General features: G+C 43.8%; 1 protein-coding gene, 1 long non-coding RNA gene and 1 other non-coding gene across 13 annotated transcripts; 1 reads left to right on the plus strand and 2 right to left on the minus strand.

The window, feature by feature from the left end:
- Nucleotides 1–7,770: 7,770 nt before the first annotated feature.
- pax2a (paired box 2a) lies at nt 7,771–92,884 on the minus strand. Of its 11 annotated transcripts, none has more exons than XM_042336836.1 (12): nt 92,776–92,884; nt 78,858–78,963; nt 75,009–75,219; nt 71,180–71,377; nt 64,523–64,608; nt 61,184–61,306; nt 33,189–33,385; nt 26,227–26,353; nt 24,404–24,496; nt 15,438–15,539; nt 9,801–9,887; nt 7,771–7,993 (listed from the first exon to the last, which is right to left on the minus strand). In XM_042336836.1, exons 2-12 carry the CDS (start codon nt 78,898–78,900, stop codon nt 7,917–7,919), a joined length of 1,344 nt encoding a protein of 447 aa, XP_042192770.1. In that variant the 5' UTR covers nt 78,901–78,963; nt 92,776–92,884; the 3' UTR covers nt 7,771–7,916. The 11 variants fall into 11 exon arrangements, with proteins under 11 accessions (XP_042192770.1, XP_042192775.1, XP_042192773.1 ...); XM_042336841.1 differs by lacking the exon at nt 92,776–92,884 and adding an exon at nt 92,484–92,547 and having other exon boundaries at nt 33,189–33,364; nt 75,009–75,174; XM_042336839.1 differs by lacking the exon at nt 92,776–92,884 and adding an exon at nt 92,484–92,547 and having other exon boundaries at nt 75,009–75,174.
- A 5,328-nt stretch (nt 92,885–98,212) lies between these two features.
- On the plus strand, nt 98,213–125,143 carry LOC103182393. Its single transcript, XR_488316.2, has 3 exons — nt 98,213–98,369; nt 102,316–102,433; nt 125,080–125,143. It is a non-coding gene; the product is annotated as an uncharacterized LOC103182393 (long non-coding RNA).
- Nucleotides 125,144–157,174: 32,031 nt separating this feature from the next.
- On the minus strand, nt 157,175–157,253 carry trnam-cau. The gene has a single exon. It is a non-coding gene; the product is annotated as a tRNA-Met (tRNA).
- Nucleotides 157,254–288,358: the final 131,105 nt, after the last annotated feature.

Raw genomic sequence — 288,358 nt, forward strand, 5'->3', positions numbered from 1 at the left:
ACACCGAGATTAACAATTTGGGTAGAATGGGCTCCTGTTGTGTGACACATTTCTATGGTGTGTACACCATAGAATGATGTGGGTTGATGTGTGAGGGTAAGATGTTGGCTGTGATATCTCTCTAACTCAAATAGTCTGTCTAACAACAACAACAATTTGCATTTTTTAGCCCTTCCCTCATGAAGGGTAGTGTCTCAGAGCACTTGACATTGGCGGAGCATGACATTGAGCCAGAGGAAAGGAGGGAGTGAGCGTAAGCACAGTCAAAGAGGAAGGGTTTCAGGCATGACCTGAAGATGGGGTTGGAGGTATGCTTTCAAAAGAAGAATGGCCAATTTTTTTGGGTAGTGGTGGTGGGTGAACAAACCTGCTTCTATGCAACCATACACCAGTATGGGTCCATCTGCCTTTAGGAAAGTAGAGCCCAATATTCTGACAGTCTGACATGGTTTTCTCACAAAGGGGCAGCGTTCCATCGTAAAGTTGGAGAGTGTACATCTCGGGACACAGCGCTGGATCTGGTAAGTGTTCAGGCACCACATTAATTATAATAATCTTATTTATAAAAAATCTTGTATCTAATCATGCGCACTGAAGTGGAAAGCTGTCGTGCCATCAGGTTTTGCTGATATGCCAGTGAAGAGCCAACATCATTGAACGTAACTGATGTAATTAGGAACAATGTATTCATGTATTGCATTATCACAATTGCAGAATCTCTATCAATAAAGAGCTTTCTGTCTGTTTTAAATATTTAATACAAAAAATTCGACACAGGTCGGGAGCGACTCTTCTCCCCAATCTTAAAAAAAACACAAATCAATTTGTATAATTATTCCCGTTAAAATTAGTCAACAGTGTTTTGTTGACCAATCTGCTAACTTAGCAGGAACCAATTATTGCAATGCGCTCGCCCTGCACAAACACATAGTCACTCCACTTAATAATAACAATCCTTGCATTTGATATAGCACCACATCATGTCATTGAGATGTCTCAAAGCGTTTCACAGAATACACTGTAAAGTGAATTGACTGTATATTTTGTGGGCGAAACACTGCAACCAATTGCATACAACAATTGTATATCTTTTATATACAATTATATGCATATTTAAATTTATAAATATATGTATTTATATACACGTTTTGCCCCAAAAATACAGTCAATCCACTTTACAGTATACCCTTCAAAGAACTTTGGACCTACTCCTGACGTGAAAAGCTATATGCCAAACATAAGATTATTATTTTGTTAGTTTACAATGATAATCCTTATATTCCCTGTTTTGGTAAATTTCCCTCATAACCTCCCATAACGTCCTAACCACCAAAGCAGATGTGGAACTGTCCATTTTTATGCTGCGTTGGAGATGCTGAGATGGGGAGAATAGGATCAACCTTGGAATTGACCTGACTTACAACATGTACTACTAATAATAATGTCTTACATTTGATATAGCGCCTTATCACATCAATGAGACGTCTCAAAGCGCTTCACAAATTGTAAAGTGGATTGACTGTGTATTTTGTGGGTGGAATGTGGCAGACAATTGTGCACACCAGTGCCCCAAAAGAACAGTCATATATTGAGTGACCAAAATTTTTTTTTGAGTGATTATTATCCCTAGAAAGTGATCCGCCAATTAACTAATAATCGGGTTTCTACTTATTGCTAGGTAAACAGAGGCGTGTGAAGTAAAGATACTTGCCTAAGGTTTCGCCCTGTCCAGGAATCAAACCCGGATCGTCTCAATTGTGAGGTGAGTGCTCTTAACAACTAGAATTAGAACTGGTGCAACCTATGCATAGCAAGGAGTGTATCAGTGCACCATCAGGCCAGGCTCGTAAGGAGTTAATCATGTGGCAACATTACCAGACCTCAGCAGGGCCATTTCACTTGCAAATTGTAGATAAAATAAGCCAAGGCAAGACCAAAGCTACATTTACACAGCAGCTGTGAGTTTAGAAAGGGGAGGGGTGGAAAAGAAAAGAAAGGCACTGAATAAACCGGGGAAGGCCTGTTTACTGAAGTGTTGCTTTGAGGCAAAAAAAACACTCAGGAATATCGGCAGGTCTGTTTGAGTGAGCAATACGCTTGTCAACTTGCTCCAAGTCTAGAAAAATTATCCACAATATAGAATGTTGTTGTACGGAATATAATCTATATACAGCGGATACATGTCAACGTACCATGGCAAAATGGTGCATTATAAATTCTAGTTTATCCATATGCAGCTGGTCTGTGTATATATATACTTAACTCACTTTCATCACCGTTTCTGTATGCATTCATGTGTGCATGGCTGTCAAATGTATATATATATATATATATTTTCCGCTATTTGTTTGCAAATGTGCGAAACTAATTGAATCACAATGAAGTGTGTGTTTTAATGCAAGACGACTTGGTGAGAAAAGCTTTGCCTCAGAATCCATTTTATTTCTCTCTTAAAAGAGTTTTCCCCAAGGGATTTGGGGTGGGTGGTGCTGCAGGGGTGGGAGGGGGAAGGCCTAGTGGATAGAGCTACAACTTATGGACCAGGAGCTCGCTGGTTCGAATCCCAGCTAGTGCTGAGTTTGCTGGTCGCAGCCAAGGCTACGTAGGAAAGTTAACTTAGCCCCAACCTTTTCAGGATTAGGGAGGGGAAAAGCAGCCAGGATTCCTGCTTCTTGTCCCTCTATACAGCAACTTCTACTGGTTGTGTTTGTGTGTAGCAGCCAGGTAGGGGAGAGGTCAGGCTTAACTGTGATGGCCTGTACCTGTGACCTGCCGAGAATCCTGCCAAGGCTCACACATGAACAATGGCAACCTGGATGGGATATGGGAGGGGAAACCCCATCCCAGCAAGAGGAGGTCAGACCAGGAGCAGAGCGGCCAGTGTCAGTGGGAAGAAAATTAAAAAAAAATGGGACACACTATTTTTTAAAAACATGCCTCTTATAATATCTGAATGGTTTTAAAGTAAAAACGTATATTTTACAGTAAAAATCTCGTGGATCATTTTGAGACATCTCAACAACATAATAAGGCACTATTTCAAATGCAAGGATTATTAGTTTTTATATTAAGGTGATGTTACCTTACCGTACAACTTGTTTTATTTCAAAGCTTTGGGTCATCCTCCTGATGTGAAAGGTGCTTTACAAATGTAATTTGTTTGTTATTATTCAATTTCATCCATCATTCCTGAAAGACTAAGCTAAATCCTGTTAAGAGATTCCCACAAGAAGGGAAAATAGTCAGTTCTTGGGTGAAGTTCTTGTAAGAGAAGGGTGAAATGATGGTAAGGCTTTATTGAAGCACAGACCAAGGTCAGACAGAACCAAACATGCACATTTGGATATAGTTCCAGGATAGAGGTTCATCTGGACAGTAAGAAGGTTCCAGGGTCTCTGGCAATAAACACCACCTTCCAACCTCTAAGAGACTCCAGGGTCAGAGAAACCTGGGTTTACACTCTGACACCCCCTCACCCACTGTGGTTCCTCTCAGCTCAGGCCCACAGCGCTCACATTCAACACTTCCTTGTTGGATGATGTGCCTTTCCTCAGGGTGCCAGAAGTCTAGAGCAGGGATTCCCTGTTCTATTCCTATTCTATTCCCCTTTTATATGGGAATAGAATAAGACAAACCAAATGCCCACTTTAGTTGCCCTCCACAATGTCAGTTTTCAGTCCTTATAATAGGATAATAGGAATAATCCTTGCATTTGGTATAGCGCCTTGTCACAAATGTCAAGATGTCTCAAATCCCTTCACAGTAATTTACTGTAAAATGTGGTGCCTGTGTATGTTGTAGATGAGATATTAGGTGGATGTGGGGGGTGGGGTGGGGGGGGGGGGGGAGTGTTGCCCACCATGACAGAGTAGGTTTTGTGCAGCGATTGAAGTGAGGGCTTCAAATAGGCTAGAAAGTCCTATCCTCTGTGTGTTCTTTAAGATAAATGCCAGAGTGTCCGTTACTAAACGTAGAACCACAGTGGTTTGAACCAATCTTGCTCACAAACCGAGCTCCAGGTAATAAAAGGGTCACGACTCGTAGGAGATATACAAAAAAATTTATTTTTCATGTGCACAAAAAAAAATCTGAACAGAATCGAACCAGTAATGGGGAGCCACAATGGCGTTAGTTTGTTTACTGTCCATCCAATAGTTTATGAGAGCAGAGAAGTCCATCAATTCCCCTCCACCCACACCACCATCCCCCCTGGCGTTGACTTCCCAATGGGAAGCTCGATCTCTTTCAGGGCAACCTGTATCCCCCACCCCATCCTTACACACCATCACTTGCACCACTCCCCACTAGAGATGGTTGCACTAACTCCCACTCTCCTTTGTGGCGGCTTAGTCTCGAGTGGAAGGAAAGAGGGGGAGTAGAGTCGAAGATTCACCAGATTAAAGCTTTGAACTTCCTTCAATAAAGATCATTTTGCCCATGACATGACGAGTCACTTAGTTAAAAATGTTTTTGTTAATTGCTTCCCCCTCCTTTTACCGCCCCCCCCCCCACCCCAACACCCCCCTTTCCCCACCCCGCTGGGGTAAGTAATTGTGATAACAGCATGCAGACTCGATCACAATGAACTGTGTATGAGTGCGTATGTGTATATATGTGTATGTGTATTTGAGAGAGGGAGAGGAGGCAGAATTATAACCGTCTAAAGATGACGTTATAAAATAGAATCCCCCCACCACCCCCCCACCCCAATATCAGTCTCAGCCCCACTTCACAATGAACATAGAAACCCAACGGCACCCCCTGTAACACAGCAGTCCCTAGATTCAGAGAATGTCACAGACACTCTGACACTGAGTGACACAGCAAGAGAAAGGACAGTGAGGGTTGGGTGCAGGGAGAACAGGGCAAGATAGGCGAGTGAGGGTGTAGGGACTCGACGTGTCGGTAAAGCACACAACTACAGATGAAAGCACAGGATTCCTCTAAATTGCATAGTGATGAATTTTTTTAATATATATATATAAAAAAAATCTCTTTTATTCCGTAAAACCACCAAAAAAGGAAAAAAAAGCAAATCCAGTGTGAAAGACTACCTCTCTTCACCACCACTACACTCTCTGCCCACCGGGTCTCTCAAAAACATGGGTCCATGTGGGTGGGGGCTGCTTTCGTTTTAGCATTGTGGTTGTAAGAAGCACTACACTTTTAACATACAGATGCTGAGAATTTTTTTTTATCATTTTTCCTTCAGCGTCAGTAAAATCTACAAGATCGGACGTCCGTGTCAGTGGAATCTATAAACGGTAAAAGGATGCAAACTGCAATATATATATCTATATACAACAGAATTCCCTTCACATTTTTTCTTTTAAGCATTATGAACCTACAAAGCAGCAATCTTTGCAAATAACAATACAGTGAGTAATTCCTGGAATCATTTTTTCTTCCACAGTTTTGAATTTCTACTCGGTGCTATAGTCGGGTAATATGATTATCGGGAGTTTCGGCTGCATATTACCACATAAAATTTCAATCTTTTTAACAAGTAGGTAACTATAATACTGATTTACAATCAAACGCATACACATCCTGTAAATAAAAAGAACCTAATATCAACCAAGTCTTTGGCAAATGTTGCAATAATAATTACATTCACTTTTTATCTGTTGTTTCAGAGAGCAGAGTATCAATAGTTTTGTATCTAATCATGCAAAACGCTTATTCCTTCCTTGTACTGGTCTTTTCACCCCATTCTCTTTCATCTCTTCCTTTTCCCTTTCTCTCACTCTCTCTCTTGCTGGCTTGGTTCTCTTGCTTGTTCCTCCCGCATCCACAGCCATTAATTTTTTTTACCCAGGCCAATGCAACTTGTGCATGCAGAATGGATGTGAGGAGCGGGTTGGGGTGTGGAAAGGATACACAATAGGATCGGGTTGTGGCAGTGACTCTTGTGCTAGCCTTCGTCTGTTACTGTTTCAGCGTTGGGGATAGTGGGGGTCTGTCAATGGAGGAATAGGTGTTGGTGGGGTGGAGTTGGGAGATGGAAGGCTGAAACTTTCTCATGTGGTTTGTGAATGCTGAGGCCTGGCTAAATCTTTCATATGTTGCGTGAATGTACTTAAGTCAGCTATATGTATGCACTTACGATAAGTTTTGGTCGGAAAGGGAGAGGACACAAGCAGGGAGGGATACCGAACAAAAGCAACCCCCAGAACCCAGGCTTCCCATCTCACACCACACAGAAACATCGCCTTGGATAGAGGCCACTCCTCCATCCAGTCTTCACTGGCACAGGGAGTGACTGCGATAACTTTGGGAGAGGTCCCCCCCAATATTGCCTCTTGCTTTGGAAAATTTTCATTCTGGTTGGGACCTGGAAATGAGCAGATTCCTGGATAGGAGGTCACCCGGGTGAAATTGGGATGGGGTTGAATGAAGTGGATGTTACCCACCGTTGCCATTGACAGCTGTCTGTCTCCCTAGCTCCATGTTTTCTCTCTTTTCACTGCACAGTGCATCGCAACCTTCCAATCCAAATGAAAGCCAATTAAGTGCCTAGTTGATTAAACGAGTAACCTTTTTTTCTTCTGTTAATCTTTAATAACCGCAAAGAAACTTTTTTTTGCAAATTTCTTGCCTCGGTGAAGAGACCAGAAAGTGCTGGGTGAGTGGGGAAAGATGCGATGGGTAAAAATGGAGAGCTAGTGCAATAAACAGGTACATAGAAGCATCAGCTGTTGTGTAACCAGAAAAAAAATAACTGCTGTTTTTTAAAACGTCTGTGTCCTACACCTCCATCGCCATTTCTGGAGCCAAACGAAACCGATTCAACAGAAAGATTTCATGCCAAGATGTCCGGACTGTCCTTTACCAAACATGGCGTGCACGTCGCTTTTTGGAAGTTTTTGGGGCGTAATGCGGGGAAAACGTCTCTCGAGTGTTAATCGGGCGAGCTGTGAGGATTCAGTGTAACTCGGCAAGTATTGGTGGAGCAGGAGTAGGAAGAGGGGGCGGGAAAAGGGGGGTGGAAGAGGCAGGCGGTCCCAGCAAACGACAAAAGAGGCTCCCATCAATTTCCTGGTGCGCTCTCACACGACGGAGGTGAACTCGGTTCATCAGTGTAAACATGGTGCAGGAGGGCGAAAAAGAAACCAAGAATCCGCTTGCTTGAAAACCTTTCGCACGTAAACAATCACCTCTTCTCTCTTTGCTGTAACGAGCTTGTGCGGGTGGTCTCTTTCTCTCTCTCTTTCCTCTCTCTCTTTTTCCAAAAGAAATACGAAAAATCGATGGGTTCACCAAGTGACGTATTGTTTCCTCTCTCTCTCTCTCTCTCTCCCCCAAAACACCTCGACGAGTTTCAGTCAAACATCGGAAGGCAAATTGGTCCAAAACACAATAATCTCTTAAGTACTGAAAGCACGATTTATTTTTTTTGTACGCAGGTGTGAGAGAGCGAGTGTGTGAGTGCGTGTGTGCGTGTGTTCATATATATATAATTTTAAATCAGCCCATTCTTTAAACTAAAAAGTACATTTCTTCTGATTTCTGCGATATATATTTAAAGATACTTTGCTTTATTTTTTCTCCCCTTTTTGCCCTGATGGACTGCGATGTGAAAGTTAAATGCAATAGTCTAGGAGTACTAAATGGCAGCACAGTTTTCAAGGAGAAATGGTTGTTTGCAGGTCAAGGGGGGCGGGGGGGGGGAATTTTTTTTCCCTCTTCCTTCCCCCCCCCACCCCACCCCCCCCTTCCATCTTGTCCAGTTTTTTTCACTTCTCCGTCCGTCCGTCCTTCGTTCTGTACTCACAGTTGTTTTTTTTTGTTGTTAAAAAGTTTTTGTTGATGTTGTTGTTCATTAACGATTCCTTATCCCCACTCAGGTTGGTCAGACTGGTACAATGTGGAGCCCAGTTGTGTCGTCCTGCAGTTTGGTGTGGTTGCCATAATAACTAGTGGCGGTCGTAGGCAGTGGCAGGGGTGGGAGGTGCAGCACCCCGGGATGCGGCACTATAATAATAAGGGGAACCTGAAAGTTAACACAGGAGAAGGGTGGACCAGTTGGAAGGACATTTGTTTCGAGATACATAGGAAGGAAAGAGCTAGAAAAGACCCACAGGCCTATCGGGTCCACACTATGATAGAACAACAACAACAACAAATTACATTTGTATAGCGTCTTTCATGTCAGGATAACGTCCCAAGGCACTGGACAGTCAGGGATTTGGACCCGAGTGGGGGGGGGGGGGGGGGGGGGGAGAGAGGTTAGAATTGGGAGGGGTAGGATGCAGAGAGGGTGGGGGTAGGAGAGGAACTGAAGGTGCGGTCAAAGAGGAGGGTCTTGGGTGGGGTCAGAAAGGCTGTAGGCCTGACCATCGATGATGGAGCAGGCATGGCGTTGGACATGGAGCAGGCTGAGCGGAGGAAGCGGACTGGTGAGTATGGAACACAAGATCATAAGAGAGGTTCAGATGAAGAAGGTTCTTCGGACTATTTGATCTCATCCTTCCAGAATACCATCTCTTAAAATGAGTCCCAGCCTCAATCATCCTGATATACTCCTTGCATTTGATACAGCACCTTTCACACCAACCATTTCACAAAAAAGTGCATAGTGACTGCAAATTTTCTTGGTGAATGCGACAGCCAATTTTTGCACAGTGATGTCTCACAAACAGCCATGAAGTGAATGACCAATTTTTTTAATCTGGGAGATTGTTGGCCTGGAGATGGGGAGAAAATCTCTTCTATTTGTAAATAGTGCTGTGGAATCTTAAACATTCACCTGAGCAGGTAGATGGACCCTGGTTTACAATATGATCTGCACAATGACCCATCTCACTGCCCCAGCCCTGCTTGGAGTATCAGTCCACATGGGGCTTGAACCCACAACCTCAGAGGCGAGAGTGCTACTGACTGAGCCAAGCTGTCACCCTTCCTGGTAACCCAAACTTCCCACACATCAACCCCCCAGACACACACAATACACTTCTCTCCTGTTGCTAGATCCACTCCAAAGTGAGACAAAAAAGCAGACGGGCGAGGGGGGGTGAGGAGGAAGGATCTCTCCTTCTCGGTTTGGTTTGGGTACTCTTAAGCATGGTGATGGGTTACTGCCTGTGTCAGATATCAGCTGACCAAACAAAAAATGAAAAAAATACTGAACTGGTGGCCGGGACCTCTGAGATCAGCAAAGCCGGGCACAGGCTGGAGACCAAACCTGGGACCTTCTTGGTCTACACGACTCACGTCCACAGTCAGCATTGCACTTACCCAACTGAGCCACGTGTGGGCTACAATTATATCTTAAGGCTCATGAGAGATAGGAAACATGTATTCCTAAAGATGGAAGAAGCTGATATGAAGCAGATAGGTCTGGGTGAAGGAAACCTTTTCTGCCCATTTGATCTCATCCTTCCAGAACCCACCCACTGTGGTGGTAGCAAAATGCATCGATGTATTTAAGAGGAACCTTGATGCATACATAAGGGAGAAGATAATAGAGGGATGCGGGAGAGGGCAATAGGTGTATGTGGAGTATAAACACCGGTATGGACTAGTTGGGCCAAATAGGCCCTCACAAGGCGCTGGGTAATGAGGGGTTTGCATCTGAGCTGCAGGTTGGGAGCAGAGATAGGTGGAGAACAAAGGGGGTGGAGGAGGGAAGATGACTAAAGGCACGATCGAAAAGGAAGCTCTTGCGATAGACCGAGACAGACATTCGAGCATTCAGTTCTACACAAACTCAAAGACGCCTGGAACCAGGAAAGCACCTTGTAGAGATCTTGCTTCGGTCTTGTTGGGAGAAAGAAACCAATAAGCCAGAGAGCACTCACTTAGTAATCCTGGATTGGTGAAACGCCAGGCTTCATTGTAGGTTGTGTACTGTGGATGGGTGTAAGGATTACCCGAAAATTCACTGCCTGAGGAAAGAAACAGAAGAAGACAAAATTTATACAATACAATTTATATTTACATAGCATTTTTCACATCCGGAGGTGTCTAAAAGAGTTTGACAATGTACCTAAGCTGGGGAGAGGATAGATGATAGTCAAAGAGGACAGTCAAAGAGGTACGTTTTAAAACAACAACAACTTGCATTTATATAGCACCCTTCACACAGGACAGCTGAGCTGGGGGGAACTGGGCGAGGGGGAGGGAGAGAGATAGATGACTCCCAAAAACTGTGGATGCTGGATCAATTGAAATTTTCAAGACTGAGGTGGACAGATTTTTGTTAGGTAAGGATATCAAGGGATCTGGAGCAAAGGCGGGTAAATGGAATTGAAGTAGAGATCAGCCATGATCGAACAGAATAGCGGAACGGTCTGCTCCACATCCCCCGCCCTAACCGCCCTACCATTGGTGGCCGGGCCTTCAGCCTCTCAGCCCCTAGGCTCTGGAACTCCATCCCACAGTGCCTTCGCCTTGCTTCCTCCCTTTCCTCCTTTAAGGCCAGTCTCAAGACCTTTCTCTTTGACCGTGCCTTCAGCTCCCCTCTCGACTCTCTACCCCCTCCTCGCTCCGTCCCTTCCGTCCCCTCACCCTGACCATTTCCCCCCTGCTTGGGTCCTGACGCAACTGTCCAGCGTCTTGGGACGTCCTCCCGACGTGAAAGGTGCTCTGTAAATGAAATCTTGTTGTTGTTGTTGTTGTTGAGGAGCTGAATGGCCTCCTCCTGTTCCTCTGTGCCTATATATAAAGACCTCCCAATCCCATGAGGACACTCTTCCCCCTCTCGCCCTCCCCCATGTTGTATTTCACTCGGCAGCTCCCATGCTCCTGCTCTGTGACCAAGGGGGTTTAATCTGAGGTCCTGCACGGCCTGCTGTTAGTTTTTATCCTGCTTTGATCTCATGAGCGCATGAGTGCATGTGTGGTTGGCAAATGAGGACAGCATTGGGCTCAGCTGTGACACTCCTCGGATGAATAAGCAGCCAACATTTACTGAACAATGGGCATCTGGGCCAGGTACTGGAGGGTGGCTACCCGAACTGTACCCAAACCATTAGTTAGCGAGGAGAGAGCAGAGAGGGGAGAGAAGAAATGAGAGCGGAGAGAATAGAGAGAGAAGAGGGGAGAGGAGAGAGTAGGAGAGAGGAAAGAGAAATGAGGGGAGAGGAGAGGGCAGAAGGGTGGAGCAAAGATGATAAGAAAGAAGAGAGGAGAGAAGAGAGGAATGAGGAGAAGAGAGGAGAGGAGAATGGAGAGGAGATGAGGAGGAGGGGGAGGAGAGAAGAGGGAGGTCAGTTGGAAGGCAGGAAATAAAATATATTAAGATATATCCTTGCATTTAATTTAGTGCCTATAACATCAAAATATCAGATAATGACTGCTGAGTGTAGTGAGAGTGCCAACAAGCCCACTAATCTATGCATGTCACACACCGAATGACCAAAACTGATCTGGGAGAATTGTTGGCCAGGATACCGGGAACTCTGAATACACAGTCACTCCACTTTATAGTAAATCCTGTGAAGTGCTTTTGAGACGTCTCAGCGACGTGATAAGGCACCATATCAAATGCAAGGATTCATTCTCCTTTCGAACCGGGTGATGGGATCTTGTAGTTCATAGGTTGAAGCTTGATTTAAGCGTCTCACCAGAAGCTTTGATAATTATATGAGATTCAATTGAAGTGAGGTTTCATTATAGACCACATTTGGTCACAAGAAGCTTGTAACATCTGAAACTATTCAGTTTGCGAACGAAGCCTTCAGGATGGGTTAATTATAATAATAATCCTTGCATTTGATATTGCGCCTTATCACATCATTTGAGATATCATAAAGTGCATCACAAAATATACTCTAAAATGGTTTGACTGTGTTTAGGGGGAAAAACGTGGTAGCCGATTGCACACAGAAAGTCCCACAAACAGTCTTGGATTGAGTGACCAAATTATTTTTTAATTTATTTTTTGAAGGATTATTATCAGGTGAATCTTGCAAATTCCATGGAACCATTTAAAAATAGAAGAGAGTTTCTCCTGAAGCCAATTGCACACAGCAGTGTTCCATAAACGTCGTGGATTGAGTGACCAATTTTGTTTTGGAGTGGGAGGTGGGGGGAGGGATTATTACTCCTAGAAAGTGATCCGGCAATCGACTAACAACCGGGTTCCTACTTATTGCTAGGTAAACAGAGGCGTGTGGAATACGGAAACTTGTTTAAGGTTTTGCCCCGCCCAGGAATCAAACCTGGGTCCTTTCGCTTGCGAGACAAGCACGCTAACCACTATGCTACGGGAATCCACAGTGTTTGGTTCACACACACACACAAAGACGTACACGCTCGAGCTGAAAGCTCCTTGGGTCCTTTTTTGTGCAGCAGTTGATTGGCATGCCAGTGAGACTTTTGTGACTCATGCCCAACACTGTGATTTAAATATTTACAGGCCTTTTTCTCCTGTTCTCTGACCCTGAAATGCTACTCGTGAACCTGAACCGCAGGTTAAGTGGAGGGGAAACAGATACGCTTGGCTGCTCTGGCTCAGCTCACAACAATGCTTATCGATGGCTGGTGAAAGCTTGTGTTGGTTAATGAGCTTAGGGGTGATGGGCGACTGGAGAGGAACCATCCTATCTCTTGCGAGATAGTAATCAAACATGTTCAATTTGCTTATCAACATTGGCTTTTTCCCAACTGCTTCCCTTCGTTTTATACCAGCTGTCTCTCTCTCTTTTACCTCTCACTGCACTGTGCAGAACCCTGCAGCTTGTTTCCTCTCCCCCACTAGGCTTCGAGAGCTTCTCACCCCCATCCTCGCCTGGCTCCGCTGGCTCCCCATCCCCAGAGGATTGAATTCAAGATCCTTGTCCTCGCCTTTAAATCCGCCATGGTCTTGACCATTTTGTAACAATTTAATCTGCCGCTCAGCACCCCACCTACCTGCCTCTCGCCTCCCGCACTGCCTGCCCCACCATCGGCTTTGAGCCTCTCTGCCCCCACACTCTGAAACTCCATCCTGGAGTCCCTTCACCTCGCCCTTTCCTTTGCCTCCTCCAAAGTCCGTCTGAAGACCTTTGACTGCGCCTTCAGTCATCTTACCCCCTGCCTACCCTCATACCCCTCGGCTTCACCCCTACCAAATTCAACACCCAGCTTCGATGCAAACCCTCAAGTGTCCAATACCTTGGGACATCTTCCCTATGTGGAAAGAGTTATATAAATGCAAGATATTGTTGTTGGATTGTCGGCAGTACTGTCCTTCAGATGTGACATTGAACTGAAGTCTGTCCAGGTATTTAAAGGTTCAAATTGAAAAGAGAAGGAAGTTTCTCTCTCCTGATGTCCTGGCTAATAATCCCTCAGAAAAGATTGGTGATTCACTTCGTGGCTGTTTGTGGAACATTACTGTGTGGCAAATTGGCTGCCATGTTCACCTACAAATACACGATGACTACACTGCACAGCAATTAATTAGTGGCATTTGGACATTCTAGGTGCTATGAAAATATAAGTATTGCAAAGTCATTATTAATTTCTGTTTCTGGGAGTGCTTTCTGATTTACCCTTCAGTTGTCTCTGTCTGTACTGAGTTGTCTCCTTATCACCAAGGACCACTCACTGTCTTCTCCATGTCTCTGTTATCTCAATGTGAGAACAGATTGCTCTATAACCAGAGTTTTCCATTATAAGTGCACACGGTAAAAGTGGTCACATTCAATCTCATTCTTCCCTCTTGGCTCCTGTTAACCCTGCAAGCCAAAGCCCTAACATATATGGTTGCCCTAGCTGGACAATTAGCAGACACTATTCACAATGGAAACATTTTCAGCAGGATCCCAACATACACTCTGGGTTCCCCAAGCCTGGACTCTCGTCAACCTGCGCCTAATTGTGCGGTTGCTCAGGATGATGGCACATCTCTGCCACATCAACGCAATTGATACCGGGATCCTTCCTGATCTGATGCTCTTAGAAAGGTATTTTTCCAAACAGGAGACGTGGCTGAATATCGGGCAACTTGGGTCTTAGTTTTTCTTTTTCGTGGTTCTGCTGCCATTATTTAGATATTCAGGAAATATGTAGCAGATTCTGGCACTCTGGAGTGTAAGACAGAAAGCACCTCCATGAAACAGTGTTATATAACAACGACTTGCACTTATATAGCGCCTTCTACACAGGGTAGTGTCTCAAGAGCACTGAACAGTGGCAGAGTCTGACATGGAGCTGGGTGGAGGGAAGAGGTGCCCCTAAGCGAAGAGAAAGGTCTTCAGTCATGATCTAAAAGAGGGGAAGGAGGGAACAAGGTGAAGGAATTGACGGAGAGAGTTCCAAATCTTCGGGGAGTAGTGGCTAAAAGCTTGGCTGCTGATGGTGGAGCGGAGAGGATAATGGATAAGCTGGAGCCCAGAGCCAACTGAGCCGAGGCAGGGGTAGTGGAGTGGGGAGAAAGGCGGTGAGAAAAGTAGGGAGGTGCCAGGATGTGAAGGGATTTGTAGACAACAACGACGGATGGCACTTATACAATGCCTTTTGCGTCAGGAGGACATCCCAAGGCACTGAAATGTCCCAAGGCATTATACTGTGGCATCCAGACATCTACACTTGCAGAGACTCCAGAGGGAAAGCAGTAAAGAGGAATCCCAGAGGGTTAATGTAACAACTTTGTGACAAAGTGTTTCTTCTTTCACACACCAATAAATGAGGCGTCGAAGACATCAAAGGTGGTGGTGTGTCAATTGCATGTGACTGCACAATGGCAAATCTAACACCTCTCTCCATCAATCAGAGATATGGTTAAAATGTACAAGGTACCCCAACTGAAAATAATAAGAATAACAATCCTCCTTACATTTGATATAGCGCCTCATCATGTCGTCGTAAGAATAATAATAATCCTTGCATTTGATATAGCACCTTATCACATTATCAAGACATTTCAAAGCATTTCACAGGATATATTATAAAACGATTTTGACTGTGTTTTGTGGGCAAAACAACGTCTCAAAGCTTGTCCCAGTAGTTGCTATAAAGCGCAATGTATTTGTAGGTCAATTCAGCAGCCGATTTGCACACAACAATGTCCCACAAACAGCCACGAAGCAACGACTAATTTTTATCTGAGGTATTGTTGTCCAGGACAATGGGAGAAACTCCCTTCTTTTTTCAAATAGAACCATGGGAGCTTTAACATCCTCCTCAAAAAGCATATGTCATTCACATCTCATTCAATTTATTGCAGTGCTTCCCCCCCAGCATTGCACTGGAGTGTCAGCCGAAACTGTGAATTCAAAGTCCCAATGTGGGCATGAACTAGCAACCTTCTGACAGGTGAGGGGAGAGCGTGGCTGACTGAGCCAGGCTGACAGAAAGAATCTTGAAGGCAAAACACCCACTTTAACAATAAAGAATTAACAAGTAGCATCTCACAGTGCATAAATATGCCACACTTTAGATCTTCTTGAGCTCTCTCCTCTCCCTGGACAGCTCACCTAGAGAGGAAACTCATTAAACTTGGTAGTTACCTGGTACCATGCCAGCCAGTGTAGAGGTGGAGTAGCTGCCCTGGCCAGTCGGCGGGACGTGTGGAGGGTAACCAGGTAAAGTGGTGCTTGCCATGTCACGCCCTGCAAATAAAGTAAAGACTTAAGTACAAATTGGATGAACCGGGGCCTTTTACACAATAGCCAAACAATGGTTGGGCTTCCGCTACGGCTACTAAATAAATGTCTTCTTTTATCGAATACTGATAATAGCTGTAGTGTTTGGGTTGGTCCTGTGAGCAGTCCGAGTTTCTGCATGTGTCAGACATCCAATTGACAGAAAACAATTATATCAGTGTTATACTGATATCCTGTAACAGCCTCCTAAGTGTAACAGTTATTTCATATCAAACAAGAATCCTCAATCAATGACTCTTGCCACTGCTCGATGGTATCTGTAAATTGTGATATAAACTGCTTGGCCGAACATTTCTGTGCCCTACCTTGCTCTCCTGTCCACACTTTCTAACAGAGATGTTCATAGGTTTCGGCAGTTTCATAAATAGAAAGAAACAGGCTGCATTTTACAGCATCAAAACATCTCAGTGTCCTAGAGTAGGCAAACCTTACAGTAATTTGAACCAGCATGGTGCCACACACTGTCTTGAGGCAAAAGTTCCATTTATCTGGAAGATTACCAGACAGATTCCTTGAAACAGTTCCCTCTTTTTTTGAACACTTTCATGGGATATTTAACGTTGAACAGTGATAAGACAGAACTTTGGTTAAAGTCTCATCTGAAAGATGGCACCTTGATCAATGCAGCCTCCCTCCCCTAGCATTGTAGTGTAGCATCGGTCTGCACTACAAGTTCAGCTCATGACCCTCTCACCCAGAGGCGAGTGAGGTGAGAGCACTAACTTGGTAAGAGTTCTATCTTGGTAGAACAACAACAAATTGCATTTATACAGTATTGCGCCTTTCGCGTTAGGAGAAAGTCCCAAGGCACTGGGTACCCTGAAATTGGATTGTGCAGTTTAATGCTTTTTTTAAATTCTGTTGCTCAGATGTATTAATAATGATGATCATCCTTTTATTTGATATAGCGCAGTACCATTCCGTTATTAATTATTATAAGAATCATTAACAATTACAGCTAATTAATTATTAATAATAATACTAATAATTATTGTTTTTGTATTATAATAATCCAGAGCTTTTGCCCCATTTTCCAACCTGAGGGAATAATCTTTCTCAAACCCGGTCCCAATTTCAAAGGCCTCCATTTGAGCCCCTATTAACCTTCTCTACTCCCAACACTATTGAAGCCAGTCAATAACAGAAAGTAAATTCAAAACAAGGTTGTTAATGGAGTCCTGCAGCTCAGTGGTTAGAGCACTCGCCTCGCCTTGCAAGCGAGACACCTGGATTCAATCCAGGCAGGGCGAATCCTTGAGCAAGTTTCCTTACTCCACACGCCTAATAATAATCCCTCCAAAAAAACAAAACAATAATAAATTGGTCATTTTCGATCCACGACTGTTTGTGGGACACTGCTGTGCGCAATTGGCTGTCGCGTTTCGCCCACAAATATACAGTCAATTCACTTTACAGTTTATTCTGTGAAGCGCTTGAGACATCTAGAAGACGTGAAAAGTGCTATATCAAATGCAAAGATTATTTATTAGTGTCTTTCTACTCTGATAGCAGCATTAAGTCCCATTGGATTAAAAACAGCCTCACATGGCTATAAAACACCTCACTATTTCCCTTTCAATGAAACGTCTCAACAATTGCATGTGCTGTATTAAAAGTCGTCATATTAATCATCTTTGTTTTGATGTAGGACCTTTCACATTGGAAGGATGTTGCAAAGCGCTTCCACATGATTTACTCTAAAGTGTAGCGACTGCAATGAAGTGAATGACCAATTTTTTTATATACTGTATCTAGAAGCTTGACAGCCAGGACACCGTCAGGACTTGGGAGTCACACAATCTAAATTGATTGCCCAATGCAGTGCAGGTGGTGTGATGTTTTACAGGCGAAACACAAATGAGCACAAACTAGGTTTAGATTATTTTCCAATCCGAGGACCATGCTGTCTCTTACAGTGAGTCCAGTGTCCTGGCCTGAACCACCCGATGAAACAAGGGGGAGTCATTAACATGACTCATACCTCCTGAGGCCCCCAAGCTCTTGCCAACCCCCATCTAACACTTTCCGGAATTAGGTAAGCAGGGTGCTTCCCTCCAGGGAGACAGTGCGCATTCCATTCCCATACAGGGAAGTGTAGGTGTGTGTGGGACATTCTTCCATCATGAAAGGCGCTTTGCTAAATGTAAGGATTATTATTAAGGACTATATAATCCTTAACAATAATCCTTACATTTGTCATAGCGCCCTTGGTGATGGGTTTCCACATGTGTCAAGACACCTGGCTGACCCCCCAAAACAGGTAGCAAAGGTCTGCTAGCCTCACTTGGGCCAGGAACGCAAGATTGTGCTGAAATGTTGGAACATTCTTAACATTCGGTCTCGAGTTTTGAAGCCGGCTCTTTAAAGGAACTGGTGAATTCTGGGGGTGAAAAACTAAGGCTGAATTTTCAAAATTCTACACTATGTAAAATTTTAAAGGCAATCCTCTTCAGGCCAAGATAGGTGGAATTTCAGGTCTCTGATGTCCACTCACACAAACATTCGAAGTGAAAGGCGCTATATAAATCCAACTTGTTTTTAAGAGTATCCAAACAAAAGAAATTTCCGTGCGTTTCGACCTACACATGGAAATTCCACAGATATTTATTGGAATGGAATGTGCAGTCTCTCTCCTGGAGGGACACATCCTGCTTACCTATTTCTGGAAAGTATTAGGTGCAGGTTGGCAAGAGTCAAGGCTTGGGGACCCCAGAGTGTGTGATGGACTCTAACCAGCTAAAACCGCATCGCTTGCCATTGAAAACACTGCCTGCCAAGTTTACCCACTGCTTGTCCAGCTAGGACCAGCCTACCCGTTACGGCTTTGGCTTGCATAGGTGAACTAGGGGAAAGGGAAGTGAGAGCTGAAACGTCACTGAAAAACTAGACATTGGGGATTGAAGAAGGGAGGAGAGAGACAGGTCTGTGTGTGTGTGTGTGTGTGTGTGTGTGTAGCTGTGTGTTGATGTTTGTTTGTGTGTAAATGTGTGCACGTGCGTAGCTAAGGACAATAGCTTCACTGAGCCGAAAGATGAGGCGTTCTGACAGGCAACTGTCCTACACTGGGCCTGCAGAGCGGGGTGGGCATCACTGCACGTAGTGACCGATTCAGCTAAACTATCCACACCCCCCCCCGCTATCTCCCCCCCCCCCCCCCACTTCCCCCCCCCCCCCACCCCAGCCTTCTCCATCTGACACCAGCGATGCCGCATTGTTACAGTGAGGGCTCTGGGGTCAGGCGGAATGATGTCCCAGGTCCCAGTAATGAGGGAGAGCAGTCAAAGTTTGTCATTGTTGCACATAAAAACGACTCGGGCACATTCGAACCGGCTGTTGGTTGCTACCTAGCAACACGGGCCCCTTATTTGCTTCCTGCCACAGCAACAAACACAGAAGATCAAAGGCATCTGAATCCATTTAGGATGTGGATTCTCTCCACAGAGCACAGCAGATTTAGGTAGTAATAATAATGATCCTTGCATTTGATCTAGCATGTTAAAAGTGTCTCAAAGCACTTCCCAGAATATACTGTAAAGTGAATTGACTGTATATTCTGTGGGCGAAACACGCAGCCATTGCACACGTCTGTGTCCCACAAACAGTGGTGGATTGAGTGACCAAATTATTAATTTTATTTATTTAGGTAAGGGCTGAGTCTGGGTTTGGGAGGAGTCACATCTAGACTCGCTTCTAGTTCCGATGGAGACTTGGCGTCTATTCCAACTGTGTTTCCACTGTCTATAATACCTTGTAATCTATACTGTTGTATAAACGGTATAATACTGTTCCCTATTAATTCCCCACTCCACCCCCACCCCACAGCATCTCATGTACATGGGTGGCTGGAGCTGGGAGGGAGAATAGGTGTTTGTTTGGGATGGGTTTATGGTCTGGAGTTGGTCAGCCATTGATACAGCTGTCTGACAAGCTTTCCTCCAACTTGTCCAGTTAGGACCACCCTATCCATTAGGGTTTTAGCTTACAGGGTTAACAGGAGCTGAGTGTAATGATTCCCTTCTCCCAGTGACTGGTCTGCTTTCGAGGTCCTGCTGATGAGCCAGGCTTGCTGTGCTTTCACCAAACGTGCACTGGAATACTGTGGACACACCTGGCTCAGGAACTGGACTCAAGACCTCCAAGAGGGTGGGTTCAATTCTGACATTCTGTTGCTAAAAATGTCACCCAAAAATGGGAGTGGTGGGTGCATGGAATAATAATAATAATACTCTTGCATTTGATATAGCGCCTTATCACATCTCTGGGACACCTCAAGGCGCTTCACAGAATATATTGTAAAGTAAATTGACTGTGTATTTTGTGGGTGAAACCTGGTAGCCAATTGCAAACAGGAGTGTCCCACATGATCGTGGATTGAGTGACCAATTTTTTTTGGGGGGAAGGGAGGCATTATTACCCCCGGAAGGAGATCCAGAAATCGATGAACAACGGGGTGTCTACTTACTGCTAGGTAAACAGAGGCGTGTGGAGTAAAGAAATTTGTTCAAATTTTTGCCCCAGCCCAGAATTGATCCCAGGTCTTCTTTCTTGCAAGGCTAAGGGACTCCAACATGTAATCCTCGAAGGACAGCTATAATCGTCCATGTAATCCCATAAGGACAGCTGTAATCGTGTTGGGAAATGGTTGCGGTACATTGTCCGAAGCCTACAATCTGTCAGCTCTCCTCTTCCCCAGCCATCTACACTCTGTGCTTTAATCTCTTGGGGGAGAAACAAACAGCTCAGATAAGCCACTGCCCCATTAGGCCAGTCCCTGCCCAGGCGCTAGGATTCCTCACAGCCCGTTCGACACAGATAGGGTTACGAGCAGAACTCCCAGAAAGCACCTAGTGACACAAACAAGCTAAACCATCACAGATTCCTACACTTTCTGCCTGATCCTCGCCTCTCCAATCTCCAGCACTGGGCTTCCATCCCTTCAGCTTAAGCCCCTTCTGACAGCAGTTTGTCTGTTCGGGGATTGGGAAGGAACTCTATACTGCCACAGAGGTATTAAGCGCCTTTCAGAAACATCCAGTGGCTGCTGTTTACCTCCGCTCCAGATTGCCGGGCCCACTATACAGGAGGGATAAAGAGTTTCAAAGAGAAACATGTCAAATCTTTCAGGAATGCTTCTGCAGCTAACCCACGTTGCACATTTTCCATTTTTTTAAGCGTTTCCAAAACCAACTTCACAGCTTGGCCTCGGCACAGAGCTGTCAAAGAGGACAAGCCACACTCCACACACCAGCAGCCCACTTCTTAGTACAGGGGGTCCTGGGTTCTTGTCCAATTGGCTGCCGCGTTTCACCCACAAAATCTACAGTCAATTCACGTTACAGTATATTCTGTGAAGCGCTTTGAGACATCTCAAGCATTATTATTATTATTATTATTGAGTTCACCCACTCTCACTCTGAATACCCCATGTCGTTCATCTTACAGTCAAATCCTGTGAACCGCTTTAAAGCATCTCGGCAACGTGTCAAAGCACAGTATCAATATTGACTCACAACACAGTGGCAGAGGCTATGGTGGAACCTTGGATTCTTTCAGCCTTTGGAACATTGGGTTTAGTTTCTTCCCTGGTTTAGTTCCTCTCTAGATAAATTAATTCCTGGTTAATTCCTCTGTGAATGGTCTATCTATGTATTATTTCCTGGACCATTACTGATCCAATAATAATACTTGCACTTGATATAGCATCTTACTTATCATGTCGTTGCGATGTCTCAAAGGACTTCACAGAACATACCCTAAAATATGTATTTTTGTGGACGAAACATGGCAGCCAATTGCGCACAGCAATCTCACACAAACAGTTATGGAATGAATGAACTATTTTATTTGGGGGATTGTTGGTCAGAAACTCCCTTCTCTTTTCGAATAGCACCATGAGATTTTTAAGGTCCACCTGAACAGGCAAACGGGACCTTGGTGTAATGACAATTCAACACACCCTCAGTACTGCACTGGAGTATCAGCTTAAACTATGTGATTCCAAGTCCTGTCATGGGGTTGAACCCACAATCTTCTGACTCAGTGGTGAGATTGCTACCATTGCGCCAGGCTGACACATACATTATAAATGACATCAGGAGGAAGAAAGATGGGGAGAAAGGCAAAGAGATGAAACGGTAGAAGGCAGAACAACAGAGAGATGCAAATAATGAAGACAGATCTGTGTTGTTCGGTGTGTGTGTGGATCACATTGAAACTCATGTAGGTGGGGGACAGGAAGGGCAGACTTGAGAGGAGTTCAGTCCCAGTAGCAGGTAAGAAACATCTCTTTCTTTTCATCTGCCTAACTTGTTCGTCACTGGGCTGCGTATTTACAAGATAAAGGGTTTCTTTGTAACAAGGCTGCACCTTATCATTTCAGACAAGTATGGTTAAGTTCAATCGGTCTACTCTCCCACCACAGAATACATTTACTGTCACTGCCTTGATGGGTCATGTATAATTATGTGAATTTTATTAAAACTCCATCGTATTAATCTAACACTGACAGCTGGGTATTAGTGCATTTAACCCTCCATGTGCCAGGGCCAGCTGCTGCCCCTTGTCCCTCTGCTCTCGGTGGTTTGTCGGGACCTTGTTAACCCTCTAATTACTGAACGAATTTACATTTGCAATGGCTTAACACACCTTGGCACAATGTGTCAAACTGCGCAGTTTTAGCCAGTACAACTCCGGGAGTTACCCTAAAGCACACTCTGGGGTCCCACCAAGCCTTAGCTCTTGCTAACCTGCGCCTCATATTCTCAGGAATCATGTAAGCAGGATGTGTCCCTCCAGGGAGAGTGCGCATTCCAATCCAGACACAGAGAAATTTCAGTGTGTAGGTGACGCAACTAAAATTGGTCATTCACTTTGTGGCTCTTTTGAGGGATAGTTCTGTGCATAAATTGGCTGTTGCGTTCGCCCACAAAATACCCAGTTACTGGACTTTACAGTAAATCCTGTGAAATGCTTTTTGGGATGTCTTACTGATATGAAAAGCGCTGTACCAAATGTAAGGATTATTATTATTATGATTATTATACGTGGAACCCTTGGTCTGGTTTGGATAATCTTTAGCACAGTAACGGGTTTCCGCATGTATCACAGACCCAGCTGATGTAAAGATTGTCATTACAGTAACAGCCATGTTGTTATTTGGGGGATATTATTTGAATGTCAACCTGGTTCAGTTGGTAGCACTCTGGTCTCTGAATCAGGAGGTTGTGGGTTCAAGACACAATTTGGGATTTTGAACTCAGGCAGTCCAGACTGACATTCCAGTGCAATATGAAATACACAGTCACCACAATATACAGTAAATCCTGCGAAGCACTTTGAAACATCCACCAGATGTAAAAGGCTCCATATCAAATATAAGCATTATTATATGACACAAATTGCCTACAAGTTTTCTTCCCCTTTACTTTCTCTCCCCATCCCTCTCCTACAAGTGTTCGGGCCTTCAGCCTTTCTGCCCCCACCCTCTGGAACTCCATCCCAGAGCCCCTCCACCTCACACCCTCCCTTGCCTCTTTCAAGGCCAACTCAAAACCTTCCTTTTCGACGGTGCCTTCGGTCATCTTCCCTCCTCCACCTTCCTTACCCTCCAATCCTCTCTGATTCCAACTCCCAGCTTGGGTGCAAACACCTCATTGTCCAGTACCTTGGGACATCCTCGCAACATGAAAGGCGCTGGATAAATGAAATTTGTTGTTGTTGACTCCCCATTTCCCTTCCTCTGGGGTACAATTCAACATAGCTCAGTTACCTCCAGTACCTTATCCAAGTGGTCATCATCCATGTGTGAGGACATCACCCTTGAACTGCAAAAATAATCTCCAGGCTACTTATTCAACCCTGACCTCCTTCCTTCTATAGTCAATAACCATTCACCACCCCACCGCCCCCCCCCCACCCCCACCCCACACATGCACAGTCGAGGTGCATAGATCTGCCATGGAGTATTTGCTCAGGACTTAACACTCTGAGACATTATCTTACATGAAGGCTACTATATAAATGCAAGTTGCTGTTGTTGATTGCAATTGTTGGGTGTCTGTCTGCCTGGGTTAAGTCCATGGGACCACAATGCCCAACACTGAATTCCAGTCAACCTTAAACTCTTCCTCTCTTACCACCTGGCTCATCAATTTCCTTTCCCTCCTGAGATAGAAGCTTTGGAGAAGGGCAGAGAGAGGGGGATGGGGAACATTTGTAAACCATTTCATAAATTTTAAAAGCTGCAACATTACATTGGCAATACTGGATAAAACGTAACACTCAACTTCCATCCACGCTCTGTGCTCTCTCCCTTCCAAAACGCTGCGATGTTCAATGCTGGACAGGCGTTTCTATCATATTGAGGACCTGTCCCCCAGCTGGCAATATTATGGCCCAGTGTTACAATTGAGACACACAGTGTCCCAGGTTCCCAATCTGTGCTAAGGCAGTGGATCTCAGCCAGGGAAAAGGATGAGGCGGACTTTAAAAAATTGTTTTGATCGACTCCTTATAATTGCCTTCCTCCCCGTACCATGCATGCGGATTGGGAATAAAAGTAGCCAGGGTTGATCGAAAACAAAAGGGTTGAACAAAAAAAACGTAAACTCCTGAACCCCATCCAGCGATTTTGCTGCTTATGGACGTGGGGAGGGGTGGCATATTTGGTTGAGGTGGTCATAATCAGGCATTGGTGTGACGTCCGCATCTTTTCCCCCCACCCACGCACACTTGCCCACACCTTCCCCCTCCTCCCCCCAACACACACACACACATACACACATACACACACATTGCCTGCCTACACTCACCGTCTAGCCTGACACATGAAGAGTGGTCACTTGGGCGAGGTACTGCAGGGCGACGTGTGCCTGTGGAACCATAACCCCAGCGTGAGTCAGCGCCTTAGGGAGAGGAGAGGAGGAGGGCAGAGATTAGAGGAGGGGGCGGCCAGTAAAACACCCACTTTTTTAAAAATATATATTTAAAACAAAAGAGCAACTTTTTTCTCTCGAGTGATCAGCACACATCAAAATCTAATGTCAGGTCCTCGTGCCCTCCGTTCCACCATCGGTGGCTGCACTTTCAGCCACTAAGCCGCAAAACTCTGCTATTCTCTGTATAATCTACTCTCAGTCTATTTTGTCCCGTATACTACTCTCTCTGTTATTCTCTGTATAACACACATTTTTATCTCTGTTAAAGTTACTGTCCGCTCTTTCACCCTATCTTTTATCCGCCCCGAAATTCTGGAACACTCTCCCTCTAGTCCTCCACCGTGACCCTCCATCCCCATCTTCAGGTTGCAACTAAAGACCTTCCTTTTCGACCGTGCCTAATAAAAATAATCCTTGAATTTGATATAGCGCCTTATCACATCTTCGAGACGTGTCAAAGTGCTTCACAGAATGTACTGTAAAGTGAATTGACTTTATATATTGTGGGCAAAACACAGCAGCCAAGCAGCAGCGTCCCATAAACAGAAAGTGCCAAAAGTCACCTCCTTCCAGCTCGGGGTCATGCTCCGCCACTGTCAAATGCTCTGTGACGCTACCCTGTGTGAGGGCCGCTATATAAATGCAAGTTGTTGTTGTTGTTAACGTAAGTCACGTAAGATTCAGGGCTGAACTACATCACAAGACCACAAAATTGGTTTGGATGAAGAAGGTCCTTTGGCCCATCTGATCTCATCCCTCCAGAACGCCAACCCTACCGTCCGTTCCCCCACTGACCCCGTCACGGGATCAAGCTGCTGTTCAAAAGAGTTCAAGTGTCCTGGCCTTGACCACCCTTCCTGGTAACCATGTTCCAGTTATTAATTACCCGCTGGGTAAAGAAAAACTTCTCTCTTGAAATTGCCCTTCACATCCCTAAACTTCTTCTGTCCTGTCTTGGTGCATCGTAAAGTATTGATCTGGGTTTATTTTCTCAATCCCATTGAACATGTTATACACCTGAGATATGCCTTCTCTCAAGATGGAAGAGCCCCAGTTTGTCTAATCGTTGCTCACACGACTCATTCCACTAACCCTGGGGATCAGCCTCACCATATTGCTCTGGCCTCTGTGATTGATGTTCATGCTAGTGCTATGGGGGAACTTCTGGTCCATTCCCCCAGCGAACAAGGCTTTCTCGTCTTACTAAACCCAATAATCTCAGGTAACCTTTCTCCAATCTGTCAGCTCGAAGCTCGGGGGGTTGGGGGGGAAATATTTACTGGCGCAATTCTCTTAAAGGGGCGGCCGCCGACTTTATGTAATAATGTTGTTTGCTGATTTTTCCTCATTCCCTGATTTGTTGGGTATGTGATGATGCGCCATGATTCCCGGCCCCTCCTTTCCTCCTCTCTTGCTAAAAAAATGCTTTTTCTTTGGATAAGGTGTTGCAACTTTAAATACCCCACCGTGAAACTGATTATTATTAATAATAATCCTTGCATTTGACATAGCGCCTTATCACATCATTGAGATGTCTCAAAGCACTTCCCAGGATATACTGTAAAGTCGATTGTATATTTTGTGGGCGAAACTTGGCTGCCAATTGCATATAGCCATGTTTTGCCCACAAACAGTTGTGGATTGAGTGTCACATTATTATATTTTTTGTCCAGAGCCCAGTTGGCTGGATGCCTTACCTGTCACAACCGGGTAGCTCTGGGGTCCTGACACGTTGCTGCCCAGGTCGGGAGTGGCTGCGGCTGATAGGCTGTTTTTCACATCTTCTAATCCAGAGGTCAGCGCAGAGAGGGAATATTCGTTAGCCTGGGAGAGACACAGCAAAAGAGAGTGAGAGGAATAAGGCAGAGAGAATCAGCAGAGGAAAATAATAAGAATTGTACCTTACTTTTCCTGAAGAATACCAGAGTCACATAAACTTGGGAGTGAGCGACAAGAAACCCCGGTACCGATTTTCAGGTACCCACCATTCCCTGTATCTTCTGCCTTCTTGTATTCACTCTCCATCTCCTCTGTTCCCTGTCTCCTCTGCTCTCTGCCTCCCCCATTCTCTGTCTCCCCCACTCTCTGTCTCCCCCACTCCCTGTATCCTCCACTGCCTGCATCCTCCGTTCCCTGTATCAACAACGACAACAACTTGCATTTACAAAGTACCCCTCATGCAAGGTAGCGTCCCAAAGTGCTTAGGGACGTATTCTCGCTTCCTGTATCCTTCACTCTCTGTATCCGCTGCTCAATGCCTCACTCTCTGTATAGCAGGAGACAGCACCAGTGGAAAAATAATGAACCTTTCGAAGCAAGCACATTGTTGTTACCTGATCTGATTGAATTGGTTCGGTGTATTACCCAGATATATTCCCCGATGGATTCGCAGATTAATGGGGATTTTTTTTTGTATTTTGAGAAGCGTTCATTATTTTTAATAAGTTATTTCTTAAAGTGATTGTCTTTTTTTTTAATGCCACAGGGCAGATCAGAAAGATGAAAATCCACGTTCGGTCTAATGGGTTTTCATAGCATTTTACTGCAAATGCCCTGAGTATCATTAATGTATCATTCAGGCAGCTGCCTTGACTGCCAGCGTCTTGTCTTGTCGTCTGCCCAGAATAGTGCTTATTATCGATGTTAAAGTGGGAGGTCGGAGGCCAAGTGGCTTAGACTCTCTGTGCCACGTGGGGTTCGTTCCTCATGCTCCCCCCTACTATGGGGCAACAGGGACCCCATAACTGAGCGTGCTGCTGAGCAAGGAGAGAGGGAGAGAGAGCAAGGGGCTACAAGGGGGAAAGAGAAGCGAGAGGGGTAGAGAAGGAGAGAAGGGATGGGGGGGGAGGGGGGGAGAGAAAGAGGGTAGGGGAAAGAGAGAGGGGGGGGAGTAGGGGTGGGGGGGGAGAAGAGGGAGAGTAAGAGGGTGGGGGGAAGAGAGTGAGAGAGAGAGAGTGGACGGGGAGAGATGGGGTGGCAGGGGGAGGGAGAGGGACAGATAGGGGTGAGATGGGGGTGGGGAAGACAAGGAAAGAGAGAGGATGGGGGAAATAAAGAGAGAAAGGGGGGAGAGATAGAGAGATTAGACAGGGAAAGAGAGGGGGAGAGAGAGAGAATAGGGGAAAGAGAGGACTGGGAGAAAGAGAGGGCAGAAAGAAGGAGAATGGGGGATAGGAGGACAGAGAGAGGATAGGGAGGGGGAGAGAGAGAGAGAGTAGGCAGGAGAGATCAGCAACAATATTGGTCAGAGACTTATCACATCGTCAAAATGTCTGCACTGGATACTGTGAAGTGTAGTGACTGTGTATTGAAGGGAAATATATTTGCCAATTTGCACACAGCAATGTCCCACAGACAGCCATGAAGTGAGTGACCAATTTTACCTGCGATTTGTTGGCCAGGACACCGGGAGAGACTCCTTTCGCTATCTGAATAGTGTCATGAGATCACTAACATCCACCAGAACAATTTCATGTCTCATCTGAAGGATGGCAGCTCTGACAATGCAGTGTACCCCCCAGCACTGCACTGGAGCATCAGCCTAGACTAGGAATTCAGAGTCCTGACACGGGGCTTGAATGCTGCATATTTATTTACTCAGAGGTGAGAGTACTACCTGTTGAGCCAGGCTGAAGCTTGAGGAATATATTTTAAAAAATTTGATGTATCTTATTTTTCACGATATTGTCTGCAAACCTTCCTTCCCTCCACGAGTTGACAAAATGAGAACTCCTTCCAGGAACAAACACGTCACTCTATATGCGGGAACGGTGTTTCGGTCAATTTCTGTTGACCAAATGGCGTTCCTGTTGGAATGACATGAATTCTGAGGAATCTCGTATTGCAGAATCATGTAAAGAAATGGTTCAAATTAGACCCCAATGAGAAGACTGAAGGGAACACAGGAGAGTAAAGAACAAAGGAGAAGAACACATCTTATTGTGTCAAAATGTCTCAAAGCGCTTCACAGGTTTCACTGTAAAATGCAGTGACTGTATATTTGTAGGCAAACGTGACAACCAATTTTGAACACACAAACAAGATAATGTTCCACAAATAATGAATGATCAGTTTGATTGGGAATGGGGGGGGAAGGGTGTTGGGAATTGGTTGTTAAGCAGGAATGACATGAAGAGGAAGCAGAAAGCTGGTGGAATCCCGTAGCGTAGTGGTTAGCGAGCTCACACACAAGCGGGAGGACCCGGGTTTGATTCCCGGGCGGGGCGAAACCTTAGCCAAGTTTCTTTACTCCACACGCCTCTGTTTACCTAGCAGTAAGTAGGAACTTGGTTGTTAGTCAATGGGAGGATTGCTTCCCGGGGGTGATAATAATCCCTGAAAAAAACTTGGTCACGAATTCACGACTGTTTGTGTGATACTGCTGTACACAATTGGTTTCCACATTTCACCCACAAAATACACAGTCACTCCACTTCACAATATATTCTGTGAAGCGGTTTGAGACGTCTCAACGATGTGATAAAGCACTATATCAAATGTAACAATTATTATTACTATTATATAGCAAAGGATAAAAAGGGTGAGAAAGGAAGAATGAACAAGAAAAGGAGAAGAGAACAAAAAAGGAAATGGGAAGGCAAGGGAGCTACCAGTACCTGTAGTGTGTAAATGGCTCACAAGTGGAGGAGATTAATGCCCCCGTGAATGGCCTCGTCTGTCTCCGAGGGGCTGCCAGTGACCCCAACTTGTCTCCTTCAACAACACATAACCTCCGATTGTCTGCAACAACTGTCGTGCAGCTGCACGATGATGTTCCCCCTTTTTAATAGCATTCAAATGCATAATAGCTACTCACCCATGCAGAACCGAATTGAAAGGGGAAGTCAAGTGGCACAGAAATGTGTGTGCATGTTTGTGTGTGTGTGCGTGTGTGTGATTGGTGTCGGGGGGGGAGGTGGGGGTGGGGGGCTGTGAGTAAGACTCATTGAATTTAAAGCCAAGTCTAACTCCATCTAGAGAGCTTTCAGAAGGCAAAAAACACAGCTAAAGCATCAAAGCGTAAGATGATGGGGGGAAAAAAAAGACCGGAAAGGAAAGTGCCCCCTGATTAATATTGGGTTAGATTGAAACTGATTTTTGTTTCATTTGAGATGCGTGCTTACACTGCTTGCCCGCTCTATGCACATCCCCTTTTTTTCTCACTCCCTCTCTCTCTCTCTCCGGCCCTCAGTCTCGGTGATTGCAAGTCATTTCCAATTGGTTTTGGTATTGATCTTTCAGTGAGAATAAGTTTTCTAATTAGCTGCGAATTAGGATTTCTGCTGGGGTGAAGCTGCGTCCTCTGATTTATCACCAGGGTAATTCGCAGCGATCGGAGGGAAATTAAAATGAACTCAATTAGGCAACTGGTTTGCTTTATGGGCACTGGTGGAGTTTCAGGGGAAAAATTAATAGTCTCTTGTTGTTTAATAGTCTAATGAAAGTAAATAAAGGTTATCCATTGCAATAAGCCAGCAGCTATAACAAGTTGTATACAGCCGAGCTACTCATTTATGATATTGTAGATTCATAGTGACTTTAACTATACTTTAAAGTCTTCCCCCCCACCCACCCCCCCCACATTAAGATAAACAGTCTCTCTATGGAGGCTTCACTTCAAAGAGTGCACTGCTGTCAGGCACTGTACTTTACATCTCATGACATGCCGTGGGCCTGACAAGCCCTCTGGTGAAGGTTTCCATTTGAATATTCCACCTCAAACATAGATATATCCGACTCAAACACAGTTCACTTCTGTCGAGGTGAATGACACTTTCACCCTGCTTTGCTGATCGCCACTCTTTTTATTATTAATAATAAGGATAATAATTTCTCTTACACGGTCGCACTGCTTTACAGTATACTCTATCAAGCGCTTTGAGTTGTCTCGACAAAGTGATAAAGCGCTGTATCAAAGGCAAGGATAATAATAATAAAATGCTTACATTTGATGCATTGAATCGCGCATTGGAATCACGGGAAATGTAGTCTTGACCCATCACAGGATGAGTCCAAAAGCTTCGGCGATGGCTCTTTGAATGAGCTCTCTAATTAGTACCACTCTCCCGCTCTTACCCCATAGCCCTGCAAATGTTACCTTTTTAAATACCTATCCAATTCCATTTTGGAAGCTATTATCGAATCTGCTTCCAATAGCCTTTCAGGCAATGCATTCCAGATTGTAACAATTCTCTGGGTAACATAAATGTTCTCCTCATCTCCTTTTTGGTTCTTTTGCCAATTATCTTAAATCTATGACCTCTAGTTACATTATGGTTATTGTCACATGCAACAAATTCTTTCCTGTCAATGACAATGAACATTCTGATCTCCATTTTGTTTTAGGATTCAGAGGTTTAAATATGAACTAACAGAGAGCTGTAAGCAGGGGTTGCAGTAACCCCTGTAGCCATAATGATCGTCTCACTCCAGAAAGTGATACATCAAAGGTTCCGATGATTTATATAAAGATAACAGCGGGCTAGGAGTCAGTTATGTCAGCCTGGCTCAGTTGGTAGCACTCACCCCTCTGAGTCAGTAAGTTGTGGGTTCAAGCCCCACATAGGGACTATGGATGCACAGTTTTATTGGCTGACACTCTAGTGCAGCGCTGGAAGAATGACTTATTGTCAGAGGTGCCGTCCTTTGGATGATACTTAAAAATCAGATTCCCGTCTGCCTGTTCAGGTGGACGTTAAGGATCCCCATGGCACCACCTGAAAAGAGAAGGGAATTTCTCTCTTCTAGTGTTCTGGCCAACAATCCCCCAGATAAAAAAACTTTAAATCTCACTCTGGACCAAGTTACGTTCAAAATATACTTCAAAGTAAAATCCTGTGAAGCGCTTTGAGGACATCCTTCTGATGTAAAGGTGTTATCAAGTGTTATTAGTATTAGCACATTGAAGAGAAGTAAGGTCAGATCATAAGTAAGATATTTTGAAGCTTGACATCAAAAAGCTTGAAGCTTGTGTCTGTATATGTAGCATTCGTCAAATTTCATACAAGAGTAAAATGCACCTTATAAAGCGATGGCGCGGGGCAGGGAGCAGCCTTTGCAATAGGTTAACCTACTATATCTCAGAGCATTTAGTTGACCCAAACGCAGTACTGAATGACAATCAGTGCAGGCACTGAACCGTGATCAGTGTAGACTGAATGGTGTGTGTTAAAGATCCCTTGGCACTGTTTGAAAAGAGAAAGAAGTTTCTCTCTCCTGATACCCTGGCCAACAATCCCCCAAATAAAATTAGTCTGTCACTTTGTGACTGTTTGTGGGATGTGGAGTCCTGTAGCTCAGCGGTTAGGGCACTCGCTTTGCAAGCGAGAGACCTGAGTTCAATTCCAGGCACAGGGCGAAACCTTGGGCAAGTTTCCTTACTCCACACAGAGCCTAATAATAATCCCTCCAAAAACCAAAAACAATAATAATAAATTGGTCATTTTCAATCCACGACTGTTTGTGGGACATTGCTGTGCGCAATTGGCTGCTGCGTTTGCCCACAAATATACAGTCAATTCACTTTACAGTGTGTTCTGTGAAGCGCTTTGGGACGTCCTCCCGACGTGAAAAGCGCTATATCAAATGCAAGGATTATTATTATTATTATGTTGCTGTGCACAAATTTGCAGCTGCGTTCACCTACAAAATAGTCACTGCACTTTACAGTAAATCCTGTGAAGCGCTTTGAGACATCCTGATGATGTGACAAGGCCCGATATCAAATGGAAGATTATTACAGTAAAACCTGCATAAGTCTTATCTTCATAAATTGTTTAATCACCCAAATCGTACATTCACCCTGGTTCCATTCAGTTTCCTATCAAAACCACTTAGATTTCTTTGCACTATTCATATTAATCATCTTCTAACTCATAATGCTGCTCCCCTACTCTTCATTATTCCCGCACTTACTGGCTGCATTGAATCGTGAGAAACGTGATCTTGATCTGTCGACTCATGCGTAGAAGAACTTCATTTCCCGCGATTCAATGCGATTTCAAAGCTTACCGGTAAGTGCGCATGCAGTGACAGGTCAAGAAGCACTGAATGCACTTACCGGTTGCATTATGCGCAGTGCAGATTGTTGATTAAATTGGATTTTAATAATATATAATAATTATCCTTTCACTTGATACAGTGCCTTATCATGTCGTTGAGACATGGCAAAGCGCTTCACAGAATATACTGCAAAGTGGATTGAATATTTTGTAAAGTGGCAGCCAATTGCACACAGCGGCGTCTCACAAACTGTCATGGATTGAGTGACCTCAATACTACACAAATTTTTTGTGAGATTATTACTCCCGAAAAGCAATCCGCCAATTGACTGACAACAGGGTTCCTACTTACTACTAGGTAAACAGTTTCTAGTAAGGAAACTTGCCTAAGGTTTTGCCCGCCTGGGAATCGAATCTGAGACCTCACACTTGTGAGGTGCTAACCACTACTCTATAGGACTCCACTATATTTTATACCACTTATACAGTTTGCCTGTATAAATGTCCTCCGGACGTGAAATGCGCTTTAAAAAAGAAATTTTGTGGTGGTTGTTGTTGTTGCCTGTAATTCAGACCTCATGTAAGTCATATTAAATGTTATGGTGCAGACTGATACGACTTATGTGAGTTTGACTGTATTATACTCTCTGTAGACTGACCTGTTCTGATTTAATGTGCTCAGCAGAGGTGAAGACATCAGAGTAATGCTGGCGTTCAAAGACACGTTCCAGAGCCTCAAGTTGTTGCTGGGCGAAGGCTTCGCTACGCAGCTGCTTCCGCACACTGTCCGCACTTCCCTGAGAGTCACCGTTCGGGCCGGAGTTATCCTGGGCATCTACCAGAAAGAGGACACAAACTGCATTTTATGTTTTATTTTGTCTGAATTGGGAGCAACTGCGTCTGCATTAACTTGCGTTATCAAAACTTATCTCTTTACAAAATACTCACGGTGCTATCATTGAATCATAGAATCCGACAGCACAGAAGGAGGTCATTTGGCCTGTCATGCCTGTGCTGGCTCTTTGAACGAGCTATCCAATTTGTCCCATTACCCCCGATCTTTCCCCATAGCTATGTAATTTTTATTTTTCAAGTATATATCTATTCCCTTTCGAAAGTTATTATTGAATCTGGGCATTATTGCATCAAACTGTTTTGTAAAAGAGTTCAGTGTTCTGGCTACTAACCTTCCTGATAAACAATTCCAGCTGTTGACGCATAACACCATAAGATCAAGTCTGGATGAAGAAGGCTCAGCCTTTGATCTACCTAATCTCATCCTTCCAGAACACCCACCCTATCGTCCTCCCATCACTGCATCAAGCTGCTTTATAAATTAGTCCCAATGTTCTAGCCTTATGCATTTTTGGCAACCTGTTCCATTTGTTAATTACCCTCTGTGTAAAGAAATACTTCCTGGTGCCTGTCCTGAAATTGCCCCCAACAACTGTGCATGATTGCCCTAATGTCTTGTTGCACTGGCATACTGAGTTGCTCTAGGTTTGCTTTGTCAATCCCATTTAACATGAATAAAGGCCATTCTGAGATGTCTCTTTTCAGGGTGATTTTATTCAATCATTCCTCATAGAGCATTTCCCTAAGACTGGGGGTCAGCCCAGTATATATTATAGTGATACAATATAATAATAATTTATGTTTCGCCCACAAAATATACAGTCAATCCACTTTACAATATATTCTGTGAAGCGTTTTGAGAGATCTAAACAACGTGATAAGGTGCTATATTAAATACAAGGATTATTATTATCATCATAGAACAGGAGGTACATGAGGTACAGCCTGACTGCAGTTTGAGCATGAATTTCAGACTTGACAATGAAGATCACAAACTGAGCAAGATACAAAAGCTTGACTGGTAAATTGTCCTTCTCTCGGATCGAATCTCAATCTCTGCCACAGTCTTTCTCATACTTTGTTTCAGTTTCTTCATGTTCGCTGAAGACTCAAACATACATTTACCCTTGATTCCACATCTACTGATGTTCTGATCTGACTGCCTGTTGGTCAGACATAAACCCGTAATAACGCAGGGTTTGTCTCTATGGTCCTAAGCCATAAAGCATATGTTCACCTCAACAAATCTACTGCACTTCAATGGTTGAGTCATCTGCCTGTTCAGGTGGACGTTGAAGATCCCGTGATGCTTTTCAAAAAGAGATGGGAGTTTCTCCATGTGTGTTGGCCAACATTCTCCTAAATAAAATCAGTCACTCATTTCATAGCTGTTTTCGGGACACTGTTGCGTGCAATTAGGCTGCCTCACTTGCCTACAAAACACTTTACAGTCAATCCTCTGAAGCGCTTTGAGACGTTCTCTCCCAAGGTGAGAGGCGCAATGTCAAATGCGAGCATTATTATTATTAATAAAGTGGTTCCTGACCCAAAGTGTCCAAGATTATTTCTAAATACCTAATCGACACAGTATTGATTGTGTTTCTCAAAAATCTGTTCTATGGATCCACTATTCCATGGGATAAAAAAAACTTCTAATCTCTTGGCCCGCTCGAGGGTTTTTAATTTGAAACCTGTGCCCTCGAAAGAGCTTCTCATTTAGCTTGTGTTAAATTTGGGGGGAATAGAAGTGATGGTACAATGTACTTAACATTCCCTCTGAAACTCCTGCAGGGAACAAAATAAAAATGAGTGACAGGCTATTAACAAGTCAGTGATGGTCATTTTGTTCAAAATAGCATATCAATGAACCAGGGACAAATTTGGCACTGCACCAAACACTCTGCAATGTTAATATTGTGTGTGTGTGTGTCTGCCTGGCGCAGTTGGTAGTGCTCTCGCTTTTGAGTCAAAAGGTTGTGACTTGGAATCATATAGTCTAAGCTGACACTCCAGTGCAGTGCTGGGGGTGTATTGTATTGTCAGAGATGTGGTATACATTTGATACAGCGTTTTATCAGGTTTTCTGGATTTCCACAGAAAGGCTGAAGGCCCGACCACTGGTAGTGGAGCAGGCAGGGCGGGGGAATGTGGAGCAACCCATTGCCTGCAGAACATAAGAGCACGGACAGGTTGGTGAAGTTTTAATAGGTCGCAGAAGTAGGGAGGAGCAAGACCGTGGAGGGCTTTAAAAGTGAAGACAAGTCAAGCCAGCAAACCACCAGCAAGAGGAGCAAGCTTCTTCCTGTGTCCCTGACCATTAAACTCCCTGTTAATTGGCAGTTCATCTCCCCACCCACAAAATGTCTGCCGTGTTTGCCAGCAAAGAACAGTTGCTTGACAATAATTACTGAGAAGAACTTTGAAACACACCAACATTTAAAATCAAAAGAGGGGTTTGGATGAAAAAGGACCTTTAACCTTCCCTCCCTTTATTTTGGCCTTCCTTCCCTTCATTTCATTCTTGCCACCACCCTCTCTCTTGTTGTTTCGCCCTTTCTTCCTTTCTCTCCCTTTCTCCATCCTCCCCCACCCCAACCCCAACCAATCTCTATAAATCAAGAACATTTTAAAATTATTCTGTCCACTGTCCGAATATCCTTCAGTCAGTTTCTCTCATTTCTGCAGTCACTTCTTCTCCTCTGCAGGAACGTTAAAGATCCTGGGATGTTTATTTGCAAAGAGAAGGGAATTTCTCCCAGTCTCAGTGTCTTGGTCAACAATTCCCCAGATAAAAAAATTGGTCCTTGTCCGTCTGAAATCTCCTTCCCCCTCCTCCCCATACACATTCACGCTCCCCATTCCCTGCTGTAAACAAGCCCTGATATCTTCTCATCCCTCTACCACAGGCTGCCTCTTAAATCTTCTTAAAGTGTCAGCCATTTCGCGAGCAGTGCCGGCCACCGTGCTCTCAGTTTAGTCCGGGCTTCAGATACCAACAAATCTGTCATTCTAAATTTGCTGCAGATTATGTTCTCCTCTCAGCAGTGGGTGATGTATGATATGCAAGGCCCTATTGATTGCCTGATCTTGTGGCAAAGGCTCCAGAAATGAACTTGAAATGAACATCATGCTTCAACTCATTGTGCGTATAATACTCTACTTAATCCCGCATTTTTCACAGCTATGGAATTCAATTGATCAATCATGTTTCACTGATAGTACTATTTCAGGCTGTTATTGCTGTTCCATTTGAAAGCTTGACCTTTCCTTGGCTGGGCCAGGAGATGAGCTTAAACCAACTCAGGGGAAAAGACACAGCATCACCTCATAGGGAGACTACATTTTACTCAACTTGCCTCACCGTGTTTTTTTTTGCAAATCTGCATGGTTGTGGGGGAGACAGGAGAGGAGAGGCATGTGGTTTGGAGGAAGGCAAACAAACACAACAGCCCACCCCCACCAAGTCTAAAGGGGATTGAGGCAAACACCCACTGTCCCTGTCTAAGAACAGCCTGTTGTGGATTATAACCTGTAACCAAGGGGCCGAGTTACAGGCTGGAACATGATCTGAGGGGTTTGGGAAGTTTATATATAGAATAGTGGAACCCCAGGGAGCACATTGCAGCCTGGCGTCTGATCAGGGGGATCGAGTGGTTTATATAGAATAACAGATCCCAGGGAATGAGTTGCAAGCTGGGATCTGATCAAAGGGTTCAGTGGTTTACATAGAATAACAGATCTCAGTGGGTGAGTTACAACCTGGGATCTGATCCAGCGGTTGAGGTGTGATAATAATAATCTTTGCATTTGATATTGCGCCTTATCACGTCGTTGAGACGTCTCAAAGCGTTTCACAGAATACTTTATATTGTAAAGGGAATTGACTGGGTATTTTGTGGGCAAAACGCGGCAGCCAGTTGTGCACAGGAACACCCACAATTTTTTTTCTGAAGAGATTTTTTTGATGAACTGCATGAGTAGACGTTTTCATAATTCTTGAATTTGATATAGCGCCTTTCCCATCAGGATATACTATGCAGTGTAGTGACTGTGTATTTTGTAAGTGAATTTAAGATGATTAGCAACAACAACAATTTGCATTCATATAGCACCTTTAACGTCAGGAGGAACAAGAGAGCAAAGGGGGAGGTTAGGAGGAATTATTTTTATGTGGAGTTCTTAGGATACAGAATGCCTGGCCAGTAACTCGATAGATATCTAAGAAATGATCTGGATGGGGAAATGGGACTGAATAGATTGCTCTTTCAAAGAGCAACACAGACATAATGGGCCAAATGGCCTGCCCCTGTGCTGTAAATTTCTATGGTCATGTGGTTCTCAAACACCTTAAAGTGCTTCACAGTGAACTGCTAGAAAGTGGAACGACTATGTATTTTGTAGGTGAATGTGGCAGCCAATTTACGCCAGGCAATGTCCCACAAACAGCCATGAAGCGAATGAGTGATTTATATACACAGTGAAATTTCCCCCCAATCGCCCCACCCCTGCAACCGAATCCCACTTCCACTATTTATTTAGCATTTCACAAAGTCCTGGATGCAGCCTTAAGCTTTGAAGTCTCTTTTATTTTGTGTTGAGTCTTTTGCAAAGCAGCTCCAAAATCAAGGCTGGACTGAAGTGGTTACCAAATTGTGAGTGCTGTAGTGTATCGGTTAGAGCACTCGCTTCGCAAGTGACAGGACCTAGTTTTGATTCCCGGGCAGGGTGAAACGTTAGGCAAAGCGCCAAATATAAGGATTATTATTGTTATATAATGCCTTTCACATTTGGAGGACATCTCAAAGCATTTCACAGGATTTACTGTAAAATGTAGCAATTGTCTATTTGTAGGCAAACGAGACAGCCAATTTGAGTACAGAAGCCGTGAAGCGAACGACCGATTTTTATCTCGGGGATTGATCCCCAGTGAAGCACTTTGAGACTTTGTGGAGTCCTGTCCTGTAGTGGTTAGAGCACTCGCTTCACAAGTGAGAGGAATTGCGCTTGATTCCCAGGCAGGACGAAATGTTAGTTCAACTTTCCTTATTTTACACACCTCTGTTTACCTAGCAGTAAGTAGGAATTTGGTCGTTAATCGATTGGAGGATCCCTTTTTCAGGGGTAATAATCCCTTCAAAAAAATAATAATTTGTGGGAAAAGTGCTATGTGCAAATTGTCCACAAAGTATACAATAATTCACTTTACTGAGTATCCTGTGAAGCACTTTGAGACATCTTGAAAACGTGAGAAGGCATTATATCAAATGCAAGAATGATTATTATTATTATTAAACTCTGCCTGTTAAGAAACTGTGGAGAAAGCAGGTCAGTGTGGACCCAGGTGGAATTCCTTCCCATCGCACACCCAAATATCGCTGTCCGGGTCCATACAACATGCTTGCTTAGCACTCATCCTTTCGACAAGCATCTTGAACAAATGACCCAGCTCAGGCTATCTAATCTCTCATGGACAGCAGCACAGATGGCACATGCTCCAGTATGGATATTTTTTTTAAAAAACAGGATCCCACTGTGCAAAGCCCCATAAAATATCATTCAGAGTTGATGTGTCAAGAGGAAATTTGGAAGAGCTGGTGGGAGGTATGGATGAGAGGAGATAGGATGGAGATGAGGGAGGAGGGGAGGTGTGAAACTCCTCCGAAACTCTGGAACACTCTTTCTCTGCCTGTCTGCCTTGCTCCCTCCTTCCCTATCTTCAGGTCGTGCCTGAAGACCGTCCTCTTCGACCGGTCATCTCGCCCCTCCCCCCGGCTCAGTGTCGTACTCCGCCACTGTCAAGTGATCAGGGACGTTACTCTGTGTGAAGGGCGGTATAAATGCAAGTTGCTATTGGTGTGTGTGTGTGTGTGTCGTGGTTGGGGGAAGGGGGATGGTGGAGAGAAAGAGAGAGAGGGAGAGAGAGACATGCGGGGAAGAGGCGAGGTAAATTATTTAAATTGTTTTTGCATCAACTCTTTAAAAAACATGCACCTAAGCCGCTCTGAGCAATAAAGTAGATTTATCTACTCCCGATTGATAGGTGGGTCACAAGCCTGCAGATGGATAGCAGCAGACAATGAGTGGATGCTCATGTTGGTGTGAGTGAGCGAGAGAGTGAGCGAGAGAGTGAGCGAGCCAGTGACTGAGTGCTCGTATCTTCAATCCATCCCTCCCCATCTATAAAGCCATCGCTGTTCCACCTGAACTGAGGAATTTACGTTTGCCTTTCCTTCTTCTCCTCTTTCCCCCTCCACCCTGTGTCAAATCATATCTGTTACAATCTGTGGCCCAGTGTATCAGAGTGGGGGGGTGGGAAGAAACAAAGATTCCCTGCGCTGTCTGTGTACAGGCTTTTCCTGGACAGTTCCCCGGGGGCCTTTCACGCTGGCACCAGTTGTTGCTGTATCAAACTCAATTGTTCTCCTCGGGACTGAACCAAATAGAGTCATTAATTACTTTCTATCAGCCGGGTTCAGTGCCTGAGCGCGATCAATACCAGCCATTTGTCATTCACTCCGGCTACCCTGCCTCCCTGCGAAACAGTAATAAACCCATGATCCCAATCAAACAGCACTTAGAGCTAGTTTCTGACACCAGTCAGTGCCAAGCTTTAACTTACCTGCCCTCCCCCGCTTCTTCCTCCCGCCTCCCCCCCACCCTCAAAGACCTCCGTCTGATAACACTGCTTTATACGGACCAGCTTGTCTTAGGAACATAGGACAAATATGACCCAAATATACGGTCCTCAATATATACAGTCAATTCACTTTACAGTATATTTTTTATATATATATACACACATTAAAGGTGGGTAATTGGATTTGAGGTACAGATCAGCCATCATCTAATAGAATGATGGAACAGAATTGAGGTGCTGAATGGCCTACTCCTGTTCCTATGTTCCTATATTTCGTATGTCTGGAAGAAATTTGAGATGTCTCGACAACATTAAAAGGCATTATTATCAAATGCAAGGATTATTTTTATTATTATTAAAATAGACCTGCATAGTTTTTTCCTCTCCATCAAATTCTCTTCTTTTTTGTCCTCCTCTCCTGTTTTTTTAAATTCCCTCTTCTCTCCATCTGTTGGGGGGGGGGTGGTGTAAGAGCTGAATGGCCCCTGCAGTAAACCCCGGCACGAGTGATCACTACCTCTTCGATTGTGGTCATATTTCCCTTTCTTCCTCCTCAACAGCCCCCCACAACCCTCCTCAATTCCCCTCCCCCCGCCCCCGGTGTTCTCCGCTCAACTTTGTGAAGCACATTGAAACGTTGTTCCGTCTAATATATTGTCCTTCGATTGAGATGTTAAACCGAGGTCCCATCTGCTGGTTCAGGTGGACAATGGCAAAGGGATTTTCTTTCTCCCGGGGTGCTGGCCGACAATCCCCCAAGTAAATTCAGTCACTCACTCCACGGCTATTTGTGGGGTATTGCTGTGTGCAAATTGACTGCCGTGTTTTGTCCACAAAATACACAGTCAATTCACTTTACAGTATATTCTGTGAAGGCCTTTGAGATGTCTCAACTACGTGATAAGGTATCAAATGCAAGGATTATTATTATTATTAGATAACCATCTTAGGAAACAGCTATATCACTGTGGGAATTGACATCCACTGAGTTTTGAGGTCTGATTCGAGTCTTTTCCTAATGTTCTGTTGCGCAGAAAACACGGGAGTTGAAACAATAATTCTTTCATGTGAGTTAGCGTTGATATCATCACAAAGCGCTTTACAAAAAAGTTTTTTGTGAAGGGTACATGAACGAGGGGGAGGGTGTTGAGGCGGAGAGGGCAGCCAATTTGTGTTACGCAATGTCCCACAAACAGCAGTGGAGAGAAAAATCAATATTTTTTTACCTCGGGGACACGAGGAGAAACTCCCTTCTATATTTCAATCAGTTCAATCAGATCTTTTAATATCCACCTGAATTTGGCTGCAACATTTATCAATTTGTGAATTATAGGTTACAGCAGGCTGAACTGTGATGTTTTGTTTCCTCTCTCCGCCCATCCCCCACACACCGCCCAGATTATTAAATAATAAAAATCCTTGCATTTGATATTCACCTACAAACACAGTACAGTCACTGCACTTTATGCTGTACTCTGTGAGCGGCTTTGAGATGTCGTCTTGACTTGAATGGCGCTATACCAAATATAAGGATTGTTATTATTATATAATGCCTTTCACATGAGGCAGTCGTGAAGCGAATGACCAATTTTTTTCTAGGGGACTGTTACCCAGTGAAGTACTTAAGAGATTTTGTGGAGTCCTGTAGCATAGTGGTACTTGCCTCGCAAGCGAGAGGAATTGGGTTTGATTCCCGGACAGGATGAAACGTTAAGCAAGTTTTCTTATTCCACACACCTCTGTTTCCCTAGCAGTAATGAGGAACCCGGTTGTTAGTCGATTGGCAGATCGCTTTTCCAGAGGTAATAACAAAAAAATAAAAAGTGGTCACTCAATCCACCACTATTTGTGGGACACTGCTGTGTGCAATTGACTGCTGAGTTTCGCCCACAAAACATACAGTCAATTTACTTGAAAGTATATTCTGTGAAGTGCTTTGAAATGTCTCAAAGACGTGATAAGACGCTATATCAAATGCCAGGATTATTATTATTATAATGTGTAGCAACTGTATATTTGCAGGCGAATGCGGCAGCCAATTTAAACACAGCAGCTGTGAAGCGAATTGCCAATTCTTATCTGGGATTGTTTCCCGGTGAAGGACTTTGAGACTTCTCGAGACACTGCATCAAATGGAAGGATTATTATTGTGATGATAGGAATTTGGGGGTTAAATTGAAAAACCCAAACCCAGATCCCAAATATTGACGAGTCAGCCTGTAAAGCTAGCTTCTCCTACCCATTGGTACAGTGCTTTCAGCCAGAGTCCTGAACTGTCTTATTATTACAACCAGAAAACATCACTTGTCACAGTCAATTTGAGACAACATTCATCCCCTTTCCGTTCGCATCCCTGATCGTTTTCAATAACAAAATTGCTGCAAATCAGTTACGCACTTGAAAGGAGCTCAAGGTGTTCGTTCCATTTGTGTCTCAGGGCTACATCGCAACAGCTCTGAGGCTACAGGGGATTTCTAAGCAACGAGGGAATATTAGACAATAAATCCATTTCCACTCTTTTTCTGTCTCGACCTTTGCTGCTTTTGGACAGATCAACACCACGCAGCACTCAAACAGAAAATAATCAAAACTATTGCATTGTAACAATAATAAAACAGGGAACAAGACAGAATAACCTCCAGAACGAGCAAGCTAAACACAGCTCTGGGTCTTAAACAGCCTGGCTCACTCCCTTCATCCGCTATCCAAATGTAATTTTGTTGGTGTACCCAATCTCACTCACTGCAGTGGCTTCCACTCTGCATGTTCTGATAGTGGTTAACTTAACCCATCCTGTGACATTATGGGTCTGATTTGCAAGATTTGCTGAGACAAAACACGAACAGAGGATTTGTTTTGCCACAACAACAATCCAGAAAATTTGTACAAGTGTCTCACATTAAACGTTAGACACAACCAACGCCTGGGAGAATATCACAAGTTAGAATTCAGAGTAATGCATTCCATTTTTCCCATAGTCTCAACAGTACATAATATAACACCCACTGTTTACTCCAGTCTGTAAACAATATAATTGTTTTACTCAAGTCTGTATACAATATAACAAGAACAAATTATATTTACACAGCATCTTTCATGTCAGGAGGACGTCCCAAGGCGCTGGACTGTCTGGGATTTTGACCCGAGCTGGAGGTTGCAATCAAGATGGGCGGAGGACAGGGAGGGTAGGGGTAGGAGGGTGACCGAAGGCGCATTCGACGCGGAGAGTCTTGAGATGTGCCTTGAAGGAGGCAAGGGAGGGAGCAAAGCGAAGTGACTCTGGGACAGAATTCTAAAGGGTGGTGGCAGAGAGGCTCAAGGCCCGACTGCCGATAATAAAATAATAATCCTTACATTTGATACAGCGTCTTATCACGTCATCGAAACATCTAAAAGCGTTCCACAGAATATACTGTAAAGTGTAGTGACTGTATATTTGGTGGGCAAAATGCAGCAGCCAATGAGCACAGCAGTGTTCCACTAATAGTCGTGGATCGAGTGACCAAATTATTATTATTTTTTTGAATTGATTATTAACTTTGGAAAGCGATCTGCCAATCGAATAACAAGCGGGTTCCTACTTATTGCTAGATAAACAGAGGCCTGTGTTGGGAGTAAGGAAACTTGCCTAAGGTTTCGCTCTGCCCGGGAATCAAACTCAGGTCTGCTCGCTTGCGAGGCGAATGCTCTAACCACTACACTACAGGATGGTGGGGCAGGCCAAGACGTGGAGCAGGCCAGAACCTGCTGAGCAGAAGGAGAGGACAGGTCGATAGGTTAGCAGGTCACAGAGATAGGAAGGAACAAGGCCTCAGAGGGCTTTGCAGGCGAGTATAACACACACCGTTTACTCCAATCTGTATATAACATAACCGATCTTTGACATCCACTCGAACAGGCAGGCGGGAACTGGGTTTAACACCTCATCCGAAGGATGGCACCTCCGACAATGCAACACCCCCACTCAGTGCTGCATTGGAGTGTCATATTAAACTGTGTGATTTCAAGTGCCAATGTGGGGCTTGAACCCAAAACCTTCTGGCAAGTCTTCTACCTCTGTGCCAGGCTGACACACAAAAGCTGAATAAAGATAGCACGAATGAGCTGTGTGTAAGGTTTCCAGCCCAATGCTACATTGTTCAGGGTTACCTAAAGGCCATTCATGGCCTCGCTCCCTCCTACCTCTCTGACCTACTATCCCCCTACCTACCTGCCCGTACCCTCCGTTCCTCTGGCTCCGGTCTGCTCCACATCCCCCGCCCCAACCGCCCTACCATCGGTGGTCGGGCCTTCAGCCTCTCAGCCCCTAGGCTCTGGAACTCTATCCCCCAGTGCCTTCGCCGCCTCCTCCCTTTCCTCCTTCAAGGCCGGTCTCAAGACCTTTCTCTTTGACTGTGCCTTCAGTTCCCCTCTCGACTCTCTACCCCCTCCTCGCTCCCTCCCTTCCCTCCCCTCACCCTGAGCATTTCCCACCTGTTCGGGTCCTGACCCAACTGTACAGCGCCTTGGGACATCCTCCCGACGTGAAAGGCGCTCTATAAATGGAATTTGTTGTTGTTGTTACTGTGCAGGAGCCTGAGAAGCTGGTATGTTTCTTGTGATGTAATATACAAGGAATGGGAGATATGGGTAGGGAGCATGACTTCTGTAAGTAAGAGAGAATGCCCAGATTCTAGTTAGTCGCTAGTTACTGCTCAGGTTAAATGATTCTGTGTCCAGCCATGGACAACCCCTCCCCACTGGGTAGTTACAAATTGACGGGCGATCATTAATCTCAATAACTAGGCAGTCAGAGGGCCCTCACATGCAGCCTACCATTAGCCGTGCCACTCTCCATTGTTGGAAATTTCTAGGGAAGATGTACGCTGATCCTGGAACCCTGCTTACTCCAGACTCTGTATGTAATATAACACACTGTTTACTCCAGTCTCTGTATATGACATATAATGTTGACATTGAAACAAACATCAGGACAATCTGACCATTTCATCATTGATCTCAACTTATTAAAAAAAATTGACTTCTTGGCTATTTGTGAGACAGTCGCAAATTGGCTGCCGCTTTTGCTTAAAACACAGTCACTACGCAAGACAACAATTCAGTGAGGTGTTCCTGACATGAAGAACATTTTATCAAATGCAAGGGTTTTTTAAAAATATAGTTTAACTGACGGAGCCTTATTTCCAGTTTACCAACCCACTTTCCCCTGCTCATGCCTCTGCTGTTCGGAGATGGGTTGTTAATCTGATTAGTCAAGAAGCGGTGATTACCAGAGTCCCCTCCCCTCACCCACTGATCCCTCTCTCTTGTTCAGCAGAAAGAGCTGGCTCGTGCCCCACTCTCCCCCTCCCTCCCTCCCACCCAGTACGCTGAAATCATTCTCTGTACATGGTGCATTCCCCTTCTGCCCACGTGATGATTATAATTGGGTGAGATTTTTTGCTGAGTGGACAAGCTTCTCTGGTCTCCACACCGGTCTACTCAACACTAGTGAGGTCTAAACTTTTTAATCAAGGCTCACTCTCAGGCACCCTGGCTCCACTAGAAGCCCAACTCCCCTCTCCGCCACCCCACCACATGTTTGAAGGACTGAATTCTTGTTCACTACTCAGTCCTGTGGTTGAAGGATGAGAGAGGGGGATGTGTGTGAGAAAATGCAAGTAAAAGAGAGAGAACTGGGGGAAAGGCAGGAGAGGGAGAGAGAGAGGGGGGGAAAGAAAGCGAAAGGGAAAGAAGAGAGAGAGGGGAAGAGAGGAGAGAAGAGATGCAGAGTGCAAAAGAGGAGAGAGATATAGAGGGAAATAGAGCAAAAGTGGAGAGAGAGAGAAAAGGAGGAGAGTGAAAGAGTGGAAGTGAGGGAGAGAGAGACTGCAAAAGAGGAGAGAGGGGTAGAGACCATGAGACTGGAAAGGGAGACAGAGAGAGAGAGAGAGAAGAAAAGGACAGTGAAAGAGAGGGTGACAGAGGAGCTGATAGAGTGGGCAAAGTAAGGAAGGGTGGTTGGAGGGAAGAGAGCGATCAAGAGGAGGATGGTGAGACAACAAAGCAAAAGAGAGCAAGAGGGAGTGAATGAATGAGAACAATAGAACATAAAAGAGTATGTTGAGAGAGAATCAGCAGCACTTCCTGTCATAACATGCATGTGCAGCACACAGGAAGTGATGCAACACATGACCCGATCACCTGGAAGTTGGCCATTTTTCTAGACGTCTCAAAGCGCTTCACAGAATAGACTGTAAAGTGAATTGATTGTTTTTTTTTTTGTGCGGGCTAAATGCGGCAGCCAATTACGCACAGCAGTGTCCCACAAACAGTCGTGGATTGAAGTGACCAATTTATTATTGTTTATTTTTCTTGTGGGATTATTATCAGGCGTGTGGAGTAAGGAAACTTGTAACACAGCCTCCGAGACCTGGAGCCACTGGACTGTGTGCAATATAATGGAGTTGCCTATACATGAACAAGATGCATCAAACCCACTGATTGCATTTAAAACTATCCTTACGTTTGATATCTCAACTATAAGATCAGAAGGTCTCAAAGTGTTTCACAGGTATAAAGTGCAGTGACTAATTATTTGTAGGCAACCACAGTAGCCAATTTGCACACAGTAATGGCCCACAAACAGCCATGAGTAAATGACCAACTTTATCTGGGGTATTGTTGGCCAGGACACAGGGAGGGAGAAACCTCTTTCTCTTTTTGAATAGTGTCATGGGATCTTTTAACATCCACCTGAACAGGCAGATGGGAAATTCGATTTAATGTCTCACCCGAAAGACGGCACCTCTGAAAATGCAGTGTCCCTAGCACGGCACACGGGTTTCAACCTGGACTGTGAGCTCAAATTCCCTGACGTGGGGGCTTGAACCTACAACCTTCTGACCCAGAGGTGAGAGAGCTACCGACTGAGCCAGTCTGACACCTCCCTAAGCGACCATTACAAGCAAGTTAAAATTCCGTCGTTGAGGTTGAATGGCTCACAGAACAAGCCCACCCCCACTTATAATTTCTAACAAGGATTGGTGGTGTTAAATCCTAGGGAAACACAGCGAGAGAAAAAAAATTACATTGTAGTACAAGACGAGGCGTTTTGAGCAACTGTTCACATTTATGAAGTCTTTGGTGCGGAAAGCAAGGCGGCAAATGATTGCATCAGATCTCGCACCAAAGGCCATTAATTTCCTGTTATGTTTCGCGTGTTTGGGATTTATTAATTTAATTTTACACTATCGAACAACAGGCTGACATCAGCAGGCCTGAAAGTGATCCTGGGCAAAGACACCATCGTTAGTGCGTTGGTGGGCAAGCAATTATCCCGCCACTCTTTTTGTCCACCATTGAGGCGCTCCATTGACATGTCGGCATCAAGTGGCAGTAATTATAATAATAATAATCCTTGCATTTGACGTAGCGCCTTATCACTTTGTTGAGACGTCTCAAAGCGCTTCACAGAATATACTCTAAAGTGAATTGAGTCTATAAGCGAAACACGATAGCCAATTGCGCACAGCAGCGTCCCACAAATAGTTAGGGATTGAGTGACCAAATTGTTTTCTTTTTGGCCCGGAAAAGCAATCCACCAATCGACTAACAACCGGGTTCTTATGTACTGCTGGATAAACAAGCTAGGTCCATCTCTTCAACCGTGCTTTCAGTCAACTTTACTCCATACCAACCCCCACACCCAGTTCGGGCACCCATTCACTTTGAGACATCCTCCCGCCATGAAAGGCACTTATTATTGCCTGTATCCGTCCTTTGGATAAGACATTAAACCAAAGTCTCGTCTGCCTGTCCAGGTGGACGCTTAAATCCTTGCTCTGCACTCACACACACACACACTGTGCTTCCCCCCACATCCCTCACTCCCCCAGTCCCAATGGCCACGTTTGAGAAACGATTGCCCAGACTATATGAGTTCAAAGCCCTGATGTGGAGCTTGAGTCAACACCATTCTGACCCTGAGGCAAGAGTACTACCAACTGAGCCAGGCTGACACCTTGTAAAATTCCAATGACAGGGATTTTCGGAACTCTCACAAGTTTGTGATCCTTAAACATAGACCGAGCTTTGATTTTATACCAGTGACAGCGACTAGAAGCTTTTCAAGTTTATTTTGCAGAGAGCCTGTCATGTTCCTGATCACTGTTGGCCTCAGATCAATAATTTCCTGTGCATTATGAGGGGGTTCTAAGTGGGGGGGGGGGGTTGATAAGAGTCAAAAGGGAGAAATTATTTCCACTGGTCGGTGAGTCAGTGACGAGAGAGTCAATTTAAGATCATTAGCAAATGAGCAAATGGGGAGATTAGGAGAAATGTTTTCACACAGAGAGCGGTTAGGATATGGAATGCACTGTCGGGAGTGAAGGTTGAGGCAGAATCCATACTGGCTTTCAAAAGGGAACTAGACAGATATTTAAACAGGAGTAAACTACAGGGGTATGGTGGAGAGGGCAGATAAATGGAACTGAAAGGATTGCTCTTTAAAGGAGCCAGCACAGGCACGATGGATCGAATAGCCTTCTTCTGTGCGGTAAATGTCTATGGTTCTATGAACCTTATTACAGTGGTTTATATGGACAACAACACCTTGCATCTATATAGTGCCCCTCATACAGGGTAGCATCTCAGAGCACTTAACTGTGTGTCACAGTTGGTTAAATATAGCTTTATCTTTCTGCCTCCCTGTATATAATAATAATAATCCTTGCATTTGATATAGCGGCTTTTCACATCACTGAGACGTCTCAAGGTGCTTCACGGGATATACCGTAAAGTGGAGTGACTGTGTATTTTGTGGGCGAAATGCAGCAGCAAGTTATGCACAGCAACGTTCCCCAAACAGCCATAGAGTGAGCGATCAATTTTATTTGGGGGATTGTTGGCCAGGACACTCTCTTCTTTTTTCAAATTGTGCCATGGGATATTTAACGTCCACCTGAACAGGCAGACGGGACCTCGATTTAAGTTCTTATCTGAAGGAAACCATCTGACCCTCAGTGTATCACTGTCAGTCCTGTTCTATCAGTTCAGTACCAGTTTATGCTGAGTGTCACGTTTTCCTGAATTTAGTGCGAGGTAAACTGCATCGCACACGTTTCAATGAGATAATTCATTGGGGGGAAACTACAAGGGAAACAGTGGCAGAGAACATCAATTGTTTTAAAAGGGAATTGGACAGCTGTGCGAAAAAGAGCAGGAGGGGCGGAGGGAGCGAGCAGCAGAGCAAGATTGGATCAAATAATAATTATAATCCTTGCATTTGATATAGCCCCTTTTTGACTCTTGACACATCTCAAAACGCTTCACAGAATATATTGTAAAATGGGTTGACTGTGTATTTTGTGGGTGAAATGAGTCAGGCAATTGCGCACAGCAGTGTCCCACAAACAGTTTAGGATAGAATGACCATTTTTTTTGGAGGGATTATTACCCTCGGAAAGTGATCTGCCACTCGACTAACAACCAGGTTATTAGTTACTGTTAGGTAAACAGAGGTGTGTGGAGTAAGGAAACATGTCTAAAATTGGTCTTTCACTTCATGGGTGTTTGTGGGACATTGCTGTGTACAAATTCGCTGCTAATGTTTGCCCACAAATACACGTCACTGGACTTTAATGTAAATCCCGTGAAGCACTTTGGGATTCTCTGACCTGAAAGGAGTTTTATCAAATGCAACAATTATTATAATTATTAAAGACTGTTTGTCCAGGAAAAATACAGATACTACAGTTTGCTTCATTTTCTTTTACGGTGGTGGTGGGGGGGGACGGGGTGGGGGTGATTGAGGAGAGGCAACTGAGACAGTGTAGAGGGAGCTTTACTCTGTCTCTGACCCATTCTATCACTGACCTGGGAGTGTGGACAGACCATGTTGAGGGAGCTTTGCTCTGTCTCTAAATTATGCTGTCTCTGACCTGGGAGTGGGGATGCACAGTGTAGAGGGAACTTTATTCTGTTTCTAAGCCATACTATCGCTGATCTGGGAGTGTGGACGGGCAATGTAGGGGTACTCTGTCCTTAACTTGTACCACACTGAACCTGATGTTGGTTGACCACACAACCTTTCTTCAAACCCAAGCTGCACACCAGGCTGTACAGTGCCAGTCTTGGCTGCCACATCCACCAACACGTACACATCACAGTAATAGCTTTTAAGGTGCTTTGAGACGTCTCGACGAATGATAAAATGCTATGTTAAATGTAGTAATAATAATGATCCTTGTATTCGGTACAGCGCCTTATCACTTCATCCAGATGTCTCAAAGCCCTTCATAGGATATAAAGTATTTTATGGGCGAAACGCAGCAGCAAGTTGTGCACAACAACATTCCCCAAACAGCCATGGAGTGAGTGATCAATTTTATTTGAGGGATTGTTGTACAGGACACTCTCTTTTTTCGAATGATGCCATGGGAGAATCTCCCTTTTCTTTTTAACTAATGCCATAGGATCTTTAACATCCACCCGAACAGACAGATGGGACCTCGGTTTAATATCTCATCCAAAGGACGGCACTTCTGACAATGCAGCAAACTCTCAGCACCGTATTGGAGTGTCAGCTTAACCTATGCGGGTTCAAATCCCGACATAGGACTTGAACTCATAACCTTCTGACTCAGAAGCAGGAGTGCTACCACTGAGCCAGCCTGACACATGCTTTTATTTTTCCATCTCCAACCTTTCCCCTCCCTCCCCCACCCCCACTCCCCAACTGTTTGCAGAGTATCTCTAGGCACCAATGATCCAAGCCGACAATATGAACGTGCTGGAGCTTAGGTGCTAATAACCTGTAGCGGAGATAGGCTCACTGACCTGTGAATACTTGCCATGCTGGTGCTAACTCCAGTGAGAGAGGCAAAAGCAATGAGCCAAATTGCCTCTCTCTGTGCTGCTAACTTTCTGCTGCTTTCTACACACACACAAATCAGACTCCTCACTCCTAACCAGTTCCTTACAGCCGTGGGAACATAGCATTACTTTCTCTTTCCCAAGGTACCAAGGTTCGCCTCCCTCAGTCTTTCCCCACCCCCCCCTACAATCGATAGGCTTTTAAAAGCCCAAACACCTAGTCAATACCTCATGCTGCATCACGTTTGCTTTCTCTCACTCTCCCTCCCTCTCTCTGCCCACTTTTCTACACTGTGTACCTTGCCTTGGGATTTCTTTAACACCCAGAGATATTAAAAAATCCCTACTTTTGATGTAACTCCTTTCACATCTGATTTAGTGTGAAATGCAGGGTCTGAATAATTCACAGGCAGACCCGGCAGACAGTTTGCACACAGCAATCACAAAGTGAATGACCATTTTTTAAATTATTGGCCAGCAGTCAGGGAGAAACTCCCATCTCTTTCCAAATAATGTTGCAGGATCTTTAACGTCCACCTGAACATTAAACCAGGACCTCGGTTTAAAGTCTCATCTGAAGGACGGCAACTCTAATATTTCAGGAAACCCCCAACATTGAGTGGGGTGTCATCTTAAGATTGTGTAAATTCAAAGGCTGACGTGGGGCTTGAACCCACAACCTTCCAACTCAAGAGGCGAGAGCACTACCAACTGAGCCAGATGGCAGTTTATGGCTTGTACAATCCCACTGCCTGATAAGAGAGAGATGGGACACCAGGATTTAACCAGTTGCACGGTTCACACAGAGAGAATTCAAGTCTGCATTGAAAGCAGTGAAAAGCATCGCCAAGATAGAGGGGAGGGGAGGGAGTTGTACGTGTGGAGAGTTCTTATCCTTTAGGCTATTTCTATTGTCTTTTCAATTGGGTGCACATCAGAGAGAGAGAGAGAGAGAGAAAGAGAGAGAAAAAAATCTTAATTTGAGAATTAATAGGTTTCTAGGCGGAATTGCAAATTTCTTTCGTCTTCTCTTTTTGAAATGTCACACTAGCACGAGTGGAGGGCTCCTGTGCTGGGGAAACAATCCCAGAGCCTGGCTCCCAATGGCCAGCCAGTGTAACATGCTACTTTTAATTTACAATAACACATGACAAAGGCAGAAATAATGGGGCTTATGACACCTGTGTCCCCGAAGCTCTGTGGCGGTGACACAGTGTACAATAATAGACGTCACACTACATTATCACATTGTCCTCATCTGAACCTTTTACCGGGACCTCATATCCTCTGAAATTGGTAGTGCTGATTCCCACATTAGTCTAGAATTAATGACTCCAATTTTATCATCAACTCAAGTTATAGGTTCTCTCCCCTGTTCCACTCTGTATAATGTCAGAGAGAGAGAGAGAGAGAAAGAAAAAGGGCTTTTGTTTTTTGAGAGGAGAACGGGTGGAGTGGCAGAAGTTATATTAACCCAAGGTGATTGAATATGCAATTTAGTTTCACCTTGCTGTCAGGAGCCTTGCAGCACTGAGGGCTGTTCCTGCCTATACGCTGGGCTGTCAATGCTCCAGCCAGCACTTGCCAGACTCCCACCCACCTTCCATTCTTCTTGCAAATTACATTTTCAAATTGGTTTCTGTTTTACAAACAAAGGTAATGGGAACAAATAAAACATTCCGATATATATTGGGGGCTTGTCACTTTCTTCCGCGTCAATTACGGATGTGCAATTTTTTTTTACTCTGGTGCGGGGCAAATTCTTTGGTGAGAATTCTGGCGCACCCACTCCTCCAATCCTCCACCACCCTCCTTCCCCTCCCCCGAAAATAAAAACACGACCGGTAAAAGTTTCTTCCTGAGAGAGAAAAATGCAGTGTTACTCAAACTGCCCTGCTGTTATTGTTTCCTAGCATTATCGCACGAGGTCCCGCTGTGTATTGATCGGGTGTGAAGCTTATCAATATTAAGATCCAGCAAAGTAAGGGACACAACAATATCATAGTCACTCCTTAATCTTCTCTAACAAAACAGTAATATTGAGTTTAAAATCAATCATGTGTATTTGTGTGTTGGTCTGAATAAAGTTATTTAGAAGATTTGAGTATTGTGTGTCTAACAGCATAACCTTCCTAGCCACCTCCCTGCAGTTTAATAGCTTGTTCCATGCACTAATTGCATGCATTAATGTACTAATTTGTAATATTTTAATAAGGTTTGCATCTGATATATCTCTGTAACTGTATAGCCAGGTCATCGAGACCTCAAGGTGCTTCGCAGAATATATATCGTAAAGTGAATTGACTGTATATTTTGTGGGCAAAATGTTATTGTTTATATAATGGGAAGATAATTTGGGTTTGCCACATTTTATAAATTAGTCACTTTACTACAGCTGTTTGTGGGATGTGACTGTGCGCAAATTGGCTGCTGCATTTGCCTACAAAATACAGTCACTACACTTTACAGTGAATTAAGTATAAGGATTATTGTTATTGGCACTACATAGAATTACATTGAATGTACAGTATTAAAACAGGTCTAGCCAATCTGTACTGGTGTTTATACTCCACACAAGCTTCCACCCCTCCTTTTGGCCCTCTATTCCCTTCTCCCTCACGGAGGCATTGAGTTTCCTCTTAAATACTTTGCTGCATTTAACTGCATCTTCCGACAGTAAGTTCCACATTCTCACCAACCTCTGCGTAATAAAGTTCTTCCTAAACTCCCTTTCAGATTCGCTCCACTCTATCTTATAATTTGCCCTATTAGCATGGACTCACCAATAAGTGAAAACAGCCAATTCATGTCCACCTTATTGAATATCTCCATAATTTTAAACACCTCTACCAGGCCTCTTCTCAAACACCATCTCAGGGAGAAAAGAAATCTCTTAACTGGTACAATCTTTCTTGATAGCTGTAGCCACTCATCCCTGATAACATCCATATAAATCTCCGCTGCACTCTTTCCATTGCTGCAATATTCTTTCTGTAGTTTGGTAACTAGAAGTGAACACAATACTCCAAATGTGGTCTAACCAAGGTTTTGTATCAATTTAATATGCTTCTATATTCCATTGCCTTGGACAGAAAACCAAGGACTCTATTTGCACTCTTTATGGCCTTGTCCTGTGCAGCTCCTTTTAAAGAGTCCAGGGAATCTGAATCATGGCAGCCAATTGCACGCAGCAGTGTCCCACAAACAGACCAAGTCATATATTTAAGGGATTATTGCCCCTGGAAAGTGATCCGCCAATCAATTAATGACTGGTTTCCTACTTACAACTAGGTAAACAGAAGCGCGTGGAGTAAGGAAATGTGTCTCCCTCCGAGAATCGAACCCAGGTCCTCTCGCTTGCGAAGTGAGTGCGTTAACTAGTACACTACAGGACTCCACATTGTTACCAAAGCATCTCAGTCTGTAAAAGTACGAGACGTTTCAATGTCACAACATTCGGGACCAGATGCAATTTTTTTTTTGCGCAATTATCTATCCATAGTATCAATAAAGTGCAGCGTGACAGTGCAGTGTGACACAACTATGGGGCTTGCAATTTCCTGGTAATAGCTCTGACCTTTCTGGGCTCAATACTGATACCAACTGTGACAGGCAAAATATCAGTGAGACTGATAAACAGAGTTTTAGGAGAAAGAGAGTTTCATTGTGTTCCAAAGAGTTATACGGCACGGAGAGAGGCCACCCGACCCAAGCAGTCTGTGCCGGTTTTTATACTTCGCATGAGTCCCCACCCCCTCCTATTCCCTTCTCCTATTCCCAACAATTCCTTTCTCCCTCATGTCTCCATCAACTTTCCTCTTAAATTCCCCATTGAGACTAGGAATTGCATTGTCTAAGCTGACACTCCAATACAGTGCTGAGGGGGTGTTTCTTAGGAGGTGCCATCCTTCAGATGAGACGTTAAACTGCAAACCTTGTTCACATCTGTCTGTTCAGGTGGACATTAAAGACCCCATGGCACTATTCAAAAAGAGAAGGGAGTTTCTCTCTCCCGGAGTCCTGGCCAACAATCCCCCAAATGAAATTAGTTGCTAATTCCAGGGCTGTTTGTGGGACACTGCTGTGTGCAATTGAGCTGCCGAATTTGCCTACAAAATACACAGTCACTCCATTTCATCATAAATCCTGTTAAAGATCTTAAGATGTCCATCCAAAGTGACCCTATACCACTTTATCAAATGCAAGGATTATTATTATTAAATACATTGAAGCGTTATGCTTCAACCACAGCTTCCAGCAGTGAGTTCCACATTCTCACCACCCTCTGTGTAAAGACGTTCCTCCTATCAGATTCACCACTGACTGTCTTATATTTACATCCTCTCATTATGGATTCACCAACAAATGTAAACAGCCAATCAATGACCACAGTAGCGAATCCTTTCATAATCTTAAACACCTCTATCAGGTCACCTCTCAATCGTCTGAACTCTGGAGAGAAAAAAACTCTAAATCTAAAATTAGACCTGTCCAATCTTTCTTGATAGCTGTATCCACTCACCCCTGGTAATATCCTTGTAAATCTACACTGTACTTTTTCTCTCTCTCTCCAATGCTACAATTACATTGTATGCATTCCACAACCACCGCATCCTCAATTGATAGAGATTAATCTCTGACTAACACAGATACACAAATACTGTAGTAAATTTTTAACAAATATTAAAACAGATGTACTATCCCCAGGGAACTCAGCAGTGGGAGATATTATCAGTGAGCAACCTAGTTCATTCAGATTGGCTATGATCTTAACTACGTTAGTTCCTACTGCCCCCTCCCCACCTTCCCTCATCTCTTTCCTCCGTCTCTTCCCCTCCCTCCCTCATCCTCCCTCTTCCCCTTCCTCTCCTTTTTGATACGTGAGGATGACAATGCCATCAATGAAGGGATTGTAAGTTGTGTGTTAGCCTTGCTTAGTTAGTAGCACTTTTGTCTCTGAGTCAGAAGGTTGTGAGTTCAAATCCCGATGTGGGATTTGAACTCACATAATCTAAGATGACACTCCCAATGCATTGTTGGGAGGTGTTTGGGGTGATTGCATTGGCGGTGGTGCCATCCTTCAGATGAGACGTTAAACCGAGATGCCGCCTGCCTGTTCAGGTGGACATAAAAGATCCCATGCGGCTATTCGAAAAGAGAAAGGGAGTTTCTCTCTCCCGGTGTCCAAGCCAACAATCTCCCAAATAAAATTTGTCACTCACTCTATAGTTGTCTGGTGAAGTAGGGTCGCATGGGAGAGGCACCTGGCGGCATATGGAGCTCACGGAACCAGAACCGTGAAACCATGAGTCAGCACCTCCAGGGGAGAGGAACAAAGGGGAAGCTGAAAAGGCTGGGCTCTTCATGAATGAACGCGACAGGTTTCAAAGAACCGCACTGAATTCTTGGCATTGCTTTGTTTCAGTACAGGGAACTCGGATTAATAAACGCAGGGATTGTGGTCAACCTGCATCGCAATAATGATGACCTTTTGCATTTGATACAGCGCCTTATCATGCCACCGGGATGTCTCAAAGCGCTTTGCACGATTTTACCGTAAAATTAGTGACTGAGCTGTTTTGTTGGCAAACCGGTTGCATTCAACAATGTCCCTCAAATAACGGTCGGGAGGATTTCTCAAGGCGCTGGACAGCCAAAGGTTTGCACCCGAGCTGCGGGCTGGAGTCAAGAGGGGCGGAGGGCAGGAGGTTGGTGGGGGTGGAAGAGGGAGAATGATCAAAGGCACGGTCGAAGAGGAAGGCCTTGAAGGAGGCAAGAGAGGGGCCGAGGCAGAGGGGTGGAGGGATGGAGTTCCAGAGGGTTGGGACAAAAAGGCTGAAGCCCCGATCTCCGATGGTGGAGCAGACAGGTTGGTAGGGTTTTAGGAGGTCACAGAGGTTGGGCGGAGCAAGATCAAGAAGGGCTTTAAAGGTGAGAACAAGGATTTTAAGCTTGATCCTCTGGTAGATAGGGAACTGGTGAAGCCAGGCGAGGATGGGAGTGATCGGCTGATTTTATCTGGAGACTTACTGGTCAGGACACCGGGAGAAACTCCCTTCGCAATAAAAATTATTTTGCTGCAAATTAGGACAGCCATTGAAACTAAAGGAGCAAATATGAGAATGCAAACAGCATTTCCTCCTACACAAGTGCACGTACACACAATGTTACAACCAGCATAAGGTCATAAGGTTGCAACAGTCACCTCACTAAAATTTTGGGAACCATTAACTAACTCACTACCAATTTTCCGTCAATGTTAATGGCATTTCGTACCGCATTCCATCAGGAGTTTGAGTTCACAATCCAGGCTGATGCTCCAAAAACAGTCCTGGGGGTGGGATCGCTCATTGTCGGAGGTGCCATCCTTCAGATGAGATGTTAAACCGAGATCTTCTCTGCCTGTTCAGGTGCGACGCTAAAGATCCTGTGACATGATTCGGTAAGAGAGATTCTCATGGTTTCCTGGCCAACGATTCCTCAGATAAAAAAAATCGGGTCATTCACTTCATGTCTGGGTGCGGGACATTGCTGTACTCAAATAGTGTGCTTCTTTCGCCCACAAAATACACAGTGTAATTTACAGTGAAATCCTGTGTAGAGTTGTGCGTCATTCCATCAAACTGCTAAAGCACTGTATCAAATGCAAGTATTATTTTTACTCTCATTACAATGTTCAAAGCAGCTTGTATTAATAATCTCTATCCCACATTCCTCTCCTCTTCGCTGTGTGGAAGGTGTCCTTTTCCCCAGTCTCTGGCCAAGGAACAATAATAATCCTTGCATTTGATACACTTCATTCAGACATCTTAAAGTGCTTCACAGGATATATTGTGAATTCACTGTGTATTTTGGAGTGAAACACAGTAGCCAGTTTGTGCACAGAAATGTCTCACAAACAGCCATGGAGGGAGTGACCAGTTTTATTTGAGGGATTTCTTGGCCAGGACACCAGGAGAGAGAAACTCCCTTCTTCTTTTGAATTGTGCCATGGGATCTTTTACATTCACCTGAACAGGCAGACGGGACCTTGTTTAAAGTCTCATCCAAAGAACAGAATGAGTTTGAAACCCAGAAAAAATCTATTGCTCTGGGTCCTAACCTATTGACTTTTTTTCTAGTATTTTTCTGCTCCTTGTAATAATGTGAAGTGGTGTCCTGTAGCGTTTTGATTATAGAGCACTCACCTCGCAAGCAAGAGGACCCACGTTTGATTCCCGGGTATGGCAAAACCTTAGGCAAATATCCCTTCTCCACACGTCACTATTCAACAAGCAGTAAGTAGGAACCCAGTAAGTCGATTGGCAGATCGCTTTCTGGGGGTAATAATCCCTCCCCCCAAAAAATTTGATCACTCAATCCACGACTGTTTATGGGACCCAAAATATACAGTCAATCCACTTCACAGTATATTCTGTGATGCACTTTGAGACTTCTCAATGATGTAATAAGGCGCTATATCAAATGCAAGAATTATTATTAATATTATTATTACTATTATGTTTATTCAATAAAATTAAACCGGAGATCCTTGTCTGTAAGTGATAAGGTGGTGAAGGGAGTCTGTTTTTGCTGTCTCTTTTAAGAGTGTAGTGCAGAACTAAGCACATCTCCCCTCTTTCTCCGGCTGACCTAGGTGGCTCGCTGTATTATCTTGACATGTAATTATCCTAACTCTTCTTAATCATTTCGCCGAAGATTAATTGTGGAAGACAACAGTGACAAGGTATAGGTCAGCGTTTTGAGTGAGAAAGCCTCGTTTTCTGTTTGAACCATGCATCATTGAATCAATTAATAAACTTCAGTGAAAGGAAGCAAGATTTTATTTTTTTTTCGGTCGGTGCGGGGGATGGCAAGGGGTGGGGGGGAGGTGGGTGCGAAGATAAAATGTGGGTTACATTCAGTCGGGCATGGTATGCTGGGGGTGGGGGGGGGGGGAAGGGAAGGCATGAGACTTTGAATGAAATTTGAAGGCAACTCAGTTTGGCATCTGCATAATAAAGCTCTTTTTCCATGCTCAATGGTTTAGGAACCAACCCGTCAGTTTATTTTTTAACCCATTAAGCAATTCTCCACTACTTCCCTATTGTCTCTTGCCTCATATTACACCCTTTCAACCCCCTCTTCTCTCCTCACCCCTCCAGTCCCAAGATCTTTTAAACCTGTCCCTAGTCGTGTAGCATGGTGGTTAGCGCATTTGCCTCGCAAGTGAGAGGACCCGGGTTCGATTGTCGGGTGGGGTGAAACCTTAGGCAAATTTTTTTTACTCCACACACCTTTGTTTACCAATCAGTAAGTAGGAACCTGGTTGTTAGTCGATTGGCAGATCACTATCCAGATATAAGCCCCTCTCCCAAAAAATAATGATTTAGTCACTCAATCCACGAATGTTTGTGGGACACTGTTGTGCTAAATTGGCTGCCGCGTTTCGTTCATAAAATACGCAGTCAATCCACTTCACGATACATTCTTTGAAGCGCTTTGAGACATATCAACAACATGATAAGGCACTATAACAAATGCAAGGATTATTATTCTTATCATTATTATTCGGGACAGGTGGCTGTGAGTCTGAGCCCAGGGCTGGCAATCAGACTACATTGAAATCCCAGTGCATTAGCGAGGATATGCTACATTGCTGGAGGTGCTTTGGTCCTGTCCTCTTTTGACTCAGGTAGAACTTAAATAATAATAATCATAATTTTTGCATTTGGTACAGCACCTGTCATGTTATTGAGACGTTTCTTAGCGTTTCAGAGGATATCCTGTAAAGTGGATTGACTGTGTATTTTATGGGTGAAATACGGCAGCCAATGCACCCAGCAATGTCCACAAACAGCCATGGAGTGAGTAATTTTATAATTATTGGCCAGGACACCAGGAGAGAGAAACTCACTTTTCTTTTCAAATAGTGCCATGGGATGGATCTTTAATGTCCGGTTTAACATCTCATGCAAAGACAGCACCTACGACAATACACCCCTGCATTGGAGTGTCTTCTTAGACTATGTGAGTTCAAATCCCTGGGATTTAAACCCACAACCTTCTGACTCAGAGGCGAAAGCGCAACCACTGCGCCAGACTGACAAGACCACACAGCACCATTGTGAGAAAGAACATAGAATTTCCTTGGTTTTCCTGGCTGGTATACCAACCTCAGTCAGTTTAACCAAAACATAATGACAAATGCTCAAAATTGGTCATTCACTTCATGCTGTTTGTAAGCCATTGCTCTGTACAGACTGACTGCTGAGTTCATCTACAAAGGACACAATCACTACCCTATTCTATGTAGGATTTGAGATGCCTTTACAATGTGATCAAAAACAAGGAAAATGATGATGTTTACAATTATAATAATAATCCTTGCATTTGATATAGCACCCTATCACATTGTTGAGACATCTCAATGGACTTCGCAGAATATACAGTAAAGTGAATTGACATTTTTTTGTGGGTGAAATGTGTCAGACAATTGCGCGCAGTAATTTCCCGTAAACAGCCAAGTGATCAAATGACCAATTTTATCTGGAGAAATTGTTGGCCAGGACACCGGGAAAGAGAAACTCCCTTTTCTTTTCAAATAACAGCATGGCATCTTTAACATCCACCTGAACAGGCATCTAGGATCTCGGTTTAACGTCTCATCCAAAGGATGGCAACTCCAACAATATAGTGCTCCCCTGGGTTGCATTGGAGTGTCAGCTTAGACTATGTGGTTCCAAGTCCTGACATGGGGCTTGAACCCACAACTTTCTGATCCAGAGAGAGAGTGCCTCCAGCAAGCAACCCTCCTCCATTACATTACACGACCACTAGGATTCGTCCATCAACAGAGAGCACACCATCTCACTCGCCCTCCAATTGCTACCACTGGACCTCGTGGAAAAGTCCCCTTTGACAAACGCCTCCCAAGTGATCACATTCCACTAAGCACACTGAGAACCACATTATACAATAAATCCAAATACAGGCTATCTGAGGACAGCAACAAGCAAGAGTAGATAAAGGGCAAACAGAAAGCTAGTCCGTGCCCAAAACACTGGCCAAACACAGGTGATCGCGCACTAGCTACCCTGAAGAAGAGTGTATAGTAAGTAACACCACAGGTGAGAGGGTACTAGCTACCTCACAGGTGAGGGAACAACAGCTATATTTCTGGTGAGTAAAACACCATCGACCTTACGGATGAATGTACAACAGTGACCTTACAGGTAAGCAAAACACCAGCTACCTTACAGGTAAGCATACAGTAACACTATTAGCGAGAGTACAGAGTTAAGACAGCAGAGCACGATTCCCACTTACCTTCCTCTCTTTTCCTCTTGGACTCCCCGTTCGATCGCGGGATTCCCAGAATTCCGTTGATGGAGTAGGATCCTACAGGGTCAGTGGAGGCAGAGGAGACAGGAGGAGAGTGTGTGCTGGGGACTGAAAGGAATCAAGTTTTTTATAGACAAAAAGACCAGCACTTTTTACACAGCACATCTGACAGTCTGTAACCTGTTGATCTGCACATTCCTGTTTGGCAAACAATGGACAATTCTATATTTAATTGGTATATGGCTTAGTGATTGGGGGGGGGGGGGGGGCGATAGTCAACTCTTTGGCTCCAGTGATGGTGTGGCGATGGGTGGGGGGGAAGAAGCTATGCTTAATCTTCAGTGTATGCATGACTTCAGGAGATAGGGGGCAGAAAAGCTTAGGGGACCCCTTAAACTTTGTGGAGTTGAGCTGTGCCAATGCTGTGAGAGTGGTATCAAGTGACTCGATCTACAAGAAACCACTTTCGATCGAAGTAAGAATATTGAACAGTGACAACAAACAGCAAATTGTATATATGGCACTTTCCCCGTCAGGAGGAATATCGTACTTGCTCCCTTGTTTGATATCTTTAAGCCATCCCCTGTTGACTCAGTGAATTTGCAGAAACAAAGTGGATCCTCCCCTCCCCCCTCCCCCCATACACACAGAGCAGACCCCTCACACACATGGAGCGGAACACACACATACACACAAAGGAGATTCTCCCACCCCCCCGACACACACATGGATTGGACCTCCCTCACATACGCAAGGAGCATCGCCCCCCCACCCCCACCAGTGGAGCAGAACCCACTACATGATGAAGAGCCAAGATCTACATTGTAGGGTAGAGATGGACAAGGAATGAGGACAAGAGGAAATCAATGGAGATTATTGGCATCAAAGTAGATCTCATAGACGGTGCTCATTTTTGACCAACTCTCTCACTGTGCTGGGAGCTCTCCTGTTACATCAATCATCTACATGGATCAGATCAATTAAAATAATCTGGGCAAACTTCCTCAGGATGAGACGAGGCAAATCTGTTGAAAAGAGCCATTAAGAGAGATATCCCCAGCTCTGATGGCACGGAGAGTTTATCCAGCAAGTAGCCAAGCTCCACGGAACATAAAGGTCCAAGGTTCAACTGCTGATCATGTTTGATGCTGAGTTTCTGGACCTCAACCAAAGTGGAAAAGGTTACTGCAATTGACCTCAGTGCCCTCTCCTTTGGAGGGGGTGGTGTGGGGGGTTGCTATCCCTACCCCCACTTTGTAAAGATACAAACTGAGTTGGGGGCAGGAGCTCTCTCTTTGCTTGGAACGTAGGAATTGCTAGATGAAAAAAGAGCAAGGTACATCTAGTCTGCCTTCTACCATCCTGGTAGTCGCATGCTACAAAAATGGAGATGTTGAGAGCAATTAATTCTTCGGGCTGTTCTGATTCTCTCTCTTCCTGCCCCCTCCAATTGAACACACAGGCGACATGTAACATCGAGGTGAAAGAATAAATGACCACTTGAGGGCAATTGGTGTCTGTACAGCAGTGGAAAGAAAAAGTCAAGGAGGGGGTTTGGGAGGAGAGAAAAATAGGGTGGGGGAGAGGTGGGCAGGATGACTTTTCATTGATAAAAATCTATCCAATTGAAGGGTTAACTCCTGCAGTGATCGCATTGCGCTAGCTGTAAATCCCTCACTATCTCAAAGGGTTAACTTCCTGAAGTGCCTCTTTGTGCCGATTTGGAACCGCTTGGTATTTATGGAGAGTAAAGTCCCCCAACTCCCCATTGTGCTGACTGAACACCAGCCCAGCATAGGGTTACTGCTGGGAGTCATGTTAGATGTAGAGAACTCTCTTTATACTGTATTACACTTATGCTCGCAGGTTTATTTAAACCCAAATTGTTACTGGTTCGGATCAATGGACATTCGCTCGTGGGATATATCATCTACTAAATATTGGGAAACTGGGTGAAAGAGGCACAAGTTCATGAGTTCACCAGAATGGAAGGCGGCACATGGGAGGGGAAGACAGTTAATTAATTGAGGCAGGCAGATGAATGCTGTTTGCCAGAACAGAAAATGCAACTGGATTGTAATCTTTCTACTTTATGCAAACATCATCAGTTAAGGCAAGCCGTGCAATTTGTTGCTGTATTTCTCTCTCTCTCTCTCTCTCTCTGTGAAATTGCTTTAAACTGATGAGGAGATTAGAGCAATTTCTTTTGATGTTTGTCAGAGGCTGGAAAGGCCGGCTGCAAGGGTGGATTGGGAACAGTTAGCTCTTTCACTTCCGGGTCCCAAGAGGTGTGCTGCACGTGACCTGGCTGCCTTTGACCCCCACGTCTCTTACCTGAGTCCGTGCCAGACTCATTCAGGCGAACCTGAGGGAATGACTTTGGGGCAGATCATATTGCTGAATCAGGGGTGTGAATTCACCCTGCAACAACAACAACTTGCAGTTATATAATGGCCTTCACATGGGTTTACGTCTCGGAGGGCTTAACAGTGGCGAAGCCTGAAGCTGAGCACGGGGGGAGGTGACCGTCCGTAAGCAAGGACAAAGAGGAAGGTGTTCAGGCTTGAACATGGTGAAGGAACGGGCAAGATGGAGGGATTGAGGAAGAGAGTTTATAAAGCTTTGTGGCATAGTGGCTGAAAGCATGGCCGCCGATGGTGAAGCAGAAGGGACGAAGGACAATCAGGAAGCTGGAGCCAGCCAAGTAGATGAGCATGAGGATCTAGGAAGTCGAGCTGACACTAAGGACGGGAGGGTACGGGCAATAGAGATTTCACACTAGCAGGTTTTGAGGTGCTCTCAGAGTGAACGTCTCTGTGACTTTCCCCGCTTCCCTGACCAGAGTGCCATCTGAGTTAACCCCCACCCCTCAACACCCCCCCCCCCACACCCCCACTCCCATTATAAAAAAGGGAAAAGAAACCAAGTTTGATCATCCGGTGATCAAAGAGTTGAAACACAGCTTGTCACGACAAAGCAATATTTTCCTGAATCGTTTAAAGGTTATCACCATTGTAAGGTACTACACCTTTTGGCGCATGGGAGTTTTGCACACATGAAAGCATGTGTGGAGAACTGCCCTCATTAGCCTGAACTGGCCTGGCTGCCATTTAAAATGCCATCGTACAATTAAAACGCTACAATATCTGTGAAAACACAGTGATAATTCCTTCAAACGCTCCCTTTCAAAATACAAAAACACATCCAAATAGATTTATCCCAGCGAAAGTGTTAAATTAAAATTGAAATCAATTTGGATCCTGCCTTATAGAGAGAGAGAGAGACAGAGTATTTCTCTGCACCTGTCTCTGTTATCTTCCTTACCTATAGTATGGCCTGGAGCAGAAGATGGTGTGTGGGGGCCATCCGGTGAGGGATGAAACGCCTGCTGCACTTTGGTCCGTATAATCCTGCAAACAAAGCATGAAATCACATCAATTTACCTCAATGATGGGCTCGGCTGCCTCTACCTGGCTATGGCTAATCAGTTGACTTCCATGTAAACAGAGGCTGCCTAAGCACAGCCACCCAAAGTCAAAGCCTCCTGCATTAGACTAAGAGGGGAGGAATTTGATTAACCCCGCGGGGGGGGGGATAGTTTTGAATTCGTTGCGAGCAAAGTGATGCAAAGAGAGAGCTATCAAGTATTTGTGAGGGGAAATGTGAGCTTTATAATGCTGTGAATCAGCCCTGTTCTCGACTGAGATTCCCTGTGCTAACGATACTCTGAATGGGGGTTAGCTGCCAATGATGGTGTATTGCTTTGTGTGCGCGCTCCGAGACGCCATCCAGCAATGAAGAGCTATATAAATGCGAGTTGTTGTTGTGTGTGTTTATGTGTATGTTGTGGATTCCTGTAGCTCAGTGGTTAAAGCACTCGCCTCGCAAGCGAGAGACCTGGGTTTGATTCCCGGCAGGGCAAAACCTTGGGCAAGTTTCCTTACTCCAGACGTCTGATAATAATCCCACAAGAAAAAAAACTATAATGAATTGCTCACTTCAATCCACAACTGTTTGTGGTACACTGCGGTGTGCAACTGGCTGCTGTGTTTCGCCCACAAATATACAGTCAATTCACTTTGCAGTATATTCCAGACTTCTAGACTACAGTGTTCTTCTAGACGTCTCAAAGCGCTATATCAAATGCAATGATTATTATATATATAATATATATAGGTGTGTTGCCCACAAAATATTATCAATTCACTGTATAGTATATTGTGAATTGGATTGAGCTTTGAAATGTCTGAACGACCTGATCAGGCATTATATCAAATGCAAGAATTATATATATATATATATAAACACTATGTTATAATAATAATCCTTGCATTTGATATAGCTCTTTACCATGTCTTTGAGATATCTCAAAGTGCTTCACACAATATACTGTAAAGTATATTTGCGGGTAAAACAAATTTGTTTGCTAATAATAAGAATAATTATAATATGCACACAACAGTAGAGATACACTATAATTATTATTGCCTCTCACACAGTTCTGCAATGTTATAACAAGTCACCCATTTAAAATGTATATATCCTATGTACAAAAATACTGGGGAGTTTTGTTCTGAAAATACAATTCTAATTTACTTGCAGTGTGTTTGGGGATTGTTTTTAATTAAATTTTTTTTTATTTTCATTAAAAAAAATTGGTGTGACTTTCCCTCACACACCCCTCCTCTTTATCAACACGCAGAAATAAATATAAACGGCGCAAAACTAAACTGTTACAAACGCACAACTCAAAAGAAAAATGAATTGCAGTCAGTAATTCATGAAAACTGCAAGCATCCCCTAACACCTTCCATTTTAAATGCTTTGTAATGCTCTTTCTCGACTGAAAGACCTTTAAATACAAGGTGTGTGAACCCAAGTCGCCTCTTTGAGATTTTTTTTCTCTACTCTCTCTCCCCCCCCAACCAACAACAACCATCACCAACCAACCACCCACCTACATGTTATTGTCTGACCTCTAACACTTGGGTCTCTCCGCTGGAAGTTCATATGAAAACAGTCAATATACATCAAACACTCATTGATTTCAATGACTGAAATCGCCTCGGATCTCCCTAGTTAATGCATTTTGTATTGTCCTTGGGGCAAAACGATAGCGGCTACAGGACTTATCAAAAGCGTGTATCAATATTTTATCTGAATTTCCAAATTCTCCCATAACTGTTATTTGACCCCTTTGACTCTCGCCAGCCACATAAATTCACTGCCTTTACTCGCAAGCCATGTCCGTGGATATTGAATAAGCAATTTGGAGGAGGATAAATTAATGACTTCGCCGTTGAGGCAAAAATTCCCTTAAGAAATATTAAAATTGCTTTGACTCAGAATCGATAGCATTGGAAGCCAAGCCGGGCTAACACTTATATATATATATTATATATATATATATGTGTGTGTGTGTGTGTGTGATGGCCGGGAAGATTTTAGTGGTAATTTTAGGCATCAACATAACGCAAAAAGGAAGCTTTTCTCTCTCTCTCTCTCTCTCTCTCACACACATACACACTCACTCACTCACTCACCACCCACCCGCTTAATCTTTAAACATTCATGCAGTGAAAGCGTTTAACTACAACTTGCAATGATTTTGAGATAATCGCCGCACAGTGTATTGAATTAACCACCACCCCCCACCCCCCCCTCTTATCTCTCTCTCTCTCACTCTCTCCCTTCGTTCTCTCTCTGACTCCCCAACAGAAAGATAAAGCGCTATACCACAGTCTGTTTTACCAGACTCTTTTCTTAACAGACGACAAGTCTCAAAAGGTCATTTTGGCCACACCAATTGGAACTCAATGGGTGAAAAGCGATATTAAACCCTCGCTTGAAAGGTTTAGCAGTCGCACACAAACATGTACAGTACATATGCTTACAAATACACAGTCACTGCACTTTGCCATTTGGTATTTGGAATGACAGGTTAAGGCGCTGCATCACACAATCACTATCAACGGGCAATTATTATTGTATATAAGTTGCAGTCTACTAAAATCACACACTCATTTGGAATGGACAATGGTTAGTATTATTAAAATTATTATATTAGTTGCAGTTTGCTAAAATAGTGCTTCCTCGCCACTGTATACCAGTAACTAAACTTTTGTATTCACATACATATATTAAAAAAAATACATTCTCACATGCTGAAATATTACCTTCAACCCAAAAAGCGCCTCGTTAAAACATAATGGCTCTGGCAGCAATATGGCAAAGTGCCTTTTAAGCAAAGATCACTACTGAAAACCAGCAGATACGAGAGAGATAGAGAGAGAGAGAGAGAGAGGTGGGGGTAGAAAGGCGAGATGAAGAGTGAGTGAGAAAGAAAGAATGTTTGAAAAGGTGCGAGAGGAAAGTGCCCTCTGGAAATTTGCAATTTGGGGGAGTTAATGGCGGTTGTATGACTGAAGTAAAGTCAAAGCTTAGTTTAGTTTAGTCAAAGCTCCGGTGTGCATTGGAATGTGTTGAGAGGCTATTGATCCCACCAAAATCTCAGATAAAGGACTTTAAAATTACTCCCAACAATAATAAATCAAGCGGTCCTCAATAAAACCCTCCAAATTGTTCCACACACCCGCAAAAATAACTATGTGCTGTGCACCTATGCGGGTTTATTCATTAAACTTGCTTGAAATCCTTTCCATTCCTTCTGTTGAACGCGAGAATTGCTTTTGAATTCGTTTTTAGGGAGGGTGGTGGGTGTTTGTGTGTGTTATGGGGGGGGGGGGGGGGGGAGAGAGAGAGGGGTGGGGGGGATTTTACAATATTCATATCTCTCCCCCCAATTCTGAAACCCTTTGGGTGTTGGGAGTTTGGGTCAGTAGAGAGAAGAGTTAAGCTAGTTTTTGAGCTATCTCCCCCACCCCCCCACCCCCGGCAAAAACCACAACAATAAAAAACGATCAATTGCTTAGTACCCAATTGTCATCTGTGCCCTCGCTCAACCTTGATTCGATTGCAAGTCATTGAACATGCAACTCAATTGCATTCAAACATCTTTATATATATATATATATACATATATATACACACACTTGTATGCTAAAAAATAACTATTTTTCTCTATTGCAATGTGTTTCTGACCTTATTCGATCGTAAAACGCAATCTTTGTTATTCGCCCACAAAATACACCATGAAGCGCTTTGAGACGTCTCAATGGGTAAGTGGGTGAGTGAGAGTGCGTGTGCGTGTGGAAAGCTTCCTTTTTTTGCGTCGTGTTGCAGCTTAAAATTACCTTCAATAATGATAATTATTAATACTAATAAATTAGTATTATTGTCCCCTAAAAAAAAGTGGCTTCGGAATGAGCCAATTTGCATTTTGCCAATGTTGAGGGCAGACTTATTGCTGAAAATGAGTTTGTTTTTCTGGACTAAAATTCCCAACACCACACATAACCGGTTTCAGTTTTAGTCGAGGTGTGCATGTCTGGTCTAAAAATATACTGAGAGCAAATAGCAAGTTATAGAGGGGGCGAATGTGGCGTTTAGTCCAGAATAGCAACACACTTTTTTTTTTGCAACCAGCTTTTTTTTTCAACGGGTATCGTTTTCTGCCGAGACAGTCACTTGTTGGGGAATGGCATTGGGAGGTTTTTCAGGTGGGGGTGGGGGGGGGGGGGGGTATATTGAAGGGAGCCAACGGTTCCATTGCAATGCAAAAGGTATAGTGCATCCGACTTGGTGTGCGGTTTCACAGTTAGACCCCGCTCTGAACTCCACACAAAGTGCGCATTCACCTAACAAGTCAGCTCTGTTACTGTTAAAAACGTTTGCATTCCTCTTAAATCCCAGGTTTTTTTTTTGCTGTTCAGGCTCATTTGGAGCGATGCAGGAGAGCGAGAGAGAGGGAGAGAAAGAGAAACACAGAGGGAGAAAGTGACAGATGTTTTGAGAGAGCGAGAGAGAAAGAGAGAAAGTAACAGATGTTTTTTGTGTATATATATAAAAAAAGAAAAAAAAAACACGCACAAGAAACAAACAGGTTACCAGAATTAAAAAAATAAAGAATTGACTAAGAATGAGTTTAAATATCCATATATATTATAACTAAATATATATCCTTAAAAGCCGGTAATAAATCCGATCAAATCGAATGATTGTCACCTGTTAAGAAGCGGCTCTGGGTGCAAATTATAAGTAAAAAGCCCCCTGGTTCCTGTTGCTATATCCTCCCGACCCCCCCCAAAAAAAACAACCAAATCTAGTGTCCGTGACCCCACGAACAGGTCTACATTAGTATATCTGCCAAAGTGGAGTAAAGACTTCCTGAAATGCCTTGACCTTGCCGCCCCCCACTCCCTCCCCCGGGTATTAAATGTAGCTAAACAATTGCCCCCACCTTCCCTATCTGTAGCCTTTCCCTTCCACCTGATCTCAACACACCAGCGCCTCTCAGCTAAAGTCACTCAACCTGAAACCTTTAATGAATGGTAGTTTTCATCCCCCAACCCCCAACCCCCCACCCACACACCACCTCACACATCAAATTTCCTCCCAAATTGCAAACTTAAAAAATGTATTCCGCCCCCCAAAAATCACCGGAATTAATGGCCTTGTGATAACACTGTTAAGGCAGGACCCAGACAAGCTAACTAACTGGCCAGCGAGCTAACAGCCTCTTGCAAATGACTCCCAAAGTGGCTTTCCTGCGTTACAGGGGCGAATGGTTTCTTTTGAGTTTACACTTCTCTGTTTCACACACCTAAACGCTTGTTCTCGCTGTTGTATGCCTACACTTACATAACAAAAGTCTGTCAAAAACTTTGGTTGAGGTGCACACAGATGCATAAATTCGGTTGTAAAACTGGCCCACAGGTAAACACACATGCACTACACACACATACAATGTATATTATATATTATAATATACATCATATATAATATAATAGGGGCTATCAACAATGCAAAACCAGTAAGGAGAATATCAACAATACTGACATTTTGTTCTATATATATATATATAGAGAGAGAGAGAGAAACAAAATGCAATTTCGCAAATATAAACCTGGACAACAAACACATCGGTAACTCAAAAGCATATCGAACAGCCCTTGAAAGAGGACGATTGGGTTGTCGGCATTTTTGTTGTGTTTGTGTTTTGAAGCTTTTCTTTGCCCAGTGATTTTTCGCCTTAATTGGGCTAGATAGAGCCTTATTATTTTCCTAACACCCAAACCAGGTGAGTGTGCAGCTTTGTATTGTATTCTGGCTTTGTGTTGTTGATAATTTCCCTAACCAGCAAGGCTGGGAGCCCCGCTCTTCAAATGAGTTAAGGCATTAGGCGTTCTTGACAAATGGGTTATTCATTTATTTGCCTTGAACTTGGATTTGGGTATCGAAAATCTCTCTCTCTCTCTCTCTCGCTGAAACCGATGCAATCGGGTCGTTATAGAGTCAGCGTTTTGCAAACCCAAATCCCCATGTCTCTCCCTCGGCGCTGTGTAACTAAAGCCGGATTGTATCGTTCAAAAAAACACAGCAACAATTTGTGTTGTAATATAGCGCCCTTCAATCTTAAATCAACCTGTTTTCACCTCTATTTCCCTGCTCTGCCATTCATTTATTTTAAAAATCTGATCTGACACCAAATAAACTCGCACAGAAATCCCACAATTAGCAAAACAAAATCGGTTTGTGGTTACTAATTAACTTTTTTTCTTACAAAAAACACACACACAAAACATTGTCCATTTCATTGCATTAATCTAAAGGGGGCAGGTAGGAGTGGGGGGGGGGGAGCATCAATTATTGCATTAAAACCGTGCATCATTTCCAAATTAAAATTAGATTGTTTTTACTGTAAAAATAAGTTATATTATATAAATAATATAGACCAATAGATAGTCAATTCACTTTACAGTATATCTGTGAAGCGCTTTGAGACGTCTCGAATTTGCTATATTAAATTCAAGAATTATTATTATTATTATTTTTTAAAAACCCATTTGCCCATTATTGTACCTGTTAATGGAGCTGACGCTTGGTACACTGTCATTATCACATATGCCTTCCGCCAAGAGCCGGTCTCTGATCTCCCAGGCAAACATAGTCGGATTCTGTCGCTTGTATTCAGCTATTTTATCCACCACCTTCGGGGTTGCGACTTTAGGCTTCGATCCGCCAATAACACCGGGCTTAATACTGCCCGTTTCATAGTATCTAAAGGGAGGGGGTATGTGTGTGTGTGTGTGTTGGGGGTGGGGGTGGGAGAGGGGATGAGAGAGAGAGATGAGAGAAAATGAAACTAAACAGGTAGGAACTTCAAGACTGCAACAAGAAAACAAGATGCATTTTTTTTCTCTTGGAACCGTTTTTGTTTTGCACTCCTCGCCCCCCCACCCCCCCCCCCCATAATGAATTTCTTAGCAATTAAATGTAAGGAGAAACAACAGCAAAACGTCATCCGAGTCGTTATTTACTGCCCTCGTAAATGGAGGTGGCACAGTAAAACGAAAATAAATCATTCAGTGAACTCCAAAAGTCTTAGAAGTGTCTGGGATTACAGTACTGTACTCCCTATATCGGGTCTAAGTCCATGCAACCAACAGATAAAAGCTAAAAGCATCGATCCGGGTCCGGTTATTAAATAACAGGATATTAAATAACAACATATTAAATAGAGTAATTAATATTTTTGAAAATGACAAGGTTTGTTTTTAATCTTTAACTTTTGTCATTGGCGAACGAGCAAGAAAATACCCCCCAAACACACACATATTCCCTCCCTATAAGTTTCTGATCAGCTACCGGTCCTTGATCCAATAAGGAGAGGGAGGGGAAAGGGAGAGAGGGAGAGAAGGGAAATAGAGAGGGGGAAGGGGGACAGAGAGAGAGAGAGAGAGAGAGAGAGGAGAGCGGGGAAAGAGAGGGAGACAAAAGGAAAGAAAAACAGTTGTTTTTTAAGCATCGCACTGGGTTTGTGTGCTACTGTATATTAATGTCTCACCTTTTTGCATCTTTTTATTTCATTGCAAAGCCACAGGATAAATGTATATAATGCACACAATATAACACACACACATAACACAAGACATGATATGACACACACAACATATAACACATGCATACGATACACAAAACATAGCATGCACACAATATAACACAGCATAGTCACAACACAGACACACACAACATACACATTCAGCACACACATACAACGCACGAAACATAACTTATACACAGACACATACAACAACAACAAAATTACATTTGTGGTATAACGCCTTCCATGTTCACGTCCATACACACGACATACATACACATCGCACACACAACATACACACACACACACACATCATACGCACACATAAACACACAATGGTGACTTTTACCCCCTTATATATCCATCTGCAAGATTGTTTATTGCATTAGTTAATTAACTGACCCTCTGTAAAGGGGACTGAGCCGTCTGGTAGTGTTAAAAAAACACACTACAGGCGGCTTCTAACAACCTCCCATTTACTGCAGTCCCACTTCAAATAAAACCCCAGCATTAGTGGTAGCGGTGGATTGGTTAACATCACACAGAGGGACAGAACCGTTCAGCAAGTAAATGGAAAGTTTTTTTTCAACATTGTGTGTGTGTGTGTGGGGGGGGGGGGGGGGGAACTATTGACACGTGCAAAATACCCAATTTCTCGGTTCATTGTCCCACGTGTGACTTTGTTTTTTTTCCCTCTCTAGATTGTTCTATTTGTCTCTCTTTTTTAAAAAATAATAAAATCATAGATGCAATCCAGCGAGCGAGCCATTAAAAGCAGAGGGACCCAGGCGCGGGTTATACCCGAGGTGAAGCGGTTAAGCAAATAGACTTGGGTTGAAACATGAGCTGCCACCCCCCCCCCTTTTTTTTTGAACGGGTGGGCACATTGGCAACTGGTTGGCATCGCTCATAGTAGTTCCATTTTGCTTAAGGAGGGCACATGATTGCCCATTGCCCACACGAGGTGACATGTATAGAGCGTGTGTGGGCGCCCAATGATCCAATAATACATACAGAACCCACTCCAGTCTGTCTGTGGGTCCATCTACTGTGGGAATGTCTAACGCCTTTCAACTCAGTGTGAAAACAGCTGTTATACAGCACACACGCCCAGTGTAGTGTACTGACTGGCTGGCCATCGTTTTTTTCCAAGAGCATGAGAGAATTGGAAAGTTTACTGTTCTGCTAAAATGACAACAGTAGTTGTCATGGTGCTCCTAACATTGTCTTTCTCTCTCTCTCCCCCACACCCCCACCACACCACCATCTCTCTCACACACTCACAAACACACACACCAACAGTTATATCATCTGAATACAATAATATGTTCCTAAAAAATAGCTTGGCGCACAAAATTCACTTTACAGTATATCCCGTGAAGCGCTTTGAGACGTCTCGACGTCCTGATAAGGCGCTATATCAAATGCACGTATTATTATTATTATTATTATTATTATCATCAAAAGGCGAGTTCACAACTTTTTTTTACACTGTTCTGTGAAGACTGATTTTGGAGTAATTTTCTGTGATAAGCATTGATTTTTTTTTCTTTGTTCACTTTTTTTTCTTTATTCATAACAAACAGTTGTGTTTGATTATGGGAAACAACCTATATATATATTATATTATGATTTTAAAAAAAATGTAATCAGCGCTTCGGGTCGTGGGAAGAGGAACCTCGAAAAAAATAACCCATTACAAAATATAAATATATATATAGTAAATTCGCATCCCCAAAAATCATTCGGTCCCCCCCAAAAAAAAACAGCAGCACAGACATAAACCTTTAGAGCTGCTGTCCTTAAAAATACCAACAATATAAAGTTATTACAGTTTTTGAATGATTTGTCCAGACAATTCTGAGACCCTCAGACCTGTGCCCCAGTTTTTCCAGTCCTATCGAATGCCATTGACTAATAATCCAGTGCAGATGGGTTGCGTGGGTGTCTCAGCTCTCTTTAGTGCTAAAGACAGGCGCAGGAGAAATTTCATTAAGCTTTCAGCTATCCAGTCTCCTTCTGTCTGCGGCGTTGGAGACGGCGTTTTGACTAAATTTGCTCTCAATTATTCCTAAACAGCGCTGTCTCACTCTCTCTGTCTGCTGTCTCTCTCTCTTTCTCTTTCTCTCTCTCTCTCACACACACACACACACACTTTCTCAATGAATTGTTTTCGCTCTATGCTTGTTTTGTCGCGCCACCGATTTATTTCTATTTAATGCACCGATTCTAATTATTATTATTGTTTGAGAGGGGGAAATGAACAAACTTCGAATCTTTCCTTGTGGGGCTCTTCGGAGCTAACTGTCTGATAACTGGGGAGAATAAAATAGGCGCCTCTTAGTTTATATAAAAAAAAGTCGCGAAAAACACCAATTAAGTTTCTTAATTATATTTATTGCAAAAAGAGGGCTTTTTTAAAAAAATAATGCGATATTTTCCGTGGAGTGTGCGCCTCTGTTCTGTCACCTCGTTGCTCGTTTTTTTTCCCCCTTCCCTCCACTGTTTGATATGAATTTAGTGATTTCCAAAACATATCGTTAAAAAATTATATCCGAAAAATGCCTCTTTTTTTTAAAATTTAGCCTCTCTGTGCTTGTCGCTTTCACCCCTTTACTTCCCCCTCTCTCTGTGTGTGTGTGTGTGTGGTACTTGTGAGTTCACTCCTTTATTTATCCCTCTCTCTCTCTCACTCTCTCTCTCCTGGTCAGTTTCACCCCTGCATCTCTCTCTCTCTCTCTCTCTCTTTCTTTCTCTCTCTCTCTCTCTCTCTCTCTCTCTTGGTACTTGTCGGTTTCAAACCCTCACCTGCCTAGAATCTTGCTGACACAACCGTGGCTGACTCGCAGTTGCCTGGAGATGTCGCAGGGTCTGACTCCTTGGTGTGCGAGCTCCACAATGCGCTGTCTCACTACGTCAGGTAGGGGTCTGCCATTCACAAACACTCCTCCCAGCTGATTGACACCCCCGTGCCCTGCAAAACACACACAACTGAACTCATCCCAGGTAGAACTGCAACCTGAAAGACAGAAACAAAAAAAAGAGAGAGAGAGAGAGAGAGAAACAGAGGGATGGATGGATGGATGGATGGAGGGAGGGAGGGAGGGGGGGAGTGAGGGAGGGAAAGAAAGAAGAGAAAGCATCGCAGTAGCAAGAGAGAGAAAGGATGGGGTTGTGGGGTGGGGGGGAGAGAGAGAGAGAGAAAGAGAAAAAGGTGGGGAAGGGGAGGAAAGAGAAGAGAGAGGGGGAGTGGAGGGTGGGGGAGAAGGGAGAAAGAAACAAGGAAGGAAGGGGAAAGAGCAAAAAACAAAACAAAAGGGAATAAATCGAAGGTATGGGATAAAGATATTACATATACAGTATGTGGACACGTGTATCAAAAACATATACACACACCCTCTCACTCTATGTAATTCACGCACTAAACTGAATAGCCATCTTGTACAGAGAGTGCGGCGCTTTGTAACTATCTAACTTTAATTTAAGAATTAATTGTGGGACTCCTCAAATCAGACAGAGTATGGATTCGAGCGGCCACTTTGTGTGTGTGTGTACAAAAAAATATCCGCTAGCCTCCAGCACACCCATAACTGTATTATTGTCATAGGAGTGCAAAAAATACTTTTTTTTTCGTGGGGGAAGGGGAAGGGGGTAGCAGAATGATTTTAAACCAAGATTTGTTTTCTTTTAGCACATCAATAATAAGCATCAAATACCCTTAGATGTAAATGTCGGTGTTGTTATTGAGCAGGTGTGAATTGTGTTCAAGGAGACGTTTACGTGTGTGTATGTGTGTAAAAATGTGTATGTGTGTTCGCTTGACTAATACTGGGAGATCTATTTACTAAACAGCATGCTGCTTATTAGGTGTATAGGGAACAAACATGTTACAAGATTGCTTCCCTATAGGCTGCACAGACCCTCTGAAAAAATTCCTCCACCTTCTCCTTCTTCCTCTTGTCTCTATTGTGTGTGCTGTGTGTATGTGTCTCTCTCTCTATCCTTCTGTGACTGAGGAAATAATGGATTAAGATTTTTTTCTTACAGTGGTGAGCGACTTCTAACTAAGCAGGAAAATTGTGTCACAGGGGAGAGAGCGTGAGAGTGTGTGTGTGAGAGAGAGAGAGAGAGAGAGAGAGACAGACAGAATGGGCGAATGTTATTTCACTATTCATAAAACAAGTTATTATAAGAGAAGTGCCAGCGTTGATATTTCTCTGTGTATGTTTGGTGGCTAAGTATTATACACTTGCCCGCTTGTCACAACAAAAAAACACACATTTTTGGTATCTACTAATAGTCATTAAGGAATCGTCAATATACACAGATATCGTATACAGTGTATACTGAAACGCCCATGTTACACATACGCTATCTCATTTGCTTTTTGGTGTGTTTATAAATCTCTCAGCTTTTTTTTTGGTGAGGGTGGGGAGGGGGGATGAGTTTATTTTAATAAGCATTCATTCGACTGGCTTTCAGTTTAAAGCACTCAACGCGTGGGGTGGGGGGGGGGGGGGGGGGTGGAAGGGTGGAAACCCAGAGCGGTGTAGCCGAGGTGCGAGTTAGTTAATAACATAAGTGGTGGCGAGAGAGAAAGAGACAGAGATGCATTTTAACGCTTCGGTATATTTACAAGAGAGGAAATTGTAAGCTAACAGGCGCTGGGAGACAGCGGTGACAGATTTCACGTGACAGTGCAATTGGATTTAGCGAGTAACATGCTTGTCCTGCATTTTGACTCAATTGAAAGTTATTTGTCTGTGAGAGACAGAGAGAGAGAGAGGAGAGAGAGAAAGAGGAGAGAGAGAAAGAGAGGGGGGGGATGGCAAGATGGGAGAGTGGGGGGTTAGAGAGAGGGGTTGTGAGGGAAAGAGAGAGGGGGGGGAGGAAAGGGGGGAGGATGGGATTTTAACGGCTTTTAAAAAATAACTTCACTACTTTTAATCTCAACACAAAAAAAGTTCAGTTTCGTTCAGTAATGATAAAACCGGATTTGTTTTAAATTTAAATTTAAAAATATACATTTCTCGCTCCTCTCTCTCTCTCTGATTTTCTCTCTCTCTCTCTCTCTCTCGGTACACATTCCCACCCTCACTTAATTTCACACTTTGTATCTTTTTTTTAATATTTATACAAAAAATATATTTTTTGTCGAGTTATTCGCTGGTGAGCGAACGTGTGGCAAAGAATGCAAGCGATGGGTTAAACGTTCGCTAATAGCATCTATCTGTCGGACAGAGATCGCTCGCCCGGAGTTGAGGTTTTAAGTTTCTGCCTGGCAAAAAATCCTATCAGTCAGTACATCAATAATTCAGGTTAGATTGGATATCTCTGATTACCAGGGTATTCGGGGGGTTAGCATAGTCAAAAATAAATAATTGAAAAACATTTACCTTGTCCTAATAGGTTCCCTAGTCTGTGTGTGTGTGTGTGTGTGTGTATATGTATGTATGTATGTATGTATGTATGTTTGTATGTATGTATGTATGTACGTATGTATGTATGTATGGATGTATGGATGGATGGATGGATGTGCGTGTGTGTGTGTGTTATATATATTTTTAAATAAACACCAATTTTCTCTCCCTCTCTTTCTTCGATTACATTTATGGCGACAGATACACTAAGATTGGAATTTCTGGGTGGTGGTGGGGGGGGGGGGGGGGGGGTTGATCGTATTTTTATTGGAATAATTGTGTCTGGGAGACGTGAGCTTCTCTGGACATTTTTTTTAAACGCGCTTATCGGGTGTAAGGTTCCTTCTTGCAATGGTGTGCGACTCCCTCGGCTTGTAAGGAAAGGTCTGTCTGTGTAGGAGGTTGGTTTGCAGCGAGCTGGCTTTGCTACACGTGGGTTTAGCTGAGGAATAGGGGGAACCCGACGCTTTTCCAGATCAATTTAACTCTAAAACAGCTGTTTTGTTACAAATACGTAACATCTGCACGGTGGACATTGCACACATTTAAATGTAATTGATCTCCTCGCTGTTTGAAACGCAAAATAAAACCCTCCTGTTTGGCAAATACGCTAAATTCGAAAGGGCTCAAATGCAGAAATCAAAACAAAATATGCCAAGCATAACTGACTGTGTTTCGGGATAAGTCTTTAAAATGAGGCTCTTTCAAAATTTAGAGAGATACATAGAGAGAGATTCTGTGCTGAGCCGTATTAAGGGGAGACAGAGAGAGAGAGAGAGAGAGAGAGGGAGGGAGAGAGGGACTACCAGTCTGTGTGTTTTGTTTCGAAGAGAATGATTCGGTTTGAAGGGAGAGAGATTGGAAAAAAAGTTGCAAGTGTGATTGCAAACTGAATTAGCATTGCATTGCTATCCAGCGAGATGGGGGGATAAATTAAATAGTTTGTTAAATAATATAAGGATTAGGATCGCTATGCGAGCCGTTTGTATGTGTGTATATATATATAATATATATACATATGTGTGTGTATATATATATGCCTCGTTTTTCATTCACGCTTAATAAAAATAGCTCCAATATTAAATGCAATAAATGTAAAACCAACATATATATATTTAAAAAGTTGCAATTAAAAACTTGCAAAGGTCTCTCTCTCTTACTCTGTAAATTTATCCCCCCCCCCCACACACACACACCAAAACTAAGTAAATAAATGACAATTAAATCGCCTACTCACTGTGCATTGCCGAGAAGGGATCAGTCTTGCAATGTATATCCATGAACGCCAGCGTTAAAGAAATGAACGGGTTCGAGTCCGCCGTCTCGTCTTTTTTAATTAAACGCTTAAGTTAATGCAGAAAAAAAAACACATTAAACTGTAAAAAAAAACAAAAGATAATAAAGTAACACAAATAAAGTCTCTTTCTTGCTCTCGCTCTCTCTCGCTCTCTCTCGCTCTCTTTCTCTCTCTTGTGTCTTTTTGCTGACGTTTTTCCCTCCTTTTTCCTTCGGGTTTTGACGATGAACTGGGACACAAAAAAATATTCCTTGCAAACAAAGTTATGTGATTCCAATCACTTGTGGTTAAGAGTCTTTTGCGGGGGGAGAGAGAGAGAGCAACGATGGGCGAACGGACAGGTGGAAAGATAGCATGTCCGGAGCTCACTTTTTCTCTCCCGATGATTTTTTTTTGTGTGTGTGACAAACAGATATCAGTCGTAAAGAAACCCCAAGCTTCGGATTTATACACTTGTCTCTTTCTCTCTCTCTCTCTCTAGATATACAAAGAAAACTGTAGGCAGTGTGGAAAAATAACACGCGATGCGTGCGTCTCTCTCTCTCTCTCTCTCTCTCTCTTTCTCTCTCTGTTTTTGTCAATTTCACTGTCCTTTCAAGTTCTGTTTCACACCTTCATTGGAATCCTCTGTCTCTCTCTTTCTCTCTCTCTCTCTCTCTCTCTCTGTTTCCTCTCTCTCTCTCTTTTTTTTTCCTCTCCTTCTCACGGCAATGATGGTTTTTTGGGGGGGACTGCGTCGGGGAGAAAGGCCGTTGTGATGATGATGATGATGATCAGAGAGAGAGAGAGAGAGAGACACGCAAACACACACACACACACACACACACCACAAACGTTTCCAGAGAAGTCTTTCTCTCTCTCTCTCTCTCTCTCTTCTCACTCTGTTGGTTAACTCGATGCTGGTTTGGAAGTGCACAAAATAATATAACCCGAAGCCTTGCGTGTTTTTCTCTCTCTCTCTCTCTCTCTCTCTCCCTCTCTCTCTCTCTCTAAACCCCCTTGCGAGGCTTTCAGCCACTCCACTCCTCTTTAGAAAGACGGATGGCTTGTCAGACAAAGGCAATAGATTACAACACTTTGTGATTCGCCAGCGCAGACTGTTCCTTAAATGAGGAGGTCCCGCGATCCGCCACTCGGGGAGCCAGCTCGAACCCACTGCATTTTGTTCCGAGTGGGTATTTTAATATCCATATCTCGCTCTCGCTATGAAATTAGCAAATGGCCCATTGCCGTGGGTGGGTACGAGCAGCCTGCAACGGGCATAGATCTCAAATGCATCTCAACTCCAAATACCTCTACAGTTAACAGCCTTCTGTGTGTGTGTGTGTGTGTGTGTGTGTGTCTCACCCCGTGACTTGCTGGATTCTAACCCAACACACACACACACACACACATATATATATATATATACACACACACACACACACATGTCCTGTTCCTGATTTTTTAAAATATGCATTTAACAAAATCATGAAATATTTATACCCCTCAATCTGAAACACATCTGCCTCAATCTGCAGAAATTTCTTTCTCGATTTGAGACGTGTAACTATTGTGTGTGAATGTGTGTGTGTGTGTGTTTTGTATGTGTGTGTGTGTGTGTGTGTTTGTACACATAGGTTCAGACATCAGCCAGTGCATATAACCGTATCCCCCTCTCTCCCCTTCCTCTCTGTCCTTCCCATAAAATAATCTCCGTGAGTTAACTTAGTATAAGTATCAATTGATCGATAGGAAAACATTTTTTTTGGAGGGGGTGGGGGCGGGGCAAGTAGGGAAGGGGAGGGAAAAGGGAGCCTTTGAGGTTGTAAAATACTTTTCATCACCTTTGTAAATCGAAACCCCACACTCACACACATGCACAGGCACTTTTGTCGACTTTGCATTGAAGGCAGAGGCAGAAACAAACAAAACGAGAGTGGCAGCGTTTCTGAGAAGCGGTGACAAAGTCTGTATATTGTGCTGTTAACATCTGTAAAGAGATCTCAACTTAAACACAGGCCGCTTCACACTCTGCCTTTTGCTAAAACTTCTCTTCTAAGCGTCAACTCACGTCACATTCCCCCTTATCCCCTACAAAACAGTAATTATTCTTGTAATTTCTCTCCCTCACTAATATTGGATTGCGTGTATATACAGTAGATATTTTTTTCCTTTTAAGTTCGAGTGAATTTCGAGACTTATTTAGGGAGAGGACAGTGCGGTGCTGTGTCGCTAAGTGCTCTGTGGGTGGCGCTATTTTTTAACTTGTCTGCAGAGATCAGAGATTTTTTTTGAGTGAGTTCAAAGTTGGAAATGTTCAGAGAGAAGGAAAAAAAAGAGTACCCTCCCCCCCCCCCCCCTCCCCTCCTCGGCTCACGTTTACTCTCCTGGGACACGATAATAACTTTTTTTAAAAAATTCAAATAAAAACAATAGTCAACAACTCACTGAAACACCCACCAATTGACCCCTCTCTTTCCCCCACACCCACTAAAGAGTCGATCAGAGACTTGAAATGAGTTCAACCCCCAGAATTTCTTTTTGAACTGCACTCTGAAATTGTTCCTTTGAACCCTGAATTTAAGAAATCGTCGGTACGCTGCTGTTTGTACACACAAACATACACGCATACACTTATATTTACCAGTGTTATTTTTTTTAATTCCAGGTAAAAAATGTTTCAACTAGTTTTGGAATCGAATTGAGTTCCTGATTTCTTAGCGAGAGAGACCCTGTTCCACCTGTCATCAACCCCCTTTGTTTCTCAGTGATTTTCTGTCGTCGCTCAGAGAAAATTTATAATTGAAATCTTTTTTTCAACCCCTTTTACCCCGATTTCCCACATTTTAACACATGGAGTAATAATAATAATGGGGGGGGGGGGGGGGGGGGGGACGATTTGCAAACAATCCCCGCATTTACAGACTAACTGTTCTGTAGCACAATCCACATACTGTAAAGGCCAACAAAAATTAAACTTCATTTCCTGAAAAAATGAAACACAAGAAACGGCCATTAAAACTTAATTTCTAAGGCAATCTAATAACAAAAGAATGCATCCCATTCAGCCCAGGGAATGAGAGAGGGAGATAGACACGGCTCCCAGTATTAATTCCTGTCCTTTTTTTTGAAAAAGGAAAATAACATAAAAATCACACAATGGAAATTATCGTGCGCCGCGTGAATAATTCTCAAATATTTTAATTAATGGTGGATCTATAAAACTTGAGACTTGTTCCGGAAAAGGGGGGGGGGGGGGGCGGAGGGAGAGAGGGGGAAGAAAACTTCATTTCATTCAAAGATAAAATTAGTTTTTAAGGGGCATTTTTTTAAAAAAAGACTGTTTCAACCGTTTTGTTTGGTGTCTTTCTCTTTCTCTCACTCCCTCTCTGTCTCTCTCTCTCTGAACAAGTTTAACAATGTGTGATGATAGTAAAGGGATGACAGCAAACTATTATTTCTTTCTTTCAAGAACAAATGAGATAGATTTCTGTTAGGAAATAATATCTCGGGATATTATACAGTATATAGTTTGGGACATGACATGTCAAGGATGGTGGAAGGTGAACTGGATGGACCTTGGTCTTCTTTTGCCCAGCAAATTCCTATGTTATTATTATGAGTTACTCAGTCAAGTAAGCCGGGTTTTAGTGAATGATGCTCATTTTGGTGAAAGCGGGCGAATTGGGCTGTGTTAAAGCACAAGCGGGAGTTTAAAGTGTTTTAACCCCCCCCCCTCCTCGAAAGGATCTACAATACAGCAAGGAGTTTGACAGCGAGCCTGGGTTGTGAAAGGGATTTGGCTGGGAAAATCTAGTTTGATCCGTTTAAACTGGCTCGGGGGTGGTCAAAACAGTGCCCAAGATCCAAAATCACCTTTCTTCTGAACAGCTTTCCCCTCTGTGTCTCTCTCTGTCTCTCCTCATACATGAAGCGGAATCGTGATTAATTCTAAGGCGTTGTGAAGTGCGTGTGATATGTACAAATCGACCGGACTCTGAAAAAGATGCTTAATTTTAGGTGAAAGTAATGCGTGCATCTCCCCGTTTGGTAAAGGGCTACTTGTTAAATATACTTCCCCACCCCTACTAAAATGTGGCACCTTACCCGGACAGGACAGGTTAGAGAAAGGGTGTGTGTGTGTGGGGGGGTGGGGGGTGGTGGTGGGGGGGGGGAGTTTATAAGCAGCTATTGACTGCTGATCAATGGATTGATGTATTTTAATGTCCCATTCAGAAAAGGGCGAGTGTTCAATCCATTCCCCCAAAAAGCTTTGTGTTTTGACACGGCCCAGCATCCCGCTAACCAACACTTAAATAAATAGGGTTAAAAACCATTAACAATCTGGCGCATCGTGTTTTTTTTAATTATTCCAGAAAAGTAAGGGGTGGGGGGGGGGATGAAGTGGCTGGGATTTCACAAGGAAAAAGGGAAACAGATTTAAACATCATCTAATCCAGTAAACGCAAAAATGTGTGCAAGTCATTTTTTTTTGGAGAGAGAGCTTGTGAGAAATTGCAATATTACATCTCATGTCAAATTATAATAATAATCCTTGCATTTAATACGACGCCTTATCACGTTTTCGAGACGTCTCGAAGCGCTTCACAGAATATCCTGTAAAGTGAATTGACTGTGTATTTTGTGGGCAAAACAATATATATATATATATATATATATATATATATATGGAGGTGGTGGGGGAGGAAACAATCTTTTTTTTGAGGAGCGGTTGCGTCCTGGTTTGGAATCCAGTCTGGGAGAAGGTTCAAATAAGTGTAGTTTTGGTGAGGCTTGAGTGACCCTATATCCCAGTCTTTCATTAACCTATTTCACAGGAAACCGCTGGCTTGATATGCACTTCAAAGGGACGCGCCGCTCTACGCAACGGAAATTAAACAGAAATAAACTTTTTTTTGTTGTGTGTGGTGTGTGTGGTGTGTGTGTGTGTGTGTGTTCCCCAGGGAGAATTGTAGAGTCGCTTCTATGTGATGGTTAGCGCCTGTAAACAAAGTCAATAGAGTTCTGTCTCGCAGCCAAAACATTCTCGATTATCTCTTGTTTATCTCTCTATATAAATCCATACTCTTTCCACCTTCCCCCCCACCCTTTCCCCTTGCTTTGACCGCTCGCTGTTTAACCATGCCATCATTGCCTTTGCCTTTAAAACTGAGCTCAAACCCACATTAAGTCTCACTTCCCACAATTTACAGTATGCGAGCGTATTTATGCTGTACATGGCATAGCAAAGCCCAGCTCGATTTAATTTTTTTGTGTGGGGTGGTGGGGGGAGAAAATGTCTTCAGTCAGACACAATTGGAATTGGCGAAGTTTGCGGTTTAAACTAAGTCCCACACCACAGCAAAGCGCCTTTTGCCCCCGTGTCTAAATCAAAAATAGCACAATTTAATTCCAAACCAAATTGAATCCCACTATTGCTCAGTTGTACCCAAGTGTGTGCACTCTGTCTGTCTGTCTGTCTGTCTCCAAACTGTAAAGGCGCAATCCAACCAGTACTCTTCGCCTGATGTTCAAGAAAAAGAGAAAATGGTCAATTTGACAAGCAAACAATTACCATTCTCTGAATAGAAATCCGATGGATTATTTAAATGGCCACCGACTCCCCCCACTCTCTTTCTCTACTCCACCTGGCTGATGAGAGTTAAGTGGAACTCTGTTAATAAACATTAACCTGTATGTGAGCTGGACAGGGCAGTCAATGCACAGGTAGGACTTGATAAAGTGGAGTGAGGATGGGAAGTTGAGGGTTATATGTGTGTGATATAATATCTCTATACAGTTTTAAAATTAAATATCACTTTACATAAGCTTCATTTGGTTTAGTTTTGGGGGTTTGTAAAGGAAGCAGGCGCACACAGTAAGCAAAATATCTGACCAAATGCAAGTCTCTCTCTCTTTCCCTGTAGCTCTCATGCAAGTCTCTCTCTCCCTCCTTTCTCATTCTTTCTCTCCTTCGCTCTCCCTTCTCCCCCCACCCCCACCCCTCGCTCTCCCTTCTCCCCCTCTCTCTCTCTCTCACTCCCTCTCTCTCAAGAGGAATTAAAGTGCATTAACTTGTGTGTGGGGGGTGGCGGTGTTTTCCCTGTATCATCCTGGGCTGTGGGTGCCCTTTGGCGAGGTTTGGAGATGCTATAGACCTGGGTATTTTGGAGAGGGTGGGGATGGAAGGGGGGGAGGGGTGATCCGGTACAATATGTAACACCATCGGCTGTAATTTCACAGCCGGAAGAACATCTAGCCTTAAGCAACCTAGCTTCTTTTCCGCTTTTTTTTCCCCTTAACACTTTTTTTTTAACCCTGCTATGTTTCCATTCCCCCCCCCCACTCTCTCACTCTCTCTCTCTCTTCCACACACACACACACACTCCACCAACGCCCTCGTGATTATTTCTCTCTCACCTTACCATGTGTGGCTACACTATACACCATTCAGAAAAAAATATATAGAGAGAAAAGAACGCGAAGGATAACAGCAAATACGATGTGCAATCTGGTCACGCTACATCGGTGATAGCCTATTTTGTATTTTACATTTTCCATGCTCGGAATGTTAATAGAAAAAACGTGATCGCCTGGCCCACAAATAACGTCCTCTTTTTGTAGGGAAACAGACCTTTTTTTTCTCTCTTGCAACAAGCTACTTCGGGGGGGGCAAGAGAGAGAGAGAGAGAGAGAAATTGTGAAAGAGAGGGGAAAGCAAAAAAAAAAATTCAAATTGAATTCACCTTGTTTGACAGAGCGCGTCCTGTCTTAGCAAAACGTAGGGCTATTCGGCAGGTGTTCCAATAAAATCAGTTTGCTTTCTCTTCAGAGTAACTTGTGAGAGGACGACTCCACTTAAAATTATTATTTGCCCCAACTCATTTTTTTTAAAAAAATTACTCACTCAAAATGCACAGAAAAAACCGAATGTCATCACAAACCGCTCGTGAACTGGGGTTACTCGGTGAAGGAAAGAAAAATCAGTGGAAATTGTGCCAAGGTGCAGGCACACCTTAACGGAGAGCTTGAAAAATAATTATTAAATAATGCTATAAGTGCTTAATATTTACAATGCATTTATCCGGTGCTGATTTGGGTTTGAATGCAGGTAATATCTAATTGAAAAGCACTGTGAGGTGTATTTTCCACCCCCCCCCCCCCCCAGATAATAAATAGATTCATTTTTCTTCTGGGGGAAAAGAGGCGAAATTCATATATAATAAAATAGACAGTGGATGTTGGGTGAATGGGAGTTAAGTGTATCTGCCAAACGCAATGAAAGCGAGCGATTCCAACTAACTTTTGCTGTCACGGCTCGACAGGGATGCTTGGTCTGAAGGATGCACATCTGGAATAGAAACGCACAGATGTGCACCCACAGAGACACATGTACAGACAGAGCACACACACACACACACACAGACAAGACCTACACACAGACAGACAGACAGACAGACACACACACACAGACATACATACATACACGCAAACACACACACACACACACACGCGTAAACAGCACACACAAGCCCACACACTGGGAAATGTATAATCAATATTAACTGTATCAATCAATGTGTACCACCATAAGCCAAATGGTGGACACTTCCCGGCTGCTGAATGAGAGAGAAGGGGGAGAGGGTGTCTTAAAATGACTCTGAGATTATAGGCGCTTCTAGATTTTTTTGAGGAACACTTTTAAATACCGCTATATACTACCAGCTGGAGAGAGGGGAAGAGAGAGAGAGAGAGAGATAAAGAGAGATAAAGAGAAAGAGAGATAAAGAGAAAGAGAGAGAAAGAGATAAAAAGAAAGCGAGAGCAGTGTTGAAAATGAATCAAAACAGTTAAGGAGGGAGAGACATTTTAAACGAGCAGTAGAATATATCAACTATATATATTTACATATTATTATTGTATATATGAAACGGTTAATTGTTAGAAAAGAAATAAATGAAGGCTGTCCCAATTTTTTTTTAAAAAGTATAATTTATAAAATTTAATCCCAGCATCTCCTGAACCGGACAAAAACAGTCACACCTGTATTATATGTGACTACAACTCAAAATACCATTGTTCTAAGCACTTTGCATTAAATAAATGGCATTGAATGTATTCTTTTCCTCTCTCTCTCACTCTCTCTCTCTCCGGGAGGAGTGGGGAAATGTGGAAATGAGTGAAATTAGCGAAATCTTCCATTATTTCTGGGTTGCAGCGAGTGTGTGTTTTAGATCCAGGAGGCGATTTGTTTCCGAGGAAGGTGTTATTTGAGGCGGCGCAGAGAGAGCATAAATTTGCGGTGGGAGAAATTGTTGATTGTAGAAATTAAACCTCGAAGCGCATATATGTACACACATATGTGTGTGTAAATATACATCCACACATGTATACACATACTTTATATACATGTATAGAGAGGGAGGGGGGTGGGGGGGGAGAGAGTTTGATGCGTAATTAAAAGCCGTTTGGGCGAGTGACACAAAGCAATTTGTCTTAAGGATCAGCTGTTAATAGTTGTTCCTCTGGGCTGGCTTGGAGGGAGAGAGAGGGAGTGTGTGCGAGAAAGAGAGGGTGAGAGAGGTGGAGTGTGTGAGGGAGAGATGTAGAGGGAGAGTCAAGAGAGCTAAACCTAACAGCAAACACCCCCCATTCAACCTCTTTTCTCTCCCCGTGTTGGAGGCAAATAACGTCAGCGATCGATGTGTTAACGACCTCGTATCATGGGTGTGAGTTTTTAACGTTAAAAAACCTTTAAGACGTTTCCTCTCCCGCTTTACCTTGTGTTCTTTTGATATAGATTTATAAAAAAAATAACTCGGCAATTTAATTGTTTATGATTCAGGATGTTTATTTTTGGCTGTGAGTCAGCAATTTCCTAAAATAGGAGCAGCGCAGAGAGTGCATTTTATTCTGTTATTTGACTCGATAATTCAGTGGAAAAAGGGTATGATAGACATGCGATTTGGTTAATTTAGTGGAGTTTTTCATGGAGACGCGGTTTGACAATAAATGGTGCGTTATTCGCTGTGTTCTGGTTGCTACCGAGTCACACGCGGTCNAAAAAAAAGGTGCTTTAGGTGAGAATTATAATTTTGTGGTGATATCAAGAGTATAAAATAATTTACAGAGAGACACACAGTAAGAGTTAAACAAACGCTCGCACGTGTAGTGTTGTCCCAGGGCCCAGGGTTAAGGCTTACAACCCAACAGGAGGGGAATCGCTTCTATTTAAGGTCTTGTCAATCAATCACTCCTATCAATAGATCAATCACCAGGTCAATTAATATATCATATTAGAACTATGGGTAAGCGCCCCAAGGGCAGACCCAGGCTCTGAAAGCCAGCGTGGCGGTTTGTTTATATTTTGGGGAGGAAAGGAAAGAAAAGAGGGGGTGGGGGGGGAAGAGAGAGAAAGATAAGTGAGAGGAGAGAGGGGGGAAGTTAAAGAGAGAGAGGAAGAGAGAAGTAAAAGGGAAGAAGAGAGAAAGAAGGCGAAGGAAAATGAAATGGGGAGCCCTACTTGTGATTTTCCTAAACTGATTTCAATTTATTTCTCACTATTTAATCAAAATAATTGTTGCGAGCGAGTGAGACTGAGAGAGAGTGAGTGAGACTGAGTAGTGAGACTGTGAGTGGGTGAGACTGTGAGACTCTGAGTGAGGGAGTGGGTGAGACTCTGAGTGAGGGAGTGGGTGAGACTCTGAGTGAGGGAGTGGGTGAGACTCTGAGTGAGGGAGTGGGTGAGACTCTGAGTGAGGGAGTGGGTGAGACTCTGAGTGAGGGAGTGGGTGAGACTCTGAGTGAGGGAGTGGGTGAGACTCTGAGTGAGGGAGTGGGTGAGACTCTGAGTGAGGGAGTGGGTGAGACTCTGAGTGAGGGAGTGGGTGAGACTCTGAGTGAGGGAGTGGGTGAGACTCTGAGTGAGGGAGTGGGTGAGACTGAGTGAGTGAGTGGTGGGTGGGTTGTTTGATAAGGGGTGGTCGAGTGACTGCCTATTTGAGTGGGAGAGACCAGGTTAGTGGGCACTATGCTGCCCAGAATGGTCTGACAATAACAGCTCAGCGTTGCTGACAGTAATAAAAGGGGGAACAATCTTATGCCTCTGGTTATTAAAACAGAATTCAATGGCCGTTTGAAATCTTATGCTTCTGTTTCTGCGATTAGTGCTGTCTGTTGCGTTCGCAAACAGCCAGAGATGGAGGGTGGCTGGAATTAGACACGATTAAAAAGGAATTGTCACGCAGCTGTGATTTCTGTATTTATTTAAAATTAATTAGCATCGCCTAACATCAAGCCGACTGAGCTGGCTTCAGTCAAACGTAACCGCTTTTTTAAAAAAATATATAAAAGTATATTTAAAAAATCAATTAGTTTATATATGCGTATGTATGTGTGTATATGTATAGAGAGGGGGGAGGAAAATAGAAGGGGGAGGAAGGAAGATATGTATGTGTGTGTATGTGTGTGTTATATGTATTATATATTACATTACACAAATTCCCCCTCTCTCCCCCACCCCTCAAAAAAAAACTTTCATAGGTGCATATGCTTTAAGATGCCGATTGAAACTGGAATAAAATGCTAGAAAAGATATAGAATATTTTACACATTTTTACACGCACATATACAAATTCCCCCTTTCTCTCCACCCACCAAAGAAAAAAGAAACTTTAACAGGTGCATTACCTTTAAGAATATAGATTGAAACTACAATGCATGCCAAAAAGATATTATAAAGAATATTTTACAGATTTTTACACTCCGCTCTCTCCACGCACGCTCACATCTTTTGTATTTCGTCAGAGTTAGCCTTAATACTTATTATAGTGTATTTTACTTGAGGTTCCCCCCCCCACCCAGTGCAATTTTTAAAAAAATGGCCTTGACTTAAAATTAATTAGCCTCACGTTACATTCAAAATCATTTCGAAAAAATAACGGCGGCGTTTATGAATTAAGTGCAAAAATACCGAAAATGTGATAATATGTATATATATATATATAGAGAGAGAGAGAGAGAGTAGTGCATTGAATTAAAGGACCATTCTGTACAGAAAAAGTGCATTTTCTATACAGGAAAAGACTGGTATTTTCCCCCAGTGTTCGTGTTAAGGTAATCTATATCTGACAATAGGTAGTGTTTTACTTAAGAGTGAAAGTTTGAATGTGTAGGTTTCCCCTCTGTGTGTGTGTGTGTGTGTGTCTCCCTCCCTCCCTCCCTCCTCGCCAACTCGGCTACTGTACGCTTTTAAGCGAAACAACAAACACACACACACACAAGACAGCGAAACGGATTCAAGGCTCTCAGTTGCCCGTCTATCGATCGAGGTTATTTCAGATCAAATCCTCCATCATTTACCCGCGAAATTAACTCAATCGCAAACCTCCACCTTTTCTCAACTCACCGGCCCTCTCCATGTTACTCGGGGCTGTTTTTTGTGTGTGTGTGTGTGTTGTTTAGTGGGAGAGAAGGCAAGTTAGTCCTCTTCCTCTCTCACTCGCTCTCACTCTCTCTCTCTCTCTGTTTCGTTTTCAACCTTAATCTATCTATGGGATTTCCGTGTAGGTGGGATGCATGGAATTCTCAGTTGGGTTTGGATACTCTTTAAGCGGTGGTGATGGGTTTCGGGGTGTGTGTCAAGACATCCAGCTGCCCCCCCCCCCCCCCCCCCCACCACCACCCCACCCTCCCAAATAAAAATAAATCAAATGAGTGAAAGAGAAAGAGAGGAGTGCGTGGGGGGAGTCCAAATCAAACGAAAGTGCCAATTGATACATTTGGAAAGAGAAATATTTTGGGGTATGGAGTCACTGCACTTTACTGGGTGTAAAACAGGGCGACGCGATGAGGTGTTATATCAAAAGCAAAGATGATGATTATTATATATTATATCTATCCGCTCGGCTCTGGGGTTACTCGCATTAAGCAGGCGGGGATTGCATATTCATAGGGTTCTGTACGGTAGGCAGATGGACAGTCAATTTAATGGTATACTAGACACGATCAAGGATTGACTTTCCCTTGTTTTTTTTAATTTTGTTGTAATTAATTAGATCATTACAACAGCCGGGTATTGATCGGCTAATTTGACTGAAAACCTGACCAACTATAAACCTCCTTTTTTTCCCCTTCCGTCCCCTCTCCCCCCAAAATAATCTCACATCGCCACAATCCTCGCGTTATATAGATATATATATATACATACACACACATATATAAATGGCACACACTCACACACATGTATATTTTAAAAATGATCTGTCACCATAGAAAAAAAACAGCGAAAATCAGGTTTGCTTAGCTGACAATCGTACCTTTCGTTTGCTCATCGGGGCTGTCTATCAAATCCGTTTTTATAATTATTTGTGTACCTTAACAAATGCACATGAACACACAGCAAACATCCAGACATATACACACGCGCATACACACACACATACGCACACAGAGGCAAAGCACAGGGCCTCTCAAACACAACAGCGTTCTGATCGAAGGGGCATTTGCAATAAAACAAAGTATTTTCTTGTAAAATAAATTGATACCTTAATACGTGGCTGGGTGGGAGAGAGAGAAGGAGGGGGTGGGAGGGAGGGAGGCAGGTTTAAATATACCTAACACACAAAATGCAGGTTCAATCGGCTGTTAACGCGTGATGTTTTTCTTAACAAAAGTCCACGTTTAAACTAGAATAATGATTCCTGTGAGCAGCCAGAGAGAAATGGCTCATACATACATACATCCATATCCAAATCGCTCAGGTGTTATTTAAATATAAAGTGGCTCCTATTCATCAGAAACACTTTCCCCCTTGACTAACGCAACTCTGAAACCACAGTGTTCGTTCAATCGCCAACAATAAACGATTCTCTACCCACCCCCCTTATTAAAAAAAAAGGAAAAGGCTTGAGTCTTGAGTCGAGTGCGATTTGTGCATTTTTTTTTTGCACAGGCCGGTTCACAACCTTATACGGAAACGATTTGTTTCTCTCTCAAAAAAAACACACACAGGTCGATGGCGACTATAAACTTCACCTGCTGTGACCAATGCACAGCCCAAACTTCTCTTAAACGAGTGGCAGAGAGAGAGAGAGAGGAGAGAGAGACAATAAAGAAATTGGTATTTCCGCTTTAAAAAAAATCTGTTCCATTAATATTTATCGATCGATTGGTGGTTGTACAGAGACCCAATTGCGATGCGAGCGACCGAGGTTTTTTTTTAAGTCAATTTATGTGATTTCCCAATAATTAATATTAATATTAAATTCAACCCATATCGTTACTTAAACGGACATGTACATTATAGCAGAGAGGTGTGAATGAGCTTTGGGGGAAGAGAGAGAGAGAGAGAGGGAGTGGGGTGGGGGGGAGGTTAGAGATACGAATTGAAGATCTCATTGCTTGAAAACTACTGTTTTGTCCCGTTTGGTCGCTAAAATGGTTGTGTTATAAGTCCCCCCAAAAAAACCCGCCTTGCTCTTGGAGTTGGGCTGGCGTTCATATATCTCAGAGACATGCATCGACCCCCCCCCCCCCCACCCCACATACCACACCACACACCCACCCAAACACCAAGCGGCTCACCTCTTTGCGAAAATCGTTAGCAAAAGTTTCGCACCTTGTGTGATGTGGTCAGAGAGAGGTAGAGGGAGGGAGAGAGAAAGGGAGGGAGGGAGAGAGAGAGAGACACACACACACACACACACACAGGGAGGGAGGGAGGGGGAATGAACACGGAAGCAATCACACCCTCAAGGGCCTCGGCTCAGATTAAAGCGGTTTGATTTAGCTCGACGACAGAGGGAGGGAGAGAGAGAGAGGGAGGGAGAGGGAGGGAGAGAGGGAGGGAGGGGGGGGAGAGAGAGAGTATACCTACCTGTCTGGTCTTTGCCTGTGCCGTCAGCCGTGTTAGATCTGTGGCTAATGTCTCGGTACATCTACATCTATACTGGGGAACTTGCCCTGTTCTGTGTCTGTCTGTCTGTGCCCTCAGCTGTTCCTGTGTATGTATGTGTGTGTTTCTATCCCTCTCCACTTTGGTAGATCTTTTTTGGGGAGGGGAGGGAGGGGCTGGTTGATTTGTGTGTCTAGAGCGGGGGTGGTGGTGGAGGGGGGGGGGGGGTTAGTTTCTATGCGTCTTTTTATTTATATATATAAAAAACTTTGTCCCAAAATCTACGCCCAACCACCCGAAACTAAACGGTTTAAGTCATTCAACACGGGGGGGGGGGGGGGGGGGGGAGTTTGTGTGTGTGTGTGTGTGTGTGGTAGAGAGATAGAGAGGAAAAAGACAGAGAGAAAGGAGATATATTGAGAAAGAAAATTAGAGAGAAATAAAGTTCTACCCCCCACCCAACCCCCCTCCAACACACACAGTTCGCTCTCTCTGCTCCCGATTCGAATGATCGGTGAATTCAGATTTTATTTTTTAAATTCCTTAAAAAAAAGGAAAGTGAAAATAAAGACTGCTTCAGTTTCAGTGCGAAAATCAATACAGATTTTTTTTCCTCCCCCCAAAAAATGGTTTGAGACACATGCTCCTTTCCTGGTTCTTTTTAAGGGGAAAAATCGATATATTTAGGCAATTGATTGTGGATGTATTTGATGCTTTCCCTGACAGTGACAGTAACTATGGGTAAAATAAAGGGCAGAGAGAGGGGCGATCAGTGCACTTCTAAGTCGTTCCCATAACAATAAGATTCTGAGATCAGCATTGTGGGGGCGACTGATGTTGGGTTAAGAGTGTTTAAGTACTTGCAAAAGTTGAGTGGCTTTGGAAGGAGAGAAGAAGGAAGGGAGGGAGAGAGAGGGGGCGGAGGAGGGAGAGGCAATGCTTGGAGTTGGGGGAGATATGTGTGTGTGGGGGGGAGGTGGAGGAGAGAGGGAGAAACTTCAGTACCCTGAGCACAAGTTGCTTGAACGACCCTCAACTGCCAATTGGCTGTTGTTTTGGAATCAATGTGCAATATAGGGCAATACAGCACAGCGCAGAGACTACACCTCGAATCTAAAACACACTCCCAGGTCATATATATATAAATAATAATTATTATAAATATATATATATATAAAGGCAAGTTTCTCACCTTCTCACATCACTTTCAACTTATCTTAAGAGGGTTTGGCTCCCGGAAATATTATTATTAATAATAATCCTTGCTTTTGATGTAACGCTTTATCGGGTTTTGGAGACGCCTCAAAGCGCTCCACAGGACACACTGTAAAGTGGAGCGGCTGTGTGCGTTTTGTGGGCAAAACAACACTTATTCGTGATAAATTTACTTCGCACGAATAAGAGAATAAACACAAAATGACGTGTTTTTCTTTTTAAAAAAAGAGGGACGAGGTGAGAGATGAATTCACTTCGTATTAAACTGAATCCACAACCATTCATTTTACACTTAGGTTCGGTGGCTGAAAGGGTGTGAGAGGATGTGCGTGTGAATCTCTGAACTGGAATCGTTAAGTCCCGTTGATAAACCTTTCAAAGAAATCTCAAGGGGAGGGGCGAGGCTGTTTACTGCTGACAGAAACTCCACACTCTCAAATAATTTCCCTGTCCAGGTAGCATTAGAAGGGGTGTGAAACATGGACATCAATTTCTATTCAAGGGGGACGGGGGGGGGAAGGGGTAGAAAAAGTTAGCACCTAACTTTCAACCTCTCCCTCCCCCATACAACTGAGTTAAACATCACTTTTATTCGCTCACAGCTATTATATTTCGGAATCGCCCATCGCTCCGGCCGAATTCTTGGGCAAACGAATTTCAGTCCATAAAGGGTTAATTCAACTGATTTCTCCCCTTTCCCCTCCTCTCCTTCACAGAGAGATATCGTCAGATAATAAATATCGCCGGGTTCGGTGGTGGAGGGGGGGGGGGGGGGGGAGGAGAGAGGGAGGGAGGGAGGGAGGGAGAGAGAAGGATAACATTTGATGATAAATTAAGCGCACATTAAGTCGACACCAAACGAAACGCTTTAAATAAATATTGTGTCATGATGGGTGCGCGATTGAGTAATGCACAGTATTTGTATTAATATGGGACGCTTCTAAATAATTTCTCAGGACAGATCTTTCCTATAATATATATATATACAAATCGTTTGGTTTTTTTTAAAAAAAGGGGCGAAAGATATGAAACCCCTGGGCAGGAAAAACAGACCATGAAACCAGAAAAGCCGTTTGTTGAAACGGTGTGAGCGGTAGACAGATATTTAATATTAAATCATAATTTATAATAATAACGCAGATTGTTCTTGTTCAAACCCTCTTTGGAAATTGCACATGTAGTTGATTTCTTAAAATGTAGTATCTTTTAAAATAAATTGCTGGCCCGGGACTAGAGAAAGTGAGTGTAAGGGGAGAGCATTTGGGTGGGGGTGGGATATCTATACATTTAATAAGGTATAAAGCGCCTTTATTCATTACAAAAACCCTAGTATTGATTTCCCCATAAGTAGACTGTATGTACTATATAGGTGCGACACAACGTGTGATTTGATTTCCTACTGTATAGAGATTGAAACGTTTGAAAAGTAAATATACTCTCTATGGAGGGATATACAAGTCCTGGGTTGTGTGTGTGTGTGTGTGAGTGAGTGAGTGAGCAATTCGTCTCTCTCTCTCTCCTCTTGTCCCCTGGACAAGAATCTCAGTTTAATTTGAATTTCCTCATTTTGCCATCGCTTTGGGGAGACAGATGATGGGGCCCACAGGATGACGTAATTAACATTTTTTTGCAGGACGCGAGGAAGAGATAGCTTTTATACAATTTTTAAAATAAATATATGTATGTATATATTTATATAGTTCAGAACTGTGAAAAGGTTATACGTTCGGCTTAACTCGTTCTTGGGGATAAAAACAAAGTTGATAAAGTGGCCGTTTTAAATGGAACTGCATTGGAGGGAAAATATTAAGAAATAACTTTTTTAAAAATATAATAAATTATATATAGAGAGAGAGAGAGAGTCTGTGTTTCAAATTTAAAGTAAGGCAAAGAATATATGAGCTGTTTATAACCCGCAATTCGGTTCGTATAGTACTTGGAAAACGTGGTTTATTTAGCGAGGGGAGTGGGTTGGGTTGAGTGGGGAATGAGAGATGAAAAATGGGATATAGCACATGAAATATAGAAAACAGTTTAGACGCAGAAAATGTATCCATACAAAATAAGCGCACTTTCCTCTTCATTCGGACGCTCTTTCCTATTCATTCCCCGATAAAAGTTCCCCGTGATTAAAATTATTCCCCAGAAACTTTGCATCCGTCAAAATAACACATAAAGTCATTTTTTTTAATTACAGAGAGAGAAGAGGGTGTGTGTGTGTGTGTGTGTTGGAGCAAGCGGATATGTGGTCCATTGATAAGGACATGTATTTAAATCGATACACACACACACACGCACACACGTGTGCTGTGCATTTGTGTATAATTGTATTGACATTTCAAGCATTGAATAAGCTTGACATTTCCTTGTTTTATTTTTTTCTAGAAGAACCTCTCTCTCTCTCTCTATCTATCTCTCTGCAGACCACAACCCCGTTGTCCGCTGTCAGCCAACATGCGCTCACAGCTAATTGTTAACGAAACGTTCGACGCCTGGCCCCACGATTTATCCTTCTCTCTGCTCTCCTTTCCGCTCCTAATCTGATCTCTCGCGCTCACATCAGCCTTTAAAGTTGCAGTCTTGCATCGAAAGAGTTTGCTTTTAGCAACGAAAATAAAAGAATTAAAATGCAAAGAATACATTTAATTTCCTCCCTCCTCTCTCTATCCCCTCTCCAGAGCCACATATACTGTATTAAGGCCCATCGTGTCTGTACTGTGTTTTTAAGACACTTTTTAAATATTAATCCCACTTTCAACCTCCTCGCCCACCCCCAATCCCCCCCCCACACACACACCACCGAAAATCCCTTTCTTCTTTGTAAATTCAAGATTTGCTTAATCTTAATTATTTTTTAAAAAAATGTGTTTCAAATAAATCGTTTACCCGCATGAAAGACATTCAACACACACACACACACACACACACAGAGAGAGAACGAGCGAGAGAATTGTGAAATAAATTTCCATGCATAAAAAGTGTTTTGATTTAAGTTGCAAAAGGTTTTTTTTTAAAAAAAAAGTCAACGCACAGAAAAGGAATCTTTTTGGGGGGTGGGGGGTGGGGGTGGGGGGGTGGGGGTGGGGGGAGGGAAATCATCGCTGCGTCGCACGGTGATCGTTATGACGCGCTTTGCCTGTGTAATTGTATGTTTGATCTAATAACGTGAATTATTTAATGCCTCCCTATATAAAAAAAAAGTGCATGCAAAGCAAGTTGGTATCTAATAGCGAGGATACAGTAACAGTGCCGAAATGAAGCAGGAGGTGGGGGGGGAGGTTGCAGTTCGCCGCTTTGGCCAGAGGGGGCGCTAGGACGCTGCTTGCATGCTGTGTGCGTGAGAGCTCGTGTCAGGTGCAAAAATACACCTCCCTCTGAACTGAGGTCTATCTAACTCCGGGCCCTTTTGCAAAGGTGGGGGGGGGGGGAACAAGTCCAAGCGTCACCAGGGACTGCCCCAAAACACCGACCGACCCGCCTGCGACCACAGCACACACGCTGCACTCGGTTCCCATGGCAGCCGGGCCCCAGATAAATAAACTGCGGACTTTGAAGCCCTACATTGCCAGCCAAGCCAAGCCAAGCCAAGCCAGCATGGTGTGTTCCTAGCTCTCTCCAGTTCATTAACTCGCCTCTTGCATTTTGCAACCGACCAACTTAGTTCCACCAGGCTGAGCCCTGGACCTTATAAAGCGGCGGTGCAAAAAAATAAAAGGAGCGAACAGTTCCCTTAACAAAAAGTGCTCCACTCTCCGAGGCTGATATGCAAGGGGTGTGGGGGTGGGGGTGTGGGGGTGGGGGGTGGGGGGGGGGAGGAAAAACACAGCAGTCAGCATTTTCACAATATCTCAAAAACACAGATTGCAAGTATGTGGACATAAGTTTTAACACGTCATGACTTAACCTCTCAGGGCACACTCTAACCCCCTATTTCTCTCGCTATTTCCCGTCCTTTCTTTCGCCCCATCAGCATTCTCTCTCTTGACGTCCCACAAAATATTCGTCCACAAAATATACAGTCAATTCACTTTGCAATATATATTCTGTGAAACACTCTCGAGACGTCTCGAAGACGCGATGAGACGCTATATCAAACGCAAGGATTATTATTATTATTGTTGTTGTCCATGGCTTAATAACCTTCTTGCTCAATTTTTGTGGCTCTTCATCATTTCATCAATCATTACAAGAGAAAACATTTTTTTAAAGTTAGTTAAAAATATTAGTTGACCAATCAGATGCAATGTGTGTGGGGGTGGGAAGAGCTGGCCTATCTGAATACCACTACTGCAAGTATCTCACTTTGAGCTAAGTTTTTTTTGGGGTGGGGAGGAAGAAAGAGGAAAATGTTATAATACTGTGTGAGTACACTGCTTGCAAATATTAAGCTTGGCGATTCTCAGGCAATACATTTCGATTAAACACACTCACACACACACACACACACAGGCGTCGGGGAGGTGTGGAGAAATTAATTAGATTCATTAAAAGTTTAAACTCCGAAATTGATGCAAAAAAATCTTTTTGATTAACTTGGAATGAAATAGGAAAGGTAAGGTGGATCGAGACCCATACACACACACACACACACACACACTTTCTCTCAGACGCGCGCACACACACACACACACACAAAAGTGATTGTTGCAATTAGTTAAACAGTCCACGTCTTTTCCAATTCATTAAATATGGAGATATAGGAGAGATTTGCCTCGTGGCCCCGCTAGTAAATGATGACTGAGACGCGTTTTGGAGTCTTAAGATTTCTTCTGCAAGGGGAGTAGTGAGCGGTGGGAGCTCTGTCTGGCTCATTTGAATGGAGAACGATTCCTTGATGCCACCGTTAACAGCCATCCAGTCAATCTCAGTATCTCTTATTATAACATATAATAGATAGGGGGAGAGAGAAGAGAGATAAAGTTCCTTCGGTCCAGGTATGACGGAAAAACCATCCACTTCACAAACCACAGTGCGGCTCACAACCTGTCTCCTATTAGTTTCCTATTGCACCTTTTAATCCCCTTCAGATAGAGCTGTCCCAGACAGATCGATTTCCCGATAAACCGCACACACCTGAACAGTTGGCAAACTCGCCGACGGTGAAGAGAGATACAGAGAGAGAGACACACACACACACAAACATGCACACAGACAGAGACAGGTAGAGAGAGAGAGAGAGAGAGACAGAGAGACATAGAACATAACCCTAAGTGCATTAAAATTGACATTTTATTGAAGTAAAATAAAAATAAAAAAACACACGCAAATGCGAGTCACCTGGACTGAACGCTTAAAACAAATCTAAACCTGCACGAAAAATATTTTTATATATATATATGTATATATAACAAGCCAAAGAGTTAGAAGACCAGACCAGCTATGAATGTGTTACTGAACTCCATTCTTATTAACAGAGCCGCAACTATAGTGTGGACTTTTCAAGAAAAAATATTTCCCTCTATTTTAGAAATATTTAGAATTTGTTTATTTCCCTTGATTTTAGAATGATCCGCCTGAAACAATTTTTTTAAAAATGTTATTTTGCTTTTGCCCTTTTTTATTACAACCCGAAACAAACGTTGCTTTTTTTTCTCCAAAAAATACATTCGCTGGGGAATTAAATTGCTTTGTGTAATCATTTATACATCTTCACGTTAGAACTGGGAGTCGGTTACACTGTAGTCAGTGTCTTGTCCAGCACAGGAATCTCCCTTAAAACTAAAGTTCTTTGTTATTTTGGGGAGAGGGAGAGAGTGGGTGTGTGGGGGGGTAAGTTAGCCCATGTGACATGATTTAAACCGTTGTTTTGCAAAGCAGTGTTCACCCAAAATGCAGTTAGGGATCTTTCCTCATCACTCGGAAGAAAGTGCACAAAGAAAAATAACATTACAATAAACACACATCCACACACACAAAAAAAAACCGATAACAAAACGGATTCCCAAAGCCTCTTCGAGAGGCGCGAGAGACGGTGGAAAACGACACGAAAAGGGAACACCGATCAGAGTGGGGTCTGAGCCCAATATAACGGGCAAATAAATGTGTGTCTCAACCTTTGCACGTTTGCACAGTGCTTGCAATTAATTTCCACATTTGATCTGGTTTTATTGCGGCTGTGAATGTTGTATAACGTTGTAATTTCAGGCACACCATTCTTGCAAGTAAATACAATATTGTTTTGAAGGGAGTGGGGTCTGTTTGGTGTGTGTGTGTGGGGGGGGGGGGGGGGGGGTGGAACAAAAAAAATAAGCACCCTCCCCAAACAATGTGTTTACTTTTACCCCCTTTCCCCTACCATCTCCTCGTCAACTTGACAATTATCCAACTCTCTGACAAGTCTGAAAACGACCCCTGTTCTCCCCCTTCCCATCAGCACCTCTGAAATCGATCTATAATATCAAACTGCTGGTAACTCGAGAGCTGCGATTTCTATTCATTAAAAAGAAAAAAAAAGTTTAACTGCAAAAGCTCATGTGTTGATATCGAAGGGGAGGTTTTGATCGTTCTTGTCATTATCGTTTTCCATTTAAATGAGAATTGAAGTTTTCACATATTTAATTCAATAATCTCTCTCTCTTTTCTCGCTCTCTCTCTCTCTCTCTCTCTCTCTGGATTTTTTTTTACACAAGGCGGATTTTGGATGATCGCTAATTGCATTGTCCTGCCCAGGTCATTGGTTTGATGTTGCTAGACTGAAACTCTTTGGCTGACATGAAATATTAGCAGCGAAAACGCCACTCAGCTATTTAAGCATGCAACACATTGTAGATTACTGCAGTTTTTTATGGCCCAGAACTGAATATGTCACGCATGTAGCCTATGTTATACAGTAGAGAGTGATTCACTCAAGCATCGCACTGCAGTTCCATCTAAATGAATCTGCACAGTTACAAAAGAAAAATGAAGCTAAGCGTTGAAGACTTGTAGAAGCTCCAAAAAAAAGTGATGATAATAATAATAATAATGAATTTTGTATTAATGATAAATAATTGGATGTACTGTGCATCTCCCTCTCTCTCTCTCTCTCTCTCTGTATATCTCCAGTGCAAACATACACACGTGCAAATATTGGCGGTAAATTGTACTGTTCTCTCTCCATCCGTTCCTTGGGCTAATTAGCACATGAAATGAGTAAAAAGGAAACACCGCATTTTAACCCCAACCGCCAAGTAAATAAATCAATTGAATTTTTCTTAAACAGGGGACAATAGATGAATATCGAACCCTCCCCTCGCAAATTTTAAGGAGGTGAATGCTATTTTTTTGCGTCTGCTCTTGGTATGATTTCAGCTAGTTTTTCGAGGGCGTTATTTTAAAAAAAAATAGTTTTCTTTTAAACTTATTAAAAACGGTTAGAAACAGCAGTTTGAACAATTAAAACGATTTGGTTGCTCATCTGTCTCAAAGGCATGTACATTCATCACAACAGTCAATGTTCTGAAAACAAAAATCACTTCAAATTATTTATAAATTTGCCTTATTAATCATAGTCGGCGAAGACACTCGCCAAAATCTGTGGATTTTTAAAAAAAAACCATCAATAAATTTATATTCAATAGAATTATCAGTGGGGCACTGTTTTAAGAGTTAAAATGTTCACTTGTGCTCAGTTTAGAAACACTTAGTTGACATATGCATATTAAAATATCTATATGAAATATCTCCATAGATGGAGCTTGATCTGTATTAAAACTAATTTTAATAAACAAATTAATAACAAATGACTTGCAGCGAAGTACAAAGTGGGGGCCCAGTAACCACCTCTTCGTCGGGGGTATTCTGCCTTCTGAAGAAAGTAGTCCAAAGTAGTCCCCAGTGTGTTGGAAGAAATATATGACCGCAATAAGGCCCTTTTATGTTGAATTTCATTGCTCTAACACGCTTTTACGCTTTACGACCAAGAGATTACTTATTTTTTATATAAGTTATTGAGGCTGTTAATGTCCCTGTGTGTGGGTTTTACAACCCCTATTTGGATTTTTTTTGTATTCTTCCGCGCTGTTAATTTCAATGCTGACCCCCCCCACACACACACAGCCCCCCCCACCCCCCCCCCCCCACACACACACACACATTTCATTAAGTAAAACTTCCATAGTTAACCTTTACAGCTGGGTAACTACGTTTCTTTATTCCATAAAGATTTTATCTTCCACTAACACTGTCCAGAGCCACATACTGATAAGAATTTTAACTGTAGAGCAGGAGAGTGTGGCCTGCCTTAAAGACATGGCATTTTTATTTTCCTTTATTTTGCCTTCTTTATAGAACCTTTAATGCATTCATTGTTTGCAAATGTTCCTTTAGGCAAAGAATTAAATGTCAAGGTGGTAAAACAGCGCCTCACGTGGTGAGGGATGGTACTACACAACGCGTCCCGATACAGTGGTGTATAACACATGAAGGAGGATTGCCAGGTTAGCAGGTAAGGCTGTTTACAGGCTCTTTAACCTGTTCTTACAACCGCACTGCAACTCTGCAGCTCCAACCATGTAGGCACAACGCTGAGCTACATAGCTTTCTGCTATAATAATAATAGTCCTCGCATTTGATATAGCGCCTTATCACGTCTTCGAGACGTCCCAAAGCGCTTCACAGAATATATTGTAAAGTGAATTAACTGTATATTTTGCGGGCAAAATGCGGCAGCCAATTGCACACGGCAGTATCCCACAAGCAGTCGTGGATTGAAGTGACCAATTTTTTTTGAAGGAATTATTAGCCCTGGCAAAGCAATCCGCCAATCAACTGACAATCAGGTTCCTACTTACTGCTAGGTAAACAGAGGCTTGTGGATTGAGGAAACTTGGCCAACATTTCACCCTGCTAGGAATCAAACCCAGTTGATTTAACACAATAAGGGATTATTAGATCCTAATAATAAAAATAATAATAATAATAATAATCCTTGCATAGTGTCGGTGAGATGTCTCAAAAGTTTTTCACAGAATAAATTGTAAAGTGGATTGACTGGGTATTTTGTGGGTGAAAAAAGAAATTAAGCAATTTCATACCTGAAATCATTCCTCAAACGCACAAATTATAAGAATATTCCAGTAATTTGTGGGGTGTGAGACGGGCTTGGGCACCTGATTAGTCATCTTATTGAAATTAATTTCTGAAACGGAATGACTCGTATTCATGTTGTGAGGCATCCAAAGTTGCACATAGTTGTTGTGGAGCATTAGTCAGAGTGAATCAAGGGACATTGCGTGTTGTGTGTTTATCTCCAAGTTAATTTTTAATTATGAGTTCTGCCACAGTCCGTGGGAGCAACTCTACTGTCTTAAATTTTGTGGTGTCCCATAGTGTAGTGATTAGAGCACTCGCCTTGCAAGTGAGACAACCTGGTTTCATTTCCCGGGCTGGGCAAAACCTTAGGTAAGTTTCCTTACTCCATAAGTCTCTACTGTGCACAATTGGCTACTGCGTTTTGCCCACAAAAGCCCACCCAGCCTGGCCACCACCAGCTGCATTTACTCTAACCAGCATCAAGGACTCCACTTAACACATTTGTTGTGTTGCAAACTTGCAGAGGTGGTAGTTTAAGTGATTATTCAAACAACATTCAATATTTCAATGCAAGCTCTGCGTTTTTCCTTGGTTAAACCCCAGCAATTACCCCAATGCATGATCTAAGATCTCCAAGTCATCACTCTGCGCCTAATGCTCTCTGGAATTAGGATATTCCAAAGAGATAGTGAGTGTTCCATTCCAATATGTGGGAATTTCCATGTGTAGCTCGAACGCATGGAACTCTGTGTGGTTTGGATACTCTTAAGCATAATGATGGATTCTGTATTGTCAGACACCAAAAAAAATCCAAAGAACTGTATCAATACATAAACCAATGGGTTATAATCCTTAAAACAATCCTTGCTGTTGGTATAGCGCCTTTCACACCAGGAGGATGTAACAAAATGCTTCACAGGATATACTGTAAAATGGAGTTACTGTATATTTTGTGGGCGAAAGCGGCAGCCAATTTATGCACAGCAGAGCCCCACAAACAGCCTTAAAGCAAATAATTACTTCCTCTTGATTAGTTATTTGGGGGATTATTGGTCAGGACACCTGGAGAAACACACTCCTCTTTTCTTTAATTCCTTTTCTTTTTGAATTGTGCCATAGGATTTTTAACAGGCAGATGGGAACTCGGTTTACCATCTCATACCTGAAGGACAGCACCTCCGACAACCCTCAGCGCTCCTGCACTGAAGTGCCAACCTAGATAGTGAGCTGTAGGTCCTAACCTGAGATTGAAACTGGTGCCATCTGAACTAGGTGGACACGTCCAGTGTTAACTCCACCAGTTCCAGCATAGATTGCCAATGTGGTAAGGAGCCATCAATGTAAACTTCATATTAGGTGGCTGCTTGTCTCAGTTTGTAGTGCTCTCGCCTCTGAGTCAGAAGTTTGTGGGTTCAAGCCCTGCATTAGGACTTTGAACACAGTCCAGGGCTGACACGCCACAACAGTGTGAGTGCTGTGAGCGCAAATCCTTCAGATGAGACATTAAACCAAGGTTCTATCTGATTGTTCAGGTGGACCTTAAAGATCCCACGGCACTATTCGAAGAGAAGGGAATTTCTTCCCAGATAAAATTGGCCACCAATCCCCTCAGATTAAATTGGTTGCTCACTCAACGATTCCGACTCCATTGTTGGAGGTGCTGTCGTTCAGAAGAGACATTATTGCTTGTTCAGGTGGATGTTAAAGATCCAGTGGCACGATTCGAAAAGAGAAAGGAGTTCTGGGCAACAATCCCCCCAAATAAAAATGAGTCACTCACTTCCATGTTGTTTGCGGGACATTGCTGTGGGCAAATCGGCTGCTGCGTTCCCCTACAAAATACACAGTCACTACACTCTATGGTAAAAATCTTGTGAAATGCTTTGAGACATCTTGAGGGCGGGCTGAGACAGAATGATTATATTGTTACTGTCACTGGTGTAATGAGAAATAATGGCCAATTAGTTACTATGAAAGCCTAGTATCAAGAATATAGGCATACAATGTTACATTACAGTGAATTGTAATACTGTGTACAGTGTTGGTCATCTAACCTTACTAGCCTTGAAAAGTATAGGGGCGAGCAGCCATGATATCAGGATTCAGGAATTTAAATTATGTGAAAAAGTTAAGGGAGTGAGGGTTGTTCCCTTTGGTAAAGAGGACAGTGCGAGATGCCTTGATTGAAGTTCCCAAGATTACAAAAATTTGACAAGGTTGCTTTGAACAAATTGTTCAAAATAGTAAAGGATTCAAACCCCAGGGAACACAAGTTAAACATTAGGAAGTTAGGAGTAGAAGGGAATTCAGGCAGAACATTTTTTTCTTCACTCCCTCCTCTCCTGAAGGCATTCCTCCTAGTTGGGCTTATTGGCAACAATCTCCCTCTGGTATCTCACCCATTGGAGTGCTGCAGCACAATGGTTAGCATGCCCGCCTCACACTGATCCTATAATATATCATCATTTCTACAATAAGTACAGAATATTTTACTTCCTAAAATACATTGTGTGTGTGTGTCAGTGGCAGAATGCAATTCATATTCTATTCCCATAATCATTGCAGGTTGTGGGTTAAGTTTGGCTCATGGACAGGTGGGGTCCACTGGCTGATTTGCCCGGTCCAAACGCAGAGGTTCCGAGATCAATGGTCATCACATATATTAATTGTTCTTCGTTATCTCTATTCATCACATTACAGTAAATCCAGTGAAGTCCTTTGAGTCATCTCAAAGGCGTAATAAGGTACTTTATCAAACGCAAGATAAAGTTACATTAATCCTACAATATAATATATTGACATTATATTCGTTGTCACAGTTTATTCTGAAGCGCTTTGAAACGTCTCGAAGACGTGATAAGATGCTATATCAAATGCAAGGATTATTATTATTATCAGAACCTCAGGTGAGATCACCTAACGCCTCACAGGGATTCGAATCCATGATCTGCTATGGTACAGTGCTTACCTGCCAGTGCCTTTTAGCTATCAGACCACTGGGGGACAGCTGCATTGTGTGCTGTTATTTTCTGTATTAAAGCCACAGAAATGAACAGCAGTGCTGCGTGCTGCGCTACTCCACACAATAGCCTTAATAACAGCCAGTTATCTCAAGAAACATTTATACGTTGTGCTAACCTTTGCTGACAGCATGCGAGATGGGGACGGATGTTTGAGGTGATGGAAAAAGCATACCACGAAGTCTACTTTGTCTCGCAGCACTGTCATTACAGACACACAAACTCAGCCCCAGGCAAACGGTGCTGTATAAACAAACCCAGGGACACTGAAACCATCAAGGCAACAGTCTTTACAGGTTATGAGATCAGGCCTGTGTGTTAAGCCTCTCTCAACAAAACTCCTTGCATTTTACTGAGTATTTCCTCACTAGACTCGTTGCAAGCGGTGAAATCCGTTCTATCTCTGCATCAAAGTAACCAGAAAAGTAACACTGGTTATTGGAGTCTTGTAACGTAGTGGTTAGTGTGTTCGCCCCGCAAGCGAGAGGACCTGGGTTCGATTCCTGGGCAGGGCGAAACCTTCGGCAGGTTTCCTTACTTCGCATGCCTCTGTTTACCTAGCAGTAAGTAGGAACCCAGTTGTTAGTCGATTAGCGGATTGCTTTCCGGTGGTAATAATCCCTCCACCCAAAAACCATAGTCACTCAATCCACGAATGCTTGTGGGACAATGCTGTGCAATCCACTTTATAGTATATTCTGTGAAGCGCTTTGAGACAATTATTATTATTATTAATAATAATAATCCTTGCATTTGATATAGCGTCATATCAAGTAAAGTGCTGTATCAAAGCCAAGGATTATTATTATTATAATTAAACTTGCGCGCCTCACCTTTTTAAGCTAGTCAATCTTGGGCCTAAAATACGGGGTGCAAATCTCACATTATTGTAGTGAGGCATTTAAGTGTGGGTTAGACAATTGTTTCCTACCTTGTGCCAATGAGACTCCAGGTCGTCCTAAGCCTCATTCGCTTCTCTCTGGAGCTCGGAGTGTATCTACGAAGGTAAAAGTATTGCGGCCATTTCCTTTTCTTCCATCCTGTTGATCTGCTGCCGCTCATTGATGGAAGAAAAGTTCTCATCTGCTCGCTGGTCAGCCATTCCTCGCGATCTGGAGGAGTCCATTTCTCTCTCTGAAGGAGAAACCATTCCATTCCCGGTGGATTGTACTTCCCTTTTAACGTCGCAAACAACCTTCGGAAAGTCCACATCTGAGGTCCCGTAATTCCACCTGGTCTTAGTCTGCACTACCGGTTTTGTCTTCAATTCTGAATTGGAAAATTAGATCAAAGTCGACCTTTGGATCAGAAAATTGGATCGGACCGAACTGCTTCTGCCCGGATAATTACATGCGCATGCAATAACTGTGGAAGTTATATAAATATTCCTTGCATTTGATTTTTACAGCACCTTATCAAGTCATCCAGAGGTTTGAAGAGCTTCACAGCTAATACTGTGAAGTGGAGTGACTGTGCATTTTGTGGGTGAAATCCGGCAGCCAATTTGGCGCAGCAATGTCCCACAAACAGCCATGTCGTGAATGACCAATTTTACCTGGGGTATTGTTGGCCTGGACAACGGGAGATTACTTTTGAATAGTGCCACAGGATCTTTAAAGTTCACCTGAACAAGCAGACTCAGCCTCGGTGTAACATCTCATCCGAAGGACGGCACCTCCGACAATGTAGCATACGGTATTCGAGTATTATTCCTACATTGTCTCAATTTAGAAGCTAGTTTAGGTTTAAGAACTACAGAAAGCCAGCTTTCAAATTAAGACTGGATTTCAGTTACATCTCAAAATGTTTCCTTCCAAACTACTCGCTTTCTCGGTAAACACGGCAGCTAATCTGTGCCAACAACATCTCACGAACACCGGTGATGACTCCTGGCTCTTCTCCCAAATAGAGCTGTGGGATGTTTACAGTTCGCCCTGAATCACCAGGTGGGACCTTGGATGCATCGCTCGTGCAGTGCTGAACTGAAGAGACAGCCTAGGCTGTGAACATAAGTTCCAGATGAACCCAGACGTTAACTGGAATTACCACAAAGACAAATTTGTCTTCCCACAAAAGTGTTTTTGGGTACAATAGCACGAAAAGATTTAGTGATGTGTTAAACCGAAATTTGAGAATGGGCTCATAAACACTTCATTATACAGTCTTGAAGTGAACTGTCATTTGCATCTTCGCCTGTTAATAATCCTTATGTTTGGTACAGCGCATTTCACATCAGCAGCGCTTCACAGGATTTACTGTAACATGGAGAGGCTGTATTTAAAGGCAAACAACTCACTTGCACACAGCAATTTCAACACAAACAGCCATGAAGTGAGTGAGGCGTTGTCTCAAAGCGCTTCACAGCTTTTTCACTGTGTATTGTATAAATAGTGTATTTTATAGGCAGATGTGGCAGCCAAACTGAGTAGAGCAATTTTCCATAGATAGTTGTGAAGTGAATGATCAATTGAATCTGGGGGAATTGTTGGCCAGGACACTGGGAGAAACTCCCTTCTCTTTTTGAATAGTGCCATGGGGTCTTTAAAATCCACCTGAACAGGTAGACAGGGACCTCGGTTTAATGTGTCATCTGATGGACAGCACCTCCAACAAAGCAATTCTCCTCCCAACACTGCACTGGAGCATCAAGCTAGGCTAGGCTTCAGGTAAAAAAACAGGTGGAAATCCAGGCATGAGGAAATGCGTTTAAACCCATTTGTGAACATAAAGCGGATTATTGCTGTGACAGGAATAATTGTCAGGACCTCAAATGAATCCTGAGCAATACGGTGGTGAATGATATGATGATGATAATAATCATAATAATAATAATCCTTGCATTTGATATAGTGCCTTATCACATCATTGAAACGTCTCAAAACGCTTCACAGGATGTACTATAAAGTGAATTGACTGTGTATTTTGTGGATGAAATGTGGTGCTTAGCAGTGTCCCACAAACAGCAGTGGATTGAGGACCAATTTATTATTATTATTTGTTTTTCAAGGAATTATTACCCCCGGAAAAGTGATATGCCAATCGACTAACAACCGGGTTCCTACTTACTGCTAGGTAAACAGAGAGGTGTGGAGTAAGCAAACTTGCTTAAGATTTTGCCCCACCCTGGAGTTGAACCCGGGTTCCTCTTGCTTACTCGGTGAACGCTCTAACCAATACACTACAGGACTCGACTCTAATATGTGCATCAATGACAAATGTTTTCAGTGTTTGGCTGTGTGTGTGCCTGTGTGGAGAGGGGAGATGGCCTCGGGTGGAGGAGGGAAGCCTCTACTTAAAGCACATTTTGTCTCCTGAATCGCCTCAGGCAGTAGGACCCAGCTGCTGCTCTCCCCGAGGTCAGGCAGAAAGCTTGTCTGCAATATTGGCGAGGGTTGCTTTGCTGTCCCACCATCGCAAACACTCTGTGTTGCCTTTGGCATCTTGTGGAGGCTTTTAATCTGTTGTAAGCTTACACATTGTTAATAGCACTGACAGTTTGTCTAAAGCTGCCTTTCTTCCCCCCCTCCCCAGGGGGTCCGCAGAACAGCAGACCCCAGGGATAATAGAAACTCTTGTTATTGCCCACAGCGCACACATTGCTTATTTCCTGCATGGCAATTGTTTCATGTCCGCTCGTGTCTATTACTTAAATAATAATAACCCCATCCCAGCACTTGTAATGTTATATAATACTTACATTTGACACAGCACCTGAAATAAAATTGGTCGCTCATCGTAGCGGCCGTTCGCCGGATGTTGCTGAGTGCACGCTGGCTGCTGTGTTTCACCCGCAAAATATGCAGTCACTCCACTTTACACTATATTCTGCGAAGCGCTTTGAGATGTCTCAGTGACATGATAAGGTGCTATATCCAATGCAAGAATTATTATTATCATTATTATTATTACTATTCCTTGTCTGGGAATGGCGATGGGGGAACCAAGATCATTATTCTCAGGTACACAGAAGTAGAAGAACACAAGGACACAGGTTCAGAGTTTGCAAAGATCAATTTTAGGACTAGACCCCAGTGAGTAACTACTGCCTAACAAAGTTATCAGGATGGTTGGAGGATAATAATACTAATAATAATCCTTGCATTTAATATAGCGCCTTATCGCATCGTTGAGACGTCTCAAAGTGCTTCACAGAGTATATTATGAAGTGGATGGCTCTGTATTTTTGGGGTGAAATGTGGCAGCCAATTGCACCCAGCAGTGTCCCACAAACAGTCAGGAACAAATGTTTTTGAGAAATTATTGCCTCAGGAAAGTGACTAACAACCAGGTTCCTTCTTATTGCTAGGCAAACAGAGGCGTGTGAAGCAAGGAAACTTGCCTAAGGTTTCGCCCTGCCCGGGAATCGAATCCAGGTTCTTTCACTTGCGAGGGAGTGCTCTAACCAATACCCTACAAAGTATAAACACCAGCACAGCCTAGTTGAACTGACTTTTCCTTGCTCTAACGCTTGATGTAATTTGATATACGTAAAGCACTTTGAGACGTTATATTAAATGCAAGGATGAGTATTACTTTAAAGTGAGGTCATTACTGTGGAACAGCAGTGCTGTAGAGTAATGTGGCAGCGAGCTTCACGTGGCAGGTACACTGGAAGCTGCAGTGGAAGATGAGTGACAGAGGCAGTAAGGAAGTGAAATGCTAGAGACAATAAAACATCTGTAATTTGCAATTCACTGGTGTTCAGCGGCTGCTCATGGTTTAATGATTAAAATCTTCTGTCTGCCAGATGGAAGAGTGAATCTCACAGGACATTCACATCCTATTTGAGTTAGGACTGTTAGGATCTACACAGAGTGTGCGTGGGCACGTGTATCTCGTACAGTTCATTGTGATGAGGCGCTGTATCAAATGCAAGGATTATTATTATGCAATGCGAGTATGTGATCCTTGACTGGTACAAAATAGGCAGAGCCTCGCAGACTTAAAGCATCATTGGATACACAGTCCAGTGCTGGGCCTGTGTTACATTGTCAGAGGTGCCATCCTTTGGATTAAACCGAGGTCCCGTCAGGTGGATGTTAAAGATGCTGTGGCACTTTTTTAAAACAAAGAGAAAGGAATGATATCCAGTGAATTGCCCAAAAATCCCCCAAATAAAATTGGTCATTGACTTCACGGCTGTTGGCGGGATGTTTCTTTGTGCAAATCGGCTGCTGTGTTCGCCTCCAAAATGCATTTGTAATCCTTGCTATAGCAACTTATCACGTCAGAACAATGTTTCAAAACGCTTCACAGGATTTACTGTGAAGTGAAGTTTCTGTAGATACGTAGGCAAACACGGCAGCACAATTGCGCACAACAATGCCCCACAAACAGCCATGAAACAAGTGACCAATTTTATTTGGGGGATTGTTGGCCAGAACACCGGGAGTAACTCCGTTCTCTTTTCGAATAGTGCCACGAACAGGACAGGAAACGGGACTTCGGTTTAACGTCTCATCCAAAGGACAATGCAACCCCTCCACCCAGCGCTGCATTGGAGTGTCAGCTTAGACTATGTGATTCCAAGTTGTGAAGTGGATCTTGAACCCACAACATTCTGACTCAGAGGCGAGAGTGCTACCCCTGCGCCAGGCTGACACATAATGTTTTCTTCAAAAAATCTTCTTTGAGGACAACATGATATCCCCGAACTGACCAGCTCTGTACATGGATTTACTCCCACCACTCAGGCTGACTGCACGAACATCAATCAATGGCTTAAACATCAACAAATTGCATTTGTATAGCACCTTTCATGTCGGGAGGACATTCCAAGGTGCTGGATAATCAAGGATTTGCACCTGATCAGAGGTTTGGATCAGGAAGGATGGAGGGCAGGGAAGATAGGGATAGGAGGGAAACTGAAGGCGTGGTTGAAGACGAGGGTCTTGAGACTTGCCTTGATTGAGGCAAGGGAGGGAGCAAGGCTGTGGGATAGAGTTCTAAAGGGTGGGGCAGAGAGGCAGTTATTCATTCACCCTGCATTCCCTACTACACCCCACTTGAAGTCAGAGTAATTCCTATTTTACAGGGAGGCCTGGAGGTAAATTGTGGAGCAACAAACATTTGCAGGGTCCAGATGAGATGCACAACAACAAACTAAGCAGGAACATCCCCCGTCTCTGCAGCATTACATGTGAAGGAGACAGCGCCAGGACCTTGGGCTGTCAATCAAGGGATTAACTTCAAAATACAATTAGGAAACTCTAAATTGGCATCGCTGGCCAACTTGGCATTTGAGCAGTGGGGAAAGGCCAAGGCAGTGGACTGAAACATTCCTGAAATAGTCTTGCTTCAGGAACAAATCACAGGCACGTAGAAGAACTCTTAATAGCACAGAGAGTCATTCTCCATGTACAAAACACTTCTCTCACATTGCCAAGTCCATGCAAAACCAGCAAAACTGCCTGGAAAATTGAAGGAGGGAATGAACTTCAGTGAAAATTTTGCCAGCTAAGAATTTATTGCATTATTTAAATTATTTATTTGTTACTTTCTTGCTTCCTTCAAGGCCCATTTCAAGACCTTCCTCTTTGACTGCCCTCCACCCCTCCTGATCCCAACCCAAAGCTCGGGTCCAAATCCTTGACTGTCCAGCACCTTAGGACAGCAAAAACAACAACAACTTGCACTTGTATAGTGTCCTCCACGCCAGGTGGCGACTCAGAGCGCTTAACAATGGGGGACGTTTGTGTAAAATGTCATTTGTTGTTGTTGTGAATAGATTGTTCTTGGGCTTCTGCCTAGTCACATCCTCACACCAAAAGCCTGAAAACTAGAGCTTAGACACTGGACTAACAACACAATGGCACATTCTCTTACCCTGAGCTCGGTTTAAATTTAAAATACTTTTGCAAAATTCACAAAATGGACCGATCTCACTAAGAAGAGGTCCGACCGAGATACTGGGGAGCCTGGTCTGTTAGTCAATATCATTTCACTCCAGAAAGTCATTCCCTTTTCTTTTGGTGTGAAAGTCCCATATCATGGGTTTAAGCAGCTTTCTACCAAAATTGATGGTTAACATGGCCAAATGATACATAATAATAATCCTTGCATTTGATATAGCCCCTTTTCATGTCATTGAGACGTTTCAAAGCACTTCACAGAATATATTGTAAAGTGGATTGACTGTGTATTTTGTGGGCGAAATAAGGCAGCCAATTGCACACAGCAGTGTCCCACGAACAGTCGTGAATTTGTTTTGAACTCCCAGTGTCCTGCCCAAGAGATAAAATGAGTTATTCTCTTCATGGCTGTTTGTGGGACATCACTTGGTGCAAATTGACTACAGTGTTCACATCGGCAAATTCTTTTTCTGCAAATTGTTTAAAAAAACACAGGAAACTGGCTTCAACAGTTAAGACTAAATTCAATGTCTCGCCAAATTCTGCATGCGTGTCAAATTCTAAGGAAAAGAGTAAATTTAGAAATGGGGAACTTCTCCCCCGCTAAATCATTTCACTAAGAAATGCGAAGAAAGATTTTTGGGGAGATGGAGGTGGGGGGGAGGGGTGGTTAGCAAAGTGTCTGACAGAAACCCATTGCCATGCTTCATAGTTTTCAAACTAAACTGAGAGTTCCACGTAGAGCCCTGTAAGGTGTGGTTAGCACGCTCACCTCACAAGTGAGAGGACTCGGGTTTGATTCCAAGGCGGGGCAAAACCTTAGGCAAGCTTACTTACTCCACATGCCTCTGTTTACCTAGCAGTAAGTAGAAACCTGGTTATTTGTCACTTGGTGAATCGCTTTCCAGGGGTAATAATCCCTCCAATAAAAAAAAATTGGGTCAGTCAATCCAGGACTGTTTGTGGGACACTGCTGTGCAGAATTGGCTGCTGCATTTCTCCCACCAAATATACAGTAAATCCACTTCACAATATATTCTGTGAAGCATTTTGAGATGTCTCAATGATGTGACAAGGCACTGTATCAAATAAAAGGATTATTATTATTATATACATGCCACCTGCACATGAAAGCTTCCCATCTAATAAACATCCCTGTTCAAAAAAGAGCAGTAAAAGATAGTCTTGATCTTTGGGCAAAAGGGAATAAATCATTGGCAGATGCCCCCGAAGGGTTAAACAGACATTAGGCTGGGCCTTGCGTTAAATGAAATGTGTTGCAATTTGGAAACTATTCGGTTTTCCCGAGGTGAGGCAGCCCATCTCCCCGCATGTTCACTCAGCTCAGAAGCAAGCGGAGACGGAATGGAGAAAGATCAATTGGAGGTTGGGAGAGGCTTGGCAGATTAAATTAATTACTGCATATTAAAATGTTTGTTTACAGAAATGAACAGCTACAAAGGTCTGATGTTAATTAATTTCAGCATAGTTTTCCTGGTACTCGCAATTTGTTGACAATTCCAGAGGTGCTTTAATGGCAGGTGAGGTGGCGTCGCAATGAATTTATATCAACTGCTTTGAGGTGCGCTGGAGAGGAAACGCGCTATCCAGAACCGTGGAGGCTGCTGCTGCCTCAATAATACAGAAGGAATTGTGTGGAGTGTGTCTGCAGAGAGACTTTCCTTAGAGCAATCAGTTTCACATGACAGTATCATAAGGCTTTATCCTGATGAATATTGGGAGCTTTACTCTGTCTCTAACCCGTGCTGTCGCTGACCTGGGAGTGAGGTGTTAAATGAAGGTCCTGTCTTCCTGATCTGGGGATGTTAAAGATTCTATGGTACTATTGGAAAAGTGAAGGGAGTTTCTCCCACTGCGAAAAATTCCCCAAATAAAATTGGATTGTTACTTCCAATTTAAATTTAAATTGGCTGTTTTGTGGGACGTGCTATGTGCAAATTGACTGCTGCGTCCACCTGCAAAATGCAGTCACATCACTTTACAACAACAAAATTACATTTGTATAGTGCCTTTTTCGTCAGGAGGACGTCCCAAGGTGCTGGACAGACAAGAGTTTCGGATCCGAGCTGGGGGTCGGGATCGGGGAGGGTGGAGGGCAGCGGGGGAAGCAGGGAGATTGAAGGCACAGTCGAAGAGTAGGGTCTTGAGATGGGTCTTGAAGGTGGCAAGGAAGGAGGCGAGGCAGAGGGACTGTGGGATTTACAGTACATCCTGTGAATCATGTTGAGACATTTCGACAATACGATAAGGTGTTATCTCAAATAGAAGGATTTTTAATAATAAGCATTTGATAATGTTGAACGTCTCAAAGCACTTCACAAAGTGGCAGCCAAAGTGCTTACAATCATCTACAAAATAAGTGACAAATTTTATCTAGAGTATTATCGGCCAGGACACCAGGAATTAACAGCAATGACAACTTGCATTTATATTGTACCTCTCACACAGAGCACTTGACAGTGGCAGAGCCTGACTCTGGGGGTGGGGGGGGAGGAAGGTCTTCAGCCGTGATCTGAAGATGGGGACGGATAGAGGAAGAGTGTTCCAGAGTTTCAGGGTGTAGTGGCTGAAAGTGCAGCCACCGATAATGGAATGGAGTGCAAAAAAAAATAGTAGGTAGTGAGTTGGGAGTAAGCAGGTCGGAGAGATAGGGAGGTGCCAGGGCATGAACGGTTTGAAGATGAGTGTGAGGATCTTGAAATCGATCCGTTCAGTGATAGGGAGCCAGGGGATTCTGGCAGACTGGTAATAATAATAATAATAATAATAATAATCCTTGCATTTGATATAGCGCTTTTCACGTCAGGAGGACGTCCCAAAGCGCTTCACAGAACACACTGTAAAGTGAATTGACTGTATATTTGTGGGCGAACGCGGCAGCCAATTGCGCACAGCAATGTCCCACAAACAGTCGTAGATTGAAAATGACCAATTTAATTATTGTTTTTGGTTTTGGAGGGATTATTATTAGGCTCTGTGTGGAGTAAGGAAACTTGCCCAAGGTTTCGCCCTCTGCCTGGAATTGAACTCAGGTCTCTCACTTGCAAAGCGAGTGCTCTAACCACTGAGCTACAGGACTCCATGATGGTGTGATGGCTGTTCAGAGTTTAGTGCGGGTGAGTATACGTGTGGCAGAGTTCCGGATTAGCTTTTAAAACCTTACAATTTTATGATTTTCAAGTGAATTTGGGTGGAATCAAATTCAACCTCGATCTTTGGAAGCTGATTTCCAATACGAGTATTCATTTCATGAACAGAGGCATCATTTAAGGCTTTTTTCCCTCAAAGTTGTGTGCAATCTTAAAGTTTAAGGCAATGACCTTAAGGCGAAGCCAGTGGAAATATTTTGGGCTTTGGATGTTTTTCACCCTTAATCTTCGCAACGCGGGGGGCAAACAAAAAAAGGAAAGGGAAGGGGAATGTGTTTCTCGATGTTTCATTCCTGAAATGTTTCCCATTATTACTGTATAATCCATTTGCCCTCTTAATGAATCCAAGCGTGGTAAACTCTCAAAAGACGGAGCGATTCTGGGAAATGGAGGTGGGCATGAAAGAAAAGAAGCGTAGCACAATTTTTTAACCCTTAAACTATTCCCTTACATTTTCTAGCAACTAGGGCCTCAAATTCCACCCAGTCTTAGCCTAAAATGGAGTCCTGTAGTGTATTGGTTAGAGCACTTGCCTTGCTAGCGCGAGGACCTGGGTTCGATTCCCAGACAGGGCGAAACCTTAAGCAAGTTTCCTTACACCCACGCCTCTGTTTATCTAGCAGTAAGTTGGAACCCGATTGTTAGTGGATGGATTGTTGGATCACTTTCCGAGGGTAATAATCCCTTAAAAAAAATTAGGTCACTCAATCTACTACTGTTTGTGAGACACTGCTCTACGTAATTGGCTACCGAGTTTCGCCCACAAACAGTCAATTCACACTTTTGTTGCCCCTTATCTCTCATTGGCCATAACAGTTTAGGATGGTGGACGTTTAAGTCATGGCTACGGGAGCTGATCCCAACAGACTTAAGGAGTTCAACAACTCAGGGTAAGAAAATTCCGTTCCTTTGATAATCCTGTGTATTTAATGGAATTTTCTGTTTTACAACAACAACAACAAAATTACATTTGTATTTGCACCTTTCACGCGTCAGGACGTCCAAAGATGCTGGACAGTCAGTGTTTTGGACCTGAGCTGGGGGTCGGGATTGGGGAGGGTGGAGAGCATGATCGAAAGCATGGTCGAAGAGGAGAGTCTTGAGATCGGTCTTGAAGGAGGCAAGGGAGGGGGCGAGGCAGAGGGACTGTGGGATAGAGTTCCAGAGGGTAGTGGCAGAGTGGCAGAAGGCCCGTCTGCCAATGGTAGGGCGGGGGATGTGAAGCAGGCCGAAGCACACTGAGAGGAAGGAGTGGGCAGGATGGTAGGGTGTTAGGAGGTCGCAGAGGTAGAGGGGGAGCAAGGACATGGAGGACTTTGAAGGTGAGGCCTAGGATCCTGAACTGTATCCTCTGAGTGATGGGAAGCCAGTGAAGTAGGGCGAAGATGGGGGTGATAGGGTCACAGAGCCTGGTGCAGGAGAGGACATGAGCTGCAGAGGTCTGGATGATCTGCAGCCTATGGAGGGAAGAGTTGGGGAGGCCGACAAGCAAGGAATTTGCATAGTCAAACCTTGATGTTATGAATGCATGCATGAGGGTTTCAGCAGCCTGTGGTGTGAGACAGTGACGGAGACAGGCGATGTTGTGGAGGTGGGGGAAGGCAGAGCGGTCATGGCACAGATATGGGGTAGAAAGGATAGTTGAGGGTCAAACAAAATGCTTAGTAAGGTGGAGTGTGCATCCATGGATGGTGATGCTGTCAGCGCCTGAGGTGTGGAGGTGCTGATGGGAGTCAATCAGGAGGGCCTCAGTCTTGTTGACGTTCAACTGAAGAAAGTTAGCTCTCATCCAAGGCTCGATGTCTGAGAAACATTCTGTCAGGTCAGCAGTGGTCTTGGAGTCAAGGGTGGAGGCAGAAAGATACAGTTGAGTGTCATCCGCTTACATGTGGAAGTTGACCCCATGTCTGCAGATGATGTCACCAAGAGGGAGCATATAGACACATCAATGGTTGCCTGTGAATCTTTATATAGTGTAATATTTTTTAAAAAGCAATAACCCGTACATTTCATATAGAGCCTAGCATGTCAGGGGATGTTTCGAAGTGCTTCACAAGATTCATTGTAAAATGTAGCAATTGTGCATTTTGTAGGCAAACTTGGCAATCAATCTGCGCACAGCAAACATCATCATAACAATAAATAATAATTCATGCATTTGATATAACCCCTTATCATGTCAATGAGATGTCTCAAAGTGCTTCACAAAATACATCATAAAGTGGATTGACTTTTGTATCTTGTGAGTGAAACACAGCAGCCAATTATGCACAGCAGTGTCCCACAAACAGTTATGGATTGAATGACCAAATTTTTTTGTGAGGATTATTACCCCCAGAAAGCAATCTGCCTATCGACTAACAACCAGGATCCTACTTACTGCTAGGTAAACAGAGGCATGTGGAGAAAGGAAACTTGCTTAAGGGTTCACGCTTCCCAGGAATCTAACACGGGTCCTCTTGTTTATGAAACAGCTACCAAGTGAGGGACCAACAACAACAACAAATTACACTTGTATAGCACCCTTCACATCGGAAAGACCAGTTTTATTTGGCACCTCCGACATTGCAACGCTCCCCCAGCCCAAACACTGGAATATCAGCCTAGAGTGCGAGCTGAACGTGAGGCTTGAACCCTCAGTCTTGTGACCTAGAGGTGAGAGTGCTCCTGGCTGAGCCAGTTACGATCGGAAGAGATTTCCGATCTTTCTGCGCTGAGATGAAAATGTCACAATATGGAGGTGAACGACAATGCACATGTGGTCTGCGTCAGGACTCTATTATTTAGGACCTCGGTGGAGGTGCCACCTTCTTCTGTCCCACATGTGCTTCATTTGCATATCAGTAATTCCACTAATTAGTAGAGATAGGCTGCGTTTGCTATTCCCACTGACTGACATTACCTGGGGCAGTCAGAACTAGTCATGCAGTCAGTATAATAGTCTGCATCATCACCACCGAGTCTGCTCGTTCTATAATAAACCAAATTAAATTCACCTTTGGAGACAAAACAAGCAAAACCTTTGCCACGCAACTGTTGGGAGTAATAGGACATAATGCAAAGTGATAGAGTTATAATGCAGCACAGCACTGCTGTGCATTACTTATTATAGAATCATCCTTGCATTTGAATATAGCACCTATTACTTTTTTTTTCGATCAGCCGGGTGTCTGACACAGGCAGAAACCCGTCACCGTGCTTAAAAGTATTCAAACCGAACTGAGAATTCCATGCATCCCAACTACACATAGAAATCCCATAGGTAAACTGTTGGAATGGAATGTGCACTCTCTCCCTGGAGGGGTGCACCCTGCTTACCTAATTCCGGAAAGTATTAGGCGCAGGTTGGCAAGAGCCAAAGCTTGTGGGATACAAGAGTGTGCATTGGGGTAACTGCTGGAGTCTAACCAGCTAAAACCGCATAGCTTGCTATTGAGAGCATTGTCTGTCAAGCTTTCCCGCTGCTTTTCCAGCTCGGAAGCCCCCCTACCCATTAGGGTTTTGGCTTGCAGGGTTAACAGGAGCTGAGTGGGAAGAGTCCCTGCCCCTCAGTCACTGGTCTTCTCTTCCATCAGCCCAGTCAGCCTGACTCATTGGCAGGAGTTGGAAAGGTTTCCGCATATGTCAAACACCCGGCTGACCCACCCAAAAATTTAAACTTCATGTCTGGGATTTGTTCCTAATCGTCCACCCCTTGCGTCAAGGCTGAGTGGCCGCAGCTCAGAGGAGATTTATTATGGATGTAAAAGATCCCTTGGCACTGCTCATACATACACTACACTTTACGATGAATCCTGTGAAGAGCTCATATAGGTAGTGCGCAGTTGGCTGCCGCATTTCGCCCACAAAATATAGTCAATTCACTTTACAGTATATTCTGTGAAGCACTTTGAGTCATCTCAAAAACGTGATGAGGCACTGGATCAAACACAAGGATTATTATGTTATTATATATTATAGATCTTACTCATGTGCATGCCCATATACACACACATCTCACTGTGCTGGTCTCTCTGTGGGGCAGGGCTTATAGATGATAAATCCAGGACACTTAATACAGAGGTCAGATGACCTCTATCCAGATGGTCACCTTCAATCAGCTCCATCAGTAAGTCAACTGACTCTAAGGAGACCTATGCATGCACACACTTAACACCCACTCACCCACCTGTGAAGCAGCACGATAACTGGATGTCTACGAAGGCACCCAAGTCCAGAATCCTTCATCCGTGTGAGATACTTCTACCCTCAGCCCCTAACATGGCTTTCATCTGTCTTATCTGTCCTTCAGATGAGATGTTTAAATGCCGGGTGCCTGTTCAGGTGGAGGTTAAAGATCCCAAGGGGTCATTCAAAAACAGAAGGGAGTTTCTCTCTCCTGGTGTCCTGGCCAACAATCCCCCCAAAATAAAATTGGTCACCCATGCCATAGCTGTTTGTGGGACATTGCTGTGCGCAATTGCCCCCCCCATTTCACCCACAGAAGACACAGTCAATTCACTGGACAGTATATTCTGTGAAACACTTTGAGACATCTCGACAACGTGATAAGGTGCTAAATTAGCAAGGATTATTATTATTATATTCAGTTGTAATTTAGGCTATTCACTTAGTCACCAATGCACCCATTTGTGGAAAAGCAACTTAACTCCAATTGCCATCCAGTGATACTCCAATGCAGTACTGCCTGGGGATGAGCTGCAATATTTATTATACTGTACAATCTTGTGGAACGATTTGAGCCATACTGACAATGTGATAAGGCGCTGTATCAAATGTAAGGATGTTATTAAGTGAAAGGTGCTGTAGATGTGCATATTGTTGTTGTTGTTCTTGGACCAGGTGGAATTTGGAGGAAAAGTCTTGCATTTAGCCCTGAGAATGTAATAATAATAATCTTTGCATTTGATATAGCGCCTTATCACATTGTTGAGACGTCTCAAAGTGCTTCACAGAATATACTGTGAAGTCAATTGACTATATTTGTGGGTGAAACGCTACAGCCAATTGCACATAGCAGTGTCCCATTCGTGGATTGAGTAACTGCATTTTTTTTGAGGGATTATTACCCCTGGAAAGTAATCCACCAATTGATTAACAACCGGGTTCCTACTTACTGCTAGGTAAGCAGAGGCGTGTGGAGTAAGGAAACCTGCCTAAGATTTCGCCCCACCTAGAAATCGAACCTGGTTCCTCTCGCTTGCAAGGCGAGCACTCCAATCACTACGCTACGGGACTATGGTATCAGAACTTGGTTTAATTCCAGAGGTAGCTCTCCCTCATCCACTTTTACTGCGATACGCCCGGTGAGAAAATGAATCGTATAATGACATTTTAAACCACGTCTGCGTGCTTTGTAAAATTGATTAAAGGATCATGTAGGAGGCATAAAGCAGGCGATGAAGTAACCGTGTACATAATCTTCCCTGTAATCATAATGGAGTGGAATAGCTGGCGATTAAAATATATACATCTATCAAAGCGTTTGCTTAAATTGTCAGTAATTTACTGCAATAAACGACCAGAGGCTGGATTTCCACCTGATCTTAGTCTGGGAGAGATCACTTACACTTCTTATTTAAGTTCACTCAGAGTTGTAGAAATGTGTGTATTTAGTCTTAAACTAAGCCACTATCTTTTGAAGAAACATGGAATCTACAGCGCAGAAGGAGGCCATTCGGCCCATCGAGTCTACACCAATTCACAGAGCAAGGATATCGCTTCAACCCCAACAGCCACCTCTTCAAGCACCTCTCTATCATATAGCTGTCTACTTCCCTCTTGAAAGCTACGACAGATGCTGCCTCCACCACCCTAATAAGCAGGGTGTTCCACATATCAACTACTCTCTGGGTGAAACAATTCAACAACAACAACAAACAAATTGTAATTATACAAAACTTTTCATGTCAGGAGCACATCCCAAGGTGCTGGATAGTGAAGGATTTGCACCCGAGCTGAGGGTTAGGATCAGAGAGGGGTGGAGGGCAAGGGGGGAAGTAGGGAGGGGTAGGAGGATGACGGAAGGCATGGTCCAAGCGGAGGATCATGAGACAGGCCTTGAAGGAGGCAAGGGAGGAATTGAGGTGGTGTTCCAGAGGGTGGGGGCAGAAAGGCTGATGGCCTGACCGCTGATGGTGGGGCGGGGGGGACACAAAGCAGGTCAGTGCCCGCCAAGCGGAGGGAGCAGACGGGTTGGTAGTGTTTTGGAATGTCACAGAGCTCGGTTGGGGAACCATCACAGAACATCAACAATTTGTAATTTACAGGGTCCTTCACATAGAGCAGGGCGGTCCAACCTTCTGGCTGCCGAGGACCAGAATCCCTATTTGAGAAATATCCATGGGCCGCATAAGCAATATTTTTGTGTTTCCCTTTCAGAAACATAACATTTATGGGTTACGGAGGGAACGGATGGGCCAGATGAAATGAAGGGCGGGGTGGGGGGGGGTCCTGAGGAAATTAGTCACCAGTTGAAACACCCGGACGCAGAGGAACATCTCAAAACGCTTCACAGAGAAGGGCAAGATGTGATCGTGGAGTCCTGTAGCTCAGTGGTTAGAGCACTCGCTTTGCAAGCGAGAGACCTGAGTTCAATTCCAGGCACAGGGCGAAACCTTGGGCAAGTTTCCTTACTCCACACGCCTAATAATAATCCCTCCAAAACCAAAAACAATAATAAATTGGTCATTTTCAATCTACGACTGTCTGTGGGACATTGCTGTGCGCAATTGGCTGCCGCGTTCGCCCACAAATATACAGTCAATTCTCTTTACAGTGTGTTCTGTGAAGCGCTTTGGGATGTCCTCCCGAAGTGAAAAGCGCTATATCAAATACAAGGATTATTATTATTATGAGAGGGCGGGAGAGTAGAAAGATGACCACATTGAAGCCAAGAGGTTTAGAGAAAAGTCTTGCAAAGGGCGGGGGCGTAAAGGTGGAAGGTTCGGCCGCCGATGGTGGGGCAGAGGAGGTGGAAGGAAAGAGCACAAATTAATATCATTGTAAGTTTTGACAGGAGAGTGGGACTGTGTGATCAGCAGGTGTCAGCAAGCACAGTCAGGGTCCTCTTGCTCCTATATTCCAGCTGTTTATTTTAATACATCAGGCATCACATTTGGCAAATATTTTGATCGTCAAATCGTTTCTTTCCCCCCAAGCCCCAAAATCCATCCCCTCGCCAATGTGTTTTGTCTCGTTAATTGGATTTCTGCAGCAATTCAGCCTCCTTAAGCCTGTGACTTGTGCTAAGTGCAAACCACCTGTGGTACTATTAGTTACTGTGAAACATGGAAGACAGCCAGCAGTCCCAAAGTCCCTCATGTTCTTAGGCTTTTATTGTCTTAAAATTTAAGACTTTTGAAAAATGGTCTTAATTTTAGTTTCAATTTGGAAGCTTTTGTTTTGCTTGTGTGCTGCTATTGTTTGGGTGCGGGCAGGGCGAAATCTTAGGCTTGCTCCACAAGCCTGTTTACCCAGCAGTAAGTAGGAACCTGGTTGTCAGTTGATTGCGGATCGCTTTCCGGGGGTAATAGTCCTCCAAAAAATAATAATAATTAGTCACTAACCCACGACTGTTTGTGGGACACTGTTGAGCACGATTGGCTGCCATCTTTTGCCCACAAAGTATACAGTCACTACACTTTACAATATATATTCTCTGAAGCGCTTTGAGACGTCTCAAGGAGCTATATCAAATACAAGGATTACTAATAATAAAGTGGATTGACTATGTATTTTGTTGGTGAAATGCGGCAGCCTATTGCGCACAGTAGTGTCCCATAAACAGTCGTGGATTGACTAACTCAAATTTTTTTTTGTATGGGGGCGGGATGGTAGAGGCGAGAGATTAGTACTCCTGGAAAGTCTACCAATTGACTAACAACCAGCTTCCTACTTACTACTAGGCAAACAGAGGCGTGTGGCGTAAGGAAACATGCCAAAGGTTTCGCCTGCCCGGGAATCGAACCTAGGTCCTATTGCTTGCAAAGGCGAGTGCTATAACAACTAGGCTACAGGCTCCACAAGTTGCCTACCAAGTCAGAAAGCAATCACTTGCTTGAAAACTGCCAGCGAGGTGTTTATTTCATCTGCAAGAGGCTGGCTTACATTAAGGCAGAAAGCCCCTTGCTAATAAGCCAGCCTCTCAGTCTTGCTTAAGGGAGTGATGTGGAAGCAAAGGGCAGGCTGATGTCATACAAAGTGCGTTATTGGTTGTAGGGCTGCACATCCCACACAAACAAATGAGGCCGGCGGTGTTTCAAAGTGAGATTGATATCTCCTTCTGTAGTTCAGAAAAGATATTTTGAATATTGAGAGAGGTGGTTTTTCCTGTGGGAATAGTGTTGAGCTCCCTCCTGCCCTCCAGAGAGTAAATCCCCACTCTAAGCTTCATCAATATTCACTTTCCCTCGCACAGACCCAGCGCAGACCTGGCAGCTGAAATTCTTTATTATATTCCTGGATGGATGGTGGCAAGTTCCCTTTAAGAGTGCCTTAAATGAAACCCCCAGTAAAACAATTTGCAGAGGCTAGCTGCAGTCAAGGCAGCTTGTGCCGAATGACAGAAACTTTCTTTTAAAATTTATGACCGGCTCCTGCCAGCTGACCGTTAACCCCTTGTTCACCGCTCTCCACTGCAGTCTGCAACAAAGGCTGGTTGGATCAAATAACCCCAAATTCCATTCAGTCGTAGCCTTGAGTCCCATAGCGTATTCGTTCCACTTTACATTATATCCCGTGAAGCGCTTTGAGACGTCTCAATGACCTGATAAGACACTGCATCAAATGCAAGGATTATTATTATTGAAATTTTATCTTCGGTGTATTTGCAGGAAACTCCAGTTTTACGGCAACAACTTGCAATTTACAACTTACTCCACGCGGGTTGGGTCTCGAAGCGCTTAGTTTTGAAAACTAAGTTAAATTTGTTTAATTTGGATTCCGTTTTTCTAAGCAGCAGTACATAGTAGGTACAATTCACATTTATAATTATCAACACCTTTGTATTTGATACAGTGCTCTTCACGTCAGGAAGACGTTGCAAGGTGTTTGGCAACATTTTGGGAAGATGACTGAAAGCATGGACAAAGAGGTAAATCTTAATTTTTAAGAACTATGGAAAACCATCTGGATTTAAGTATTTTCCACAATTCTGTGACATCTTCAATCCTGAGACAAAAATGGTGTCATGGACAAAGACTAGGTACAACTTCAGGCAGTATAACATCAAAATATCTCAAACCACATGACAGATAATTGATGTCAAGTGTACCCAGGAGGATATAAATGCGTATTTGTGAGCAATTTTGTACGCAGCAGGGTCCCACACACAGCCATAAAGTGAATGATCAATCCTGTGTAGGGGAATTGTTGAGCAGGACATTGGGAGAAGCTATCTTCTCTTTTCAAATACTGTCAGGGGTTTTCTTTTCATCTCAAATCGGGTCTCAGTTTAAAGTCCCATTCGAAGGGCGGCACCTCCGACAATGCAGCACTCCCCCAGCGCTTCGCTGGATTGTGATCTCAAAGTCCTGACGTGCGGGTGGAGGGGGGGGGGGCTGGTCTTGAACCCACAACTTTCTGACCCAGAGATGAGAGTGCTACTGCCTGAGCCAGGCTGCCGCAGGTTGATGCCACGGCACACAAAGTTACATCTCACCTGCAGCAACCCACAAGAATCAAAGCACCTGATTAATGGGTCATAGGAGAGAGAGACACACTTCAGCTATTGCCCTCAAAAAAATGTTAGGCTTTCTATTCAAAGAAGGAACATCTCGCAGTAATTCTATCAAGTTGTCTCCTGAAGATTCATTCACTGTAGCAGTTGTTCAACTCTGTATAACAGTGTTAGACCTAGTCTAGCTGACATCGGCTATCCTGTGTGTAACTCTCTCCTATTCTTCTGCTATCCGAACAATAATAATAATCCTTGCATTTGATATAGTGAGTTATCACGTCGTTGAGACATCTTAAAGCGCCTCACAGGATATACCGTAAAGTGGATTGATTGTGTATTTTGTGGGTGAAATGCAGCAGCTAATTGCAAACAGGTCATTTGGAGGGTTTATTACCCCCGGAAAGCGATCCGCAAATCGATTAACAACCGGGTTCCTATTTAATGCTAGGTAAACAGAGACGTGTGGAGAAAGGAAACTTGCCTAAGGTTTCGCCCTGCCCAGGAGTCGAACCTGGGCCCTAACCACTACGCTATGGGACTCCACATCCTGTGTGTAACTCTCTCTCTTAGACAACTGCTATCTTGAATGTAACTCTCTCCCACTCATACAGACCTTTCAGTGACTCACTAATATGTGAAGCACCCACAGTTATATGAACCTTGTACACTATATTGCTGTAAAATGAGATGTTGTGTTAACATGCTCTTCACAGTGGTTTAAACACACCCAGATTTACTGCTGAAAGAAATATGTAAATAGCTTGCAAAAAACAGGATTAATTTCACCCCAATTTATTTGGAACCAAAATGAATGGAACCAAATAGAGAGGTGACGGCTGCTGACCTATAAGTGACATGTGTGAAAGTCCATCATTATAAAGTGCTTGTGTGACGGGCCTTTTATGGGGACCAGGAAAGGGGGGTGATGGGGGGGGGGGGGGGGGGGGGGTTGCGGTGGGGGAGAGAAAGAGGCATTATCTGTTTCACTAGAGGCTTCAAGAGGGAAATTCCAGTATCATATTCCAAACCACCCCCCCCCCACCCCCTTTCACAGGGTGTTTCATCCAACAAACTGGTTTGCCCCCAAAATGAAATATATCTTTATAATATATCCTGTGAAACACTTTGGGATGTCAACCTAATGTGAAAGACACTGGGTAGTAATAATAATAATCCTTGCATTTGATTTAGCGCTTTATCATGTCGTCGCGAGGTCTCAAATCACTTTAGCGAATATACTTTAGAGTGGATTGGTTGTGTATTTTCTGAGTGAAATGTGGATCAAGTGTAAGGATTATTATTATTTTTATTATTATATCCTGTGAAGGGTTTTGAAACAACGTGATAATGCGCTGTACAAAATGCAAAGATTATTATTATATTCTGTACCCTTTAAAGGCTCAGTACATGTAATAATGCTTCTGAGGTCTGTGTTTAAAAGAGAATTAGATAAGGGATACTTACATACCTGAGGGAGAGAGAGAATCGAGAGGATTAGGAGGGGTGGAGTGTAAACAGTGGCAAGGACTCATTGGGCCTATTTTCTTGCTGTGTAATTTAATGTAATAATGTGCAAATATTTGAAGAATAAGTATATAAAGATATTAATGAATGTATCCTTTATCTAATTCCCTTTTGAACACAGACACAATATTATATGTACTGAGCCTCTAAAGGGTACATAATATAATAATAATCCTTGCATTTGGTGAAGCACCTTATCACGTTGTTGAGGCATCTCAAAACACTTCACAGGATATCATAATAATATGGGAGTGTCAGCCTGTGTGCCAGCCTGGCGCAGTGAGTCAGGAGGTTGTGGGTTCAAGCCCCCCGTTGGGACTTGGAATCAAATAGTCTAAGTTGACACTCCAGTAAGGGAGAGGGGGAGCTAGCAAGCATGGCACAGGTATGATGGGCTAAATGGACTACTTTGCACCCAAAGAAAGAACCACCATCACAGGCTAGCCTGAAACACATCCTCTGTGATCGGGTTCAGTTGGTGGGCAGACCTGATAACAAGCATGGCCCTGGAATTTGGACTGATACATTTGTCTTCTGGTCGAAATGCCTGTGTAAAAGCACATTGTGAAACAACACGGCAGACGGAGTGAGAATGGTGTATTCATGCGCTGGGCAAAACCCCAGCTTGGAAAATAAAATAACATTTCCATCTTGTAGCTTCCAGACACAGCTCAAAGACCTCAAGGCAGAAGAAATTCCGTTTCACAGCGTGTCTGTGTGTCTGTGTTTGGTTTAGTGTGTGTGGTGTGAGTGTCTGTGAGTACATACAATTTGTGTGCGTGAGTGTGTGTATTGGTGTAAAATGAGATGTTGCGTTTAACATACTGTTCATAGTTGTTTAAACACACCTAGATTTTACTTGTTTAAACAACTCAAGTGTGTGCCAATCTGTGAATATGTGCATTTTGTGTGTGTAAGAAAGTTTGTGTTGGAATGTGTTTAGAATATATGAACCCAAGCACTTTGAGACGTCCTCCCTCCTGACGTGAAAGGCTCTATATAAATGTAACTTGGATTGTATATGTGTTAATGTGCTTGAGTTAGTTCTCCTGTATACGTGCATATGTTGCAGTCTGTGACTGCGCAAGTTTGGTGTGTGAAAGTGTATTTATGCGTACATATTTGTGTATGCGTGTATACACGTTTGCATATGTGCGTAAGTTGGTATGTGTTTGTGTGTGCCTGTATACGTTCAGGTAAGTGTGAGTACGTGTTTCTGTATGTGTTTGGATATATGTAAGTGTGTGAATGTATGCACACATTTGGGTGTGTAAGTGTATGCATATGTGTGTGTATGTGGGCGTATTTATGTGTGCGCGCATATTTGACAAGAGAGAGAGGCTATTATCTGCAGCACCAAGGGTGATAGATAGGGTAGCAGTAGATAGGGTAACAGAATCACAATCAAACATCTTATTGAGGTGTATTTTGGGGCAATGACGGCAGGGTCAAACCTCAATATTAAATAAAAGTGACTGAAAATGCAGTTCCAAGTCCACGCTTTTTTGGAAGTTGTGTTTGTAATGTCAAAACCCCCATATTTATTAGGTATAACTATTGGTAAATCCTCATTTTGTTAAAAAGACTAGATTTAAATATATTTGTCAAGGAAAAGGTGTGTGTTTTAATAATAATAATAATCATTCTTGAATTTGATACAGCACCATATAACGTTGTCGAGACGTCTCAAAGCGCTTCACAGTATATTCTGTAAAGTGGATTGACTTGTGTATTTTGTGGGCAAAATAAAGGGTATTTTACACAGTAATAACAGATATAAATGTGAATTCAGTTACTGTAATGTGTTGTACAGTTCCACTGCTGATGGTAAGTTCACTAGTGCTTTTACGCTATTGTGTTTCTGCTGCTCAAAGCGCATCAACTTTTGTTACTGGAAGGTGTTTAGAGACTGTTCTGTCTCATAGCAAATCAATTACCTTTCGCTAATAAAAAGAGCATTTTATTATTAATGGTAATGGGTGCTGACCTCTCTTTGCTAGGCAATGTCCCAATCTGAGGGTCTGGGCATGTCCAGTGTGCGACTTAATGACAATGACATTACACACTGACTGAGCATTGTATCGCTTTTGTCTTCATTCACGTTGAAATGAAGTTCTCCTGGCTGCCTTATCAATCACTGGGGCTCCAGCTGTTAGCTAGACTTTGCTTGGCTTCAACAACCACGCTTACAAATTGTCTCTGAATAGTGAGGAACAAACGGTTTGTCATTGTCTCGCAATTTTTTTTATTTCCCGTACCCCCTTCGCATACGATCTCTCTCTCGCTCTACCTTCTAACACAGTTTTATTAAGAGAGAGTGAGAATATTCACATTCTCTCCCTCTCTCACACACATACATGCACGCACACACAGGGTGCTTGGTGTGTTTGTGCGTGTGTGTGTGTAGGGGTGCAACCTGCGTCTCCAAAAAAGCAGCCAAATGCAATTACATGCATTGTTTTGCAAATTACAATAAAATCATTACAAGTTGGGAGATTTCGCTAGATTGTGCATAAAAGGGAAAATTGCAATCTTTAAAAACTGACAGGCCGTTAGATGACCTCACTGAAGAGAAGCAATATGAATAGAGAACATATAATCTGTACTTATATATATTTTTTTATATAGTGGTGGGTGGTTGGGGTGTGTGTGGCAGGGGTGGGGGGTTAGGGCGCAGTGGAAGGCCATAAGTGGATGTGAATAATACCCTTGTTTTTGCACAGTTACCATTTTGGATGGGGATTGTGAGTTGGGGAGGGGATGGGTGGTGTGTGTGTTGAGGGGGCGGGTGAATGGTGTTGGATGGGTGGTAGTGTAGAAGCGGTTTGCTGCATCAGGGGAAAAAAGAAGTGGTATTGGGGGTGGAAAAATGGAATTGTCACCGCAGAATGGATGAATTCTGCAGTTTCTCTTTGTAACAATTTCACAGGAAATAATTAAGATAGATGGGCAGATGAATTAGCTGTCCTCCAAGGTCAAACACTGATTGCTTTATTACTCCATTATTTCAGTGTTGTGGAACTATTACCAGTGACGCTTTTTCATGATATTTTGTAGATCCGAAAAAGAGATACAAATTGATTGTTTGGCGGCAGAATCAGTCATAGTCATTCTAGGCAGCTGGATTAATGGCTTTGATGGCTCCTGCAGGTTCTAGCAAGAAGTGTGACTCAAAACAGGAGAAATTGGTTCGAGCCCTTGGGAACTGAATTGATGTTTGGTCTGCTTTTGAGTTCCGAGTTGGGGAAAGAAGGGAAGGAACGAGAGAGGGGTGGAGGGAGAAAGGAGGGCAGGAAAGTAACAGCTATTTTCAGATTCACCGACTGTTCCCCAACTATTTTTCCGTGAATTTGGGGGAATGTATATATAATATATTATTTGTGTTTTTTTTCTCTTTTGACTCTTATTTTTTACTTTAACTCATATTAATATTGCTCTCTCTCCACCCCCCACAGAAAATCAACTAAAACTGGTTTTAGCGACAAACTTTAAAATCTGAAGCTTTTTGTTCAAGACACACGAGCACACACACACACACATAAAGAGGCAAAGGTATTATAGTCAAGGGCAGCAATGCACACAGACAGGCAGGCAGGCTGAATCATTCTCTCCCATCAGTATTTAAGGTTAACGCTGTCCAACCCAGCCACTTTTTCTCTGGTTTTAATTTGCAGGCTATTGAAGTTAATAAAGGTTAAGTGGGCAGTAAGAACGCTGATTTGCTTTCTGTTGTAAAACCACACACCAGCAGACAAAAACAAACTGCATCGTGTGAGGAAGGTAACTTGGGAGTTGGGTTGCGATGTGTTTGTGCATAGACCTCCCTCAGAGCACCCCTCACTTAAAGGCTGTGTGCTAGAGGTGACAGGCCGGACCCTGTCATTTTACAGTCACTTTGATATGTCACATCCCCAACCACTCAACACTCCGCCACACTCTTTTGATTTATTGATACACACACACACACGCACACACACATTTTATATATATATAAACTTTCTTTTAAGGGTGCACTAGTGAATCTGGTGCTCATTAGTCAACAACAACAACTTGCATTTATTCAGCGCCCCTCACGCAGGGTAGCGTCCCAGAACACTTAACTGCAGTGGAGCACGACTTTGAGTCGGGGGGAAGGGGGGGGGGCGTATTTTCAGCCACTATGCCCCGAAGCTTTGGAACTCTATCCCTCAATCCCTCCGTCTTGCCCCCTCCTTCTTGTTTAGATCACGGCTGAGGACCTTCATCTTGACCGTGACTACAGTCACCTCTTCCCTCCCCCAGCTCAGAGTCATGCTCTGCCATTGTTAAGCGCTCAGAAACGCTGCCCTGCCTGAAGGGCACCATATAGATGCAAGTTGTTGTTGTATTATGTCAGAAAACATGCAAATTCGTGATTAGATGCCAGCCTACAACTCCCTCCCTGGATCCGTAGAAATAGATAGAAATAGACTGTATAAACCAACTCTCTCAGGTGGGACATCATGTTGATCATTCCACCTCACATTCAGGCTGCCTCAGCCCTCCTGACTGACGAAAGCAATTTAGCAGATTCTCTGGTGAGTTGTGGTTAAGTAATTCAGAAAATGGAAGGAACATAATTCCTGTTAGTAACCAAAGCCAGGAGATCTTCTCTTTGATGCTGGATTAAAGCTTGCTGACTCCCCCAGTGATGGTATGAGGTGAGAAATTAAGTGCATTAGTGATGTGACTGATGGAATCCAGATGTGTGCGCTACTTGTAATGTAATATGCGATGTAACATCCCTTGTCCAGCAGCTTGTTTAGTCAATTTCATAGTAATGTCCATGATCTGCCAATTATAAGCCATTCAGTTACACTTTCAGTCACACTCTCAGCTCAGTCACAATCTCACAGTTACTCTCTGTCAGTCACTCTCTCACACTCTCAGCACAGTTAATCTCAATAGCAATCAGTTACTCCCTGTTACTCTCTCTCGGATATACTCTCACACTCTCAGTTCAATTACTCTCTGTTACGCACTCACTGAGTTACTCTGGTAGTTACACTTGGTTACACTCTCAGTTACTCTCTGAGTTACTCTCTCAGTAACAATCAGCTATGCACTCAGTCACAGTCTATCTTATATATTCAATCACACACTCTCAGTCACACACTCTCTTGTGGAACCCTGTAGCTTAGTGGTTAGAGCACTCGCCTCGCAAGCGAGAGGACCTGTGTTCGATTCCCGGGCAGGAGTTTCCTTTCCACACGCTTCTGGTTATCTAACAGTAAGTTGGAACCCGGTTGTTAGTCGATTGGCGGATCACTTTTCTGGGGGTAATAATCCCTTAAAAAAAATAAGAATAATTTGGGCACTCAATCCATGACTGTTTATAGGTCACTGCGCAATTGGTTGCCAAGTCTCACCCACAAAAACAGTCAATTCACTTTACTGTTTTTGTGAAGCACTTTGAGACGTCTCGAAGATGTGATAAGGGGCAATTTCAAACGCAAGAGTTATTATTACTACACACTCTCTGTTACACACTCAGTAAGACACACACTCTCACTATATACTGTTTGTAACTCTGTTACACTCATGTTCCCTGTACACTGTCACATACTGCATCATATACTCTGTTGACTGTCACTCACTGACCTCTGTTATCAGTCACTCACTGATCCACATTTTACATCTCTTTATAACAGTTCTTAAAGGATTTAATTAAAATGAAACTGAAAAATTTCCATCTTGGTTCATTGACAGTGTGAATCAGCTATGTTTGTGTGTACGTGTGCATCTAGTGTTTGTGCCTGAGTGTATGCGAGGGTCTATGTCTGTGTGTGCATGTTTCTTTGCATGTGTGTGTCAGTGCCTGTACGTGTGTGTGTGTGTGTGTGTGTGCGTGGAAAAGAAATGCCACCTGATTTACTCCAGTGCACTGCATTGTCAGAGGTCCTTCAGATGTGCTGTTTAACTGAGGTTCCGTCTGCCTGTTGGAAAAAAGAGAAGGGAGTTTTTCTCTCCCGGTATCCTGGCCAACAATCCCCCAAATAAAATTGGTCTTTCACTTTGTAGCTGCTAGTGGGACACGATTGTGTACAAATCAGCAGCCAATTTGCGCACAGTAAATGTCCCACACACACTCATGAAGCAAATGGTCAATTTATGTCAGCCAGGACACTGGGAGAAAAACTCCCCGTTCTTTTCCAGCAGTGTCATGGGATCTGAAACATGTGCCTAATGTGGGTGGAGGGGAGGGCGTTCAACCCCGCGCTCACCTCGCAAGCAAGAGGACCCGGGTTTGATTCCCAGGCAGGGCGAAAACTTACTCCACACGGCTCAGTTTACCTAGCAGTAACCCGGTTGTTAGTCGATTGATGGAATGCTTTCCGGGAGTAATAATCCTTAAAAAAAATTGGAGTCACTCAATCCACAACTGTTTGTGGAACATTGCTGTGACCAATTGGCTGCCATATTTTGCCCACAAAATACACAGTTGATCCACTTTACAGTATATCTTGTGAAGCGTTTTGAGACGTCCCAATGACATGATAAGGTGCTACACCAGATGGCTGCAACAATTATTTTTATAATAAAATGTTCCAGCCGTCCCACAAAGCGAAAGAAACGAGTAGCGTGTTTGTTCTGTTGGCTCTTAAAGTGTTCTCTCTATCCTTGACTCTCCGCTCTCCTCCACCTCTCAACAGTGGCTCAGGCACTTGAGTGGGAGTTGTTTTTTTGGAAGGCTTTGTCCCTTCATGTGTGAACTCCACAAGGGGATGAGAGAGGCCTGAAAACCAGACAGCCCCATTTCTCCTTGTTTGCTCTGAATCAGCCAAGGCTGGCGAGCGGCAGACCCCTACCTGGCCTAGGATAAAGAGCTTGTTTCTCCCGAGCCCCTTGTGTTACTTTCTGAGAGGCGGCTCTTGACCTAAGGTTCACTCTTACCTATATTTGTGAGCATAAGTGACCTGCTGCGGTGGAGAAAGCCACTCCAGGGAGCACAGCATCGCTCTGTACAAACACAGAATCCCAAAGAGTTGTGCTTTCGTACAATTGGTCTTTCACTTTGTGGCTGCTTGTGGGGCATCGCTGTGTAAAAATTAGGTGAACGCAGTAGCCAATAAGCTCAGTAATTGTCCCACAAACTTAGCCATGAAGCCAATGGTCAATTCTATGTGGGGAATTGTCAGTCAGCACATAACTTCAGTGATTAAAGAACTTAGTCATCCTTGCATTTGATATAGTTGTGGAAATGACTCCAAGTGCTTCACAGGATTTTCACCTTGAATTGTAGTGACTGTATATTTTGCGGGTGAATGTGCCAGCCAATGTGTGCACAGCAACATCCCACAAAACAGCCATGGAGTGAATGATTGATTTTATTTTTGTGTGTGTGGGGTGGGGGGGTGGTTAGGTGTGTGTGTGTGATTTGTTGGTCAGGACATCAGGAGAAATTCACTTCTTGTTGAGTAGCACAGTGGGATCTTTAATGTCCACCTGAACAGGCAGACGAGGATTTCTGTTTTACATCTCATCTGAGCGACAGCACTTCTGGCAATGCAGCCCTGCCCCTAGGACTGCACTGGAGCATCAGCCTAGACTGTGAACATCTTTCAAAGCTTTACCAAGCTTGCTTTCTGTCACACATATAAGCTGCTTAACTGACCTCGGTTTTTAACATTTCATCCGAAGGACAGCACCTCTGACAATCCAGACCTGCCCCCAGGACTGCATTGGAGTGTCAGCTTGGACTATGTGATTCCAAGTGCTGAACCGGGGCTTGAACCCACAACCTTCTGCCTCAGAGGCACGTGTGCTGCCAGGCTGACACTTCCTCCATCCCACCGCTCCACCCCAGCACTGTACTGAATCACTCTAATCCAGCTGCGATTACGGATCATGGTAATGAATGTCAATTGGTGCTTAATTGGAGTGCATTGGGGGTTAGAGACAGAAGGGACTTCCTTTTCACGAGTGCCTGCTATAAACAGCCCCTGAATTTCCTAAGAGTAATGATTTTTTCGCAAGCATCTGGGCTGTATTTTTGTGGCCCAACAACCGTTTGTATATTTTGATTCCATTTTATTTACTGTGTGGCTTATTCTCTGAAATAATTAGTCACATTGGACCATTAAACCTCTGGTAGGAACCCTGTAAAATTAATCTGCTTCCCTCTGTAATTCTAAATATTTGCCGCATGTGCTACTTGGGTCAATGCTTCAATCTAGCATTGTGCAATGAGGATCCCGTAATGATTTATTACTAGACCCTCTGCACATATTATTACAAAATGAGTTTATTAGTTTGAAATCTGGTAGTAATGTGTTACTGTTTTAAGCCTTCATGCAATTTTTGTTGAATCAAGCATGGGTGACGTGCACAAGTATAAAACCTTTTATTGATGCTTTTATTGCACTTGTACCTGTCCAACATTTAAAGACTAGATTTTTTTTAACTGCGATGGGGTTGGGAGGGGTGGTGGTGAGTTGTCTTCTCCCAGGTTGATCGGACCACTTAGAATCATAGAATCTTACAGAAGGAGGCCATTCAGCCTATCATGCTTGTGCCAGCTCCTACTAGTCCCCCTCCCCCCGCACTTACCCCATAGCCCTGCAATTTTTTTCCTTTTCAAGTACATATCCAATTCCATTTGAGAACTACTATTGAATCTGCTTTCAGGAAGTGTATTCCGATTGTAACAACTCTCTGGGTNAAAAAAAATTCTCCTCATCTCTCCTCTGGTTCTTTTGACAATTATCTTAAATCTGTTTCCTCTAGTTACCCTCCCACCCACTACAGCGAACGCAGTCTCCTTATCTATTCTATCAAAGCCCCTCATAATTTTAAACACCTCAATTAAATCTTCCCTTAATCTTCTCTGCTCTAAGGAGAACAATCAACATTCTCTCTCGTCTCTCCACATAATTCAAGTCCCACATCGTCGAGACGTCTCAAAGTCACAGAACAGACTGTAAATTGAATTGACTGTATATTTTGTGGGCAAAACGTGGCAGCCAATTGCACACAGCGATGCCCCCAAACAGTCTTGGATTGAGTGATCAAATTATTATTATTATTTGTTTAAGGGATCAATTAACCATCAATCAACTAGGTAAACAGAGGCATGTGGAGTAAGGAAACTTGCCTAAAGTTTCACCCTGCCCAAAGCACTGATTGCCAAGCGCCTTGGGAAGTGCTCCCGATGTGAAAGACGCTATACAAAAGTAATTTGTTGTTGTTTGAATTGGAATTGAACCTGGGTCCTCTCTTTTGGAGGAGTGCTCCTACCACAGGACTCCATGTCTTTGATCCAATTTGTCTCACTGTTGTCTCATTGGTTGTATCTCTGTCACCAGTTGTGCCCACAAGCTGAAGCCTGTGTTTCACTAACCAGCCGACACTGAGCTGTTTTACAATCATCAAGCTCCCCGCTCTGACTATTTTGTCAGTAACATCACCACAATCTGCACTTAGTCTTGTTTTCTGCTAAAAGGTTGACATTAAAAATGATGCGCAAAGCAAAAGTTGAAGAGTCTAAATAATTTTTTCTTATATAAACACCTGCCCTGCATGGTACATTTCAGAGATGGATCCCTTGATCAATTATTTAACCAGTCATGGACTAGTTGGTTTAGCAGTGACCAGGTGAAATGCTCTGGATTTATGAAACTAACTCAAAGGAAACGCCTGATAATATCATTTCCCCTGGGAGCCGACAATCCTCACTGAGTTACACGACTCCAATTCAACTCTGATGCAAGCCCTTTCACTAACTGCACAGGATTTAAGCTTTGAGAAGGTACATTTTCTCAAAGTACCCTGTTTAGTTCAGTCTATTCAAAACTGGTCTGTTTACTTTCGACCACAAAAAGTCCCAGGTTTCTAATAATAGCAATCGTTTTGTTTGATGTTGCGTCTCATCACATCATTGAGACATCTCAAAACACTTCACGGGATTTTACTGTAAAGCATAGTGTCTGTGCATTTTGCCGGTGACCCAGGCAGCCAATTTGCAGCCAATTCTGAGACTTGGTGTCGCAAGGGTTAAAATTTTGTTCAGTGTTACAGCATCTCCTTTGGTGATTTTGTGGAGTCGTATAATACAGAGGTTAGCGCGATAACCTGGGTTCAAAAGTTTCTTTACTCCGCATGCCTGTTTCTTTTACACCGGTCTGCTTCAGGTCCCCCGCACTTCCTGCCGTACCATTGGCGGTTGGGCATTCAGCATCTCTGCCCCCACGCTCTGAAACTCTATCCCACAATCCCTCCAACTCATCCCCTCTCTTGCCTCCTTCAAGACCTGCCTGAAAAACTTCCTCTTCAACCGTGCCTTTGGCCACCACGTAAATATTCAATGTTTTACTGTAATCTAAAAATGCTACATAAATATACAAGAGGCAAGCATGACAATTTCCCTAAATATTTTGTGATCAGGAAGAACAAGTAAGTAAATGCAAAATGCCCGCCTTCCAAACCCAACCGTCTAATCCCTTCCCATCCCTGTGCCCCCAACAATAGTAAAAATTCTCATTTACACCCCTATCACAAGATTACTGTGGATGAAGAAGGTCCTTTCTGGTGACGGTACAGGGCATCAGCTCCTGTTAAGCCTGTGAGCCAAATCCCTAATAGCAGGGTGATTCGAGCTGTTTCTGCATGTGTCGGGCCAGGGTCGAAAGTCTCCATCTCCTCAACTCCTGTGCCAAGCCCATGCCAACAGGGTATTTTTTAACATATAAAAAGTGTGTGTGTGGGGGGGGTGGGGGTGGGGGGGAGATCCCCACCAGCCCCTAGGAAATTCCTCAGCAGTAATTTCAAAATGCCCTACCAGTAAATTGCCCTGCGAAAACAATACTACTAATAATAACAATAATAAAGGTAATGACGATTTCGTTGGCGATTGCCAAGTGGTCACTGTTTAGGCAGTTTTTACAGAATTTTAGGCTAATTTTACTGAATTTGATAATTAAAGACATTGAATGATTATTACTGATGGAGTGACCAATTTTTTTTAAGGGATTATTATCCCCGGAAAGCAATCTGGCAATCGACTAACAACCAGGTTCCCACTTACTGCTAGGTAAACAGAGGTATGTGGATTAAGGAAACCTGCCAAAGATTTCACTCTGCCCACGTATCAAATCTAGGTCTTCTCACTTGCGAGGCAAACGCGCTAACCACTACATTATGGATATACCCCATAATGTAGTGGTTAGCGCGTTAGTGAGTTATTCCACATATCCCAATATATAAATTATCCTACATTCTTACTATATAGTTAGTTATCTTATATTCCCAATGTATAGACAATATACAGTCAGGTATCTCCACATTCCTTAAAATAAGGTGAAGTGGCTCTCACATTGAGTATTATCCTATCGATTGGTCCATGTACAAGTCTGTTTCCCAGCATTCCAATGCAGGTCATCTCCACGCCGGTCGGTATCAGACAGTGTTGTAACGCCCTGCTCCAACCTCCGGTGTACAGCGAAACCCATCAGTGAAAGCCTTGGAGCGCAGTTGATACCTATTTGTTATACTCGTGGCACCTTCTGAATAAGGAAACCTGTTCTGCATTGCCATTTATCTACATCAGTGAGGCAGCAAGGCGCAATACACGTTCCGTTGCCCACTGATACTGTTAGCAGCAGAAAAGGGCACTTGCTTCTCACGTCAACCAGAGCGCGGGGTAATAACAGTCAGCCCCCTCCGCCCCTCCAATGCCCGATGCCTCCTATTGCCTGTTTTGATCGAGGGGCGTAATAAAACACGCTGAAATAATCTCAATTAAAATTCAGGGCCGCAAAGCCAGTGTTCCCTAACTGCAGTGAGCAGTAATTCAGACGTTGATTCTGTGGCTAATGCGTCCTTCTCCCCTCCCCACCTTCCTGCCGAACTTCACTCCTTTCCACACGGTCTGGGCATCGGGAATGAGAGCTGACGGAACGTGAGGGGGTGAAAAAAATTGTTCTTTAACCGAGAATATAATAATAATAATAATCTGGTCACTCAATCCACCACTGTTTGTGGGACACTGCTGTGCGCAATTGGCTGCCACGTTTCGCCCACAAAATACACAGTCAATCCCCTTTACACTATATTCTGTGAAGTGCTTTGAGACGTCTCAAAGATGTGATAAGACACTATATCAGATACAAGGGTTATTATTATTTCAATTAAAATGAATAAAAAAGGCTCTTTATTTTTTCACAGATGTACCTTTGCTGTGTCGGACACACACACTTACACACACACGCATCCGTGCATGTGCGCATAAACTCCCTCTCCCCCCACGAAGACCCCGCTCCCCACCTCCGCTGCATTACCCTCTGACAGCGACGAGCGGGTAGGAAAGAAGGGAGGAATAGAGCGAGAGAAATAGAGAGAGAGAGATCTGAAAAAAAACGCAACCATTACTGGTCAGCCTTCACATGAAACCTCCTCATCCTTCTCTGTTTTCTCTCGTTCAGTAGTTACATGTAAGGCTGACAGAAACCCCGATCAACTTCCAAGGCCTTTGCTTGTCAGCTGGGGAATATATAAAGATAAATGATATTATGTTAAATTCCACTTAATGACAAATTTTTAATTTTCTGAACATGGTCATTTTCTGGCTAGTGAATCAAGTGTAAGGAGCTAATTACATGAGATTCTGAACAAAAATAACTCCTAATTTTGAAGGATAATGGAAGAGAGATGTTGTAGATTAATGGGACTATTTATCTTTTTTAAATTTCTATCTTTCTCTGTGATAGCAATGCTCCCCAAGGAAAATATTCATAAAATGAAATTGAAGTCGTAACTTAATAGGTTATTAAAATTTTTGAGTGCATATCACTTCTCTTCCGCAGCGCTGTAAATTTAAATTGAAGTTTGTAGCATTCCGAGTCACCAGCGGAGTTTTTTATGATAGCACAATAGAGAGTGTACATGCATCTTTGTCAGACGGTATTTGCTATTCTAATTTTATGGCAGACCAGATTATCAAAAAAAGAATGTCACAAGGCAGGGAAGCTGACTGTTGTCAGCCTTCACCCATGTGTTTCCATTAGAGCCAAGAGACGTTCGAGGCTTTGCATGGCCTATTATTTTCCATTTCAGTCTTTTATCTTGATTTAAAGTGAGAGGTGTCGAATACTCCTTGCTCTGTCATTTTGCTCTGGAGCCTATATGCCATGATTTTTTTTTGTGCGTGTGTGTGTGTGTGCGCGAGTGTGTGTGTGTGTTTCTCAGCAGATACGCGGAGCAGGCTGGGTGATTTCGCCAGCCCACCGCCAAGGTGGAATTGTTTCTCAGCGGTAGAGCTCGGGGGCTTTAGGCTTTACCGGGGTTGGGGGTGGGGGGTGTTGTCAGCAATAACAGGGTCACTACTGGGGAGAGGAGGGAGGTGTGGACATGTGCGTGGTCGAGTGGGGGAAAGATTAATATAAAGGTGAGGACTTGCTTTTAATAATAATAATCCTTGCATTTGATATAGCTCCTTATCACGTCTTCGAGACGTCTCAAAGCGCTTGACATAATATACTGTCAAGTGAACTGACTGTATATTTTGTGGGTGAAATGTGGCAGCCAACAGCAGTGTCTTACAAACAGTTGTGGATTGAGTGACCAAATTCTTAATTTTTAAAAAAAAAATATTTTGTCAGAATGTCTGTTTTATCAGCGCAATCATATTCACAAATAACTTTTACAATAAAAATAGTCTCTCTATCCCGTTCCCCCCTTTCTCTCTGTTTTGTTTCGGTGGGGGTGTGGGGGTGTAAGGACTCTTGTGTTATTTGAGGTTAAATGCATTTGAAATACAAAAAAACTCATTCGCAATGTGCGACATCGTTTAACAAATGAAGACTTTGAATTTTTTTTAATTACAATTCGGCATCATTCTGGAGTCAGAGTTCCTGGATTTCGGTGCATTACGAGGGTGAAATAATTATTAATTTTACAGATCATCTGTATTTAATCCTTGCACACATTCCGATTTGACAAATGGCACAGAGCAGACAGTCACAAAGACTGCTCAGTCCCTGTGAAACGGATATCGTCTGTTTGCTTTAAGAAAAAGGTTGTTGCAAAATAAGAACATAAAATTGGTCACTCTCTTTGTGGCTTTTGTGGCTAGAATGTACAAATTATCTGCCACATTTGCCCACAAACACAAAGTCACCGCAGTTTGTGCTGAAATCCTGCGCGGCTATGCGAGAGTTTTACCGATGTGATAAGGCGTTATGTCAAGTGGAAGGATTATTATATTATTAGCATTAAAACTAGCAGTAAATAGGAACCCAGTTGTTAGTCGATTGGCGGATTACTTACTGGGGGATAATAATCTCTTCAAATAAAAAATTAAATTTCAATGGTCACTCAATCCATGACTGTTATGCTATGTTTCGCCCACAAAATACACAGTCAATTCACTTTACAATATATTCTATGAAGCGCTTTGAGATGTCTCAACAATGTGGTAAAGCGCTATATCAAATGCAAGGATTGTTATTATTGTTGTAAACAAAAGCAATATTCCCTCTTACTCACCCTCTTTTAAATCCCCGGATAGATTCGGATTACTTTAGGACACTGTCCTCAACCCCTGTTCCCTTTCACCCAACCTGCCTGATAAGACCTATACCTCTCTTGTGTTCTTCCTGATCCAAACAGATCTGGTCAGACACAGGATTTGGGGAGCTTCTCAACAGCTTTGATCAGGAAGGGTCTGAAGATTTCCAAAAGTTAAACTCCCGATGATACATATTAATAAAAATAAATAATAATTTTTGCATTTACAAAATACACATTCAATCCACTTTACAATATATCCTTTGAAGCTCTTTGAAGGGGCGTCTCAACGAGGTGATAAGGTGCTATATCAAATGCAATGATTATTATTATTGCTGCAATGGTACAGCACCTTATCCCATCATTCAGACATCTTTACAGAATTTACTGTAAAGTGTGGTGACTGTGTATTTTGCAGGTGTGACAGCAGTCAGTTTTCATCCAGCCATGTCCTGCAAACAGCCATGAAGTGATTGATCAATTGTATTAGGGGGATTGTTGGCCAGAGATACCAGGAGAAACTCTCGTCTCTTTTTGAATAGTACCATGGGAACATTAATGTCCATCTGAAAAGGCAGACGGGACTTCAGTTCAACATCTCATCCGAATGACGTCACCTCTGACAATGCAGTGCAGCACACCACAAACACTGCTTTGACGTGTCAGCCAAGACTGTGAGCTCAAAGTCCTGATGTGGGGTTTGAACCCACAAACTTCTAACTCAGATTGCTATTGACTGAGTCAGGCTTAATACAGCGCCTGTAACATTGAAATGTCTCGGAAGTGTTTCACAGAGAAGTGCTGTCAAGTGTAGTGAGCTTGTATTTGCAGGCAAACAAAGCAGCCAATTTGTACACAGCAACGTCACAAACAGCCACAACCAATATATTTAGAGGAGTTTAAATCTTCTGTAGCTGTTGCGTTCTTCTACAAATAAACAGTCACCACACCGTACAGCAATCCCCTGGAAGGTGCTTTGAGATGTTTCAATGTTATATTTTATTTTATGAAATGCAAGGATTATAACTATCTCGGTTTCTGCCCTCTTCTGTTCAACCCTGGTTCAATTCTACGGCTGTACGCAAATGGAACTCCCAGTTTCACCTATGAAAGCACAATCACTACACTTCACACTAAATCCTGTGAAGCGCTTTGAGACGTCCTCCCAACGTGAATGGCGCTGTATCACATATAAATGTTCTTTGTATATAAATGTTATGATATGTCGGGTTTCTGTTTGGTACAGAGTATTCGCTCTCTGCTCTCTGTGTTGAGGCGCAGTTTGGCACAAGTCAAACTTCTGGAGTTTAGCTCATGAAAACTGAAATGCTTCACAGGATATGTGGAACTCTCGGTTTGGCTCTGGAGACTCTTAAGTAAGGTCTATTAATATATATTAGTATTATATAGTATATCTTATGACCCTCCATTCCTCTGGCTCCGGTCTGCTCCACACCCCCCGCCCTAACCGTCCTACCATCAGTGGCAGGGCTTTCAGCCTCTCAGCCCCTAGGCTCTGGAACTCCATCCCCCAGTGCCTTCGTCTTGCTTCCTCCCTTTCTTCCTTCAAGGCCGGTCTCAAGACTTTTCTCTTCAACCGTGCCTTCACCTCCCTTTTCGACTCTCTACTCCCTCCTCGCTCCCTCCCTTCCCTCCCCTCACCCTGACCATTTTCCCCCTGCTCGGGTCCCAACCCAACTGTCCAGCGCCTTGGCACGTCCTCCTGACGTGAAAAGCGCTCGAAAATGCAATCTTGTTGTTGTTGTTGTTGTTAATTAATTGCTGTACACAAGTGCCTTCCACAAAATACATTGCCTACAAAACACATTGTCAATCCACTTTTCAGTAAGCAAGAAGTAGATGCTCTAGGTATGTGTAAATTGTGGGAAGTACTTGTAGCAGCAGTCCTTTTGTGGTTGAATCTGTAGACTTAAGAGGAAAGGTACTTGCACAGGCTGCTAGTTAACAAGTAATTATAATCCCTCCAAAACAAAACAATAATAAGTTGGTCATTTTCAATCCACGACTGTTTGTGGGACACTGCTGTGCGCAATTGGCTGCTGCATTTCGCCCAGAAATATACGGTCAATTCACTTTACAGCATATTCTGTGAAGCACTTTGAGACGTCTAGAAGACGTGAAAAGCGCTATATCAAATGCAAGTATTGTTATTATTATGGTATGTATCTCCCTGGGTGAAGGAGCAAATTTGGAACAAATTTATAGGCAAACCATGCGAAAGGCCAGGCTCCATTTTATATATATATCCTTACATTTTATATCATGCCTTTTCACATTGTCAAGACGTCTCAAAGGATTACATAGGATCTTACTGGAAAGTGTAGTGATTGCATTTGTAGATGAAAAGAGGCAGGTAATTTACACACAGCAACACCCCATAAACAGCCATGAAGTGAATGAATAATTTTATCTGCGATACGGGATGTTTACTGTCCACCTGAACAGGTAGATGGGAGCTCAGTTTAATGTCTCATCTGAGGGATGGCACCACCAACAATGCTGCACTCCCCCAGTCACACTTTATAAGGAAAGGGCAAAACATTAGGCAAGTTTCCTGATTCCACCACCTCTGTGTACCTAGCAGTAAGTAGGAACCCGGTTGTTAGTTGATTGGCAGATCATTTTTCCGTGGGTAATAATCCCTTCAAAAAATTTGATCAGCCAATCCATGCTTGTTTGTGGGGCACTGCCGAGCTCAATTGGCTGCCGCGTTTCATCCACAAAATAAATAGTCAATTCACTCTATAGTATATTCTGTGAAGCGCTTTGAGACGTTTCGAAGACGTGATAAGGCACTATGTCAAATGCAAGGATTATTATTGTATCATTATATATATGGGGGCAAAATAAAATGTAACAGATTTCTTTGAAGGAAATTCAAAGGCGTGACTTTGTCTGCGGGCCGAGTGAGATTTACAAAGTGCTGGACATCATGCGAAAGCCTATCCGTCGCGCCTTTGCTTTGTAACTTCTCTCTCGCCCTCTCCCTCTCTCTCTCTCTCTCTCTCTCCGAGGTAATTATTATTCTCAGTGGATTTCTGCAATGAGGCTCAGCCTTTTTTTTTCAATTACATTAACGCAGGCACCAAACACATTAACAGATTGATTGTTGCAAGAAAGTGATTCCGACTGGCTGAGAGAGCAGGCATGAATGCCTAGTGAAGGATGTGCTTTGCTCGGCCAGAGTTTAGCAGGTAAGGAGCAGGTAAAGTAAGCTTCAATTATTGCTGCCCTGCCCTTGCATATTTGCTCTGCCCTTTGCTTGGTGGGAGGAAAGGATGGGTTGGACTGAGCGAGCAGGACACAGGGCGAGCGACCTGCAGTAACCAACCTCTGTTCCAGCCTCAACCTCCCTTGTAACGCTGCACTTTCTACAGTACCAACGGGTATTGAGGCACGACGGCACATTCCCAGCCTCCTGCATTCATCACTTCCACTGCTCATTGTCTCCTGCTTATTAAAAGATTCACACTGCCTTCAAATCATTGTGCAAAATGGTAGTTATATCATACTGGTGGAAAGCTATTATCAGTAATCACTGCTTATAATGGTTGGCGAAATGACATACTTTCACATTCAGATCAAGCAAAAAAAAATCCGCACTATTAACGCAGATGAGAATTAACAGCGAAATGATTAATTTAAGTGAAGTGTATACCATATTAATAAAGTAATAATTGAATAGATTAAAATCTCGCACTGGCTTGATGTCGACCAGATGTGTTTTTCAACCACTGGCTTACAGAAGCAATATAAAAAAAAGGTCTAATTCCGACTTGGATGGACAGAAAATTGCTGCTTTTACATTTTCTGCTGTCGTCTTTTTTTTTGCCCACGAGGAATTTGGCTAACAAATGCAATATTCAGTCCTATTGTCTGATTTATTTTGCTTGCTATCAGAACGTATCGCCCCTACAGTTTAAAAGATAGCTCGTTTCACTCTCAAGTGGGACAATGACAGCCCATCAACTGATATGAGAATAAACAGGTCAGATTGTCTGAGTATTCCAATATTTTATACTTTCAGGTCTTGAGCATGCGAAATCTCTAAGTAGAAATTGAAAAAAGTCCTTTAGGGGATCTTTGAGAGAAGTGCCAGCGAATGATAAATCTGCCTCTCTCTACATTCCAAATAGGACAAAAAATGTTATTAATTTCAAAACAACAGGACACTCGTACATGACAATAGCTCAAACCATAACTAATATGATTAGCCGGGGAACCACAGCCGAATATTCTTTTATTGTTATTCAGGAGCTATTATTATATTGTGTGTGTGTGTGTGTGTGTGTGTTAGGGAGAGGTTACTGAAGGACTTTGTTAGTAATGGTAGAATTACTCTCTCTCTCTCCCTCCCTCGCTGCCTCCCTTCATCCCTCCCTCACATTGGCCCAGCTTTGCACTGCTGGCAAGACAATGGGCCCGATCAGCTATTAAGTCATTGGCCATCAATGAACTTCAAGGGATGGTCACGAGGGAATGTGAACGGGAGGGGGAGGGAGACAGAGGGTGGGCAATCACTTTGGAGGTGAGTCTAATCATTAATGCTCTGGGGAAAGGGGGCTCCGAGTTTAAGAGCTGAGCAGGGAAAAAATAATAGTCAACATCATGCATTGTGTGTACGTTATAATAAAATAATAATAATCCTTGCATTTGATATAGCGCCTTATCAAGCTGTTGAGACATCTCAAAGGGCTTCACAGAATATATTGTAAAGTGAATTGACTTTTTACTTTGTGGGTGAAATGCGGCAGCCAATTGCGCAAAGCTCTGTCCCACAAACAGTCGTGGATTGAGTAACAAAATTTTTGAATGATTACCCTCCCCCCCAAAAAGCAATCTGCCAGTTGACTAATTTTCCTAAGGTTTCGCCCCGACCAGGAATTGAACCCAGTTCCACTCACTTGCGAGGCGAGCGGGCTAACCACTACACTACGCTACGGGACTCTACTTTCTCAGCACCCACTTTGCCTTGTTCTACTGGGATGGACAAAATTTAATTCAGAGTGAGGGGCAAACAACTGTATCTGGAGAGAGTGAGTGAGCATTACACATCAGGGTTAGGGTGAAATTATCTGCACGAAGGATTAATGCTTAAGAGAGCATTCGGTCAAACATTGAATTGATGAGCCCATGTTGAAAGGCATTCATTGAAAGCCTAAATTAAAGGCAAATCAACGCTATGGAAAATGAGGAGCCGAATGATCAGACAGAGAGAGAGAGAGAGAAAGAGACACACGCACAGGTTAATAATGCAGTGTGTTTCTTTCATCAGAATTCTTGTGGTGTGATCGAACATCATACTTGAAATTGTAACATATTGTTTCTGAGGTGACATCATTGCCTGCGCTTTTTGTCTGTATAAGTCAGACACCCCGTAAAATTATGTAGAACCTTACAGCTCGGGTCAAGGCTATTAGCCCCATCGTGCCTGTGTCACTTACCCACCAGTCTCACTTCCCTGCCCCTTCCCACCACATTCACGTTTTATACATCGTTATTTTTGAAATAAGTGTCTGATTTAAGTGGATTCTTTGCTCTTTCCACTGTTTTTTGCCAGGCATTCTGAGCCTGAAATTCCACCTAATTTAGCACGTAATTGCTGTGAGATTTACATTGGCGTAGAATTGTGGAAAAATCTTAAATTCAGTGTTAATTTGGAGTGGTTGGAGCACTTGCCTCACAAGCAAGAAAACCCGGGTGGCTGAACGGTCGGTCGAAGAGGAGACGCATCTTGAAGGAGGCAAGGGAGGGAGCGAGGCAAAGGGAATGTGGGAGATGGAGTTCTAATGGGTGGGGGCAAAGAGGCTGTAGCCCCGATCGCTGATTGTGGGGCGGGCCGGGCGGGGGATTTGGAGCAGGCCACAGCCTGCTGAGCGGAGGGAGCAAACAGGTTGATGTGGGGTCAGCAGGGCACAGGGCAAAAGTACACAGGGCAATAGGTACCTTATCTCTTAAATCAAGTAAAAGAACAGTCAGTAATTGTTATATATGACAATTTTACACAAGCTAGTGTATGGTTTTACACTTTATTGATATCAACCCATTGTAACGTGGTACCCTGTACCCAGTGTAGTGTTCGTATTAGGTCTGCCTGGTTCAGTGGTAGCACTCTCGCTCTGAGTCAGAAGACTCTGGGTTCAAGACTTTGAACTCACAAAGTCTAGGCTGACACTCCAGTATAGTGATGGGGAGCGCTGGATTGTGAAAGATGCCATCCTTCAGATGAAATGTTAAACCAAGGTCTCGTCTGCCTGTTCAGGTGGACGTTGAAGTTCCATTAGTACCACTTGAAAAGAGAAGGGACTTTCTCTCTCCCGGTGTCCTGGCCAACAATCCCCCAAATAAAATTGGTCACTCACTCTATACTCCATGGTTGTTTGTGGGGCTTTGCTGTCTCAAATTTCTTGCTGTGTTCGCTCACACAGTCACTACACTCCACAGTAAAATCCTGTGAAGCACTATAAGACATGGTAAGGTGCTATATCAGATGCAAGTACTATTTATGGCACTGTAACATTATATAATAATAATCATCTTTGCATATCATATCATCAAGAAGTTTCAAAATACTTCACAGGATACACTGTAAAGTAAATTGACTGTATTTTGTGGGTGAAATATGGCAGTCAGTTTGCGCACTGTAATGTTCCACAAACAGTGGAGCGAGTGACAAATTTTATTTTGAGGATTGGTTGGCCAGGACACCAGAGGATAGTACCATGGAGTCTCCAACAAGCAGACGGAACCTCGAACGTCTCATCCAAAGGACGGCACCTTCAACAATGCAACACCACCACCCAGCACTGTATTGGAGTGTTAGCTTAGATTATGTGATTCCAAGTCCCAATGTGGGACTTGAACCAACAACCTTCTGACTCAGAGACAAGAGTGCTAACTCTGAACCAGGATGACACATTATACTGTACTATACTATACCCAGTGTGTCGTAATGTATAAACTGGATTGTAACACTAAAACATTATACATCACAGTTCACTGGATGCAGCCTATAATAGTGCTACAGTTCGGATTATACATTACATTTTACTGAGATGCAGTTTTTAATAATACCCAGTGATAAAACCTGACGTATGGAAGAACTAGCACAGTATTGGATCAATGGGCCAGCTAGACGCCTACTCCACTGTAATATATTGGTTAGCAAACTCGCCTCGCAAGCGAGAAGACCTGAGTTCGATTCCAGGGCAGGGCGAAACCTTAGGCAAGTTTCCTTACTCCACACGCCACTGTTCATCTAGCATTAAGTAGGAAACCAGTTGTTAATCCATTGGCTGATCACCTTACTGGGGTAAAAAAACAATATTAATAATTTGGTCACTCAATACACAACTGTTTGTGGGCCACTGCTGTGCGCAACCAGCTGCTGCGTTTCGCCCACAAAATATAAGTTCACTTTACAATATATGCTGTGAAGCGCTTTGAAATATCTCAACAACGTGATACGGCACTATATCAAATGCAAGGATTATTATTATTATAATACCTCTGACTCTCTTTAGCTTCAATAAAACCCAGCTTCAAACTGTAATGCATTTCCAAGACCTCCTCTTCCCACCTCCTGGCACTTGGCAGAAATATTATCTGTCAAAACTTCAGACTCTTTGTTTCCACACTCCTGGCATGAAGTGCTTTTCTAGATAGACAATATTTAAGCCTTATTAACCCAATTACTTTTACAGCCAGTGATTAGAATTCTGAACCTCACTGAAGGAGAGCCTTGGATTTTCAGGGGAAAAAAAAACCTCCCCCATTAATCTCTGGAATTCAAATTCCCTTTTTTTTTAATATACTGCTGGGCCAAATGACTCTAATGTATTGCTGCATCCCGCGCCTCAATCTCTCGTTAGGAAGAAATTAAAAGCCACTCAATTTCTCCTAATATTCCTCTGTAGGCTCTCCTCCACCTGTGACTAAGACATTCATAATTATACCATTTTAGTGGCTTTTGCCGTTAAGTGTCCTCGATTAATTTGGGATGAATACTTGTCTGAATCTGTCTCTCTCCCCGGATTATTAATGTCAGTCCACGTGTGTATGTGTGTGTGTGTGTGTGTGTGTATAGACCAGACACTATACACAACCTTTGCACTACACTTCCCTGTTTCATTTGAGCCTAATCCTCAGTCTTTCCCTTTGTTATTTTCTCTTCCCCACTCCCCCACTCTCTCTCTCTCTCATTGATGGTTCTTTAAAAATGCGAGATTTTTTTTCTCTCTCTCTCTCTCTCCTGATCTTTATTTTTTAACGTCCATTCTCTCTGGACCAGTATTATGCTTTTCTTATTCCTTGTTCTCTCATCTCTGTTAATTCACTACCATCTGCCTAAGCATCTGTTTCTAAAACGGGAGAGAGAGAGAGGAGAGAGTGAGAGAGAGAGAGAAAGAGAGAGAGAGAAAAGCTGTCTCCTCACACAATGAGACACCCCGTGTGTTGCTTTTCCTTTTATACCCCCCAAAAAGTCTGGGTTTTTTTCCCCACTATTTCCATGTCAGATGTTGACTTTCTCTCCTTTCACCTTTTATGGCTCAAAAACCTTTCCCGTCCAGTCCATCAGTCCCCCCTTTTTCCCCCATCTCCGCTAAACTTCCTTTGATACTACAGCAGCCGCTAACTACCCTTCAAATGCTTCTCTGCTCCTCGTTACATTTAAAGAGAGAGAGGGGGAGAGGGGGAGAGGGTCCGCTGCTCAGTTAATAACTACAGTCAACAGGAAATGCACAGAAGATCAGAAAGTACGAAATGCGCTCCTGACAATAGAGAAGGGCTTTAAAAGTGACAGGACTTGAAAAGCTGCCTCACTGTTTGAAGTTTGCCGACAAAGCTGCTTCTCTGGACAAGAGGAAAGGGAGAAAGGGGGGTGTGGGGGGTGTGTGGGGGGTGGGGGGTGATGGTGGCCATCGCTGTGAGTGGCCAACAGCTTACAGGCATTCTTTGGCAGAACAGGGGTTGTTGCGAGGAACCAGATCTCGCTCTCAGGAGGTCGGTGAGCAAGTTCTGACTCACTGACTGCTGACTCCAGCTTCTATATGTGTGTGTGTGTCCTGGTGTGACAAGCACACAGCCTTTGATAATTCCCCCAGTCCCATGGGGAGGGGTGTGTGTGAGTGTGTGTGTATGTGTGTGAGAAAGAGATAGAGGGAGAGAAGGAAACTCTTCCATTTATAATAATAATAATAATAATAATCCTTGCATTTGATATAGCGCTTTTCACGTTGGGAGGACGTCCCAAAGCGCTTCACAGAACACACTGTAAAGTGAATTGACTGTATATTTGTGGGCGAATGCGGCAGCCAATTGTGCACAGCAATGTCCCACAAACAGTCGCAGATTGAAGATGACCAATTTATTATAGTTTTTTTTTTGGAGGGATTATTATTTGATTTGATTCTCTTCCAGCTCAATCTAAAAAGCCCTTCACACCTCCTTTCTCTCCCTCTCTCTCTTTCTCTCTTTCTCTTTCTCTCCCTCTCTCCTGTTGTGATCACTTCTGATGCCCTTCAGCCCTAACGGCGATTGAATTTGTTAAAACCTATTCACAAAACTTTTTCTTCCTATTTTCGTTTTAACCTCAAAACAATGATTGGCATTTAAACACAAATTTAGGCGTTAGCCACCATATCGAATATTTTTTCCCCCTCTTACGTGTATGATCTTTAATTTGAAAAGTCAAGGGAGTTTCTCTCAAGGCGAAACTCCCTTCTCTTCACTTCATGGCAGTTTTCCAGGACGTTGATGTGCACAAAATTGGCGGTCCCATTCGCCTACAAAATATACAGTCAACTGCACTTTACAGTGAATTATGTGAAACGCTTTGAGATGTCCTGACCTGAAAGATGTCTCAAATGCAAGGATTAATTATTATTAATATTTAATTTCTCTTCAAAGTACAGTACCGTAATTATGTTATCTACCACAGAGATTCGCCTAACCCTTGGATGCCGAGCAAGTAATCATATTAAAAGTAGTTTCTACAAAACAAAAGTTATTTTGGCCCTGACCTAGCAGGCGAATTTTAAATTTAAAAAAATGTAAATCAAGATTATTAAAATGAAAACAAAACCACAACTCTTGGCTTTTAGACTGAGGGCTCAAATTGTTTTGCTCACAAAATATACAATCCACCTTACAATATATCCTGTGAAGCGCTTTGAGACATCTCAATGGTGTGATAAGGCCCTATATCAAATGCAAGGATAATCATTATAGATTAAAACTTTTTTTTTAAAAAACGTCTCAAAGTTGTTGCATGTTGATTTTATTCCTTGTTGACTTACAAAAAAATATACGTTTTTTGGTGAAAAGATATGAGTTCTGCTGATAATGCACCCAACTGTATTGTGTGACTTTATTTTAAAGTAAAAGTGGGGTTGACATTAACATTTTCCCGAGGTGGGGGGGAGATTTACAATCTGAGGTGTGTGGTGCTTGACTCAGGCCCTCCAACGGTTCCACCATCAGCGGCTGTGCTTTCAGCCACTACTCCCTGAAACTCTAGAACTCTCTCCATCAAGCCCTCCGCCTTGCCCTCTCCTTCCCCATTTTCAGATCACACCTGAAGACCGTGCTTACAGTCACCTCCCCACTGGCTCAGTGTCAGTCTCCGCCACTGTTAAGCACACTGAGACGCTACCCCACGCGAAGGGTGCTATATAAATGCAAGTTGTTGTTGACTGCTATTTGCTAAGTGTTTCACTTTCTTAAAAAAAGTTTCTATTTACTTGCAAGCACACACGTATTCACAGCTTCTGTGAGGCTGTTTTTATTTGCACTTATTTTTTATTCTCTTAGAAGAGTTTCTCTCTTTCTCCCCCCCCCCCCGCCCCCCACCACCACCCTTTATAAAAACTCTCTTTCAATATGTGTAATTTGCTCCTTGCACAATGGCATATTGGTTTCACCCTCTGGCATGGCTCTATGGGGAGTGCTTTACTGATAACTTACTGCATTAACACGCTAACTTTCAACAGTGGCAAAATGCTTCCCTCTTTATGGTCCAGGCTTTTTCTAATGGTTATCTTCAAGCGCTGCCCCTGGCAATGCTGTAGCAAATAAATAGAAGCTGACACAGTAATTTACTCAAATCTTCTCTACAGTTTTGCGCCATTTTCCTCCAGAGATTACCCCGTAACAACAATTATTTCAAATGTCATTGATTTCTGCCCGCAGGCTATCGGCAATTGAACATTAATCTATTAACAACAAAAAAAATTAAAATTGTTTTTTTCCTTAACCCAGCAAAGGTGAGGAGAGAGAGTGAGCAAGAGGGAGACTTGTGTCTCTTGATTTAATTTATTTGAATTTATCTTATGAGGAGGCGATTAATGATTTTAACCTTTAGATGAAATGGACAGTGTTTCTTCAAACTGTGGACGCAAATTTTTTTTTAACCCTTCTCAAATAATGGATTTTTGGGGGAAATGGTAAAGTTATAAAGGGAGCGAGATAGAGAGAGAAAGTGCAGAAGAGGGAGAGAGAAAGAGATGTGGCGAGAATGAAAGAAAAGCAGTATCAAAGAGAAAGAGACAGAGGGAGGAAAAAAGAGATGAACAAAGAGAGAGAGAAAGAATGAGAAAAGAGATGGAGAGAGAGAGTCAAAGAGAGGTGAAGTGGCAGAGAAATGAGAGAAATAACAAGAGAGTAAAAGAGAAACAGGAAAGAGAAATAAGGAGAAAAGAGACAGAGATGGAGAGAGAGGGAGAGAGAAAAAAAGAAGTGATAACGGAAAGAGAAGAGATGAATAAAGAGAGAAAAAGCGATGGAGAGAGACAGAGAAAAGAGGCAAATATTGAGAGAGAGGGATAAAGAGACAGAGAAATGAGACAGAGATGGATAGGAAAGAGAGAGGGAAATTGAGTGAGAGATAGAGAGATGGAGAGAGTGCGAGAAAGAAACAGAAATAAACAAAGAGAGATGAAGCTATAGAATAAAAAAATAAGATCCTGAGAACAGAGCAGGAATTGGAAGAAAAGGAGACGGAAAGAGAAGGAAAAAAGAGACGAAAAGCGAGAGAGACAAAAAGATACAGTTTAAAAAAATCAAAAATAAAGAAGTTTCTTTCAATGGACATTTCCTTTCAAAATCCATTATAGTTTAACCAGACTCGTGTGTGTGTGTGTGTTTCTGTGTGTGTTTGCCCCTTGTTCCACGCCCTGTCAATGCAGGGGATCGATTTCCGTGTTTAGAAAAACACCTATTAACCATTATCCCTCGAGTGAAAGGGGGATCTCTATGTGACTAACGGCACGGCAGCTTGCCTTGCTATGCAAGTTGTGTGGCAGCAAAAAAAAAGGCACTTGGGGCCATCAAGGACCCTGGTAGGAGCCGCTTTATAACACGACAACGTCACAATCGATGCTGTGAGGCAGAGCAATTGAGGTTACTTGCCACGACTTAGAGAAGGAAATGCAGAAATTACAGGGTTCATTAGGATTAGAGGACACCATGTGAATTGTCACTTTGCATCAGTTAAGGAAGGAAAAGCTGTTATCAAGTTCTTTTTCAGACCTCAACAACCCACTTCTCTTCTCTCCCACAACCACGCCCCCTCCCCCCCCCCCCCCCCCCACTTAATTTTATCTTCACAAAGCGTTTCAGTAATAAACTGCCTTGAATCGCAACATCTGGGTCAAAAAGGAGATTATATTCCATAAATATAAATCATGGCCAATTTCCATAATTTTTCATTGGAACTGTTAACAATGTAGTATCAAATCTGCAGGAGCAATGAAAATGAGCTCTTGCTATTTATAAATACACTAACTCAAAAGTGCTTTTTGTTTGTTTCTTTGCCTATATCATAATAATAATATTAATGTTCTTTGCGTTTGGTGCAGCGGCTTTCACGTCAGGACGATGTCTCAAAGCGCTTCACAGGATTTACTTTAAAGTGTAGTGACTGTGTATGTATTTTGTAGGCAAATTCCCTGGCTGTTTGTGGGACATTGCTGTGCGCAATTGGCTGCCGTGTTTCGCCCGCAAAATACACAGTCACTACACTTTGCAGCATATTCTGTGAAGCGCTTTAGGCATCGCATGACCATATCAAATGCAAAGATTGAATTATTTGAATTATTATTATTCAAACATTTAACAACAAACACAACTTGCATTTATACAGGGTGCTTCACGTGAGGTTACGTATTGGAGTGTTTCACAATGATGGGGTTGGACTCCGAACAAGGGAGGGCGGAGTGGGGGGCGTTCCCAAAGGGAAAAAGGGGAAGGGAACCACAGACACAGTCCAAGAGCTAGTTTTTTGGGCAGGATTAAAAGACAGAGAGAGAGGGTTGGAGAGACGAGATAGAAGGGTAGAGAGTGGGAGATTTCCAGAGATGAGATGCTGAGTTGTTGATTATATGAAAGGAGCTATATAATAATAATAAAATTTGTTTTTACAAATTGTCCAGTGAATCTATCTAGTTGCATTATTATAACTAATCAGCCATGAAATGAATGACCAGTTTTATATGGGGGGGGGGGGATTGTTCACCAGGACACTGGGAAAGAGAAACTTGGACCTTGGTTTGACCTCTCATCCAAAGGATGGATTTCAATACAGATAGAAGGAGCGAGGCAGAGGGATAGATGGAGAAAGTTGCACAGTATAGGGACATAGTGACTGAAGGCCCAACCACTGAAGGAGAGGGCTCTATCCTATATGTTAAACTGAGATCGCGCTTGCCTGTTTAGGTCAACATTAAAGAACTTATGGCGCTATTTGAAAGAGAAGGGAGTTTCTCCCAGTGTCCCAGTCCAACAATCGTCCAAACGAATTGGTCATTTAGCTCATGAGATCATACAGACAAGATTAGTCTGGATGAAAAAGGCCTTTTGGCCCACCTGGCACTCTGTTTGTCGGACGTTGCTGTGTAAATTGCTCAGTGGGTAGACCACTCACCTTGCAAGCAAGAGACCGGGGTTCGATTCTCGGCAGGGCGAAATGTTAGGCAAGTTTCCTTACTCCACACACCTCTGTTTACCTAGCAGTAAGTAAGAACTTTGTTGTTAGTCGATTGGCAGATAGCTTTTCATTCAAAATAAATAAATAAATTGGTCACTCAATCCACGACGGTTTGCGGGGCACTGTTTTGTGCAATTGGCTGCCGCGTTTCACCCACCAAATACACAGTCAATTCACTTTACAATATATTCTGTGAAGCGCTTTGAGACATCTCAATGACGTGATAAGGTGCTATATGAAATGCAAGGATTATTATTATTAGAAATTGGCAAATGTGTTCACCTACAAAATGCACAGTCACTACAACAACAACAACTTGGATTTATAGAGCGCCCTCCACGCTGGATGGCGTCTCAGAGCACTTCACAATAACGGATCCCGGGGCCGAGCGAGGGGGAGGGGAAGACGGTGACCAAAGGCGCAGTCGAAAAGAAAGGTCTTTAGCCGAGACCTGAAAGTAGGAAAAGAGGGGCGAGGCGAAGGGAGTTCCAGAGCTTCGAGGCATAGTAACTGAAGGCACACTGCCGATGGTGGAGCAGAGGATTCGGGGACAGGGAGGAAGCCAGACCCAGTGGAGCGAAGGCAACGGACACTGTTGTGAGGAGAGAGGAGGTCAGAGGAATAAGGGGGTGCAGAGGAGTGGAGGGATTTGAAAACAAGAGCGAGGATCTTGAAATCGATTCTCTCTGGGTCAGGCAGCCAGTACAGTTTGGCAAGGACTGGGGTAATCGTGGAGTGGAGTTTGGTACGGGATTAGGAACTCATCACCTTCCTGTTGAGATCTCAAATGCATCAGCCTGGCGCAGTGGTAGCACTCTCATCTCTGAGACACAAGGTTGTAGGTTCAAGCTCGCAGGTCATGACTTGGAATCGCATAGTCTAAGCTGACACTCCAATGCAGGGCTGGGGGGGTGTTGCATTGCCGGAGGTGCTGTTGGATAAGACATTAAACCGTGATCCCATCTGCCTGTTCAGGTGGATGTTAAAGATCCCATGGCACTATTCAAAAAGAGAAGGGAGCTTCTCTCTCCCGAGTCCTGGCCAACAACCTCCCAAATAAAATTCTTCTCTTGAGTCTTGACATTACACTTGACACTACATAATAATAATCCTTGCATTTGATAGTGCCTTTACCACATCATTAAGATGTCTCAAAGTGCTTCACAGAATATACTGTAAAGTGGATTGACTGTATATTTTGTGGATGAAATGCAGCAGCCAATTGCACACAGTAGTGTCCCACAAACAGCCGTGGATTGAGTGATCACATTTATTTTTAGGGATTATTACCTCCGGAAAGCAATCTGCCAATCGACTGACAATCAGGTTCCTACTTACTGCTAGGTAAACAGAGGAGTATGGAGTAAAGAAATTTACCTAAAGTTTTGCCCCACTCGGGAATCGAACCCGGGTCCTCTCGCTTATGAGGTGAGCGCGCTAACCAATACGCTATGGGATTCCGCATCCTATGAAGCGTATTGCGATGTCCTCCTGATGTGAAAGTAGCTGTATCAAATGAAACCTAGGGGATTCCCTCCGCTGGCTGAGGGAGCTTGAGTGGCAGCAAACCTGGCACTGAAAGTTACCTAACCGTGTGAAGCGAGTTTGAGTGATAGACAAGGCTGGGACACCCAGACTGAGGGTGAGGGAGTTTGAGTGACAGGTAGCCCTGGGCCTGGTACTCAACCAATAGAAGCAGGCGAGGTTTGAGAGACGGGCTGCTCTGGACCCACCCTCACAGCAAGAAGTGGCACAGAGCAATGAGTGAAATTAGGATTAGGAACTCATCACTTCCTGTTGAGGTCTCAAATGCATCAGCCTGGCACAGTGGTAGCACTCTGGTCTCTGAGTCACAAGGTTGTAGGTTCAAGCTCGCAGGTCATTACTTGGAATCGCAGTCTAAGCTGACACTCCAATGCAGTGCTGGGGGGGTGTTGCATTGTCGGAGGTGCTGTCCTTTGGATGAGACGTTAAACTGTGGTCCCGTCTACCTGTTCAGGTGGATGCTAAAGATCCCATGGCACTATTCAAAAAGAGAAAGGAGCTTCTCTCAGCCGGGTCCTGGCCAACAATCTCCCAAATAAAATTCTTCTCTTGAGTCTTAGATGGCGCATTTCATGGCACAATTTGAAAGAGTAATTTCGATTGGCTTTTGTGGCTGAACACAGTATTATGAGAGGACCAGGGGAAGTGCGTCATTGTGGCTATTCTGACAATACAGCATTCTTCGCAGGCCTGCCAGCCAGACATCAGCCTGGTTCAGTCGGTCGAACTCTTGCCTCTGAGTCAGAAATTTGTGGGTTCAAGCCCCCTCCTCCCCATATAGTCTAGGCTGACACTCCAATGCTATGCATTGTCGGAAGTGCTGTCCTTCGAATGAGACATTAAACTGAGCTCTGTCTGCTTGTGTGGATGCTAAAGATCCCATGGCACTACTTAAACGAGAAGTGAGTTTTTCCCAGCGTCCTGGCCAACAATCCCCCAGGATAATAAAATATAGCTATTCACTTGATGGCTGTTTGTGTGACTTTGCTGTGTGCAAATGACACCTTCCCCCCAACAGAGAGGGCCTCGTCCTCTGGTAAGACTGTGTTCAGCCACAAAAGCCAATCAAAACAAATTGCTCTTTTAACCTGGTAAGAAACACTGCATTTGTCTACAAAATTTACAGTGTGCATTTTACAGTAAAAATCAGGTGACGACATCCTCATGTAAAGTCACTTGAATCCATAACTTTCTGACCCAGAGATGAGAGTGCTACCAACTAGCCCCTATTATTTATGTGCAGCACCTTCAAGTAATCTTTCTGTTCCTGGTGCATCCCAAAGTGGGTTGGAGTCAGGTACATTCAAGAGCTCTGAATGGCAAGCTATCCTAAAACTTGCCAACCTGTGCCTAATACTTTCCAGAATTAGGTAAACAGGGTGCGTCCCACCAGGGAGAGAGTGCGCTTTCCATTCCAAAAATCTATCTCTGGGATTTCCATATGTAGGTGGGATGCATGGAATTCTCAGTTTGATTTGGATAATCTTAACAACAACAACTTGGATTTATATAGCGCCCTCCACACCGGACGGCGTTTCAGAGTGCTTCACAATAATGGATTCCAGGGCCGAGCCAGGGGGAGGGGGAGGAAGGTGACCAAAGGCGCGGTCGAAAAGAAAGGTCTTCAGCTGAAATCTGAAAATAGGAAGAGAGGGGGCGAGGTGAAGGAAGTGAGGAAGGGAGTTCCAGAGCCTCGGGGCATAGTGGTTGAAGGCATGGCTGCCGAGGGTGGAGCGGAGGACTCGGGGGACGAGGAGGAGGCCAGACCCGGTGGAACAAAGACAACGAGCACTGTTGTGAGGAGAGAGTAGGTCAGCATGCTGATAAGTTTCCATATGACATCCAGGAAAGTTAATTAGCACAATTTCAGGCACAAAAATGCGTGTGCAATTTAATATCTTTAAATTGTTAAATTGTGCAACGTAAAAGTGAAACTCTGGGCATTCCTGACTTGAAAACAACAATAATAATAGTTGCATTTGATATAGTGCCTTATCATGTCATTGAGACGTCGCAAAGCACTTCACAGGATATATTGTAAAGTGCGCACAGCGATATCCCACAAACAGTTGTGGATTGAATGACCAAATATTTTTTTTGAAAGCATTATATACCCCAGAAAGCATTCCGCCAATAAACTAACAACCAGGTTCCTACTTATTGCTCAGTTACCAGAGGCATGTGGAATAAGGAAACTTGCCTAATGTTTCGCCCCACCCGGGAATCAAACACGGGTCCTCTCACTTGCGAAGCAAGTGCTCTAACCACTAAGCTACAGGATTCCGCTGAGTGGTACATCTCACACACTAGATCAGTGTTCTTTCTGCGACTCATGTGGTTTGGAGAGAAGCTCTGAACATGAACGAGAATTGGCTTATTCAGTGCGCTTGTGTATGATGGACAATAACTTTGGTTAGCTGTTAATGGGTCATAGCTCCATGCTTTTGTAGTATGATGATGGCACTCCCTGTCTGGGAATAATGCTCACTTCACTGGAAAACCATTACAAATGGTCCTCTTCGAAGGTTATAAATCGGCAATATAAAAGTAATATAAATCTTTTATGTCGAGTTATTCTGCTTTACAGGGCTTGCAATCCAATGGAATTCACCTTCAGTCAAAACTTTAGACCAATAACCTAAATGTGAAGGCAGATAGTATATTTGCTGAGGGACTGAAGCAAGGTACACAGAAAGGATTCTAACCTATGTTTTCCTTATTTAAAAGCTCAACAGTTATACTTACTAGCCAAAGTGCCGTTTAATTCTTTTTGTGCATCTGTGTGTGCTGTAACACTCAAATGCAGATTAAACGCAAGTGCAGCTATATTTATCGGCCAGTGCTATATTTATCCACAGTGAGCTATATCTTCCCCAGACTTGTGTCAGTAATGCCCAAAATGCTTCTTTTAAAGTAATTTGATATTGTATGTGTGTGATATTGTGTGTGTATGTGATATTGTGTGTGTGATATTGTGTGTGTGTGTGATATTGTGCGTGTGTGATATTGCGTGTGTGATATTGTGTGTGTGTGTGTGATATTGTGTGTGCGCCACCGTGCAGGTCAAAGTCACAACAAGGGTGCCTCATCCATTTCTAATACACACAATTGGTGGCCAGCAATATATATTATGACATTTGAGTAAGCAGTGTCTCGCATTAATACCCACTGAGTGAAGGGTATCCAGTATTAATAGTGGAGGCCTGGAGCATTCGCATCGCAAGCAAGAGAAACCGTAGCCAACTTTTCTTACTCTGCACACCTTTGTTTACATAGCAGTAAGTAAGAACTCGGTTGCTAGTCGATTGGTGGATCGCTTTCCAGGGATCACAATCCCTTTAAAAAAAAATCAAATGTTGGTCACTCAATCCATGACTGTTTGTGGGTCACTGCTGTGTGCAATTTGCTGCCATGTTTTGCCCACAAAATATACAGTCAATCCACTTTACAACAGATGCTGTGAAGCAATTTGAGACGTCTCAATGATGCAATAAAGCACAGCATCATATGCAAGGATTGTTATTATTATTATTATTATTATTGTTGAGAAAGCGGCATCAGCATACCAAGCCCATCTGTGTGCTCCTGCTACTGTTGAGGGTGGGAAGCAGTAACTATTAACTGTATTAAAAGCAGCAAAGTGCACGCTGACTTGGCAAAGCTGTGACTCATTGTCAATGATCCCATTTATTTTGCTATCACTTCGCTGATCCAGACAGTAGGAATTGGACTTGTAGTGTACGGCTGCAATCCTTGCTGATCTTTAATGTCCGGGCATTGCTTATTTCGCTGTTTTTGCTCATTTCACTTCCCAACAAAGCATAATGCGGTCATATTAAGGAGCAAAGCACCATTTCTCCACGGTGAATTTAAATGGGAAATAAGCAATCTCTCATCAAGCTGAAAGATCCACATTGTTATTATCATCATCACACTTGGCAAATATATTTCACTTACTCAAACAGCTAACTCAAGATTCAATCCATCCACCACCACCACATGTCCATTGGCTCAAAGAGGATTTGACCACCCTGTCTGAATCACTGCTGCCTCTGGTGGTGATGAGGGTAACTTATAATAATAATAATCCTTGTACTTGATATAACACATTATCAGGTCGTTGAGGGACGTCTCAAGCAATTCACAGGACATATAGTGCAGTAAAGCAGTGGTGGTCAACCTTTATGGTCGGCCAACACAATACGTTTTCCTGATTGATTATTTCTTGATTTAGACCATAAATCAAGAAAAAAATGAATCCCAACTACCGAACGAACATGGAGTTACCTAGACTTGTGCAAATGTTCAGGGTGATGTGTCCTTGCACCCTACCAACTTCCCATCGCAGCATCAAGCTATTTTTTTGTTGCATCTTAAAGAATTATTCTGGATTTACTTAAGCAATCCCATTATAAATTTAATGCACCTCTATAAGGTCCCCTCTGAGATGCCTCCTCTCAAGACTGAAGAAGCCCAGTTGTCTAATCATTGCTCTATCTAAAAGGCTTTGCTGCTGGGTAACAAAATCCGAAGGTTGCTGGCGGCTGGATGTGTGTAGACTGCTGGTAAATGGCTTGTTTTTCTTAATGTGATTCAACACGAGAGCCTTCGCCACCACATTAGGGAAGAAAGTTAATCAGTAACTGCTTGCAGATGATTGCTATTGTCTGCTGAGAGGAAATCATTTGTGAATCTTTGTTTTTGTTGTTGTTGGTTCATTTGTTAGTGAAGACTGTTCAGTATTGAAATAATAATAATAATCCTTGCACTTGAGGATGTGCCACATTATTATTATCATTACACTTTCACATCAGGAGGACGTGAAAGGCGCTTTACAGATGTAATTTTGTTGTCGTTATTGTTGAATTGCAATGATCTCTCCACTTTGTTTCCAACTTGTTTCTTCCCCCCCTCCCCACACCCCTCACACACCAAGGTTCTCTGCATAGTGATCGCCCATAAAATGTAGTCAATTCACTCTACAGTATATTCTGTGAAGCGCTTTGAGACATCTCAACAATGTGACAAGGTGCTATATCAAATGCAAGAATTATTATTGTGATTAAGAAATCTGTGCATATTTCCTTTGTGGTGTCAGAATGGCCTCCTCCGGTTTCTAATTTACTATGATCACGGTTAATACATTGGTTTCTTACTACTTGATATTTCCTCCCCCCACACATACTTGCATTTGATATAGCACCTTATCACATCTTGAAGAAACCGCAAAGTACTTCACAGAATATACTGTAAAGTGAATGACTGTATATGCAGCAGACAATTGTGCACATCAGGGTCCCACAAACAGCCATGGAATGAATGATCAATTTTATTTGGGAGATTCTTGACCAGGAGAAAGAAACTCCATTCTCTTTTCAAATAGTATCATGGGATCCTTAACATCCACCTGAACAGGCAGCCAGGTCCTTGGTTTAACATCTTACCTGAAGGATGGCACCTTTGACAATGCAACATGCACCCCCCGCGCCCCAGTGAACCTCAAATTGACACGCAGGTCATTGGCAAGAAAAGACTACAGCGACTGACCAGCCCTCCCCTCTCCTCCAACTCATTCCAACCCAAACCAAGTGCCCTCTCCTTTTCTCAAATGGAACCTGGTCTTAGCCTGTTAACACCGTTCTTTTCCTTAAACAATTAAATCCTGCAGAATTGTTGAAAGTTCTTAAAACCCAATCTTTCTTTGTTTTCTGCATTTGTTAAAAAAAACACTACCCGCTTCCAAATCAAGATTGAATGCTGAAAATCTTTGGGATCTTCATATTTTCAGACAAAAAGGTATTATAGTCTAAGATCAGGTGGAATTTTGGGACCAAGGTTGTGATTTGCCTTGAAAACTACAGACACCAAAGATTGTCATGCAATTCAGGGTTAGAGGGGAATTGTTTAATGCCCTTGTGTTTGATACAGTGCTTTTCAACAACAACAACAAATTACATTTGTATAACGCATTTCACATCAGAAGTACGCCTCAAAGCACTTCACAGGATGCACTGCACTGTAAGGATGCAGTGACTATGTGTTTTGCAGATGAATACAGCAGACAGATTTTATCTGCAGAATTGTTGGCCAGAACACCCAGAGAAATTCCATTCTCATTTTCGAATAGTGCCACGGGATCTTTAGCATCTGCCTGATACAAGGGCATCAACAATGTCTGTGTGTGTGCGTGTTATGTGTGCCTGTGTGTGTTGTGTGTGTGTGTCTGTATGTTATGTGTGTCTGTGTGTTGTGTGCATGTGTGTTGTGTGTGTGAGGGGTGTTTACTGAGCATTATTTACAATGTCTTCACAATGTATTCAGTAAAAGCTCTATTAACTATTTTCCCACTTACATCCAACATAATCTACTGCTGTCTTGTTCTCCATGAGGGAGAAGTAAGAGAGAGACTGATTGCCGGCGCTTAACTTAAAATCCACAAAGATATCACTAATCTCTCTCTGTGTATATAAATCTATATTTTTCCGTTGTTGTGTTGTGTGTATGTGTGTGTGTTTTAAAAAATTAACCGTTTCACCCAGAATCATTTTATATTAAAATTGAAAACAAACACAGCATAAAGTCGTAAACTAACAAAATGATTCACTCTATTAAAAACAGAGAAGTGTTTTTCTCCTCCTGCTTTCTAATGCAAAACTGCTAAACACTAAACACTCTGAAAAAAAATTAAGTGACTTGAGGATAATTACCAATATTGCCTCAAATCTCAGGGGTGCAGTTTGAGATGCTAGGAAGCCCAGATGGCTAAAAAATGGTATTTTGGAGAAAATTACTGACATTATTCATAGCAACATTATCAATTACCTGTGTATCAATTACAATAATGTTGAATTTGAAAAGGTTGCTAAAAACCGCATTGAGAGTCTGATCCAAACAACTGACGTGGGAGAGTCTCCTGGCAATTGTTATTAACGGAATAAGCGTAATTTTCCTGTACTTTATTAAAAATTACAGCCTTTTATAACTGTCTGGAAAAAAGGACATTTCATGGCTAAATACTCCTGGAAAAAGCAAGGTGATTAAAGGTGCATGTTTATCAGGTTTTAGATGCACTCCTGCAGTTTAAATAACAGAAATGAATTAAAAAACAACAAAGCATACTTGCTGCCCTTTATATAAATTTCGCCATCGCAAGTCCTCTTATACATTAATAGCTCCCAATATTCTTTCAGATTTCTTAATAGGTTTAGATGTATAAAGCGGCACTGCAAAAAAAAATTAACCCTAATCTTACTGGTTCTGATGTGTTGTGGATGCAAAGAATGATTCGCAGACACGGAAAAGCAGTTATATTTGTTCAGCGTTCTCTTACTATCTCTCTGCATTGCCTGATGCACCTATTTTCTGTTAGGTTTAAGACTGCACAAGCACACAGGCACACAGAATTGGATTTTGTTTTGTTTCATTTTGTTGTAATAAACCAAGAGAGATGCACCTTATGCAGTTAAATATAATTGTGTATCAGTTTTTCAAAATCCACTGGAACACACTAGTGTGGCAAGGAAGGAAGAAAGTGAGGAGACTGCGAGAGGGTGAGAAAAAGGAGAGCAATGGTAAGAAAATAATAAATAATAATAATTCTTGCATTTGATATAGTGTCATCTCCAAGACGTCACAAAGGGTTTCACAGAATCTACTGAAAAGTGAATTAACCGTATATTTTGTGGGTGAAACGCAGCAGCGAATTGCGCACAGCAGTATCCCACAAACAGTTGTGGATTCAGTGACCAATTTTTATTTTTTCTAAAACATTTTTGGAGTGATTATTACCCCTCGGAAAGAGATCTGCCAATCGACTAACAGCTGGGTTCCTATTTACTGCTAGGTAAACAGAGGAGTGTGGAGTAAGGAAACTTGTCTAACGTTTCGCCCGCCCGGGTCCTCTCGCTTGCGAGGCGAGTGCTTTAACTAATATACTACAGGATGAAAGGGAGGGAGGGAGGGAGGAAGGAAAGGAAAGCGTGAGAGGGTGAGAAAAAGAGAGAAAAAAAGAAAAAAAGAAGGAAAAAAAACAAAGAAAAGAAAGAGAAAGAGAATCTGTGATAATCTGTCATTGATATATTTTACATATATCATCCTGGGCAAATGTGACTTGTTCATTTATCCACATTATTTATCCAACAAAGTGCTCTTGTGACAAATATGGATGGATTGCCAACTTGTGTTTAATAGTAATAAGCTGTTCCACGTTTGCAATTAACTCCTATCTGCAGAGACATTAGACTATAGCAAAACCATTACGTTCTTAAAGCCATTTTCCTCCGACAAAGCAGTTTTGGAGGAGCTTGCCTTTTCCACTTATGTTGCTCTTGATGTTATTTGCACTCGGCGTTCAGAGTGTCACAAAGGTTTGGTTTTATGCAAGCTTTAATGTGCCAGAGAAATTCAGCGATGAGAGCATTAATTGGGAGCTGTGTCACTAACCCTGGATCAAAGCCAAGGTGTTATGTAGGTATTAAAATCTCATTGACTGGTTGCGAGAACCATTATCCCACAGATGCAAATTATGAATGTTTGAAGCGATTTTTATACAAATGAGAGAGGAAAAAAAACGAAACGCACTTAGCGCACGAGCTTTCCTTGCGCGATTGGATTTATTTATAAACGCGCACAACTCAACTCTGATGGAGATTTTTTTGGAGAGACATATGGTACGGCAAAGCAGCAATACATCATCATAGGGACCTGGAAAGGGCTTTGTAACAAAGACCAAATGGACCATCTGATCCTGAGCTCCGTTCAACTAACGCCTGTCCGCTAATAATCCTTGCATTTTGATAAAACGCCTTATCACGTCGTTGAAACGTCTTAACGCGTTTCACAGAATATTCTGTAAAGTGAATTGACTGTATATTTCTGTGGGCGAAACGCGGCAGACATTTGCATACAGCAGTGTCCCACACTCAGTTGTGGATTGAGTGACCAAATTATTATTATTATGATATCAAATTATTAGTAACGAACCCCGTTTCACTCTTCTGCAGCGTTAACACAACGCGGGACCTGCAGCCGGCTCTCTGGAAGCTGACAGGTCGACTAACAACACGATGCAGTTCTCGAGCTCCACCACCACCTCTCTCCACTCGGGAAACACAATGCGAAAGTGTTCCAAGGACCGCGAAGGTCATTGCCAGACTGTGACAACTCCGGAAACGTGCCGGCCTTTCCCAGGCAAAATTTGAGGCCTATTTCTTTTTGGACAGATTACAGGGGATTCTGAATAGAGTTGTGGAGAGTGAACAAGGGGATTTTCTTTTGGTCAGCCGGGTGTCTGACACATGCAGAGAGCCATCACCATGCTTAAGAGTAACCAAACCAACCTGAGAATTCCATGCATTCCACCTACACATGGAAATCCCAGCGATAGATTGGAATACAGTACGCATTCTCTCCCTGTAGGGATGCATCATGCTTACCTAATTCCAGAAAGTATTAGGCACAGGTTGGCAAAAGCCAAGGCTTGGGGATCCCAGAGTGTGCATTGGGGTACTGCTGGAGCTTGACGAGTTAAAGTCACATAGCTTGCCATTGATAGTATTGTCTGGCAAGGATTCCCGCTGCTTGACCAGGTAGGACCATCCTACCCGTTAGGGCTTTGGTCTGCAGGGTTAACAGGAGCTAAGTGGGATGACTCCCGGCCCAGGTGGCTGGTCTGCCCTTCCAGATCCTGCCGATGAGCCATTCTGTCTGAACTGTCATCAGCAGTGCCCTGGAAAAGGGGATAATAGCAGGTACAAGGATCACTATGGATAAGGGCTCACTAAGGATGGATCACTGTGGGGATAATAATAAACCTTACATTTGCCTTATCATATTGTTGAGACGTCCCAAAACACCTTGCAGAATATATTGTAATATATTGCCAGTGTATTTTGTGGGCGAGCCAATTGAGCACAGCCGTGTCCCACAGAAAGTTATGCATAGAATAACCAATTTGTTTTTTGGAGGGATTATTACCCCAAAAAGCGATCCACCAATTGACTAACAATTAGATTCCTACTTACAGGTAAACAGAGGCGTGTGGAGTAAGGAAACTTGCCTCAGGTTTTACCCTGCCCAGGAACCAAACCTGGGCTTTCTCACTTGCGAGGCGAGTGCTCTAACCATTACTCTACAGGACGTTTGGGCTGGAGATCACTGGGGGTAGGTGGTGGGGGAGGGATAGTGTGAAATTGTCATGATGTGGTCTTTGAGTGAAACTGAGGTCCTGTCTGCCTGTCCAGGTGGACTTTAATAATCCCACTCGAAAAGAGAAGGCAGTTTTTCCCAGTGTCCTGGCCGACAAACCCCCAGATAAAAATTAATTATTGTTTGTGGAACATTGCTGTGTGCAAATTGGCTGCCGTGGCTCTTCGTAGGACATTGCTGTGCTCCAACCGGCTGCTGCATTTGCCTTCAAAGTCCACAGTCGCTACTCTTTGCAGTAAAGTCCTGTGAAACACTTTGGAACATTTCAATGATGTGAAATGTTACCTCAAATGCAAGGGTTATTGTTTGACACAGTCATCCTAGCAGACAAGTCCTTGCTTTGAGACATCCTACCCAAAATGAAAGGCGCTGGGACAAATGTAAAGATCGTTATTAATATTATTATCTAATGAGCAATCCCAAATTCGAGAGAAACTTGATGACACGTTCCCAAGTGCTGTCTCCAGTACCATCACCCACTACTCTTAAGATCAGTGTTAGCTCCCGGTGGGGTGGGCACTTGGAAAAGTGGAGGAAGTGCAACTCAGCAAAAAGAGTTAATGATTCCTCGTCGGCTGTATGGAACGGACGTATCAATGACAACCACAAATCCATCAAGTGAAGTCCCGATCACATCAGCAGTTTATGCCAAAGAAACCCCCACCAGAGACCTGTGCAGACATATTGTACAGTGGCCTCTCTCCGAACAGCAGGTGGGCCGGGTACGAGGCTGGGCTACAATGGCCAGTGACACTTGATAAATGACTGTGACAACCTTCCCTGTCACTGGCGAGGGGCCTGCGGAGAGCTACAACGCAGGACACACCCAGTCCTTTTCAACCACGGGTCGGAGGAACGGTGGCAGACTCATTAAGCCATGAGGTGTAAGCAGAGGTCAGTGTGTTGCACAGATCAGTGTAGCCAATTACAGAAGGATGGACTCTGCTTGCACTTCACAAGGGAAGGTGTCATTCGCCCCATTGACAAATTAATGAGACACACATTGACGCATAAAGGGATACATAAAGGGTAGAACACACACAACACTCCTGGATTGAAGTATAGAAGCAGATTCAATAATAACTTTAAAAAGGAAATTGGATACAAAAAACAACATGCATTTATATAGGGGCCCCTCACGCACGGCAGTATTCCAAAGTGCTTGACAGCAGCTGAGCATGGCGGAGGGATAGAGAAGGAGCATTCCAAATTTTCAGGGCATATATATATATTATATAAAAGAGATTCTGGGTTAGTTCCATAGACTGGGGAGGGCGAGGGGGGGTGGGCAGAGGGAAATGATGGTGGCGTTGAGGGTTGATGTAGAAATAACATATTTTAAAAAACTCTGCATTCAGTAAATGCCTTATATATATTATATATCAGTATAGAAAATATTGGATATATACTTGAAAAGACAAAAATTGCAAGGTTATGGGAAATGAGCGGGGGAGTGGGACTAATTGGATAGCTCTTTTAAAGAGCCGGCACAGGCATGATGGGCCAAATGGCCTCCTTCTGTAAGAATCTATGATTAATCCATTTTGCTCCGGTTCCTTTAATAAAGCAAGATGGAACAGCATCCAGTTCACCCATTGACCGATGAAGCAGTGCCCACAATCCCCAATATCAGATGGAAAGTCATCAAGTTCCAGAGAATAAAGCCACTAAAGTCAGCAAAAGTGTTGGTGAAAATTATTCCCATTGTGGTCACTCAATCCCTCTACTCCTCTGACCCCACTCTTTCCTCCACTGCTCTGTTCCACAATCATCAGCTGAGCTTTGGGCTGCTATTGCTATGTTCCCCCCCACTATCACAACTCCCCCTCGCCCCACCTTGTTTTATAGAACTACTCCAGAATCTCTTTACTTCCTTTTTCTCTTCAACTCTACGTTCAGTCAATGCCTTCATACACCTCTGTCCTTTGGATGAAACATTAAATAAACTGAGTTCCTGACTGCCTATTCAGATGGACGTTAAAGATCTCATGGCACGTTCTGCTCAGTGATCCACACTATCTCTGTAAAGCATCTGTACTTGTTATCCTATCTGAAAGATGCTATAGAAGTGCAAGTTTTGATCAGAGCAAGAGCATCATTTGGAGGAAAAAATGGGCACTTTGGTGGCCGAGCCCCAGATCACGATTGGTTCAGATATAATATTAATAATAATAATTCTTGCAATTGGTATAGCCCCTTATCACTTTGTAGAGATGTCTCAAAGCACTTTGCAGGATATACTGTAAAGTGTTGTGACTGTATTTTGTAGGTGATTGCAGCAGCCAATTTAGGCATAGCAACGTCCCACAGACAGCCATGGAGTGAGTTAACAATTTTCTTCTCCCTTCTCTTTTCAAATATCACCATGGGATCTTTAATGTTCACCTAAACAGGCAGAAGGGATCTCAGTTTAACGTCTCATCTGAAGGACGGCACCTCCGACAATGCAGCATTGGAGTGTTATCTTTGACTATGCGATTACAAGTCCTGACGTGGGGCTTGAACCCACAACCTTCTGACTCAGGGACAAGAGCTATCACTGCGCCCAGGCTGTCACACAAAGGCCCTACCATCCTCCCATCACAGCTTTGAGCTGTTTTTTAATTGAGTCCCAGTGTCGTGACCTCAACTGCACTTCCTGATAACACTAAGTCATTAATGACCCCCGGGTAAAGAAATATTTCCTGGTGTCTATCCTACGTTAATACTGCTGGGAGCAAATCTTAATAATAATCCTTGCATTTGATAAAGTGCCTTATCACATCTTTGAGAAGTCTCAAAGTGCTTCATAAAATATACTGTAAAGTGGATTGACTGTATATTTTGTGGGCAAAATGTGGCTGCCAAGTGTGCACATCATTGTCCCACAAACAGCCGTGGATTGAGTGACCAAATTATTATTTTTTTAAGGGATTATTACCCCCAGAAAACGATCCCCCAATTGACTAACAACTGGGTTCCTACTTACTACTAGGTAAACAGAGGCATGTGGAGTAAGGAAACTTGCCTAACAATTGCCTAACAGGAATCAAACCTGGGTCCTCTCACTTGCGAGGCAAGTGCTCTAACCAATATGCTAGAGGACTCCATCTTCATTTGTAGATGTAAGCTTGGCTTGGTTCGGATCTCTGGATCAGAAGGCTGTGGGTTCAACGCCTTTCAGTAATCAGCTTTCCTTGCTGACCTGGGAGTATGGACAAACGATGTACAGGGAGGTTTTCTCTATCTCTAACCTTCGCTGAGCTAGGAGGCAGGTTGCCTGCAATGGAGGGTTTATTGTCTAACAATTGGGCTGAGAATAGGACATGGCAGCCAAGCTCGGAGCGTTTATGTTGATTGGAACGGTTCCATCTCCGGCTCCAATACGACATCGCTCATCTTAATGGGAACATGAGGAAGGTCAAGACTACAGAAAGGTCAAAGTGGTCTAACATCAGGTATTTCTAACTAAGAAATCATCGCAAATTAGATCCTAGTGACTGAAGTTTACTCAGATTGATATCTGGTGAGGAATAAACTAGAGGGGTACTGGGGGGAGGGGGGGGGGGAAGCAGGTACATGGGACTGAAATGATTGTTCTTTAAAAGAGCCAGCACAGATACAATGGGCCAAATAGCTTTCAATTTCTTAATTTTTTAATTTAATTTTAATTTTTAATTTAAGTGCTGTAAATTTCTATAGTTGTAGATCATTCTATAGCTATAAAATATAGCTGTAAAAGTTGCAATATACACAGTTCATGCTTTTCTCTTATGGACTGAGTAGAGGGGGTGAAACCTTGGGCAAATTTCCTTACTCCACACGTCTGATAATAATCCTTCAAAAATAACCAACAATAAATTGGTCATTTCAATTCACGACTGTTTATGGGACACTGCTGTTCACAATTGGCTGCCGCTTTTCACCCACAAATATACAGTCAATTCACGTTACAGAAAATTCTGTGAAGCGCTTTGAGACATCAAGAAGCGCTATATCAAATGCAAGGATTATTATTATTTTCTTTCTCTCTTTTTTAGTTCTTTCTTTTTGTCCAACGCCTTGGGACGTCCTGCTGACTTGAAAGGCGCTATACAAATGTAATTTGCTGTTGTTGTTTCTCTCTTGCTTGCTTCCTTCCTTCGTTCATTTCCTTCCTTTTTTTCCCCCCTCTCTCTGCTTTCTTTCTCTCCTTCTTTCTACCTCCTTATTCTCTGCTTGCTTGCTTTTTCTTTCTTTTAGTACTCTCCCCTCTTTCTCTGCTTTATTTCCTTTTTCCTCTCCACCTCTTTCTTTCTCTCCCCCACCCTCTCTGTCCCACCTCGCCCCGACCCCCACCCCCCCACACTCCCTCCCCCTGTCCATCGCCGGACAGCCGTGATGTGATTGAAACCTCACTCCCTTACACCTCGCAATGAGATCCACGCTGTGGTGTTTAATGGAAAAAATAATTACACGTCAGGCGAAACAAACCATGACGTGCGGTAAGCAGAGGACTGACTACAGAACACAAGTCTCCGTTGAGGTCAGCTTGTTCACTTTTCAAACACTGAAGACATCTGCTAGGTCTATTGATTTAACACACTTCATCAGCCACCCTGGTTAATTGGATGTGCTTATTATGACTTCCGATGCACAAAGAAGCAGAATTTCTAAATGTTCCCAGCCTGCTAAGCACAGTGTCTTATTCGCTTTTCATCTGGGTGTGCGCCAGCCTGGCTCAGTTGGTAGCACTCTCGCCCCCGGGTCAGAAGGTGTGTGGGTTCGAGCCCCTTATTGTAACTTTGCACTTTCCGTCCTAAGGCGGACACTCCAGTGCAGTGTTGGGGGAGCGCTGCATTGTCGAGAGGTGCCATCCTTCGGCTGAAACCCCAAACTGAGCCCAAAACCAGTAGCTGTGTTTTGCTTCAAAATATACAGTTACTGCACTTTACAGTAAATTCTGTGAAGCGCTATGAGACCCTCTGTATCAAATGCAAGGATTATTGTTGCTATAAATAATAACAATAATAATCCTTGATATAACACCTCATCACGTCGTTGAGATGTCTCAAAGCGCTTCACAGAATATATTGTAAAGTGGACTGACTGTGTATTTGTGAATGAAATGCAGCACCCAATTGCTCACAGCAGTGACCCACAATCTGAGTTTGAGTGACACAATTTTTTTTGGAAGTATTATTGCCTATTAAATAGGTTCCTACTTACTGCTAGGTAAACAGAGGCGTGTGGAGTTAAGCGAAGTAAGGCGAGCCTGTAACCACTCCGCTACGGGACTCTACTTATTGACAATGCTCCAGGAGCACAGTGGGAGAAAATTAAAGGAGATTTTGGTTAACAAATAAGGCAAAGCAGAGATAACAATGACAGTAGCAGTGTGAAGCTTTGACTCTCTAACCTATTGAGTGACAAACTCATTTATGTGTGCATTCTGTTGCAGGCTCGGTAAACACCAATGTTATAGCTCAGTCTGATTTCAGGTGTGCCGAAAAAAACTGGACTGAGCTGAACAGTGAAATGCATCTCTCTAGCATTGTGAATATTGAGGTGTGATCTGAAGACAGGTAAAGAGTAGTAAGGTAGAAGGAGGATTGACTAAGCGAGTTTCAGATGTTCGGGATGTAGCGCCTGAAAGCATGACCGCTGATGGTGGACTGACAACAACAGCAATTTATAATAATAACATCTCAAAGTGCTGTGCATTTTGTGAGTGAAACGCGGCTGCCAGTTTATGTACAACAATGTCCCACAAACAGCCATGGAGTGAGTAACTATTTTATTTGAGTGTTGGGGGGTGTTAGGGAATTGTTGACCAGGAAACCTGGAGAGAGAAACTCCCTTCTCTTTTCGAATAGTGCCATGGGAACTTTAGCATCCACCTGAACAGGTAGCTGGGACCTCGGTTTAACATTTCATCTGAAGGACATCCACCGAACTCGATACCTCTCCTACCTCGATACCTCTCCTCTCCTCTCCTCGAACTCCTACCTCTCCCCTTACATTCCTGATAACTATCCTCTGCTAACTGCTCCCCCTCTTGTTAGCGATTTCTACCCCACCCCCCAACTAAAGGACCTTCCCTGTGTGCTGCCGAGGAACAAGGTATTAGGACGCAGCAGTCAAGTTTTGAATCAGCTTGGGGTTGACGGAAAGTTAAAGGTTGGGAGGAAATGTCTGGCTGGAAAAGGGCTGAATTGTGGCTCAGTTGGTAGCACTCTCACCTCTGAGTCAGAGGGTTGTTGAAGGTGCCGTCCTTCAAATGAGACGTTAAGTTGAGTTCCGGTCCATGCCTGTCCAGGTGGATGTTAAAGATCCCATGACACTACTGGAAGAAAAGGGAGTTTCTCTGTCCCGATGTCCTGGCCAACTGTCCCCCAGATAAAATTGGTCACCCACTCCATGGCTATTTGTGGGATACTGCTGTGTGCAATTGGCTGTTACCTTTCGCCCACAAAATACACAGTCAATCCACTTTACAATATATTCTGTGAAGCGCTTTGAAACCTCTCAATGGTGTGATAAGGTGCTATATCAAATGCAAGGGTTATTATTATTAAACTACTGATAATTGTTTTTTGGTGGATGTCATCGAAAAGCAGTTTTGCGCAAAAAATATTCAGCAAAGACATAATTAATATTTTTCTTGAGTGAGTGAAATGTAGTGTACCTAGGCTCTCCTAGCGTCTGTCTGTGACTGACAGGTGCAATTACACCTCACAGTGTTCACAGAAGTCAGCGAGAGGGTTTGTTTTTCAGCTGCGAAAGAGGGAGGGAGTTTTTCATTTACATGTTACTTTGTAAACATGTCCGGGAACAATAATGAAGATTAAAAGACAATCATTCATTAAACAATATGCACACAACTGTTGCAGCCCATGATTAAAGAGATTGTATCCTTTCCCTTGGTCTCATTCTGTAATTATTTTAACCTGTCAACATGCATTTAGATGCATTTAAGGGGAGATGGGGAGGTGAGGGGGGATCACGAGTTTGTTTTTAGATTTTTGAGTTTTTCAAGAAAATAAAAAAAGTCATCTCAAACTTTCTTCCCATCTCCCATCTACCAACAACAACAAATTATATTTATCCAGCACCTTTCAGGTCGGGAGATGTCCTAAGGCCATGTACAATTAGGGATTTTGACCTGAGCTGGGGGATGGGATCAGGAGGGATGGAGGATAGGGCGGGTACAGGTAGGAGGTTGACCGAAGTTGCGGTCGAAGAGGAGGTTCTTGAGACAGCCTTGAAGGAGACAAGAGATGGGGAAGGTGAAGGGACTGTGGGATGGAGTTCCAAAGGGTGGGGGCAGAGAGGCGGAGGACCCAACCGCCAATATTGGGGCGAGCAGGGAGGAGGAGTGTGGCCTAGAGCAGGTCACAGATGCAGGGAGGAGCAAGGCTATGTGCAAATTCACCAACTTCCTGAATACAATTTAAACTGTACTGTCAGAGGTGCTGTGTTCAGATGAGATGTTAAACCGTGGTCCCGTCTGCGTGTTCAGGCGTGCGTGATAGATCTTGTGGATTACTCGAAACTAGAAGGGAATATCTCTCTCCTGGTGTCCTGGTCAACTATCCCCCAGAGCGTAAAGCAAAATGCTCATTCACTTCATGGCTGTTTGTGGGACATATCTGCGTGCAAATTGGCTGCCTACAAAATACAGTCACACTCTACAGTGAAATTCTGTGCAGTGCTTTGAGAAGTCCTCTGGATGTGAAAGTCGCTATACCAAATGTAAGGATCATTATTGTAAATATTATTTAATTATTGGTCATGTAACTGCTCTTCGATTTTCTGCTCATCTGCAAATCGAAAGCACAGAAGACTGCATTGAAAACTGGAGGGAGTTCATAAAACAAGCCCTGGAATTGGTTTCCAGATGGACCTTCTCAGTATCTCAGGAAAGAAATTGCACTTTTGTGACAACTTATCACCTAGAAATGTCTCCAAACGCTTCGAAGGTAATTGCTATCAGGTGTAGTCACTGTTGATTTTGTCGGGAAAAGCATGGCTGACACTTGTGCCCTGCAGACACCCATGAAGTGAATGGCAAATGTATCTGGAAGATTGACACTGGCAGAAACTCACCTCACTTTGGGATCTTTAATATCCGCCTGAACAGGCAACGTTCTGACCTTAGCCAGCCAAACACTGCACAGCCTTAATCCACAGACATTGAACATTAAACCTTAAACAATAAACCCAAGTGGTGGACCTCCGAAGATATCTAGGAGTTCAGAGCTCCTTCCCTGTACACTAGATCTTTCCTGCTCTCTGGGTCCACAGAAAATGATAGGCTATCTTTTCTCCGCAGATACGTTTTCTCCAGATGTCTGAGAGCCCATGGTTTACGGATCTCCATTCCTATCTTATAATAATAATCCTTGTGTTTGATATAACACCTTATCATATCATTGAGACGTCTCAAAGCACTTTATAGAATATACTGTAAAGTAAATTGACTGTATATTTTGTGGATGAAACCCAGTGGGCAATTCAACAACAATAACAAAAAATTACATTTGTATAACACCTTTCACGTTGGGACAATCTTGAAGTCGATTTGTTGTGCAGTAGGGAGCTGGTGGAGCCTGGCGAAGGCTGGCATGATGGGGGTTACAGAGTTTAGAGAGGGTGAGTAGACGGATGGTGGAATTTTGGAGCAGTTGGATTTTGTAAATTAAACCCGGGTTGAATTTCTCCACATTAACTCTTTCCTTACTTCAAAATACTGCCTGGGTCTGGACATCAATGTATTTCTTAGCTTTTCAAAGTGAACCAAATTTATTTTACTTTTTGAGCAATTCTTTTGCATGTTGAATAGCCATTTCTAAAGAGCACTATCTTCAAAATTAAGATTGAATGGAAACAAAAATCATCCCAGAGAGTTTGAGTTTTCTGAAAAGCTAGACAATAAAGTAAAATAAAAAATGCAAGGATCCTCATCTGATTTCCCCTTTACACTCAAGATTTACTGTCCAGTGAGCGATTGTGTATTTGTAGGTGAACGTATTTGTAGGTGAACACACGGCAATGTCCCACACTATTTTTGGTGGAGTCCCTTAGCGTAGTGGTTAGTGCGCTCGCCTCGCAAACAAGAGGACCCGGTTTCAATTCACTTTGCAGTATATTCCGTGAAGTGCTTGGATATGTCTCAATGACATGGTAAGGTGCTATATCAAATTCAAGGATTATTATTTTTTAGCTGAGGGATTATTGGCCAGGGCACCACGAGAAATGCCCTTCTCTTTTCGAATAGCCCCATAAAATCTTTTACGTCAAACTGAACAAGCACAGGCTTGGTTGAACATCTCATCCGAAGGATGGCATCCCCAACAATGCAGCCTCCCACAGCACCATACTGAAGCATCAGCCTAGACTCTATATGTTCAAAGTCTTGATTGGCAGCTTGAACCTATAGCTTCTGACTCTGGTGAGCGTTCTACCAACCGAGCCAAGCTGATATGATGCTCTCGTTGCAGTTGAAGGTGCTCCTTGTTCCTCCCCACACCCCACCCAAAAAAAAATAAAGAAAGACCATGCAGCAGGTAGGGTGATAACTTCAGAAGCCAAATGATAGTCTAATTATTGCATGCATCAGGTGCACGTTTGATTGATTGTGTTAGCAACTGTGCTGTGCACTGCGGCACGATTTGGCAGTAAGTGCTTACAGAAATTTGTGTTATTAATTTAAATATTAATAGCAAACACAAAGTGACATTTTACAACATTTGTTTACATAGCATGAATTATTACTGGTGTAAGTGGATTCCCAGCATCGCTATAAATCTCTAGAGCTCGCAGTTTGTGAAAGAGAAGAGGGGAAGAGAGAAGGGTAGAGAGAGAGAGGAAGCGGGGAGCAGGGAAAGAAATAACAACAAACTGGAGATTAAAAGATTATAGTCAAATAGGCACCTGCTTTGTGCCGTTCGAATGAACATCACTGAGGTGAGGGGCAATGGATTGGGAGAGGAGAGGGGAGGAAAGTGTGTGTGTGTGTATGTGGAGGGGGGAGGGTTAGTTTCACAATTAAATGTATAATTATCAGGGCATCACGTAGGGGAAATACATACACAAAAAGGCAGCCCAGATTTGACTGAGGTAACAGTAGAAGCCATTAATAATGAAAGCTGCTGACATATCTATTAATCACTAAAGCCAGTTTTTTTTAACACATCACACAAACACACACACACACATACATACTGCGCCTATTACAGAATAAGATCATCGCAGCCCGTAAAATAATAGGGAGGGGGATATATATATATATATATATAAAAAACAAATAATTCTTCTCTTGCACACAGCCTTTTCCCCAATGAGAAAAATCAGGTTCATTCTCAGAAACAGCGAAAAATTGGCTTGGAAACTACGAGACATGCTGGGAATTTGTACCTTGCTCTGTGACCTAAAACAAAAATGACATGAACATTGACAAATTTGACAAGGAAATTTGTGCAAAAAACAACTTCTGTCTGGCTAGCCAAGCAGCAAATATGTCGGATGATATGGTTTATTAAGCAATCCATTTCTCAGCAATAGCTACGCCATCTGCAAAGGTTAGCGTACATCAGACTGGTACAGAATTTCATCTGCTTCTGCAAGTTGGTGCAACACGCCGCCACATTTTTCATGTACATACAATTTCAGATGCAAATAGAATACTTGATGAAAGATCTGACCTTCCAAAGTGGCTTTGCCACCATAAGTCACCGCAGGGATACGTACAGAGGCGATGCACATTACTGGCAGAGAGCTCACTTAGTATCTAATCTATCGGCTGGAGAAATGAGGACGGAATGGTTGGTTGCTAGGAGAGGGGAAAATCTCCCCTCTTTCCCCTCTGTCCATGGTGTCAGGAAAAGAGTGGGCTGCAGCCCCCCATCCCAACATTCCCCGTCTATACCTTCCACACCATTCCTCATTCCTATCAACATTTCGCTTATCTTTCTTGCTCGCTGCTCATTCCCCATTGACAAACCCACTGAGGCCTTTTTATGCAACAATAATAATACTCTGTAGCATATTGGAGTCGTGAAGCGTATTGGTTAGAGCACTTACCTCGTAAACAAAAGGATTTCGGTTTGATTCTCAGGTAAGGCAAAACCTTAGACATGTTTCCTTACTCCACACGCTTGTGTTTACCCAGCAGTAAGTAGGAATCCAGTTGTTCGTCAAATGGCGGATCGCTTTCCGGGGTTAATAATCCTTTTAAAAAAACATTTGATCACTCAAACAATGACTGTTCATGGGACACTGCTGTGAGCAATTGGCCTCTGCGTTTTTCCCACAAAATATACAGTCAATTCACTTTACAGTATATTCTGTGAAGCGCTTTGAGACGTCTAGAAGACGTGAAAAGCGCTATATCAAATGCAAGGATTATTATTATTATTTTATTCTGCGAAGCCCGTTGAGACATCTCAACGACGTGATAAGGCACTATATCAAATGCAAGGATTACTATTATTATTACTTCTTGTGTTTGATACAGTGTCTTATCACATCATCGAGCTGTCTCAAAGCACTTCACAGGATTTACAATAAAGTATATTGACTGTATTTTTTGTAGGTGAACATGGCAGACAATTTGCACACAGCAACGTCCCATAAACAGCCATGAAATGAATGATTGATTTTACCTACGGGGGATTATTGGCCAGAACACTGGGAGAGAGAAACTCACTTCTCTTTTTGAATTGCGTCCATTTGAACAGGCAGACAGGACCTCATGTGAAGGACAGCACCTCTGACAATGCAGTGCTCCCCTAGCACTATATTGAAGTATCAGCCTGGATTATGTGACATAGGGCTTGAACCAATTTTAACTCGGTGGTGAGAATGCTGCTGCCTGATCCTTGCATTTGATATAGCGCCTTATCACATCATAAATACATAGGTGTCAGGGGAAGAGAATTGGAGCTAAGGTGGTTTTACGAACACTTTTGAGTCCAGCAAAGTTGGGAAGCTTTGTTCAAATATTGCACCAAACCAATTACATATAACACTGGAGATGCAGCATTGCTCTCACACAGATAAACGACAACAAATTGTATTTATATAGCACCTTTCAAGTTGGGATGATGTCCAAAGGTGCTGAATAGTCAAGAATTTGCACTCAAGCTAGGGGTTGGAGCCAAGAGAGGTGGAGGGCAAGCTGGGAGGATGACTAAAGGCCCAGTTACAGCAAGGTCTTGGAGGCAGCAATAATAATCATAATAATCCTTGCATTTGATAAAGCACCTAATAACATCTTCGAGACATCTCAAAACGCTTCCCAGAATATATTGTAAAGTGAATTGACTGTATATTTTGTGACTGAAACGTGGCAGCCAATTGCGCACAGCAGGGTGCCTCAAACAGTCGTGGATTGAGTGACGAAATTATTATTATTATTTTTGTTTTAAAGGAATTATTACTCCCGGAAAAGCGATCCGCCAACCGGGTTCCTACTTTCTGCTAAGTAAATAGAGGCCAGTAGAGTAAGCAAACTTGCCCAACATTTCGCCCTGCCGGGAATCAAACCCAGGTCTCTCGCTTGTGAGGTGAGTGCTCTAACCACTGAGCTCCACGATGTTTAGTTGTTTAGTTGTATACAGCAGAGCTTAGAGTCCCACTGTTGGGACTCTAGGCTGACCCTAATGCAGTGTTGGGAGCTCTGCATTGTCAGAGCATCAGATGAGACATTTAACCAAGGTCCCGTCTACCAGAACATTAAAGATTCTATGGTGTTATTCCTCTCAGATCCTGGGTGACAATCAACCAGATAAAACCAGAAGAAACTCCCTTCTCTTTTGAAATAGTGCCAGGGGATCTTTAAAGACCACGTGACAGAACAAGCCGACAGGACCTCGGTTTAATGTCTCATCTAAAGGACGGCACTTCTAATGTTACAGTGCTCTCTACAATAGTGCATTGGAGTGTCAGCCTAGACCGATAACTCAAAGTCTTGGCGTGGAGTTTAAACCCATAATCTTCTGACTCAGAGGGGAGAGTGCTACCAACTGAGTCAGGCAATCTTATTCACAGTTTCCTCTTTGAGTAAACCATTCCCTATCAACGATACTAAAGCCAGATTCCCCAGTATTTCCCACTATACACACTATCTTGCAATCTGGATTTTTGGCCAGATGAATTGAACAGCATTTATCCTGTCCAGCAATTTTTTGGGGAGGTCAGCCGGGTATCTGACACATGCGAAAACCCATCATCATGCTTAAGAGTATCCAAACCAAGCTGAGATTTCCATGCATCCCACCACTACGTGGAATACAGAGATAGATTATTATATAAGAGACACGGGATCAGCCCAGGCCCGAGAGGCAGTGCAGAGAAGAGCATTGAGGCTGATCCCCAGTGTTAGAGGAATGGCCTGAAAGCAACAATTAGACAAGTTAGAGCTCTTCAGTGTTGAAAGGAGACATTTCAGAAGGGGACCTTTTAGTTGTGTATAACATTTCAAATGGGATTGAAAAACTAAACCCAGAATAAGACTTCAGGTGGATGTTAAAGGTGGATTTTTCTCCAGGAATCCTGACACCGAGACAGTAGAACAAGAAAATATACAACAACAACAAGTTACACTTATACAGTGCCCTTCATGCAGAATGGCATCTTCGAAAGCTGCGATGTAAAGCTGTAAAGGGCAATTTCAGGACAGACACCAGAAAATGTTCCTTTACCCGGAGGATAATTAAAGACTGGAATACCGTTTCCAGGAAGGGTGGCTGAGGACAGGACACTGGATCTCATTCGTAAAGCAGCTTGATTTGTGGTGGGGTAGGGTGGATGTTCCGGATGGATGAGATCAGATGGTCCAAAGGGCCTTCTTCATCCGAACCAAGCTTGCGATATTCTGGGTCACAAAGAGTGACGCATGTAGATGTATTGGAATTACTATTATAAAGGGAGAAAGAAAAACATGTGGGAAATGGGGCTATTTAGGGTTAGGGAGAAAAGGAGAGAAACGGGATTTAAAAAATCTGCCATGATCTAATAAAATAAAAGAGTTGTCTTGATGGGTTGAATAGGTGGTTGAGGCCAGGTTACTGTGACTCATTTAAAAAACAGCTCACTGTTGTGGCGCTATACAAATGTAATTGTGTTGTTGTTGTTGACGATGGGAGGATGGTAGCGCAGGTGTGGACTCCCGTAGCATAGTGGTTAAAGCACTCGCAAGTGAAAGGACCCGGGTTCGATTCCTGGGCAAGGTAAATGAAATCTTCGACAAGTTTGCTTACTCCACACGCCTTTGCTTACCTAGCAGGAAATAGCAACCCAGTTGATAGTCAATTCGTGGATTGCTTTCCGGGGGTAATAATCCCTCAAAAAAAATGTGGTCACTCAATCCAGTCTGTTTGTGGGACACTACTGTGCACAATTAGTTGCCGCATTTGTGCACAAACTACACAGTTAATTCACAGTATGTAAACACATAGATTATTATTATTGAAAGCCAGGAAGGAATTGTCTACCTCTGTTCCTGTGTTGCTACAATCACTGGTGGATACATTAAACAGACAGACAAGATAAGCCTTGAGTTTTACGATACTGTATAACTTCTTACGTGTATTTTTATTTCGCTATGATCGCACTCAGATGATTTTTGTGCCGAATGATACAGGTGGACATACACACACACACATACATACATACATGAAAACTCACCATAACTTTAATGGGTGAAGGAGCTTAAACCTCAGTGTTTGTATTGGGCATGAGCGAGTCGTATTCTCTCCTCTGTAACACAAAGACCGAGAGCTGAATTAAATAGGTTTTACTGCCCTGCATTTCCTCCCAACCCGTTAATACCCTTCTCTCCTGTCCAAGACCTTGACTCGCGAGTACTGACTAATTTCCCCTCCTCCACACCACCCCCACTCCAATAGATTGCCATACTAATCCTTGCATAAAGCGCCTTATCACGACATCAAGACAGCCCAAAGCGCTTCAAAGAATTTTACTGTAAAGTGTAGTATATTTTGTAGGTGAAAGCAGTGTCCATTTTATTCACAGCAGTGTCCCAGAAACAGCCATGCAGTGAGTGACCAGTTTTATCTGAGGAGTGTTGGCCAGGACACTGGGAGAAACTTCCTTCTCTTTTCCAATAGTGCCATGGGATCTTTAATGTCCACCTGAACGGGCAAAGATAGGACCTCAGTTAAACTTTTCATCCGAAGGACGGCGCCTCTGACAATGCAGCACTCCTCCCAGCAGTGAGCTGGAGTGAGCTCATAGTCTCAATGTGGGGCTTGAACCCACAACCCTCTGACTCAGAGGTGATGATAATAATCCTCGCATTTAATATCGAATCAACAAAACTTCCTAGAGTGCTTGATAGGAATTTACTGTAAAGTGTAGTGACTTTGTATTTGTATTTGTTCCAATGCTATCCTCACCTGACATCAAATGTCCACAGACACTCAAGAAAGAGATCAAGAAATGGAACGTGACTGATTGTTTTCTCTTCTTAACCCGGGGCACTGAGTCTAACTGTAGCTTGGAGTCATATTCTCACCCACTGAGTCACCTGACAGAACACATCAGCCCCTAAAAACCAGCAAGGAAATGGACACTTAAGAGGGCCTGAAATTCCACAAGGTCTTAGCTTTAAGAGGATCTTCTCAACGCTCCACAACAAAAAGGTGCAGAAAAGGTGAGTTTCAAGACTGGCCAGATTCCTGATGGCCTCAGCCTGAAGATCAGTGTCAGATTTAAAATGTTTTTTTAATGGGGAAACAAATCTTAATTTGGAAGCCGGTTTGGCATCATTTTTAAAGTCTTCGAAATTGAGACCCGGTTGAATATTCCAAAAAACTACATATGACTTCATGATCGAGGCTAATGCTCCAGTGCAGTGCTGGGGGGAGCACTGCATTGTTGGAGGTGCAAGATACAAAACCACAAGATTGGTTCCAATGAAGTAGGCCTTTTGGCCCATACGATCTCAACCTTCCAGAAAACCCACCCGACCGTCCTCCCATCACAGCATCAGGTTGCTTTTTAAATGAGTCCCAGTGTCCCGACCTCAACCACGCTTCCTGGCAGACGACATCTTTCGGATGAGATGTTAAACCGAGGTCCCGTCTGTCATTGCTGTGTGCAATTGTTCGCAATTCCCTCTGTATTTATAGGCAAACGCAGCAGCACAATTGCGCACATTAATGTCCCACAAACAGCCACGGAATGAATCACCAATTTTTTTATTGGTGGGGATTGTTGGCCAAGACACCGGGAGACAGAAACTCCTTTCTCTTTTGGAACAGCGCCGAGATAGATCTTTAATGTCTGCCTGTGCAGGATTCCCATCTCACTCAAAAGACGGCACCCCCAACAATGCAACACCCCGACAATGTAGCGTCAGCTTAGAATATGTGAGTTCAAGTCCCGAGGTGGGATTTGAACCCACAACCTTCTGACTCAGAGGCAAGAGCGCTACTAACTGAGCCAGGCTTACACACAATTCCAGATATTGGTTTTATTCGTCCGATTCGCAATGGGCATTCCCCCCCCCACCCCCGCAATTACTGAAGAGCTCAGATTGGCATGTTATAATTTGTTGCGATCTGCATCATACACACTCCATCACCTGAACCAACGAGGGTGGGCAAATGGCAAAGTACGGCCGCAGTGCACGCTAGGATAAGCAAGAATGTGAATTTCTGTAGATGATTAAATCAATACAGTTTTGACAAGACTTGTTGGTACATGCTTCTTTATTTTACGCAATTCCTTCCCATCGCCAGGGACATTTATCACACTGCCGTGCTTAATGGAGATTGTTGTTTAGGCTGCTCTTGATAGAAGGGTGCGATTATGATGCATGTCAATAATTTACTGAGATATGACAAAGGAACAAAGAGCATAGCCTACAGCTGCTCGCCTTAAAGCACTGTCCGCTCTCTCTGCCTCTCTCTGTGCACGGCTATGCAGAAATGAGAGCTCATCGCCTGCCTTTCGGACGCCCTCTCCCTCACGCCGCACTCCGAACCGCATCAACGAAGGGTTAAAACCGCTCAGTTCCTGCAAACAATGGAAGCGGCCTGACGATTGCATAGGAGGTGGAATACATGCAAAAAATAGAGAGAGAGAGAGAGCGAGAGAGAGAGAGAGAGAGAGAGAGGGGGGAAACTAATGACAGGTGCAGTTATAAATTCTTCATTCTGCATAGGCTGATTGCTCCGCTCTCTTGTGCATTCGAGCATGGCTTTACAACTAATCCTGTTTGTAAGTTATTATTTATCTTTGGGAAAGTTTGTCAAACTTGTGCTTTGATTTTTTCCCCCTGATTTCCCTCTTGTGGCTCGCTCTCGCACATGCTCCCCATATAATTTATGACTGCCTCTAGTCCTGATGACAGATTATTAAAACCAGAATTAGTTTTTTGCGCTGAATTTTTCCACTGGGAATTGAGGAGGCAGTGCACTCTGTGGAAGGTCTCTGACGAGGTCTCCATTACTAATAGAAGTTTTTTTGATGGGGTGAAAAGACTAATGATTTGAATTTACTGTGGCAGCAGTCACGTGGGCTGTAAAGCATCAGTCGAAAAGGAGTAGAGGTTAACCTCTTCCCCGTGGAGAGGTTTATTGGATTGTTTAGCAGCAGAAGGATAATGTTTTGTCGTAGACTGGTGGTGCTGCTGTGTGCGCAGACGTTACAACAGCCAGGCTTTGCAGAGAGAGAGAGAGACAGAGAGAGAGACAGAGAGAGAGAGCAGAATTAAAGAGGGGAAAGAAAGAGGGATTGAAATTCCACGAGCAAAGAGGCTTGTTTTAAGCGTTGGCGGAGAGTTGGAATAAATGGGGTTGCAGCGCGGAGGCGAAGACTGGATTTGGGGTGGGGGCGGAGGACAGGGGAAGTGCGGGGTGGGGGGGTGGGGGAGGGGGGGGGAGGGGGGTTTGCTGGATAGAGGGGACACGAGCGTTCACCTGGTGGCTGTTCAGAGCTTGTTCTTCCCAGCATGCCTTGGCAACATGAGGAACAGAGGGGAGTCACAGCACAGCTGAGAGTCTAGGCTTAATCTTATGCATCATTAAACACTCAGCGGCAAGCCAGTAGTGTTCATATACATCATCCACGCTTAATAAACATAATGATGACATAAGATGTAATTCTAGATGAATTTTCATTTTATAGGGAAATGGAGAATTCCTGTGTAAAAAAAAGTAAATTATCTGGGAAGTGCAAAATAAATGATGTTTTTGCCTTGAGATGAATGGATGTGTTTGATGCTTCAAAAGAGCAGGGAAAGCTGGCAATTTCGAGGTTTTTTTTTAATTGCAGGGTCTGATGGACAGGCATAGAGACCCCGAGTGGGCACCATCCATCATGGGATGTGGGAAATCGGGTCCGAAGGAAACAAAGTGGAGGGTGTGTGTTTTTATATATATATAATATATACATATCAAAAACTTGCGGGAGAGGGAATTGGATGGAGAGGGGAAATTGGTGTTTGGTGTCTGACAGGGGAGAGGGAGAGAGAGGAGATGGGAGAGGAGATGAAAAGGGAGAGGGAAGAATGGAGTTGGGAGCGAGAGAGGGGAAAGGTGAGATGATGAGGGAGAGGGGAGAGGAGGAGAGAAGGGGGGAGGGAAGTGGAGAAGAGCGGGGAGGGGAGAAGAGAGTGTGGGGAGAGAGGAGAACCAATGAGGAGAGAAGAGAGGGGGAAGAGGAGAGGAGAGAACATAGGGGAGGAGAGAGAGAGGAGGGGAGACAGCAGAGGGAAGGGGAAGAGAGGAGAAAAGGAGGGAGGAGGAAAGGGGAGGAGGGGAGAGCGGAGGAAGGGAGAGAGCAGAGGAAAGGAGAGAGAGGAGGAGAGGAGAGAGGAGAGCATGGAGAAGGGAGAGAAGGAGGAGCACAGGAAAAGGGGGACTTGAGAGAGTAATGGAGAGGAGAAATGGGGCAGGGAAGGTAAGGGGAAAGCAGAAGAGGCTGTAAAAAGCAGTGAGGTTAGCATCCTGAGGAGGGGTAAGTGGATGGACACATGGATGGATGAGTAAGGGTGGTGAGGGGAATTGCAGTTACTTGATGGTTCCTTGTGAAGCTGGAGGACTATGGGAATGTCAGTAACTGGCTGCGTCTGATCATTAATATCTCAAGAGTTGTCCATTTAAGTCATCATCAGTCCTTGCTTTCTCCCCCCATCTCCCTCACGCAACCCCCCCCCCCCCCCCCCGTCTCATACTCTCTTACCCACCCCCTACCCCACCTCCCCGCCCCCCATCCACAAGTGTTAGCATTACAAATCCACATGGTGTTAATCATTAATATAGAATCCATTCTGAACCATTTCAATTGTTAGAAACAAGACCTGGCCTCATTAGTCAGGAATATTTACATTTTGTATAAAAAATTAGACCTCATTTAGAGAACGTGTGCAGAGAAATTCCACCTGGGTCTACAGTTACTCTATTAAGAGTGTTGATCGAGCTCTCACCTCAGAGTAAGTATGTTGTCAGGTCAAGCCCCACGTTGGGACTTTGAGCTTATATAGTCTAGACTGGGAGAGTGTTGCATTGTTGGAGGCGCCAATATCTCATCCAAAGGATGCGACATTAAACCAAGGTCCAGTCTGTCTGCTCAGATGGATGTTAAAGATACTGTGGCACTATTCAATAAAAGAAGAGAGTTTCTCTCTCCTGGTGTACTGGCCAATAATCCCCCAAATAAAATTGGTTACTCACTCCATGGCTGTTTGTGGGACTTTGCTGTGCGGAAATTGGCTGCCACATTTCACCCACAAAGTACACAGTCAATCCACTCAACAGTAAATCCTGTGAAGCACTTTGAGTCGTCTCAAAGATATGATAATGCACTGTATCAAATGCAAGGATTATTATTATTATTATTATTATTATTATTATTATTATTATTATTCTGTCCTTCTGATGCAAAAGACATTATCATAGAATCATAGAATTATACAGCACAGCAGGAGGCCATTCGGCCCATCGTGTCTGTGCCGGCCCTTTGAAAAGAGATATCCAAATCAATTCCACTGCCCCGTGCTCTTCCCATAGGCCTGCAAACTTATCCTTCCCAAATAATTATCTACTTCTCTCTTAAAAGTTATTATCGAATTGGCTTCCATCGTAACAAAATGTGAAGATTATTATTGTTGTCATAAAGCAGCGGTGGCCAACCTGCGGCTCACAAGATGAAAGCGGCCCCTGGGGATGTCAAGTAGTAACAACCGAACATTCGTACTAGTCTGGGGAAGTCAATATTTTGGTTCCAGTAGCTACTGAGAAACAATATTTATGGTGTGGTCATAAATCAAGAAATATTCAATCAAGAAAAAATTATTCGGTTGGTCGACCAAAAAGTTTAACCACCACTGATGTAAAGGAAGCCTGCGGCCTGGACACATGGCAGGCTCAGACTTTGAAGGCAAGGCCAGTGGGACAGCAGTCTTAAACATCTCTTCTCATTCAGGAGGTAAGCAGGGTTTCATTGGAGTTCAACTGGCTGTTTGTGGAACACTGCTGTGCGCATTGGGTGCTGCGTTTCGCACACAAAATATACAGTAACTTCACTTTACAGTATATCCTGTGAAGCGCTTTGAGACATCTCACCAACTTAATAAGGCGATATATTAAGTGCAAGGATTATTATTATTATTAATAGAGTATTATTTAGTGCACAACAGCAATAAATATCTGCCATCAAATACAACAAGTTACAAATATCCGTGAGGGGTAGGGTGTGTGGGGGGGGGAGGTTTCGAATGACCATCGGATCATCTGTAAACAAAGTCTGTTAAAATATTCCCTGTTGGTGGAAAGAACCAGGGTCAGCTAAGTGAGCACGAGTGAGTGATGGGACCCTAAGACGGGATGTTTACTTAAGCCCTGGATAGGAGAGAAGGGGAGGCTACGAATCCAACAGAGATCAAGACACAAACGCAACATCAAAGGAGAGGCTTGTCAGTATATTAAACCTTTAGAAACTCGTTTCAGTAATTAAAAGGGAAACTCGTTTCAGGCACTTGTTTTGAAAGTTGTTTTTTTCCTCTATTTTTATTTGTTTGAGGTTAAACCGTTAAGATCGGCCCTAATGATCAGCCGTCACCTTTGTAACGAGGTTCACGGAGATGGTGGTGGTGCAAGAGGGATGTTGAGGGGGAGATGTTCTTAAATGATCTTTTGTGAGACTGCATTGGAGTCCTGTAGCGAATTGGTTAGAGCACTCACGAGAAGACCCAGGTGCGATTCCCGGGCAGGGTGAAACCTCAGGCAAGTTTCGTTACTCCACACGCTTCTGTTTATCTCGCAGTAAGTAGGAACCCGGTTGTTAGTCGATTGGCGGATCTCTTTGCGGAGTTAATAATCCTTTCAAAAATAAATAAATAATTTGCTCACTCGATCCACAATAGTTTGTGGGACACCGTTGTGCGCAATTTGCGTTTTGACCATGGAATATACAGTCAATTCACTTTTCAGAATATTCTGTGAGGAGCTTTGAAGCGTCTCAGGAATGTGATAAGCGTTATATCAAATGCAAGGATTATTATTATTGTTGAAAAGCTCTGCTGATCTCCAAGACAGACTGCACAAATGGCAACTGTGTTTTAAACAAAATAAAAGTCACTATAAAAAATAGTAATCCTTGCATTTTACACACCGCTTTTCACATCAGGAGGACATCTCAAAGTGCTTCACAGGACATAATCTAAAGTGGATTGATGGTATTTTGTAGGCGAATGCGACAGCCAATTTGCTCCCAGCAATGTCCCATAAACAGCCATGGAATGAGTGACCAATTGTATTTGGGGGATTGTTGGCCAGGACACCGGGAATGAGAAACTTCCTTCTCTTTTTGAATCGTGCCATGGGAATCCTTAAAGTTCATCTGAACAGGCAGACGGGACCTTGGTCTAACATCTCATCAGAAGGAATGCATCTCCAACAACACAACAATAATTTGCAATTATGTAGTATCCTTCATGTGCGGTAAGTGCTTCCCCCAACATTGCACTGGAGCATCAGCCTAGATTGCAAGTCCTGACGCGGGTCTCGAACTTGCAATCTTCTAACCTACACCCTACCAATTTGAGCAGTCACTACAATTTATAGTAAATTCTGTGAAGTGCTGTGAGACTATTATTATTGTTGCTGTCTTCTGTCTCAAACACTAGGATTTACAGCTATGTAACTCTGCTGCATCCCACTGGGTTGAGGCTAGGGAATAGCACTGGGTCATGCAGATAGAGTTTGAACAAATAAGAAAATTGATGAATGAATTGACGACAGAGCAGTCTAATGAAGGTATGGATAGATTAATATGTAGGTTATAATCGCAGGGGCAGTCCATGGTGTCATGGAGAGAGCTGTGGCTTACAGACCAGGAGCATGTTGGTTCGAATGCCATTCTATGCTGAATTTGCTGGTTTACCAGGGATGGTTAAATTGGTCCCAGCTTTCACAGGGTTTGGGATTTTGAACTCACACAACCTTGGTCACTCCACTATGGTGTGGGGGTAGGAAAGGATGGGAGCACTGAATTGTTCATAGCCTCATCTTTCACATAGAGATATTAACCCGAGGTCCCGAATGTGCCTGTTCAGGTGGACATTAAAGATCCCATGGAGCTATTTGAAAAGAGAAGGGAATCTCTCTCTCCCGGTGTCCTGGCCAACAACACCCCAGATAAAATCGGTCACACATGGCTGTTTGTGGGAAATTGCCATGCGCAAATTGACAGCTTCATTCACTTCCAAAATACATAGTTACTACATTTTACGGTAAAATCCTATAAAGAACTTTGAACGTCCTTCAGTTATGATAAGGCGCCGTACCAGGTTATGAGGCAAGGCTGTCACTCTGACTGTCTGACACATCACAATAATATTAATAATAATAATCCTTGCATTTGATATAGCTCCTTATCACATCTTTGAGACATCTCCAAGCGCTTCGCAGAATATAGTCTAAAGTGAAATGACTGTACATTCTGGGGGGGAATCGAGGCAGCCAATTGCGTACCGCAGTGACCCACAAACAGTTGTGAATTGAGTGACCAAATTATTATTATTAAAGCAATTCAAGCAGTAAGCAGGCGATTAACGGCCTCAGACTCCTAAGTAAAATAAGCAAGCATTGGCTGCGGTTTGTGAGTGAGTGGAGCCCTGTTGAATGTTGGTTAGAGCACTCTCCTCGCATGCGAGAGGACCCAGGTTCGATTCCCGGATAGGGCAAAACCTTAAGCAAGTTTCCTTACTCCAAATGCCTATGTTTAAATGCTCTGAACACTACCCTGTATGGAGGGCGCTATATAAGTGCATTTTGTTGTTGTTGTTTACCTAGCAACAAGTAGGAATCCGGTTGTTAATCAATTGGCAAGTCGCTTTTCCAGGGATAATAATCCCTTCAAAAATTAAAATAATAACTATAATTTGGTCACTCAATCCACGACTGTTTGTGGGACACTGCTGTGCATAATTGGCTGCCACGTTTCACCTGCAAAATATACAGTCAATCCTCTTTACACTATATTCTGTGAAGTGCTTTGAGACATGATAAGGCGCTATATCGAATGCAAGGATTGTTATTATTATTATGACTTCAGGGCGACATTGGACAGTAGAAACATGGGTGAAGGGGGGGAAGGGATGAACACGGAGCAGTGAGACTTTGTAAGATTTAAACGTACTTTGATCAAATTGTGTTTCATCACTGAGATTGAGGGTGGGGGTCCCACACTCCCTTGGCTGATAAGAAGGGACTTTCTCTCGGCCGAGTGAAAACAAATAGGATAACAGGAATATTTCGAAAGCAAAATGTTTCACATCAAAGCGTGGGAGCTGGTTAAAAGACTCATCCTCGGTTCTGGATGGGAAGGATCCCACGTATGGAGGCTGTGTGTGGTGGGGGGAGGGAATGGGAGGGAGCGAGAAGGAAAGGGCAATAGAAACAAGCAACGGGAGTTTTGAAAACAGAGCTGTGAAATGGCATCTCACTCCCCCCCAAGCGACCTTGGCATCGCAGAGGAGGGAGTGGAAGGATCAAGCACGTCCCTTTGTAGCCCCTGGACTCGTGTTCGAAAACTGGCGTGTCACGACAGCAAGTTATCTTAAGGCCCAAATATGTGGCATCGCAGGGGAATGAGTAATGGGACACTGAGCTCCCAGTCTAACCCACACAGGGCGCCTGGTAAACAGCAAAGATCAGAGGACCTCGGCTTTCAAAGCAAAAGTTCTGAGGATATGATTCGGAACTTGGTGTACTGACACTTGTTGATGTTCTATATTCACCTCCCTCCCACCACCACTGTTAATTATCAAGCATTGTCTTGATGTTTCCCTTTTCTCTTCATTTGTAATAAAACACTTTGGAAACACTGTTGCCTCTGATCTCTGGGTATGTCACCCTCAGAACATCTCCACCTATGTTCACATGTGTTAATAATAATAACCCTTGCATTTGATACAACAACAAATTGCATTTATAAAGTCCCATAGTGTAGTGGTTAGCGCTCTCGCCTCGCAAGCGAGAGGACCCAGATTCGATTCCCGGTCGTGGCGAAAGCTTAGGCAGGTTTATCTAGCAGTAAGTAGGAACCTGGTTGTTAGTCGATTGGCAGATAGCTTTCCAGGGGTAATAATCCCACCAAAAAGAAATCATTTGGTCACTCAATCAATGATTGTTTGAGGGACAACAACAACTTGCACTTATATAGCACCCTCCATGCAGGGTAGCTTCTCAGAGCGCTTAACAGTGGAGGAGCTTGACTCTGAGCCGGGGGTGGGGGTTGGAAGGTGGGGGGGAGGTGACCGTAAGCACGCTCGAAAAGGGACTTGAAAAAGTGGAGAGGGGGGGCAAGGCGGAGGGTTTGAGGGAGATTCACCGCTGGGTGCAATTGGCTGCCGCATTTCACCCGCAAAATACACAGGCATTCCACTTTACAATATATCCTGTAACTCTGCCTGTCCAGCACCTTGGGGCGTCCTCCCGAAGTGAAAGGCGCTTTCCGAATATAATTTTGTTGTTGTTGTTGTTATTCTGTGAAGCGCTTTGAGACGTCTCAACAAACATGATAAGGCGCTATATCAAGTATATATCAAATGCAAGGATGATTATTATACAGCACCTTTCATGCCTGGAGGGCATCTCAAAGTGCTTTGCAGCATTTTACTGTGGAGGTGTGGGCGAATATGCACACAGTAATGACCCACAAACAGCCATGTAAATTATTCATTTAATTTAGGGAATTGTCAACCAGGAGAGAGAAAATCCCTTCTCATTTTGAATAGCAAGCGGTCCTCCTGAACAGGCAGACGGGAAGCTCAGTTTAACATCTCATCCGAAGGACAGCACCTCTGACAATGCAGCATTCTCCCCAGCACTGCATTGCAGCATCAGCCTAGAGTCTGTCAACTCAAAGTCGCAATGCGTGGGCTTGAACCCCACAACCTCCGACTGAATGACTAATACCTTTTGGAATTAGGTAAGCAGGGTGCGTCCCTCCAGGGAGAGAGTGCGCATCCTATTCCAACATTTTATCACTGGGATTTCCACGTGTAGGTGGAATTCTCGGTTTGATTTAACTGTTAAGCACGGTGCTGGGTTTCCACGTGTGTCAGACACCCGGCTGCCAAAAAAAAAATTACAATTTTACCATGGAATGCAAAGGAGCTCGCTCAGCCTTTAAACAAAAGTTCCCGTGTAACTTCATTTTAATAAGTGGGATTCTTATTTTTTTTCTTAACAGATTCAAATGTATGCAGCCCATTAGAGGAAGAAAATAGTTGAATTATAGTCTGCTGCAAAGGCTGCTCTCATCTTTGGTATTAAAACTCCATTAAAATGATGGAGTGCACGACCATATTTCCGAGTGTCAGATCCAATATTAATTTAATTTCTGTTAAATTATTTCAAACGGCATTCAGGTTTTTCCTTTGTTAAAAAAATGTGTGTCACCCTGTTCTACTCCCCACAACCTCCCCCCCACTCCCCGTTCACCTCTCTCTCTCTCTCTCCTCCCCCCACCCACTCTCCCCGAAGCTCTCAGGAGCTTGCATGTTAACATGAGATTGGAGGAATGGGGGACAATTAGGTAGCATAGAATTTGTTCACCCCAGTGCTCAGTTGAGGACTTGACTGCCTTGGACTACTGTGTCTAACAATGTATAATCCTTGCATTTGATGTAAAGCCTTATCGCACCATCGAAATGTCCCAAAGGGCTTCACAGAATTTTACAATGAAGTGTTGTGACTGTGCATTTTGTAGGCAAATGCGGCAGCCAACATCCCACAAACAACCATGAAGTGAGTGACCAATTTTTATCGGGGGGGGGGGGGGGGTGGGGGGTGTTGGCAATTGTTGGCCAGGACACTGGGAGAGAGAAACTCACTTCTCTTTTTGAATACGGAGGCAGGATCTTTAACATCCAGGCAGGCAGACGGGACCTCGGTTTAATGTCTCATCCGAACCACGACACTTCCGACAAAATACAACACCCCCCAGCGATGCACTGGAGTGTCATTCGAGACAATGTGATTCTACGTCCCGAAGTGGGGCTGGAACCCACAAACTTTTGAGTTGGCGGCAAGAGTGCTAGCACTGCGCCAGGCTGACCCCCAGGTATATATGCATATCAATGTAAGACTTGCTAAATATAGCAGCGAAAATGATAATTATTTCACCACATTCATTTGTCCCTGTGGTCTCTCTGACTGCATAGCTTGACTATGCATGAGCTAACCCAGGGCACGCAACTGTGGGAAAAACAGTGCTCGGCAATCCTTTGGCAAAGCTTAGCTCTGCAACCTGAATATCTTTGCAAAGCAATATTAATTCTGAGGCCTCTTATTTCTGGGAGGAGACCAAACGCAATGAGAGCGGGAGAGAACAAGGTGGTGACATATGACGTGCCCCATCAAAGGCAAGATAAAATTAATTTCTTGTTCCCAGTAAAAGAGGCTTTGGTGAAAGCAGGAGGGAGGATGAACGGCCAGGAATGCAGTGATCAGCGATACTGTGTTGTAATGTGAGGTGATAGACTGTGGGAACATGCCAAAGTGCCTTTAGATGCAAGGCCAATAGGCAGAACTAAGAAACAGGAGCTGGAGGCCATTCAGCCCATCAGCCTGTTCCATGGTTTGTTTGATTTCAGCAGATCTTTTAATCTCAACGCCATCCCTTTGTATTTGTACTACCCAATTATTTCTCTCTAACTCTCCTTACAATTGCTATTGATCTATAGCTTTCTGGGGAAGAGCATTTTCACAATAATAAATGCTACTGCCTTTCACGTCTGCAGTACTTCACAGAAACTATTGTAGTGTAGTGACTGAGTTTTCTACACAACACACAGCAACATCCCACAAGCAGCCATGAAGTGAATGACGAATTTTATTTGAAGGATTGTTGGCCAGGACACCAGAAAAATTCCCTTCTCTTTTCAAATAGTGCCTTGGGATCTTTAATGTCCACCTGAACAGGCAGACAGGGCCTCAGTTTAACATCTCATTCGAAGGACAGCACCTACGACAAAGCAACGCTGCCCTCAGTACTGCACTGGAGTGTCAACCTGGATTGTGAGCTCAAAGTCCCAACATGGGGCTTGAACCCACAATCTTCTGACCTAGAGACTCTCAGTCAGTGGGACTGACTGCACCAGGCTGACACACAAATATAATGCAGTCATTCTGATCTCATCCCTCATCACTGCATCAAGCTGCTTTTTAAATCAGTCCAGGTTCCTGGTCTCAACAACCCTTGCTGGTAACCCTGTTCCAGTTGTTAATCACACTCTGGGTAAAGAGAGAGAGGGAATGAGAGAGGGAGGCTGAAAGAGTGAAAGAGAGAAGAGATCAAAAGAGAGAGATTCAAGACAGAGAGCATGAGTGTTAGAGTGGGAAAGAAAGAGTGAAAGTGAGAGAAGGTGAGAAAGAGCGATAAGAGTGAGAATAGGCAGAGAAAGAGAAAGGAATATATATATATAGAGAGAGAAAGAAATATCGTAAGAGAAAAAAAGAGTCAGAGAAAGAGAGATAGAGTGGGAGAAGGTGAGCAATAAAGAGAGATTGAGAGTGAGAAAAAGAAAAATACAGAGAGAGAGAAAAAGATAGAGAGAGTTGGAAGAAAAGAGTTGAGCTGCCGTGCCTGTTTATTTAAGTGACAGTGGGTTGTCACCTGGTGATTTATATGCTACCCTTCTGATAGGGGCTTTCATTGATTAGGGAAGGAAATGAGGCAATCACTTTGACCTCTCCTGTGAGGAGCGTGTCAGGAGAGGAAGTGAGTGAACCTTCTTTTCAGGCTATTAAAGACACTGATTTGTTGACTGCTGCTGTTACAGGGCAAAATGTAGGTCGTCAGCAACCCAGAGTGAGTGGCAGTACCAGTCAATGTTACTGTATTACAAAATCCCCACACTGACTGGCACTCACCCTGACTGGCACCCATAATGACTGGCACCCACACTGACTAACACCCACGGTGCCTGGCTCCCACACTGACTGGCACCCACACTGAGTGGCTGGCATCAATTTTGTCTGACATAATATTGACTGCATATAGAGAAAAAGAAAGAAATTGCACACATTGAAATGTGTCAAAGTGCTGAACAAATCATTCCTCTCGTTTGTCGTGACTATTTTGTGAGTGAACATAGCAGCCACTTTTGCACATAGCAATGTCCTACAAACAGCCAGTATTATCTGCAGGATTGTTGGCCAGAACACCAGGAAAGAGAAACTCGCTTCTTTTTTCGAGCAGTAATAATAATCCTTGCATTTGATATAGTGCCTTATCATGTCATTGAGACATCTCAAAGCACTTCACAGAATATACTGTAAAGTGAGTTGACTGTATATTTTGTGTGCGAATGTGCGCCACGCGGCAGCCAATTGCGCACAGCAGTGTCTCACAAACAGTTGTGGATTGAGTGACCAAATTATTATTATTATTTTTTGAGGAATTATTACCACTAGAAAACGATCTGCCAATTGACTAACAATCGGGTTCCGACTTACTGCTAAGTAAACAGAGACGTGTAGAGTAAGGAAACTTGGCTTAGTTTTCGCCTGGCCTGGGAATCAAACTCGGGTCCTCTCGTTTGCGAGGCGAGTGCTCCAGCCACTGCGCTATGGGACACCATAGTACCACGGGATCTTTAACGCCCACCTGAACAGGCAGACAAGACCCCGGTTTATTGTCTCTTCAGAAGGACGGAACCTCCGTCAATGCATTGGGGTGTCAGCCCACCACCATTGGGTATTGTTGCAAAACTAAGTTGAACATTGAGGGGAAAAAAGCCCAATAAGCTGCAGATGTGAATTAGTTAGTGCCGGAAAACCCCAAATAGATTGCAAAGTGCTAATCTTCCAGCATGAAAGGAAACAGTGTGGAAATTCTGGCCCGGAGGCCTCAGAGGGTCAATTATCTGACAAATCTCCGTCTTTCCAATTATTCAGATGTCTAAAAGATGAAGTGAAACAGACAGTGCAAGCAAGTTATCACCTATTAATGTGGCACTGACCCCACCCCCACTCCTCCCCCTGCCCTTCCATTGCTGCTAGTATTTGAAAGTAAGCCACTTTCTCCCACTTAACTCATTTTATTTCCTCCCTCCTCATTTACTAAAATACGCAGCAGATATTACACATTAAATTATGATAGAACATTAATCTATTCTGTCTGCCTTTTTCGGTGGATGGTGGATGCACCAGCCTAACACACAATAAATAAATGTGGCCGGGATATTGACAGCATGATGACTTAAATGGTAGTGAACAAGTTGAGCCAAGGTTGAGTTTTCAGGAGTTTACAAACAGAAAACACAGTGAATAGGTTTTACCTCTGGTGACTCCGCCAGGGACAAGAGGACAGGCCCTTATACTAAAGGCAACACAGCCTCAGGAAGAGAGTGGAGGAATCTCATATTGATCGGAATCTGGAACGTACCCAGAGAGGCAGGGATGAGAAATCATCTGGGGGATTTAACAGAGAGGATAACACTGAATAATAACACTGATTCATGTTATACTATATTGTACACCTTATATTTAAATCTGCAACAGATATTAAATCCAATTATGAAAGAATATTTATCTCTGCATACTGAACATAAATATATTATATGTTAAACAACATGGTACATAGCAGGTATAATATTGGATGTGTAACATGCTTATTAATAATTATAATAATAATCTTTGCACTTGATATTACATTTTTCAGGTCGTCTCAAAGCAAAGTGAAGTGCGGTGACTGTGTTTTGTAGGTGAATACGGTGGCCAATTCTCACAAAGCAATGTCCCCACCAACAGTCATGAAGTGAACAACCAATTTTATTTAGGATTATTGGCAAGGAGCCCAGGAGAGAGAAACTCCCTTCTCTTTTTGAATAGTACCCTGGGATCTTTAAAGTCCACCTCAACAGGCAGACTGGACATGGGTTTAAAGTCTTATCAGAAGTCCGGCACCTCTGACAACACAGTGCTCTCCAACGTCAACCAGGACTGTGAGCGCAAAGTCCTGACGTGGGGTTTGATCATCTAACTTAGAGGAGAAAGTTCTAAGTATAGCACATGTAGCAGTAGAGAAGTGAATGTTGCGCAAGGGGCTGGTCACTCGTATCGTGATTGCAGGCAGAATGTACGAGAGGAAGATCTGGAGGAAACAGAGTGACCGCAGGCAGCAGGGCTAAAAGTAACCCACGCTCCCTGGGTTGGAACGGCCTCAGCCCCTCTCAGTCCCACTCAGGCCTCCAGAGAAACGGAAACCAGAAAACCTCTGAAATCCGTCCTGTTGTCTTCTGAGAATAATTATCATGAAAATAATCAGGACTGCGGAGTCCCGTGGCTAGCGTGCTCACCTCACAAGCGAGAGGAATTTCCGGTTTCCTTACTCCACACGCCTCTGTTTACCCAGCAGTAAGTCGGAACCCGGTTGTTAGTCAATTGGCGCAAGCATCGCTTTTCGGCGGTAATAAACTCTTCATAAATAAATAAATAAATAAATAGATAAATAGATAAATAGATAAATAGATAAATAAGTATGGTGACTCAATCCAAGACTGTTTGTGGGACATTGGTTTGCGCAATTGGGTACCACGATTCGCCCACAAAATACATGGTATAACCTGTGTGGCGCTTTGAGACATCGCACAACATGAAGGGGAGCTATATCAAATGCAAGGATTATTATTTTGTAGGTGAACGCAGCAGCCATTTATCACACAGAAATGTCCCACAAATAGCCGTGGAGTGAGTGACCAATTTTATCTGGGGGACTGTTGGCCAGGACGCTGGGAGAGAGAAACTCGCTGCTCTTTTCAAATGGTGCCAAGGAATCTTTAATGTCCACATGAATAGGCAGACGAGACCTGGGTTTAACGACACAACCGAAGGACGGCACCTCAAGCAATGCAGTGTTCCCCCCAGCACTGCACTGAAATATGGACCTGGACTGTCAGCTCAAAGTCCCGATGTGGGGCTTGAACCCACAGCCTTCTGACTCAGAAGCGAGAATGCTTCCGACTGAGCCAGACAGACACTCGATAGATAAGACACGCTCTCCGCTTCTACCCTGTGCTGCCTTTCCTGTCCGGGCCTTGTTATTGTGAGCACGGTTGCCAGTCGTTAGGAAGGCTTCAAAAGAAATTGTCTATTTTGATGAATTGCATTGTGTTTGCTTTGGGTTTTAACGTCTCATCGAAGAACGGCACCTCGGACAATGTAATGCTCCCCCTCAATGTTGGAGTGACAATCTGTACTGGATGAGTTCCAAGTTCTGATGGAACAGTTTTTTTCCTTCTCTTCTCTCTCTCTCTCTGTCTCTCTCTCTCTCTTTCCTGTCATTAGAAGCCGCGAGATGATGTGAGCCCTATGTGGTCTGTGGAAACTATTTAAAGCCCCGTTGGAATCTATCTGGGCTACCCTTGATAGTGGGGATAATGGGAGAGAATGGGACGGAACGAGCACTTGTAATGACACAGCGGCAGATAAGATAACAGCGAGAATAAATAAATGTTAGACATTTTCCCTTACGCCGTTTGCATTTATTAACAGCGTGGTCATTAATTTGCACAAAGTACGGAAAAAAATATCTTAAACAAACGAGAAGGCATTTGTGAGCAACGCAGCTATGAGATCCCTGCAGCGCTGTTCTGTCCTCTCTTTGCATTGTAGGTTTTAATTTTGCCCTTTAATTTTTTAGCCGATGCTTGAGCGCTTTCACTCGGGATATTGGGAGGAAATGCAAACACAAACCTCAGTTCATTAAACAGGAACAAACTGTAGAGAAATTGCACTTACTTATGGAAATGACTTTTAAACATGGAAAACATTACTTGAAGTGTCTGTGTGGAAATTTCAAAGATCTATATGTAATAAAGGGCTCTCATTTCCTAAAAGAGTCTTAATGAGGGAAATCGCTGGGTTTAGTGGGAGGATTACTATAGATGTAGTAAAAACACACACATACACACACATACAAACACACACAGAGCACAAATTATCACCCTGTCTTCATGGTCTCTACACGCGATAATTCAGTGTTCATTAGAGTTTCAGTACATTTGAGCCAATGCCTTGTGTGGCTGTTTCTTACTTAACACAAACACGGTCTACACTGAATCCCTGTCTGTCCATCCATCTCGTCCTCTCCCCCCACCCCACCCCAACAGGACCACCTCCCCCACACCCCCAACACCTGTCTCCAGTGGATCCCTGCTGGGGCGAAGTGATGGGGTGAATTCCTGTGCGCTCTATAAATGAAATCTTGTTGTTGTTAGCTGCTGGCCTCGCGAGCGAGATGACTCGTTCGGGGCAAAACTTTAGGCACATTTACTTACTCCACACACCTCTGTTTCCCTAGCAAAACTGGAAACCCGGCTGTTAGTGGATTGGCGGTTCGCTTTTCTGGGGATAAAAATCCCTTTTAAAAGAAACATTTTTTACATAATAATTTGATCTCTCAATTCATGACTGTTTGTGGGACACTAGTGCGTGCAATTGGCTGCCATCTTTCGCCCACAAAATACATGGTCACTCCACTTTACAATATATTTCTGTGAAGCGCTTTCAGATGTCTCAACAATGTGATAAGGTACTATATCAAATGCAAGAATTATTATTATTGAAAGCCAGGAAGGAATTGTTTACCTTTGTTCCTATGTTGCTACAATTACTGGTGGACACATTAAACACATTACAGATTAAGTCTTGAGTTTTACAATACCGTATAACTTCTTACAGCTAGTAATAGTAATGCTATATCAAATGTAAGGATTATTATTATTTTTATTGTCCAATTAAGATCCTCGCTCTCACCAAATATGCATCCACATCTCATCCCACAAACCCTCAGCTGCCATTATTATTATTTATACAGACTGTACACATATCTGCACTGATACAGGTCAAATGGGCATTTGACCAGAACAGCTTCCAAATTAAGACTGAATTTAAGAATTTTGCAAACAAGTAATAGGTTCTAGAGGCTGGAGACCAGGTGTCACTGCAGACTCGTGAATCGGGATAGTGATTCGACGTGAGATGTAACTGTGTGGGGGCCTGTCTAGGGCCCTCTGAAGACACCAGTCCCCTCTTTCTACAACACCCCCCTCCACTCCCACCCGGCCTCTCAAACAGTTTTACAGCCTTTAATGAAGCAGAGACAGGCTGGGTAAAAATGGCCTCGGGTTTCTAACAATAATAAGAGGGGAGAGTTTGTCGCACAGTGTGAGAAGCCATTAAGCCCTTGGTGTCAATTGTTGTGTCAAACTGCGGGGCCCGTTATTTTGGTTTAAACCTCTGGTGACCGATCGGATTCCACAGCTAAACCTGAAGACACTGGAAGGTGATGTACAGGGTGTTCACAAAGACCTGTTAGCCCCTGCTTATTTTTATTAGAATTAATTTTTATTTTTTGTTGCAGATGAGTCGAGTGTAACAACAATATAATAAAATAATCCTTACATTTGATATAGCGCCTCATCACCTCTTTGAGACGTCTCAAAGCGCTTCACAGAATATACGGTAAAGTGAATTCACTGTCTATTATGTGGGTGAAGCACAGCAGACAATTGCGCGCAGCAGTGTTCCACAAACAGTCGTGGATTGAGTGACCATGATTTTTGCGGGGATTAATACCAAATCTGCCTATTGTCTAACAACCTGCTTATTGTTAAATAGTGGCATGTGTGTGGAGTAAGGAAAGTTGAGTAAGATTTCACCCTGGCCTGGGAATCGAACCCTGTCCTCTCGCTCGTGAAGTGAGCCACTAACCACGATACCATGGCACTCCACATAAATACAATTCTCATCATACCTCCACATGTTTCAGTTGTTGGTCAGGGTCTTGTAGAAAAAACATGGGCGGTTTTCTACACCGTGTAGAATGGCCTGTGGGGAGGTGGGGGGGATACAGCTGTGCCTCAAGTGTGTATGAAAAGATCCCCTGCTCTTTCACACCAAGGTGCTAAGTGGCCTGTTTAGCCAGCTCCTGCATTGAGATGTATTGACGGGGGTCGGAGCCAGTAGGTTGTCAGGTGAGTCTCACACGACCCTGCGTTCAGGACCCTGCTCTTTCTTCTCCCTGTTTTTATGGTGTCTACTGTCAGTCTGGGGGTGCAATTGGGATATGTACCAGACAAGAGAGCTGAGATCAATGGGATTCGAAAGATAAGATCAGACACTCTGAGAGTGGAAGCCAGTGTGTGATAGCACCAGCTGTATTTACACACCAACTGTACACCAAATCCACGACTGTTTGTGGGACGTTGCTGTGAGCAATTGGCTGCTGCGTTTCGCCCACAAAATATACAGTCAATTCACTTTATACTATATTCTGTAAAGCACTTTGAGACGTCTTGAAGATGTGATAATGCGCCATATTAAAGGCAATGATTATTATATTATTATATATTGCACACATATATATAACTGAGGGAAAGCCTGACTGATGCCAGTTTATGTACCCAATGCACACTTTACACTGTGCCGTAAACATTGTGAGGTTTAAACTATACAATTTACACTGTACAGTTTATACTGTACGCTTTATAGTATAATAATAATCCTTGCATTTGATATAGCACCTCATCACGTTGTTGAGATGTCCCAAAGAGTTTCATATTGTAAAGTGGATTGACAAAATATTGTGGGCGAAATGCGTCAACCAGTTGTGCACGGCAGTGTCCCACAAACAACAACAACAACAAAATTACATTTGTAGTCTGGTTTTCACGTCGGGAGGACGTCCCAAAGGCACTGGAAAACAGTCGTGTATTGAGTGGGTGATTACATTTTTTTTGGAAGAATTATTACACTGTTCGATTTACAATGAATGGTGTACAGTGTGCACAGTATGGATTGGCACTGTTTGATCAACACTGTACGATTCATTTACTACACTTTATGCTTTACGCTGTACGGTTCACCTTGTCTGATTTGCTCTGTACAATATAAACATTTTATGCTTTACGCACTGTATCATTTACACTGTACAGTTTAGGCTGTACGATTTAGAAAATACCCTTGCATTTGATGTTGTGCCATATCACATCATTGAAATGCCTGGAAACACCTGGACCCACACCTGGACCCACACTGTATCACATCTATTCCCTGTATCCACACCTCTACACATCTGTACCCAAACCTGTACACATTTGTTCTAACATATGTCCCCAGACTTGTATCCATACCTGTACACACACCTGTGTCCATAACAACAAGAACAACTTGTGTTTATAAAGTGCCCCCCACACATGGTAGTGTCCCAGAGCGCTCCATACCTGAATAAGCACCTGTCACTATACCGGTGCACAGATCTGTGCACACATATACGCCACAGCTGTACACCCACCTGTACCCACACCACTGCACACCTATACACATACCTGAACACACCTGTCCAGGAATGAATTGCGGGAAATGACATCCTGATCCGTTAAAGCATGCACACTTACCTGCCGGTTGCATTGAATCTCAGGAAATATAGTTTTGATCCATCGCCGTATGCATGGAAGAACTTAATTTCCCGCGATTCGATGCGATTCCAACACTTGCAGGTAAGTGCGCATGTGGCAACGGGTCAGGAGACATTGAATCCCAGGAAATGTAGTCCTGCGCACCTACCTGCTGCATTGAATTAGCGTAGGTTATTGACTAAATCGGATTTGATGATTTATATAGTTTGCCTGCAACTCGGACTTTGTGTAAGTCATTCTAAATGTTAAATGGTTGCGACTGAGGTGACTAATGTGAGTCTACACGTCTACTGATACCCATATCTACATTTATTATACCATTCACTGTAATGGAAACTATTTACACCTTCACCTGTGATAACCTGTGATAACTGCGTACACCTGGACTTGGACCACCATCTTCCACCACTATGCGCCTTCTCACATCTTCGAGACGTCTCAAAGCGTAGTGACTGTATATTTTACGGAATGATTGACCAAAGTATTANTTTTTTTGTAGGTATTCTTACCCCTGGGAAAGCAATCTGCTAATCAACTAACAACCGGGTTCCTACTCACTACTAAGTAAACAGAGGCCTGTGGAGTAAGGAAACTTGCCCGATGTTTCGCCCTTCCGGGAATCAAACCCAGGACTCTGTCTTGCGAGGCAAGTGCTCTAACCACCGAGCTATAGGACTCCAGTAGCTTGCGATAGTTCAGCGTTACCCATTCAGCACGGGTAAGTGCGCATATGGTGACAGGTCAAGACTACACTACAGAAATAATGCCCAGTTATTGACAATTAAGTTTTATGTTAACCAGAGCTTGAGATTTTCTCTCTCTCTCTTCTCTCTCTCGCCCTCTAGCACAGAGGTCACAGCTAGTTCGGGTCAAGACGATCCCAAACTGATGGTGATGCTCTCCTCTGTCCCCAGGATTTATACCCAGAGCAGCCTCCAGTCAGTTCAGGGGACATTAAATTACCCGACCGACACTGTCTTTTAATTTACGGCTAAAATGCAGAGACCATTTGCATCCCCCACCAAATCAACTCATCTGCTTCATAGCATTAAGCAAGCCTGAGCCAAAGAGGTGGGAGTTTTATTCTCTGCAAACCAATGGCACTGAAATAACTCTCTGTCTATATGCTTGATAAGTTGCTGAGGTCTTGCTCCATGTTGGGTGTGGGTGGTGGGAATGGGTGGGAGGTGGGGGGTGCGGGGTGTTACGGAAACTCTTTGAGCAGGTAAAATATTGTGGTGTGGCCTCCTCGCAATTCCCCCCACCCTGCCCCAACCCCTGCCCCAATGCTTGTGGCTGTTTGCGGGATATTGTTGTGTGCAAATTGGCTGCCTGGACACCATCGCCTACAAAATACACAATCACTACATTTCACAGTAAAATCCTGTGAAGCACTTTGAGGCATTCGATATAGCACATTAGATGTTTTATCGAATGCCAGAAATGATAACCCTTGCACTTGATACAACATCTGTATTGTCAACCAGTCTCATTGGGCTTCACAGGGAATTGGGGACAGGTGTGTTTGTTTTAAGCAAAAGTGCTCACATTCCACACAGATCCTTATAGCATCGTCAAGATGTCTCAATGCGCTTCACAGCACTTGACTGCATAGCGTAGTGACTTTATGTTTTGTAGGCGAACGCAGCAGCCAAACAATTGGCTGTCGTGTTTCGCCCACAAAATATACAGTCAATTAAATTTACATTATATTCTGTAAAGCACTTTGAGACGTTTCAAAGATCTGATAAAGAGCCAAGACACCATAGCTGATCAACATACTGCTATGCCAAGGCACCTGATGTCATATCCCCAGAAGATGTCCAAATATAATATCCTGGTTCTGTGATATAGTATAACAACACATTACAATATAGGGGCATAATAAGATGCAGTGAGTCTGTAATAAGTATAATAATAATCTTTGCAGTTAATACAGCAGTTTCACATTGGGGCAACACCTCAAAGCACTTCACAGGACATACTGTAAAATGGGGAGACTGAATATTTTGTAGGAGATCAATCTCTGCACAGCAAAATTCCACAAACAGCCATGGAGTGAGTGACCAATTATATTTGGGGGATTGGTGGCTTTATAAATTGTACCATGGGATTGTTAACATCCACCTGAATAAACAGACGGTTTAATGTCTCATCTAACGATACCAGCACCCCCAGCTCTGCACTGGAGCATCTGGCTTGACTGTGAGTGGTGAAAGTGCTACCATCTGAGTCAGGCTGACCCTTTCCGGGAATGGATATTTGGTCCGAACTATCGCCTTGCTGCCCATAGATTGTGAGCCGTTTTGTCCAAAGATTTCTGAATGAGCTTGACATTTCCGGAGTCAGAGAATAGGTAAATCTGTCCAGCCAAATCCAACGCACTGATCACAGCTTTACTGCACAGCCATCTGTCTGTTTATCGCTCTCTGACTGTGTGCATGACTGTATATGTGTGTGTGTGTGTATTTCTCACTAATCTGTGTGTATGACTGTGTGTATATGTGTGTATCTCTCTCTATCTGTGTGTTTGATTGTCAATGTCCATATCTCTCTATCTGTGTGTGTGATTGTCCGTGTGTATATCTCTTTATCAGGTCTATGACTGTGTGTGTGTACGTGTATCTCTCTCTATCTGTGTGTATGATTGTGTATGTATCTCTATCTGTGTGTGTATTTCTCTGTGTGTATGACTGTATGTGTGTACCCCTCTCTATTTGTGTGCACGTCTGTGTGTATATCTCTCTGTACTCTGTATGACTGTGTGTGTCTAAAAATAACAATAACCGTTGCATTTGATATAGCGCCTTATCACATCATTGAGATGTCCCAAAGCACTTCACAGGATATACTGTAAAGTGGATTGATTGTGTATTTTGTCTATCTGTCTGTGTGTCAATCTGTGGATGTGTGCGTATTTAAGAGTGTGTGTGTGTGCGTGTGTCAATCTATGTGTGTGTGTGTCATTCAGTGTGTGTGTGTCAATTTATGTGTGTGTCAATCTGTGTGCATGTGTGTGTGTCAATTTATGTGTGTGTGTGTCGACCTGTGTGTGTGTGTATTGCGTGGGAGGGGGGGGAGGGTGGGAGGAGGTTACATATAAATTTGAGCCTGATGCAAATCTGACAAAGTAATCAGTATTTGGAGTTGATTTATTTGCAGAAAAGACGAAATGTAGTCTTTTATTTCTGTCTGAAGAGGAAATCTATGTTTGACCTTAGGTGGTTTCTCCGGCTATTGATGAATTGGGTTGGACGTTGGGAAGGGAATTGGCTTCATTTGTTTCTCTGTCTGAGTAATGACAGCAAGCCCCACAATTGATGGGGTAGACTTTCAGTTAACAAACATCCAAACTCATTTATTGGCTTTTTTCCCCCCACAACATTTGACAAGTTTGTTGTCTGCCAGCAGCCCTCTGGAGTTCTGTGATACACAGACATATTACTCAGGTTAAGCAAAGTAAGTGCTTTGCGATATCTATTTACTGTTAAAGTGACAGCGTCCCGCCACGTGGAAGCTGTATAAGCACAATGAACACACTGGGACTGTGGTTATGTGTTGTACTTGCACTCACTGTACGTGGAGTCCCATAGCGTAGTGCGCTCACCTTGCAAGTGAGAGGACCCGGGTTCGATACCGGTCAGGTCGAAACCTTAGGCAACTTTCCTTACTCCACACGCCTCCGCGGCAAGTAGGAACCCAGTTGTTAGTCGATTTAGCGGATCACTTTCCGTGGGTAACAATCCCTCAAAAAAAAAATTTGGTCACTCACTCCACGACTGTTTGTGGGACGCTGCTGTAGGCAATTGGCTGCCGCGTTTCGCCCACGAAATATACAGTCAACTCACCTTAGAGTGTATTCTGTGAAGCGCTTTGAGACATCTCAACGACATGATAAGGCTCTATATCAAATGCAAGAATGATTACTATTACTCACCTTCCCGCTATAATATATAATAATAATGCTTGCATTTGATATAGCGCCTTTGCAGATCGTCGAGACGTCTCAAAGCGCTTCATAAATATATTGTAAAGTGGATTGACTGTACTTTGTGAGTGAAATACAGCAGCCAACTGCACACAGCAGTATACTACAAATATTCATAGATTGAATAATCAATCTTTTTTTTTGGGGGGGAGGCATTATTACCCCTGGAAAGCGATCTACCAATCGACTAACAGCCAAGTTCCTACTCACCACTAGGTAAACAGAGGTGTGTGAAAAAAAGAAACTAAGGAAACTAAGGTTTCATCCCACCCACAAATACAACCTGGGTCGCCTCGCTTGCGAGCACACTAACCATTACTTTACGGGACTCCACCCAATGGGAATTCTGCACACTGGGAAAAGACTGATAACGGGTCTTGTCAGATGGGATTCTGGACAGTGGGAGCGAATCCGAAGGTGATCTCCCCTGCAATTGGAGAATTCCTCAATTCAAAGGGAAGGAATGGAAAGAGATTTTGATCTGTGAGGATGAATGGGAAGGGGCTATACCACTGTGAATCTGTATAATGGGGATAAATGAGGAATGGGTTAGCTTATTGGAATTCTACACAAAGGGAGAGTGTGGGAACTGCCACAGTCCATTGGATTCCTCCATTGCAAATGAGAGATGTTTCGTGATCCAATGGACTGGAGCTCTGTACAGCGGGAGCCAAATGGGATGCATAGATCAGGAATACATTTAACTGGGGCTGACAGTTCAGGCAAAACTCCAAACTAATTTAAACTATTCTTCAAGTTGGAGGTTTGAGCACGGGAAAAGATGTATTGATGTGCCTTAAGAGGAGAACATCAGCCTGCTATTTAGCTCCAGTCTGAATTGGCCTCTCTGTGCTTTTGCTTATCGTAGCTAATAAATCTCTTCCCGGGTGGACAGGAGCAAGGCTGATTGTGAATGGTGCAACCCGGTTACATGCATAATATTTGCGGCAAGTGGTTTTATATATTAAATGGCGTGCGGTGAAATTCAAACGCTGTTCAAACTGAACGCGTTTCTTTGAATTATCTATTGTATATTTTCCTGATTGTGATCGATCTCAGCCTCCACCACTCCAGTAAGACTGAGCCCGCCAAGTGTCCATTAATCCCTCACTTGTACATTTATTTTCCTTTTCAGTCTGACACGTAAAACCCATCACCGTGCTTAAGAGTAGTCAAACTTCCACAAGTGTATGCCAACTATAAGTGGAAAGATTTCCCTGGGAATGGAATGCGCACTCCCTCCCTCCGATTCACTCGATGTGGAATTCTCCGTCTGCTTTGGATACTCTTAAGCATGGTGATGGGATTCAGCATATGTCAGATACCCAGATGTACTATATACGTGTATAATATAAACACCTCTAGCTTACTGAACTCTGGGAGGTAACTAGAATTAGGACATGGCTGGACTGGGACCGAAATGGAAAATGTTTCGGAAATTCCTTGCCCGTGTGGATTCCCGCTGGTCCAGAAAAAGCCAGTAAATAGCTGCACCGACATTGTAATTACACTTTGCTGGAAATTCCATCTCACTGTCCTGGATCTCCCCCAGATTGAGCCGGCTAGCCAGGAGTTAAGTCTGTATAAATATATATAATAGGTAAAGGTTTGCAACATTACGCCAGAATACAGTATACCAGTTGCTTCTGTTTATGTTAGGACCAATATGGTATTAGGTGTTTTTCCCTGCAAAACATTGCCTATCACACAGTGTCATGCATCAACAGTGTGTGTGTGTGTGTGTGTCCTATATAAATGGTACATGCAGTGTGCGCATGTATGTGTCCAGTACAAACAGTTTGTGCTTGTGTGGCCTGTATATTCAGCGTTTGCTTGTGCGTGTGAGTGCGTGCCTGCGTGTGTGTGTCCTGTATGTTCAGTGTGTATTTCTGTATGCGTTTGTGTAGTACATTCAATGTGGATTTGTGTGTATGTGTGTGTGTATATGTATGTGTGTGTATGAGAGGGAGGGGGGGTGTGATGGTGGTCACTGTAAACACCCCCTGGCAGTTGCCTCGGGTGGAATGGGGGGGGACGTGGGGATTGTGAACGTGATTCGCTCAGGTTTACAGCGATAGCAGCACGTATGGCTAGGTCCTCAGCGGTCAGGTCATTCCATAAACATGTTCCGTCACGGATGAACACAGATGATCTGGGAATGCTGGAGCAGAGAGGAGGGGGGGGGCTGGGGAGTGGAGAGGAGGAGGGGGGCGGTGAGCTGTAATTTCACCACTTAGAAACGAATTTCATCTAATCTCATTTCACCATGTCAAATGGTACCATGACACGCTGTTTTATTCTGTAACATTCAGATACGCTGCACTAACTCAGCAGCTCACAATGCATTGGCTTTCGCACCGCCAGTTATCTGGGAGACTGAAATATTTGCAGTGTAATTTAGAATCAGACACTCAATACGCCATTATATTGCTGATGAGGAAGAGAGAGCAAGAGAGAAAGAGAGAGAGGGAGAAGGAGAGAGAGGGAGAAAGAGTGATCACGCGCGAGACGGAGAGAACGGGGAGAGAACAAGAGAGACAGCGAGCAAAAAAGCGAGAGAGAGAGAGTGCGAAAGAGTATGAGAGATATAGAGAAAGAATGCACCATTGTACTGAGAAAGAGAGAGCGAGCGAGAGAGGTAGAAAGGGGAGCTCGTGAGAGAGAACAGGCAAGAAAACAAGAGAGGGCGAAAGTGAGTGAGCGAGTGCAAAAGAGTGTGAGACAGAGAGAGGGAGAGAAGGGAAGAGAGGATAGACAGAAAACAATGTCTGAAATTTGCTATCTTTCACTTTGACAATAACATGGGTGCTTTCTAAGTCTTTTTCCAAGACACAACTGTCAGCAAAATTGTCCACAGCACAGTGCTATGCTTGGGCACGTGTTGGAACTCATTAAATTTGGAGCGTATTTTGCATAATTCAAAAAGCATCACATTAAATTTGCATAATTCCTTTGATTATACTTGTTATAGGATGCAAGTGACATTGATTTACAAAATGGCCTGATATAAGGTTAATAGCAGATGTCACCTTCTGGGGACTCTTGACTGTTTGCTGCTGAGGTTGTTTTATATAGTATATACACAATATAGACACTCTCTCTCACACACATATCGACTCACAAACACGCACACCCACACACGCACACACACAATAATAATAAACCTTGCATTTGATACAGTGCTGTATCATGTCATTGAGATGGCTCAAAGTGCTTCACAGAATATATTGTAAAGTGAATTGACTGTATTTTGTGGGTGAAACGCAGCAGTCAATTACCCACAGCAGTGTCCCACAAACAGTGGTAGGTTAAGTGACCAATTTTTTTTTTTTGAGGGATTATTACCCCTGGAAAGCGATCCGCCAATTGACTAACAACCATGTTCCTACATATCGCTAGGTAAACAGAGGTGTGTAGTGGAATAAGGAAACTTTCCTAAGGTTTTGTCCCACCCAGGTACCATACGAGTCTGAGCCCAGAGATTGGGCAACTATTTACATCTGTCTAAAGATGGACCACTAGTTTGAAACAATTGATCAACTAAAAGATGGCCACTAGTGCGGGAGTGGTGAAACACCATATTACCTCCATTTAATAATAATAATAATCCTTGCATTTGATATAGCGCTTTTCATGTCTTCTAGACGTCCCAAAGCGCTTCACAGAATATACTGTAAAGTGAATTGACTGTATATTTGTGGGAGAACGCGGCAGCCAATTGCGCACAGCAATGTCCCACAAACAGTCGTGGATTGAAAATGATTAATTTATTATTGTTTTGTTTTTTTGGAGGGATTATTTTTAGGCGTGTGGAGTAAGGAAACTTGCCCAAGGTTTCGCCCTGTGCCTGGAATTGAACTCAGGTCTCTCACTTGCAAAGCGAGTGCTCTAACCACTGAGCTACAGGACTCCAAACTAAGGCTAATGCTTTCATCCCAGAGTCCCCATACATCATGTGCAGTAATTGACATCCCATAATGAGATCCGGTGCAGTTAATTTCCTCCCCACCCTCTCTCTCGTTCCCCTTCTCCTGGCTTCACCCCGGCATCAGAGGTTTGCACCATTCCTCAGGAGCACTCACCCAAATCTCACAAAGTTCTAGCCAAATATCACACTGGATTAAACCCATTTTAGACAGGCCCTCCTCAAGGAGATTGCCTGTGCGTTGCTGAACTCTGTAGATAAATAGCAACTTGCATTTATATAGCGCCCCTTACACAGGGTGTCATCCCAAGAGCACTTGACAGTGGCGGAGTCTGACACTCATATGTCCGAGCCAGTGGATGGGAGGAGGTAACCGTAAACACAGTCAAAGAGGAAGGCATGACCTGAAGGTGGGGAAGGAGGGGGGAAGGCAGAGGGATTGAGGGAGAGAGTTCTAGTGTTTCAGGGAGTAGTGGCTGAAAGCACGGCCGCCAATAGTGGAACATTGGGACATTGATGTACACAAATTGTCTGCTGCATTCGCTTACAAAACACAGTGCTTTGAGACGTCCTCCAGACATGAAAGGCGCCATATCAAATATAAGGATTGTTGTTAATTTCCTTCATAATCTTAGGTGCTATATCCTCTCATCCTCTTTTGTCTATTGTCCTATTGACGTTCTTCCTTGTAGAGATTCCAACGTTATCTGTCTCTTCTTGCTATAAATTTTTTAGTCTGACACATCCAACACTGTGCATAAGAGTATTCAAACCAGAGAGAGAATTCCACATATATATGTATCACCTACACACTCACATGTCCGTTTTCTCAATTTTGCTTTTCTCTGGTTGAAATGACGAACGCTAACATTGTGATATCAATAACCCTTCTAGTAATCTTGCATTTGATAAAGCGCCTTTCACGTCAGGAGGACATTTCAAAGTGCTTCCCAGGATTTACTGTGAAGTGCAGTTACTCTGTATTTTGTAGGCAAATGCAGCGACAAATTTGTGTAAGGGCAACATCCCACAAACAGCCACAAAGTGAAAGACCAATTTTTATCCGGGGGATAGTTGGCCAGGACACCGGGAAAGAGACACTCCCTTCTCTTTTCGAATAGCGCCATGGGAATCTTTAACGTGCATCTGAACAGGGACATCGGTCTCATTTGTAGGACAGCAACTGCGACAATGCAACACCCGCCCAGCACTGCATGCAATGGAGCGTCAGCTTAGACTGTGTGATTCCGGGTTCTGACATGGGGTTGAACCCACAACCTTCTATCTCAGAGAAGGGAGTGTTGCTGCTGACTGAGCCAGCCTGACGCATTAGACTCTTCTCTCAGAGCAGGATTTCTTTGCAAAAAAAGCTCCAGTCCTCATAACACTTCACAGCAATCGCCCGTGAAACGCTTTCAGGTGTTTCGACATAATGGGCGCCAGATGAAATGCAAGCAATTGTTTTCATTATGAATCCATTTCCGCGCGACGAGGGAGGGAGGAGAAATTGTCTTGTAAACACTTTTTTGGGCGGCTGCAGATTAGTTGAACGCAAAGTGTAAGCATTTCGGTTCAGTGGTCTAAATCAGGGTCATAATGATAAGAGCCCCCCCTCCTCTATATCTCCCCCCCACCCAGAGTGACCCATTAAGCCCTCCCGCTCTTGCCGCCAATTTAGAAATCACTCTCTGTAATCGAAAGGCTCAACTGGTTGCTTGTGCGTTAATTTCTCCAATCCTCCCTTCCTCTCGATCATTTTGGTTACAGTGAAACACGGTAAACGTGGACTGGGTGAGGAGAGAGGGAGGGAGGGAGGGAGGGAGGGAAGGGGCGGAGAGAGCAGGGGGCGAGTGAGGAACAAGCTTCCCTCTTCTTTCAATCACACCCTCCCAGCCTTTCACGTTGGAAAGCCATCTTAAAGCGCTTCACGGCATTTTCTATGGATTGTAGTGACTGTGTATTGTGCAGGCATATGCAGCAGGCAATTTATTCACAGCAATGTCCCACAAACAGCCACAAAGCCAGCATTTTGTCAGCAAACACGGTGACAGTGAAGTGAAACAAAAAAGCATTGGGCACCTATTGATAAAAGCTCCTCCAGATCTGTTATTGCTGGTGACCTCTCCCGTTTCACAAAGTGACCTGTATACACCAACCAAATAGACTCGGTGCGGGCGATGAGATGGGATGGATGGATGTGAGATATTAGCATTAAAGCAACTTACCAACAGCACATCAGTGCAGCGTGATTGCAGTGTGATTGGATGTTAGCCGGCGATTGGGTGGGTGACCTGGCTTTGAATGCACTTAAACACTGGCGTGATATCATAAACTGCTGATTCGCTCATTGACTTTGATGTTGAAACATAAAATTACTGTTATGAGAATGAAGCTGTTACTCCTTATCTGTTTGTCAGGCGCACACACACACACAGCATTAGCTAACAGCACAGGACCCTAGGTTCAATCTCAGTGGTATGATTTTTTCCATTCCAAAGATTATTTTAACAGCATGTGCAATCGGTGTGTGTATATTAGGGTATATATGTATCTATGTATTCAGAGCACCTGATGCATTTGATTTAGCTCCTTATCAAGTCTTCGAGACGTCTCAAAGTGCTTCACAGAATATATTGTAAAGCGAATTGACTGTGTATTCTGTGGGGGAAAAATGGCAGCCAATTGCACATCGCAGTGTCCCACATGATTGAATGACCACATTTTTGGGGGGGGCGGGGGTGTAGATTATTACCCCCGGAAAGCAATCCACCAATCGACTTACAACTGGGTACCTACTCACTGCTAAGTAAACAAAGACGTGACGAGTAAAGAAACTTGCCTAAAGTTTCACCCTGCCTGGGAATTGAACCCGGGCCCTCTCGCCTGCGAGCCAAGCAGGGCTAACCACTATACTATGGAACTCAACATTTCTTAACGTTTCACAAGCATAAATAAGTAAGAGATTAGCACCGAGAATAAGACTGCTCACTGAATCTCACTGTGCTTCACTCTGCAGGATGCCAGCCACCAGTCTGGGCCAGTGGTAGCACCCTCGCCTCTGAGTCAGAAAGTTGTGGGTTCAAGCTCCACGTTGGGACTTGTATTCACATTGTCTAAGCTGACACTCCAAGGAAGTGCTGGGAGTGTGTTACATTGTCGGGGTGCCGTCCTTCGGATGAGACATTAAACCAAGGTTCTGTCATGCCTGTTCAGGTGGATGTTAAAGACTAACACCCCCAGATCTCTTTCAGCTTCCCCCTTCATGAACACCCACACACATGAACCTAACATGCAACACTGATTAACAGAAGCCTGAGAGTTAGATTGTGTTCAGTTTGCCTCTTATCACTTGGAAACAATCGCTGAGCAATCTGTACTAATTGGTACTACTGAGCAATGATATTCAGTACAATTTGCTGTTTTAAGATATCTTGCTTCAGAATACAGAGCACCAGAGCGTCACTCAGTAGTACTTCTGCTCTCAAAGGTACAGAGTAAAGTTCCATCTATACTGTCCGTCCACACTCCCAGGTCAGTCACAGCACAGGATAAAGAGTAAAACTCCCTCTACAGTATCTGTCCACACTCTCAGGTCTAATTGTAGCAATTCACAGGATTTACTGTAACATGTAGTGACTGTGTATTTGTAGGCGAACACGCACACACAGCAATGTCCCCACAAACAGCCACGGAAGGAATGAACAATGTTATCTGGGGGATTGATGACTGAAAGAGGAACTCTCTTCTCTTATAAATAACAATAATCCTTGCACTTGATAGAGTACCTTATCTCATCGTTGAGACGTCTCAAAGTGCTTCGCAGAATATATTGTAAAGTGAACTGATTGTATTTTGTGGGTGAAACGCAGCAGCCAATTGCACATAGCTTCAAGTAGGCCCATGGGAATCTTTAATGTCCACCTGAACAGGCAGAGAGGACCTCTGTTTAATAAATAATAATCCTTGCGTTTGATATTGCGCATTTTCCAATCATTGAGACATCCTGAAGCGCCTCACAGGATAATTTGTGAAGTGAATTGACTGTGTATTTTGTGGGCAAAATGCGGCAGCCAACTGCACACAGCAGTGTCCCACAAACAGTCATGGAGTGAGTGACCAAATTTTGTTAACATCTCAGCCGAAGGATAAGATTGAAAAAAAAACTCCCTCAAGGGTGGATCAATTCATAGCTTCTGTGTGGCTTTTGAAGAAAGAGTATGTCAGCCCAGGACACAGGGCAGAATCCCAGGGAGCAGACTATTAATGATGACAGAATCACTGTCTCTTGTTATGTAAAACTGTAACCTTAAGCACTCCCTGGCAAAGCTCATTTCCATCGCACTTTAGCCACTTTCAGATGAACAGCGGTTCCTTCTGTTCCCCATATGGCCTCATTGTCTTGGTAATGGCTGATTATGTCCCCCCTCTGAGCACGCTCACAGCCCCCACTGTGAGCCCGTAAACTCTTGGTTTCACTTTCATTAAAAGCCCCTTCGAGCAGCCAGACGGCCCAAAGGAGTGAGGGTGTTTTGTGTTTTAATGGTCAGCCGGGTGTCTGACACATGCGGAAACCCATCACCGTGCTTAAGAGTATCCAAACCAAGCTGAGAATTCCACGCATCCCACCTACACATGGAAATTCCAGAGATGGATTGTTGGAATGGAATGCGCACTCTCTCCCCGGAGGGACGCTTACCTATATCCGGAAAGTATTAGATGCAGGTTGGCAAGAGCCAAGGCTTGGGGACCCCAGAGTGTGCATTGGGGTAACTGCTGGAATCTAGCCAGCTAAAACCACATAGCTTGCCATTGATTTCACTGGTAAAATGTGGTCACTCAATCCACGACTCTTTGTGGGACACTGCTGTGCGCAATTGGCTGCCATGTTTCGCCCACAAAATACACTATCAATCCACTTTACAGTATATTTTGTGAAGCGCTTTGAGACGTCTCCTTGCCAGGCTTCACTGGCTCCCAATTACTGAGCGGATCAATTTCAAGATCCTCTCACTCATTTTCATGCCCTCTCAACTCCATACCTATTCGATTTGCTTCCCCCCACTCCCCGACCCGCTGCCTTCACTCAGCTGGCTCCAGCCTCCTGTTTGTCCCTCATGCACTGCTCTCCACCATCAGTGCTACCCCACATGAAGGGCGTTATATAAATGCAAGTTGTTGTTGTTGTCTCAACAACATGATAGGGTGACACATCAAACTCAAAAAAAATGTGGTCACTTAATCCACGACTGTTTGTGGGACACTGCTGTGTGCAATTATAATAATAATATAATAATTGGCTGCCGTGTTTCTCTCACAAAATACATGGTCAATTCACTCTACAATATAATAATAACAATAGTAATCCTTGCATTTGATATAGCGCCTTAGCACGACATTGAGACGTCTCAAAGTACTTCACAGAATATATTGTGAGTATATCAAATATATTCAAATGCAAAATTATTATTATTATTATAATAATAAATTGTTGCTGCGTATTTGCAGCAAAGGCCCCACAAACAGGTGCAGAGCAAAAGATCGTTTAACAACCAATGAGCCGAGCGGAGGACAAGCAAGTGTTGGCAATTGGAACAAGGCAGATCTTGACTGCTTTGCTGACAGGAAGTGGCTCGGTGTGGCCCTGGGGCGGTCGATAGGCTCCAGCAATCAAAGGGTTTATCTGTGTTAGAATCTGGGACAAGGGGCAGCCTGAGAATAGTGATCAGGAAGAGGTGGAAAGAGTTGGATTGTTGGTCAGGAGATGAGCTACTGATTGTATCAGGCCTGACTATCAGCCTTGTATTACACTGGGACTAACACACACTATCATTAACACATTCATTAGAGCCTCAGATGGCTCGGAGCTCCTCAGAAGGGAAGTACTTTCATTCACACAACTGCAGACGCCAGAGCAGAGGATACGACTTTACAATACAAATTAACATTTATATAGCATCTTCACGACAAAGGGCCTTCCCCCTTGAATGGGGATAATAGCAATAGTGCCAAAAATATAATAATAATCCTTGCATTTGATACAGCGCCTTATCACATCTTTGAGACGACTCAAAGTGCTTCACAGAATATATTATAAATTAGATTGTGTATTCTGTGGGCGAAACGCGACAGCCAAATACACAGAGCAGTGTCCCACAAACAGTCCTGAATTAATTTAACTCAGGGAATTAGAGATTCCTATAGACTGCAATTTTGCAATCTCAAAACTTTCCTTTTCATCTAATTCCATTCCACAGACCAGCTGCACAAGGGCAGAACGTGTTGAGGAACATTTGTACATAAAGTGTAGTGACTGTATGTTTTCTAGGCAAATTCAGCAGCCAATTTGTGCACAGTCACGTTCCACAAACAATCGTCAAGTGAATGATCAATTTTATTGATTGCAGTAGATGCTGTGAGGTGTTTTGAGACGTACTCCCAAAGTGAAAGGTGCTCTATCAAATGCAAGGATCGTTTTTTATATGAAGTGAGTGACCATTTTTATCGAGAGGATTGTTGGCCAGGACACTTCTCTTTTCAAGTAGTCCATGGCATCCACCCCCCACCCTCCATTTCATCTGGCCCACCCACTCCCTCTATAACCCTAATTGTTATATTATGTTTCTAGAATAATTATGTTATTATTATTATTAGAAGGGAAATATTGCTTATATGGCCCGTAGACATTTCGCAAACAGCGCATCAAGCTATTTTGGGCCACCCTGATTTGATTATGTTATTCCAAGCTTCAATGTGGGTCTTGAATCCAGAACCTTCTGACTCAGAAGCGAGAGGGCTACAAGCCAAGCCAGGCTGACACAGCATTGGGAAATTGGTAAAAATGTCTTCAATTCAATCTCAACTCAGATGCGTTTTTTTTGGGGAACTGTGGAAAACCAGCTTCCGAATGCACACATTTAAGGCAAAATGGTCTGACAAGGAGGGAACCTCTTCATTCAGAGGCTAGTGAGAATGTGGAACTCACTGACAGAAGCTTTGGGAAGCATCTATTTGAAACAGGAAGCATCAATTTATTTAAGAGAAAACTTCAAGCGTACACAAGAGAGAATGGAATGGAGAGAGGGGTATAGAAGAGGGGGTCTCATGTGGTGCAGTATATAAAAAAAGCAGAACAGCATGCACTGATCAGCTCCTGTTAACCCTGCAAGCCAAGGCCCTAATGGGTAGGGTGGTGTACAAACAGCAAGAATGCTTGCCAGACAGTGCTATCAATGGCAAGCAATGAGGTTTAGCTGGTTAGACTCTGACAGTTACCCCAACGCACCCTCTGGGGTTCCCAAGCCTTGTTTCTTGCCAACCTGCTCCTACTTTACGGAATTAGGTAAGCAGGATGTATCTCTCCAGGGAGAGAGCGCTCATTCCATTCCAACAATCTATCTCTGGAATTTCCACATGTAAGTGGGATGCATAGTTTGGTTTGGATACTCTAAAGCACGATGATGGGTTTCCGCATGTGTCAGACACCTGGCTGACCCCCAAAAAGGACCGGTTGGGTCAAATGGCTGATTTCCGTGCAATAGTACTCCAGGAAGCGAGGACGAGGTGGAATTTGGGGCCTGAGATGGGGGGGGGGGGGGGGGGGGGAATGTGGCGGGGAGGATTGAGGAATTGATTTGTGCCAATCAATGGTGTGGTTGGGGGGTTGCAATGGGCTTGATGCCCCCCTTCCCTGCCCTCCCCTCCCGGTGTCTCTCTGCAGGGTGACACCTCCTGACTGGAGACAATTAATGTGGGGATTAGCTTTAAAGAGGAGCTTTGACAGGGACGGATGGATCAGTCTGCCCGCATTTTGGTGCTAAAAGTTGGGAGGAAAATAAATCCTGTTGTGTCATTACCAGGTGGGGGTGGTGGGCAGAGAAGAGGGGGCAGGGTTTCCATAAAAGATTTGAAGGGGGGTAGATTGCGGGGAAAATGGGCATCCTGTACAAGGTGGGTTTTTTTCTGTATCATAAACTCTTGTCAATGACAAATAGGGGAAGCTCTGTAAATGAAATGCTACATTGGATCATTTTGTTACAGGCACGGCATGGTTCCACTCGGCTGATCACGAGCTGCCCTCTGTGTTGGCCCCGGAAAATCTGTTTGCTTGACCCTAACCTCCAACCCCCCACCCCAGCCCCCAACCCCCCACCCCAGCCCCCAACCCCCCCACCACCAAGTCAGAGTGGGAAGTGACAGGGCAAAAGCGTTTTGATCAGTTAGACAGCAATAGATTGGGAAACAGTTTCCCAGCTTACACCACAGCATCTCCCTGTCTGCTATCTGGTGAATAATCATAACCCTTGCATTTGATATAGCGCCACATCGTTGAAACGTCTCAAAGCTCTTCACAGAATATACTGTAAAATGAATGAATTGTGTATTTGTGGACGAAATGCGGCAGCTAATTGCACACAGCAGTATCCCACAAGCAGTTGTGGATTGAGTGAACAAATTATCGAATAGCTCTGATGACCACAGTTTTGCACTCCTCTTGAAAGTCAAGTTTTATACACGTACACACTCACCTTCATTCTCTTCCAACTCCATCAAATATGAAGTGAGTCGGTCTAACAGCTACACGCTGATTCCTTACTGCTCCCTCTTTCCGACTGTCCGTACATTACTCCATACAACAACAACAACAACAAGATTCCATTTATAGAGCGCCTTTCACGTCGGGAGGACGTCCCAAGGCGCTGTACAGTTGGGTCAGAACCCGAGCAGGGGAAAATGGTCAGGGTGAAGGGAGGGAAGGGAGGGAACGAGGAGGGGGTAGAGAGTCGAGAGGGGAGCTGAAGGCACGGTCAGAGAGAAAGGTCTTGAGACCGGCCTTGAAGGAGGAAAGGGAGAAGGCAAGGCGAAGGCACTGGGGGATAGAGTTCCAGAGCCATACACCTGAAAAATAATAATATTAAATATATAATAATAATCCTTCTGGTTGAAACATCCCAGAATCGCTCCACCTCGCTCCCTCTCTTGCCTCCTTCAAGGACTTTCCTGTTTGATCGTGCTTTCGGCCTCCGTCCTACCCTCTACCCCTCTTGATTCCAACCCCCAGCTCAGGTACAAACCCTTAAATGGAATCCTGCAGCTCAGTGGTTAGAGCACTCGCTTTGCAAGTGAGAGACCTTAGTTCAATTCCAGGCACAGGGCGAAACCTTGGGCAAGTTTCCCTACTCCACACGCCTAATAATAATCCATCCAAGAAACAAAACAATAATAAATTGGTCATTTTCAATCCACGACTGTTTGTGGGACATTGCTGTGCACAATTGGCTGCTGTGTTCGCCCACAAATATACAGTCAATTCACTTTACAGTATATTCTGTGAAGCCCTTTGGGACGTCTAGAAGACGTGAAAAGCGCTATATCAAATGCAAGGATTATTATTATTATTATTATTTTATTAAATGTCCAGCGCCTTGGGACATCCTTCCAATGTGAAAGATGCTATAATTTTGTTGTTGCTGTTGTTGTTGTCTCAATGCGCTTTAATTTAGAGACTGCATTTGCCTAGAACTTTGAGTTCATAACATCAGCTCAAATCGGCTGCACGCTTGATTCTGAAGGTTGTGGATTCGAGCCCGTGCTGGAACTTTGAATTCACAATTCATAGACTGATGCTCCAGCGCAGTGCTGGGGGAAGCACTGTATTGTTGGAAGTGCCGTTAATCCGAGGTCCCTTTGGACTGTTCAGGTGGACATTAAAGATTCCTATGGCACTATTCGAAAAGAGAAGAGAGTTTCCCTCTCCCGGTGTCCTGGCCAACAATCCCCCAAATAAAATCAGTCACTCATTTGTTGGTTGTTTGTGGGACATGGCTGCACGCAAACTGTGCTGCCGTGTTTGCCTACAAACACGCAGTCACTCCACTACACAGTGAATCCTGTGAAGAGCTTCGAGATGTCCTTCTGACGTGATCAGGCACTGGATCAAATGCAAGGATTACAGCATTATTATTATAGGTCTGTCAGTGCTGTGTGTGTGGGTGTGTGTGTGAGAGAGAGAGAGAGAGAGAGAGAGATGGGACAGGGCTGGGTGTGACTGACAGGCAATGTGCTCCCAGCTTGTTCACATCTCAGCCTGTGCTGATGGCTAACAAAGGAACATGAAGACTCGGCAGCCCAAAGTATAGCTCATTTCCATAATTATGCACACGCTCAAATCAAATATGCAAATGTATGCATGTTTCTTTGTTTTTTTTAATTACATCTAACTGGCAAGTGAGCTTTTTTTTATTAGAGTTAATATTTATTTATTAATCATTAATGTTCACAGCTTCCAGGGCCCATCACTTGTGAAAGGGCTGGTGTCAACAATATGCACTGTCAGCTCCCTGGGACCCCAGCCTCCCAAATCCTTCATGTCTTAGCCTCGGGACCCACTATCTTGAAATCGGGGCAAATTGTGGGTATTTTGGAACAAAAACTTGAAGCCTACTCTTGGTTTGGAAGCTGTTTTCTCACGGTTGTTTTGATCAAAAATGCCTTCCAAATTGAGGCCAAATTGAAGGTTTTATTCCGAATAATTCTGCGCTGTCACAGTCCAGCGCGGTGCTGGGGGGAGTGCTAAATTGTCAGGGATGCCATCCTTCAGGTGAGATGTTAAACCGAGGTCCCCCTATCTGGCTGTTGAGGTGGACTTTAAATATTCAATAAATTGGAAAAGAGAAGGGAGTTTCTTTCTCCCAGTGTTCAGGCCAACAATTCCCCGAATAAAACTAATCACTCACTCGCTCGCTCACTCGCTGTCACTCAAATTGGCTGTTGCGTTTTGCCCACAAAATACAATCACTACATGTATGGTAAATCCTGTGAGGAGTTTTGAGATGTTTCAAAGCCATGATAAGGCACTGCATCAAATGCAATGTTAATGATTATCTTATCCATTTTTTAAAAAAAATATTAAGGTGGTGAAAATTGTGGAAAGTTTCTCAGTTCTCAATTTGAAAGCTGTTTTTTTTCCTTCTTATAAATTGAGGTGTTTTTTGGTCAGCTGTGTATCTGACACATTCTGAAACCCATCACCATTTAAGAGTATCCAAACCAAATTGAGAGCTAAAACCACATAGCTTGCCATCGATAGCACTGTCTGGCAAGCTTTCCCGCTGTTTTCCAGCTAGGACTACCCTACCCGTTAGGGCTTTGGCTTGCAGGGTTAACAGGAGCTGAGTGGGAAGAATTCCTTCTCTCCATTTTTGCCCCAAACGAAGACTGAACCGAAGAACCTTCCCCAATTCCTTCTGAAAGCACAGGACAAAATTGGTCTCAGTAACAACAACTTGCATTTATATAGTGCCCTTCACGTGGGATAGCATCCTGCTGCATAAAATAAAATCAGTCGTTCACTTCATGGCTGTTTGTGCAACGTTTATGCATTCATCCACAAAACACACAGTCACTACACTTCACATTAAATACCCACAAAACACAGTCAGTACATTTCACAGTAAATCCTGTGAAGCGCTTTCAGACGTGCTATTGGTGCTTTATCAAATGCAAGGCTTAAGGTTTATTATTGTTAAGGCCAATGCAAACCTCCAGTGTTGCGGGGTGGGGTGGGAGGTTGGTGTGGGTGGGGAAGGAAGGGGAGAGAGAGAGAGAGAGAGAGAGAGGGGGTTTTCAAAGGAAGTACTTGCTTGTATATCGCCCTTTGTTTTTCCTTAGTATCAGGTGCAGTGTGCTTGTGGCAGTGTCCTTGTCCTGAGGGCAGGCACCTAGGCCAGAGCCCTTTATACAGTAACATTAGCTGGAGGGGTTGAGCAAACTGACCCTCGGTGATGGCTAGGGCTAGTGACCCACCTCCCCTCCCTTTCATCTCGGCATGAGAACCAAACTGGCGGGGGACAACACTTAACAGATAAAATATTATCCTGCCTAATTGCTTTAAGACGCACCGCGGAGGAGGAAAGCAAATATTGATGTGGCCAGTCCACACAGAGAGGGTGAAATCTTAGAAGGCTGGGGTTGTGGGCCGGGGGGGAGCAGGCAAGAGGGTCCAAATTAGCTTCAAACAAAAGGGCGATTTTCCACTGGGGATAATTAAATGTTACTTCATCAAAAGCAGCGACAGTTTACAAGCTGCTCATTTCTGTAACCCTATCGTGTTTGCCTCTGAGATATGCTTTTTTTTGTCCCTCCGCTACTTGCCATTGAAGGCATTTAATTAAACCGGGGGCATTAATTATCTGTTCCGTTTATAGCCTTGGCTCTTGTTTTTGGGAGCATTGCTTATGACAGGAGTCCTGTGTTTAGGCCCCAGGCTTCTGGTTACACTAGGGTTTGCTTAGATGTTGGGCAGAGTAGAAAAAAACTGTCAGCCTTTTGTTACATTGAAATAACAGGAGACTGCTGCATGTCTTATTTTACCCTGTTAGCCAATAAACAGAGCATGCACGTCAGGGCCAGTATTGACAGGGCTCCTTTCATGGTGAATAGAATGGGAAATGTGCAGGCAGGTCTGAGTGTGTGTGAGTGTGCATGCGTGCATGTGTGTGTGCGAGGACACGCCCATAAGTACTCGCACGCTCACCGCACACACACGCACCCGTCTTCTCGCTCGTACACACACACACACACAAACTCCCACATGCACAGTCGCTTGCTCACACACGCTCCCGCACTCGTACAGGCAAGCACACGCATTTGACACAGGCGTTTCTCATCGGGAGGACGACCCAAAGTGCTTCACAGGATTTATTGTAAAGTGACGTAACCGTGTATTTTGTAGCCAATTTTCCCTTCTCTTTTTGAACAGTGTCACATGATCTTTAATGTCCACCTGAACAGGCAGACGGGACCTCGGAAAATAAAATGAACAACAATAATCCTTGCATTTGATATAGCGGCTTATCACGTCGTAGAGACACCTCAAAGAGCTTCACAGGACATACTGTAAAGTGGATTGACTGTGTATTTTGTGGGCAAACTGTGCAGCCAGTTTCGCACAACAATGTCCCACAAACAGCCATGGAGTGAGTGATGAATTTTATTGGGGAAACTGTTGAAACTCCTGTCCCTTTTTGAATAGTGCCACAGGATCTTTAACATCCACCTGAACAGGTAGTTGGGACCTTGGTTTAACATATCGTCAAAAAGATGGCACCTCCGACAATGCAACACTGCCCCAGAACTGCATTGGAGTTTCAGCTTAGACAACGTGATTCCAAGTCCTGACTTGGGGCTTGAACCCACAACTTTCTGAACCTTGAACCTTCACAACCTAAGAGATGTGCTCTACAAGAGAACCACAGGTTATGAAGACGTTTGCTTCATGATCTAAACTGCTGCTCGCCAGAGGTTCTGAGATACAGTCACTCCGACGGGCCTTCTGTGGATGAATGGAATTGAACATCGTTCCAACACAGTCACTGGGAGCAGGGTGTCTTTCCACTCAGCTCTTGTTAACCCCATGAGCCAAAAGGGAGGGCAATCCCCAGATGGCCAGACAATGGGAAGCTTTTCAGCGATCTCAATGCCAAGCTGCGTTTTTCAGCCAGTTAAACTCCATAAAATACACAAGTCAGTTCACTTTACAGTACTTTCTGTGAAGCACTTTGAGATGTCTCAATGATGTGATAAGGTGTTGTATCAAATACAAGGAAGCATGATGATAAAGAGAGAGAGAGAGAGTGAGAGAGACGAGTCAGAGAAAAAAGAGAAAGGGAGAGACAGAGAGGCAAGTGTCTTGGATGTAAATCATCTCACTGCATTGAAGTAACGACCTCCAGAGACAACTTTCAGTAATGTTTATAGTTACTTATTTAAGAGTGCGTCACCAAGCATCAACATGATGTGTTGGTGCTGTTAACTGTAATTACTATTAGGAGAGAGAGCGGGCTGTGTGATTGCTTTCTCTTGCCCTCCCTGCCGTTGCCAGGCGGACCCGCGAGAGCGCTTTCCCCTTTAGTGGGAAGTGATAAGGTGTCTCGTCGTTCCACACAGAGTCCGCCACTGACCAGGAGACACGCAGTGATTTATAACGCAGCTCACTATTCACTTTATCATTCGCAGATTCACCATCACAGCAACCCAAAGTGAATTATATTTTAAAACGGCGCGGTATAAATAGAATATCGCCGTGGCCAGGGGTGAGATGTGATAAATATCTCATTACCCGTTCTCAATCGTTCCCTCGTGAGTTACTCAGTCAGCCTCTCTTGTGAGAATATTTGTCATATTTAACATCTCGCTCTACACTGTCTCTCCTTTTCCCTCTCACTTTCGTTGGCTCTCTTTCTCCGCCACTGTACATATTTCACTTTTAGAGAAAGGGGGATAGTTTCTCTTTGTGGCACTGCATGACAATCCTCCACTTTTGGGTGACCTTCTGGCTCAGTAGCACGCTCGCATCTGAGTCTGAAGGTTGTGGGTTCAAGCCCCGTGTCAGGGACTTTGAGCTCGAATATTTTCGGCTGACGCTCCAGTGCAGTGCAGGAGAGAGCACGAGCCAGTTTGCACACAGCAAAGTCCCACAAACAGCCATGAAGTGAATGGCCAATTTTATCTGGGAGGATTGGTGGCCACGACACCGGGAGAGAGAAATTCCATTCTTTTTCCGATAGTACCATGGGATCTTTAACATCCACCTGAACAGGCACAGGTGGGAGCTCACTTTAACATCTCATCCAAAGGATGGTACCTCCGACTGCCCTCCCAACTCCCCCACAGGACTGCACTGGAGCTCAAAGTCCCAACGTGGGGCTTGAACCCATAAACCCGTCTAACTCCGAGGCGATAGTACTGCTGATTGAGCTAGGCCGACATGAAATCTGTTAAGAAATATCGCAAATAAGACCGCCTACATTCCTTGAATCATCTTTGACGTTTGCCATTGATTTGCACTGGCCTTGTGATAAGCCACAGTCATTTGCAATAAGACTCTACCCCTTAACAGGCAAGCTAACAGTTGCCACTTTTTGCCTGTTAAAAGGTAAGGTACGATTACTCTTTACCTTATTCTTCAATATAGGCCATTGATCTTTACCATTCCCTCAGGTTAAGCGGCTGTCCTTTACATTACCTTTAATGCCAACCATTATTCTTAACCTTTAACATAAGCATTGATCTGTACATTACCCTTTAATGTACTCTTTACCTTACCAATATTGTCAGCTATTGATCTTTGCATTACATTTAATGTAAGCCAATGCCTCTCATGTTATCCTTGATGTAATCTACTGTCTTCTACAGTAACACTGATATTATCTGCCCACAGGCCACTGGCAATGCTTCTGTTCTGTAACAGCTAAGGTTACGCACAGGTTTATCTGCTTTGGGCTCTAACACAGGGTGTCAGCCTGGCTCGGTCGGCAGCACTCTGACTCAGAAGGTTGTGGGTTCAAGCCCCACATCGGTACATTGAGCTGACAGTCCAGGCTGACTCTCCAAAGCAATACATTGTAGGAGGTGCTGTTCTTTATAGATAAGACGTTAATCCGTGGTCCCGGTTGCCTCTTCAGGTGGATGTTAAAGATCCCGTGGCATAATTAGAAAAGAGTTTCTCTCTCCTAGTGTTCTGGCCAACAAATAAAATCGGTCACTCACTCCATGGCTGCTTGTGGGAACTTCTGTGTGCAACTGCCTGCCGTGTTTCACCCACAAAATACATGGTCACTGCCCTTGACAGTGTATCCAGTGAAGCGCTTTGAGACGTTGTGATGACGTGATAAGGTGCTATATCAAACACAAGGATTATTATTACATAACCGTACATAACACAGATTAAACAGGACTGCGTAATGGAGTTCTAATCATGGGTACGTGGATATTGAATCACACAGTATAAGGCTCACTGCGATGCCCCCTCTTGGGCAAACAGCCGGCCAGCACTCGCTGTCTCGGCTCAATGGTGAAGTGCGGAGGCTTCAGTAATGCACAGAGGAGCTGTTCACTGAACCAGAACCCAGCGGGAGAGCGAGAGGGGAAGATAATTGGCACAGGCTCACACGGTCACCCAGTAAATGCACAGCAATGCCAACAGCACAAAGCAAAAGCACTCGGGCATGAAATTTAATCCATAAAATATAATCCTTGCATTTGATGCCGCACCTATAATGTCGAAACATCTCAAAGCGCTTTGTAGGGAAATGTCTTCAAGCGGAGATAATAAATAATAATATCCCTTGCATCTGAAACAGCGCCTTACCACGTCAGAAGGAGTCTCAAAGCGCTTCATAGGAATTACTGTGAAGTGGAGAGACTGTGTTTTGTTGGCAAACGCAACACCACAATTCTGCCTAGCAATGTCCCACAAACAGCTATGAAATGAAAGACTAATTTCATCTGAGGGATTGTTGGCTAGGACACCGGGAGAGAGAAACTCCCTTCTCTTTTTGATTAGCGCCAAGGTATCTTTAACATCCACCTCAGCTTTACGTCTCATCCAAAAGACAGCACCTCTGACATTGCAACTTCCCCACTACACTGCATTGTAGTGTCAATTTAGACATTTAGTCCCGATGTGGGATTTGACCCCACAACCTTCTGACTCAGAGGCAAGAGTGCTCCGACTGAGCCGAGCTGAAACAACCACAACAACAACAAATTATACTTGTATAGCACCCTTCACGTCGGAAACAAGTCCCAGGACACACATGAACAACAGCAACTAATTTGGGCACAGCGCAAACAGCCATGGACTGAGTGATCAATTTTTATCTGGGATGATCGTTGACCAGGACCCTGGGAGAGAGAAACTCCCTTCTCTTTTCGGGTAATGGCATGGGATCTCTAACGTTCACCTGAGCAGGCAGACGGAACCTCGATTTAACATCTCATTTGAAGGACGGCACCTCTGGCTTCATTTGACCAGAGGAGAGAGAGTGCTACCAACTGAGCTGGACGGAATCACTGTAGTACCAAATTGCTCCATTCTCCGGACAAACCAACGGATTTAGGTGAACTTGTGACAAGACATTTCGCAAAGGCCATTTCAATTAACTTCGGTACATTTAATGCTTATCTCTCGAGGCCTCAAAATTCTACCTATTCTTAGCCTGTAAGGCCAATTTTGTCGTTAAGTTTAAGATCGGGCAGAATCGCGGAAAATTCGTAAATTCGGTTTTAATTTAGATGTCGGAATCTCGACTCACATGTTGAGGCTGAATTTGAGAATTTTCTATAAACCTAAACCTTATTTGTGCTTTGGATGAGACGTTAAATCCATGTCCTGATTGCCACTCTGGTGGACATTGGAGATACCCTAACACTATTCGAAAAGTGTAACGAGTTTCTCTCTCCCAGTTTGCTGCCCAACAATCCCCCAGGTAAAAATTGGTCACTCACTTCATGGCTATCTGTGAGACATTGCTGTGCACAAATTGGCTGCCACGTTTCGCCCACAAAATACACAGTCACTACAATTCACAGTATATCCTGTGAAGCGCTTTAAGGCACCTCAATGACACAATAAGTGCAAAGAAGATACAGTTATAAGACAAATTCCTGAAATGTAGCAGTTTGCACACTCGCCTTGCAAAGACCCGGATTCAATTCCCAGGCCAGGTGAAACCCTAGGCAAGTTTCCTGACTCCACACACCTCTGTTTGCCTAACAGTAAGTAGGAACTCGGTTGTTAGTCAATTCTGGGAGTAATAATGCCCCCTCCAAATTCTGGTCATTCAATCCACGACTGTTTGTGGGACATTACTGTGTGCAATTGGCTGCTGCGTTAGGCCCACAAAATATATACACTCAATTCTCTTTATAGTATATTCTGTGAAGCGCTTTGAGACGTCTCAACGACGCGATAAGGCTCCATAGCAAATGCAAGGATTATTATTAAAATGGTTTAGCAAAGTCTAAGTGGAATTGGGTTTCTAGTAGTGGGGAGGTGGGTGAATGTTTGTGTGTGTATGTATGGGGGAGGTGGGGGGGGCGTGTTACTGTGACGGTAAGAGTGACCTGCTGAAATTCATCTCATTCGTACAGACGCGATCAATTATGGCGATCACACCAATTTGCAGCTGGAACAATAGAGCCAGAGCTTTAATGAGAGGCCTGGGACCCCGGTGAAGGATTAACCAGATTAACAGTCATGGTAAATAAGCAGAAGTATTTTGACACACAACGTTCCATGGTGATATAAATAATTAACTTCCCCCCCACAAAAAATCCCCTTTGCATATCATTTCATTGCCTGCCACAAAGCCAATATGTTCTCAAGGCTGTCCATTACATAAGCAAGGCATTTTACAAGAGGGGTGCCCGAGGCAAATTCATTGTGGAGTCAGCCCCAGGCACCGGTCTTGCTCCCTGGATACTCTTACAGTGACAATAAAGCTGCTGAGACTCGGAATAAACAGTGTGTGTTGCCTGTTGGCGTATCAGATCCACATCGGCTTACATCGCATTCAGAGTCTCAGCTGCTACTCTGGACTCTTGTACCTGTCAGCTTAGCTCAGCCCGAAGCCGGGAGTCAAAAGGCCGTGGGTTTGAGTCCCCACGTGACATGTCCCTCCATTGTAAAGTGGAGTGTCTGTGTATTTTGCGGGCGAAACACGGCAGCCAATTGCGCACAGCAGTGTCCCACAAACAGTCGTGGATTGAGTGAACAATTTTTTTTGGGAGGATTATTACTCCCCTAAAGTGATCCACCAATCGACTAACAACTGGGTTCCTACTTCCTGCTAGCTAAACAGAGACGTGTGGAGTAAGGAAACTTGCCTAAGGTTTTGCCCCGCTCGGGAGTGGAACCCGGGTCCACTCGCTTGCTGGGCGGATGTTCTAAACGCCATGCTACGAGACTCCACTAATCTGAAGAGGAAGCAGGTTCCTAAGGTTAAGGGTGGGTGGAATTGGTGCCACTGGCTCCCCATGGATTCCGTACATTTTATCAGCTCACTTGTGGGGGGCTGGGGGAGTGAAAACACTGGAAAATGAATAGCATGGCAGCCCCGAATGTGACAGCAGCTGATGCACAGTGTAGCAAGACTCCCACACCAACCCAAACCAAACCCTCCTCACAACACTCCCTCTACCCTTAGTGAGAGCACCCGACCCTTGTTTGTGTGAGGAAACGACCGTACGTCAACTTGTAATCTGACCGCACCCTGAATTTTCAAAGCTGTGTATTAATAGGCTTTTAGTCAGCATCGTTTCCTTGTATCCTTAATTACATTACCTAGTCCAATGCCATTAAGATATCCGTGAAAGAGCCATTTAATTATGTCCACATAAACAGATACTGTCTCCAGGTCCTGCCCGGACCTCGCTCACGTGTCGGTTAATAGTTAAGAAGTCATGATAATGAGCAGTTTTTCTCTCGACTTATAATTAACCACAAGCAGAATGAATCTGCGGTGGATGGAGGCTTGATGTGCAAGCGTCGTGATGCAAATTAAATGGTTTAAGCAGAGTTCCCTGCTGAGACCAGTACTAAAAAGAGACAACAGTGAATTTTTCTCATATGTCACTCTTAGCTTGCAATCCGCTTCACTAAATACACAGAATATACTGTAAAGTGTAGTGACTGTATATTTTGTGGGCGAAACGCAGCAGCCATTTGCGCACAGCAGTGTCTCGCAAACAGTCGTGGATTGAATGACCAAATTATTATTTTTCTTAAAGATATATATTTTAACGGATTTTTAGCCCTGGAAAGCGATCCGACAATCAACTCACAACCGGGTTCCTACTTACTGCTAGCTAAACAGAGACGTGTGGAGTAAGGAAACTTGCCTAATGTTTCACCCTGCCCAGGACCTGCCTAGGTCCTCTCGCTTGTGAGGCGAGTGCTCTAACCACTAAGCTACAGGACTCCACAAATATATTCAAAGGGTGGGGTCTGTCACTGCATCCCTTTAAATCTCTGGAAGCAGGTGTCAGCCTGGCTCAGTCCCTACCACGGTTGACTTAGCTGACGATCCACTGCAGTGTTGGGGGAGTTCTGTGTTGTCGGAGGTGATGTGCTTCAGATGAGATGTTAAACCAAGTCTGTCTGTTTAGCTGGATGTTGAAGCTCCCTTAGCACTATTTAAAAAGAAAAGGGAGTTTCTCTCGTCCTGTGTCCTGGCAGATAAAATTGGGCACTCACTTCATGGCTGTTTATAGGACATTGCTGCGTGAAAATTGGCTGCCGTGTTTGCCCACCGAATACAGTCACTACACTTTTCAGTGAATCCTGTGAAGCACTTTGAGACGTCTTCCTGATATGAAAGGTGCTGTACCAAATGTAAGGATTATTATTAATAAGTTTTTCTTTACCCAGAGGTTAATAATTGACTGGCAAAAGGTTGCCAGGAAATAGGGGTTGAGGCCAGAACACTGAGACTTGTTTGGAAAACAGCTTGATGCTGTAATGGGAGGTCAGTAGGGAGGGTATTGTGGGGGGATGAGATCAGACGGGCCAAAGGGCTTTCTTCATCTGATCCAATCTTATGATCCTGGGACCTCAGCCAGCAGGTTACAATTGGTAACGTAGAATCATAGAATGAGAGAAAGTCCATTCAGGTCTATCAGTGCTGAAAGAGCTGTCAGTCTCATTCCCCTGCCCTCTGGGTGCACAGGACTCCGGGGCACTGCTGATGACAGCCCAGCCCAGCCTGGCTCATTGGCAGAACTTGGAAGGGCAGATCAGTCATTGGGGGCAGGGAATCCTTCCACTCAGCTCCAGTTAACTTTGCAAGTCAAAGCCCTAATACATAATGTGGTCCTATCTGGACAATATAGGAACATAGGAGTAGGCCGTTCAGCCCCTCGAGCTTGTTCTGTCATTCTGTTAGATCATGGCTGATCTGTACCTCAACTCTAATTACCTGCCTTTGCCCCATATCCCTTGCTTCTCTTCCCTAACAAAAATCTATCCACCTCAGTCTTGAAAATTTGAATTGATCCAGCATCCACAACCCTTTGGGAGAGAGTTCTAGATTTCCACTATCCTTTGTGTGAAAAAAATGCTTCCTGATTTCACTCCTAAATGGCGTAGCTCTAATTGTAAGATCAATCCCTCTTGTTCTGGATCTTCCGACCAGAGGAAATAGTTTCTCTTAGCAGACAAGTAGTGGGAAAGCTTGCCAGACAGCGATATTAATGGCAAGCTACACAGTTTTAGCTGGTTAGAGAGAGACTCCCCCATCCTCTATTCTCTTATATTATCCACTTTTCAAATATTTGTCCAATTCCTTTGTGAAAGCTATTCTGTATTCTGCTTTTGTGTTTGACATTCACTGTTTCTTCACTACACATGTAAAATCGGTCACTCATTTCACAACTATCTGTGAGATATTGCTGCGTGCACATTTCCCGCACCTTCGTCCATAAAACACACTTTACAGTAAACACTGCAAAACACTTTGAGACATCCTGTCCTGTAGTTTAGTGGTTAGAGCACTCGCCTCGCAAGCGAGAGGACCTGGGTACGATTTCCGGCAGGTTGAAACATTGAGCAAGTTTCCTCACACAACTCTGTTTACCTAGCAGTAAGTAAGAACCCAGTCGTTAGTCGATTGGTGGATCGCTTTTCCGGGGATAATAATACCTTCTNAAAAAAATAATAATTTGGTCACTTCATCCTCGATTGCGTGTGGGACACTGCTGTGCGCAATCGGCTGCTGCGTTTCGTCCACAAAACATAGTCAATTCACTTTAGTATGTTCTGTGAAGCACTTTGAGACATCTCAACAACGTGATAAGGCACTATATCAAATGCAAGAATTATTATTGTTATTATTATAGCGTAGATGCTGTTAACTGTCATTGCTATTAGGAGAGAACAGGCTGTGTGATTGCTTTCTCTTGCCTTCGTGAAGGAGGGCGACAAAAATGTTTTAATAATTTGATGTAGCGCCTTATCACAAGATGTCTCAAAAAGCCTTGCAGGATTTGCTGTCAAGTGCAGGGACTGGGTAATTCACAGGGGTATTATTTAAAAAAATGTGATCACTCAATCCACGACTGTTTGTGGGACACTGAAGTGCGCAATTCGCTGCCCTATTTCGCTCACAATGTACACAGTCAATACACTTTTCAGTATGTCCTGTGAAGCACTTTGAGTCATCTCAACGGCCTGATAAGGCGCTATATCAAATGCAAAGATTATTGTTATTATTATTATGAATAATAAATGTGGATCAATTTTGGAATTTCAATGCAGTTGAGCTATCTCACCACTAGGAGCAGAGTAACTTCTCTTTCATCAAATACAGCACAACAGAACTGCCACTGCATGTGTACTGGTGGTGAAAGCATCTGTACCCCAAATTCCACCCAGTCTTAGCTTGTAATTTTGTCTTAAGGTTTAAGAGGGCACAGAATAGTGGAAGATCCTTAAATTGAGTTTTAATATGGAAGCCAGATTTTTTGGGGGACCTGTGGCTTTCAAAATTAAGGTAGAATTTCAAAATTTTCCACAATGCTGGGAAATCTTACACTTTAAGTATGGATTACTGGATTAAAGTTTTTAAAACATTTTCCACATGCAAAATCAATGTTTATTTAACTTTCTTTATTTTTAGCTAANTTTTTTTAACTCCAGAGAGCGATACACCAATCAACTAACAACTGGGTTCCTACTTATTGCTAGGTAAACAGTGTGGTGTAAAGAAACTTGCCTAAATTTTCACCCTGCCCAGAAATTGAACCCGGGTCCTTTCGCTTGCACGACAAGCGCACTAACTGCTATGCTACGGGACGCAAGGATTATTAATATTAAGACTCAATGTGGAAAGCATTGCAACGACCAGGGCAAACGCAATGTATAACGGAGTACATAAGAGATAGGATCTTAAGAACAACTTGCACTTATACAGTGCCTTTCATGTCAGATTAGTGTCTCGAAGTGCTTCACAATAGTGATGAGGATCATCGAGCACAGAGGAAAGGAAGGGGGGTGGGGTGTTAATGGTGTTGACCAAAGGCATGGGCAAACAGATAACTTTTTAAGAGGGTTTTAAAGGGAGAGGAAGTATGGAGGCAAAGAGATTATGAGATAGTTCCAGCGAGCTTCTTTTTGGGATCAACTGGGTGGCTGACATATGCTGAAAAACATTACCATGTTTAAGAGCATCCAAACCAAACTGAGAATTCCACATATGTACGCCACCTACTCATGGCGATTTCCCTGTGTCTGGAATGGAAGGAGCACTCTTGCCCTGGAGGGATGCACTGTGCTCACCTAATTCCGGAGACTATTAGGCACAGCTTGGCACAAGCATTGAAGTAACAGTTGGAGTCTAACTAGCTAAAACCGCAAGGCTTGCCATTGATATCACTGTCTGGCAAGCTTTCCCGCTGTTTGTCCAGCTAGGACCGCCCTACTTTGGCTTGCAGGGTTAACAGGAGCTGAGTGGGAAGAATCCCTGCCCCCCATTGACCAGTCTGAATTCTCTCTGAATCCCACCATCTCCCTCTCTGCCTTCAAAACCCACCTAAACATATTTAATTTTAATCTTCTTATTTGATGTGGCACCTTTCACATTGTCCTACCTTGTGAATAATATTAATAATAATTAATAATTCTTGTGTTTCACATACAGTAGCTCCTTATGAAGTCCTCTAAACAGCTGGAAGTGCTTCAGAGGATTTACTGTAATGTTTAGTGACTGTGTATTTGTAGGTGACTGCGGCAGATAATTTGCACAGCAGTGTCCCACAAACAAGCATGAAGTGAATAACCAACTTTATCTGGGGAACTGTCGACCAGGATACTTGTGATTTCCAATAGTGCCATGGGATCTTTAACATCCACTTGAACAGACAGAAAGGAGCTCGGTTTAACGTCTTATCTGAAAGACGGCACCTCTGACGACACAGCGCTCCACCAGCACTGCACTGGAGGGTCAACTTCGACTGTGTGAGCTCTAAGTCCCAATATGGGGCTTGAACCCACAGCCTTCTGACTCAGAGGCGAGAGTGCTACCGATTGCACCAGGCTGACACCTCTCTCGATCCTTTGCCGTCCATATGTGGAGCCTGTAAACTATATTCTGAGCCTAACGGAGTAGAGAGGGTGGAATTAGGTGCCTTGGATTGTCCTTCACATACACATTATACAACCCTCTCTCTCTCTCTCTAATGAACTGCAGGGCTAGGAAATGGGCAATAAAAAGCCCCTTTGTTCTCCCAGAGGTTTTAGCACCCATTAGACAGCGATGGGCATTAGTGAAGAACAGCAGTGCCCTCCACAACCCACTTTGTTCCCAGTGCAGGAATACAAACATTGAGGGACAAGAGACTGGCCTTGACACATCGCCCGTGCAGCTCTGGACCGTCCATAAAACCTGGCAGAGATGCGGGCAGTTGAGTTTAATTCCTGTTTTACAAGGGACGCTGCGTGGCTCCATGTCTCCAACGCACCCTTGCCACAGTGAGTGCGGTTTATGGTCTGTAATGCTAGTGTGCAGGGGGCGGGGAGGGGAGAGATTGGAGCCAGTGCTAGTCTTGGGTTGACTGAACACAGTCCCACAGGGAAATGGTATTCATATATTTGTTTGTTGGCGTGATCCTGAACTTTGACAAACCCCCCTCCCACCCCACTCCTCCCACCCACACACAAACACACACACACACACTTTCTCCTCCCCACCCTCCCCAAACACCTAGTAAATTCAACCCATTGTAATCAAAGCTTTCGCTATATTTCATGAAAGATAGACTTTTATTGATTTATTTTTCATCTCCCCCCCACCTCCTCTCTCTCTCTCTCTCTCTCCCCCCCCCCCCCCCCCCACACACACAAAAAAAATAGATCCCACAGGCTCTAACACGTATAAGGACAGTGATTAATGCTTCCCTTTAGAAAAAAGAAATTATATGAAATAAATTAAACTACCGCGGCAGCAAATTGAAAAATAAGGATGTAAATGAGGTTTGAATACTTAATATCTTATGAAGAAAAATAGTCAATGAGGCCAAAAAATGATGAGGGTTTGCCAAAGAAACATAAATTTAACTCTAATGACTTCGAGGAGATATTCAGTTGCAAGGCAAAGTTAACTGTCACGGCTGGTGCTCCAGAAAGGCTGACCCTCTTGCGAAATGGTAGAGGTAGGAGTAAAGCAATTGTCTCTCTCAATACTGCCCCCCAGAGCACTGAAGGATATCAGACTGCAAGGCAAGAAGGGTGGAGGGCAATTGATGACCCCCAAATGTACATTCCTCATGAGAGGAGTAGCCAGCTTGCTCCTTCCTGACCAGATCCTGCAGCGTAATGGTTAGTGCGCTCGCCTTGCAAGCGAGAGGACCGGGGTTTGATTCCCGGGCAGGACGAAACCTTAGGCAAGTTTCCTTACTCCACACGCCTGTTAACCTAGCAGTAAGCAGGAACCCGGTTGTTAGTCGATTGTCGGATGTCTTTCTAGGGGTAATAATCCCTCCTCCTATAAATGATGTTTGTGGGACTCTGCTGTGCGCAATTGGCTGCCGCATTTCGCCTACAAAATACACAGTTAATTCACTTTACAGTATATTCTGTGAAGTGCATTGTGATGTCTCAACGACGTGATAAGGCGCTATATCAAATGCAAGGATTATTATTATTTCTTATTGATGGGAGGATGGAATGGTGGTATTTCTGAAGGGATGAGATCAAAGGACCTTTTTTCATGCAAACCAATCTTGTCGTCTGTTATACTATTGGAAAAGAGAGGGAGCTCTTCCCAGTGTCTCTGATGAACAATTCCCTCTCTGCACCACCCCCCCCCCCAACCACCACCACCACACACACACGCAAGATTACATTTGCATAGCGCCTTTCACATAGGAAGGACGTCCCAAGGCGCTGGACAGTGTACAGCATTTCAGACCCGAGCTGTGGTCAAGGAGGGAGAAGGGAGGGGAGGATGAGTTCAACAACAACAATAATATAATTACATTGAGATAATGCCCTTCAAGTCCGGAGAACGTCCAAATACTCTGGACTTCTCAAGTTCAGGGTTTGCATCCTATAGCTGTGCGTGAAACAGTGATCTGATCACAATAATATAATAATCATTGTTCTTGATATAGTGTCTTATGTTGTTGAGACGTCTCAAAGCGTCTCACTGATAATACTATAAAGTGGATTGACCGAATTGACTGTACATTTTGTGGGCAAACTCAAATTTATCTGTAAAATGTGTATCAGCCTGGCTCATTCGGTAGCACGCTTGCCTCTAAGTCAGAAGGTTGTGGCTTTAGGCCTCACAGCAAGACTTTGAACTCAGTCAAGGATGAGCCTTCAGTATGTTGCTGGGGATAGTATTGCATTGTCAGAAGTGCCAACAATGATGAGATTTTAAACCAAGGTTCTGTCAGGATTCCGGGAGAAATTTCCTTCTCTTTTCCAACAGCGTGTATGTGAGTGCATGTCTGTGTGTTTGTGTGTGTCTCTTTGTGTGTGTGTGTCATGAGATTTTTAACGCCCACCTGAACAGGCAGACGGGACCACGGTACAGCTACAACCATACAGTTCTGCCCCGACAACAACACAGGACAGTAGGTGCAGTGACAACAGCAGCGGGTCAGGTGCTGAGCTGATCTGGGCCATGCAGGGCAGTGACCTGCTTGCTGGATGGGTGGGCTCTAATGACCTGTAGGAAGGTAACTGAGTGAAATATTGTTGTGTTGTATATTTCACGGTTGCCAGACTGAAATGCTGTAACATTTCTATGATGACGTCAACATGAATGATGGTCGGAGACAGCTACGTCCTATCCATTGATTTCTGAGGCTGTGAACTAATGATGGACGATGTGATCAATTTTATCACCAAACCATTTCAGGGCAACATGCTGAAAGCTGGTGATGTGTCAGTGACAGGCAAACCGCAAGCAGCACAGACCCGGTAACTCCTGTGTGTCTCCCAGAGCTTGGCTCTGTGTGTGAGTATGTGTGTGAGTGTCTGCATGTGTGTGCGTCTGCATATTTGTGTGTATGTGTCTTTGTGTGTATGTGTGTGTCTGTGTTTGTATGTGTCTGTATATGTGTAAGTGTGTATGTGTGAGTGCCTGTGTGTATGTGTGTTTGTGTGTGCTTGCGTGAGTGTCTGTATGTGTGTGTATCTGTGTGTCTGCATGTGTATGAGTGTGTGTGCGCACATGTGTGTTTGTGTCCTGTAGCTTAGTGGTTAGCGGGGTTGGAGCACTTGCCTCTGAGTTTGATTCCTGGGCAGGGTGAAAAGCTGGGCAAGTTTCCATGCTCCACACTTCTCTGTTTACCTAGCAGTAACAACAACAACAAAATTACATTTATAGAGCGCCTTTCATGTTGGAAGGACCTCCCAAGGCATAAGTAGGAACCCGTTTGTTAGTCAGTTGATGGATTGCTCTTCCGGGGGTAATAACCCCATAATTTTATTTTTATAATTTTTAAAAAAATAATAATAATCATTTGGTCACTCAATCCACGACTGTTTGTGGGACACTGCTGTGTGCAATTGGCTATCGGTTTCGCCCACACAATATACAGTCAATTCACTTTACAGTATCTTCTGTGAAGAGCTTTGAGACATCTCTTTGACGTGTTAAGGCGCTATATCAAATGCAAAGATTATTATATTTTTATTATTAGCCTGAAATGTGAGCTGAAAGCCTCCGATGTGGGCTCGAACCCACAACCTAATTCAGGTTACCAGTTAGGCTAGGCTCTCGCTGAGCGGGGTTCGATAGATTTTTACAGACACTTAGAGGTGGTCACATAAAAACCTGCGTAGTTTTTAGCTCAACGAACCCTCAACTCTTGTGTTGTGATCTCTGCCCTTGGAGCGTTGACTGTGCAGTTTGGAGATACTGTTAATGAACCTTTTTTAAGGGGAAATTCAGGAGCAGCTGGAAGGTGGTGATTAGATACCCACTTGGTTCCTATCCCAAAGACGGCTTGTGTGCGCGTATCCGTGGAAGAGGAGGAGAGAGAGGGAGGGAAAGAGAGAGAGAACGAGAGAGAGAAAGAGCGTAAAGGAGGCTGAAAAGTGTGCTTAATCCCTGGCGATTCGAGCTTCTGATAATCTCTGTCATTTCGCTAGAAGCATACTTTAGTGCGAAAATTGTATTTAATAATATATAATGCACACACATGCACACATACACGCACACACTTATACACACAAACACGCAACAGAGGGGTAATTGACATGCTAGACTCAGCAGAAATTGCGCGCCATTACCCCAGACCGGTGAAAGCCACCGAATTGTAGATTTAAACATGGGTCTGTCACTTGGAACCTTTAATTATAAGGCTTCAATATCAGTCACACCAGCCTAGCGCAGATGCTAAAATCTTCACCAGCTTGGCTACCCTACCTTACTTAATCTCCCAAAAAGTAATGTACAAGCCTTGTATCAAGAAAAAAAACTTCAATGATTTTGCAGGCTCCTGGGAATCTGACTGAATTAAAAATAATAATCTTCCTCACATTTGTTACAGGGAATTTCACGTCGTGAGGATGTCTGAAAGCGCTTTACAGGATTTGTGAATGACTGTGTGTTTGTAGGCGAACATGGCAGCACAATTGCGCACAGCAATGTCCCACCATCAGCCTTGAAATGAATAACATGTTTTATTTAGGGGATTGTAAGGCAGGACCCTGGGAGAGAGAAACTCCTCTTTTCGAACAACGTCCACCTGAACAGGGAGATGAGGTCTTGGTTTAACGTCTCATCCGAAGGACGGTACCTCTGACACTGCAACATCCACCCCACCCCCAGCACTGCATTGGAGCGTCATCTTAGACTATGTGATTCCAAGTCCCAACATGAGGCTTGAATCCACAATCTTCTGACTCAAAGGCGAAAATGCTACCCGCCTGGCATCACGGTGATGGTGGAAGTCATTTGCTTGGGGATATTTATTTTTTATTTACTAGGTTTATTTTTTCAGCGTGTCATTCTGGCACATACACACAAGGGCTGCGAAATGCTATAAAAATTGCTGAGGTATAAAATCAAGAGCGCTCAAACTGTCTGGACAGAAATATCTCACTAGCAAAAGGGGGCTGCAGTGTAGCAATCACACTTCAGTCCACTCTGTAAATCAGCCTGTGTTTTAGCTTGTTTGCTTGCAGCTCGAGTCTGCCGTGATGCCTTAGGAGCAGCAGCAGCACGGAATAAAAAGACATTAAAAAAAACTGAACCAAGTGAAGGCTTCACCATAGTCCAATGAACAATCAGTCATTTTGTCTATAAAATACACAGTCAATCCACTTTACAATATATTCTTTGAAGCGCTTTGAGACGTCTCAAAGACGTGATAATGCGCTATATCAAATCCAAAGGTTATTATTATTTTTATTATTAGCCTGGAATGCGAGCGGAAAGCCAAGGAATATTATTATTGTTCTAATTCACTCATGGCTGTTTGTGGGAGGTTACTGCCGCATTTGCCCACAAGGCCCACAGTCACTTTACCGTAAATCCTGTGAAGCGCTTTGAGATGTTTCAACGATGTGGTAAACGTGCTGTACCAAATACAAAGATTATGATCGAAAAATGCCACAAGCAGTCTCACTGAGCGCAAAAGAGAATGTTAGTTCATGTGATGACACTTTACCGTAGAGTGAAACTATTTTTGGGGAGTGGGGTTCAGTTGATGTGTTTATGAAAATAGCAGAACGCGAACAACCCCTGAGAGGGCTTTTCCGGCCGTGCTGAAATATGCGCAAGTCATCAGGGCGACACCGATGTCGCTTCCTGCGCAATGTGCATCACACAGGAAGTGATATTCAAAAGTCGGCCATTTCTTTTTAACTCGGAGGAAGCCAGCCAATTATTGGCCCATTACCAACACTGGTTGGGATTTTACGGAACCCAACTGCAACCACAACAACTTGCATTCATACAGCGCCCCTCACCCGGGATGGCGTCTCGGAGCAGTGAACACTTAACGATAGTTTGACATAGTTTAACTGCCGAGTTACCACCTTATAAACGAAAATAACAACTTGTGTTTATATAGCACCCTTCACATAGGGCGACATCTGGGAGCACTTTAATTCAAATGTAAATTGAAGATAAAGCTCGATTCTCAAAACTCATTGCCTTTGATCACAATGGCTTCCCTCCCTATTCTGCTGAGCCCTAGGCCCAGGCATCCCTTCATGCTCTGTCACTTCCCTACCTCTCCGACCTGCTTACTCCCAACCCACTACCTGCTTCCTCCACTTGGCTGGCTCTGTCCTTTTGCTAATCCCTCATGCCCTCCTTTCCACCATCGGAGCTTTCATCCACTGAGCCCTGAAAGACTCAAACGCTCTCACTCAATACTTCTGCCTTGCCCCTCCTCCCCATCTTCAGGTCTCGCCTGAGGACCTTCCTCTTCGGCCCTGCTTACGATCACCTCCCTATGTTGTGCTCCTACACTGTCAAGCGCTCTGGGACTCTACCCTGCTAACCCTGCGTGAGGGGCGCTATATAAATGCAAGTTGTTGTTATCATTCAGTTTCTGGAACACTTGCGGTTGCAGAGCGATTGTCAGGCATTGAACGTGAACTCTTAACATTTAATGTTTGTCTGACCTTTCGCAAAGCTTGTAAGAAATGCAGGAATGTGCGAGGGGTCGGGGGCAGCGCTGTCGGTGACCCCCCACAGGGTTTGTGAGTCGCGGCCGGTGAGGAGGTCACGCTATCACAAAGCTCTTGCGCTTTTTACAGGAGTTGTTGTTTGGTTTTATTGCGGCGTTCTCAAGAGCTGCAGGTGTCTTTAAGTGGAGCTCTTCTCTTTCTCTTCACTGAAGTGTGACATTTGCTTTAGCTTTATGTAAGGTGTCAGCAGGCTCAGGAGTTAGGGGTAGGTTGTTGGCCAGGGCACAGGGAAAGAGAAACTACCTTCTCTTTTCAAGCAGGGTAGGGTCATTAAGGCCCACCTGATCAGGCAGACATGATCCAGGTTCAATTTCTCATCTGACGGACAGCGCAGGGCTCCCCCAACACTGCACTAGAGTGTCGGCCTGGACTGTGTGAGCCCAAAGTCCCGACGTGGGATTTGAACCCACAACCTTCTGACTCAGTGGCAAGAGCGCTACCACTCAGCCAAGCTGACGCCTAAGTCTGGGGTCACCCTGCACCGTTCTGCTAAACGGTGAATCACCAATGCGTTGCCGGTGATAAAGCTGGGGGCCGAGGGGCGGAGGAGATGACATAACAGCATCTGAAAGCATGAAGCATTCGGCAGATGGGTAGCTGACAGAAGCAATTTGGGTTGAAATTAGTAACAATAAGGGCAGCAAAGTCATAATTGGCAAACGTGGCTGACCACCAGCTCGGGATGAGCAGAGCAGGGAGCAGGCTGCGGAGGGAGAAGGGAAGGGAGGGAGGGAGGGAGGGAGCGAGGCAGGCGGGAGGGAGGGAGCGAGGCAGGCGGGAGGGAGGGAGCGAGGCAGGCGGGAGGGCTGCAGGGGATTGTTAATGGGAAAGCCACGGGGGATTTCCCGTCCCCGCGAGGTGGAGCTGCCAGATGAGGGGCGGCCGAGAGGGGAGGGACAGAGGGAGAGCGACTGCAGGCTAGCTGTGTGTGTGTGCTGCCTCGCTGTCTGTCTCGCTCGCTCTGTCTTGCTGTCTGTCTGACTGACTGTCTGTCTCTCTGTCTGATTGACTGGTCTGTCTGTCTCGCTATCTGTGTCCCTGTCTGTCTCGCTGTCTGCCTGTCTGAGTGCCTGTCTGACTTTCTTGCTGTGTGTCTGTCTGATTGTCCATCTGATTGCCCGTCTGACTGACTGGCTGGCTGGCTGGCTGGCCAGCCGGCTACAAAAACAGTCACCGTATTTATCTTACGATAAGTTCTGTGAAGCACTTTGACGCGAAAAGCGCTGTATCGAATGCAAGGATTATTATTATTTATTGCAGTATTATCATCATTGAACAGTTCAATAGGAATAAAGAGTTAAAAAGCCTTTAGCTGTGGTTGTCATCACCAGGGAATGAATGTACCTCCTGTTAGAAGCTGTATTAGGCACAGGTAAGTGCACACAATGCACAAATATTGACTGAGGCGTCATTACCCAGTGTGTTAAACAGCAGCGATCGCCAATGCTATTTACCTAATGCACAGTATTCATCCCAACCAATGTCCATGCCTCTCATTAACTGTCAGTAAGCTACCAACCCGTGGATAGGCCACGCTTACTGAGGACATTTTCGGGGTCTGAGGCTTAATGTTCAAGAGGGAAGCGTTCGTTTTAAGAGGAATCGATTCCTTCTCCACGATCTGTGCAAGGAACTGTCAGACACTCGCAGAGTTCCCAAAGCAGCTATACTGCTCCTTTTCTAGAGAGAGGGGCTTTTGCACCTTGGGCTCGCACACTGGATCTACTCCACGGCTGGGTCTTTGAGCTCACACACTCTAGGCTTATTCTGCAATGTGGTGCTGGGGGGAGCGCTGCATAAATTGGCGTCGCCATCCTTCAGATGAGACGTAAAATCAAGGTCCACTCTGCCTGTCCAGGTGGACGTTAAGCATCCCATCGCTACTCAAAATGGCCAACAATCTTCTAGAGCAAATTGATCGCTCACTCCATGGCTGTTTGCGGGACATTGCTGTCCGCAAATCAACTACCGATTCGCACACAAATGCACAGTCACTACACTTTATAGTATATCCTGTAAAGCGCTTTTAAGACGTCTCAACGTGATAAGGCGCTATATCAAATGCAAGGATTGTTATTAGTAATACTAGTGAACCTACAACCTTCAGAATTTAGACTCAGAGGCGAGAGCGACCGACTGAGCCAGGCTGACACACTACAGTGATTACAAAGTGTATTTGCTGGAAAACATTATTTACAAAGATGGGTGCTTTCTGGAAATATTTTTATGGAGGGGGAGAGAAGGAAGTGGGGTGTGGGGAGGGTTAAGAAGAGGACAGTTATTCTCTATTTTAAAAAACATTAGCAACCATTTTAGGGATTGATGGGGAGAGGGGGTGCGAGGACAATAAAGGAGTGAAGTATTTATTGTGCATTAAATCTTTTGTTCTGAGGAGCTGATGGGTGAGTGGTCCAGGCGGTTTGGGGGTAGGAGGAGGGGGGAGGAGGTTGATCCAAGCTCTACGTGCCGTTTGTAAGCAGTACTCAATTATGGATTGATTATTTATTAATAATAAATATTATTAATTATTGTTAATAATAATCCTTACATTTGGTACAGCGCCTTTAACATCAGGAGGACGTCCCAAATATAATATAAAAATAATTATTGCATTTGGTATAGGACATCGTTGAATGTCTCAAAGAGCTTCACAGAATAAAATTAAAGTGGAGTGACTGTGTATTTTGGCAGCCAATTGCAGACAGCAGTGTCCCACAAACAGTCATGGATTGAGTGACCAATTTTGTTTTTTAGATGAATGGACTGTTAACCCTGGAAAGTGATCTGCCAATTGACTAATAACTGGGTTCCTACTTACTGTTACATAAACAGAGGCGCATGGAAGTAAGGGAACCTGCCTAAGGTGTGGCCTGGCCTGGGAATCGAACAGAGGTCCTCTCATTTGCGAGGGGAGTGCTCTAACCACTACACTACGGGGCTCCACATGATACACTGTAAAGCGAGGGCATGAGTTTTTGTGGGTGAACCCGGCAGCCAAGTGCACGTAGCAACGACCCGCAAGCAACCACAAAGCTTTGTAGGGGGCAGAGAGGGAGGAAGAAAAGGGGGGCGCAAAAGGTGGGTGCAATATTAATTTAATATCCAGCCTGATTCACAAAAAAACAATCATCACCTTCCTAACTGCGAGTACATTGGGGCGAAAGCCATGATGTTGGAGCCTGACAGTTTATGCATTAAAATGAATTACCTAACCTTTCCAACTTGCAGTGCCAAAAACCCGAAAAAAAATGAAAGATAATGGGTTATTATTCACTGAAGGATCCTATACATAATAATGATATCATCAATAATCACACTGATATTCCAGAGCTCCTGCAGCTTTTAAAAAACATTTAATGGAATTACTTTTTTGAATCATCACTCCTCGTCCAGTCTGACTTGTTCAGCTGGAAAGCCGAGAGAAAAATGCATTGTATTACATTCTCTGCAGTCTGTTACCGAGCCCCGTCATGAGTCAATTTGGCAAATAATGCAAGCAGAACCGTTCAGGAAGCACATCAGTACCTGCTTAAAGTGCACGACAGTAAGCATACGATAGATTTACAAGCTGTCTCAACATGCACCTGACAAAAGCAATAAGGAGAATTAGCTTACAGAGCTCCACTGATAAATTTTATTTACCATCTCTGCGTTGGAGCACGGCGGGTCAAATGCTTTCTGTTCCCGTGTCCCCACTGTGCGCGCAGAGCGGGGAAGCGGACGAGGGTGTGAGCGATGGCGGGCGGGCGGGCGGGTAGGGGAAAGAGACAGAGGGAGGCAATAACAAAACCAATAATAACCCTTGCATTCCCTGTAAAGTCTCAAAGTGTAGCGGTTAGCACGCACACTCGCCTCGCGAGCGAGATGTCCTGGGTTTGAATCCCGGGCGGTGCAAGTTTCCTTACTCCATGCACCTCTGTTTGCCTAGCAGTAAGTAGGAACCCAGTTGTTGGTCGATTGGTGGATCGCTTTCTGGGGGTAATAAATCCCACACACAAAAAAGAACTCGGTCACTCAATCCATGACTGTTTGTAGGACACTGAAACTGCTGCCACATTTCGCCCACAAAAGTACACAGTCAATCAATTCACTTTACAATATATTCTGTGAAGCACTTTGAGACGTCTCAACGACGTTATAAGGTGGTATATCAAATACAAGGATTGTTATTATTAGATATAGAACCTTTCACGTGAAAGACGGACACAACCTAAAGCGTAGTGCCTGTGTGTTTTGCAAACAAGACGAACACGGTAGCCAATTTGAACACAGCAGTGTCCCACAATTAGCCATGGACAATCTTATTCGGGAGATTGTTGGCCAGGACACCGGGAAAGAGAAACTCCCTTCTCTTTTCAACCTGTGGCATGGGATCTTTAACGTCCACCTGAACAGGCAGGCGGGACCTCAGTTTAACCTCTCATCTGTAGAACGGCACCTCTGACAATGCAACACTGCGTTGGAGTGTCAGCCTAGGTAAGTAGAGAGAAAGAGAGAGAGAGAGAGAGAGGAGACTGGCAGTGCTTGAGAACAAATACTGTTTTGTTACAAGAAGCACTTTGTTACTCTGGGAATCAATAATGTTAATAAAACACCTATCACCAGTGAAAGAAACAAAGCTTTAAAATGTTGGGCTGTTATTTTATCTCAATGGGCTCCGCAATCTCTTTCCGTATACACATACGTTATTTTTCCCTGTTCTTACACAGCACACTTGTCACAAATGTACTTCCATCAGGTTTCAGCCCCGTCGAGTGGCGACGATGGGAAAACAGATCTTGAAGAACGTAAATGCCTTGTCGTTCACTGAATAAGCAGGAAATCTCTGCTGGCGCTGAATATAATAAATAATATAATAATCCTTGAAGTTGATATAGAGCCTTATCATGTCGTTGAAACGTCTCAAAGCGCTTCATAGAAAATACTGTAAAATGTAAAGATACTCTTAAGCATTGTGATGGGTTTCTGCATGTGTCAGACACACGGCTGACCAAATAAAAATTTACAGTATATTCTGTGAAGCGCTTTGAGACACCTCAAAGGCATGATAAGACCCAATAACAAATGCAAGGATTATTATTATTATTAATAGTAGTAGTATTATTGCATTGGACAAACTGCCACCTAAATCCCAAGAACCTCTCAAGTCCGAGCTTTTAAAATGACAATAATCCTTGCATTTGATACAGTGCCTCTCATGCCAGGAGGATGTCTCAAAACACATTACAACATTTATAGTAAAGTGTCGTGATTGTGTATTTTGTAGGAAATGCCCCACAAACAGCCATGAGTGAGTAACCAATTATATTTGGGAGATTGTTGGCCAGGACACCGGGAGAGAGAAACTCTCTTCTCTTTTTGAATAGCTCAACGGGATCTTTAACCTCCACATGAACAAGCAGACAGGACCTTGGTTTGATGTCTCATCTGAAGAACGACACCTCTGACAATGCAATACACCCCCAGCACTGGACTGGAGCGTCAGCCTAGACTGTGAGCTGAAAGTCCCCGAAGTAGGGCTCAATCCCACAACCTTCGGACTCATAGGCGAGAGTGCTACCAAATGATACAGGCTGCCAACTCCAACTATGTCTCCAAGCGCTTTAGAAAATGCAATTGATTGGAAATGAAATGAATGTTGCTACACGGGCAATGTTATTATATATAATATATATATACTTCTGACTAGATGTAATGTATCTGAGTTTTAACAAGCATTGAAGTTGTGTTGGCTGCTTTTGGTTGTAAAGAGCAGGTCTCTGGAGATGCTTCTCTTTGTGCTCTTTGATGCGTTCCGAGTAATTCATTTCTATTGATTCTTCACAAAACAACAAGATTATAAGATCTTGGAGCAGGTTTGAGAAGAATGTTTTCCGTAGCCCTTTTTATCTCGGGCCTTCACAACAACCTAACTTCACAAAATTGTGATTTTAGCTCGTGGAGTCTCGTAGAGTAGTGGTTAGTGCGCTCATCTCGCAAGCGAGAGGACCCGGGTTCAATTCCCGGGTGGGGCGAAACCTTAGGCAAGTTTCCTTACTCCACATGCCTCTGTTTACCGAGCAGTAAGTGGGAACTCAGTTGTTGGTCAATTGGCGGATCACTTTCCTGGGATAATAATCCCTCCAAAAAGAAAAAAATACGTTGTCACTCAAACAGACGAGATCTTAGTTTAACATTTTACCTGAGAGACGGCACCTCAGACAATGCTACGCTCCCTCCAGCACTGTAATAGAGCTTCAGGTTGGACTTAAACCGTGAGGTTAGTTGTAACAAAGCTGATAGAATTAACATGATAAATGGATATTATGAAGACCACAATAATATTACATAGAGACAAGCCATTCAGCCTGACTAAACCATGTCAGAGTTTATATCCCACAATCCCACACCCTACCTATTCCCCTCTATTCCTTTCTCCCTCAAGCCTGTATCAAGTTTTCCCTTAAATACTATTTGCTGAAAACACAGCACCCAGCAATGAGTTCCACATTCTCAACATCATCTGTATTAATAATAATAATAATCCTTGCATTTGATATAGTTCCTTATCACGTCTTTGTGAAGCTTGATACATCCTAACATCTTACAACGTTTCACATAGTTATTGTCGATTGCAGTGACTGTGCTTTGCAGGTAAAGAATGAATTGACAAGAGATCAAAGATCAAGAAGTCTGATCCTAGGAGATAACACACTGAGTGCTGGGGAGAGGGACAAAGAGATCTCGGGGACAAAGAAGGTGGATAGACAAGGCACATGGTTCAAGTGCTTAAAAAGGCACAGATAACATAAATATAGCCTGGCTCAATTGGTAAGGCTCGCGGTTCCGAGTCAGAAGGTTGTGGGTTCAAGCCCCACGTCAGGACTTGAAATCACATACTTTAAGATTCACTGTCGAAGGTGCCATCCGCCTGTTCAGGTGGACCTTAAAGATCCCGTGGCACTGTTTGGAAAGAGAAGGGAGTTTCTCTCTGTATCCTGGCCTACATTCCCCCAGATAAAATTGGTCACTCACTCCATGGCTGTTTGTAGGATACTGCTGCACACAAATTGGCTGTAGCATTCACCTATAAAATACACAGTCACTACACTTCACGGAAAAAAGCTTTGCGATGCATCGATGTGACAAGGCGGGATATCAAACGCAAAGAAAATTAATTTACTTGTTTGATTAATAACTGCAACAGCAAAAGTAGAGGTCAGAAGCGTAAAATTGGCGAGATTCCAACATGCGAAGAGATGGGACAAAATGTTCTTTAGATACACAGTAATAGATAACTGGATTAGAGTCCAATTAAAAATATTTAATGATATATCAATTAAGGCCTTTTTTATAGGCAGCGTGATGGATATCTGGTTCAGTGCGAGACTGTAAGGTGGAGAGAGAGAAGTAGCTGATCAGATACTGCAAGAGGCAATGTGATTCGAGTCCCAGTGGGACTGTGGAAATGTCATCTGTGGAAGGCAAGACACCAGGATTGAGCAATGCAGATTTCAGTGTTAGATTGATATGATGGCATTTGGTGAGATTGCTTTTAGGAGTTGGAAGAACGTTTGACAGGATTTTATTTTCTTGTGAGCCTTAGCTGTGGTGACTTGCCTCCCTCCGGGGAACTCGCTGGTCCCTGAGCTCCGCCATCCAGACACGTCAACTCATTCGAAACTCCACATCCTCACTCGCGCCAAACTCCGCACGTCCATCATCCCAGTCCTCGCCAGGCTCCACTGCTTCCCTGTCTCTCAGCGCATTGGATTATGATCAAGATCCTCATCCTCACCTATAATTCCCTTCACTCCCCCGCCCCCACCCTCCACTGCATTTGATATAGTGCCTTATCATGTCATTGAGACGTCTCAAAGCGCTTTACAGAATATATTGTAAAGTGAATTGACTATTTACTCTAGGTGAAACACAGCAGTCTATTGTGCACAGCAGTATCCAACAAAATAGTCGTGGAATGAGTGACCTTTTTTTTGAAGGATTATTACCCTTGGAAAGCAATCCACCAATCAACTAGCAATCAGGTTCCTGCTTACTGCTAGGTAAACAGAGGTGTGCGAAGTAAGGAACTTGCTTAAGGTTTCCCGCACCCGGAAATCGAACCCGGGTCCTCTTGCTTGCGGGGCAAGCGCACAAACCATTATACTGCCGGTCTCCACTATCTCTCCAATCGCCTAACCCCACTCCTCTGCTCAGCCCCTCTGATTGGCTAACTCAGGCGCGTTCTCCATCCTACCCACACCACTATCCGGAACTCTCTGTCTCTCTCGACCCCTCCTCCAATACCTATGGACACCTCTCCTCTCCCCTCCCCTCTCACTCGGCGTCCATCCCCATCCATTTAAGGTGCTCTGAGGCGTTATTGCACATGAAGGGCGCTATAGCAAGCTATGCGATTTTAGCTGGTAGATTCCATCTGTTACCCAATGCGCACTTTGGGGTCCCCAAGCCTTGGATCTTGCCAACCATTTAAGGTCCAGCTGAACAGGCAGAAGGGGCCTTGGTTTAACAACTCATTCTGAAGGACGGCACCTCCAACAATGCAACGCAGTCCCAGCACTGAATTGGAGTGTCAGCGTAGACTATATGACTTCAAGTCCTGACATGCGGCTGGAACCCACGACCTTATGACTCACTTGCGAGGCAAGTGTGCTAATCACTACACGATGAGATTCCACAATTATCACTTTAAGTTGGGTCAGTAAACCCAGTGAAAAATTATGAAATGACTTGGCACATGAGGGACAATTGACAGTTGATGGGGTTTGGACAGTATGACAACAACAACTTGCACTTATCAGCGCTTTGGGACGTCCTCCCGACGTGAAAGGCGCTCTCTAAATGTAATTTTGTTGTATACTGCCCTCCACCCAGGGTAGCTTCTCAAAGTGCTTAACAGTGGCGGAGCCTGACTCCAAGCCGGGGGGGTGTGAGGTGGCCATAAGCACGGTCGAAGAGGAAGCTCTTCAGGTAGGACGTGAAAAAGGGGAGAGAGGGGGCAAGGCGGATGGATTGATGAAGATTATATCGCTTTCCGGGGGTAATAATCTCTCCGCAAAGAAATTTGAGGGATTCATCCCAGTAATGCAGTTATTGGGATGAAGGCATCAAAACGTGTACGTACCTACTCCGAGACCAATAAATAACAATCCTTGTACTTGACTCAGCATCTATAATAAGAGTAATAATAATTCTTGCATTTGATATAGCACCTTATAAGTTATTGAGACGTCTCAAAGCGCTTCATAGAATATGAGTGACCAAATTTTTTTTGAGGAATTATTAACCCCGGAAAGCGATCCACAAATCGACTAACAAGCGGGTAAGGTAAACGGAGGTGTAGGAAGTAACGAAACATACCTAACGTTTCACCTTGCCCAGTAATCGATCCCGGGTCCTCTCGCTTGTGAGGCAAACGTGCTAACCATTACATTACAGGACTGCACATATGCTACAGAACTCCATTATAACAGATAAAGCGTTAAACTGAAGTCCCATCTGCCTGCTTGGGTGGAAACTAAAGACCCGCAAGGTGCTGTTGGAGAGAAGAAGCCAGTGTCCTGGCCAATAATCACAGGTTAATGGGTCCTTCGCATGCAGCAGAAGAAATATAGACTGTGACTTGGGCGCTTCTTGTTATCTATTGGTTGTGTCAAGCTCTATTTTGGAACCAATTTCATCTGTGCTGGTCACTCCCGTGGCTGACCCTGTCTCTCTCGCAGATGGATGGTGATCACCAATTAGTGGTGAAGGTGACTGATCACAGCTCCGGTGACTGGCCAGCCCACTCCAGCTGCCCGCATCACAGGCAACCCGGGCCCTGAGCAGTGAGGCCCTTCAACCCCAGACAATACAGCTTCCACTCACACCGCGCCTTTTGCCTCGGGAGGACGTCTCAAAGCACTTCCCATTATACTGTTAACTTTACTGTAAAGACTCTGTATTTTGTATGCAAACACAGCAGCCAGTTTATAATAATAATAATCGTTGCATTTGGTATAGCGCTTTATCATGTCAGAAGGACGTCTCAAAGCACTTCACATGATTTACTGTGAAATGGAGTGACTGTATATTTGTAGACAAATGCGGCAGCGTGTAATGGTGCACAGCAATGTCCCACAAACAGCCATGAAACGAGTGACCGGTTTTGTTTGGGAGATTGTTGGGCAGGACACCGGGAGAAAGAAACTCCCTTCGCCTGTCGAATAGTGCTGTAGGATCTTTAACGTCCACCTGAATAGGCAGACGGGAGCATGGTCTAAAGCCTCATCTGAAGGACGGCGCCTCTGACAATGCAGCGCTGTGTGAGCTCAGTCCCGATGTTGGGCTTTACCCACAATCGTCTGACTCGGAGGTGAGAGTGCTGGAAACTGATGACTGAAAACATGGTCAAAGAGGCACGTCTTGAGACAGACACTGGATGAGGGGAGGGAGGCTCGGAGGGATGGAGTTCCAGCGAGCGAGCACAGAAAGGCTGAAAGGTTGCCCACTGACGGTGGGGCGGGCGACATGAAGCAGGCTGCTGCCCGCTGAGCGGAGCGGGTGCCCGGGGCTGTCCGGTCACACATACCTCAGGAAGTCCTGGACGTGAGGGTTGAGCGGTGGGAAATCAATAACACAGAGGGTAGGCACACAGAGATCAAATGAAATAACACACAAAGGCTTGGGGAAGGGGGTAAGGTTTCAAGGGACGAGCTATGAGGAAAGGCATTGTCGGTGAGATTGTAGGCCCCACTTTGTACTTGTAAGCAGAGAATGCCTCTCTTTTGCCACAACGTACGTTCTTAAAAGCCTTTAAATTGACTCGTGTCTCTCCAATATGTGCGGGAAAATGGGGGGGGTGGGGGGGAAACACCTGCTGACCTCACTGTGACCTTTGAAGAGTAGACAGCGCTAAAATTGGATATCCTTTTTTCCCTTCCTCTGCTTCTCTCTCTCCCCCTCTTCCCCCGACTCGGATTCCCACTTCCCATTCCCAAAATTCCGTTTGGGAAGTACTGAGGGAAGTGTGTGGATAAGAGTAATTAACACCCTTTCATCATTTCAGGTCAGGAGGACTTTACACAGGATTGTAGGAGTCACTCAATCCACGACTGTTGGTGGGACACTGCTGTGCGCAATTGGCTGCCATGTTTCGCCCACAAAATTCACAGTCAATACAGTTTACACTATATTCAGTGAAGTGCTTTGAGAATCCTCAACCGTGTGATGAGGCGCTATATCAAATGCAAGGATTATTATTATTAATTTACTGTAAAGTGGAGTGACTTGTATTTGCGGGCGAACGTGGCAGCCGTTTTTTTGCGCACAGCCCCTACAGAGACCGGTGAAGTGAGTGGTTGATTTTATGCGGGGTGGGGATGGGGGGGGGGTGGGGGGGGAAAATGTCAGACGGGTTACAAAAAGAGAGGATGAGAGAGGAAAAGGTTGGAGAGAGGGAGTGCAAAAGAGTGGTCCCACACACAGATAGACAGAGATATTTGGGCAGCTTTTAGTACCAAGAGAGCCAGGCGTAGCATTTTTTTATTTCTGCTCACAGCAGGAATAAATGTTGCACTGGGGAGCAAAAGGGGAATTTTTTCTCAACCAAATGGATAGCAATCTCCCTACATTTAGCACCTGAAGGTAATTAGCTCGAAGAGATTGCAGAGTGAGAAACAGATTCATGGAACATTACCCCTCATATATTCTCCAGTTGCAGGGAATTAATAGGAAAGATTAAAGTTTAAAGAGAGTAAAATGGCATTACCTCACATCCACCTCTCTACGGCTCTCACTGTTATTCACTGACCTAAACTCTCCTCTCCCTTCCTCTTATCTCTCTCACATCTCATTCTCTCTCTCTCTGTCTCTCTCTCTGTCTCTCCGTCTCTCTCTTAGACCAAACTCTTCAGCTTCTGAAATTATCCTTTTTATTTTTGCCCCTCTTTCTCTCTCTGAATCTGGTTGTGTTTGCAGTGTGTGTGTGTGTGTGCATGTATACATTTGTGCATTTGCGTGTCTGTGTATGCGTGTGTCTGTGCGTGTGTCTGTATCCGTGTGTACGTGTCTGTATCTATGTATATGTGTCTGTGTACATATATACACTTTTTTAATTAATTTTATTATTTATTCTATTTTCTCCCCAAAAATATTTCCGTGTCACAGCAGCATTAAAGTCTGTTACCAGCGCTTTACAGGAACCCATGAAATCCGGCAAGGATCGACACGGAAAGCGCAAAGCGCAATTTCAGAAAGGCCGTTTAATGGCAAGCAATCGCTCTAAATAACAGCGGCCGCTTTAATTACACCGCTCGGCTTTGAGAATAATCTAATACGTTCAGCCCCCGAAATTCCCTCAGGTGCATCTTAGAGAAGGGGAGGCGGGGGTGGGGGGGGGAGAGAGAGAGGTGGGGGTCGGAATGTGCATGTCTCCCAGAGCAAGTCTCATGTTAAGTTTGGGGACCGTGTCTGTGTGTGTGTGGGTCTGAGCGTGCGTGTGCGCGTGACTGTGTGAGTGTGTGTGTCTGTGTCTGTCTCAGTGGATCAAACACGACTGAATCTTTCAGGGGGAAAAAAAAATGAAATTGAGACATGGGAAAATTTATTGCCCAGAAAATTCCATTCTGCTATCTGCACCAAAGTCCAGTCCTCCCAGCTTCAGAAAATCTATTTCCCACATTTTAATACCCCACATAACAGTGGCCATAATTCATCCCAGTGTGTTAAGCACAGTTTTATTGGATCTGAAGCAAATTTTGGTGGGAAGATCCTCTAGATCATTAACCATGGTGTAATTTTATCCTTGTTTCCCTAATGATACCATAATGGCGACTGAATTTCTTAACTAAAGACCAAAGAATGCTTTTGAAGGTCAGCTTCATCTGCAGGTTTCTTCAAGCGCTTCCTGGAAAGATTGGAAAGTCAAGCATTTTTGAGGAGTCATTAATAATGTTAAAGCTGAAAGACTTGCCTATTTGCGCTCTCTACCTTTAATTTCATACTCTTTTTTTTATCCCTCTCTCTCTCTCCGTCTCTCTCTCTCTATCCGTTCCCCCCCCCCGCCACAGCTCCACGTTACAGCAAAACGGCTTTCACGCCGCAGGGAGGGAGTTTGGAGCGTGGGAGGAGGGAAAGAGACAGAAAGTGAGCGAGAGAGAGAAAGAAACAGACAGAGAGAAAAAGGTGGTTGGGGGTGGGGGGCTTAGATAAGGGAGGGAGGTGTGTATATGTGTGTGTGTGTGTGTGAAGGAGGGGGGAGAAATGGCAGCACAGTGACACAATATGATCCCAGATGTGATGCCATGATAATTTAATTTTTATGCCTTTGTTATGACTTTAATCATTCCTTTATTCGTTTTGTTTCACTGATCAGAGACACCTGATAGACAAAATATCAGGGGAGCCATTTTTATTTTGAATGTGGTAAGAAGTCTAATTAGAATTTGAATTCCGCTGAGCCTTGAAATGGTGGGTACTTTATCCTGATCGCCTTAGATATTGTTAAGAGTCAATCATTTGTCATAGCGAAGCATGCCGGGTATGCTCCTTTTAATCTGATTTTTTTTTGCTGTCCTTGCAGTTTGGTCAGGAAGGTGCGGGGCTGGGAGCTGAGGGACAGCACACACCAGGTGTCGTTTAAAATGCTGCCTTTTATCGTCTCTTTCTCTCTCTCTCTCTCTCTCTCTCCTCCACACCCCCACCAATCACTTCTTGCCTTTAGTGTTGGGAGCTGGAGAGGATAAGAGGTAGAGAGACATTAGAAAGGGGTGAAGAAGAAAGGTGGGTGAGGAAGGGAGAGAGAGAGAGAAAGGGGTGAGAGGCAGAGAGAGCGAAAGGGAGAGCATAAAGAGACACGAGCACAGAAGGAGAGGGAGGGAAAGAGAGAGAAAGGGGAAGAGGGAGGGGGAGTGAGGAGGGGAGAGCGCGAGGGTGGGGGTGAGCGAGGGAGAGCACAAAGGAGGGGTTAAGAGGAAGGTGAGAGAGAGAGGAAGAGAGAAAAGCAGGCTAGCTGTTGCCCTATCTGGGTTAAGGATAAATGTATCTTTGAGACCAAAAGCCACGGATGTATCTCTCCACCCACCCCCAGTTCCCCTACCTAGTCAAGGGGGGGTGGGGGGGGGGGGGGGGGGGGGACACGAGCGTTTCAAAACAAGTTACGACAAGGAGGGAGACGTCAAAATCAGATCTTCTCTCTGACCCCCCTCTCCCACCCACCCACAAAAAGTTGATCTCACAAGATGATAGATTATCTGTAACTCGGCCCGCCACAGAAATTAATTTTTTAATGATACACTCTCTCGCTCCCTCCCTTCCCATTTTCAGGTCTGGGCTGAAGACCTTTTTTTTCGACCGCGCCTTTGGTCACCTTCCCCCCCCTTCCCCCGGCTCGGTCCCGGGATCCGTTACTGTAAAGCGCTCCGAGACGCCGTCCGGGGTGGAGGGCGCTATATAAATCCAAGTTGTTGTGACACTGTGTCTTCCTTGTAACATGGAAATCAAATGGTCTCTTAAGCCCACATAGGCCTGTCACGTGTCTCGTCTGATTGTCCCCTCGGAGCTGGTCACTGTATCTCGGTTACACCACAGAGGCCATTTTGATCACAGACAAGTGCTTGTGTTAGAGTATTAACTGATTACTCATTGGGAATCAAATTAGATTATAATAATCCTTACATTTGATATAGTGCCTTGTCACGTCTAAGATAAACTTGCTCTTTCAGTTCATGGGAGCAAGCGAGAGGACCCAGGTTCGATTCCCAGGCGGGGTGAAACCTTAGGCAAGTTTCCTTACTCCACACCTCTCTGTTTACCTAGCAGTATATAGGATCACGGTTGTTAGTCGATTGGCGGATCGCTTTCCAGGGGCTAATAATCCCTCCCCCCAAAATTTGGGTCACTCAATCTACGGCTGATTGTGGGACGCTGCTGTGCGCAATTCTCTGCTGCCTTTCACCCACAAAACAGTCAATACACTTTATAGAATGTGTAAAGTGTATTGTGCATATCCTGTGAAGCACTTTGAGATGTTTCAATGATGTGAAGGGACACTATATCAAAGGCAAGGATTATTATTATTATTATTAGCACTATCCATGGGGAATCTTTGTGGGAGAAACTCTTTTCTTTTTTCCAACACTGTCCGGGATGGGGGGGTTTGAGGTGAGGTGGGGGGGGATGCTGGTGATGGGGAATCTTTAACATCCACTTTGCGGGAAGAGTCGAGAACCCGATCTCCCGCCGCTCGACAGTTTTCTGTGCTTGGTGCAATTGGTCTCAACTTTTATTGCATGACATTATTTCCACCCCGGTGCTCGGAGCCTGGAAATGTATTTACAAGCAGAGCTGAGTCGGCAGAGCTCCCAGCGATAGCTGAATTTACATTTGAAAATGATATTTTGCATCACTTCTGCCACATTCCTGCCTCTCTCCTGCACGGTGGCGGTGTGTCTAATGTATATTAGTGCTCATTTGTGTGTTATCACCGCTGGCTTCAGCAGAGAGAGCTTAGATAAAATATTCATCTCTTCCAATCGCCCCAGTACCTTTCTCCATCATTGGTCACAGCCCCCAAACACACACCCATATTCTTCACGCTCCCTCGCCATTTAAGATTGTTCAGGGTTTTGAAGGATTAATAGTAAGAATATAATAATAATCCTTGCATTTGATATAGCACTTTATCACGTCGTTGAGACGTCTGAAAGAGCTTCACAGAATATATATTGTCAATTGTAGTGGCTGTGTATTTTGAGGGAGAAACGTGACAGTATCACACAAGGCAGTGTCCCACAATCAGTCGTGGATTGAGTGACCCAATTTTTTTTGGAGGGCTTAAAGCAATCAACTAACATCCTGGTTGCTACTTACTGCTAGGCAAACAGAGGCAGTTAGAGTAAGGAAACTTGCCTAAGGGTTCACCCTGGCCGTGAATCGAAGCTGGGTCTTCTCACTCGCAAAGCAAACACGCTAACCACTATGCTATGGGGCTCCAATCAATAATCTACCCTGCGCTTGTATAATTCAATGTAGCCAGTAAGTGTGGTTGTGGTAGTTTGTCACTGCAGCCGGTAAGTAATGTAATGGTAATCATTGTGTGTCATATCACGCCTCGTCACATGGTCGAGACATCTCAAAGCGCTTCACAGGATTTCAATCCCCACTGGCCTGGGTTGCATAAAGTCCCCTTTCCTATCCTTCCCACCAACAACAGTCAGGCTTCCTGCCACTCTTCTGCTGCTCTCTGGAATTTTCATTCCGAAATCACCCCAACTCCCTCCCCCGTTCAAGGTCTGTCTCAAAACGTACCTCTTTGACAGAGCTTTGCCTCAAAGGGTTGTGGGTTCAAACCCTACATGGGAACTTTGCTCACATCGTCTAAGCTGACGCTCCACTGCCGTGCTGGGGATGTGCTGCATTGTTGGAGGTGCCACCATTCAGATAAGACGTTAAACCAAGGTCCCGTCTGCCTGTTCAAGTGAATGTTAAAGATCCCGTAGCCCTATTTGAAAAGAGGAGGGGGTTTCTCCCAGTGTCCTGGCCAAGAATCCGCCAGATAAGATTGTTCACTCACTCCATGGCTCTTTGTGGGACACTGCTGTGTAATTGTGCTGCTGGCATTTGCTACAAATACACAATCACTCCATTTTACAGTAATTCCAGTGACGCGCTTTGAGACGTGCTTCTAAAGTGATAAGGTGTTATACCAACTACAAAGATTGTTATTTGTTATAATTTTAGGAATGTGTTAAGGGACAACTTAGAATGGCAAAGGCAGAACACTGTCATAACTGGCCAGTCGAGGTATTACAAGATAGTATTGGTATATATATATATACACACAGAAAGAGAGAGAGAGCACATCATGTTCATGAGACATTTCAAAGCACGAAAAAATATAATGTAAAGTATAGTGACTGCGTATTTTGTGAACGAGCACAGCAGCTCATTTTGACACCGCAATGTCCCCCAAAGTGCCATGAAGGGAGTGACCAATTTTATTTGGGGGGACTGATGGCCAGGACACCAGGAGAGAGAAAATCCTCTTTTTGAATACAGTAAAATTCGCGTAAGTCTGATGTGTATGAATCGTATAATCGCTTAAGTCGTACACCTGCCCTCATCCCGCTTAAGAGTTTCTATTCTGTGCAAGTTTGACATAAATCATGCTTTGCATAAGTCAATATAAATGTCTGCTCCCAACTGATATAACTCATGTGAGATTTACTGGAGGGCCATGTGATTCTTTGGAGCATCAGCATAGATGATGAGTTCAAAGACTTGATGTGGGACTTGAACCCACAACCGTCTGACTCCAAAGCAACAATTCTGTCAACTTAGCCAGGCTGAGACCTAAATGATCTTGTTTTCCATTTCCCTCGCAAAGATCTGGGTGAGTGAGCAGTAGAGATATTCATCATATCACACCGCTAGCCATACGCAATGTGCTTTGCTTATAATAATTGTTGTAGGTTTTCAACTGCAGGAAAAGTTAATTTTTAATAAGTATCTTTGCGGTTCCTGTCTCGCTCAGAAAAGAAAATCAATTAAAAGCGCTTCGTGCATAACACTTTGTCACTGAGAAATGAGCATTGGAATCAGCTGGAATGTTTCCAAATGTGTGCGTGATCAAATTCCTCACACATTCTTGAATCCCCTCCACAGTCATAGACAAACACACCACATATATACACAGACACACCACACACATATACATAGACAGATAAATATACACACAGACACACATACACAGACAAACAGCATGCCACACACATACATCACACAGGCGCAACCACACATCTCACATACAACCATACACACACCACCCACACACATACAAACACACACATATACACATACACACACACAAAACAGACATGCACACACCTCACACACATATACAGATACACACACACACCATATGGACACACACACACACACTTCACAAGACGAGTTAGGTTGAAGAAAGCCGTTTGGGCCATTTGATCTCATCCCATTTTAAATGAGATTGAGAAAGTAAACTCTGAACAATACTTTCAGTTGCATGGAGAAATTTCAAAGCACTATAGCGGACTCATGTTTAAAGTTACAAAGTACAATTTTCAGGACAGATACCAGGAAGTATTTATTTTCTCCGAGCATAATTAACGACTGAAACAGGTTACCAGGAAGGGTGGTTGAGGTCAAGACAGCAGGACATATTCAAGAAACAGCTTGTTTATCCTCTGAGTAACAAACTACTTCCCGGTGTCTGTCCTGAAATTGCTCTTTGCAACTCTGAACCTGTGTCCTCTTGTCCTGCTGCCTCAGCTTATCTGAAAGTATCATTCTAGGTTTAAAATCTTATAAACCACTCTAACAGCCTCACTGAAATGTCAGCCTTCAAGGCTGAAGAGCCGTAGCTTATCTAAGGGCAAGGTTCAAAGCTAATTCCTCTAACACTCAGGATCATCCATGTTCTCCTCCAGGTATACCCCTTTATGTTAAGGGGGGTAGAACTCTACTTAGTATCCAGGTATGGTCTGACCAGAGCATTGCAGCATATTGGTTAGTGCCCTCGCCTCACAAGGTCCTGGATTCTACTCCTGAGCAGGACATACCCTTAATGGTTAACCCTAACCTTAACCCCAATTAACAATAATAATGATTATTATTATTATAACCCCAATTGCACAACAATAACAACAAATTACACTTGTATAGCACGCTTCACGTCAAAAAGACATCCCAGCATTATACTTACCTTACAGTAAGTAGGAATCTGGTTGTTAGTCGATTGGCAGATTGCTTTCTGGGGTTAACAATCCCTTTAAAATAATTAAATAAAAATAATAATAATTTGGTCACGCACTCCACCATTGTTTGTGGGACACTGCTGTGCTCAATTGGCTGCTGCATTTCGCCCACAGGAAATAATATTATTATTAATAAAAATAGAACGGTAATCTGTAACAAGCCAGATATTGTCATAATTATTGATGTGCCTATCCCAAGTAATTGCAACGTAAGAAATAAAGAACTAGAGAAGATCAGGAAGTACAGTGCGTCGATCTACAAATTGAATGTGGAAGTATGTGGCAGTATAAAACAAATATAGTTCCTATTATTATAGGTGCAACTGGGACTGTTAATAACACTATTCAGAAATTACTTGACAAGATACCTGGTGAATAAAATATCAACTTCCTAAAACAAGTAGCAATTTTAGGAAGTTCAAATATACTAAGTAACATCTATTCATATGAAACATGGCAGTGCTATTGGTCTGGCTGACCATCACTGAAAACAACTTGGAAAATACCTCTATCGGGAGCTTTAAACTGTAATAACATAATAATTTGAAAAGATTTTGAAGAAAAAATGCTAAATATTCCATCAAGCACCAGAAATGGTAGACCACATATTGTTCCCATGTCCAGCCCTAACACCACCAGAGTATCTGATTCGACATAAGAAGGTTGCTAAATATATTCCCTGGCCAATTTGATATTGGTGTAAAAACAAAGTGGTATGAACATCAACCAGCAAAAGTGACATCAAAAGGAAACATCATAAAAATCTGTACATAAAAGTACATACGGATAGAACAGTAATCAGTAATAACAACAACTTGCATTTATATAATGCCCTTCACTCCGGATGGCATCTTAGAGCGCTTAAATCAGATAGCATTTTTAAAAAAAGGCTGGATTGTACATGCAATATCATTGATGTGGCCATTCTAAGTGAAATAAGGAACTAGAGAAGATCAGGAAGGATGTTGACATTGAATTGCGAATTGCGGATGCATTTGGCAGTACAATTCAAGCATAGTTCTATAATCATTAGTGCAGCTGGGATTGTTAATAAGACTATTCAAAAATGGCTTGTCAAGATACCTGGTGCATAAAACGTCCACCTCGTGCAGGAAGTAGAACTTTTGTTAAGTTAAGTTCAAACATCTATTCAAACCATTCCTCGTACCACAGACCCAGGATATCAGCCGTTCCCTCTTGACTCTCTACCCCCTCCTCGCTCCCTCCCTTCCCTCCCCCTGACCATTTCCCCCTGCTCGGGTCCCAACCCAACTGTTCAGCGCCTTGGGACGTCCTCCCGACGTGAAAGGCGCTCTATAAATGCAATCTTGTTGTTGTGCTGTGTGCATCAACCCACCTACCTCATCTCCTGACCTTCCGAGATCCACGTGGTAATTGGGAGGAATCTCATGCAGTTCGACCAATGGTGGAGGCATTTGGGCAGTGTCCGTCTGAGAGCTTTTCCAAGGAAGTCTGACAGATGCAAAATGAATAATTTTTAACATTACCTGCGACCTCCCTCCCTCCCTCTTGGTCAATGCAGCTACTTTCTTTCTGTTCTCTCTTCACCACCAAATGTTGTGTGGCCAACTTACTTGCCAAAAATGTACCTTCCATTCCCTTCTACTCCCCTCTCTTTCATATAAAGGTCTATCTTTCTTCCAAATGCATCTATACTTCTGTGTCAGCCTGGCTCAGTGGTAACCCACTCGCCTCTAAGTCTGTGAATTTAAGTCAGAAGCTTGTGGGTTCCAGTCCTGCATCGGGACTTGGATTCACATAGTCTAACCTGACACTGCATTGCAGTGCTGGAGGGGTGTTGCATTGTCGGAGATGCGACGTTAAAATGAGATCTCACCTGTCTGTTCAAGTGGACATTAACAATCCCACAGCACTATTCAAAAAGAGAAGGGAGTTTCTCTCTCCCGGTGTCCTGGCCAACAATCCCCCAAATAAAATTAGTCACTCATTCCATGGCTATTTATGAGCCATTGCTGTGCACAACTGGCTGCCGCATTTCACCCACAAAATACACAGTCACTCCACATTACATATTTAAGCTCTCTGGGTTGCTACCCTGCATGGGGGGTGCTATATAAATGCAAGTTGTTGTTGTTATCCTGTGAGGCGCTCAATGACCTAATAAGGCACTATATCAAATGCAAGGATTATTATCTGATTCAACCACCGCTTCAGGCAGTAAGGTCATGAGGAATTTGTGGGGCCACAAGTAGCTATTGTAATAGCTATTGTATTTCACCCACAAAATATAGTCAATTCACTTTACAGTATATTCTGTGACGCGCCTTAAGACATCTTGAAGACGTGATAAGGCGCTAGATCCACTGCAAGGATTATTATATATATCATAAACAGCCATGGAGGCTGTGGCTCTCCAGCCTTCAAATGTGACATTTCAGAGGAGGACCTTGTAGAAGTATATAAGATTCTGAGTAAGATTGAGAATGCCAACTACCCACTTTCACTATTCCCAAACCACTATCAGTAAAGTCCTGATAACTCGTTACCCTAAGGGAAAAGGGCTTTGTAACAAGTTATCTGGAGTATCGAGTTAGGCATATGTATATATACGTAAATAAATGTGGCCAGGATGTTGACAGCATGATGACTTAGGTGACAGTTACGACTTAAGCCAAGGTCGAGTTATCAGGAGTTTACTCAAATTCATTATTACATGAACAGGACACACGTGTATAACAAGAAATCCCATTAAAATGTTATCGGGATAAGACTCGGCGAGGTTTAATAATCACCATGCGATTGGCACTGAGTCCTACTGATGGCAAACAAAGACTTGTGTCTCCCACTTTCGTCTTTCATTCTGGTGATAATAATAATCCTTGTATTTGATACAATGCCTTATCATGTTGTTGAGACGTCTCAAAGCGCTTCACAGAATATATTGTAAAGTGGAGTGATTGTGTATTTTGTGGGAGAAACACACAGCCAATTGCGCACAGCAGTGTCCCACAAACAGTTGTGGATTGAGTGACCATATTTTTTTTCCTTTTAAGTGATTATGAACCAGGTCCTCTCGCTTGCGAGGCGAGGCACTAACCACTACTCTATCAGACTCCAGAGAGCGGGAGGGGCAGAATGCTTGCTTAGGAGAAACTTTCAACACTGGGACCTTTGTTATCCTAAACCCCATTTCGCTTTCTCTCTCTCTCTCTCTCCTCCTCCTCCGCCCATTTTTCCCTCCGTGCTCCAGTGACCGTGGCTGAGAGAAGCTGAAAGAATGAGAAATTAAAGGCGCAGTGGGTAGGAGGCCTGATCTGCGGGCTCGCGGTTGTACTAGCCTTTGATCAGCCAGGGAGATGTCACAGCGGGGGCTGAGACATGAAAGAAACAGAGAAGCCCGGCTCTAATAGGCAGGAAAGAAAAAAAAATTGACAAATTTCTTCCTGACATAACTTTGGTTAATATACCAGACAGCTTTGATTGTAACAAGCATGCTGGCACATAGAGCCCGCTGTGGGGAAGCTGGGAGGGGGGTTGGAGGAGGAAGCAACACTTCCATCACTTGGGCTTGTTGGTTGTTGGTTACAGTACTTCCTGAACCTACAGAGCAAGTGTAAAAGCCACAGTTCATGTGTTCGACAATCCTGAAGTACAGGACATGGGCGTAAGAGAGGTGAGGGCTCATGTGCAGTGTACACTGTGTTGTGTGGCAGCTTGGCTCAGTTGGTAATGCAGGGCATGGGGGGGCAGGGGGGTTGGGATGGGGGGGTAGTATCGCATTGTCGGAAGTGCCGTCCTTCTGATGAGATGTTAAACCGAGGTACCGTCTGCCTGATCAGGTGGATAATAAAGATCCCATGGCACTATTTGAGAAAGAAAAGGGAGTTTTTTCTGGTGTCCTGGCCAATAATCTCCCAAATAAAATGGGTCACTCACTCCATGGCTGCCTGTGAGACATTGCTGTGCACAAACTGGCTGCCTCATTCGCCTAAAAGCTCACATCGTCCTCCTGACGTGAAAGGCGTTATATCAAATGCAAGGATTATTATTATTGTATTACAGTTTGAAACACTCCGTAGAGGTCATTTCTAAGTGTTTTTTAGTGATGGTCAGCCAGAGCAATAACACTGCCACATTACATATGAGTGGATGTTACTTTTCTTGGTATGTTTGAGCTTTTTAAAACAGTTATTTTTTGCAGGAGTTTCTATTTTGTTCACCAGGTAGTTTGACAAGCCATTTCTGAATAGCCCTATTAACAATCCAAGTTACACTGATGATTATAGGAACTGTTTTACATTGCCACAGACAAACATAGTTCATTATTATCAAACATACAAATATTATTATAATTATATTATTAAACACCAGCAAGGACGAGTTGAGCCGAAATGCCTGTTTCCGCTCTGTGACATTCTGTATACCATACAGAATAATAATAATAATTCTTTCAGCACCTTTCACATCATAATATAATAATCTTTGAATTTGATATAGCACCTTGATGTCTCAAAGTATACTGTAAAGTGAATTGAGGGCGAAATGCGGCAGCCAATTGCGCACTGGAGTGTCCCACAAACAGTCATAAATTGAGTGACCAAATTATTATCTTTCTTAATTTTTTTTGAAGGGATTATTGTCCCCGGAAAAGCAATTTGCCAATCGACTAACAACCGGGTTCTGACTTACTGCTAGGAAGACAGAGGCATGGAGTAAGGAAACTTGCCTAACGTTTTGCCCTTACAAAGCCGAGGAATATTTAGGGAGTCACTGAAGCTGGTGGAATGAAGACAGGATGTCCTTTCCACCTGTCATGTTCCTTCAGTAACACAGGTCTCACCAGTACCAAAACCATCAGTCAGAGCTTTCATAAAGAGTGGCTTGGTGGCTGGTTTATATTTAATGGAGTGAGTCAAATGTTACGGAGCATTAGGAAACCCAAACTGCTAATTAAATGCTTACTTATCAATAGTTTCTTTTCCCCAAGTGGTGCACCATTCTCTATTACACAGGAGAAGTGGGCTTCTCTGATCACAGTCAATCTCTGTTATACATTGAGCCCTTGCAGTGGAGGAGCGAGGGAGACAGCAAGCGAGAAAGAGAGTGAAGAAAGAGGTACACAGGAGCGAGAGAGAGAGAGTGAGAGAGGGAGGGAGAATGAGAGACAGCGAGAGATAGGAGGAGAGAAAGACAGAGAGAGAGTCAGCGAGAGAGGGAACAGAGAAAAGGAGAAAGGGACACAGCAAACGAGCGAAAGAGAGAGGAGAGGTTAGCGGAGAGAGGAAGTGGATGGGGAGATGAGGAGAGAGAGAGGCGGAGGGAGGGATGGTGAGCGAGCAGTCAGGAATGGATGCCTCACAAATGCAGGCAATAATGCAATCCTGTAGCAATAATAATAATCCTTGCATTTGATATAGCATCTTATCACAACTTCAAGATGTCTCAAAGTATCCTGTAAACTGTTTGTTGTATAAATGCAATTTGTTGTTGTTGTAGATTTAATAGATTCATGTAGAAAGGTGGTTAGTTTGATCAATAGAGCTGGCAGAGATGTGGGGCAGGAACCAATATTGATGTAACTGGTATTAAGAGGAAATATCACAATGAAACAGAATGACTGTGTGATAAAATAGCACAATATTCAATGCATTAGCAAAACACATCAATGTCAGTTCCCACGTCAACGTAATTACATGACTGTAACATATTAATACCGATGTAACAATGATTCCCATTTAAATGATATCGCTGCAACAAAATAAGGCAGTGATATCAATACTGCAGCACTAAAATATAATTATTTATAAAAATGTCAGTTATATATATATATATGTGTCCATATATATATCTATCTATCCATATATATCTATAGATATATATTATATATATTATATATATATCTATATATATATATATCTGAGTGTCAGCCTGGCTCATTTGATAGCTCTCTTGTCTCCAAGTCAGAAAGTTGTGAGTTCAAACTTCACGTCAAGGCTTTGAGCTCACAAAGTCTAGGCTGATGCTCCAGTGCAACTTTGGTTGAGATCTACATTATTGGAGATGTTATCCTGTGGATGAGATATTAAACTGAGGTCCCATCTGCCTGTTCAGGTGGATGTTAAAGATCCCATAGCACTATTCAAAAGGAGAAGGGAGCTTCTGGTGTCTTGGCCAACAATCCCCAAAATAAAATTGGTTATCGACTTCATGGCTGTTTGTGGGATGTTGCTGTGTTCAAATTGCCTGCTGCGTATCACCCAGAAAATACACATTCAATCCACTTCAGAGTGTATCCTATGAAGCGCTCTGAGACGTCTCGAGCATGTGTTAAGGCACGATATCAAAGCAAGGATTGGTATTATCGTGTGGAAACGTAACTAATCAGAATGATATGAACCCAATCATTTTATTTAGCTTCATCAAAGTAAACTAAATTAAATTATTCTTGCTATCTCAGGCCTCTCTACATTAATGTAGTATAATATCATATTAATATAATTGCGATGTTGTCAGATATCAACGGAGCAATGATACATTTGCAACTACGATACAAGAACAGCATTTGTATAGCTAACCTTAGTTGTACAGCATATCACAGTAATGCAGTTACAGTGACTGTATTTGTGTTAAATGCTACTATATTAACATTAAATTACCAGTGACAAGGCTAGAACTGTACTTATGCAAGCAATTTAACTGGAACCATATTAGCACACCATCAGTAGAGGGTCATAATGGATCTATAGTGCTGTATGTTACAGTACTCTTCGAGCATTACTGTAAATACATTACAATTATATGTAACAAACAATAATAATAAAATTGCAATGGAAATGTAGGTTTATTGCTGTGAGTACATTGTGCTGGTATAAACTGATTGGAAGTGTTAAAATGGATTGCACTCTTATTTGTTTTTCTACTGGCCTCTGAAATGAATACAAGTTTAACACTTCATGCAGAACTCAGCCTGGCTCTGTCGGTAGCGCTATCGCCTTCAAGTCAGAAGGTTGCGGGTTCAAGCCCCACGTCAGGACTTTGAGCTCCAAGGCTAGACAAACACTCCAATACAGTTTGTAGCATTGTCAGAGCTGCCGTCCTTCAAATAAGATGTTAAACTGAGCCCCGTCTTACTCAGGTGGATATCAAAGATCCCAAGGGTCTATTTGAAAAGACCCAGAGCGTTTGTCCCAACATCCTGGCCAACAAACCCTCAAATAATAATAATAATCCTTGCATTTGATATAGCGCCTCATCACATTGTTGAGACGTCTCAAAGCACTTTACAGAATATATTGTAAAGTAGATTAACTGTGCATTTTGTGGATAAAATAAAAATAAAATTGGTCATTCACTTAATGTCTGTTTGTGGGACGTGAAAGGAAAAATAGGGAGCAACGGTTTAACTCTGTGGTGTCTGTGAGCTTGAGATATTATAGGTGGGGGCCAGGGTTCCTCTCTCTCTCTCTATTCCCCTCTCCCTCATGACTGTATCACATTTCCTCTTAAATACATTGATGCTTTCTGCTTCAACCACAGCTTCCACATCCTCACCACTCTCTGCGTGAAGATGATCTTCTTAAACTCTCGATTTAGAGGTGAAGGGAGGGAGGGGGTCTGTGTTTTATCCACGCAGTTGCTTCTCCTCTCGATAACAGAGTAAACGAGACTGTGGACGGAGATTTTCAGCAACAGCTTGGCTCAGTGGTAGCGCTCTCACCTCTGAGTCAGATGTTTGTGGGTTCAAATCCCACGTCTGGACTTGGACTCGAACATGAACATAGTCTAAGCTGACACCCCGATGCAGCACTGAGGTGTTGCATTGCTGGAGGTGCCATCCTTCGAATGAGACCTAAAACCAACGTGATGTGGCGCTATATCAAATGCAAGGATTATTATCATTATTATTGCTTTGCCGAGTCACATGGCAGCAAAGTGCAAAAACATTTTTTTTTAAAAAAATCTTCGCAAACGGAAAATTCATCCCTTCCAGGGGCAGGTCACGCTCGTAGGCTGTACCCAATGCGTTTTAACGCTGCTTATCACGGTTCAGGCCACCAAGTGGGCTGATGGAAGCACTCAGTCAGCCAGGGCTATACGGTCTAATCCAATTTACAGCTTCCCCAGCAGAAAGATAATTACAAGCTTGGAACCAGTTACTGAGGTCCCTGGTGTTCACAGACCGCTGTGTGCTCGGGACATGTCGAATTGGGAATCTGCAGGGGCCGGCACAGGCTTAGACACTGTTAAAAACTAGGAAAGTGTGTTAACTAATGAACCGGGCTGAATCTTAAAGCTCACCAGGCAAATGAAGGCACTTAGCCGGGGATTAGCCGACGCAGGCACTTAGCCGAGTCTGCCTTGACTTGCAGGCTGAAGGAAAAGTACCCCACATCTCTGGCTTCACTGAAGAAAGATGATCACGATAATAATAATAATCCTTACACTTGATAAGAGTGCTTTATCACATTGTTGAGATGTCTCAAAGACACTTTTTTTGGTCAGCCGGGTGTCTGACACATGCGGAAACCCATCACCGTGTTTACGAGAATCCAAACCAAGCTGAGAATTTCATGCATCCACCTAATAATAAATAGTCCTTGCATTTGATATAGCGCCTTATCACGTCTTTGAGGTGTCTCAAAGCGCTTCACAGAATATACTGTAAAGTGAATCGACTATATGTGTTCTGGCCGAAATGCGGCAGCCAATTGCGCATAAAAACACCTACGCATGGAAATTCCAGAGATAGACTGTTGGAATGGAATGCATACTCTCTCCCTGGAGGGATGCATCCTGCTTACCTAAATATAATTTCCGGCATTTGGTAAACAGGATTGTCTACCGATCGGACTCCTTCCTCCCTCCTATTCCCCTCTGCTACATGTGTAAATAAATTATCGAAAAAAGTCTGTAAAGATTATTTATTTATTTATTTATTTATTTATTTTACACAGGATGTTTGGAGTTTGAAGGTAGAAGTTGAGAATTGTGCATCATGACAGCAAACTGAGATGTGTACTTTGCTTCGAAACACTTCATTAACTGGGAGACGAGGTTTCGAGTCTTTAAAGGGAATTACCAGCCTCTGTCAATGGGAGTTAACACTAACTGTTTGTCCCTAATAACCATCATTGCTCACCGATCGATGCAAACTGCATTTAATACCAAATAATGAGCCCACAGGGGGATTTATCTGGGAGGTTGACCTCCACATTTGGATACCCTAGTCCATGCCTTCGTCATCTCCCGCCTCGATTACTCCAATGCTCTCCTAGCCACTCCCCACAAACTACAACTGATTCAGAACTCTGCCATCCGTATTCTCACCCACACTAAGCTCCATACCACCATCACACCAGTCAGCGGCAGGCTCCACTGGCTCCCTATCACACAATGGATCGATTTCAAGATCCTCCCATTCATCTACAAATCCCTTCACGCCCAGTAACTCCCTACCTCTCCAACTTGCTCTCTCTCCACTCCCTTCTCTTTTTGAACAGAGTCATGGGATTTTTAACTTTCACCGATGGGACCTCAATATAACGTCTCATCCAAAGGACATCACCTCCGACTCCGATTGGAGTGGCAGCATTGACCATATAGGTTCCAAATCCTGACGTGGGGCTTGAACCCACAACCTTCCGGGAGAAAGAGCGCTATCGATGACCCAGGCCTGGGAGAAACTCCCTTCCATTTTTCAATAGTACTGAATGGCCTCTTTTGGGTCATGTCGCTATGAGTCAGACACCGGCCCCGACACCAAGGTATTATGGTGCCACTCTTCACCACTGCCGGCTTCGTCCTTGCGTCCGCTTGCTCTCCTGTGGTAAGTGACACAACAGAGTGACTGCTCCTCTCCCATCCCCTGGCTGAGTGGCTCAGTGACCCCCATCGGACATCAGTCCATCACCACTGCCTCCTATCCCAACACCCTTCAATACACCTCCCCAGCCCTGCCGTCTTTCAAAGAAGCAGCCACTGTTTGAGAGGCAGATGTATCACCTGTGGAAATCCGACAGCGTGATTAATGAACACGTGCTTTCGCACTCTCAACCCTGGGACAAGACAGTTTTTAAAGACTGGTGCACAAGTCGTTAAAATTTATTTTGCTTACAGCACTTTATGAAACGGCAGTAAAAGTGACACTGAATTTTATATATGTCTGTTACACTCCGCGCCTCCGCAATGTGTCATTGGCACCTGCAGCATGGCGGCCTTATAGGTTCCAGAATTCACCAGAGCATCTTCTATATAAGTCTATAAAGGTCTCACCGACTCGTAAGCACTTCCTCACATTACAACAACAATCCTTGCATTTGATATAGCACCTCATCACATCATTGAGACGTCTAAAAGCGCTTCATAGAATATACCGTAAAATGAATTGATTATATTTTATGGCCGAAACGCAGCAGCCAATTGCACACAGCAGTTGTGGATTGAGTGACCAAATTTTTGTGTATTTTGTTTTGAAAGGATTATTACCCCCCGAGAGATCGATCCGCCAGGTTCCCATTTTCTGCTGGATAAACAGGGGCGTGTGGAGCAAGGAAACTTGACTGAAGGTTTGGCCCTGGCTGGGAATTGAATCCAGGTCCTCTCGCTTGCGAGGCGAGTGTGCTAACCACTATGCTACAGGACTCCACACCTCTAATAACAAGTCATTCTTATCAAGCTCCTGACTCAAAGTCATCTCAGTTCTCTCAGTTTGCTCTCTTTCGTTTCAAACAGATTAAATTCCAGCAGTCAATGATTATTATTTATATTTATAAAAAAATATGCAAGCAATTTTCACAATCCCTATGTGTGACGGATGGTGTCCTGACCTCACTCCACCTCGGACCGCCGCTATTATTAAGGAGGTGGATTTACCATCGGAATTCTTTGCCGAATCAATAAGAGCTGGAGGAGCGGCTCACATCCAAAGCTGCTGCTCAGGAGGCTAATCTGCTCGGTGTTTGTCTGTCTGCTTAACCCTAATCACAGTAAATACGCTCTCACCCACTTCAAGTGCTTCTGTCCTGTCCCATTAATGGGAATGGAAAAAGATGTCACATCCTAAAGCCTGAGTCACTGATATATAGCACTCTCTGTGGTGTGCACACTGAAACCAGCAATATCAACAGCCGCTTGCTTATATAGTGCCACTAGCTCACAACACAGCTAAACTCTTAAAGGGTTGTACATAGGTGGAGCGGAGGGAGGTGGATTGTAGAAGGGAGGTATTCAAAGGTACAGTCAATATTTCATCTACAAAATGCACAGGCAATTCACTTTACAGCGTATTCTGTGAAGCGCTTTGAGACATCTCAAAGACGTGTTAAGATGCTACATCAAATGCAAGGATTATTATTGGGGATTTAAAACAGTAAAATATAATAATTGTGCTTGCATTGCATACGGTGCCTTTCACGTCGGGAGCAAATCTCTAAGCGCTTCACAGTATTTGCTGTGAAGTGTAGTGACTGCGTTTGTATGAATGCTGTATCAATTTCAAGGAGTATTATTTTGATTACTATTATTACAAGCAAGAGGGACATCTCAAAATGCTTCACATAGCTGAAAGATTTGGTCACTCAATACATGACTGTTTATGGGATGTTGCTGTGCACAATTGGCTGCCACTTGTCCCCCATAAAATACATTCATTCCACTTTACAATATATTCTGTGAAGCGCTTTGAGACAAGGTGTGATGTGATAAGGTGTTATATCAAATGCAAGGATTATTATTATTAAATGCAGGGAGGGGTCGAGGGAGGGAGGGACTCCGGGATACAGGTCCACAGAGCAGAAAGCAGACGCTCACTTGCTGATGATGGGGCAGACAGGGGGAGGGGAGGAGGAGGTCAGGGATGTCCGGGCAGAGGTAAAAATGACAGCAGAGCGACGAAGAGAGCAGCCAACGTCAGGGCCAGGGAAGCCGGGTAAAATCCTTTGAAGTGGGTGCAGAGTTGTGCCAAAGTGAACAAACTCTTCCTTTATGTGTGTGAGGTTATGGGATGGAGAGGAGAGGAGGGGGTGGGTGGAGAGAGATAGAGGAGAGATGGTGAGGAGGGAGGGAGGGGTGGGGGGGAGAAAGAAAGAGAGAGAGAAAGAAAAAAGAAATGTTTGCAAAGGAAAACTCAACATAAAAGCTTTGCAGGGAACGGAAGCACCTCGGAGTCCTAATTAATGAATCGGCGGTCTCCAGTAAAGCTTTCCTTTCATGATCCCACAATGGGCTTCCCTGTGATCTACAAACTCCAAACAGAACAGAGACTGAGGCAAAAGCACTTGGCAGCATGAGAGACCTTCTGCTACCCGGGTCTGTGCCTGGATGGTGCTCTCATTGTGCGCAATGTTTTAATGTGTCTCTTTCAATCTGGGCCTCCCTCCTCTCTCTCTCTCTCTCTTTCTCCCCTTCTGTTCACCGTTAATGGTTCACAAGAGCTCTCTCTCTCTCTCTCGAGGTGGTTTTGGAAACATGACTTCAAAAGAATAGACACAAAAGGGGAGTTTTTTTTCCCTCCCCACCATCCCCGCCCTCCCCAACCCCGGCTGACGATTTTCCTCTGCGCAATTTGCTGCCGCATTTCGCCTCCCAAAAAAATACACAGTCACTCCACTTTACAACATATTCCGTGAAGCGCTTTCAAACTTCTCAACTACGTGATAAGGCATTGTATCAAGTGCAAGGATTATTATTATAAAACCCGGTCGTTCACTTCACGGGATACAACTTGGATCCCACGACTGCCCACAAAAAATATCTTCATAATAACAATAATCCTTGCATTTCGTAAAGCGCCTTTCACGTCAGGATGACGCCTCAAAGTGCTTTGCAGCCTTTACTGTAAAGCATAGGGACGGCAGCCTGAATCCTGCAAAGCGCTTTGAGTCATCCTCCCAATGCGCCTCAACAACCGGTTGAGCAAAAAAAAATGACATGTTCAATGAGCGCTCTCACTCCCTCCTCAGCTGGTCTGAATTGAAAACCAACAGCAGAAAAGCTGGGGCCCAGAGTGCAGTCTTCATTTCATTTCTTCTCAAGTCCTACTTTGTGTTCCCATCCATCTACTTTTTGCATGGAGTCCCATAACGTAGGGGTTAGTGCATTCACCTCGCAAGCAAGAGGACCTGGGTTTGATTCCCAGCTAGGGTGAAACCTTAGGCAAGTTTCCTTACTCCACACACCTCTGTTTACCTAGCAGTTAGTAGGAACCCGGTTGCTATTCGACAGGCGGATTGCTTTCCGGGGGGTAATATTCCCTCAAAATTTAAATAAATTTGGTCACTCAATCCACAACTGATATTGGGACACAGGTGTGCACAATTGGCTGCCTCGTTTTGCCCATAAAATACAGTCAATCCACTTTACAGTATATTCTGTGAAGCACTTTGAGATGTATCAATGAGGTGATAAGGCGCTATATCAAATGCAAGGATTATTATTAGTGTTATTATGATTGTTGGTCCTCCTTACATTTGATAAAGTGTTTAAAGGAGGACGTCACTTCAAAGTACAGTGACTGTGTATTTTGTAGGTGAACGCAGCAACCAATTTGCGTACAGCAATGTCCCACAAACAGTGTGTCAGCCTGGCTCAGTCAGTAACACACTTGACTCTGAGTCAGAATTTTGTGAGTTCAAGCCCCACATTGGGATACAAACTCACATAAGTCTAAGCTCACACTGATACAGTGCTGGGCGCATGGGGTTGTTGCATTGTCAGAGGTGTTGTTCTTTAGATGAGACATTAAACTGAGGTCCCATCTACCTGTTCAGGTGGACGTTAAAGATCCTATGACACTACTCAAATAGAGAAGGGAGGTTCTCTCTCCCGGAGTCCTGGCTAACAATCCCCCAAACAAAATTGGTCACGCGATTCTTGACTGTTTTGTGGGACACTGCTGTGCACAATTAGGCTGCCATGTTTGCCCACAAGTTACACAGTCACTCCACTTCAAAATAAATTGTGTGAAGCGCTTTGGGACATCCTCCTAACATGAAAGGCGCTAGACCAACATGCAAGTATTATTTATTTTAAGTGAATGACCAATTCTTTTTTTTATCTGTGGTATAGTTGGCCAGGACTCTGAGAGAGAAACTCCCTTCTCTTGCAAAAAGTGCCATGGCATCTTTAACGTTCTCCACCCCCCCACCCCGATTGGGCACAGACTGGAACTCGAGTTAACATCTCACCAAAGGCAACTTTCCCCGAGCACTACATTGGAGTATCAGCCTGCACTACGTGTGCTAAAATCGTGGGGTTCAAACCCACAACCTTTTGACTCAGAGGCGGGAGTACAAACGACTGAACCAGGCCGGTACCATCAGAAGTGCATGACCCATCGAAATTTCATGGTGTTTCTCCACTGGGGATCCAAATTGATCCGAGATCAGCAGATGCCAAGTGTTTGAGGTTCGGGAATATTGTACCCAGAATGACCTTAGTCTGTTACCAGGTTTCCGTGCATCAGACAATTAAAGGCGGCCAGTCCCGGGTTATTAAAGCACGGGCCCTGATCACTGCGCAGTCGTGTTTTTCTGGCTCAAGAGATATCGCAGGTACATTATTGAATCCTTCGTGATTAAGGAGACAACATTTTATCGTATGAAAGTACATTTCACGGGATCAGTAAATCAATGAATAATTGACTGCAGCTCATGATTAAACGGTCACTGCTCTCATTAATAACAGCTCCACTCTTTAACACCCGACCTTTTAGAAAACCACTTTTACACATCCTCCGGACATCTGTTTTTGAAAATTTGGCCTAACTTGCGGCATTTTGCAAGATTCCTTAATCACACCTATATAAGTCTGGGCAAAGAGCGCCCGTTAACCAGGATTGGGCACCGCCAGACTGATCCATTCCCAGATCGGCATTCCCACAGGAATTCCTCAACGTTAATACTGTATCGAATACATTTGATACAGCAGCTTTCCCGCCCAGAGAAGTTTTCAAAGTGCTTCCCAGGATTCCTGCCACCATTATCCATTTGTTATTTGCTAATATTTGAGGCCCGGTCTGCCTGTTCAGGTGGATGTTATCAATAAATAATCCTTGCATTTGCTAAATAGAGCCTTTTCACGTCATTGAGATGTCTCAGAGTGCTTCATAGGATATATGGTAAAGTGGATTGACTGTGCATTTGGTGGGTGAAACACGGCAGCCAGCTGAACACACCAACGTCCCACAAACAGTCATGAAGTGAGTGACCGATTTGCTAACAATCCCCAAAATACACAGTCAATCCACTTTACAGTGAATCCTGTGAAAAGCATTGAGACCTCGCAACGACATGATATATCAAATGCAAGGAAATGCAAGGCTGAAGTGAAGTGACTGTGTGTTTTGTTGCAGGCAAACACACCCCATAAAAGCCTTGAAGCGAGTGAGTGGTTTCTGTGGAGAGAGGGGGCAGTTGAAGGCATGAGGGGTGTTGGAAGCATAGACACCTCCCCTACTTGCGCCACTAACCTCGGGGTCACCTCCTCACAATTAAAAGGCTGAGCACCATGCTCGTGAATCTGCCAATGATGAGGCACTGGTCAGAGAGGCTCATAAATCAATCACCCAATACATTACCCACTCCCAGAATCCAGCTTCTTTTTTTGACAAAAGTGATAAAATACATCTTTACCTTTTACTGATATGTTTGCAATTGGGTACCAGATTATTAATGATGCATGCCTTCAGACAATGAAGGAATGGGAAATAGCGAGGGGAGGGGGGGAACAGCGTTGTATAATGGACTCCCAATTGATCGTGGGACGGGTGTAATTAACTACGGTGCAATCTCTCCGAATGGACTGAAGCCTCGTTTTATTAATGAACAAAATACCACCAGCTTGGAGCTCCAAATCGTTAATTACAACATAAACATTTTGTATGTCGTGATTCTAAAATCGCTTGCTTATCTCTCCAGTGACTGGTACAATGAGAGAAGCTCTCGCTTTCTTAGGCAAGGGAAACTAATGGATAAGTCACTCCTTTTCACTGGGTGGGAGGTGGGGGGGTAAGCGTGGTCTCCGTGGAGCTGAACTGGGTGACATGTTTGGCAACAGAATGTTGGAATCGAGCCCACCTTCTGTGACTGTCTTGGTAGTCCAGTTGCTGAGCCAGGCAGGTCTCCGGTATTCCAGGGCACTGCTGATGACAGCACAGCCCTGCCTGGCTCAACAGCAAGACTTGGAAGAGCACCCCAGTCATGGGGGGCTCCCATTCAGCTCCCGTTAACCCTGCAAGACAAAATCCTAATGGGTAGGGTGGTCCTAGCTGGACACGCGGCAGGAAAGCTTACCAGACAGCGCTCTCAATAGTAAGCTACTTGATTTTAGCTGCTTAGACTCCAGCAATATGGACACTCTGGGGTCACTAAGCCTTGGCTTCAGCCATGGGATATTTAACATTCATCTCAAGAGACAAAAGGGATCTCGGTTGAACAGTACCTCTGGCAACGCAGTACTTCCCCAGCACTGCACTGGAGCATCAGCCTAGATCAGTGGTGGCAACCTGTGGCCCATGGGCCATCAAAAAGCTCCCTCCCCACCACCCCGAAACATTCACATGACTTGTTTGTTCGATCACTAGAGTGTTTTCCGTTTCTTCTTAATTGAATACGTCTTGAGTTACGGCATAGGATTGAAATCCAACATCAAAAGTTTGAGTTTGCTCATATTGTGGGCTGACACTCTAGTGTAGAAGCGCTCCAAGCTGCTGTTAATAATAATAATCCTTGCATTTGATATAGCGCTTTTCATGGTTTCTAGACATCTCAAAACCCTTCACACAATATAACGTAAAGTGAATTGACTGTAACGTTTGCCTTAAATTGTACATTTACATTTATAGTCCCACCACCCCTGTCCTAATAAGTCCACAGCTGACTATCCCTTACCTATGCTCTCTAGAATGTCTGTTCCTCCCATCCCCATCCCAAAATATAATATGTATAATAATCCTTGCATTTGATATAATGCGTTATCACGTCATCAAGGCATCTCAAAGCACTTCACAAAAGATAGATCTCCTCAAACTCACTAAAACCTGGTTCACCTCTAGCAACACATTCCCCTCCCGGCCACAGGGGTTGCTCCACTTGGTTAGGTCTTCAACCATCCAAGTGATGGTTGGGGTGAGAGGTCGGGGGCTCCACAAACCTTTACTCCGCTATTACTTTTTCCCCTTCAAGTACCTCATTTCGGGAGGACATCTCACACGGTTATAATACAATAATAATAATCCTTGCATTTCATACACAGCCATATCACATTGATGGGACACCTCAAAGCTCTTCACAGGATTTACTGCAAAGTGGAGTAATTGCGTATTTTGTAGGCGAATGCAGCAGCAAATTTGCGCATGCCAATGCCCACAAACAGACATGAAGTAAGTGACCGATTTCTATCTTGTTGACCAGGACAACAGGAAAGAGAGAAACTCTTCCACCTGGACAGGTAGATGGGACCTCGGTTCACCGTCTAACTGGAAGGATGGCGCCTCTAACAATGCAGCACTCCCTAGTACAGCACTGGAAGGTCAGCCCGGCGCTGTGAGCTCAGGGAGTCTTGAAGTGGGACTTACCGCACGGCTCTTTGAACTCACCACAATATCACTGGTCTTTTCTTCTGAGGGGTCTCTGTTTATGAAGGTATGCATCCTCCCAGATTATTAGCTGTCCTGTAGCCTACGGTTAGAGCACTCACCTTGCAGGTGAGAGGACCTGGGTTTGATTACAGGCAGGGTGAAACCTTAGGCTAGTTTCCTTACTCTACACGCCTCTGTTTACCTAGCAGTGAGTAGGAACACAGTTGTTAGTCGATTGGTGGATCGCTTTCTGGGGGTAATAATCATTTCCCCCTCAAAAACAAATTGGGGTCACTCAATTCACTACTGCAGAACATTATTGTGTGCAATAGTTGCAATGTTTCGCCCACAAAATATACAGTCAATTTATTTCACAGTGTATTTTGTAAAGCTCTTTGAGGTGTCTCAATGACATGATAAGGCGCTATATCAAATGCCATGATTAGAGATTCGTCAACGACATGATAAGGCGCTATATCAAATGCCAATTATTATTATTATTACATAGCTAATGTCAGCGCTCACTCAGTGATTTGTTAGAGTTGGGGGGTAGGGAGACCTGGCCTCAATTCGCAAAGGTTACACTTTCAAGCGATCCTGTGGCTGTTTTCTCCCTGCGAAACACAACCGGAGGAATTGGTAGCTCTAGTGTGTGGCTTAACAAACTGCGGGAGCTATTGAGCCTCAAAATTAACAGAGCAAACAGTTCCGTCAACAAAGAGATGGAGGAGGACAAATGCCATAAGCCTTTAATGAGATAGCTTCTCCGTCATAATACCCACTTCCTTTCAGAGCTCCCCGCCTATTAAGAGTCATTGATACCGACCACATTCTGCTACCTAGGAACCTGGAGAAGGGGAGAATTTGGTGCAACAATTTATCGGAAAGACCTGATAAATCCAATTACTCTCTCTCTCTCTCAATACCAATTAACTCTTTAGTTTCCTCTCCCCTCCCCTCCCGGGTTAATCCGTTCTTCATTAAAGTATTGTTTAACCTGGCAGGCGGCTGGGAAAAGGGATGGGGGAGGGTGGGGATGGAGAATAGAGGGACGGGGAGATGAAGGAAGGGGAAAGAAAGGGGCTATCAGTATATTATGCATCCAGTTGCAAGTCGAATGCAACTTTTTGGGAGGGGGGGAATTTGCTGAAAAATAATAAAATGATTTGTGTCAAGTAAGCAGCTTCCTTCAGGTCACTTTTTATGTCAGATTCCATTAAAATAATAATAATCCTTACATTTGATATAGGGTCTTATCAAGTTATTGAGAAGTCTCCAATCGCTTCATGGAATATACTGTGAAGTTAATCGATTGTGTATATTGTGGGGCAAAACACAGCCAATTGCCCACAGCAGTGTCCCTCAAACAATCACGGATTGAATGAATAATTATATAGCGTATATGTCAAAATGTCTCATAGCGGTTCACAGGATTTCCTGTGAAGCAGAGTGAGTGTGTATTTTGTAGGTGAACGTGGCAACCAATTTGCACACAACGTCCCACAAACAGCCATGAAGTGAATGATCAATTTTGTTTGTTGGCCAGGACACCAGGAGAAATTCCCTTCTGTTTTCAGATAACATCCATCTTAACAGGCAGACGGGACATCAGGTTAATGTCTCATTCCAAAGGACGGCACTGCCTGTTCAGGTGAAAGTTAAAGACCTTGTGGTGCTATTTGAAAAGACAAGCGAGTTTCTCTCTCAGTGTCCTGGCCGACAGTACCCCAAATAAAATTGGTTATTCACTCCATGGCTGTTTGTGCAAAGTGTTGTATTCACCCACAAAATACTCAGTCACAACACTTGACAGCAATTGCTTGTGAAATGCTTGAGGTGCATTGAGCAGCAAAGGCGAGGTATTATCTGTGTCCAATAGTTCAATCATTTGAGAGTGTTGTAAAGATATTTGTGTACTATATTTTGTTACTGCTCTTTCTACCTGAAAGGCCCTACGTGGAAACCCTTTTCTGCCTTACGTTTAGCTGGAATGAAGCTTGTTTTTTTTAAACTGAAAATAGATCTCTGGACACGGGCTCTTTTAATCTCGTCTGGGGCTAAGACGGCAGTGGAGTGTGTCAGCTTGCAACAAGATTACTTCATCCTTCTTTCCAGGGCTGTGTAACGCTTGCTCCTCCTGTCCTCTGGCATTCTGTGTCCCATTAACCTTCGTGTCCACCAACTTCCAGCTGTTTGTAAAACACGGTGCCTCGCAAACACCATTCACGGCAAATGCGGCAGGCGTGGAGAGGGGCTGAGCCCAGTCCACGAGTGCTGACAGCCTTGTACAATACATACCATTGAACCAGCCTGACCTGAACTCTGCTAACCTGCTCTCTTGCCATCAATCGTGGTCGACCATGGGTGAATGGCACTGGGTGTCAATGTGCCTGATGTCTGTTGCAGGGCATTGGGATAGCAGTGCTCTCATGGAGGGGGTAAATTCCAGTCTTCTGTTCTCCACACACCCCTCCTGTGCAACCACACTGCTACTCCCAAGTTGAGATCACAATTGCCCTTTCAGTGGGTGAAACCCAAATCAGAGGCTTCCTAACATGGAGGGTAAGAATATAGGACAACTTGTGGGTAGCACTCCCACGCCACCTAGTGGTCACTAGCTGGTCTCAACCAAGACTTTCACACCTCAATTGCTACACAGTGCCTATACTTGCATTTGATACAGTGCTCGCAGGGCTGAAACGTCTCAAAGTGTACCTATTATTATTATCTGGCTGTTTGAGGGAGACCGTTATGTGCAAACCAGCTGAGTTTAGCCAACAAATAAACAGTCAATAACTAGGAGCAGGAGGCTATGGGTTGAAGCCCCAATTGGTACTTTGAGCTCATAGTCTAGGCTGATACTCCAATGCAGAGCTGAGGAGTGCTGCATTATAGGAGGTGCCGTCCTTCAGATGAGATATCAAACCAAAGTTTCTGCCGGTACAGGTGAACGTTAAAGATCCCATGGCGCTATTGGAAAAGAGAAGGAAGTTTCTCTCTCCCAGTGTCCTGGCCAACAATCGTCCAGACATATTTAGTCATTCATTTTACGGCTGTTGGTGGAGGGTTTCTTTGTGCAAATTGGCTGCCACGTTTGGCCTACAAAAGAAATACAGTCACTGCACTTTATAGTAAATCTTGTAAAGCTCTTTGAGAGATCTCACTGATGTGGTAAGGTGATGTATCAAATGCTATTATTATTAGAGGTTACGTTTTATCGTCTAGTTGAACTGCCTTTCTTCGGAGAGGTAGGAGAGCAGCAGAGAAGCTCTCAAGGGAAGGGCTACCAAGTGTAGTGACCGTGTGATTATAGCCGAATGTGGCAGCCCATGGACTCAAAAACACAAAATAAACCCACCTCAGGAAACACTGGCTCCTCATCAATATATAATAATAATAATCCTTGCATTTGATCAGTGCCTTATCACTCATTGAGATGTCTCAAAGTGCTTCACAGGATATACTGTAAAGTGAATTGACAGTATATTGTGGATGAAACGCAGCAGCCAATTGCACACAGCAGTGTCCCACAAATTATTGTGGATTGAGTGACCAAATTTATCTTGAGGAGTTATTACCACTGGAAAGGGATGGCCCATTGACTAACAATCGGGTTCCTCCTTACTGCTAGATAAACAGAGATGTGAAGAATAAGTGAAACTTGTTTTACCCTGCCGGGAATCAAACCCAGGTCTTCTCACTTGCGAGGTGAGTGCTCTAACCAATACTCTACAGGACTCCTAAAGGAGATGCTGTACACAACCGGTTTAAATGTTAACCAGGTTGCAAGAGGAAGTGGGAAAGCAGAAAGAGCTTGAGGGAGTGTTGGCAGTCTGGAGGGCAATGAGCAGAGGCGGTCACTGTAAACTTACATACAATGACAAAGATCCTCACTATTAGACCCTGGAGTCCATCAGGCACATTAATCACTAATTGGCCTACAATTTAGAGCGTCAACCTAGACTGTATGAGCTCAGAGACTCTTAAATGGGGCTTGAACCCCAACCTTCTGACCCGGAGGTGAGAATAGTAATACAGCAAACTCCCGATAACTCAACCTGGTTTATCTTGTCATGACCACTTAAGTTATCAGGCCGTCAATTTCCCGGTTGCATTTGCAAATAACTAATAATAATTTGGTCACTCCATCTATGTTTGTATGTTTCAGCCACAAAATATACAGTCACAAATAAATCACTTTACAGTAAATTCTGTGAAACACTTTGAGACTTCTTGATGACGTGATAAGGCGCTATATTAAATGCAAGGATTTTTATACCAACTGTAAGCAACAACGAAAATTACAGGCAGCCTCTCTACGAGAACCTAACCCTCTGAATGTCTCAATATTTTAGGCTTATGAATATGCTTACAAAAACATCATTAATGTCTCATTCCTGTCAACCCAATGTTTGTCACATCATAAATGGAGGATTGTGTCCAACCACTGTAAGCAATCTATTCTCTCCATTGGCTATCTTGCAGGAAACCATTAATTTGACGTCAGGCCGTGCGTGTTTACACACACGGCATTCCTGGCGCGCAAAGTACTCTGTAAATAGACAGGGTTTTAAATGCACCTATAGTGTATGGCCTGAATGTACATGGGAGGTGGGAGAGGGAGGGTGCCTGGGTTGGAGGCTAGAAGCATTTTTAATTCCCCGACCAAGCTTGTTAATGCTTGAGCCACATAGATAGTGATTTTCTCACAGTGAAAGTTGTAAGCGGGAAGCAGTAGATATAATAATAATAATCCTTGCAATTGATAGCACACCTTATCATGTTGTTGAGACGTCTTAAAGCGCTTCACAGAATATATAGTGAAGTGGATTGACTGTGTATTTTGTGGGAAAAACGCGGCAACCAATTGTGCACAGCAGTGTCCCACAAACAGTCGTGGATTGAGTGACAACATTTTTTTTGAGGGATTATTACCCCCGGAAAGTGATCTGCCAATCGACTCACAACCGGGTTCCAACTTACTGCTAGGTAAACAGAGGCTTGTTGAGCAAGGAAACTTGCTTAAGGTTTCACCACACCCGGGAATCAAACCCAGGTCATCTCGTTTGTGAGGCGAGCGTGCTAATCCCTACGCTATGGGACTCCACATTAGGCTTGGCCTTCGCGATAGAGCACAGCCACAGCCTAGAATGACATCCGATGACATCTGAGCTCAGTAACGGGATTGTGGCTGTCTGTGAGAGGGGATCTCAGCGACTCAATCCTGCAGAACATCGTTAGTTAAGCAGCCGTTCGCAGAGAGTCAAAGCGGGGCTGAGTGACCATCGCAATCCTGGAGTACTTACTCTGTCGCAGAGTTCATGTACTGGAACCAGCACAGCCTCGGACAAATGACAAGGGATCCGTGAGAGGATGGCAAGCCTGAGGAACGAGCCCGGCAGAGAATAGACTGTGTCGGCCACTCCCCGTCCACCCACCCACCAGCCGGGGAAGGCAGTGGGCACGAACCCCAATCTCCATATGCTCAGTCACGTTAGGACGGGGGGGGGGGGGGCGGGGGGGTGGAAATTCCATGCCTTGGCATCTCCATCAACGCAGCACTCCCCCAGCCAGCATTCTACTAGAGCGTTATTCTGTCATCCATAAGGCTATCGAGAAGCAGCCCCCCAGACCCACCAGCTCTGATCATTCGCATGGGTCTAGGTAAATCATTGTTTGATCGGTAGTGTGTTTTCAGTTTTTGCTTGATTTATGTCCAAAAATCGAGAAATATTCAATCATAAAAATGTATTTTGTTGGCCGACCATAAAGGTCGATGTAAACCACGTGAGTTCAAAGTCTCGAGGCTTGATCGCACAGCCTTTTGACTGAGAGGTGAGAGCGTTATCGACTGAACTAGGTTGACAACAGTGAACATTTAGGTTTAGGCAATGCCTTTCACATGGGAGAAAGTGCTCCCATGTGAAAGGCATCGTCTCATAGTGCTTTACTAATGCACTCAGAGCAGCATTGCAGCTCACTTATACATTGCAGTGACCTCCCAAAGTAGGAATGAGCCAACTCCAGAGAGAATTCTCGGATTCAGGAGATTGTGGGTTCAAGCCCCACATCCGGGACTTTAAATTCACAGTCCAGAGGTGTGCTGGGGGCGCGATGCATTGTCGGAGATGCCATCTTTCTGATCAGACATTAAACCGGGTCCTGTCTAACTGTTCGGATGGACGTTAAAGATCCCAATGGCTAGTATTGGAAGAGAGGAGGGAGTTTCTCCTGGTATCCAGGCCCACGGGAGAAAAAATTAGCTGTTCACTTCAGGGCTGTTTGCGGGACATTGCTGCGTGCAAATCAGCTGCCGCACTTGCTTACAAAACACACAGTCACTACACTTTACAGTAAATCCTGTGGAGCTCTGAGATTTGTCAGGGTTAGAGGGATTATAATTTTATTTGAGGCAGAGGAGAGAGTTTTTTTGTTATCTTAATTTAGCTGACGTTTCTCAATACAATTTACATAGACACAGCGCCTTTCACATAGGGAGGATGTCTCAAAGCACTTGTCACTGTTGACTGGGCACCCGAGCTGGGATGAGGATGGGGGGGAGCCAAGAGGAGGAAACATGGCAGAAATTGTGGTCAAAGCGAAAGGTCCTGACATGGGCCTTAAATGAGGGGAGGGAGGAATATGTTACACATAAAAATCTGTGATTTGCACAGAAAGAGAGAGAGCTCCTTTAAACGTGGTGAAGGCTTGTGCTTATTCGAGGCTGGGGGCGAGAGCGATGCTATAAAGGAGAGGAAGGTGCAATGCAGTCTGAAGCCAAACCACTGCCACCAGAGGAGAGAGCCATTAATCTTGCCACACGTCAGGGGCTCCTGACAAGGCTTCTCTCCAGCATTGAAACGGCCCCACAGGCTGCAGTATCAATCTCGCCATCTCAGTCCACAGAGAGAGAGAGCGGGCAGGCGGGCGGGCAGGCAGACAGCGAGAGGCTGTCTGTGCCCGGCACCTCTGGGAGATGGGCGTCACGTCAACTTTCAGACAATGAATAATCCATCGCTTCCAGTCTTCCTCCAGTTCAGGCAATGAGGTGTCCGCTTGGCTCAATTGCCAGCATGCTCGTCTCATTGTCAGAAGGTGGTGGGTTCGAACCCCACATCAGGGACATTGAGCTCACACAGTCTAAGCTGACGTTCCAATACAGTGCTGGGGGGGGGGGGGGGGGGAAAGAGAGGGGTTTGCATTGACAGAGGTGCCGATGAGACATTAAACCAAGATCCCGTCTGCCTGTTCAGGTGGACGTTAGAAATTCCATGGCGCTATTCGAAAAGAGAAGGGAGTTTCCCTCTCTGGAGTCCTGGCCAACAATCCCCCCCCAAATAAAATTGGTGACTCATTCCATGGCTGTTTGTGGACATCGGCAGAGGGCGAGAAAGAATGTAGAAAAAAAAAAGACCGAGGGAGAGAAAGAGATGATGATGCCAGTGAGTGGCATTGTTGAAAGCAATGGCTGAGCCTGAGGATGCCCCTCAGACACTTTTCTGTCAAAGAAAAATTGAATATTCTATTAAACGTAATAATCTTCAAAGGATTTCAAAGGTGCCATCACATGGCCGCTGGAAATATAATCTCAATAGAATGATAATAATAATGTGGTCACGCAATCCACAATTGTGTGTGGGACAATGCTATGTGCAATTGGCTGCTGCGTTTCTCCAACAAAACACAGTTACTACACTTTACAGTATATTCTGTGAACCGCTTTGAGATGTCTCGATGTGATAAGGCGCTATATCAAATGCAAGTAATATTATTATTACTGTGTGCAAATTGACTGCTGTATTCACCAACAAAATGCAGGCAATACACTTTACATCCACAAGATGCACAGTCAATCCACTCTACAACGTATTCAGTGAAGCACTTTGACATCTCAATGATGTGATAAGGCGCTATATCAAATGTAAGGATTACTAGTATTAACAGTAAATCCTGTGAAACGCTTTTGAGATATCCACCTGACGTGAAAGATCAAATGTAATTACTGTATTATTATTATTACTTTGGCAAACACAATGGACTAAAGGGTTATTAGTGTCCATGACTCAACTTGGGACCAGTTTCCTTCCAGGAATATTCCTTAAATGAAAACTATTTCAGGCACGCTCCCCAGCTTTCTCCTCTCACCTCCCCCCCACCCAACCATTAATAATTAGCCATAGCCATCTGGTAACATGTCCGTTGCGGGGAATTTCACACCAGCCTATTCCGAGAATTGAACGTTTCTCTGAAAATGCGCTGTGTGATAATAACCCATCCCTTCTCCTCCCCTATAGAGTCGGGGTGGCCGCTGAGGGTAAGGGATGCATGGCTGCCTCGTCGGCTGTTATTGTTACCCTGCCTCGCCTGAGCAAAACCAGGCATCCGGTAAACTTCCTCTTCTCTCTCCTAAACCCCCATTCCCCCCACCCATCAACGCCCCCCCCCACCAACCTTGCAGGCAGTCTGGAACTCCAAGCTTGCCAGCCATAAACAAGCCATGAAAATAAGAGAGAGAGAATGAGAAAAAGAGAGAAAGAAAGAGACGATGAGAGAGACATAACAAGGTAGAGGGAGGCAGAGCAATACAGGCTCAGGATCCGGACTAGAGACAGTCACAGAGAGTGGACTTGATTCTGACATTCCATAGCCAAACATGTCACCTTGGACCCAGTTCAGCTGCAAGGAGACACGCACTTACCACTGCCCCCCTCACGCTCACCCCCCCACCCTCCCAAAGAGGATAGTGAGGAGTGAGAGATTGACAGTGTGAGAGAGGGGGAGGACAGAAAGCAAGAGGGAAAGAACAATAGATGGAGAAAGAGAAATAGATGCACACAGAGTGACAGAATGAGACAGAAGGGGAGAAGGAAAGAAGAAAAACTGCAACCAAACCTTTCACTTCCTTCAAAACCATGCGACAAGTTGGAGGAAGCTAGACCACAGTGAGATGATGGGAGGAGGGGATAGATCGCGGGGTGGTGGTGGTGGGGGGGGGGGGGGGGGGGGGGTTTCAAGGGTGGGGAAGGAAAATGGTCAGCTGAGAGTCTGTTTGAAATAGATGTGCTTTAAAATAAAATTGCGGTTTGTCAATCGCACCATTCACTGAAACTTCCCCTTTAATACGGAAAAGGCTCAGATATGACTCTCACTCTCTGCCCAGTCCACTTTCAGCCCCACAGCTCACAGGTTTAACATTAACTCAGGGACCCTCAGGCATGCTTGGAATTCCTGAGCTCTTGCGCGGCTGGGAGGAGAAAGGGTTTTCTCGACTCCAAAACATGGGACTAAACAGCCCCCCTCCCACCGCCCCGAGGAGTAAATGTGGAGGCCTGTAGCGTAGTGGTTAGCACACTCGCATCACATGCAAGAGAACCCAGGTTCCATTCCTTAGACAAGAGTCCTTACTCCTCTGTTTACCTAGCAGTAAGTAGGAACCTGGTTGTTAATCAATTGGCGGATCACTTTCCAGGTGTAATCAGCTCCCGATATGAAAGGCACTATATATAAATGTAATTTTGTTGTTGTTGTTGCCCCCCCCCCCCACCAAAAATGTTGTCACTCATTCAACGGCTGTTTGTAGGACACTGTGCAATTGGCTGCCTCGTTTCGCCCACAAAATATATATTCACTCCACTTTACAATATATTCTGTGAAGCACTTTGAAATGCCTCAACGGAGTGATAAGGCACTATATCAAATGCAAGGATTATTATTAAAACAAGGCAGCCCAAGTGGGAGATACATAATAATGATATACAATAATAATGCATGCAGCATCTATAACCTCTAAATATCTTCAAGCTCTACACAGGATTTACTAAAGTGCAGTAAATGTGTATTTTGTAGATCAATGCGGCAGCCAGTTTGCATAGAGCCAAGTCCCGTAAACAGCCATGACGTGAGTGACCATTTTTATTTGGGAGATTGTTGGTCAAGACACTGGGAGAGAGAAACTCCTTTCTCTTTTCGAGTAGCGCCTGAATAGGCAGATGCAGCCTCGGTTTAATGTCTCATACGAAGAATGGCACCTCCTTCAATGCAGTGCTCCCCTCCAGCACTACACTGGAGCGTCATCATAGACTATATATAGTTATATATAGTTACAAATGCTAACATGAGACTCAAACAAGCTATGTTCGGACTTAGAGCACAGCACTGTGCA

This window comes from Callorhinchus milii, unplaced genomic scaffold (genome assembly GCF_018977255.1).
Source record: "Callorhinchus milii isolate IMCB2004 unplaced genomic scaffold, IMCB_Cmil_1.0 Scaffold7, whole genome shotgun sequence".
NCBI classification, from domain to species: Eukaryota; Metazoa; Chordata; class Chondrichthyes; order Chimaeriformes; family Callorhinchidae; genus Callorhinchus; species Callorhinchus milii.

What these genes read in the sequence shown, in the direction of transcription:
- pax2a (XM_042336836.1), bottom strand. Translation starts at nt 78,900, where the DNA reads ATGGATATACATTGCAAGACTGATCCCTTCTCGGCAATGCACA. An exon ending in AGCACATTAAATCAGAACAG is followed by an intron (nt 26,354 to 33,188) that starts GTCAGTCTACAG and finishes TGTCTCTCCCAG; the next exon opens with GCTAACGAATATTCCCTCTC. An exon ending in TTCATGTGTCAGGCTAGACG is followed by an intron (nt 15,540 to 24,403) that starts GTGAGTGTAGGC and finishes CTTTATTTGCAG; the next exon opens with GGCGTGACATGGCAAGCACC.